The sequence below is a fragment of the Simochromis diagramma genome, unplaced genomic scaffold (assembly GCF_900408965.1).
Source record: "Simochromis diagramma unplaced genomic scaffold, fSimDia1.1 OVJJ01000150.1, whole genome shotgun sequence".
NCBI lineage: Eukaryota > Metazoa > Chordata > Actinopteri > Cichliformes > Cichlidae > Simochromis > Simochromis diagramma.
In genome coordinates this window covers 2,466,236-2,754,593 of record NW_024387083.1, presented here as the reverse complement: position 1 = coordinate 2,754,593, position 288,358 = coordinate 2,466,236, and the positions used below count along the sequence as shown (strand labels likewise).

At 40.2% G+C, this 288,358-nt stretch overlaps 16 protein-coding genes and 1 pseudogene across 22 annotated transcripts; 9 read left to right on the top strand and 8 right to left on the bottom strand.

The window, feature by feature from the left end:
- Positions 1–3,806: 3,806 nt before the first annotated feature.
- Positions 3,807–16,748, bottom strand: gps1 (G protein pathway suppressor 1). The gene is made up of 14 exons (XM_040045925.1): positions 16,603–16,748; positions 12,678–12,770; positions 12,244–12,425; positions 11,742–11,906; positions 11,356–11,491; positions 10,770–10,847; positions 10,587–10,647; positions 10,356–10,441; positions 9,994–10,088; positions 9,789–9,894; positions 6,840–6,920; positions 5,953–6,090; positions 5,733–5,867; positions 3,807–4,996 (listed from the first exon to the last, which is right to left on the bottom strand). Exons 1-14 carry the CDS (start codon positions 16,633–16,635, stop codon positions 4,922–4,924), a joined length of 1,464 nt encoding a protein of 487 aa, XP_039901859.1. The 5' UTR covers positions 16,636–16,748; the 3' UTR covers positions 3,807–4,921.
- Positions 16,749–25,283: 8,535 nt separating this feature from the next.
- On the top strand, positions 25,284–66,077 carry slc25a23b (solute carrier family 25 member 23b). The gene is made up of 10 exons (XM_040045930.1): positions 25,284–26,227; positions 37,079–37,202; positions 37,322–37,409; positions 39,323–39,434; positions 39,735–39,893; positions 60,849–61,001; positions 61,200–61,313; positions 63,686–63,853; positions 64,712–64,862; positions 64,989–66,077. The coding sequence occupies exons 1-10, from the start codon at positions 26,015–26,017 to the stop codon at positions 65,168–65,170; spliced, it is 1,464 nt and encodes a 487-aa protein (XP_039901864.1). The 5' UTR covers positions 25,284–26,014; the 3' UTR covers positions 65,171–66,077.
- A 20,527-nt stretch (positions 66,078–86,604) lies between these two features.
- Positions 86,605–125,574, top strand: pdxdc1 (pyridoxal-dependent decarboxylase domain containing 1). Of its 2 annotated transcripts, none has more exons than XM_040045981.1 (23): positions 86,605–86,881; positions 89,507–89,603; positions 90,025–90,093; positions 91,467–91,550; positions 91,645–91,791; positions 93,036–93,225; positions 93,679–93,747; positions 93,842–93,920; positions 94,137–94,221; positions 95,378–95,426; positions 96,991–97,092; positions 97,237–97,362; positions 97,935–97,985; positions 106,049–106,109; positions 107,244–107,302; positions 112,658–112,763; positions 113,195–113,369; positions 116,917–117,035; positions 117,141–117,262; positions 119,368–119,460; positions 120,617–120,713; positions 121,114–121,212; positions 122,944–125,574. In XM_040045981.1, the coding sequence occupies exons 2-23, from the start codon at positions 89,530–89,532 to the stop codon at positions 123,213–123,215; spliced, it is 2,328 nt and encodes a 775-aa protein (XP_039901915.1). In that variant the 5' UTR covers positions 86,605–86,881; positions 89,507–89,529; the 3' UTR covers positions 123,216–125,574. The 2 variants fall into 2 exon arrangements, with proteins under 2 accessions (XP_039901915.1, XP_039901916.1); XM_040045982.1 differs by lacking the exon at positions 86,605–86,881 and adding an exon at positions 86,920–87,239.
- Positions 107,388–112,644, top strand: LOC120742590 (putative SCAN domain-containing protein SCAND2P). The gene has a single exon (XM_040045987.1). The coding sequence runs from the start codon at positions 111,082–111,084 to the stop codon at positions 111,796–111,798; it is 717 nt and encodes a 238-aa protein (XP_039901921.1). The 5' UTR covers positions 107,388–111,081; the 3' UTR covers positions 111,799–112,644.
- A 4,194-nt stretch (positions 125,575–129,768) lies between the features above and the next one.
- abat (4-aminobutyrate aminotransferase) lies at positions 129,769–160,694 on the top strand. The gene is made up of 16 exons (XM_040045983.1): positions 129,769–129,898; positions 143,817–143,959; positions 145,383–145,480; positions 145,615–145,644; positions 147,105–147,222; positions 148,637–148,686; positions 149,503–149,583; positions 149,883–149,975; positions 150,917–150,979; positions 151,107–151,170; positions 153,021–153,169; positions 154,853–154,990; positions 156,116–156,283; positions 157,175–157,321; positions 158,126–158,237; positions 158,556–160,694. Exons 2-16 carry the CDS (start codon positions 143,890–143,892, stop codon positions 158,675–158,677), a joined length of 1,503 nt encoding a protein of 500 aa, XP_039901917.1. The 5' UTR covers positions 129,769–129,898; positions 143,817–143,889; the 3' UTR covers positions 158,678–160,694.
- rcn3 (reticulocalbin 3, EF-hand calcium binding domain) lies at positions 151,612–175,933 on the top strand. 2 transcript variants are annotated; one of them, XM_040045985.1, is made up of 9 exons: positions 151,612–151,616; positions 163,361–163,404; positions 164,354–164,577; positions 165,724–165,917; positions 166,642–166,814; positions 166,916–166,976; positions 167,064–167,155; positions 167,510–167,617; positions 175,407–175,933. In XM_040045985.1, exons 3-9 carry the CDS (start codon positions 164,360–164,362, stop codon positions 175,512–175,514), a joined length of 954 nt encoding a protein of 317 aa, XP_039901919.1. In that variant the 5' UTR covers positions 151,612–151,616; positions 163,361–163,404; positions 164,354–164,359; the 3' UTR covers positions 175,515–175,933. The 2 variants fall into 2 exon arrangements, with proteins under 2 accessions (XP_039901919.1, XP_039901918.1); XM_040045984.1 differs by lacking the exon at positions 175,407–175,933 and adding an exon at positions 169,671–169,972.
- On the bottom strand, positions 175,652–182,780 carry LOC120742589 (nitric oxide synthase interacting protein). Its single transcript, XM_040045986.1, has 10 exons — positions 182,667–182,780; positions 182,350–182,436; positions 182,121–182,226; positions 180,626–180,707; positions 179,754–179,889; positions 179,406–179,557; positions 178,798–178,914; positions 178,419–178,489; positions 176,986–177,094; positions 175,652–176,753 (listed from the first exon to the last, which is right to left on the bottom strand). The coding sequence occupies exons 2-10, from the start codon at positions 182,417–182,419 to the stop codon at positions 176,682–176,684; spliced, it is 915 nt and encodes a 304-aa protein (XP_039901920.1). The 5' UTR covers positions 182,420–182,436; positions 182,667–182,780; the 3' UTR covers positions 175,652–176,681.
- Positions 182,781–193,239: 10,459 nt separating this feature from the next.
- bcl2l12 (BCL2 like 12) lies at positions 193,240–204,685 on the top strand. Its single transcript, XM_040045729.1, has 8 exons — positions 193,240–193,385; positions 197,338–197,509; positions 197,810–198,008; positions 198,279–198,501; positions 199,277–199,381; positions 201,967–202,040; positions 202,230–202,493; positions 202,611–204,685. Exons 2-8 carry the CDS (start codon positions 197,340–197,342, stop codon positions 202,650–202,652), a joined length of 1,077 nt encoding a protein of 358 aa, XP_039901663.1. The 5' UTR covers positions 193,240–193,385; positions 197,338–197,339; the 3' UTR covers positions 202,653–204,685.
- tspan4b (tetraspanin 4b) lies at positions 204,120–216,988 on the bottom strand. The gene is made up of 8 exons (XM_040045733.1): positions 216,638–216,988; positions 213,005–213,074; positions 212,645–212,836; positions 212,436–212,510; positions 208,594–208,689; positions 207,570–207,683; positions 206,186–206,269; positions 204,120–205,700 (listed from the first exon to the last, which is right to left on the bottom strand). The coding sequence occupies exons 1-8, from the start codon at positions 216,643–216,645 to the stop codon at positions 205,632–205,634; spliced, it is 708 nt and encodes a 235-aa protein (XP_039901667.1). The 5' UTR covers positions 216,646–216,988; the 3' UTR covers positions 204,120–205,631.
- LOC120742607 lies at positions 204,994–205,112 on the top strand (annotated as a pseudogene).
- A 14,616-nt stretch (positions 216,989–231,604) lies between the features above and the next one.
- Positions 231,605–237,631, bottom strand: tspan35 (tetraspanin 35). 2 transcript variants are annotated; one of them, XM_040045731.1, is made up of 8 exons: positions 237,398–237,631; positions 235,536–235,613; positions 234,909–235,124; positions 232,906–232,980; positions 232,707–232,814; positions 232,499–232,618; positions 232,310–232,402; positions 231,605–232,201 (listed from the first exon to the last, which is right to left on the bottom strand). In XM_040045731.1, the coding sequence occupies exons 2-8, from the start codon at positions 235,590–235,592 to the stop codon at positions 232,142–232,144; spliced, it is 729 nt and encodes a 242-aa protein (XP_039901665.1). In that variant the 5' UTR covers positions 235,593–235,613; positions 237,398–237,631; the 3' UTR covers positions 231,605–232,141. The 2 variants fall into 2 exon arrangements, with proteins under 2 accessions (XP_039901665.1, XP_039901666.1); XM_040045732.1 differs by lacking the exon at positions 237,398–237,631 and adding an exon at positions 235,756–237,391.
- A 6,186-nt stretch (positions 237,632–243,817) lies between these two features.
- znf653 (zinc finger protein 653) lies at positions 243,818–251,500 on the bottom strand. Of its 2 annotated transcripts, XR_005697875.1 has the most exons (11): positions 251,171–251,500; positions 250,700–250,740; positions 249,039–249,356; positions 248,405–248,931; positions 248,141–248,318; positions 247,050–247,134; positions 246,810–246,921; positions 246,617–246,731; positions 246,434–246,533; positions 245,842–246,220; positions 243,818–245,735 (listed from the first exon to the last, which is right to left on the bottom strand). XR_005697875.1 is itself a non-coding variant. In XM_040045727.1 (10 exons), the coding sequence occupies exons 1-10, from the start codon at positions 251,473–251,475 to the stop codon at positions 246,043–246,045; spliced, it is 1,959 nt and encodes a 652-aa protein (XP_039901661.1). In that variant the 5' UTR covers positions 251,476–251,500; the 3' UTR covers positions 243,818–246,042. The 2 variants fall into 2 exon arrangements, 1 of the variants encoding a protein (XP_039901661.1); XM_040045727.1 differs by having other exon boundaries at positions 243,818–246,220.
- A 291-nt stretch (positions 251,501–251,791) lies between these two features.
- On the top strand, positions 251,792–255,586 carry swsap1 (SWIM-type zinc finger 7 associated protein 1). The gene is made up of 2 exons (XM_040045730.1): positions 251,792–252,087; positions 254,684–255,586. Exons 1-2 carry the CDS (start codon positions 251,818–251,820, stop codon positions 255,242–255,244), a joined length of 831 nt encoding a protein of 276 aa, XP_039901664.1. The 5' UTR covers positions 251,792–251,817; the 3' UTR covers positions 255,245–255,586.
- A 977-nt stretch (positions 255,587–256,563) lies between these two features.
- Positions 256,564–264,779, bottom strand: epor (erythropoietin receptor). Its single transcript, XM_040045728.1, has 9 exons — positions 264,769–264,779; positions 260,473–262,105; positions 260,224–260,359; positions 259,799–259,965; positions 259,301–259,452; positions 259,056–259,212; positions 258,820–258,907; positions 258,593–258,680; positions 256,564–258,470 (listed from the first exon to the last, which is right to left on the bottom strand). Exons 2-9 carry the CDS (start codon positions 260,576–260,578, stop codon positions 257,727–257,729), a joined length of 1,638 nt encoding a protein of 545 aa, XP_039901662.1. The 5' UTR covers positions 260,579–262,105; positions 264,769–264,779; the 3' UTR covers positions 256,564–257,726.
- On the bottom strand, positions 262,563–275,977 carry rab3db (RAB3D, member RAS oncogene family, b). Of its 3 annotated transcripts, none has more exons than XM_040045734.1 (5): positions 275,608–275,977; positions 273,022–273,284; positions 267,903–268,021; positions 264,218–264,351; positions 262,563–264,069 (listed from the first exon to the last, which is right to left on the bottom strand). In XM_040045734.1, the coding sequence occupies exons 2-5, from the start codon at positions 273,265–273,267 to the stop codon at positions 263,882–263,884; spliced, it is 687 nt and encodes a 228-aa protein (XP_039901668.1). In that variant the 5' UTR covers positions 273,268–273,284; positions 275,608–275,977; the 3' UTR covers positions 262,563–263,881. The 3 variants fall into 3 exon arrangements, with proteins under 3 accessions (XP_039901668.1, XP_039901670.1, XP_039901669.1); XM_040045736.1 differs by having other exon boundaries at positions 273,022–273,258; positions 275,608–275,976; XM_040045735.1 differs by having other exon boundaries at positions 264,227–264,351; positions 275,608–275,974.
- Positions 275,978–278,377: 2,400 nt separating this feature from the next.
- Positions 278,378–281,411, bottom strand: tmem205 (transmembrane protein 205). Its single transcript, XM_040045970.1, has 4 exons — positions 281,280–281,411; positions 279,775–279,882; positions 279,523–279,686; positions 278,378–279,399 (listed from the first exon to the last, which is right to left on the bottom strand). Exons 2-4 carry the CDS (start codon positions 279,872–279,874, stop codon positions 279,097–279,099), a joined length of 567 nt encoding a protein of 188 aa, XP_039901904.1. The 5' UTR covers positions 279,875–279,882; positions 281,280–281,411; the 3' UTR covers positions 278,378–279,096.
- Positions 281,412–284,125: 2,714 nt separating this feature from the next.
- Positions 284,126–287,144, top strand: elof1 (ELF1 homolog, elongation factor 1). Its single transcript, XM_040045929.1, has 4 exons — positions 284,126–284,459; positions 285,520–285,642; positions 285,714–285,784; positions 286,242–287,144. The coding sequence occupies exons 2-4, from the start codon at positions 285,527–285,529 to the stop codon at positions 286,304–286,306; spliced, it is 252 nt and encodes an 83-aa protein (XP_039901863.1). The 5' UTR covers positions 284,126–284,459; positions 285,520–285,526; the 3' UTR covers positions 286,307–287,144.
- Positions 287,145–288,358: the final 1,214 nt, after the last annotated feature.

Genomic DNA, 288,358 nt, shown 5'->3' with positions numbered 1-288,358 from the left:
CTATTCTCTCTCGGGCCAACACAGAGATGCTGATGCATGCTTTTATTACCAGTCGCATTGATTACTGTAATGCCCTGCTCTCTGGTCTTCCTAAGAAGAATATTTCAACTTTACAACTTTTGCAAAACTCGGCAGCTCGTGTGCTGACGAAGACCAGAGGGCGGGCCCACATTACACCGGTTTTAGAATCGCTGCATTGGCTCCCCGTGTGTTTCAGGATTGATTTTAAAGTTCTTTTATTGGTTTTTAAATGTCTTAATGGTCTTGGGCCTTCTTATCTCTCAGATCTGCTTTTACCATATGAACCCTCGCGGACCCTGAGGTCCTCTGGTACTGGCCTTTTGATTGTCCCTAAAGTCAGGACACATACTCACAGAGAGGCAGCTTTTCAGTGGTATGGTCCTCGTCTGTGGAACAGCCTGCCGGAGGAGCTCAGGGCCGCAGAGAACGTACATGTTTTTAAGAACAGGCTCAAGACCCACCTTTTTAATTTAGCTTTTACTTAGCGTTTATTTATTTTATGCTTATTTATTCTATCCTGTTATTCTATTATTAATTTAGGCTTTACCTGATATTTATTGATTTTATTCTTATTCATTTTTTAATCTTCTTACTCTATTTATATTTATATTTATATTGTATCCCGTTCTTATTTATTTTATCATTTTACCCTGTATATAGCCTATTGTGTCATATCTCCAGTGTTTCCTTGGAGGGGGCTCTCTGCACCGGGGCTGTGATCGACCGTGGCTGCTGGGTCTCTGGGGGTCCTCTCAGCCTGGCTGGGGGGCTCCTTTGCCTCCCTCCTGCTGTGTGCCCAGCCTGGAGGCTGCGGTCTGTGACCGGCTCCCGGTGCAGACGGCTCCCTGTTATAGTCTTTCCTCACTTGGCTCATGCGAACCCAGCCCAATTTTTACTCTTTAAGTGTGCGTGTGTGTGTGTGTGTGTGGGGGGGGGGGGGGGGGGGGGGGGGGATATGTGTGTATTCACATCATTTATGTTAATGAGAGTGTGGGGAGTGAGTTGGAGGGTGGGGTGGGCTGCTTTTAACTATGTAAAGCACTTTGTGCTACATTTTTTTGTATGAAAAGTGCTTTATAAATAAAGACTGATTGATTGATTGATTGATTGATTAGAGCAACATTGAGAACAAAATTTTCTCAGGGATTAAAAAAGTATTCTGATGATGAAGACAATGTTCAAACTGGCCCAGCCAATCATGTGACCTAAATGCAAGTGAACTGTTGTGGAAAGAACTAAAGCTTTGAATTTATAGAAGGGAATCTTCAGGATTTGAATATTGTTTGTGTGGAAAAATGGGACAAAATCACATGTGAGTAATGCATGCAACCAGTTTATCCATACAGGAGGCATCTCGAAGCTGTCATCACCAACAAAGGCTTTTATACAAAGTACAAAGTAAAGTATTTGTACAAAGTAGTAAATATATTTCAGTAAGTGTGTTCAATACTTTTTCCCTGTATCATTTCTGATTATTACACGCACATGGACATCTATGGTTGGATTTCTTTGCATGTGTGGATTGGATGACGTCTGGTGAGAATTTCATGTCAGTAGCACTTATATAAATATATTTACTTAGAAAGTTACTGATGTTTTCTATATTTATTTTACCTGCTGTATGTGCTAGTTTTCCCCTTTAAGGCCTGTTCTGCCTACCATTCTGAGACCTAGTGCCCTGGAAGAGTATGATAATTCAGGTTAAACTAAATTAAGGAGCAAATCTATTGAACAAAATTATTATAACTAGAATAGATGCGTGGGGCACGATGTGTGCAGAAAGAAAATGGCCTGAAAGTGGGTCAACTGTGGTCTTTTGTAAATATAGATCTAGAAAATATTTGCTAACCAAAGCTGAAATTTCATGGTAATCATTATACATGTTTAAACCAATGAAACATTATTTATTTATTTATTTTACAAATTGGGGCAGGTTTAATAGAAAATAATCAAAGAAATTGATGATTTCAAATGAAAGGACCCAATAATTGAAAATGAAAACATTTCAATTCATAGATAAAAAAAATAATAAAATAAAATCTAAATTAAAACCATAAAAATGTCTTATAGATTCAATCATACCTGCTAAAACTTGCCTGGTGACCCATGCATGTAGAGATGAGTGGATGAAGTCATATGAAGCATTTGAGGCTTCTTCCTGATTCAAAGCCTCAAAGACAGATCATACAGTTGCAGTTATGGCACCCAAAAACTACAAACGGGTTCAGTGAATCACAAATAATTCACAGAACTCATTGACTAAAGTTCAAACACAAAAGAAATTCAGTCTTAAGCAGCTGTGCTTTTATTATAAAAATCAGTGCCCGCGAATCAAAGTGTTACATTTCGAAATGTAAATTTACTGATTCAATGTTTAACAGTAGAGCTGCAGCTATCGATTATTTTAGTAACTGAGTAATCAAACGATTCATTGAATAAGAAATAATATAAATAATTTTGTCTTATTAATGAGAAATAATAAATATTCAAAAGAGGAAAAAAAAACTGTTTAACTGCATACAACATTCAGTTAAACATGCAGTCAAAAAATCCCAACTAAACCCTACATGTCATGTTGAAATTTCTTTTTTGAATAATTTCTGAAATGCAAAAAATATATAAATAATCTCAAGTACAGTCAAAGTTAAATAAAATAAGATATATATATGAAATCTATGGCATAATAAAATGATCTTTCCTCTGTCTCCCTCAAAGGCTTTCTGGTGTTAAGAGGGGCAGAGTTTTAGTGCTACTGAAAACAAATGTTATGATGGAGCAGACATTAATTAATATTAATAATCCGGTGTCCAACCTAACAACCCTCAGGTCTGTGGCTAGGAGTTTAATGGCCCATGTACATTTTTATTGGCTGCCTCTTTGCTCTTTGTGTAAACAGACTCCGAGTGCGTTTAATTGTGCCAGAGTCATCATCACTGTTGCTGCTGTATTAGGAGTGTTGTCGCAAATGTGGGTGAAACGCTTGCATTTACATCATTTAACACATCTACGGGCTACAGAGCCACGCACTGAACGAAGCATCAAGTTGATTAATTCATTTGATTGACTGAACAGGTATTCCTGATGTGTGCCCTGTGCTCTATGTGTGGATGCATGCTCAATCATGCAGGTAAGTAAATCCCAAAAGGTTGGTTCATCTGGACGCAGCGTTTTCGTCACTCATCCAAGTGACTTCTACAGTCTCAGCCGACTGCAGGTTTCCCCAACCTATAAACAGTACATTGCACACAGTGGGTTTGGTGCTGTGAGGAGCTCAGATGATCATGTGCCAACAGGCTTATTTTGCTCATAGTGAAAGGTAAGGAATGTCAGAAAAATTATGCATAGTTAATTGTAATCAAATATTGACTTGCTTCATTGCTGTTGTGCTTTTTTTAATGTAAACTCATGTTTTGCAAAAAAAAAAAAAAAAAAAGTGTACGTGATGGAGGGAAATGGAGATCTTTTTTTGAATTCAGCACTCTAAAAAAACCCAGAATTTACAAAAACTATCCCATGCAGCTGAAAAATGTTTTTTGCAGACCTGTGTTACAACTTTCACTAATGTTTACATTAACTTGGATTGTGAAGTCAGGGTTGGTGTGGCTTCACTGCAGAGTCTATTTCTTATTAATGGGCTGCATGCTACAGGTATTTAAGGTGGCATTATTTAGACCATTGCTTAAAAGACCATGGCTATAACCTTAGTCTTAGCTAACTGTAGGCCAATCTCCAACCTTCCTTCTATCTCTAATTCTTGAAAGAGAAGTGGTAAAACAGCTAACTGATCATCTGCAGAGGAATGGTTTATTCAAAGAGTTTCAGTCAGGTTTCAGAACTCACCACAGAACAGAAACGTCATTAGTGAAAGTTACAAAAGATCTTCATGTGGCCTCTGACAGTGCTCGTCCTGTAGACCTCAGTACAACACTGAATACTGTTGACAGTATTATTTTATTACAGAGATCAGAGCATGCCATGGGAGTTAAAGGTACAGAACTGCAGTCATTTGAACCATACCTAACAGAATATAATTTGTTCATGTAAACAGAGTCCTCTTCACACACAAAACTAATTGTGGAGCTTCACAGGGTTCTATGCTAGGACCAATTTGGTTTCACTTAGGCAGTACTATTAGAAAACATAGCATATATTTTCATTGCTATGTAGACGATCGCCAGCTCCATCTGTCAATGAAGCCCAAGGACATATGGCAATTAGTTCTTAAGAGACAAAATTCTGACAAAATTCAGATAAAACTGGTGTGCATATTAGAAAAAACAGGAACCAAAGTTGTATTTTTGTTTTATTTTTTCACTTCGTTTCAGCAGACTGTCTCAAGCTAATTCAAGCTGAATTTCAGAGCTCATATACTGTCATTGAAATAGCAGTAAAAACCAACATAAATATATTCCCACGTACCAGGTTTACCCACCCACCCCCCAAAAAAGCCCAAAAGACAAGGGACAACTGTGTCCTCACCAGCACAGTACTGGTGGAAAACAAATACTAGCTCCAGCTGTTGGTTGGATAATTCTTTGATAAAAACAGAAAGGGGCACAAATAAACAGAGATTAGATGGGTTTGGATAGGTGTTTTTTTTATTTTAAAACTTTCTATTAATGAGGTCTCAAAGTGTAAGCAGAGCAAAGTGCATCTCCTACCAGTAACTTACAGCCTAAGTGCTGAGCTTTCATTCAAAACACATTTCATTCTGTCTGAATCTCCATGTCAGACAAACAAAAAGTTTGCTCCCTGTCACCTGACAGAAGAAGAGAAGTGGTTTTTATCTGTCTTTATGTTGCATCTCGTTTCTGCGTTCAGCTCACAGACGGTGGGTGGGGTGGTGTGTGTTGCAGAACAGTGAACCTTCCCCTTTGCGCTACAGCTGTTCACTTCTTCCTCACATGTTGGTGCTCATCCTGGTCTGACTGTTGGCTGGTGTGAGTTCACCCTGGCTGCCTTCTCTGGGTGGAGACTGAGAACAGGAGGAAACAAGTAAGGCACTACTCTTGTTCAACAGCATAGCTATAAACTCTGTAACATTGAATAACAGATGAGGTTCAAAAAAGAAAGAAGACTTTAAAAATCTTAACAGAATATTAAAACCCCGAGTCCAACAACCATCAGGAGCTAGTCTTAGTTACTGCCAGCAATGTTGACCAAGTTCTTGCAAATGTGGTCGAGGAACCGAATGGCTGGTGGCAATGAGCCAGATACCCCGTACTCCTGAAGCACCCACTACAAGGATACTCCAAGGGCCTTGACGAACTCAGAGCAAGTCCCATCCGCCCCAGGTTCCCTGCCATTAAGGAGTTGTTTAACTACCTCAGTGATTCCATTGTGGAAGGCGTGTCAGTGGGATTAAGTATTCATTCACCAACCACCTCTATCCTTAGTTAAAGTCAGTAGCACTCTACCCGCACTATGTATCATGCCAGTAGATAACTGGTTTCTCCTCCTGAGTCACCCAATCCAATTTTAGAAACCCCCCTCTGTTAATATTAATACTGTAATCTGTACCGTTCATTAATTTACAATCAAATACATTTTAGATATGCCATTAAAAAGAAGCTCATCACCAAATCACACGAAATTTACTGTAGTCAGACTTGATAATAACCTCTATCTCAACACAAAGAACATTATGAACAACTGAAAAAAAAAAAAAAAAAGTTATTCACTACAATGTGAAGAGAAGAAAATGTCTCTACCTTGACGTGAATCTGGTTGCGCAGCACAGCAGCACGGAGAATCATGGCTTTGGCTCGTCTCTGGAACTCTTTGCCCATATGAAGAGACTTCTCAAATGTGGTGCTCCTTTGGTCGACGTCCCTCGCATACAGAATCTACGAGCAGGTCAGAGTCCCAGTTTGTCAGGGTTCAAACAACAAAGTACCTGTGGCAAAGGTTTGATGTGTGCAGCGTTTTCACCTTGCTGTGGGAGTCGATACGTGCATTAATGAGACCCTCCAGTATGAGCTGAGTGAGCTCGTCCTCCAGAGCTGTTACTGTTGTGTTGAACGCCTGAGCCATCTTGGTCATGTCTGCTGACACGTAGGGGCTGAAATACTGGGAGGAGGAAAAAAAACAGAAAACCCACACACAAGAAAAATATCAGTGCTCAAAACATGACACTTGAAAAAGTTAGTACAAAGTACAAAGATTTATAGTGATTACATTAGTTTGGTCAGTCATCTTTCTCAGAAATGCCTGTGCATGTTAAACAGTATTACATGTATATGAGATGCTTCCTTGTAACCAACACTATCATCTTCATTTACAGATCACAACACTTCACTAAACCTGTCAGCAGCTGCAGTGCCATCGTGTTACCACAAGCCAAACACACACAGCACAGTACTGCTGACTGGATTTAGGCAATCAAACTGTGAGACAACACTGCCACCATCAAGTCACAATAACTGCAGATGAAACAGATTCTCCCTAAGATTCATCCAGTACTCAGATATTCAAAAACTGCGTAAATCCATTAACAGTGACAGTCATTATGACAGACAAGTGAAACTAGTAGAACTTTCAAATACCTAATATTTTATGTGACTATTTGTTGTCTCAAATATACACATTCCCTTGTCTTTGCTTTGTTTTTTTGAAGCCAGTGATGGTAGGATGTAATGTGTTACTATTGGATAAAGGTGGCAGCACTACACCAATGCAGGGGGCAGATCTATCTTATGGAGGGGCTTCATCCTGCCACGGCTACTATTTATACACCCTGTTTTGTTCCCCCCCCCCCAAAGAATCAGCAGCAACTTGATTATCCTGTGCACGGTCAGTGTGTATGCAGTATGTCTCACCTGAATCAGGGCTCTGTTTCTGATCTGGCTGTACAGTGTCTTGACATGTGGTGCCAGGTACATGTCCAACAGGAGGTTATCCTGCAAGAAACAGCACAATCATATACTGCACTTTCTGTGTGTGTGCGCGCGCTCATATTATGCAACAGCGGGAGCACACACTCTCCTTTGACGCATGTGTAGTGTTACTTCAGGGGTGGGCAGTTCATTTTCTCTACTGGTCACATTAGAAAGTGAGGAGGCCACATCAACAAGCTGAACTCAGTTCTGGTCACTATTAATTTATGTTTCTCTTTTCTTTTTGGTCTTGAACAAATGTATTAAAGTCAGGTACAATGTCTGAGCCTTCCATTCTGCATCTGAGAGCTCTGAAATATACTCACCTCTCTCTTTAGAAGACTCAATTTTGGTTCTTAGGTTCCTACCCTTTAGTACTTTGAACAGGCAAAGCCAGCTGATAGCTGTGTAGTGGCCTACATCACCATGTGTTACATGTCTGTGACTCAGTGCTCTTACCCTGATAAAGTTAACTATTTGAAATGGACTGGTTCTTAGCAGTTTTTTACCCTACCTGAGTACTCAAAGCGCTTTATGACACATGCCTCATTCACCCACTCAAGTGCTTTCTAACATTCACCGTGCAATAGATGCATCAGAGAGCGACCTGGGGGTTAATATCCTGTTCTAGGGCTGTTCGATATAACGACATATATCGGATGACGATATAAAAACATCTATCGTTTCATTTTACGCTATCGTTTGTTTCGTGGTGTCGCAAAATAAACTGTTTACGGCAATATTTTTTTCATCGTTTTGATGGTCACTGTAGTGGCTATATTAATTTCTTAAAGTTCTCTCTTTCTCTTATATTTAATATAACCACACTACGGACGGACAAGCGCCTGTTTTTAATGGGTTGTCGTTAGCAACAACAACGGTAACACCACCACATGTCCGCTTGTTTATTTTCCACATAAACCTTTCACAATAAAGCTCAAGATCCTGTTGAGAATTTTCAAAATAAACTGAATCATGTGAAAAAGTATGCAGAGTATTGACGGATGAGAAGCAAAAAAAAAAAAAAAAAAAAAAAAAAAAAAGAGTCGTCAGGTGCTAAAAAATAAACCTTAGACTCAAATGTTAGAACAGGCTTTCCCCGCAGCACGCCGTGTAATAAATACTCACAAAGAAAACGGCGGCCGTTACAACTTATGTCTAAAAATGTGTAGTTTCATGCATCGGTTAAAACACTCGACTCCAGGTACACGACGCCCAGCTGGAAACACTTCACCTACCCGAGATTCACAGAATTTACAGAAAATATTAAATTTTTTGTGATTTATATCGTTATCGGGACGATAGATGTTTTATATCGGAATATACGATTTTGGTCATATCGCACAGCCCTATCCTGTTCAAAGATATCTGGTATGCCATAGGTGTCAAACTCTGGCCCGCGGGCCAAATTTGGCCCGCAGCCTAATTACATTTGGCCCGCGAAGCCATACCAAATTACTATTAGAGCTGGCCTGCTGGTATTATACAGCTAATATATATATTGTTTAGTATTAAGCTTTGCTTGTTCCATATTCAGTTTTTCAGCAAAACGTGTTTGAGTCCATAAGAAAAGATTCATTCTTATATCTGGAGGAAGATTTTTTTTTTCAATAAATATTAACGTTAGCCCGCGACTTTGTTCCATTTTGAATTTTGGCCCACTGTGTATTTGAGTTTGACACCCCTGTGGTATGCAGACAGAAGCAACCAGTGATTACAGGATTAGTAGCGCGTTTAGATGACCTGCTTCACCTCATGAGCTACAGTTCCTCATCAACAACATGGTTAATTTTTAGCACTGATATACACAACACATCCTGTTTTATACAGTGCAAAACTCAAATTATTTTCAGCTCCAAGTTCATTTTAAAGTTAATTAACAAAACTGAGTAACTGAGTTGCATAAATATCATAGCTCTCGTCCAGAACTAGGGTCTGCTTTGTTTTTCAACCACAGCTCCAGATTTCCTGCACTGTCCTCAGTCTATCTTGGAGAGGGGCCCATTCTCATATTCTTCCAAACACACTTTGATAAATTCAGAGAATGAGTTAGTGTTGTGTGTTTGTAGTGATAGTGTGATGAAGCCCTTTCAGTCTGTTGAACTTTTCTGGACAGTTATTTGCCTACAGGCAGATCACACCATTCAACTGCTTATTTGGAAGTACTGACATCTGCTGGTCATTCGATGTACAGCAGCCCTGCTGTGATAATAGATGTGGACCACATACCAGTGGATATGCAAACGTAATGATGTGTCAGTTGTAGAATAGCTATATGAAGTGCTGTATAATATACACACATACACCTCTAACCATCTGTGAGAAGATCTGTTATTATTGAGCGATAGCATATCAAAATGCTCCCAAACTGCTGATATTTTTTGCCTTTTTGGTGGCTCCATAATGTTCTTACAATCTCCTTCTAAGCTCATTATGATCCTCAGAATCACCTCAGATCCAGTTCATACAAAAATGTACTTCCCGTGTCTTTTCATCAGCTCAAACAGGGCCTCGTTTATCTTTGGTCAAGTGATATTCTGAGGAAAGATATGGGTCATGACACAGGCTTCCTCGGCTCTACACAGGCCTCAGGGCTTCAGTGTCAGACATAACAACACTACCTGCTAGCAAAGGTTCAGCTTTCCATTCCTAGTGAGTGAAGTTCTTGTATTTCTCTGAATGTTTAGTTTTGCAATGGAGACTCAAAATTCAATCCTTAAGCACAGTAATTTGTGCTACCAGAACTTGCATGATGTATACCTTTATACACATTTGAATTCTAACCCACTGACCTCTTAAGGGCCAGTAAGGGACAACTAAAGGACCAGATGTGGCCCAGGACCCAAACAATGGCCAGTTTTTTGTTAGTTTAAAAACCTTTCATGCGCTAACCTTCATTTCATCCAGTAGCTTGAGACAGGATGCATATTTAGACTCGTAGAACTTGAAGATAATGTCACGAATTTGAGGTTCCAACTCTAAAAATAACTTAAAGGAGCTAGGAAGAAAAAAAAAAACAGATACAAAGTATTAGCATGGATTGCTGTCCATCACTAGAACTGATTTCTATCCAAGAAATATTTGTACACCAGCCTACCTGCTGGAGATGACGTTGCGCTGAAGCTCCTGTCTGTCAAACGTGGCCAAAGCACACAAGCCCCCATACACAGCTACATTACTGGGCGACAGGAGCTGCAGGGAATACACATAATGATATTTCTCCCAGCAATTAGACTCATGCATAGATGCTCATATTATGTCCTACATTTTTAGGATCCAAACACACTGGTTGAGGTGTACATGTAACCATGTAAGTTACTAATACATGGTTACAAATGAAAGAGGATAGAAGACATGTGGGTGATATTCCTTTTTTTAAAATCTGAGATGCTAATGCTTTAGTGCAACACCCAGTGCAATGTTGCATGTTACATCTTCAGTTTTCATGTACGAGCTCACCTCTGGACAGTCACAGTGGTCAAAGGAAGCCTGCAGGAAGCACTTGGCAGCTGGCTTGTATTTTCGAGAGGCCAACTCGGCCAATCCTGATGCACCAACAAGCAAGATAAACAATATACTGGAAATCAGGTCACATTTTTCCAAACTTCATAAATACAAGACCAATCTTGGTTAACAGAAAGCAACCTCTTCAAAAATCACTCACACACACACACACACACACACACTCACCTGCAGCACACTTTAATTTGGTGAGGACAGCTTGATTTTGACTATCTCGCTCTCCTCTTTGCTTTTAGGGGGGGAGGAGAGCAAAAAGAAGAAATTTACTATAAATATTTTATTACTCTTCATAAAAGGCTGGACACAATATATAAAATAAAAGAGATGCTGAAGTATGTAAACTGTGCTCACCTCTGCAATTTCTGGTGTGGACTCTGCCTTATTGACGTAGCTCAGCACGTGTGACCAGTTCTGGAGGTAAACACTAACCTGTGAACACACAATTTAAGTCACAAAGACTTTGTTTACTCACGTGCTTAATCAGACAACTCAATGTCTGTAAAAAACAAACAAACAAGCAAAAATAACCCAAAAGATTCTGTTGTGTGTAACAACTTTTCCAGGTTTTCGAATTCTGTTAATTGGCTGAAGTGCTATCTGTAGAAAACTACAGTGACACTGAAAGTGTCTTGGCACAATTCAGTCTAAGTTATATAGTTCCCAGTACATATAGGTCTGTGTACTGGGTACTATAGCTGGGAGAAAGTCTGGAAGTGCTGACGTGCACACAGATTTCAGTAAAGTGAAACATCTTGGGCAAATACTCATATACTTTTCTGATGTGCAGAGTTTTGCCAGAACCAGGTTTCTAAGTTCAATATAAACTTCATCTCTCAATTGTAATAAGAATTGTGATAAGGCTAATAATCCCTGGACAATTGTGTCAATGGAAACAGTGACTGCAGCAGCAGAGCACTGTGCTTCCTTCCTGCTGTACCTTGATGACATTCAGACACATGTTAATGACATGCTTAGCACTGGTGCAGTAGTCTCTGGCTCGAGAGTAGCACTTCAGAGCATTACTGAGGTCACCACAGTCCAGATAATGGTCCCCCAGGTCATCATGGCCTCTCCTGGGGAGAAGGGATGGAAGGTGAGGAGACGGCAGACATCCACAAAAACAATGTTATCTGAAAATGACCAATCTGCTCATCAAAAAACTTTGACCCTCACTAGTTTTGTATATATTTATTATTGTTCCAGCAAAAAAGACTGAGACAGCACCTCTCCTTCTGCTTCTTAGCTGGATTACTGATCGTATTCAATGTTCAGTTGGTCTTAAGCTTAAACTTTAGATTAACAGTAATGCTTTTGCAACCACACCTGATGCTCTCTTTGATGGAGTTGCCCTTGTAGTTCTTAAGATCCGTATCTAGTTTCTCCAGTTTAAGCAGAGCCTTTTTTCTGGTCGATTCAGCCCAAGCTGAGTCCAGGGGAGGGGGAACAACCCCTCCTTCAGGAACTGTGTCTGGCACACCCTGCACTTCCCTATAGGTGGAGCCCAGGAGAAAGAAAGAAAAAAAAAAAATCACACAGAAATATTTATAAATCTAGAAATTGAACAATTTGGAGGCTGGGAGTTAAGACTTTCCAAGACTAATTTTAAATGCAGCAATGCTGTTTTGCTTATCCATACTGAAGCACATGTGATATACAACACCTAAGTTTTTGTTTGTACTGTTTGAATCATGCTGTTCTTTGCTACACCAACCTGTGCTACAACGCAGGATTTAAGGATTTAAGGAATTGGGAATGTCTTGTTTAAAAAAAGCAGCTCTGTCCAAAAGGAAGCACCCAATTGCTGGGAGAGGACTAGAAAGAATACCGTGTGGCCTCTGTGAGTTTGCGGTGAATCTCTTCGTAAGTGTCAACATTGAAGGTCCTCTGAACAAAGGTGAGCGCCATCTTCAGGGCCTCCACTCGGAGCTGAGGGCAGTGCTCAGCAATGAACTGCAGTCTCTCAATGCGCATTAATCCACTATAACTGGTCGCATACTGCTCCAGATCCTGCACAGACAAGGAGTGAAACATCTGTTCAAAAACATGTCAGAACTGCTTCGATTAAACAGTCAGGTAACACTTTCATCAGTGGATTATATAGCTCCGCATGTACAAGGATTTTAGCTAACTTTCGTTCATTCACACCCAGAACAGTTAACAGAAACAAGAATCAATTAGCAGCAGGAATCTGCGTCACATGAAACATTACAAATAAAATAAGAGATACTGGGATATATGTAACAGTTTGTGAGACAATACCAGTGTGGGGTTCTCCACAATATAGTTGGTGTCTGGAGCATTCTGCTGGTCCTCCTGGGGATCTGCATCAATCTGCATGGGCTCCACAGACCCCTTAGAAATAGATCACATACATAGTTTTGTTAGGTTCAACAACAGACCTGATCTTGGGACTAGATAATGCGTAATTTACATCAGGAAGCCCTCTCTTCAAAGGGCTTTTCATCAGTAGTTCACTGGTGCTTAAACTCGTACTGGTAGTTTACTATGTCGGAGTAACTGTACAGGAAACAATGTCCTATAATGGATACGCAATATGTTCAGTAGAATAAGTGGGCACAGCCCCCGCCCCATTCCTTAATGCTTTTATGCCTTTATGTTGAAAATGCAAAACAGGCGCAGTGATTTATTGAAACATATGCAAACATAAGCTTTTCTTGGATGGCAGCCGTCTTTTGTTCCATTCTCTGTCAAGATGATACCACACTTTAATAATGTTGAGCTTTGGAGAGGACAACCCCTACATGACAGGAAAACACAGTGGAATGACTAAGGCAGAGCTTCCCAAAGTGTGGGAATGATTTTACTGCATTGTCAGTAAGATAGATAAATAGAACTTTATTATTTTATTAAACGGAAAGAAATTTGAATAGTAAAAAAAAATTAGAATAAAAATTAAAGGAAAAAAAAGAATATAAACATAAGAATAAATAAAATATATATAAACATAAGCAATGTAGCAGCCAAAACGCCTATTGCACAGTATTTCGACTATTGTCAGTCTATTGAACAGTGATTAGTTGTTATTTAGTGTTTATTTGTGCAAACATTACTGCTTATTTGTCCCCGCCCTCCTTTGTCCTCCTGTTTTCCCGCCCCCAACGAGGAGTTAAACAGTTTGATGGCGTGTGGGAAAAAGGAGTTTTTAAGTCCTAGACATGGGGAGAAGCTAGCTGACGCTGAGCAGACTCCTTTGGTTATTTATGACCATGCAGAAGATGCCCAACACTGTCCATAATGTCTAGCAGTGTTTTTAGTGTCCTCTTCTCTGCCACTGTCACCAGAGTGTCCAGCTTCATGCCAACCACAGAGCCAGCCTTCCTTATTAGTTTGTCCAGCCTGGATGAGTCCGTCTTTGCTGTGCTGCTCCCCCAGCACACCACAATATAGAAGAGTACACCGGCAACCACCGAGGAAAGCCTCCTGTGGAAATACAGTCTGCTTTGGCCTTTTTTATACAGATGTTGCACGTTGTATGACCAGTCCAGTTTGTAAGTGTACATTTTTCAGTTACAGCTACATTTTTCGCCAATCTTATGTTTTCTAAAAAGGTTGAAAATCTGACTTTCTGCATTCATAATTATAACAACTTTGGTCGAATCAAATACCACACACTGAAATGCAGCATCTCTGTATCTCTCAAATCCTGTAACAGGTCTTTACTGGATTTATTCCCATTTCTTGAGGACATGACTTTCACACAATGTTCATCTCCTGTAGGTAGTTTTTATGCCAGCCACATCTGTTGTCCAAGCAGCATTCCAAAATAAGCCAAATTTTGGCTAGTAACTCTTTGGGAAACACACCGTTTTTGCAAAACTACAATTTTATGCTTGTCAAATTATATTACAGAACAGGACAATTATTAGTCTCCCTATGAGTTTCTTTCTTCTTTTTTTTTTAATAACCTGAAGTGCTGTTGGCAACATTTCCAAACATCTTAGTTTTACTTTGGCTGCTTAGAGTATCTGACTTTGCACACAGAAATATGATGAAATATGAAAACAGTAGGGCCAAACTTTATAACTCTCTGATCTTAACAGCTAAATGTGAATCCTTTTTGCTGGATAACAGCCTGCAGTGATTTGTTTTCAACACACCTCCCAAGCAATCCCAGACCATTGTTCAATGGCAATTCTCTTAAGTGCCTCCAGCAGATTTTCAGTGATATTAAAGTCAAAAATTTGTGCAGGCCAGTCAGAGAAAATTAATTGAGATTTAACAAGTCAAGATTTTGACTTGTTTGCGATTAATTTTGTTGTTGCAGGGTGGGGTCAAAATCTTCCCTGTGGCAACCAAAATGGTACTGAGGATCAAGTATTTTCCTGCGTATCAACATCAAGTATAAAATCCTAGTATCCCAACAACCCCTAGCTTCCAGTATGCGTAGTTTTTGTTGAGCAAAATTCAATCTGGCTTGAAGATGTTTCGTCTGTAGAAGTGACATTTTTCTTGGTCTGCAACCTTAAAGTTCATTTCTTAGGAGTGTTCTACTGATCGTCTTCTTTGAGACTACAATTCCGGACTTGGCTAAATCATTCACTGGTATTGTTAGACAATCATTTTCTTTCCAGAGTCTTTTAAATCTTTGGCTTCCTACCTCACTATTCTTGTTCTGAACTTTGTAGCCAACTTTGAATTACTTGATGGTATTTCTCACTTTTTGACACTCGAAAACACTGATGATGTTGTATATCCATCTCCTGCTTCGTGAGCACCAACAACTATTTTTCTCAAATGTAAACTGTTTTCTTTTGTTTTTGGCATGACGCTTTCTCAAGTGACAGCTCAAACCCTTGCTGAGCTTAACTTGATTTTACAAGCTTTGAGCATTACAACATTACAGCACGTCATTGCACATCAGTGGTTTGGCTATGGCTCAATAAAAGATTTTTATTATTGAGCTTCAGCTGTGAATGCCTTCTCACAAAGATAACTGCATAAAAGCTATTGAAACAATGTATTCATGTCCAGCTGTTGGACAGCTGATGCATTCTCTTTCTGGTAAGCAAAGAAATAATGTACCTTCATACAGCTTCCTGATTGACAGAGCTAACTCTAAACCTCAACTTAGTGACTGAAAAATTTGAGATACCCAAATTGAAATTTTAAGCTATTTTCTTACAATTGTGCCATTTTCTAGAAATCCTGACTTATTAACTGAAGATTTTGAAATACCCAGTTCAACATTATGAGTTATGAATAGCAAATGATTTGTTTTGTGGTTTTGTCGTTTTTTCCATTGCCATAAACAAGCTTACATGGGCCTGGCAGAGAACGAGACACAATATCATGCTTAGGATGGACGGGTTCCTGATGTAAACAACAGGCATTTAACATTAGCTTGGCGCTAGCAAAGTGATACACTGAAAGATGGTATATACTGGAGTTTATTGACGTTGAAATTAAGCTATTCTTGACAACGGATACTTCTTACATATGTAATAATTGTGTTGTCTACTTATGGTGCTAGTAACTGCTATCCGGAGCGAACGAGCATGACAAGCTGCCAACAACAGGATATTAGGTATACTTCCGTTAGCTTAAGGCTACGACCATAAACACAACTGGTTCTTTAGTGTACTCCAAGTGCTGTGTTATACAAAGACTGAAACTTGCCATGTCTGTTGCTCACTTTAAAAGCCAACTGCAAGAGTCACGCGTCGTTTTATCATTTAGGTGCGTTAACACCAGCGCTGTAAATGTTGTTAGCTAACCGAGGCCTTCAGTCAATTGTAATCCTTGAGTTCTGCTCCACTTCATAAAGCTTCATATCAGTTTTACGTAGAAGGGCTTCAGGGAATGTGCATTTTAAGATGCTTCGTGACATTTTAAGGGCCACTCCTCATTTCGGCATATGGCATTGCACTAATCAGAAATTACCTCTAGATGTCTTACACATTAGCTGTTCCTTCGCTGTAAGTCTTTTAACATGTAAAAGAGATAAATGGATTGTGTTTTACACACTTATGGTGCCTAGTACATGCCTATTAAACACAATAAACAACTACTGCGTAAGTGGTCTGTAATTGTGATTTTTAACCACGACAACCGTAACTACAAATTCAAAGCTAGCCTGCTAAACGCTAGCTAAGGTGGCAGAGTTTCCAGCAGTCTTTGCTACAAAAAAAACCAAAAAACATTTTAAACAGCATTTTAAACTCACCTGAAAGTTAAACACTTGCACGGGCAAAGGCATCTTATGTTTGTCTCACTTAAGAATTGGTGTCTTTGAGGGGGTGGGGGGTGGGATTGTAGCATGAAGACATAAATGTCTGGCGGACAGTTCAGCAGCCAAGCCGGACTGGGTTGGATCTCCAACTACTGGTGGGAGGTGGGAACTGCAACGGTAACCAATTAATTAAGAGCAAGGAAACTGAAAAAGAAAACATTGGTATAGAAAAAATATTGAGATTGAAGAAAAATTAAACTGAAAAAGGAAAGGCTGACATTTAATGAACACAAATTTGTGTTTTACTTCTGTTGTTTTACATTTGCAGTTATTTTCCCTTTTTACTTTCACAATTGTTTTTTTTGCTTTTTTCTATCTGTTTTTCAGTTTAATCAATGACTGTTTTAATCACGTGTCGCTGTTTTGGCCAGTGGGGGAGGGGACTAAAGGCGGGTTTCTGCTGAGTCTTTACGGTAATTTGCATATAATTTGCATCCAGCAGACAATTAGCTAACCACCTTAACTGAACAACTTTGTAATGGATGTTACAAGTTAATTAAACTGAAAAATGGATTGAAATTGAAAAAATGGATGGAAGCTGAAAAATGGATTGAAGCTGAAAAAAAGATAGATTGAACCTAGAAAAAAAGTTGTAAGCGAAAACAAAAAAATTACAGTTTCAATTAATTGCTTTTCACTATCATTTTTTTTCAGTTTCAATACAAGATTTTTCAGTACATTTATTTCAGTTACAATATTTTTTTTCAGTTTCAATATTTTTTTCGGTTTCATTTCAAGGTGGCATCGTTCTGATCCCATACCAACAAGGATCAAATATATTATGTGGGTTAAATAGCTGATTTTCCAATCCCTTCTATAAAGCTGCTATAAAAGGTGGAAATTAGTGAGTCAATCTAACCATTATCATTAAGATGAAAAAATGTCTACTAACCTCTAGATTTAGCCAGTCCATCATTATGGCTCACTCCAAGCTTTATCAAAGTTTTGCAAACGAACCAGTTTATGTTGCACTAAAATGCCTGGTTGTAAATAACACAACATTTGTATGTGCCAGCTTGTTTTCCAAGAAGCTTCAGAAAAACAAGCAAGAAAACGTGATTTATAGATTCAATATCTGATTTAAATGTTTACTGTGTAGGAACAGTTTATGTAATTGTTGTTTGAAATTAGTACTGAATGCTGTTCCAGATCTTTCCAGCCCACCTTAACCCTCGGGTTTCACATATGTGCACAATATAAAATATGCAGCATATGTATCGTTACTTAAGTAAAAAAAATATGCCATATGATGCTTCTTTTCAGCACATTTGACTGAGAGACAGTTGATAAAGAGTGGTCAGGCAGCTGTAGCACTTTGACTTTCATTTGTGATGGGTCAAACGATAAAGGACTGTCAGTGGGTGTATCAAAGCACAACTAGTGAAGCCCCGTATCAGCATGTATATTTCTATAAGAAAAAATCACGTGACAGCTGTCGTTTCGTACACAACGATTTTTATAAAGTCATTGGTTGTACAGTGATGAGGTATGAAACTGTGTTTAAGAGCAAATTCGTGCTGAGAGTAGAAGAGGAGGAGACTATCTTTGGTGCTGTTTGTGACTTTACGTTTTAGGGTCATCATCACCAGAACCGCAGAGGAAAAGGACATTTTCTCCAGTCTGGGATCATTTAACACTGCCTCCACCCCTCACATACACTCCGACTGTTATAAGCGCGTATATATCCTAAAGCAAAACTAAACAAAACATTAACTTTGATTTCCTGTTCTTAACTTGTGCATCCTTGTAAAAAGTATTTTTGTAAATTCTGCATTTGACAGACTATAGTCTATTATATCGTTTTGTTATAATTAAATTAATTGGAATACAGAGTTATCTTTCATTCAGTTAGCACTTTACCATCAGCTGGTTATGTAAACAGGACCATTCATCACTCATTTGGTGTCTAGATATCAGAATGATTGAGCAAAGTTCAGTCCTTCTCCACACTCTTTATAAACGCTGGCTGCAATCATTATTTAAATCCAGCAGTTGTCGCTGCAGCTAACAATGCAACAATGCACTCAAAGGCGAGCACAACATGCTGTCTTGATTGTAGATGCTTTGTTTGTTTGTTTTTTTTATTAGTTTTCCTTACACAATTCAGTCTTTGGCTAAGCTGATATTTGTTGGTATAAACATGTTATATTAAAAGAAATACTAATACTAATGTTGGGAAATCATCCATTTCTACTTCTTTATAAATAAAATGCAAATGTGAACATTTTCTTCAGTTATCTCTCTTTAGATATATTTCTTTTCACAGGTCCATGCAGAAATGCATTAGGGAAATTAATTATTACATACAAGGCAACAAGATTTCAGTTAACATTTATTGTAAAATCTGCTTTCTAAGGGAGGAAGAGGTCTTTGCCTTTGCAGGGTTGTTGTGACATTATCCTGTTGATGAGTTTAAAATGTGAATTTCATGTAACCTTTCATTTTGTTTTATGCGAAACTGGTCAACTGCATAATTTAAAAAGCATTAAAAAAAGAAATGTAAATTATGTATGTTGGTGTTATCAATCCTCATTTGGCTGAAATTCCATTATATGCATAATAAAACTGGAAAATCAATCTGTTTATCATTTTAACAGTCAAAACAAATATTCAGATGTTGTGTTATTGCATGAAAATACCAGGTAGCTTGGCACATCCAAGCTTATCCTACGAGTGTTCAGTGGGGCTGAGGCAGGCATGCCATTCCAGCCTCTTCATTCCCAAATTTTGGAGGTAGTCTGTGTGGGGGCAAGTCTTGCCATCTTGGAGTACAGAATTTGGGCCCAGACTATCGAGATATGGGATTGCCACTTGTATCTTATCCATATCTCTCTGTATTGAGATTGCTTCCAATAATCACAAGCCTTGTTTTTCCTTCTTTTTTGCTTGTCCTGTTTGGCAGTGTAGCAATCAGAATTATTGTCTGAAGGCCAAACAAAATGCCCAGCAGATTAATTTTCCCAAGTGGACCATTACAGCTTTTGTTCCAAGAAACACACATGCGATTTAAAATTGAGAAGTGGGCACTTGCACCAGAGGGGAGGCTGATTAAACAGACTGTCCTCAGGGTGCCATTCAGTGTACCCACCCCAAGGCCCTATTTGTGTATGTGATGAGAGTGTAAGTAATGTAGTAGTGCCTGTTAAGGAATAAAACTGAGGCATCGGTGGCCAGGAAGGGACAGAGGAGGAATACCTCCCCTGCAACTCAGTGATGCACCTTTACCTCAAGGTCCTGCATGTGTGGTGGCATGATGAAGCAGGAAGAGGGAAGCAATTAAGGATGGAGGGGAAATGATTGGGACAGTTGGAAAGTACCTGGAGCCAGCTCCCCCCGCTGGCCCCCATGGACACCCCTGTTCTCCAAAATCCACCGAGAGCAGGGGTCCAGGCTCATCCAGTCTGAGGCCCACAGTGGCAGCACTATAGCCTTATTTTTCCAGTGAGGAAGATGCCCCTGGACATATGACAATGCCTCCATCAAAAGCTGTTATTCTATCAGTGCAGCAGTCAAAATAGTGTTCTCTGCTTCTTCTCCACACTTTGACCCTATGGACCCATGTACTAGGGCTTACTCCAAATAATGGTGTAATTGTGCAACTTGGTTTTGTAGAACACTGGCTTAAAATTTCCCCAATTAGGTATGGGCCCTTTTCAGGTCAGTTAAACATGGCATGCTTGGAGCAGACTGATCACATAATAGACATCTATGTTAATAGATGCTGATATAGCGCCAGCACTTTACCAGCATTTTCAGTAGCACAATAAGTATTGGTTTGGCATCGACACAGAAGATTTGGTAACTTTGTGGCAAAAACTATGCAACCATTCAAAAGTCACTTAAAAAAAACTCTCTTTCCCATTCTGATGCTTGTATTAAATTTCAGCAGGTTGTATCAGTCATGTCTACGCGCCTAAATGCACTGAGTTTCTACCACATGATCGGCTGTTTATTCAATCATTTATTTTGTGAGTTGCTCTGAATTGTTGAGTCTGAAGCTATTAAAGCACAGATGGACAAAAAAGTGCCTGTACATGTGGAAATTACAAATCGTATCTGCTCATGACGGCTACAGTCCATCACAAAGAGAAAGTGACACTGACCATTTTAATCTCTCCCTCTCTGTGTCTAATCCTGTGGATGCTGATCAGTGCACTTCACTATCTTCTGCTGTACGTCACTGCTCAAAATCCGCACCCTATTAATAGCCAATAAGCTATTAATTGTTCATTCACAAGTCATCTATAGGCTTGCTGACACAACTTCACCACCAGTGATGGATTTTAGCTATATTATGATTATTAATTATGCTGTATGTTGTAAAGCATTAGTTATGCTTTACAACACACAGAGGTTCAAGTGTTCATAACTGTACAGCAATGTCACTTAATTATTATTATTTCAAAAGCATAAACAGCAAAATCTTAAGTTTATATACTACAGTTTCAATAATTAGTAAAGGGGATTATTTGCCCATTATCCACTATGAAATGCTGGTATATTTTAGCTCGTTCTAAGACACTGGACTTGTCTCTTGAGTAATTGTTTTAAAGAAGCAACTCTTTTATTGAGTCAATTACTAAACAGCCCTATTTTTGATTAATCTGCTCTTTATCATGACTAAATGCTGCTTCAATAATTAATCTCACTTCTATAGTACACACTGAAGAGGGAGAGGCAAAGCAGAGATCCTCAGACCTATTTTTTCCCAGCAAATGCCTAGTTGAGGAATCCAGCCTCTCAATTGTATCCTTACTCTACCTCAAGTCTCCTTCTGGTTAGACAAAACACCTCAACTGGCTCCGTTTCATGTGAGGAGTAGCATCATTACTTAAACGCTGTGCATGAGGTGCAAGAAGAACATGACTGCACATTCTTTGGCATTATAATAAGACATCTGTTTGAGTATGAATGTTATATGAGAGCACTTGGGCATAGAAAAAAGAGCTTATATGAATGGGTAGATTGAGTAGAAAAGTGTGACACAAGAATCAGTCCTTTTATTAAACAGTCTTTTGTCTTAAGCATCTGTATTAATCTGCATTGTAAATAAAACTTTGAACTTTTCTTCAGAGCCCTGTGCTTGAGTCCAACTTAAACTAAGGTTATGACACAAGGGTGGCTCGAGAGGTAGAACATGTCATCTATAGATCTACTGATCCCTGGCTCCCCCAGTCTACATGCCAAATGGCATTGGGCAAGATACTAACCCAAGTTAGTATCTTGCCCAATGCCAGACTACATGCCACAAAGCTGCATTGGAGTACGAATGTGTGTGAATGTTAGCTAGAAAGCACATAAAGCATACAAGAAAGTACTTGTGTGAATGGGTGAATGTGGCATGTTGTATTAAGCGCTATATAAGAATCAGTCCATTTAGCAGAAGAGTCTGCTAAACTAACAACCATTTTGCCACCATCATTTTTATAGGCTGACATTCAGGATAATTCATCACCTTTCAACTTCCCATCACATTTCCATAAAAGGATAGTTGTTGTTGACGGTCTAGATGGGGCAATCGTGGCTCAAGTGTTGGCAGTTCGTCTTGTAATCGGAAAGTTGCTGGTTCGAGCCCTGGCTCGGACAGTCTAGGTTGTTATGTCCTTGGACAAGACACTTCACCTACCACCTACTGGTGATAGCCAGAGGGGCCAATTGCATGATATGTCAGTCTGCCCCAGGGCAGCTGTGGCTACAACTGTAGCTTGTCTCCACCAGTGTGTGAATGAATAGTGGAATTGTAAAGCGCTTTCAGGGTCTTGAAAAGCGCTATATAAATGCAATCCATTATTATTATTATTACATTGATAATGTGTGGGGTTCTCACAGAAAGAACATGATTCTCACCTGCATACAGTATTCCCAAGCATAGAAAAATGTAAGATATCATCAAAGGAAGTTAAATTCCTCTGTAACATTTTCCCAGAAACTGGGGTTAAGCCATACCCATTCAAGACAGCAGCAACCAGAGAAATGCCTGACCGACTAACAAGACTGAACTGCATAGTTCAGTGAAGTTCTACTGCAAAGGTGGAGCAAAGAATGGACTTCCTGTCTGGACAGTCAGAGAGAACATCTCAGAGAGGACAGTTCTCTTCGACTGAAGCACACATCGTCCACTTCATGTCCTTGAAGTCCTTGTCAGGGCGAATGACCAGAAAGCAGATGTTGTGAAGGTGCCAATATATTAGCTTGCATGTACCGCTTACAGCACTGCCGTTTCACATCATCATCAACATAAAGATCATTTCTTAAGATATGACCCAAGTATTTCACTTTGCTCCTCACATTCAATACTTGGTCGGTTAAATAAAAAGATGGAATATTTAGCTTGTGATCCTCCTTAGTTGGAGTAATCACAATAACAATCTTTTTAGGGTTAAAAGCAATACTGGGCACCACACCTAACACAAACTCTAAGTAAGTGCTGCAAACCAGCACTGTAGGGAGACAAAATGACCAAATCATCAGCATACATTAATAATAACAATAACGTTACCCACAATAGACCCAGTCTTACATGCATTTAACTTGACAGAAAGATCATTAAGATACAGACTGAATAGAGCAGGAGACAATATTCCATCTTGTTCAGACACTACTAGATATCTTCCCAGTGGTCTAAACCACATGCTTTTTAGAGGCATCCTCTCTATAACAAGTTGTACTTCTTCAGGTCGAATAATTTTGCCATTATTGAAACCAACTGTACTACTGTTAGTAAAATCTATTTCTTTCCAAAAAGCATACACCTTATTGTGCTGAAGCTCTTTTTTGCCATAGAATTTGCATAGAATTTGCCCTCATCATGCAAACATTCCTTTTAATGAAGAGGCTAAACACAAGCTACAGGTACCTTGGTGTTCATCTGAACAATAAACTGGACTGGACTCATAATTCAGATGCCCTCTACAGGAAAGGGCAGAGCAGGCTGTACCTGCTGTGGATACTCAGGGCTTTTGGAGTGAAGGGCCCAATCCTGAAGACCTTCTATGACTCTGTGGTGGCCTCAGCCATCTTTTACGGTGTGGTCTGCTGGGGCGGCAGCATCCCTGCGGGGGACAGGAAGAGACTGAGCAGGCTGATCCGCAGGGCCAGCTGTGTTCTAGGATGCCCTCTGGACCCAGTGGAGGTGGTGAGTGACAGGAGAATGGTGGCTAAGCTGTCATCCCTGTTGGACAACATCTCCCAGCCCATGCAGGAGACTCTGACAGCACAGAGCAGCTCCTTCAGTGGCAGGCTGCAGCACCCACGGTGTGGGACGGAGCAGGTCTTTCCTCCCCACTGCTGTCAGACTCCACAACAAAGACTTTTGCAGCTGATCAAACACACACATCCACACATGTGGAATAAGACTAAGTGCAATACTCTTTTTCTGACAAAGTTGTATTTTTACTCAGTTGTATATAGCATTTGTATTCTATTTTTATCCTATTGTATATTTTATTTTATTCTATTGTATATAGTATTTTATTTTATTTTTTCAATTCTATTCTGTACAGCTGTGTACAGTATATTATTCTTATTGTATTCCAGTGTTCTCCAGTTTTTGCTATATAACTTTGCACTGTCCGCTTTCTGCTGTGACCAAACAAATCTCCCACGTGTGGGACTAATAAAGGTTCTCTTCTCTTCTCTTCTCATAAATGAGCAGGTACAGAAAAAACCTCCACAAAAAGGCCACAGATCTATTGCCTTGTTGGGATACTCTTCAGAATGGCTTCAGCCCAGGTCAATTCTTTATGGGGCACCTGCTTCATTCCACTGTGCCAACCTTACAATCTCTGCTCAACCTATTGTTTCCTGACAGTGCTGCTGTCAGTGAAAGTCAGAAAGAGAGCAGGAATGCAAATCAGAAATGAGTCAATAAGTGCCAGCATATGCATGAGCTCTGCTACCATCCACCTGGGAAACAGATGTGGTTGACCAGCACCAAAGTGACAGGGACTGTAGTATGTGAACATTCAACACCACTTACACTGAGCTGTACACCAGTTTATTACAATGGAGTCCACAGTGTAGATCAGGCTGAGCAGTTTTCAAACCATGGAGAGTGGACCTGTAAATAAATAAGAATTTATTCTTGGTTTGAAAAAAAAATCAAAATGGTTCTACTTCAGTAGTGCCACTTTGTTACCACAACAATCCTTATGTTAGTATGTATAATCAATTTGTTGCTATGTGAGGATGGGCAGGGGATCCTCCGTGATGTTTTTTTGCAGTAGAGGGTTACAATGCTAGTAACTGCATGTCGCAGGCAATAAAAGCTCATTCGCTACCACTCATTTTCCTTGAATACAAACCTCTTAATCAGTACTTATTAAAACACGTAATTTTTTTTTTAAACTATCCTAGATGAAAGTTAGAGATTTTGAATGCTTCTTCACACATTGTCACATGCATAGTCTGGAATAAACCTGTAATAAACACTGAGCTTATTACATGATTCTTATGTAATTCCTTCTTAGTGAAAGTGATGCTTTTTCTGCCATCTCCCTTTTTACAACCATCCCCAGTGTTCCCTAAAACTTAAAGGATGTGTTGAATATTATAATCATGTTTTATTGTGCTGATTGGTAGTGCTAAACAGCTGTCAAAACCAGACTATATTTTGTGCTTTAGTGCGGCTCTCCTGTATATATCCTTCCCGTATATACATGTGTACAGAGGAGGCTTCCCACAGTTACAGCGTGGTCCTCTGTACCACCCAGTAAAACATGGAAGCGCGCCAGACTGTAAGAAGGCTGGCTGTTGATTTGGCTCCCTGTAAAATATCGCAAACCTAATACAATCGCGTGAACTCGGTGAACTTCTCTCGTGCACTGCTGTAAGCGCGCGCGTACACTGAGGCAGTAGGAGCGCGTGCCGTCAGTCCCAGGGGACGATGAATTTGCGGAGGTAGACTGCGTTTTACTCACTCTCCCTTCAAGTGGGTTTGAGGTTTTCGTACCATTTTTTAAGTGCAAGTAGGAGGTGATGTTAAGCTCCTGGCGCGCACACAGATGTGTTTCTAAAAGCATACACTGCGGTAGAATGAGCGACTCATTTACGACCTTCTACTATGACGGAAACTTAAATTCAGCTGAATGACTTTATGGATTAGCGCGTGCTGGGGAGGACTGGCTATGTAACTGACACGGGGATTAATCAAGCTCGTCCAAACCGCATCCATCCATCTGGAAGGAACGTTAGTCTCTGCAGACTCCGTTCTTCTACATTCATCCGTTACTATGTAAGACAATGGTACCAGTTCCTCTGCAAAAACACGCGCGGTTGCTTAGTTTCTGATGCTTGGCTGTGAAACAATCTGTCGATCAGCACCAAAACCCGGTTTTCTCCATTTCATATGGGCGAAGACGAGGAGTGCTCCAGCGCCCCTTCACGCCGCGGAGGAAATGCAGAGTATGGAAAGAGCGGAGCAGCTCTGGACCCAGAAAGAGAAAAGAGGTATGCGGAGCTGTTCGAGCAACTGGACTTGAATAAAGATGGCAGGGTTGACATCAATGAACTGAAGACCGGACTGGCAACTCGTGGTTTACAACTCCGAGAGGCTGAGAAGGTGAGCAGGTGTTTTTAATGCGGCACAGGCTGAGGCAGACGCACGCGCACGCTGTACGTGAACTAGTTTATAGTGTTTGTAAAAAAATGTAAACTTATCTTAAGGGTAAAGAGTGTGGAAATGGTTTCTTCTATATTTTAGGTTTTTATTTAATCAAGTTTATCTTTGTGTGTTTGTGATGCAAGGGCGTAGATTTGGCATGGACGGAAGGGACATGTCCCCACCAATATTCAGCGATTATTGAATTGTCCCCACCAATAATTTGATCTATTCGAGTAAAGAAAATCAAACCCGATAGATAGAAAAAAAACCCCGATCTGTCAACGTCTCATTCACCCAGCGGTGCAGAAAGAGTTAAATTACGTCCTCTACTGGAGTCCTACCTCATGTGACAAATATGGCCAATGTGATTGGCTGTGCCTTTCAGGGAGCTCTGTTTAGTTTTAGCAGCGGCAAGCCTGCGCTGCGAGGAGGAGAGGAGGATGGCAGCAAAAAGGAAGAACCTGGATATAAGTATTTTTCAAAGAAACCTGCAAGTCACTTAAAGCCAAATTAACTCATAATATGTGTCCGTCATAATAACGTTACAGGCTATGCTATCCCACATCAGTCTAAAATTGTATGTAACCACGAATAACGTGTTTTGGAAACTAACTGCACAACAGGCAGCACTATTAGTTATCTCAGTCTCCCAGAGTAGCATTTCTAATTTTGATTGAAACTGTCAGAGAAAACGGCAGCTTTGAGCAAGCCAGGATATTAGTTTACAGAGGCTGTTAAAATTATATGTCTAACATTAAAATGTTGGTGACACAATAATTTCATCCTAATGGTACTGACATATTCATAGGGTTAATTTTTGAGACAAAATGTCATGAGGTAGTCTTGTAGTGCCACCTTGTAGTGCAGTTTGCACAAATTGTTTTAAAAATGCACTCACCCTACAAACATTACTAATGAGTCAAGATCTGCACAAATTGACAGAAACACTGAAGCAGCTACACATTTTATTCTTATTGTCATGTATGTCCTATTTGTCAGGTGACAGAAGAACCAACACAAAGCTCGGAGAGTAATGGTGATACAAGATCACAGGTGAAATTGGATGATGACTTGTTGGTTCATTACTGTATTTGAAGCACATGTGTGACTGCATGTATTTGGAATGTCTCACTGTTATTTATCAGGTGACAGAGGCAGCTCTGCCATGCTGTAGCTCGGACAGAGGTGAAGAGGTGAGGTCACAGGTGACTGACTGATGATTTGGTGCTGTAGATTAAATAGTATTTATTATCATGACAATTGTTAGGATGCTGATGTAAATTGTTTCATTAGTGTATATTTGACAAAGAATCTGAATTGACATGTCTCACTTTTCATATGGCACGAATCAATGTGTTATTTTATCAGGTGGCAATATGTCCTAGTGCAGTCAGAGGGGAAGAGCCAGGGCCAAAGGTGAGGCACATCAAGCACAGAATAATAATTGTAATCTGAGGATAAAACGCATGTACTGAGGCTGAAAGAAGCTTCAGTGCTCTCAGAAGACTATAATAATAATGATAATGGATTGGATTTATGTAGCGCTTTTCAAGGCACCCAAAGCGCTTTACAATACCACTATTCATTCACTCTCACATTCATACACTGGTGGAGGCAAGCTACAGTTGTAGCCACAGCTGCCCTGGGGTAGACTGACAGAAGCGAGGCTGCCATATCGCGCCATTGGCCCCTCTGGCCAACACCAGTAGGCAAGTAGGGTAAAGTGTCTTGCCCAAGGACACAACGACCAGGACAGAGAGCCCAGGGATCGAACCGGCGACCTTCCGGTCACAGATGCGATTTCCAACCCCCTGAGCCACGGTTGACTAAAAAGATGGCTAAGGTTAACAGTGACTCAAATGAGATTAAACAATGCTGCTGTATGTCCACCAGGAGAGACTGGACAGTATAGATGTAAAACAAATATGCCAGCAGTTTATCTCAGTTAACGAGAGGAGAAGGCATGTGTTTGGCTCCTTCACATAGTGGACATTGAGTTGTTGTGTGGGACACCAGTAGTCCATGTCTGTTGCTGTAACAGTAGTTCATGTTTAGAATAGAAAATCCCAGCTCACTGACTTGATCGGGGCAATTGTGTGCCTAAACTGTTGCATAATTTTGCTAAGAGATCTTTTACTTTGTGGTAATCTTAGATGAGTAGTTTTATGGACAAAAACCACCAGGTCATTCAGTGTTCCCTTAGGGCCAAAATATAACAGATGTTGGTGTACTATAACTGAAGTAATGATGTTAAGTCCTTAAAGTCATATTCTTTTATTGTCATGACTGTATTTGAAACTATTTTTATTTTTGTATGATACCTGATTTATATGGATTATGGCTGAAGTAAACTAAAGCCTAAAATACTTAGTCATTTGTTTAATAGTAATTTAACATTATATAATTCACATATAAAACTATGAATTGTGATTTTAAATGGTTTAAAAGCACGTAGAATAGCATATGTAGGCAAGTATATTTCTCCTCTTTCTATTAAGAAGCAAAAACAAAAAGGAAAAAAAAAGAAACAGGGCAGAGTTCAGTGGTTGAATCATCCGTCCCCACCAATGCCAAAACCAAATCTACGCCCTTGTTGTGATGTCTTACTGAGGACACTCGACGTCAACGTGGTATGTCCTCCAGTTATGTCTCTGAACAGAAGAATGAATAGAAGAAAAGAACTAACTTTTGAAATCCTGATCGTGGAGTACTTAAAGAAAAATAATATAAGGAATTGAGCTACTTTATGCCGGGGAGTCTAACAGCTGCATCCCCATTTTAAACCAATGTCAGAAATGGCAACAGTCTGTTGAAATAAATCAACTTTGTCACACATTTAGCAATAAGTCCAAGTTTAATGACATTGCTCAGTTTTTCTTGGACTCAGTAAATGAACTTTTTCTTCATTAGCCATTCAAATAATACAGGGGATGCTATACGCTTTATATATGGACTTCTGAAGATCCACAAGATGCATGTGGGTTATACCCATGAAAACCTTGCCAATCTTCTCTGCCAGTGACAAAAACGTATTCTGCTACTGACTCTTGTTGGGTGCTGTTTATTGAGTTGGATAATTGAAGACATATTGGCAAATAAAGAATTTGTTAATTTAATAAGCAAGGGCCTCGGTATCATATGGAAGAACTATACAGCCTGGCAACTCCCCCTCATGCTGGTCACCAGCTTGGTCACACACTGCTGTGGGATGGCATTCCACTCTTCAACCAGCTTTTTTGCAAGTCAGCCTGTGTGATTGTGTTAGTCATTCTGGCTTGAGCAACATGTCCAAGCTGATCCCACAAATGTTCAATGTGGTTGAGATCAGGACTGCAGGTAAGCGATAGCATCCTCTCCAAATTCTGGTGGTAGTGTCCAATAAACTCCACTCTGTGGGGGTGAGCACTGTCAAAGTTCAGTCCCAGACTGTTGAGATATGGGATTGCCATAGAGATGGCCTCCAATGATGATAAATCTTGTTTTTACAGTGAGGGAGATGCCGCTGAACACAATCACACTGTCTCCAGCAAAAGCTGTTACCAATGAACATAGCATTCTCTGCATCTTCTCCACACTGTGATCCAACTGCCATAGGCAGAATCTGGACTCACATAAGGTTCCTCCACATTTTCAGCTTCCAGTGAACATGTTGTCAAAGCAAGAGTCAATAGCAGACTAAGGTGTTTAGTATTGGCAGAGAAGATTTGGTAAGTTTTTCATGGACTCATCCCACATACTCAACTCTGCTATTCAACCCACAGATATATTTTCCTTACAAATGTGGCACCATTTAAAGGGAAATAACAGGCTTTCCAGTATAAGATTTATTGCCAATTAATGTTACAGCAAGAAACAATTGAGCATGCACACATTTTCTTACTCTTTAAGAAAGTTTAGTTTTGTTTGCCTCAAGACATAGCTCAGGTACTGAAGCTGGGCTTTACTTACCTTACTTACTGTACCTCTGTACTCTGCACTGTAGACCGCCAGTGAGTCCAGCTGTTTTACTGAACCTTTACCTTCTGACTGTGAATACTTTAACGTGCCGAGGATGACGGCGTGGTGGTGGAGTGGCGGCTCCACGTGAACATATTTCCCCGGTGCTTACCTCTTGTCACTGGCTCTCTGTTCACTTCTGGATTGGTTGATTGATTTTAAAATTTTATTGTTGACTTACAAACCCTGGAATGGACAGGATCCTGGGTATTTGTCTAACCTCTTGCAGCCTTATGCACCCTCTAGATCTCTTAAATAAAATTATCTTTTTAACACAACATGAAAATTATTTGGTACTAATGTTATAAGTTACAAGTTATTTGGTACGAGCTATTTTGTACTTCTGTACAGCACTTTGGTCAATGTTTCTGTTGTAGTAAAATGTGCTATATAACTACAAAATAACTTGAACTTAAACGTGGGAGACGTTAAGTTAAGTTCAGTGTAATTTTAAAAATTATTTAGATATTTACATTACAGATCGTAAAGGTAAAATATATTTTTGTCATGGTCCCTGGGTCTTGGACACAGGGTTTTGATCTTTTTCCTGGATCGTGATGTATTTTTGGGGTTTTGAGACATGATTTATGTTCAATTGTTATATTTAGTCCTTGAGTGTCGTATTATTTCTTAGTAGACTTGTAGTCAAGACCGCCTAATCCGAGACCAAGACAAGACCAAGACCAGAGGGTATCGAGACCAAGACAAGACCAAGACCAGAGGGTATCGAGACCAAGACAAGACCAAGACCAAGACCAAGTTGAGACGAGACCAAGACCGAGACCGAGTCGAGACGAGACCAAGACCAAGACCGAGACAAAAAAAGTCTTTAAACTGCAGCCAGATGCTATTCTATATACATATTCAGGACACCTTAAACTAGTTTTTTAATTAAGCAGCAAGGCAGAACAAAGTCGGGCCTGTATCAAGACACAGGGACTAAACCCCAATTCAACCAGACCCAAAACTGATCTGGAATTAAAACCGGACTACAACAGTAACCAAGACAGAACCAGAATCAGAACTAGATGATAGTAGCACTAAAAATCATCATAGACCTGCACTACACTTATTTTTTAATTCTACCAAAGTACAATATTTAGATTGAGAAAAGTTTATATAATTATTTAGCCTCGTTGTGCAAACAAGCCTGCATAACTTAATAAATATAGAATTTGAAAAGTAACAAATGGTATCTAAAAAGAAACACTAGGTACTAGATACATGTTCTGATGAGTTTTGGCAAACAACCATTTGACTAACATGTGTGTCTCACCTGCTCTTGTTCCATCTCTGTTCTGTCGTCATTCTCTCTCTCCCTCTCTGCTCCTCTCTCTCCCTCTTTGTGCTGACAATCAAGCCAAACACCAACATCATCAAATATACAGTTGAAACCAGATATTTATGTACTCTTCAGATAAAAACACAAACACTTTTTTAATTGTAACATCAACTCACATGGACTCTACTAACCTATCAGAAGCTTCTTTAGCTCAGAATGGAATCGTCTGGAGTTTTCTTATTAATTAACAATAAACTTAGTGTATATGTACTCCTAAATTAAGTGATTAAAATAGACAGCTCCCTCTTTTTATTCTGACATTTAACTAATTCAAAAGATATTTCAACATTTATTTATCTAAAACAAAAGTTTACTCTAAATTGATGTTTAACAGTAAAAAAAAGTTTTTATGTTTTCTCCATAAAGTGTATGTAAATATCTGGTTTCAACTGTGAATATACTGCTGTGTATTGAAATTCCTCTTGTTTTGCATAGATATACTGAACAACATCCAAAGCATAATATATAAAATAACATCTGAGTTTTTTCTTTGAAAGAAGCTCCTTATGTCCATTGTTGTGTTCATCAGTACACAACTGAAACCGATTTAGAGAGTTTGTTTATACGGAGCCCCCCAGGGTACATGGGAGAAAAAAAAATTAGGGAGGAAAAAAAAAATTAAGACGGACTTTTGCGAGATCTCGCAAAAGTATTGCGAGCGCTCGCAAAAGTATTGCGAGATCTCGCAAAAGTTTTAGCCGCATTCTTCGGAGGCCGCCAGCTCGAAGCCGACCGGGAGGTCGAGGCACGATGTGCCGGGAAAGCGGTGTTCCTCCCGGCTGTAGTAGGTCTCGACTTCCCGTTAGCTTCGAGCTAGTGGCCGCCAGCTCGAAGCCGACCGGGAGGTCGAGGCACGATGTGCCGGGAAAGCGGTGTTCCTCCCGGCTGTAGTAGGTCTCGACCTCCCGTTAGCTTCGAGCTAGTGGGTGTCAGATCTCCAAAAACGTCGGAACACTTTTGCAAATATGTGATGTCTTGTAAACCGAGCAGGTATCTGACGTTTACACAACTACATTCACGCCTCAAAATATCTTAAAAGTGTATTTTGTGACCCAGAAAGAGTAATATTACAACTAAGTAGCTGCCGCCATTGTTGGAGTTTTGCGAGATCTCGCAATACTTTTGCGAGCGCTCGCAATACTTATTGCGAGATCTCGCAAAAGTCCGTCTTAATTTTTTTTTCTCCCTAATTTGTTTTTTTTCCTCCCTAATTTTTTTTTTTTCCTCCGTAATTTTTTTTTCCTCCCATGTCCCCTGGGTACGGTGGCCCTGAGAGGCCAAACGGACTGCAACTTCAGAAAACACTTGCAAAAAGAAAAATGCTGCAAAAAGGAAAACGCTGCAAAAAGAAAGATGCTGCACTGCAACTTCAAGAAAAACACTGCACTTCAAAAAGAAAAATGCTACAAAAAGAAAGACGCTGCACTGCAACTTCAAGAAAAACACTGCACTTCAAAAAGAAAAATGCTACAAAAAGAAAGACGCTGCACTGCAACTTCAAGAAAAACGCTGCACTGCAAAAAGAAAAACGCTGCAAAAAGAAAAGCGCTGCAAAAGCACACAAAGCACAACGGAAATAGGAAAAAAGACAACGGAAATGTTCCTGGGGAGACAATAACCCGACGGACCAGTTGCACGGTACCCCGCATGCGCAAATCTTACGTCACTTCCTCTCTTTGCCAACATTGCGACATTCAATATATTTGAATGACACGGTTAGCACCCATTTAGCTCCTAGCATTTCTCAGCCTTTTTGACTACCGGGACATTTAAACAATGGATAATCCGTAACCGCAACAAAGTTTTTCTTTTCTCCTCAACAGAGAGCGTTCCCCTATTGAACAACAGCACCGTCAAATAAGAAGAATGGTGCCTAATGACAGAGTTAATAATACAGACTTTATAATATGTCACGTGAAGGTTCATCAGCCGGATGAAGTGTTTACTGGCAATTGACAGTGATAGCGGACATCATCATCACTATTCCAACAATCCTCTCCACACAGACAAGCATAAACACACTCGATTATCACTAAATCAAATGTAACACACGTTTGTGATGACGCTAATTCAGTTTACAATAGGGTTCACTAGCTCAGTCAGCAGGTGGCGGTATCCTCGTACACTGGGGAGTAAACTGCCATTAAACGAACAGAAGAAGAAGAAAACCCCTGCGCATGCGGGTGACCGATCGGGTTTCCGGTACGGATCGGGTAGTGACAGACAGCTTGTTTTGGTAAAAAAAAAAAAAAAAAAAAAAAAGACAGCTTGTTTTGGTTCGTGCAACTGGTCCGTCGGGTTATTGTCTCCCCAGGAACATTTCCGTTGTCTTTTTTCCTATTTCCGTTGTGCTTTGTGTGCTTTTGCAGCGCTTTTCTTTTTGCAGCGTTTTTCTTTTTGCAGTGCAGCGTCTTTCTTGAAGTTGCAGTGCAGCGTCTTTCTTTTTGCAGCGTCTTTCTTTTTGCAGCGTTTTTCTTTTTGCAGTGCAGCGTTTTTCTTTTTGCAGTGCAGCGTTTTTCTTGAAGTTGCAGTGCAGCGTCTTTCTTTTTGCAGCGTTTTTCTTTTTGCAGCATTTTTCTTTTTGCAAGTGTTTTCTGAAGTTGCAGTCCGTTTGGCCTCTCAGGGCCACCGTACCTGGGGGGCTCCGTATGTTTAGCCGTGGAGGGTAACAACTGAAAATATGAAATGTAAGCTAAGACTAAAAAATCAGCATTGCTTTCGGCTTTTTATTTATCCATTTGTTGATTCACTCGAAGAGCAAGTAACGCAACCAAGTGATCAGTTTGATATCAATCTTTTGTGATACACCGTCATATTTACATTATTAGTTCAGTACGAATGATTTGCTTTGGTACCTGGTCAAACTTAAGCTCTCCTCTGTCTGCAGCAAATTCTCCCCCCTCGCTCACATGGGTGCTGCGCTCAGTCGCCTAGTGCCTGAGCTCGGATCATACCAAAATTAGGGGGAATTTACGACGGTGCGCTCTGTGCTTCGTGTGTTGTTTTTGGGCTTAAGCCCAGTAAGCCACCCCCCCCCCCCCCCCCACTCCGCTGATGGTTGACTCCAAATCTCCCGAACATTATGTCGATTTGAGAACGCAAGACCGAAACAGCGAGACCAAGACCGAGACCAAGACAAAAGTCCGTCGAGACCAAGACCGAGACCAAGACAAAAGTCCGTCGAGACCAAGACGAGACCAAGACCACGTAAAAGTGGTCTCGAGACCAAGACCGGTCTCGAGACATCCAACTCTATTTCTCAGTGCTCCTGAGTTAGTTTTCTTTGCTTCTTGTCACCTCAAAGCGCTTTATATTTTAAAGTAAAGACCAAAAGTACAAAGAAAAGAAAGAAAATCCCAACAATTATATGACCTACTATGAGCTTTGATGACAGTGGGAAGGAAAAACTCCCTTTTAACAGGAGGAAGCCTTCAGCAGAATCAGGCTCAGGGAGGTGGGGCCATCTGCCGCGACCAGTTGGTGGTGAAGGATAAAGACACACTGTGAAAGACAGCCAGAAATTTATGATAACTAATAATTAAATGCAGAGAGGTGTCTAAACATACTGAGTGAGAAAAGTGACTGAAGAAGAAATACTCAGTGCATCATGGAAATCGCGCAGCAGCCTTTAACTGTTGCAGCATAACTAAGGGAGGATTCAGGGTCACCTGATCCAGCCGTAACTCAGCAAAAAGGAAAGTTTGAAGCCTAATCTTAAAAGTAGAGATAGTGTCTGTCTCCTGAATCCAAACTGGAAGCTGGTTCCACAGAAGAGGGGCCTGAAAACTGAAGGCTCTGCCTCCCATTCTACTTTTAAATACTCTAGGAACAACAAGTAAGCCTGCAGTGTGAGAGCGAAGTGCTCTAATAGGTGATATGGTACTATAAGGTCATTAAGATAAGATGGGACCTTGTATGTGAGGAGCAGCATTTTAAATTTGCTTGTAGGAAAGTTTTCAGGAAACACTGTGAAATGTTCAGTTTCTAGGCCATATGTCAGAGCAAGATCTAGAGTGTGAGAAAAGTAGTGGGTGGGTTCTTCTACATTTTGAAAGAAGTTAACTGAGTCTAATAATAAATAATAACAATGCCCTGTTAAGTATTTTTAAATGGTAAATGGACTGATTCTTATATAGCGCTTTTCTACTCTCCCGGAGTACTCAAAGCGCTGTATACAACATGCCTCACTCACCCATTCACACCCACTTATACAAGCACTTCTAAACTCAAGTGCAACTAATAAACATTCATGCACATTCACACTCCGATGAACGCATCTGAGGGCAATTTGGGGTTAATATCTTGCCCAAGGATATTTGGCATGCAGACTTGGGGAGCCAGGAATCAAACCACCAACCTTCCAATCAGTAGCTGATCTGCTGTACCACCTGAGCCGCAGCCACCATTTTTAGCATCTACATTGACGTTAAAATCACCCACAATACTTATTTTATTTGTGTTGAGCACTAAATTTGATAAGAGTGAGAAATCATACAGAAACCTTGAGTAAGGCATGGTGGACAATAGATATCAACAAATAAAACTATTTTTGAGTTTTCTTGGGTGGACAAGGCTAAGCATCAGGCTTTCAAATGAATTGAAACTCCCTGGGTCTGTGGTTGATTAAAAAGCTGGGGTGCAAAGCTTTCTACCATATCCTCCCTTTGCCTGTGGTTTATAGATTCTGACATTTAGTATAATTCGGGGGTGCTGATTCATTTAAACTAACATAATCATCATGCTGTAACCAGGTTTCTGTAAGATTTATTAATCAATTATTAATTGATGTGCTAACAGGCACTTAGAAAAGAGAGATTTAAGGTTTAATAATCTAGATTTTACTGTTTTACTTGTTGCAGTTGAGAATAATATGTTGTTCTTTCTTTGTCTTTTTTTGTGTTTAAATCATTTTTGCTGATTCAGTCCAGTAGTGAAATTTGCTAGTTACCAGCACTAATGTCAGGGCAGTACACTGATTAGTGTGTATTTCCTAGATAGCTAGTTAGCTAGCACTTTTACTGTACCATGCTGCTGAGTGACTGCTGTTTGTCAAACACATTTCATTGCAATATTGACCCTGTGCTAACTTGCATATGACAAATAAAACTGAAAACTGAAACTGAAACTTTTACGGTTAGCTACGTTAGCTAAAATGGTCATTCACTCTGATTCTTGCTGCTGCTCCTAATGAGGAATTTCTGTGTGTGTATTGATTTTGTTAATGTACTGAACAAAGTTTTGAAATAAACTCACCGTGGCTCCCTGTGCTCTGTGGTTGTGAATCCAGCATGGTAGACAGGACAATGGAAATGGACTGGCTGACTTCAACTCTCTTCTCCTCACTATTTACACTCCCTGATCCCACCGTTTGCCCCATGTCATTTACATTGTGAACACATCCTAATTTGAGCCTTTTTTTGGCTTTAATTCCCTGTTTACTCTGTGCTTTCTCTCTTTCTCTGGACTTACAGATAGTCCTTGAGAGCGACACCAACCATGATGGTCTGCTGGATTTCCAGGAGTTCTCTCAGTACCTCCAGACTCACGAGAAAAGACTCTGGCTCATGTTCCACAGACTGGACCGCAACAATGACGGTGTGTGCATGCTTAACACACAGTAAATACACCAGTTCTGTCAGTTACCCCGCCCATAAATATCATCTTTACAGGCCCCAATTTCCAATGCTGTTTGTACTCTCTGATGTGTTTGGTAGGGCAAATTGATGTGGGGGAGATCCAGCACTCACTACAAAAGCTTGGAGTGGAGGTTACCATGGAACAGGCCTCCAAAATACTGCAGAGGTACCATGTCTGAAATGGAAATTTGATTTTGTTTGTATTTCTTTACACAGTGATCTATTACAGTCAAGTCTTCTCTATAGTTTACTTCATAAATCCCTCCATAAACTGCAGTTGGTTCAAAATACAGCTGCTCGTATTATTTCCAGAACTAGATCCACTGAACATATAACACCTGTTAAACAGCTCCATTGGCTCCCAGTTCACCTCCGTGTCAATTTCAAGATCCTGCTTCTCACTTTCAAAGCGCTTCATAACTTTGCTCCTCCATATCTATCCGAGCTTCTCCATACATACTTACCCCTTCGTACACTCCGCTCTTCTTCAGCTTCCCTTCTGTCAGTTCCACCTGCTCAGATTTTACACCATGTGCCATTGTAGCTGACTTGGTTGAGCAGGTGATCCATATGCCAAAAGTCTACAGGTGCCTGGGTTTGATTCTATCTCCCTTGTGCTCGCCCTACTTTCCAGTATAAAAAAGGTTAAAACTACATAAATGATTTAAACTCAACTGGCTAAGTCGGAGGATTAGCTTTGAGGCACTAAAGGATTAAGGGAGTTTATTTACAAAGCCAAAGATTTTGTGGCAGTGGCATTTGTGAAGGCCGCATCTTAAACAATCAGTAGCAGTTAGTGATAGAACTGAACTTTCAGGTGAGTTTCCAACTGGAAGAAGGGCCCAGGGACAAGGCTGGCATACAGCTGGTTAGCACGTGATGGGATTTAGGACACAAGAAGTGCACGTAATAGTAAGGATTTAGAAAAGCAGCTACTTGACTGCTGTAATCAGAGGATGATGAAGTGTTAATATCAAAATATTACTAACAGTGAAAAAGAAGTGCACAATAAAAGAAAATAATATTAATGGACTTGGGTTGCAAGACAGGACTGTCCCCTGTGGTGCCCTAGTATTACTAACCACCACATCAAACAGTGGTACAAATTAAGGGCTCTCTGACAGATAGTCAGCAATCCAGGAGACAATAGAAGTGGTGAGGCCCATCCTGAGCAGCTTATTATTTAGCAGAAGTGGGTGGATGGTATTAAAGGCACTGGAAAAAAAAAACATGGTTCTAAAATGCCACCAGTACCATCCTGTTAAGAGTGAGCATGCTGAAAGAGGTAGATAATCACCTCCACAAGAGGGTGGTACGCAAACTGAAAGGGGTCAGGGGATGTTTCACCTGCAAGATATGATGGGCAAGAACCACTCTCTAGCACCTTCATGACATGTGACATCAAGGCATCTGGTCTGAAGTCATTAAGGCCAGAAGGAATGGCTTTCTTCGGTACCAGTACTAAACATAACGTCTTCCATAGTATAATGTCTTCACCTTTTACAGCAACAAACTTAGGTTGAAGAGATACTGCAGGGGGCAGATGGTTGGGCATCACAGGATTTCAGGACCCTGGAATTGATGCAGCCAAGGGCCTGGAGCTTTAATTTAAACCCCTTTTCCATTAGTACCTACTCGGATTGACTTGCCACGGTTCGCCACAGTTTTCAGGGTTTTCCATTAGGTGATACTGTAATAATACCTGGTACCAGATACTAAAATAGTATGTGCTCAGAAGGGGTTCTAAAGCAATCTGAAGAGGTACTAAAATGCATGGCGCCAATTGGCCGGTCAGTGGCATCACTCAATGAGTTACGAGAGCGTCTTATTCACCAAAATCAAAACTGCTATTTTTTAAACCCGGCATCAAGGGAGATGGCATAAAGGGGGCAAATACTCTTTCACAGCACTGCATGCTTGCCCGTATGGTGCTTTTGCCCATGGCCATTTGGGACCCTTGTGCTCCTGAATACATCTGTTATACAAATGTCAGAAGATGTGATGTCACTTTGTCATCCAGTTAATGAGGGCGAGAAACAGTGAGCATTAACCGGCCCTAACCTTCTCTCTTTCTCCCAGTATGGACAGAGATGGGACTATGACTATTGACTGGAATGAATGGCGTGATCACTTCCTGTTCAACCCTTTGCACAACATGGAGGAAATTGTCCACCACTGGAAGCACTCCCATGTAGGAGTGTTTTTTTTTGTTTGTTTTGTTTTTCACTTTTAAATGTTATAAATGATTATAAATGATTAATAAATGTTAACATCCTGACAGTATTTATATTTTCATGCTAATGGGTTATTAGGATGAAAATATTTGGTAGTATTTGGCAAAACATAATCAAGTTGAACTGTGAACTACACTGTTTTCATTCATACCTCATATAGATGTAGATTATGTAACAGTTAGCATGTGTTGGCAAGATGCAGTGGCGAAGAACGAGCAAACACAAACACAGTTTCTATCTTTCTAATGTTGTTTTAGATGTTTGACATCGGGGAACACCTGACAGTGCCTGATGAGTTTTCAGAGCGGGAGCGGCAATCAGGTTTGGTATGGAGGCAGCTGGTTGCTGGAGCCATGGCAGGGGCAGTGTCCCGGACAGGAACTGCTCCACTGGACCGTCTCAAGGTCTTCCTGCAAGTGGGTATTCACACTGTCCTGCCACTGATACACACATTTAGTTTACTATATAATGACCTGAAAAGAGCCAGAGACATTAGTCGACTTAATGCTCTGTGTAATTTCCAGTGATTGTTGTTATTGCTACACCCAGTCCTTAACGGACACATATTGTGAAACTCCACCTCTGTGAAGAGGTTTTTTTCCAAAGTATGAGTTTTGAACATTTGAAGCCTTCTTATAGCCTCTTCAGCAACAAGATTACCTTCCAGCTTTACAGCAATTACTTCCCCGTCTTTGTATGTGCATTCTGAGTAGATGCTTCCATGTGGTTGTTCACACAAAACTAAAACAAAGACAGATGCCAACAGGTAAGAAGGAAGAAAAACATTAATAAACATTGAGAAAAAACCACTAGATGATCCATTAGAAGTTCAAAAGACCAAAATACGACGATACAGCGAAGGTGCAAAGGAGTGTTCTTTGGACAGGCTGATCCATATGAACACCAAGATTGGTCACTTTTGTCATTGGCTGTGTGTGGCAGGCAGGAATGGAGGACCCAAATACAGTCTCTCTGAGGCGAAAAGTGAACTCCAAAACAGCTTTATTGCTGGACACAAGGAAAACTAACTAAACTGAGGAGTACAAAATAACCTAGACAGACAGAACACACAGGAGGACAGAAGAAACAAAGGACTTAAATACACGGGGAACACAGCTGGGGCTAACATCACACAACGAGACAGGACACAAAGCTGAACATAACACGTGAGACGAGGAACCTTCAAAGTAAGTGAAGCAAAACAGAACATGGCCCACATGGAAGTAATGGGAACACAAACTGACATACACACACAGACGAAACCAGAAAATAACAGACGTGAAAACACAAGTGAGACAACGAGACACAAGAACACAGGGAAGGCACCATAAAAAAACTGAGAACTACACATCAGGAATACTAAATATAACTAGGGGAGCTAGAAATACAAAACTAAATAACAGAAACACTAAATCAAAGAACGTAGATGAACAAAACCGTTTTCAGAAGCCACTGGGCAACTGTGGGTGCTTCTGACTTGAACCAGTAAATTTTTATCATTTTTCTTGCAGTCATGAGGAGGAAATTTAGGAGAAAGCGCTGCTCATAGGAGAAACCATCAGGAAAGATATCCAAAAAAAAGATCAGAGTATCCATTGGGAAGTTGACTGACAATATGTTTTGCATAATGTTCTTAACATCCATCCAGCTATGTTGTATGCAAACACAGTCCCAAAAGAGATGCGTCTGATCCCCCAAACCCCACAATTTCTCCAACACTTATCACCAGAGATGGGCAGTAAAAGAATTGAAAAAAGTTGGAAAAAGTAACGCGTTACTGTAATCTGATTACTTTTTTCAAGTAGCGAGTAAAGTAAGGGATTACTATTGCAAAAAAAGTAATTAGATTACTATTACTTTCCTGTAAGCACGCTGCGTTACTGCATTACTAAAGCCGTGATTTTTTTGCGAGAGTGTCTCATGACAATGACGTAAGCGAGTGCAACGTTCGTTGCAACAGCTGTGTGCAGATCAACAATGGATAATATATAGAGTGCGGGAGAGCGTATGACCGTGCAGCGTTTAACGCGTGGAAGTACTGACCTTACTTTGAGTTTGATTCCGTAAAAAGTGACAAAAACATTAGCGTCCACTGTTCACTGCATGGGAAGAAAACTTATTTTTACAGCGAAAAAACCCCCTAAACTTCAGAGCAAGCACCGAGTATGCTGCCACAGGAATGTGAAATTCACAGAGAAACTCACAGATTCTTCCACTGACCGCTGCAGCACACCTGCACCAGGGCAAACCTCCGCCTGCCGCACTCCTGCTAAACAGGTGAAAATAGAGCAACAGGACCGCTGAGTCTTTGATTTTATTTATTTTCTGCTGTGTTTCACTTGCATCTATTTGAAAGACTGAGTGTAAACACAAAAAATATATTTTATTTTATATGCTGGAATGTGCAGAAAATAGGTTTAAATGTTAAACAAATTTCTTCCAGTCAGAGAATGTTGCGTATAATTAAATTTTTGCTTGATGCATAAAGTTAAAAGATTAAAACTAATAAAACAAGTTTTAAAAAGAGACTTTCCATTTGATTACATTTTGTATGATGGATTATGCAGAAAAAGTAGAATTGGGCTGAAAGATCTATTGATTTATTACCTATTAAGGTTGTAAATCATGCTTTTAAAAAGTTACTAAGTAACTAATTACTTTTGGAAAAAGTAATCAGTAAAGTAAAGGGATTACTTTTGGGGTAAAGTAATCAGTAATTAGTTACTGATTACTTTTTTCAAGTAACTTGACCAACACTGCTTATCACTGACACTACTTTTGGAAAGAAAGGTTTTCAGTGGAGTTCTAAAATCTTAATTTAACCTTTCTCCGCCCACCTCTCAAAACTCAGATCTGACAATGATGGAAGGAACTCAACATTTCCATTTACGGGAACAGCTTGAGACATGGTTGAGTCTGACCCTTGGTTGTGTAATCTGCCAGATAAATTTAGATGTAATGCTTTCTAATAATTTGAATGCAGACTGTGGGATCAAAATGGGTAGGTTCTGAAATAGGAATAATAGGCATGGAAGAATATTCATCCTTATACATTCAATCCTCCCCATAAGAGTGAGTGGGAGTAGGTTCCATCTGTCCAAGTCCCTCCTTGAATAACCGATCATAATTGAGCGCAAGTAACTGATTGGTTTTAGGAGTAATAATTATCCCCAAGTATCTGAAACCCTGTTTAGAGTGTCTAAAAGATACAAGATGATCTAGCTGTGTGGGCCAGTTCCCAACAATCATTAATGTTGCGTCTGTGTTTCCACATGCCCCGCTAGTTTAGAGACTTATTCCTCACGAAGAACACAAGACATAACAGAACATCTTCAACCGGTCTTTAACTCGCTAACGAGGGAAGCCTTGGTCAGAACGAGGCGGTGGAGCAATGCTCCTCACCTTTCTCTAGCCCAAATCCTCTGTGAGCAACACAAGGTGGTGAATAACACACCCTTGGTAAATTCAAAAACCCAGAAAAATTGGCTGGCGTGGGTGGTCAGGATCAAAGGAATGGCTTTGATCCTACTGCTTGAACTAAGACTTTACAAATTTAAGAACCAGAATGACAACATTCAACAATTTGACTTAACAATTAACACCTCAGATTTGTTTGTATTTATTTTATAACCTGACACTGTACCATAATCTTTAAGATTGCTCAGAAGGGCTGGGACAGAGGTGACCAGATTCTCTAAAAATAGCAAAATATCATCTGCGAAAAGTGACAGCTTATATTGTGTATTGGTTTCATTTCTAATTCCTTGTATGAGAGGGTTGGATCTGATCAGTTCAGCTAACGGTTCAATACTGAGAGCAGATAAGGACGGCGCTAACATTTCACCCTGTCTAGTGCCATGGCCTAGAGAGAAGAAGTCAGTGGCCATTAACCCTTACCCGAGACTTGGGATTTTTATATAATGTTTGGACCCATGAAATAAAAGTGACATTGATGATGTCTTTTTCAATTACATGTTTCAGCTTATATTATTGAATCTCATAGCACTGCATACACACTTATAAAAGGTGAAGTTTTACTTGATATTTAATATTGCATTGTAATAATGTACTCACTGTTATGGTTCTGGGCATTTTTGGGGGGCACTTCTAAGTTCTGTTGACTACTGGTTATCTGATTTTTTTTCCTTAGTTTGCCCTTGTGTTTTGCAGCTTTGTGCATTTATTCCACTTACTTCTATGCTCCTGATGTTCCCTTAACAAGTTCTTCCTGTTTCATTTTTTAATATCCTATCTAATCTAATGTATGTTGCATTTGGGTTTGTTATCTAGTTTTCCTAATTAGTTGCAGTTCCCTGGTGTTCCCATCTCCCTAATTACCTTGTGTGTGTTTATAGCCCTCGTCTTCTATAGTTTATTATATATTTATCATCCTGTTTATTGTTTCCTGTGTTCACCTTAGTTTCCTAGCTCCCAGTATTTTCCCAGCATTGTTTTATGGATTCTGGTTCTGGTTCAATAAAAGATTTAACCATATCACACCACATTGCTGCTCACTTCTGCCTGTGTGCTTTGCAGAGTGTCATAGCCTCCTGCTCATCCCATTCATCCTGCTATAGATAGGCTTAAGCTGCTGTTGGACAGTTGCTTGTGTTAAGAAACTGAAGACACTTTTAGTCAAAGCCACCAGACTCCACTGGAAAAAATGACAATTTTACCTGTGATGCAAATAACCTGTTGTTGCCTTGATCATTTTTTGGGTGACTGATGTTTTAAGACAGTAATTCTAAAATCGACGGTGTTAAACAGTCACACAGTAACCTTGTGTCCTCCAAGATAAAGTTAGAGTTTGGTTTCATTTTTGTTCCTGTAAGTTGAATCTGGTGGGTTTAAGAGAAATACCTCTCCGTCAATCACAGGGCTCTTCCTGAAAGACAGAGATGCAGACATTCTAATTTGATTTAGAAAAAGAGGACCAAACTAGGGTTTAACATTAATAGTACAAAAAATGATCTGTGTGGTATTTTGGGCTGAAACTTTAAATATACAGTAATTAGTGGAAACACAACGAATATGACTGCACATTTATGCCGACATCATCCTAGTGCAAAGACAAGTGGCAGCAGACAAAAACAACAAGCACGCATGCTACAAACTTTACCCGAGTTATTTAGACAGCCGTTAGCACATGATTCTTCTTATGGGGACCTGATATGTTTAATATGCTGCTGAGAATATAGCCCAGAAGAAGCGTATAGTATAGCTTTTATTTTGGAAAGAGCCATTTCTCTGTAATAAACTCTCTTTTTCAAAGATGAGTGATTCCTCAATCAGATACAGGGCTCGCAAAATCGCTAGCCCGACGTCCCGGGGCTAGCGATTTTTCCAGTCGGGCTACCAAAATCTATCTCTGCCCTGCCCGTCGGCCTATCGTAGGAAGGAAAAATATATGTCAATGCTTTTGCATTCTTTCGGAAATGTAGCTGGGTAATTATGTCATTGGCATCGGTGAGCCACTGTCAATATGTGACATATTGAAATCGCGTTTGAATTTGCGCTTGTTTTTTGCTTTCACTTTGCAATCGCGCGAACTGTGTATAGAGAGCGACAGTACTGATTGGTGAGTGACGATAATTTGCGCACCAATTCCTCTGACATCGTCTTATCAATCGTTAGCTTACTATGCAAACATGACAAGTGAAATCTCCCGCAGCAAGCTTAAACATGTGAGGTTGATCGCGCAGAGAATCGCTGAGCGTTATGTGAGTGCGTGTGTAAAAGCAGCAGGATATATATTTTAGTTCTGCTGAGCCAAATAAGACAGGTCAGGGTGAAGAAGTGACAGCCAAAGAAAAGCTTACCACAAAACGGAAAAGTAATGACAAATCAGACTATAAGGCAAAAAGAAAGTGCAGCTTTATGGTTTCATGGACAAAAGAATTTCTGTGGCTGCAATATGACGAGCTAAATAACCAGGGCTGCACATAAGTGGTCCGCAGGTGGGCATTCGCTGTCAAAATAAAAAATGCGCACAAGATAAGAAGTTGGAACGCGTGTTTGCGTACATAAGATTTTCAGGAGGACAGACATTTGTTTAGAACTCTTAAAGGAAGAGGAAGTAAGCATATCATTGTCATTGTCAGAGTCTGCAATCAAGAGCCTCGTTCATGAACGTAAATACAAAAGGTCCAAACAAGGACTCAAGAACAGGTAGAGCAGAGTAGACTGTTCCAGAAAAGCATCGAAAAGAGCCTTCTCAATTGTGAAAAAGAAAACAATATTTGGACATAAGAAAGATTTCCTTGTGCCAGAATGATGAAAAGAGGAAAAGTATCAAAAAGGCTGTGAACAGCTCTACCATATAATCTATTAAATATGGCAAAGGAAGGTCATTACTGTTTATTGATAGCAAGAAATGCTCTTGATTATTAATGGCTGTTAAGTGAATAGCACACTAACATCCATAGGCTGCACTGATATTCACTAACAGAAATGAAGCAAACCACATGGTGGGTAGTTTGAGTGGGTGGTTGGGCTGTTCACAGCAAAAAAGACACAGAGCCAAGTATGTGGTGAGAGCTGGAAATATTTTAGTCACTTAGGTAACAGTGGGTATTTATCCAGGTTTAAATCTGTCCTTGTTGCCCTCATGTCTTCATGTAAGCATTATTTCACTTTGTGTCCAGTCACAGTGACTACAATCTGCAGATTTGTAGCAGATGCATGAGCTGCTTGATTATGGCAATCACTGTAACCACAATGTGGCAGGGGTGTGGCCCAGGAGGCATCCTTGTCAGATGCCCGAACCACCTCAGCTGGCTCCTTTCGATGTGGAGGAGCAGCGGCTCTACTCTGAGCCCCTCCCGGATGGCTGAGCTTCACACCCTATCTCTAAGGGAGAGGCCAGCCACCCTTCGGAGGAAGCTCATTTCCGCCGCTTGTATCCGCAATCTCGTTCTTTCGGTCACTACCCACAGCTCGTGGCCATTGTTGAGGGTAGGGATGTAGATCGACCGGTAAATTGAGAGCTTCACTTTTACACTCAGCTCCCTCTTCAACTGTCGATCTCTGGCTCCCTTCTCCCATCACTTGCGAACAAGACCCCGAGATACTTGAACTCTTCCACTTGGGGCAGGAACTCATCCCCGACCCGGAGTGGGCACTCCACCCTTTTCCGGCTGAGAACCATGGCCTCAGATTTGGAGGTGCTGATCCTCATTCCCGCTGCTTCACACTCGGCTGCGAACCGTACCAGTGCGAGCTGGAGGCCATCACCCGATGAAGCCAACAGAACCACATGATCCGCAAAGAGCAGAGATGAGATTCTGAGGCCACCGAAGTGAAAGCCCTCCACCACTTGGCTGCGCCTAGAAATCCTGTCCATAAAAATTATGAACAGAATCAGTGACAAAGGGCAGCCCTGGCGGAGTCCATCACCCACCGGGAACGAGTCCGACTTATTGCCGGCAATGCGAACCAAGCTCTTGCAACGGTTGTACAGGGATCGAATGGCCCGTAGCAATGGGCCAGACACCCCATACTCCCGCAGCACCTCCCACGGGACACCCCGAGGGAAACGGTCGAATGCCTTCTCCAAGTCCACAAAACACATGTAGGCTGGTTGGGCAAACTCCCATTCACCCTCGACGAGGACGAAAACCGCATTGTTCCTCCTGTATCTGAGGTTCGGCTAGCGGACAAGCTCTCCTTTCCAGCACCCTGGCATAGACTTTCCTGGGGAGGCTGAGGAGTGTGATCCCCCTATAGTTGGAACACACCCTCCGGTCCCCCTTCTTAAAGATGGGGACCACCACCCCGGTCTGCCAGTCCAGGGGTACTCCCCCTGATGTCCATGCAACATTGTAGAGGCGTGTCAACCAGGACAGCCCTACAACGTCCAGAGCCTTCAGGAACTCGGGGCGGACCTCATCCACACCAGGGGCTCTGCCACCAAGGAGTTGTTTAACTGCCTCAGTGACCTCGCCCCCAGAAATTGGCGGGTCATCCCCGTCATCCCCAGACTCTGCTCCCTCCTCGGAAGATGTGTCAGTGGGATTAAGGAGATCCTCGAAGTATTCCTTCCACCGTCCGACAATTTTCTCAGTCGAAGTCAGCAGCACTCTGCCGGCACTATACACAGTGCAGGTAGAGCACCGCTTTCCCCTCCTGAGATGCCTGACGGTTTGCCAGAATCTCTTCGAGGCAGTCCGAAAGTCTTTTTCCATGGTCTCTCCGAACTCCTCCCACACCTGGGTTTTTGCTTTAGCCACTGCCCGAGCCGCATTCCGCTTGCCCTGTCGATACCTGTCAGCTGCCTCCGAAGTCCCACAGGCTAACCAAGCCTGATAGGACTCCTCCTTCAGCCTGGTGGCTCCCTTCACCTCTGGTGTCCACCATTTGGTTCGGGGATTACCACCACGGCAGGCACCAACCACCTTGCGGCCATAGCTCAATGCAGCAGCTTCGGCAATGGAGATGCTGAACATGGTCCATTCAGACTCAATGTCCCCAGTCTGCTGGAGGTGTGCGTTGAAGATCTCGCGGACTGGGGCCTCTGCTAGACGTTCCCAACACACCCTCACACGCGTTTAGGTGCACCGGGTCTTTCCAGCGTCCTCCCCCGCCACCTGATCCAACTGACCACCAGGTGGTGATCAGTTGACAGCTCAGCCCCTCTCTTTACCAGAGTGTCCAGAACATATGGTCGCAGGTCTGGTGATACGATTACAAAATCGATCATCAACCTGGGGCCTATAGCGTCCTGGTGCCACGTGCACTTATGAACACTTTATTCGAACATAAGTGTTCGAACAAAGTGTTCGTTATGGCCAAACTGTGATTTGCACAGAAGTCCAATAACACTGCTCGGGTTCAGATCAGGGAGGCCGTTCCTCCCAATCAAGCCCCTCCAGGTCTCGCTGTCGTTACCCACGTAAGCATTGAAGTCTCCCAGTAGGACAACAGAGTCTCCAGGTAGAGCACCTTCCAGCAACCCACCCAGGGACTCTAAGAAGGCTAGGTACTCTGAACTGCCACTCGGCGCATAAGCGCAGATGACAGTCAGGACCCGTTCCCCAACCCTAAGGTGCAGGGAACAAACCCTCTCATCCACCGGGAAGAACCCCAACATACCGGCAGCAAGCCGAGGGGATATTAGAATACCCACCCCAGCCCGCCGCCTCTCACCATGGGCAACTCCAGACTGAGACAGAGTCCAGCCCCTCTCCAGGAGACTGGTTCCAGAGCCCAAGCCATGCGTAGAGGTGAACCTAACTATATCTAGCCGATACCTCTCAACCTCACGCAATAAATCAGGCTCCTTCCCCACCAGAGAGGTGACATTCCATGTCCCAATTGCCACTCTTGTTAGCTGGGTATCAGTCCGCCAGGGCCTCCGCTCCTGGCCGCCGCCCGGCACACAATGCACCCAACCCCTATGGCGCCTCCTGCGGGTGGTGGGCCTGCGGGAGGATGGGCCCATGTCCCCTTTTCGGGCTAAGCCGGGCCGGGCCCCACGGACTAAGGCCCGGCCACCAGACGCTCTCCCTCGGGCACCCTCCCCGGGCCTGGCTCCAGGGCGGGGCCCCGGTAACCCTATCCCGGGCAGGGTAAACTGTTCCGTTGATGTTTTTCTCATAAGGGTCGTCTGAATCGCTCTTTGTCTGGTCTCTCACCCAGGACCAATTTGCCATGGGAGACCCTACCAGGGGGCAAAAGCCCCCAGACAACATAGCCCCTGGGATCCCTGGGACACACAAACCCCTCCACCACGATAAGGTAGCGATTCATGACATTATAATAAAGTGAAATCAATTGGGAAGAACAGCAACTGGTAGGATGACAGCTTACAGTCCTGCGTAAAGATGAAAGTGACTTCGTACAGCCCCGATTTGCAGACGCTGTGCGCAGAGGTTCAGGAGCAGAAGTCCCATTGTAAACTAGAGATGGCACGATACCACTTTTTTATGTCCGATACCGATACCGATATCATAAATTTGGATATCTGCCGATACCGATATGAATCCGATATAGTGTTTTTTAATCAACAAAACTGTTTTTTAAATATCTTGCTGCATTTTGTATAAGTTCATACTCAAGTTTAAAACAACAACTACACTAAAACTATTCTGTTATACCTGTATGCAAAAAAAATATTTCATAGTTCAGCAATACTGATCAATCTAATAAACTTAAACCTACACCATCCTCCCTATTCTGGTATTTTAAAGAGTACTTAGCGTAAATATTAAGCAACCTAACTAATAGGGTTCCAACTCCCAGCAACAACAAAAATAAATAAATAAAAAATAGGGAACCACCCCTCACGCTCCACCTCATGATGTTTAATCGACGTAATCAACCTTAATTTGATGCAGTGTGAAAAAAAATGCACAGAAATCAATTATTTTTCAAGAAATATTAAATAGAGTCAACATCTTTCTTCAACAAAATTACAGACTGTACAGATGGTACCTTCCCAAAGGAAAAAGTACTATAGCTTACTAGGGTATATTAGACTTAATAGTTACTATATACAGTAATTGACTTCTATTCATTTTACATCAAATTAAAACTTTGGGTGTAAGATTTGGATAATTATTTATTAAAAGCTAGACATTTTAAATGAGAATAAGAAAGAAAAGTATGTCTTTGTGCCCCCTTTTCCCTGTTAATGCCCTATCGACCCCCCTGGCTAAACTTTGCTAGATCCGCCCCTGCACAGTTACCAGCCGTCAGCTACGTAGAAAAAGATCCTCGAGTAGAAAGTAATATTAAATACATTCTAACAACAGCTGATCAAGCTTAAACGTGCTGCTGTGGTTCAGCCGCTGGTTTCCTCTTTCTGGTGCAAAGTGGGCCAAAAGCAAACAAGAGAGACGGACTCCCGACAGAAAAGCCGATCAGCTGATCATTAAGCAGTTTCATGATTGAAGTAGCAGCAAGAAGAGGCAGTCGCTTGTTAAGCTTAACGCAGGAATGCTTTGCAAAGATTCAGAGATGGACTTACACACTTGCTTTACTTCTCTTGGGGATAACTTTGTCGGAGATGAAATGCCGGGTTGCTAGCGAAGCTCCAAATGCTATCCAGACCACCGACAGGTCCCGCATGCCACAGCCGCTCTATCACGTGATGCATACTGCTCCGAGTGCTAACGTTCTGAGGTGAGTTACGGCATGTTGCAAGTTTTGTGAGGTGCTTTCGTGATATTTAATGGATCGGATTACATTTTTTATTTTTCTCCGATATCCGAACCAGTAATTTAGGTCAGTATCGGACCGATACCGATACGTAATATCGGATCGGTCCATCTCTATTGTAAACATACCACGGCAGACCCGACGATGTTTCCATAAACATGCTTTTCAGCACCTATTTATAGACCACTTTTCACACACGGTTACTATACGCATACAGCCGGCTGAAGCAGAAAGTTAGCAGCCATCCAGGTCTTTATGTCTTTAAGACATTCCTGCAGTTTAACTAATTGGTGTGTGTTATCTGGCTTCATGGACAGATAGAGCTGGGTGTCATCTGCATAGCAGTGAAAATGTATACTATGTCTTCTAATGATACTGCCTAGGGGAAGCATGTATAATGTAAACAGAATTGGTCCTAGCACTGAACCCTGTGGAACTCCATAGTTGACCTCAGTGTGTGAAGAGGACTCTCCATTTACATGCACAAATTGGAGTCTATTAGATAGATATGATACAAACCACTGCAGCGCAGTACCTGTAAGATCATTTGTAACCTTTACTAAAGCTGTTTTTGTGCTGTGATGAGCTCTGAAACCTGACTGAAACTCTTCAAATAAGCCATTCCTCTGCAGATTATCTGTTAGCTGTTTGACAACTACTCTTTCAAGGATTTTTGATGTGAAAGGAAGGTTGGAGATTGGCCTATAATTAGCTAAGACAGCTGGGGCTAGAGATGGCTTTTTAAGTAAAGGTTTAACTACAGCCAGCTTGAAGGCCTGTGGTACATAGCCGATTATTAGAGATAGGTTGATTAGATTTAAGACTGAAGCATTAATTAATGGCAGGACGTCCTTGAGCAGTTTTGTAGGAATGGGGTCTAAAAGACATGTTGATGATTTGGAGGAAGTAATTATTGAAGTTAACTCAGAAAGATCAATTGGAGAAAAGTTGTAGCTGTAGATAATATTACATCTGTGAGATGATTATTGGTAATTTTTTCTCTAATGATTAAAATTTTGTTTGTGAAGACGTTCATGGGTTAGGGTACCCAACTGATCCAGGGTATTGGGTAGGAATCAAACTGTGACACCTCATTCAAGTAGGGTCTAGCCCCATAGTTTACAAGAGCTATGGGGCTAGACCATCCACTGTGTGATTCTTCTATCACTCCAATTTTCAACATTTCAGCCAATTTCTTCTGAACAATTTGTCTTTTGTCTCAGGTAGCCGATCCCACCAGGATGGGTTTCAAAATGGTGCTCTACTGAGCTTTATGAGAATGGTGTGGCTGAGCAGAGGGGAGAGCTCACCTGCAAAACACTGTTGCAGTGCAGCAACATCTGCTTTCTGGGCCTATGTGAGATGGTAAACACAATGGAGGGAGGATGAAATGGTGGAATTTGGCACCTCTGACCCCAACTCTTCTCTCTTCTATACCAGGCTCACCAGAGAACCAGTTTCAGTCTCTCTCCGTGCTTTTAGGAGGTTGGGGTGATCATGTCTACCTCCTAAAAGCATGGACAGAGATTTGACTTGATGAGTGAGTTTGGTGTGAAAGATCTTAACTGGCTGCTTAACTTGATAGAAAACCTTGAATGAATCAGAGCAGGGACTGTGAGCCTTCTTGTCCAACATCAGTGTTTGACCTCACAAACATGCTTCTGGAACAATGGTCAAAAATTCCCAGAAACACACTCCTAAACATTGTGGAAAGCCTTCCCAGAAGAGTTGAAGCTGTTATAGCTGCAAAGGGTGGGCTGACATCATATTAAACCCTATGGATTGATTCGGATGTCAGATACATATGCGTGAGAAGCAAGCATGAAAATACTTTTGGCAGTGCCTTCCTTTACAAGGTAAAAGAAACTGTTAGTGAGTTTGTTCTGTTTGAGGGGGGGGGGGGGTATTTATTTTGTATTCAGTTGCAACATGAGAATGAATAAAAATAGTTATTGATTTATCTTGATGAGCTTGTTTCCTTAAAGGTTCAAAGCCAATATGGCAATTAAATTAAAGGCCAACTGAGTGGGGTGCTTGTGGCAAAAAGCCAAAAGGGTTGCCTATAGATGTCCACCCCAAGGTCATTTATTGCATGCTTTCCCCATGATATTTCTCCCATCTTTCCTGCCCTATCACAATAAAAGCTAAAAACAACAAAAAAACAATATATTTTAAAAAAAAAAATCACCCAAGGCTGCGTCTGTTGTACTGTTCTGGTTTGTGGCCTATACTGTTGAGTCTGCGCTTCCACAGACCCTGCTAGTTTAGAGACTTATTCCTCACGAAGAACAAAAACAAGACAGAACATCTTCAACATTCTCAAAATCATATGCCACTACAATCCAACTATATACAGACATAGGCATTCAAACACATCAGTTGAGTTTATTGTTTGTCCATGTGGCTTTCAGCTATCTTCAAAGCTGTAGCTTGGTCAACACTCCTCTTTATGACCCCTATCAACCCCCCAAATCTTCTCACTGCAGGCATCCTGTGGGGGTTAGTGTCAACTGGTGAATCATCTGCAGTTACAACTCTTCTCCTTTCCTGTTGTCACTTTAGGTGTTGGTGGGATCGTTGAGTATTTGGTCACATTCTGTCTTCCCTCAGTAATTGTCATTTGGTATGAGGAGTCAAATGGACAGTCTACTGCTCGCTGAATTTCATCACTTGCACACGTGGCATTCATCAGACACGTCAGGCACTTAATTCTGTTCAAACAAGGGCAAAAAGAATAGGTGGCGTTGCACAGATGCCATGGTAAATCCCCAAATTGGACTGACCCATTGCCTGTCATACACATGGGTAACTGGCCTGCTTCCAGTTTGTTAAGCAGCATAATGTCCTGCAGCGGGTCAGATACTTGGGGTCAGGCTAGCACGTCTGTCGTACCAGAGCAGTTCACCTTCCCGGCTACTGGCGAATCAACCTTTCCATTCAGGTTCAGGGGAGTTGAAAAGTTGGCAGTGTTCCAAGTATGTTTTACTCCTGGGTGTGTTGCTCAGGCAAGCAAACAAACTGTCTCGCTCTCTGTGGCTATATGGCCACAGCCCAGAAGAATGTGTAGACAGTGGCATGTGTGCACAAACATAACAATTGGTCTCGTTGTTTATGTGAGCAGTTGTGTTCATAAACTGCCACCAGTAATTGGTTGAAATCCCATGCAGGTACTGGGTGTGGTTTGCTATGTCCCAGTGCGCTCCTGTCAACCCACTCAGGGTCAACAGGCTCAAGAAGGTGCACAGCACATTCCTAGACATTCTAAATTGGGTTCTGGATCTGTTGGTTTCTTCACCAGGATTGAGACGAGAGGCCCTAGAGAGTTTCTCCCCCCTTTGTACTCCGGTCTTTTCACCATTACCCAGACTCGGCCAGGAAGCACCTTCTTGCAGTGCTCTTGATGTATCCAGGTGTATCTCTCAGCAATCTTCACTGCTGTGGGCGTCGTCAGCAGCACCTGATAGGGACCTTCCCACCGTGGACTGGACCAGCACTTCCTTTTTATGGCCTTTATCAGCACCCAGACTCTCCAGACTTCAGACTCTACTCCTGTGGAGAAACAGAATCATCTGGCAGATCATTTGTTCTCATGACTTCTTTACTTTTTAACATTTTAAGCATCAAATCTGCTAATGTGTTCTCCTCTTGTGCTTTTCTATCATCACTACAGAATACTGGAACTCTAAATGGTCTACCCTATATAATCTTAAAGGGTGTCAGACCGTTCTCTGTTGGAGTAATACTCATGTACATCTTAACTAATTCTATACAGTCTAACCATGTCCTGCCTGTCTCTTCCATTGTTTTCCTAAGTCTTAGCTTTACTGTCCCATTAGTTCTATCTACCAACCCTGCACTTTGTGGGTGATATGAACAATGGTGTTTTAGTGTTATCCCTAGATGCTGTGCCATTAACCCAATCAGTTCATTTACAAAGTGTGGGCCATTATCACTATAAATGGTCTCTGGAATCCCGTGTTCTGGGATGATATTCGTACATATTGCTTTGGCAACCGAAATAGCATCTGCTTTCCAAGTTGGGACAATTTCTACCCACTTTGAAAAAGGGCACACTAACACTAGACAGTACTTATAGTTATTACAGTTGGACAGCTCTATAAAGTCCATGTGAATAACTTGAAATGGGTGAATGGGTCTGGGGAATTTCCCTCTCTTAGGTCTCAAATTACCCTGAGAATTGTGCTTGCAACATTTAAAGCATTAAGTCCTAGAGTATGAAAATGTTGCTCTACTGCTGCCATCATCCCCCCTGTTGAGACATGGCACGGCCCATGGCTCAAAATCACAGCAGTCTTATAAATTCTCAGGCAGTATTCTCACATAGATAATAAACATCATCTTGCAAGCTTGCACTTTTTGTGAACCACAACTGTTTTTCCTGCCGTATGTAAGTGGGCCTGCATGTCTGCAATACATCTCGTGTAATAAGAATGTCTGCTGGTGCTGCACTGCTAAAATGTGAACACCATGTGCTCCTAAAGCTGTCTCTTTTGCAATCTTATCTGCTAAGGCATTCCCTAATGTGACTGGATCTTTCCCTCGGGTATGTGCTGCACATTTACAAACAGCAATTCTACTGGGCAATAATACTGTGTCCAGCAGATTTTGCAGGAGTTTGGCGTGTTCTACAGGTTTCCCTGTCGAGGTTGTCATACCTCGTCTTGCCCACTGTGCTGCAAAGAAATGTAATGTAGCAAATGCATATTGGCTATCAGTGTATATTGTCACATTTTGTTTCTCTGCAGCTTTACACGCTTTCGTTCAAGTTGCTATCTCTGCTGCTTGAGCAGATATGAAACATGCTAACTGTCCTGCACAGATAGCTTTCTCACTATCTACTACAGCAAAACCTGTTTTAGCCTGTCCCTCTGCTGTTTTAAAGCTCAAACCATCAACAAACCAAACCTTTCCCTGACCAAGTGGCACATCTTTTACATCATCCCTTGGCTTACACTCCGTCTCCACGTGCTCTCTATACTCATGAGGAGTGCCCTCTTCCTTCGTTGGCAAAAGGGTTGACGGATTCAGAGTTGTGCACCGCTTTATGGTTATGTGTGGTTGTGAGAGTAACAGTGACATTAAAAACAAGTATCTTGCGGGTGACAGAAACGTCATTTTAGTCTGCAGTAGTAAAACGTCTACCTCGTGTGGAACTAGCAGTGTCAAAGGGTGAAATAAAACTATTTCCCGGAACACTGTACAGCTTGAGCCGCTGCACATACTGATCTCACACACGGAGGCAAAGCACAAGCAACTAGATCTAATCTTTTAGAATAGTAAGTTACTGCTGTTAGTTATTCCACCGTCACCTGGCATTCGTGCTCTTCACAGAACCACAAGTCCATCGCTGAACTTCTTCCTGCCCATCGGATGGAGCTTGGCACGCTCCCTTCAACCTTAAGGTTCTCATGTTCCAATGCCGCGGACGATTTAAGGCAGAGCACATCGTACACCTTAGTTCTCTTCCTCAACGTCAACGTCGAAACTCTTTCACTTCATTTAAGATTTTGCTGTTCAAAATCTCCTCATGACAATCTTCTGGAAGCCCAGTAGCACAGCTCTCTGTGGGATGTCTGCTGTGCTGAAGATGATCTCTGATCCTCCTGAAGCCTGGCGTCTTGTGGACGATCCCCTCAGTCACTCCTTCTCGTCATGGCACCTCATGACACCTGTAAATCAAAAATTGACACTCCTCTCGCCACACGGCTCTCGCCATGTATCAACTGCCACACAATGAGACATGTACAAGAATGTTGCACATTCTCCCTAAAAAAATATTCTCCAGGCTCCAGGGTCCCTCTTGGAGTAGCTCCACTCCAAACCTGTAACCCTGTGTCAAAACATTAGTCAGTGGTTAAATGTTAAGCTTATTTAAGTCCCAGCTCCACCCGGAGCCTGTATCCTAGAAGACAAAGTCTTTAAGTTAAAACAACTTCACATTTGCAACCAACTGTAGCTCATAAGTGTAATAAAGTATTCAGCATCACAGAGACAAGTACCGTTGCAGGGTTATTCTAAACTCATTAAACCCCTACCTTTTCCGTAATTTGCTCCAAATCATTGAACATCTCAACTTCATTCCACATTGTAATCAGTGGCTTTCCTTAAATTTGTCACTCACCATGAGCTCAATAGTGATCAGCCCCATGTAACTATTCTGTAACCACTGCACATCTGTTCAATTGTCACTTGTCTGTCTGTGTTGAATCCTTTACGAACACTCTTAAAGGAAAGAGCATTAGCCAAACACACGGATCATCCTGGTGGTCAGGTGTCGGTCACCCAGTAAATCATACCAAACCTAATTGGCAGGCTCAACTTTGTAACAAAAGACAAATCATCAGCCAGTTTAATTTCAAACATTCATCCAATCAGCCACACCACACACAACATACAGCATAACCCTGTTGTCTCATCACATACAGTGGGGCAAAAAAGTATTTAGTCAGCCACCGATTGTGCAAGTTCCCCCACTTAAAATGATGACAGAGGTCAGTAATTTGCACCAGAGGTACACTTCAACTGTGAGAGACAGAATGTGAAAAAAAAATCCATGAATTCACATGGTAGGATTTGTAAAGAATTCATTCGTAAATTAGGGTGGAAAATAAGTATTTGGTCACCTCAAACAAGGAAAATCTCTGGCTCTCACAGACCTGTAACGTCTTCTGTAAGAAGCTTTTCTGTCCCCCACTCGTTACCTGTATGAATGGCACCTGTTTGAACTCATCATCTGTATAAAAGACACCTGTCCACAGCCTCAAACAGTCAGACTCCAAACTCCGCCATGGCCAAGACCAAAGAGCTTTCGAAGGACACCAGGAAAAGTATTGTAGACCTGCACCAGACTGGGAAGAGTGAATCTACAATAGGCAAGCAGCTTGGTGTGAAAAAATCAACTGTGGGAGCAATCATCAGAAAATGGAAGACATACAAGACCACTGATAATCTCCCTCGATCTGGGGCTCCACGCAAGATCTCATCCCGTGGGGTCAAAATGATCATGAGAACGGTGAGCAAAGATCCCAGAACCACACGGGGGGACCTGGTGAATGACCTGCAGAGAGCTGGGACCAAAGTAACAAAGGTCACCATCAGTAACACACTACAACGGCAGGGAATCAAATCCCGCAGTGCCAGACGTGTTCCGCTGCTGAAGCCAGTGCATGTCCAGGCCCGTCTGAAGTTTGCCAGAGAGCACATGGATGATACAGCAGAGGATTGGGAGAATGTCATGTGGTCAGATGAAACCAAAGTAGAACTTTTTGGTATAAACTCAACTCGTCGTGTTTGGAGGACGAAGAATACTGAGTTGCATCCCAAGAACACCATACCTACTGTGAAGCATGGGGGTGGAAACATCATGCTATGGGGCTGTTTTTCTGCCAAGGGGACAGGACGACTGATCCGTGTTAAGGACAGAATGAATGGGGCCATGTATCGTGAGATTTTGAGCCAAAACCTCCTTCCATCAGTGAGAACTTTGAAGATGAAATGAGGCTGGGTCTTCCAACATGACAATGATCCAAAACACACCGCCCGGGCAACAAAGGAGTGGCTCCGTAAGAAGCATTTGAAAGTCCTGGAGTGGCCTAGCCAGTCTCCAGACCTCAACCCCATAGAAAATCTGTGGCGGGAGTTGAAAGTCCGTGTTGCTCGGCGACAGCCCCAAAACATCACTGCTCTCGAGAAGATCTGCATGGAGGAATGGGCCAAAATACCAGCTACTGTGTGTGCAAACCTGGTAAAGACCTATAGTAAACATTTGACCTCTGTTATTGCCAACAAAGGTTATGTTACAAAGTATTGAGTTGTATTTTTGTTATTGACCAAATACTTATTTTCCACCCTAATTTACGAATAAATTCTTTACAAATCCTACCATGTGGATTCATGGATTTTTTTTTTCACATTCTGTCTCTCACAGTTGAAGTGTACCTCTGGTGCAAATTACTGACCTCTGTCATCATTTTAGGTGGGGGAACTTGCACAATCGGTGGCTGACTAAATACTTTTTTGCCCCACTGTAATAAGTTTCTTCTCATGTAACCAAATGTGTGCCATGTTAAAACTTCTTCACACATCAGAAACTCAACAATCAGCTCACTCAGCTCACTCATTCAAGACCCCTCATCAGCATTCTGTCCTCCTATAATATTAGACACTAGTCTATGTATCACTTTCATCTTACTAGTGACTTGGACAAGATGACAAACAGAATCTCATGCTTAGATGCTGTCTGGTTTTCATGAGTGTCATTGTATGTGTATATGCATGTAGGGTTAGTATGGTTAAGACATTTTCTGTTTGTGTGGGTTTTTATGTACCTCTCTCATCAAGTTTTCATTATTCTCATCACCGCATAAACAACACACATCTCTCTCTCTGTTTTTGAACTCTCCTTTCTTAAAAACAGAAAGTGGGATTGCAGTTGTTTCAGGCTGAGAAACATCAAACACCCTTCATTTATCATTCATATTTCATCAACACAAATCTTTTTTATTTCTTTTGTGGCCACTGGGTTAGAAAGTGACCTGCAGAATCATCTCTTCCCCAGTTCGAGACCACTTCACTCACATACTTTCACACCTCTCTGTGGCTCACACACACCATGATGTCAAACACAATCACGTGCCTTTCGCCAAAACAAAAAACGTGATACTGATGTTACAAAGGTCTCACACACATGAATCAGGATGCAGAAAAGCTGTTGCCCATCTGAGGTGTGAGGAAGAAACTGAACTCACGGATAGCTGCATGCTTGAGATATCATAGCTCTGTTTCCCTCCCTCTAATGCGTTATCAACCAGCTCCTGCTCTGAAAATGTGTACCTTGCTCATCAGCTTAAAAGTGACTGCATACAAAACAACAATCAGACTCACTCAAACAGACCACGTCTGGCCCGCACACACAAAATAGACACCAACAAGAGCTCTGACAAGTGCTGGTTTCTCCAGCGTTGAGTGCTGGAGAAACCAGCACTCAATGCCCTCAGCGGCGGAGAAAAACATTCCTTTCGATGGGAAACCTGCTTAACCCTCCTTAAAAATTAAAAAAAAAAAAATAGACACTAGTGCCATCCAACCCGAGGAGAGTTCAGACACAAACTCTCCAGCCTGGTGATAAAGTTAAGCACCAGGGCTTTCATCAGGCGTCCCAGATGCTGGCTGCTAGCAGACTTCGGCGGCGGTGTCTCCCCCCTCCTCGGTGGACGCAATGTGTTGGGATCCGGCTCGGAAGGACCAAATAAATGTTGGGTCTGCGCTTCCACAGATCCCGCTAGTTTAGAGATTTATTCCTCATGAAGAACAAAAACAAGACAGAACATCTTCAACCGATCTTTTACTCGCTAGCGAGGGAAGGCTGATCGGAACCAGGCTGTGGAGCTTAACGCTCCTCACCTGTCACCAGCCCAACTCCTTCAAAGAGCAGCCCTCCTCGTAGTGTGTGTGTGTGCATGCATGTGAGAATGTGTGTGTATGCGTGTTCTCCTGCTCCCCAAAAGGATCATAAAAGCAGGAAGCTTACAACACAAGAAACAGATCTTTCAGATAGGATGTATCTACAATAAAACCTCCCCCAGCACCAGTGGCTGGAGAGGTGGTCAGAGACAAAGGAATGTCTTTGATCACACAGTTTGAAACAATGTAGAGATGGTAAGCATAAAAATGACAACATTTAACAATTCACTTTAACATACACCATCACCACTTTTCACCGCTAATGACATAATTGTCATCCACAGTGTAGAGTGTTTTCAGCAAACAGCAGAGAGGTACTGCTTAAAAATGTCTGGTGAACATAGTTCATACCATAAGTAAAATTTACTCAGGGCCAGATGAAGACCAGAAACAGAGCTAAAAGACATTTATCACATGGGATTAAATACAGCTTCAGATGAATGCTCCTTTTTTTACTTCAGATACTTTGTAGCCAAAGTCTGTATACAGACCAAAAACAAGTGCTGACTGTGATCCAAACAAAAATGAATCTTTGGTGTGCAACATTTACATCTATATGGCCTTAATAAGAAAGATATTTACCTTTGTATTCTGCTTTTTCGCATATACCCAACTAGGGTTGGATAAGCATGCTAACATATTTGGTTGGTGGCCAACAGTGTATTTTTAAAACATAGTACAGATTGGTAAAAAAGAAAAATCAGCTTTACTGTCATTATTTGAATTTTTAGGTACATGGCTCCACAGCTCGAGAGATTAATCTGTGGTTTGGCCTGAGGGGGATGATCCAGGAGGGAGGTGTGCTTTCACTCTGGAGGGGAAATGGTATCAACGTCCTCAAAATTGCCCCTGAATCCGCCATTAAGTTTATGGCCTACGAACAGGTCAGTGGACAAACAGTGAGAAAGTGGAACTATGTCTTCTGTTCTCTTAAGTGTTTACTTAACTCGTGGTAGAAAAAGTAGTAACTGTATATTAGTTTACAGTGGGAAAAAAATAATAGTCCACTCTACTGTGTCCTTCTGAAATCTTTTATTGCTTGTGGTTTCCCCTCCTCCTGCTCCTCACTCTTCCTACTCCAGATCAAGTGGCTGATCCGAGGTAATAAAGAGGGGGGCAGTTTAAGGGTACAAGAGAGGTTCATTGCTGGGTCGCTTGCAGGAGCTACTGCCCAAACTATCATCTATCCCATGGAGGTGAGTTTAAAATTTGTGTCAGTCATTTCCTCTTGAAGATATGTTTCTTATAGATAGATAGATAGATGTTCAATGTTCCAAACATGAGCTCAGTAAGGAGTAGCTCCACTATTATTGTTGTTCACTTCAAAAATTCCTTGCGGCATGCTTGATGGAAGCTTTTCCATGAGGTGAGTGGGAACATTTCTTCAAGTGGTAAAGACGGCCATCTGAAAGGAATCTACTGTCTGGATCTGTTGTCCATTTTTGTAAACTTCCCTTGCCATCCATCCCCAAAGGTTCTCAGTTGGATTTAGATCAGGGGAACACGCAGGATGGTCCAAAAGAGTGATGTTATTCTTCTGGAAGAAGTCCCTTGTCCTGCGGGCATTGTGTACTGTAGCATTGTAGCACCCCAGACCATTATGGCGCCCCCTCCACTGTGGAGAACATCTCAGGTGGGATCTGCTTGTTAAGCCAGTAACATTGGAAACCATCAGGACCATCAAGGTTACATTTTTTCTCATCACAGAATAAAACCTTCTTCCCCCACCCCACCCGACACACAGTCACACACACCAAACATATTAAAGATTGTAACTTAACATATTTTATTGTGAAAACTGTTGTTGAATTTTAAATTGAGAATAGCAGACAAATCAACAATACAGCTCTTCCAGTAATGGCTAATTAATATTGTACTGAACACAGTCCAAAAGATTGAGTAAACCACATCAGTGTCTACTGTCTGTTTACTATCATAGCCAAGTGGCTAACAAAGGCAACCAGAAGTTTTCCCAATACCTACTAATGAATGTTATCTTGTTTCAGGATACATAATACCTGCCATTATCCAAAGACACATCTGCTTACCCGTGTCTTTTGTTCGTTTCTCCTCTTCTTTTCTCTTTTTTTCTAAACTGAGGACCTGATGGCTCTGACCTCTTCTTGTCAATCTTCCATCAGTAATTTTGCACTCCAGTATCAACAACCAATCCCACAACATACACTAATAGACACCTTATGCACAGATTCAGGTTCTATAGGTTGGGGGTTTTTTTGGATTTCACACAACCCAGGAAAAATAATTCATACATAGTGGGCTTGGATTGACAATATTACGAATGATTATTATTATTATTTTTTAAAATATTTATTTATTTTTATTTTGTGAGCTTGTTATTAGATGCTGCTCCAGCCAGCCAGAGAATCACTTGCTGTCCTACCCCTCGCCTCCATTTACGAGGTGCCCTTACTCCTTGCAAATGGGCAATAGAAAACCATTCGGTGCCTATGCAATCCCCAAAATTTGCTGGCATGATGTCGGGGCAGCGTGAGTGCGAGCAACTTTTTTTTCTCCCAATGCCATGATGCAGCCCCCACTACGATGCTGCCCTGGGCAGCTGCCCATGTTTCCCATATCTAAAACCGCCACTGGTCCCATGTTTGGTGCTCTGTTGCAAAGTCCAAAGGGTCAGTTCTGTGGGTATTTAAGGAGGCCTTTGAAGATGTTTTTTGTTTTTGAAGCCCTTCAGTCTCAGATTCCTGATGTACTATCAAGTGCTATCAACATTAATGTTTCCTTTGAGCTTCAGTTTAGTCACAGGAGAGTTTCACACGATCCTCTGGCCCTGTCTTAGGGATAGGCATGAAGCCTCTTTCAGGGTCAATTAAAGGTTGTAGTCCATCCAAATTTGACAGTTTAGGGCATTACATGAATTTGGAGTAATGGTGCTGCAGGGGCACATGTGTGGGCTTACTCAGTTTATTTCCATTTTTAATATACCAAAAATCGTTCAAACTTTTTCTTTAATCTGTTCTCCCAAATTCTTAAACATCTTAACATCAAGCTTAACAGGGCTTCAGCCTATCATGCTCAAAGTCAGGGGAGCTTTGGGGTGTTTCCATCAAACACGGAACTCCCACTTAATGCAATCAAATGGGGGAGACTGCGAGGAGGGTTTGCCATGGTTGATCCTGGCTAATGGAGAGAGCACACATTTAGCCCTTATAAATTATTGTTTGGACATAAGTAGTTAAAAGGAGTCAAACCCTCTTAAAGGTGGTAGCGGTGACTAGCTCTGTATTTTGTTTGCAGCTGGGGAGGCATGGCATAGGAAATCTGGCTTCTGCTCAGAGTAAGAAGAAAAATGTTTGGTAAAAGACGTTTCACCTCTTATTTAAGAGGCTTCTTTAGTCAAACTGAAGAAATGCTACCGTAAAGTACAACTGTATCAGTGGAAGAATTAGAAAATAGGTGTTTAAAGAAACCATAGACCAGTTCTACCTTCTTTGACTCATTGAAGAAGAACCTCTTGCTACTGTTTCTACTTACTCCTGTGTTAATTTTGGATTTGTATGCGTTTTTTTCTTCTATTCCCTATGCTGGATAGGTGCTGAAAACTCGCCTTACATTAAGGAAGACCGGACAGTACTCAGGTATGGCTGACTGTGCCAGACGGATTCTGAAGACTGAGGGTATCCGAGCATTCTACAGAGGATACCTGCCCAATACAATGGGCATCATTCCATATGCTGGCATTGACTTGGCTGTGTATGAGGTATGTACTGCTTTCTGTACACTCTCTGTGTATAAAGAGTTACTTCAGATCAGAAGCATTAGCATGTTTGTTCCTTTCATGGGCCAGCTGAGTCTCGCCATGTGTGGTTATGGCACTGCCTCTGGGCAGATTCCTCATCAGCTCACCGCACCTGTTCGTGATTTGAAGCAATCAGCCAGTGGCATTTAAAGCCAGCATTGTCAACTGTCCTTACCCGGTTCTTCTGCTAACCTCTGTTAGTACAGGCCACCTCAGTTGTCTATGTTTTGCTGTTTCCATGCATTGCTAACCTGTGTTCTCCTTCTGCACCTAATATTTTCCATTCGATCTCTCATACTCACCACTTGCATTTGGATTCCACACCTGAACACTGTACTCCCACGCACGCATAATGTAGATATAACAGGTGGTCATTTGAGTTATTGTTGTCTTCTGATCTACTCATTCTTGTTTGACTTCTGGCAGACAGATTGTATTTTTGCCCAGAGAAGTAACACTTACTCACTTTACTTCTCTGTAATCCCTAGAGATTGTTTGTGCAGAAAACTCCCAGTAGATTCTAAAGAAACCCACCCCATACCATCTTGCACTAACAACCATGCCACATTCAGTACTTAATTCACCATTCTGCCCCATCCTGAATTTCAACAGGTCATCTTGACCATGTGTTCCTGACATATTTGGCTGATTACATATTTGCATTATTGAGCAGCTAAACAGACTATCTAACAAAGTGGTTGTCAGTGTATGCGTTTCAGTTAATTTCTTTCCCCTTCCTTTTTCTCTTCCTCTTTCTTTTAACTTTTAACTGCTCTCCTTTATTAGTGTCTTAACATTTTTCACTGCTCATGCTTTAAGACCCTGAAGAATGCCTGGCTCCAGAGGTACTGTGTCAACTCAGCAGACCCAGGAGTTTTGGTCCTGCTGGGCTGTGGTACTGTCTCCAGCACCTGTGGCCAGCTAGCGTCATATCCCCTCGCTCTCATCCGGACTCGCATGCAGGCACAGGGTGCGATATGATGTAAATGATAGATTGTAGGCAGTTGTAGGCCTACAAAACATTGGAACAATTTATCAATAAGTCTGTCCATATATTACTCTCTGTAGCTTACATTGTTCTCATTTTTACTTTCAGCCATTACTGAGGGTAAACCCAAGCTGACCATGGTGGGTCAGTTCAAATACATCATATCTCATGAAGGTGTGCCAGGTCTGTACCGAGGCATCACGCCCAACTTCCTCAAAGTTATTCCTGCTGTCAGCATCTCCTATGTGGTCTACGAGCACATGAAGAAGGTCCTTGGAGTGGTTTACTAGACTGATGCGACAAACACAACTGTGGAGGCAGAAACACATTTTGCTTGTTAGAAGAAGCAGAAGTGGAGAATTAAGCTTCTCGGGCCTCTTAAGAGAGAAGATGAAGGATCAGTGCACCGATGCCACAAAACATCTGTGGACACCATCAATTTCCAACCTTTTTAAAGTGCAGGTACTAGGTCAGCAGGATAAATTTATTGATCTTGGAGAGGAGAATGAGGCTAATGATGCCCACTCTAACAGTATTATGTTATGCTTGAGGAATCATCAAAAAGTTCTTAGGAATGAAAATTCTTACCCTATTCTTCTCACCCTTATCCAGATGGACTCACTTGCGGCTGCTATTTTTTGTATTCTCCTTCTCCATCCAATGTCTCAGCACATTCCAGTAGAACTCCACGTTTACATTGTCATAAATTTATAGTGCACAGTACATGTCACAAAAAAGGACAAGGATTCTCCTGATCTTGTTTCTCACTTTTTTCCATGGCCCTTTTTCCAGAATGTTTGGATAACGTCTCACACAAGCAAGAGTTGAATCTCAGACTTTTTGTCCTGTAAGCAACATTTTGGGTTGGTTTAAAGGTATCAATATGTAGTATATCAATATCTGATAATGATTTAGGAAAGGTCACAAAATACTGCAAAATACATGAGATTCCAACAGCGGGTTATCAGATTCCAAAAAGGAGGACTTCTCATAATTTTGTCGAAACAAACATGAGGTAAACAGCTGGGTTTGCTTGTTCAAGTTATAAAATAATATAGAAGCAGTGTGTGCATGTGAGCTGCAGCATGACTTAGCTGTGCATTGCTGTAAACCTTTGAAACCTTTAACTGTTTTGCTGCTAGCTGTTGCTGGAAACTACATTGAAATAAATGGAGAAGATGGATTTCTTGCATGTAGTGAAAATGTGGATGTGAACACAAAACTTGGTTTGATATGAAGAGTTTATGCTCCATTTTTTTTCAACAATGTTCCTTCCTGCAAGTTTCCAAAAGGAACAGGATGAGAAAAAAAATCTTAGCTTAAACAAACCTAGCTGTAATCTTAAAAGGACTATAGGCCATCTCCTGACCTATGACAGACGGGATATGCTTCAAAATAGAAAACCTATGAAATGTCTGAACTTAGGAAATGTACCATTTTAAGAAAATATTAGCTTATTTTAAATTTAATATAAGCAACACATCTCAAAAGATTTGGGTGGGGACAACGGAAGGCTGAAAATGTAAGTGGTACTAAAAAGTAATAGCTTGACAAACTAGCCACAGGTCTGCAACATGACTTTTAAAAAATATAAAATATAAATAATATAAAAAATAAAGCAATGTTGGGAAGAGGTTCACCAGTCTGCAAAAACACTATGACTACAAATTGATGATTTCATGGAAACATTTTGTTACAGGACATAAAATGACTTGAAATATCTTGTCATCTACAGTACATAATAACATCAGAAGAGTCTAGAAATCTCGAGAAATCTCTGTATACAAGGAACAAGACCAAAAATCTATATTGAATGCTTGTGATATTCAGGCCTATAAAAACCAAACAAAAACTGATTCTGTAATGGGAAACTGATAGGGGTTCGGGAGTGCTTTCAGAAATGATTGTCTGTGAAGACCGTCTGTTGTGCAGATTAAAATGTTGTCATATAAAGAAGCCCCCATATATGAGCATCATCTTCTGGACCAAATTCATTTAAAAGGGACTAAATAGACTGAAAAACCAGAAAACCATTCTGTAGTCAGACAAATCAAAATCTGAAATTCTTTTTGAAAAACATGGAGAATGCATCCTCCAGACCAAAGAGGAGATGGATCATACAGATTGTTATCAGCACACATGTCAAAAGCATGCATGTCTGATAGCATGGAGGTATATTAGCACCCGTGGAATTGGTAGGTTGCACATCTGGAAAGGCATCATCAATTGCAAAAGGTATATAAAGGCAGTGTTGGGGAGTAACGGAATACATGTACTGGCGTTACTTAATTAAAATACAAAATATGAGTAACTGTATTCCGTTACAGTTACCGTTTAAAAAGGTGATATTCAGAATACAGTTACTTTGTTGAAATAAATGGATTACACAGCAGTATTTTCCTGTTTCATATGTTCAGCTATGCTCTAACGCCGGTGGAAACCCAAACAAAACAGGCATTAAGAGGCTCTAATGCCTGTGTCTCAATCTCGTGGCCCATGTTACCTCTGCTTGTGGCCCGCATAATGACGTGAAGAAATAGTTTTTTAAATTATTGTTCAAAAAATGATTTAATATGAAGTCAATAGGCAGAGTGTTACAGACATATCTCTAAAGAATGTAGCCTCATGGGTAGAGTAGCCCAGTTGTAAGTAAGCTATTAAGACTCAACTGTACACTGTGTTCGTGTTTTCCTCCAAAACAATAAGTAGCCTTTCAACGCCTCTCTCTGTCTCTCACTAGCAAAGTTGACCCAGACAACAAAGTAAAGCTAGTTTTCGGCTACGAACCCGACGTATTAGCCAGAGGTCCCTGTTTTATATACGCACAAAATAGTTTTCTATACACGATCGCTGCAAAAGTGCAGCCTTACCTAATGTCCACCCTACTGTTACTCATTTATATTAAGGTGTAAACATCTAGTTGGTAGTGGTATGGCGAATAACCTTCAGTAAAAGTAATAAATCACACAGCAATAGTACATTCATGTAGTTGTAAAAAGCATGATAATATATTAAGTAATCCAAAGTATTCAGAATATGTTACTCTCACTGAGTAACATAACGGAATATGTTACAAAATACATTTTGGGGCATGTAATCTGTAGTGGAATACATTTTAAAAGTTGCATTTTTAAGTCCAGCAATTTCTTCCATCAGTTCCCAGATCTGTCCCAACACTTGAGATGTGTTCTGACATCAAATTTAAAATTAGCTAATATTTTTCTCAATATGGTGCATTTTCTCAGTTATAACATTTAATGTTTTCAGTTTCTGTTTTGAATAAATAGGTTTTCTATATGTGAATAAAAATGGGTTCATTAATTTTGAAAATCCTTGCATTCTGATTTATTTACATTTTCCAGCATCCCAACTTTTTTGGAATTAGGGTTTTTTAAGGCATATCAGATTAATCAAAAAACAGTATATCTTTACAGTCATGATTCAGAGTCTTGATGTCTGACTGTGATGCATTCTAACCGTAACCTTGGACCTCAGTGATTGGATGGTATAGTGTTGAATATTACGAGGTTAAGTCCTGCAAGTTGTGTTAGGTGTGCCTTTCTTCCAGGACATCCCCATCTTTACTGTCACAAGTTAGGTTTGTTTCAGGAATCCTCCACCTCAGTCATCTCAGTCACTTTGCTATTGTTATTGCCCCACAGCCAACAAGCTGGTTAAGAAAACTAATTGTTCCCTCAGTAAGGGCATCTTTGGGTGGCTATTTGGATTTTTTGGCTAGGTTTTATTAAGTGTGTATCCAGCCAACGGTTACATTTTTTTCTGTCAGGGTTTTGTGAGTTGAATAAACTAAAACCACTGTGGTTTATAACCTGATCATATCAAAGAATTACCTGCATACTGCACTAAGAAGCAGGGTTAGTAGCTATTACACACTGAAGTGCTGCTTCCGCTCCTGATTGACCCTGTTTGTCCATTAGCCTGTGGTTAATAGCCAGAAGACGGGCTCACCTGGGCACCTAGGGCTAAGCAGAAGTGAGAAGTGAAATGAGGCTCCTAGTTTATGTATTTATTACTTCTAGACTGGACTACTGCTATTCTTTCTTATCGGGATGATCTAAAAGCTTTAAAATTTATATTGTCTTCTCTTTATTTGCTTCCGATCGGGCGATCGTGGCTCAAGAGTTGAGAGTTCGCCTTGTAATCGGAAGGTTGCCGGTTCAAGCCCCGTCTTGGACAGTCTCGGTCGTTGTGTCCTTGGGCAAGACACTTCACCCGTTTCCTACTGGTGGTGGTCAGAGGGCCCGGTGGCGCCAGTGTCCGGCAGCCTCGCCTCTGTCAGTGCACCCCAGGGTGGCTGTGGCTACAATGTAGCTGCCATCACCAATGGGTGGATGACTGGATATGTAAAGCACTTTGGGGTCCTTAGGGACTAGTAAAGCGCTATATAAATACAGGCCATTTACCATTTCCTGGTAAATTTAGACTCAAATTTTAAATCCTTGTCACATACAGGTCCCTGAGGTATCAGGGCCTGCTGACTGTGCTTCACATGAGGCTGAAAACTAAAGGAGGCAGAGCTTTTGCAACAGTGACCCCCAGACTTTGGAACTTTCTCCTTCTGAGCTTGAGATCTGTGGATCTTGTGGTCTCTTTCATAAAAACACCCAAAAAGTCATCTTTTTTCACTTGCTTTTTGTTAACTTTTGTTTTTATCTTCTAGCATTTTAGTGTGAAACACTTAGAGATGCTTATCTTGAAATGTGCTATACAAATAAAACTTTACTTGCTCTCAACCATGTTATGTATTCACCATTAGTTACCACAGTGGTATAGCTAAGAGAGCCACTGTCATGAAACAGAAAATGCAGATTTTAAGCTTGACGCAGCTCACTGAGATATGAATATCACGTTGTAGTACACATCTGTTTTTGTACTCAACCATGTTATTGACTCAAGTGGTAAAACAAGTTTGTTTCCACTATTAGGGAGAACAGTTTTCTTACATATTTTGCAATGTACTGGGCTTTGTTGGTTATTGAACTACTTAATTCCGATGTCTTTGTATAGCACCAAATCATAACAACGGACTTAAGAACATCACCTTCACTAAAGCTGTTTCTGTGTTGTGATGAGTTCTTAAACCTGACTGAAATTCTTCAAATAAGCCATTCCTCTACAGATCATCAGTTAACACTTTTACAACTACTCTTTCCAGATTTTTTTTAGATAAAAGGAAGGCTGGAGATTGGCCTATAATTAGCTAAGATAGCTGTGTCAAGTGAGTTTTTTAAGTAATGGTTTATTTACTGTTATCTTAAAGGCCTAGCTCCCTTTTATGTACATAATCATCATCGTAAGCAGACGGTGGCTCTAATTCTATATAAAAGTTGTCCCAACAAAATCCTGATATAACAAGGCCTACCCATTGACTTAGGGGCCAACTCAGACATGGGTGTTTGCTTACCTTCCTATTTGCATGTCTCCAGTTTTCTAGACTCCAGAACCAGAAATAAGGGGCGCCCTCACTTTGAAATATATCCTTTTACGCTCTTCATTCGCTTAGACAGTTATCTATTTTTATGATTTAAGAGATGGAAGAATCAGCAGTGTTGGTTTTATGTTTAGAGGTAAGTTCCCTTGTTTGATCATTTAGACTTTGCTGAAACAGTACACTCAGTACACTGTGCTCCCCACATTTGGAAAAAGGTAAGTCAGAAATATGAAAAGTAGTCCGGTGCACTGTGCAATGCCTTAAAAGCTTGCAGGAGGCGTCATCTGGAATTATAGGCTGATTTAAACTGCAGGAATGTCTTAAAGACATAAAGACCTGGATGGCTGCTAACTTTCTGCTTCTTAATTCAGATTAAACTGAGGTTATTGTATTCGGCCCTGAAAATCTTAGAAATATGGTATCTAACCAGATTCTTACTCTGGATGGCATTACCTTGGCCTCCAGTAACACTGTGAGGAACCTTGGAGTCATTTTTAACCAGGATATGTCCTTCAATGCACATATTAAACAAATATGTAAGACTGCTTTCTTCCATTTGCGCAACATCTCTAAAATTAGAAATATCCTGTCTCAGAGTGACGCTGAAAAACTAGTTCATGCATTTATTACTTCCAGGCTGGACTACTGTAATTCATTATTATCAGGAAGTCCTAAAAACTCCCTGAAAAGCCTTCAGTTAATCCAAAATGCTGCAGCAAGAGTCCTGACAGGGACTAGAAAGAGAGAGCATATTTCTCTTGTATTGGCTTCCCTTCACTGGTTCCTGTTAAATCCAGAATTCAAAATCCTGCTCCTCACATACAAGGTCTTAAATAATCAGGCCCTATCTTATCTTAATGACCTTGTAGTACCATATCACCCTATTAGAGCACTTCGCTCTCACTCTGCAGCCCTACTTGTTGTTCCTAAAGTATTTAAAAGTAGAATGGGAGGCAGAGCCTTCAGTTTTCAGGCCCCTCTTCTATGGAACCAGCTTCCAGTTTGGATTCAGGAGACAGACACTATCTCTACTTTTAAGATTAGGCTTCAAACTTTCCTTTTTGCTAAAGCATATAGTTAGGGCTGGATCAGGTGACCCTGAATCCTCCCTTAGTTATGTTAAGTGCTAAAGCGCCTTGAGGCGACTGATGTTGTGATTTGGCGCTGTATAAATAAAATTAAAATTGAATTGAATCAGAAATCCTTACAAACCTAGTGTAAGTCACTGCTCGGTTCTTTGTTTATTTTAGCTTTGGCCCAATTCAAAGCTCTTTCTCTAAACTTACAACATAGACTTGGAATAATTTAAAGCATAATCTTTAAACAAATGAGCAAAGATGAATTCTTCATATTTTTCCAGCTCAACACTGAAGGACTCTTTCGAGGTGTACTAGATGTAAATGGAGGTTTCCATTAGTAAGTGGGAGCAGTTGCTGTTGTTGGGGGAAGCAAGTGCTTGGGTTACTGTTGGTGCATTGGCTCATACCTGTAATTTGTCAAATTTGCTGCTGATTATTTTGTTGCAATTCTATGAGTTGTCTTAAGGCCTGTTCATGGCTTCCCAGCATGATTTCTTACTGGGAGAGGGTCTCGTGTACAGTACCTACTGTCGCCTGAATTCATAGCAACCAGATAATTCAGTCAAGGTTGCCTAAATGCACTCAAATGCAGGACATATCAAGAAGTTTACTGCTCTTTAATTCTAGTTAAAGTTTTCGCAGCCGAGTTCAGAAATATTACCTTGGAATACTAATAGGCATGTATGGAACTGAAAGTCTTTGTAGAGAGGTTTCAGGTTCAATGAGCAGGTAGGTAAACCACTGAAACTGTGAGTAGGCAAGTGAGCGTACTTAAAGATATCTGTTGTGCATCCAGAGGGTGCAGAATAGACCCGACTAAAAGAATATCAGGAGGATTCTGATCACTTTTCTGTCTTTTCACAGAATAGTGACAGGGTATTTTTTTTTTCCAGCAAGTGGAATGAAAGTGGGCAAGACAGGTAGGGAGGCAGGGCTTGGCCATGATTTTCATAAAGTCCCCAAACAGAGGAGAAAAGAGGTACATATAAGGCAGAATCAATAAATAAGCAAACTGTTAGTAGAATGGTTGTGAAGTGAAGTCATCCATCTTCACTGCTTCTACTCTATGGGGCTTCACTGTTACACCTGTGTCCCTGTCATTCACACACATGTATTCTGTCTTACTTCTCTGACTTCATTCCTCTTCTGTCCAGCACACAGCTCCACATTTTCGGCTCTCTTTCACCTGCTCTCTACTCCCGTTACAGATCACAATGTCATCTGCAAAAATTATAGTCAGTGAAGTGGCTGACTTTATCTTTCAATTTGTCCATCACCACTGAAAACAAGAAGAGGCTCAGAGCAGATCCCTGATCGAATCCCATCTGCAGCTTGAACCTATCTCTCACTCCTACTGCACACCTCACCTCATCTTGTCTTCAAGATATACATTCTGTACTACCCTCACATACTTCTGCCACTTCCTCAAGATCAGAACTGATCGTTGATGCAATTTTCTCTTTCTTGACAGCCATACTGCTGCTCGCTGATCATCACCTCTCATCTTAACCCAGCTTCAACAGCTCTTTCCCATTGCTTCATGCTGTGGTTTATCAGTGCTCTCTCCCTGTAGGTAAAAGGTTCACTGCCCTCTCTCCTAGCCTTCATCATGCCTTCACTCACTTCCTCTTTTTTATTTCCAAAGTCATCCTAGCTGCATTCTTCCGTGATACAACATTGCAATCTCCTATCTCTTACAAATTTTAGCATTGGTATAAGTTTTAGTCCATCTGCAGACACCTTCCTCCAAACTTATACTTAACCCTTATGACCTCCCTCTACTTGAAATATTTGTTCACCACAGCCTGTGCATCCTTTTCAAAAATCCAGTAATCATCTGCAGTGTGGGCATGTACATGTACCGTCTTATTAACACACTCTCTTCATTTGTTCACATTACCATCTCTATCCTGCACATCCTTTTCAGCTCTGCCTAGCTAACTTATAAGTCCTTTTAAGCTTGCCTCATATACAATTCACTATAATTTTTTTTTTTTTGCTTTTGCCACCTCGCTTTGTTGTATGCCTACCCTCATAATACTCCTGTCTACTTTGTTCATCTCCTACTTTTTCTTTGCTAGCCTCTTGCTTTGAATACTTTCCTGTACCTCTTGATTCCATAATCAAATCTCCTTATCTTCTTTCCTCTGTTCAGGGGATACACCACGCACTGAAACATGCTGAAGATATAAATCAAAAGCAATCAAATCAAAAGTTTTTGGATTTTTCATTTCCCCCAAAAATACATTCAAAAATAACACAATTCATTGTGCTACAAACTGAACTAAGAGGACAGAAACAAAGTATTAATTCTGTCGTGCTAGTATTGATGTAATATGAATATCAGGGTTGTTATCAATACTATTTATTTTGGATAGCTCTGCCCACCTCTAACTGCCATGTTAAAATGTTCAGTTCTACAGCATTTATGGTCTAGTACAGAAAATGGTTGTGGGATCTGTGATTAGTTTTTTCCTTAGTAAAGGCTATATGTGGTATGAATTTTTTTTTAAACTCAGATTGGGTACTGTTAGTAAAGGGCTGTGGTGGTGGCGTGGTCCCTGGCTCAGGTGCAGTGAGCCCAAGGGGCAGTGCCAGGGAGGTTGGTGAACAGGGGGCACAGAATCAACTTTTTGTCATGGTCCTGAGCCTGCTGACTCAGTGTTTTATGTTTCCTTATGCTTTTGTTCATTCCGAGTATGTATTCTGTTGTGATTTGCCATTTGTTAGGTTTCTGTTCTTTGCCTGCCTGCTCCCACTTTTCTGTGTTCCCTCCGTCTGTCCATGGTGTCACACTGTCTGCTTGTGAATCTGTCTGTTTAGTTCTGTCTTGTCTGGTTCTGTGTCTGTGAGTTTCCTGTTTTATTGTGAAGGTCTCCGTCTGATGTGAGTGTGTTCAGTTTACGTTTCCCCTGTCCCGTCAGCTCTGATTTCTCCCAGCTGTGTTGCCCTCCTGTCTCTCATCCCCTGATTACTGGTGTGTGTATTTAAGCCCTGTGTGTTCTCCTGCCTGTTGCTGGTTCGTTGGCGTCTCGTTCCTCATCTGCGTCTCGTTCCTCATCTGCGTCTCGTTCCTCATCTGCGTCTCGTTCCTCATCTGCGTCTCTCTGCCTCTCATCCCTTTTGGTATCTTCTCAGGTTAGTTATTTAGTTTTCCCAGTTTAGGTTTCTTTAGTTTATTGTCCTCCCTCATTACCTGTTTTGCCACCACTCCACTTTGTAAATAAACACCACTAGCATTATCATCCACTGCTTGCATTTTGGGTCCTTTCTCCCTCCAACACCACACGGCTCGCCTCGGTAGCCGTGACACTTTTGAGGTTTCTTGCTGATATATAGTGGAGCCGGCACCCAGAGAGGAGGAGGGTGTGCTGGAGACCAGGGCCGTGCAGAGAGGTTTAAAGGGGCGGGTGCTCAAAGTTAAAAAGGGGCACATTGAACCAGGCTGAATAACAACAACACACATTCATCAAGAATCTAATATGGGAAGGGCAGGGCTGTGTTGATCTGAGACTGTAGACATTAAAATGTCCATAGGAGAGATGGTAGCTGATTAAACAAGTGTCATGAGATAATAACAAAATGCAAAGATTGGTGACAGCACTTGGAACCATAAGGCAACAAAAAACTGTGAGAAATAATTTAGGCTCTGCCTGTGAATCACTCTTTGCTTCTCTTCTTCCTTCCGTCCCATCATTTCATATATCACTCTCCACTTGCTGTCTATCTGAGAACAAGGCACAACTTGCTATTGCAATAAACTATAATCTAATTATCCACACCTAACAACTCTTGCACTTAATCTATAATAAAATGATGACAGAAAAATGTTATAGCCCTGCCTTTAGTAGCCTCACACAGCTCCTGCTGTTTCCTCCTCATGTCCTTACCAGCCATGTCTGCACAATGTTATATCATGAGTAATATTTTTTTTAAAAATCCATCTAAATAAAACACACACATGCACGCACACACAGTGACATTTTAGACCTTCTTCAGAATACTGTATATACTATGGGCATCATGGTGCTGATCCAGAATCCTTACATTATTATTTATTACTAGACCTACAATAATAAAGCAATGAGGAGGGGGAAGTAATAAATATGAAATAATGTATTTATGATGATTCCATTTGTTTCACTATCCACTCTGTGCAGGGCAAAGCTTATTACATTTTTAAACTGTAGAGATACAATCATTTTACTGCTGTAAAATCCAAATTTTGTCTTATTTAAAATATAAATCTAATATAATCTGCTTCTTAATGTATGTTCTTTAAAATACAGCTTGTGTTTTTTAATATATTATAATTATAATAATTATTATGTGGACATGCATATTAGATCGTTTTTTTAGTGAAATATAATCCCTCCAGAAAGGCAGGAAAAGCCCGGAAACTTACTTTAAAACTAAATATGTTCCCTAAAACGGTGACAGAGCTACAGACCCATGACAGCCTTACACAGGTAGCCAGCAGCTATGACCAGCACTACTTGTGCAGTTAATAAAAGGACAGGTAATGTTTGTCGCGCTGTTGCACACACAGCACGCTCGTTTGTTTCAGTTCGTCAGTTGCAACAAGACAGCTTACCAACGTGTACGTAATAAGCTAATACTCCTGGGTGCTATACACTACAGTGTACGCTATACACCTACTTACTGGTTTTGTCGCATCAGTCTGTATGGAAGAAATATAGTAAGTCTGTGTCTCTGAGTTAACTTGTGTTTCTCCTACAGCTCCGGACCGCTAAAAATGCGCGTGCTCTTTGTGAGCTTGTTCCCGGCTGTAACCAGCACGTTCTGCCGTCAAGGGCGATCATTGGTTAAATGTGATCATGTGACTGATGCAAGCCAGATCCTTTTATTTAGGAAAACTGTGATTAATAGTTAAATATTATTGTTGAGGGGGCACAGACAGGACTCCGCACGCACACACACATAAAAAAAAAATAATTTTTTTTAAAAAGGTTGCCTCAACAAAAGGGCACTTTGGGCACCCATCAGGAAAGGGGCGGGTGCTCAAGCCCCTCTAGCCCCCCCCTCTGCACGTGCCTGCTGGAGACCAGCTGGAAAACTGGTGGATCGGGTGCCAATTATATAAACGTCACATGTGTGCTATTGTAATAAACACGCCTCAAAATGTGAACAACATACGTGTGTCAGGTCAATCTTTACAAGGGCATAACAGCCCTGAGACACATATGTGCAAACGTAGGCAGTTTGTAGCAGATAGATTATGCTTCACTAAGTCAACTCACTGAACTGTTTATAGTGTTGGTGCTTTTTGAACTGTTTCTATAGTGATTATCTGACCAATAATATAGCCTGCTGACTAAATGGGTCTGTGTATTACATCGATAAAGCTTATGAATGCAGTCTGGTAAGCTAATAACTTAACATATGGACAAATATACAACCTAGTTTCAACCTAAACAAAAACATTCTTTGCTACATCCATTATATTCATCCATTATAAGGGGAGAAGTCTGTAATACTCAATGAAGCTGGTTATAAACTAATTAAGTTAACCCAGGGTTTCCCCTGGGGGGCAACTGAACTAAAAATTGGGGGCAACTGCCCCTCCAGCTGCCCCCAATTATTATGTTCTTAAAATACTTGTAAAATCTAATTGTTTGTTTGTCCAAAAGCCTCTTATAACCTTCAAATTAAAATTTAATTCACCAAAATTATAATTATAATCTTAGGTCTCTGAAAAAATTTGTTACATGCCCATCCAGTCTGACTGAGTTGTGACATTCCTGTAATCTTTTAAGGAGCTTTCTGTTTAATATAAAATAAAAAATAAAAAAATCTCCCGCTCGCCCCTGTGGGCAGTCTATCCTTCAAGCTTGGGTCCTCTACCAGAGGTCTGGGAGCTTGAGGGCCCTGTGCAGTATCTTAACTGTTCCTAGGACTGCGCTCTTCTGGACAGAGATCTCCGATGTTGTTCCCGGAATCTGCTGGAGCCACTCGCCTAGCTTGGGAGTCACCGCACCTAGTGCTCCGATTACCACTGGGACCACTGTTACCTTCACCCTCCACATTTTCTCGAGCTCTTCTCTGAGCCCTTGGTATTTCTCGAGCTTCTCGTGTTCCTTCTTTCTGATGTTGCTGTCATTGGGAACCGTAACATCTATCACTACGGCCGTCTTCTTCTGTTTGTCTACCACCACTATGACGCACGCACACATCCTCCAACCACACACACCCATATTTTGCTCCATTGCGGTTTATGTCACACCTCAAACATTTAGTAAAACATTACACAAATACAAGTTATCTGCAATAAATTACAGGTAGTAAGAAAATTAACTAATTTACACTACGTCCACACCTACACGGGTATTTTTGAAAACGCAGCTGTTTCGTCCACACGTAAACAGCATTTCGAATCACCGAAAACTGAGATTTTTTTTAAAACTCCTTTTTTGCGTTTAGGTGTGGACGAGGAATACAGAGTTTGTCGCAATGTCAAAGGTATGTGCCTTATTTCACGTCACGCTGTGCGCCACGTTATTGTTTACATGAGATGAATTGCAGAATGGCAGATAGAGACAAAATACTGTTAATCTGACTATCTTCAGGTTTTACATGCTTACATAGACACACGCAGTTAATGTCCCTCCATTTACAAAGGCAGAGGCTTTGTAAATGGAGGTGATTATTTTACGTGTAGTTGTTTTTTTTTTCCTGTGTAATAATATTCAACATTGCTCATTCAAAAAATGCCTCTCTGTGCAAAATAGGTTTAAAAACATAAACATCTGTGGGATACTGTTTGTCCGTGATTTGAACCAGGGGAACAAATCGTGGCAGGATCAGCCTGATATTATTTGTATCCCACTGTAACTTTACTGTATAAAGTATAGTATAGTATGTATATCTCCAAAATGTCAGGAATAGTTAGTCATTACAAGAAGTGTTTGTGAACTAAATCACGAATGTGGGATACTGTTTGTCCGTGATTTAAACAGCCCAGTGCTGCTCCCGACGAAGGGAAAAGCAATTCTGCAGGGGAGACCTACCTTGGCACTTGTGCAGGTGAAGCCAAAGGGAAGATGTGCTTCACCATATTTTCTAGTCTTTGGCTTAGGACAGGGGTGTCAAACTCAAATACACAGTGGGCCAAAATTCAAAACTGGAACAAAGTCGCGGGCTAATGTTAATATTTATTGAAATATATTTATTCCTCCAGATATAAGAATGAATCTTTTCTTATGGACTCAAACACGTTTTGCTGAAAAACTGAATATGGAACAAGCAAAGCTTAATACTAAACAATATATATATTAGCTGTATAATACCAGTAGGCCAGCTCTAATAGTAATTTGGTATGGCTTTGCGGGCCAAATGTAATTAGGCTGCGGGCCAAATTTGGCCCGCGGGCCAGAGTTTGACACCTATGGGTTAGAATGAAGTTGGTTTGGAAACATATTCAGCTATGCTTCATCTCCTGCTTTGTGTTTCTGTAGGCGTCCCGTGCTAGCAGTGTCCAAGAGTTTTGTTTCCCCCCCCCCCCCTTTTCATCCCGCGCCCCCCCCTGCTATGGCTCTGCGCCTGCCCCTAGGGGGCGGGCCCCACACTTTGGGAAGGTCTGCTGTATACTATGCCGGCCACATGGTTATGGCGTTCTATGTATGCCTTGCCTGCTAGCATCTTACACCCTGCTGTTATGTGCTGGATTGTCTCTGGGGCATCTTTACACAGCCTGCACCTGGGGTCTTGCCTGGTGTGATAGACCCCAGCCTCTATGGATCTTGTGCTCAGAGCTTGTTCCTGTGCTGCTATGATTAGTGCCTCTGTGCTGTCTTTCAGTCCAGCTTTGTCTAGCCACTGGTAGGAATTTCTGGATATCAGCCACCTCCGCTATCTGCCGGTGGTACATATCGTGCAGGGGCCTGTCCTTCCATGGTGGTTCCTCGCCTTCCTCCTCTTTCTTGGGTTTCTGCTGCCTGAGGTATTCACTGAGCACGCTGTCAGTTGGGGCCATCTTTGTGATGTATTCGTGGATGTTCATTGTCTCATCCTGGACTGTGGTGCTGACACTCACCAGTCCCCGGCCCCCTTCCTTCCGCTTAGCGTACAGCCTCAGGGTGCCGGCCTTGGGGTGAAACCCTCCATGCATGGCCAGGAGATTTCTTGTCTTGATGTCAGAGGCTTCTATCTCCTCCTTTGGCCAGCTTATTATCCCAGCCGGGTACCTGATCACGGGCAGGGCGTAGGTGTTGATAGCCCGGATCTTGTTCTTACCGTTCAGCGAACTCCTGAGGACTTGCCTGACCCTCTGTAGGTACTTGGTGGTTGCAGCTTTTCTAGCGACTTCTTGATGATTCCCATTTGCCCCAGGTACTTGTAACTGTGCTCTATGTCTGCAATGTTGCCTTCTGGTAGTTCAATCCCCTCCGTTCTGACTACCTTCCCTCTCTTTGTTACCATCCGACTACACTTCTCCAGTCCGAATGACATTCCGATATCATTGCTGTATATACTGGTGGTGTGGATCAGTGAATTGATGTCTCGTTCACTCTTGGCATACAGCTTGATGTCCATGTACAGGAGGTGGCTGACAACTGCTCCATTCCGTAGTTGGTATCCGTAGCCAGTCTTGTCAATTATCTCACTGAGGGGGTTAAGGCCTATGCAGAACAGCAGTGGGGACAGAGCATCTCCTTGGTAGATCCCGCACTCGATGGCAACTTGTGCTATGGGCTTGAAGTTGGCCTCTAGTGTTGTACGCCACATCCCCATTAAGTTCCTGATGAAGGCTCTTAGGGTCCTGTTGATCTTGTATAGTTCTAGGCATTCCAGGATCCATGTGTGGGGCATTGAGTCATAGGCCTTTTGTAATTAATCCAGGCAGTGCACAGGTTGGTCAGTCTGGTCTTGCAGTCTCGGCTGATTGTTCGGTCTACCAGTAGCTGGTATTTTGCGCCTCTGGTATTCTTGCCCATCCCTTTCTGTGCCCCACTCATATATTGAGCCATGTGCCTGTACATCTTAGCCACTATGATGCCTGACAGGAGCTTCCACGTGGTGCTGAGGCAGGTTATTGGTCGGTAGTTGGAGGGGACCGGTCTCTTCTGGGGGTCCTTGAGGATCAGGATTGTCCGGCCTTCGGTTAGCCATTCTGGGTGTCTCTTGTCAACTAGCAGCTGGTTCATTTGTGCTGCCAGACACTCGTGGAGTGCAGTCAGCTTCTTTAGCCAGTAGGCATGAACCATGTCATGGCCTGGTGCTGTCCAACTCTTTCTTGGATGTCTGCCACTGTGATGGTTACTGGACCCTGTTCAGGGAGGTTGCTGTGGTCTGCCCCCAGATCCACTAGCCACTGAGCATTGTCGTTATGGGTTGCATCCTTCTCCCATATGTTCTTCCAGTATTGATCCATCTCCAGCCTTGGTGGTGCTGTTCTCATATTGTTCCCCTGCCACTGAGAGTACACCTTGGCTGGTTCTGTGGAGGTTGGTTTATTCTTCTGCCTTCGATTTCTCTGGTGTACCTCTTCAAATGGCTGGCCAAGGCTGTGAGTCATTGCTTGGCAGTTTCCAAGGCCTCAGGCATGGACAGCTTGCTGTACTTCTTAGGCACCCTCTTCATCGCACCTTTCTGCAGCTCCGATAGTTGGCTAACCTCCCTGTGTGCCAACTTGATCTTAGCCTCTAGCCTCCTTCTCCATGGCGGGTACTGTCCCTTGTGGCTGTTCAACTTGTGGCCAAGCATCTCACTGATCACTGCTGCCATATTGTAGATCAGCTTGTTAGTCTCGGTAATGGTGGCTGTAGGTATCGTCCGTAGTGCTGCATTAGTGTAAAACAGAATAATCAGCAGATTAGAATAAAGTATAACATTTAGATATTTTCTAAATCACTAAATTAATACACTGACAATGTGGCACAGTGTTTGTGTTTCCTTCAGTGGTTCAATAAGGTAAAATTTAACAAGCTGCACATAAAAAATAAATAAATAAATACAAATAAAATGTATTCCCCAGCAGATAATCTATAACTATATAAGTTAAATGTAAAAACAAAATTCAAACTTATACAAATTTGATATGAGGTCAGTAAGTGCAGTGTTGGTGTCCTGATTTAGGATACCTGATATTCATGCTTATAGAAGAATAAAACAGTTGTAAAATTGTTTGATGCTATGAAGATGCTATGTTGCATTGAACAGCGTTTTCACACCTATTGTTCGTTTGGTCCGAATCAGCTGATGAGTTTGTAAACTTGAAGCTTCTTCCTGTGGTTTGATTTGTTTTCACACTGAGAAAAATCCAAGTCAACTTTAAGTGAACCAAAATACGTCACTATAAATCACATGAGAATGTCCAATCCGCTCATTGGCCGGATATATCTGGGGCGGGAGCAAAAAAAGTAAATACAGGAAGAAGATGCTGTGTGAAACCTGTGTGGTTATTACAGGAAACACAGTCCGTTCTCTCTCTGTTTTACTTCATAAATTGATTTATTGTGAACGACACGAATGTTAACAGAGGGAGAATGTATGGTGTTATTTTTGTGCCACTATTCTGAGCGCAGGTAAAAAAAAAAATTGCAGGTGCAAGTGTTGCATTTTGAGGAGAAATTTATTTTGAGCGAAGAAAAGCTAAATTTGAGTGAACAAAATTCATTGCTGCGTGCAAAAAATGTATTTCAGTGTTTGCTATTATCCACACACACACACAATAGACCCTGTGCACGAGAAAATGCTAACTTCCTAGTTTGAGACCGGATGTGGGGTTGTACATTTCCGGTAGCTTTACTTTGCGGTCAATCGCTACTGCGAAGATATGCTCCAAAATCATGTCCAAAACTCGAAAACGGAACGATCGAGTTAAGTTACAAAGAGGAGAAGGTGGGAACACTCACCACTGTTGTCATAAAAAATCGAATGATCAATTTTGACATTTAAAGAGTTTAGATCAATCAGTTGTTTACATCACTCAACACAAGCAGAACTGCATTACTGCATGCAGAAGACACATCGTCCACATTCAGAAGCACATCTCTGTATAGTGACAGTTATTATGATTTAAACAGGCAAATGTTCAGCATTCAAACTACAGGTGAAGAATAGTCAAACCAGATGTTTCCCCCGTTATGTTGATATCAGCTAGTCAAGTACACACCCACACAGCATGGTAAATGGACTGATTCTTATATAGCGCTTTTCTACTCTCCCGGAGTACTCAAAGCGCTCTATACAACACGCCACATTCACCCAGTCACACCCATTCTCACAAGCACTACCTCTATACTGAGTGCTTTCTAACTACACTCACACACATTCATACTCCGATGAATGCATCGGAGAGCAACTTGGGGTTAATATCTTGCCCAAGGATATTTGGCATGCAGACTGGAGGAGCCTGGGATCGAACCTCCAACCTGTAGGTGACCTGCTCTACCTCCTGAGCTACAGCCACCCCTATGTTAACAAACCGTGAAAAAAAAAGCCACACAAAAAATGAACGATTGTTGGTAACGGTTTCTATACATTAGTATTTACGAAGGGTATGTTGTGACTTACCTTCAAAATTACAGTGGTCCCTCGCTATAACGCGGTTCACCTTTCACTTCGCTGTATCGCGGATTTTTGGCACCGTCAAAAAATAAAATTGGCTACTTGATTTCACCTATCGCTGGTTATTTTTAGAACATAACACCCGCGATAAACAAGGGACCGCTGTTTACAGATACTGAGAAATATAACATTTGAATCCCTTTTCTCTTTTGCTCTGAGGCACGGGGGAAAAAATATCGACAAGTCGATGAACATCATTTACAGATATATTGGGTAAATGCCCAAGACATCTATAGAAATGTAAATCGCCGCTTGATTCATTCATTTCCTTAACTTGTTTTGGACCGTAAACAGGGCGCGAATAGAACACCGGAAACAAAGCCTCCCACAGGAGTTTCCACACCGGAAGTAGCATATGCTAACATGCACATAGTCTTTAGCAGCCCCTGTCGCTCAGTTTTTGCACTTGTGCTTGCTCGCAATGTGTTGATTGTGCTCTCAACATTTCTCCCTGTGCCGCTCAACTCTTTCTGTACACCGTTATATTTGTGCCACAAAACCAGCCAATCACAGACTTGGATGCAAAATCTGATTGGCTGTTTTGGTCTCCAATCAGCTCGAAATGGCGAAATGCAATATCCCAGAATCCATTTCGTCCAAAACTCAAACGAGGCAGTGGCGGAGGAACACAGAGTGGTAGCATTTGAAATATTACTCTTTCTGGGGCTACGTCCACAAGTACCCGGGTATTTTCGAAAATGCAGATTTTTCTATGCGTTTGCACCTTTCGTCCACACGTAAACGGCGTTTTTGGTCACTGAAAACTGCGATTTTCAAAAACTCCGGCCAGGGTGGATATTTTTGAAAACTCCGTGTTTACATTTACGTGTGGACGAGAAAAACGGAGAAAACGCAGCGTCAAAGGTGTGCGCCTTTTTTGACGGTGAAATGAATTTCTACAATACTGTTACTGTTAATTTTACTCTCTGCAGTGTTTAAATGCTTACATATACACACACAGTTACTGTCCCTCCACACATACGACTCGGTTCTGCTTCTATGCCCCATCCTTGTTTACTATTTCCCACCGAGGCTTCTAGGCTTCTGATTGGCCAACATTTCTACATGGTTAGGAATATATCGCCACCTGTTGCTTTGGCATGTTCCTAGCAGCGTTTTCCTTCATTTCTGCCTTTACATGTGGACGGGATTATTTTTTAAAACGGAAACGGAAAATCTCAGTTTTCAAAAATACCCGTGTACGTGTGGACGTAGCCTGGGTCACAAAATAAACTTTTAAGATATTTTCATGCGAGAATGGTGCTGTGTAAACTTCAAATATCTGCTCGATTTATCAAGACGTCACATATTTGCATAAGTGCTCTAACGTTTTCGGAGATGCCTGTTACCGACCAGCTGACCGCATAGCTGGACTGGCCGTTGGGCATACCGGACATTTGCCCGGTGGGCCGATGGTGATTTTTAATTTTTGTTTGTTTGTCTTTGTAATGGTATAAACAATGAAAGGTGGTGGATTAGCCAGTTGGTCATGATCAACTCTGGGCTGGACCAATTATCTGTATTGAGGGGAAAAGGAACGCGATTCGTCCCGGACTTCAGCTACAATGAGAAAGACACAAAGCTGGAGTTATTCTGTCTTTGGTGCACAGCTGCTTCTTCTTCTCTCATTCTCTCCCCACTCTCTCCTGTTGCTACTTCAATCATGAAACTGATCAATGATCAGCTGATCGTCTCTTGTTTGTTTATCGCCCACTTTGCGCCAGAAAGAGGAACTCAGCGGATGTCACGCTAAACAACAGCAGCACGTTCAAGCTTGATAAGCTGTTGTTAGAATTTATTTAATATTACTTTCTAGTATCAGCTGATGTTTGCTGGAGCCACAGCTGTAAAAGCTGCTGGCCATGATATCGGTTTGGATATGTGGTGAGAGGGAAACATGAAGGTGATACAAATCATACATATATACCAACAAGACAGTGTACATCACTGTCACAACAGCGTTTGTTTTAGTTCAAAGGCTTTATGTTTTTTCCTATAATACCTGGTGGTGTAGTCAGTGATTTTTTTGTTAGTTCAGCCTTATATATTATGTTTAACCCGAGTGACCACCAGGTCAGCTGGTGGGTAACAGGCATCTCCGAAAACGTTAGAGCACTTATGCAAATATGTGATGTCTTGATAAATCGAGCAAATATTTGAAGTTTACACAGCACCATTCTCGCATGAAAATATCTTAAAAGTTTATTTTGTGACCCAGAAAGAGTAATATTTCAAACTCTGTGTTCCTCTGCCACTGCCTCGTTTGAGTTTTGGACGAAATGGATTCTGAGATATTGCATTTCGTCATTTCGAGCTGCATAGAGACCAAAACAGCCAATCAGATTTTTTTTGCATCCAAGTCTGTGATTGGCTGGTTTTGTGGCACAAATATAACGGTGTACAGAAAGAGTTGAGCGGCACGGGCAAGCAACACATTGCGAGCAAGCGCAAGTGCAAAAGCTGAGCAACAGGGACTGCTATTGTGTGTGTGTGTGTGTATGGATAATAGCAAACACTGAAATACATTTTTTGCACGCAGCAATGAATTTTGTTCACTCAAATTTAGCTTTTCTTCGCTCAAAATAAATTTCTCCTCAAAATGCAACACTTGCACCTGCAATTTTTTTTTACCTGCGCTCTGAATAGTGGCACAAAAATAACGCCATAAGAATGTTGCTGAGGCACACTGTTTATTACGATCACAGCCTGCTATCTATAACAGCCTCACTATCTTTCTTGACTTGTTTGTGCGGGGATTCCTCCCACACGTGTGGGCACCACCATCAATACCAAGCTGGTATAAGACGTAGTTTTGTTTTGAATTGTGTCTTCTCTTTGTCGTTGTTTCACAGAACAACATCATGCTGTGGCGATAGTCAAATTGGCCAGCAGATGTCACTGTGGAGATGGCTTTCACATTCTTTCAAAGCCCGACACGGATGTTCCGAGCGTTTCAGTGTTTCAGGAAGCGTTGCAAATGCAGATTGTGAGAGTTGAACAAAAAAACACAAGACAATCATTTTGGCTGAGATGAAAACCATAAACTTACTGAAACCTAAAACTTAGACAGCACACTAAGGCTCGGAAACACTGGCCCAGGGAGCCACTGGGGGGAAGGCAAGAGGAGACAGGGACTATGTAGACACAAAAGAGGGGTAATCAGGGGAAGTGGAGACCGCTGGGAGAACAAGACAGGTGAGCAAAATCACAGGGGAAGTATTAGAGACAAGAGAGCATCTAAATAAAACAGACGCACACTCAAACAAATAGACTTAATACAAAAACAAAAGAAAAACAGAAACAAACTTGTTTTATTTATTGATTTGTTTGGCACTTAAAGCTACAACACTGTTTCTTTAGCATTAGATACACTGACCATGAGATAATTTCCAAGAAAAAAAAGTTAAAATGTTAATTTTATTTACTCGTTACCTTGGAGTTTTTCTCTGTTAAATTTAAAGTTTACTCTTTTTGGATCACTTTTTTCTCACTAAAAAAACATGTCCTCCCAAGGAGTAGTCTGCGATTTAACACGCTTTGTATTTTTGTTTACTTATTTATTTGTAATTTTACTGTTTTATTTCTGTGTTCGTTAAAATAGAAATTTTAAAAAATGCCACCTGGACAGTCCTGTGACAAAACCATGACGTCAGCGTTGCCAGCGTGGAACGAAGGCACGTCGCACGTCAGGTCCAGGAAGTAAACTCTCCGGTTCAGTCTGCAGGAAACTAAAAGAAGTCGGAGCAGTAAATACGTGTCCAATTCAACATTTCAGCACGCAGCCCTCCAGACCGGACACTGCGGCGTGACATAGCTACAGATTTTCTGCATCCGTTTGTGCGGGGTGCACAGTCGGCCAGCCTGTCAGCTGAGTAGTGAAGGTAAGTGAAAGAGAGGAGAGAGAGCTCGGTCCGTGCTGTGTATGACGGACCGAGCGGGGTGGGCGCGCTTGCTCGTGTGTGTCTGTGTCCTGCAAGCTCCGCGTGCCCGCGCGGACGCACTGCTCTTATGCGCTGTCCTCTCGCCGTCTGCTGCGTGGAACCTCTACCAAACCTGTATTTCTAAGGGGACCTATGGAGCAGCCCTCGCCATAATGTACACTAAGGTGGTATGGCAGCTGGTGACACTGCTTTGCTGTCAGGCCAGGAAGGGACAGCAGCCTGATGTGACATCTACGAAACTCCTCCCCCAACAGGACAGCAGCAGTGCGCCTGTCAGAGCATAGATTTGGAGCAGATGGTAAACTTTTTTCTATTTGAAGCTACACTATGTTCTAATACAGTAATAACACTGTAGCAGGCTAAAAGAGGCCATTGTATTATTATAAAATAAAACTGTTATACAAGTCAAAACTTAATTCAAACACAATGCAAAAGTGTGTACAGCAAATATGGATTTGATTTAGGGCTTTCTATGCTTCTATGTTTATTGATAATTAATCATTTTTGTGATTTTTTTCTTTTTAATTGAACACAATAATGTAATAATGCACAATATTCAAACATTATCTTGTTTTCGTATACTGTATGAAATCCCCTTTGTGGAGCATTTCCTCATAAACGCATGTGATTTCAGTAGCTGTGTTTTCGTGGTACAATGCATCTGGCAGGGTCTCTCGTGAAAAATTGATTCGGGGTGAGTGGATGACGTGTGATTGTGCCTCTTTACCTTACTATCTTCACCTGTGGCCACTAGCCATGACCAAAAGAATGACATCATGGATAAAAGTGGTATAAATGAGCTTTCTCCAAAAGGGACTGTCTGGCTCTCTTCAGATAAGTGAAGAGAGATCAGAAAACCACCTGCTGCATCTTAACCACGGCTGAGGTAGTTTGGCCATCTGAATGTGATGCATCCTGGCTGACTGCTAAGTGAGGTGTTTCAGACGTGTCTGACTGGGAGGAGATGACTTAATAGATGGTATATTTCTCTTTGGTATTTAGGTCACAATTAGCAGTTTTATATATATACTGGTAATATATTTGAAAAATATGACATTAGTAACATATTAATGTTGGTGTTTGATGTGGGCACACCTCCATCTGTATCTCTGCAGTAATGTTTCAAACATTAGGCACATAAAAGTGTGTTTTTGTGCAGCAGCTGTGCAGAGTAAACACAGTGAAGTTCAGATAGTCCACACACATTTGAATGCTCTACTGTATTTTACCAATGAAATGTAAGCCTGTCAAGTACATAACCTCAGAGTTACAGTGAACAGCTGCCAAATATTCAGTAGCTGGATTAAACTCTCTGGTTAATCTGTCATGGAATAAAAGGGAATGGGCCTCACCTCGTCATTGATCTGTTTGTCAGGCAGTTGTGCAATGACTGACAATGTCCAATGAGAAACTGTGTATAAACGTGGCTGTAATTGCTAAACATTTAATGCAGTACTAGTACTAGTACTAGAAAAACCTATTAAATGAAAGCTGAAAGTCTGTGCTTCAAACATATTTTCACTTTGTGAAAGTCTTTTTCTCAAATCTTACAGTCCTCACTATACCCCTGTGGTTTTTATTGTGTTACAGAGACAAGATGAATTTGCATGTAATGATGTGTATACAGTACATTGGATTGTAACCCCCATATTATCCATTTATTATGTACCGGTATGTACTCTATAACAATAGATATCTCTTATTTACAAGTGTTTCAAAGTGGCTGCTGGTTTAATTAGAGAAGCTATCACAATATGTTACTGTGAGCTATCGGGCAGCATTTTTCAGTGTTTCTTAATATTTAATAGAATTAAATAGTTCATCAAGAAGGTAATGACAAGATTACTTAAGAATCACAGTAGCTATTTGTTGCATTTGTAATCACTGTAATGCTGCACTTGTGGAATCTAAAGTATTTTATGTCTTCTGTCAGAGACATGAAAATGAAACCCAGGAATACATGTGTAATTTCTGTCATTACTATCAGCTGTGAGATGGTATGTAAATAATATAAATGTGTTAGGATATTTTTGAACTTTATAAAAGCTTCCACTGTGGTTTACATTACACTACACTACTGGTAGTGCTATGACATGGCTGGAACAATCCCCATCCCAGTCTTTGCATGTTTCTTTTCAAACTTTTTAATTTGAACCCAATTTCTTTTAGTAGAATAGATCATTTATCCATTTCCCTATGACATAAAGTAGTTCTTTATATTTTGCTTAGACGCAGCGATTTATTGAAACGTGTAAACACAAAAGGACAGCATTTATTTGTTAACACACTGAGCAGGCAAACGCTCTTGTCCTTTGGTAATTTTCAGGAATAGTTTTCTTGGTTTCTTGATTCCAAAACTATACAAGTAATAGCTATAGAAGTGCCAGTCCATCTGTTTGACAACATTCATAACACCACTGGAACCTCCACCATGTTGTACAGACTGCAGAAAATCAGTGTGCTTGAATGTACATGTGCACGTTCAGTGAATGAAATTTGTCACACAAGTGAAATTGAAACAGTAATGATGATTATAAAATGTCAGTGTTTTTAAATCTCTTCCAGCGAGCACTCGCATATCAAAGAATATGGTGGACTCCACGTTGGATCAAGTGGGAAAAAATCTGAGTGAAGCCATGAGGTTCCTGGGAGAGGAACAGAGGTAAGAGTTCGTCACACTGCAGGTACAAAATAATATCAGCAAACTACCAAGCAATTATCTTGAGTTAGGGATTGTGACCTCACCAATGCAATGCATTATGGGACCGCAACATACAAGTCTGAGTTATTGGAATATAGAGAGGTAGATTCTTGTTTTGGGTTTGAAAGTTTAATTGTGGACATTGGAAACTCATCATAATGTTGAGCTGCTGGGCTGTAAAATGATAACTGCACTTACACAAACCTGCTGCTGCACTAAAACGTGTTTGTATTGACATTTAATGCCATAATAAAAAGATATAAAACTACTTCATATCTGAATGACCTTTATTTTTAAGATACAGAGTACAGTCAACTGCAGGGCAGAATATTACAACACTGAAAGCGAAGTAACACTTTGCAAAATCTGTTTGTTTGTTTAGAGAGCCGGAGGCAGCAACAGAGAGACAGCATTTCAGCAGAAGCTGCATCCCTGGACCCCTTCAGGGAGAGTAAGGCGCACACACACACACACACACACACACACACACACACACACACACACACACACACACACTTACATGACAAAAACACATACACTCATATTCACACACAGGCAGTTCAGGTTGAAGATTATTGTTTTCTCAGCAGTTGTGATATACAGAAGTAAATTCTAATTGTCTTGTTAATGTGGGAGAAAGAACATGGAATCCTCTTTTTTCACAATACTGCGTTTGTTAAGAATTCACAGTGCTTCACTTGTTCCACATTTTATCGTGTTACCCTTATGAGATGTATGTATTAAAATGTAGTAATGTAAACCTCTATACATAATGACAATGTGAAAAAAATTGCTTGAAATTGTTGCAAATTTCTTAAAAATAAAAAAACAACATATAAATATTCACCGCCTTTGTCATTCGAGTCCACCTGTTATAAATTCAGTTAACTGGACATGATTTGGAAACGCTCACCCCTGTCAGTATAAGGTCCCATATCAGAGCACAAACTGAGCCATAAAGTCCAGTGAGTTGTGTGAGGACCTCTAAGACAGGATTGTATCAAAGCACAGATCTGGGAAAGGCTACAGAAAAGTTCTGCAGTATTAAAGGCCCTAATGAGCACAGTGGCCTCCATGATGAAGGAGTTTGGAGCCAGCAGGACTGTTCCTACATCTGGACCTCTGACAGAGCTCCAGCATTGCTCTGTAGAGAAACGAGAACCTTCCAGGAGGATAGCCATTTCTGTTGCCAGTCAGGTCTGTATGGTAGAGGGGGCAGATGGAACCCAAGCCTCAGTAAAATACACATGACAGCCTGACTGGAGGAAACCAGGCACTGCTCGACACTTTGCCAAAACCATCCCTGCAGTGAAGTATGGTGGTGGCAGCATCATGCTGTGGGGATTTTTAGTAGGCAGCAGGAACGATGCAGGAATGTACAGAGACATCTTTTGTGTGGGGAAAACATGTAATCCATTTTAGAGAAAGGCTGTAGCACGGTTAAATGTGAAACAAATCAAGCACTGGGAATACTTTCCAGATGCACTCCATTTATCAGTGTTGAGTCTGTGTGGATTAGAGAAAAAAATACATTTAAACTTGTGCATCCTCATTTAAATTTTATTTTTTTTGAAGTCACTGAACTGATACCAGCAATACCAGTGAATCAGCACTGGAAACGAGAGACGGCAGAATATTTTCTGAATAGGCAAAGATAAGTCCTACTTCTCAACAAGTTTCAAAGTGAATATAAAGGGAGGGATAGAGAGAAGCTGACAGGGAACGCTTTGTTGTTGGACTTTTAGATTTAGCTCCACTCACTTCAGTACATTATAGTACATTTGATATGAACTGTGAGAACTGTTCCTCGTGTCTCCTGTGCAGTGGTCAGGATGTTGCCACTGTACTGCGCCTGGTTCATAACCTTATTCATGAAGAGGAGGATGAAGAGGATAAACCCAGTCAGAAGTAAGTCAGTTTTATTTACATACCGCCATTTCACAATAATAGTCCGCACAAGGCTAATCAGAAAAGGCTCATCAGAAAGTGCTGTGTTCAACAGGATGCAGAATGTGGGTGAACACGGTCAGATGGCATTGCTGGGTCACAGCCTGGCAGCCTACATCTCAATGATGGACAAAGAACAACTGCGAAAGCTGACCACTCGGATCCAGTCTGACACCACCCTGTGGCTCTGCAGGCTCTTCAGGTATGACCCTGCAGCTGTGTGTCTGTGGAAATCACCATCATGCACATGCCATATGACATCTTGTCTTAATTATTAAAAGATTTCTGAAAATGAGGTCTACAAACATGCTAACTTGGTGACTTCTTCAGACTGATAATAACAGGACCAATTCCTTTTCGCTACAGACTTCATGAAATATTTACAGAAGAATAAGAAGTATTGTTTGAATTGATATTGTTTCTACAAAGCAAGTTTTGATTTTGCAAGGCCTGATGAGGAGGGCACCAGGGGCACCTCTACATTATGTTTTGGAGGCCACCTTTCCAGCTCCCCTCTTCATGCAAATGAGCTTGCTATTTTTTTAAATAAAATCTTAAAAATATGCCAATATAGAACAGAGTCCTAATATACTGCCGTTATATTTAGCATCTAATTTTTAACAGTTCTTCACTCGTCTCCATCCGGTCAACCCTCCCTGCACTCCCTGCTTCACCTCTCTTGTGCACTGTCTATTGCTTCGGTTGGTTATCCACGGGTATTTAAACTCATCCAGCTTCACTCTTATACCTGTCTCCCTCTCATTCACACGCATATATTTGTCTTGCTTCTATTGACTTTATCTCTACCATTCCACGCTCTCTTATACATCTGCGAACACCGCAGAGACTCCAGCCTGACCTCAAGTGTTAACCTATCCATCACCAGTGAAAGCAAGAAGGGGCTCAGAACTGATTGTTGATGTAATCCCACTCGTATCTTGAACCCATCTGTAACACTAGACATCTCACCACTGTGTGTCCTCATTTCATGTCCTGTACTGGCCTCATATATACGTCTCTGCCACTACTGACTTCCTCATGTACTGCCACAGTTGCTCTCTTGGCACCCTATGGTATGCTTTCTGTAGATCTACAACAGCACAGTGCAGCTCTTTATCACCTTTTCTATATTTCTCAATGAACACTCTCAAAGTGTTCTCATCCTAACCTTGCTTTATCAAGTCTTTCTCATAGCGTCATAAATGGCCTGTATTTGTATAGCGCTTTTCTAGTCCCTAAGGAGCCCAAAGCGCTTTATACTACATTCAGTCATCCACACATTCACACACTGGTGATGGCAAGCTACATTGTAGCCACAGCTGCCCTGGGGCGCATTGCTGAATCAAAACAACAGAAATATTTCTCATAATGAAATTTGCTTATTTGGACTATTACTTTAATCCTTTTGCACTGTCCAACCGTCCATGCTGCTCATCTGTTCCTCAGGTATGAGAATGGGTCTACCTGCTTTCATGAGGATGACAGGGATGGCCTTGTAAAAGTGTGCCGGCTCGTTATCAACGCTCGCTATGAAGAATATGCCACTGAAGGTTATGTGGTCCTAAACACCAGGCAGCCAGTCATCTATCAGAGTGCCTCCTGCAGGCCTGGTCTCGGACAGCATCTGTGCAGCCAGGTAGGATGGCTGGGACACACGAGCTTTAAAAAAGGCGTGTGTAAATACTTTATAGGAATACACCTAAAGTCACGGTAATGGCAGATCCAATCCTACACTACCAACTAATTTTAGAAGTAGAGCACTATTCCTTTAGTTTTGGGGTGATTAATCTTACATTTTTTGTCAATGTATGTAACAGTGTGTTTACCTAGCATGATTGCTTTGAGGGGAAAGGCACCAGAGATGACACTGCTTTTATCCTTTGATTCCACTTTTTTTTTTAAAATCAAACCTGAAATAATAATATTGTAACTTATACACTTCAGACTTTTTCCTTCATTTTTCCTTTGGTTTTTTTTTTGGGGGGGGGGGGGTTGAAGGACAGTATTACCATTATATAGGATCTCTTGTACTTCATCCAGTTGAATACACAATAGATAGTGATTTTCATGCCAGTGTTTGTATCATTAGCTTGGCCTGCCTCTCTCCAGTTTGTGCACAGTGCCATGCAACACCCTCTTTGGATCCCAACACCAAATGGTAGGAGAACACAGATTAGAAAAACACATACACCTATCTGTCAGGTAGTTTAGATAAAAACTATTTTGGCTTGGATCCTTTTTGTCATCGTCAGGATGTTGCCCTGTTGGAAAAACTCATCAAAGAGGACATAAATGCAGGGAAGCTTCCTTTGTTGCTGATTGCCAATGCAGGTAAAGGACAGCCACAGTTTATACATTGCACTTTATATATGTCTGTGCTTAAAGAGTTAAAGATGATACATTTGATGGTAAAACAGCAATTCAGAATACAGAGAATACTGTGCATTTTGAATATGAACTTCAGTGACTTAATTATATGTTTTTGGTATATTTCCATTCATCCAACCATCCATTCTCTTCCACTTATCCATTATTTTAATTTTTCAGGTACCCCTGGAGCAGGGCACACAGACAAGTTAGGTCGACTGAAGGAACTGTGTGATCAGTACAACATGTGGCTTCATGTAGAGGGGTGGGTAGCTCCTGTCAACCTCTAAAATAGATGGATTGCAAAAACAAAACAATTTCAAATGGATGTTTAGACTGATTTTATATTCATGCAAAGTACATTTTCGATGACCCAGCTTCTGTGATATTATGGTGGCTCGAAAATGATACTTGGTTGCTGCCAAGCAGCTGAAAAAAAGAAGCCAATTTGTTTGGATCAATCCGAACACTATCTGTCAGGTTATGTGGGTTATTGTTGAGGCAGCAGTCTAAGCAGATATGCTCAGACCTGACTCTGGGCATAGACTACCATGACCTGGATGACTGTGAACCTTCACGGACATGTGTGAAACATTTCACATCAGTGAGCCGTCCCAGTCATACGTTCAAATCACCCCAACTGCTCCTTGCTCTCCACACTCTAAGCCCCTTCTCAATGGACGAGCTCTTTATCACTAGCCCTTTCTCCAAGGAAGAGCTCAACTACATTTCTGAGAAAACTAATTTCCACTTCTTGTATTTGCAATATCATCATTTCAGTCAATACCCAGAGCTCAAGGACACATCAGAGTCGCTCAATCAGTGAATTGTCATCTTTACTTTCACATTCAGCTCACTCTTCACCATAGTCAATCAGTACAATTCTGCTATCTGTCTCTCACTCAACTCCCTCCTTACTCTTGAATAAAGCCCCAGAAACCTAGACAGGGTACTCCATCCTTTTCCAGCTGAGAACCATGGCCTAAGACTTGGAGGTTCTCCAGTCTTTGCCTAGTGAGGCTAACATAACCACGTCATTTGCAAAAAAATAGACTGGTAAGTAGAGCAACACTTCCCCCTGATGGTTTGCCAGAATTGCTTTGAGGCAGACTGAAAGCCTATATTTGTGGCCTAACCAAACCAAACCACGCCTGCCTGCTGCCTCTCACCAAAGACAACTTCAAAAGAACAAAATTGAGCTCTTCTTCAGGAGACCGGTTCCAGAAATCTAGCTGTGTATTGATATGATCCCAATTATGTCTAACTCTCTTGTCTTCATCCATTTTCTTACCTGTACAACTATAGCAAAAGCTTGGTTTGCACTGCTCTTTGCCACTAATTCTTGAAGAAAAAGTGGAGTTGTTTTTTTTAAATTTACATCGCTGCTGTAATGTTAGCTGATTATGTGTTTTCTTTTTCAGGGTTAATCTGGCGACCCTAGCACTGGGTCAGGTCACCTCTTCTATCATGGTAAACTTATATTAAAATCTATCCAATATGGGGTTATACTACAACTGTAAAAAAAGAAAGCACACTCCATTGAAATTCAAAGGTTTTACATATCAGGACTTAATAAAAAAAATTTTTTTTTACCGGATTCCTTACCAGGCTCTATTATTAGAAGATAAAGAAACTGTGTGGAAAAGAAAAAAAAAAAGTACATCGTTGCTTCTATATGAAATAAGCTAAGTAGTAGCCTGGTGTTGATAATCAAATTCAGTTGATTAACTGATTATCACCAAGTGTGACCACCTCTATAAAAGTAGAGGTTTTGGCAGTTTGCATGGCTGGAGCATTTAGATGTGTGTTGCAGTGATCTTAGAGAAGCAATTGTTGCTGCCCATCAGGCCAGGAAGGCCATTTCCAAACAGTTTGAAGTATATAATGCTACAGTGACAATGATTATTCACAAGTGCAAAACATTCGAAAACAGATGCTGATTTTCCCTGTAGTGGATGTTTCAGCAAATTCACATCAAGGTCAGGGTATGTCTGCCAAAAATCAAAAAAACACATCCATAAAACCAGCTACATCTGAGTCTACAGGTTTCAGTTAGCATGAGAACTGCTTAAAGTTACAAGAATGAAGGCACACTTGAAGAACAAGAATGGCTTGTTTGGAAGGATTCTCAGGAAAAAAGTATTTAGCATCTCACTAAAAAGAACATGATAGTATGGGTTAGGGTCGTAAAACAGCACCTGAACAAATCACAAAACTTCTAGAACTGCCTTTTGGACAGACGAGACCAAAGTGGAGATGCTTTTTGTCATAATGCACAGAACCACTCTTGGTAAAAGCAAACACAGCACATCTGCACAAATCACCTCCTGCGACCTGCATGAGGGGATTTGTTTTTGTTTTACAGTCATGGTTCCTGGGTACCATGCCTTCTTAGTCAATAATGAACTCCTTTGGATATCAAATTAGTCTAGAGTCAAATGAGAGGACAAGGTAATGTGTTAGGAATTAAAGAATGTGCAGAAGAGTGGTGGACCTTCCAGTTCTTGTGTCCTATGGTAAATGGCAGTTAGGATCCATGTTGCCAGGCAGTGAGCACAGGGCAAACTAGAGGATATTGGGCACTTTACTGTTACCAGTACTACCTTCTATGACAATCTTTTGGCAATTGGAGGTGTTGGACTACCTGTGGGACCTCCATAGGATCCAGATACCATCTCATGCTGCCAGTAGTGACACTGACCCCAGTTAAATGTAAAACAGTCAGCTTTGGCGGTTGTCTCATTGTCGCCCCTCTAGTGCACTTGTTGTGTTCATTAACACTAGAGCAGTTGAAACTGATGACCAACCCCTTTTACTACTTACCAGATATATCCCAAAAGTTTGAATGTCTTGATTCTTCACTGATTAAAAGTGTTCCTTTAATTTGTTTTGAAGATACAAGTGAAAGTTTAGAAACTCAACAGAAATAAGAGCACTTGATTCTCTCCTTCCCACAGCCTCCAATGTATGAGACATTCTTGTAAGTGTTAATGTAAGTTCTGTGTATCGGTGTTGGTCTTTCATGTCTCTGCAGGCAGCCACCAGAAGTGACAGTATGACACTGACACCAGGTCCGTGGCTAGGACTGCCGGCTGTGACTGCTGTCACCCTCTACAGACATGAAGACCCTGCACTGGTGGGCTGACATCATTTTCAGAGAAACTGAAAGAGTGCATATTGTGATCACTTTTGTGACATCTTTTGGTGATCCAGTGGGGTCTTGGGAATTATGTTTGTGCAACTCCCTCATTGCTCTGCGTCTCTGTACTGTGTCTCCCAGTCTCTGGCAGCAGGTTTAACTTCCAGCCACCCTGTGGAGAAGCTACGGGCACTGCCTCTCTGGCTGTCCCTACAGTACCTTGGTCACAATGGAATTGTTCAGAAGATAAAACACGCTACTACTCTGGTGAGGATTACTAATATAGGAAATATGTCTAGGATATGTACATAGCTACATTTCCTATATAAAATGTCAACGTGTCATCTTAAAGACTGCCTTATTGGTTTGTCAAAGCAGAAAACACAGTTACAAACAATGCCCTTTATTTTGCATAGCCATTGTACAGTTTCAGGACCATGGAGGAGCCTGTGATTCAGTATTGAGAGTCTTCTATCAGTACAGAACGTTATATGTCACAAGATCGGTTCATTGGTTCAATAGACTAACATTAGTTTATGTTAGCTAACTAGTAAAAGAACTAATAATTCGTTTTCATTCCTCCCCATATCAACAACCTCCATGTGTAGAACACAAAGAAGCCATCATTTTGTGTGCATGATTACACACATGATTGCTTTGCAATGATGGCTTTGCAATCACAGTGATTTACTGTCTGCTCTTGAAACAACTGCTCGCTTGAATCAACTGTCTGTTTACAGGAAGAGGGTCCTAATGCGATTGGTTAAAAGTTTACATTTATTTCAGGAATGAATGCATGACATGTTTGCACATTTGACTTCTTTTTGTCTCCCTCCTAGAGCCAGCTGTTCCTTCAGAAAGTAAAATCTCTAACCTGTATCAAAACATTGGTAGGTGAATTTTTCATGTTCTGAAATTAATCATGATGTGTACCATACTAAAATGTGCAGACTTAGCTCAAAATGAAGGATGGCTTCTACGAGTAATGTTAATGAATATGAAGGAATTAGTTTTTAGCAACTGATTACAAAATATCCAGATGCACCTCAGTAAAAAACCCAACGCAACAAGCAAACAAAAAAAAAAACAAAACACAATTTTGCAGTGTGCAATGATGAAAATGAATATCATTTGCTGAAGTAATAGTTTGTTAAAGTATTTAAATTAGGGTGTCACAAAAATTGTCCAAGATGAGCCGTAAATATCAACAGGATTACAAAATACCTTTTAAGATGAAAGATGTGAAGATGGTGTGTATTATGGTGTAGAGATGGCACGATACCACTTTATGTCCGACACAATACCGATATCATAAATTTAGATATCTGCCGATACCGATATGAATCCGATAAAGTGTATTTTTAATCAATAAAACTGTTTTTTTTAATATCTTGCTGCATTTTGTATAAGTTCATACTCAAGTTTAAAAAAAAAAAACACCAAAGCTATTTAGTTATACCTGTATGCAAAAAATACACTGCACCCAAAATATTTCATAGTTCAGCAATACTGATCAATCTAATAAACTTAAACCTGCACCATCCTCCCTATTCTGGTATTTTAAAGAGTACTTAGCAGAAAAATTTAGCAGCCTAACTAATAGGGTTGCCAACTCCCAGCAAAAGAAAAAAACATAGGGAGCCACACCCCACCCTCCACCTCATGATGCTTAATCAATGTAATCAACTTTAATTTGATGCAGTGTGAAAGAAATTGCACAGAACTCAATTATTTTCAAGAATAATTAAATAGATTCAACATCTCTCTTCAACAGAATTGCAGACTGCACAGATGGTACCCTCCCAAAGGAAAAAGTACTGTAGCTTACTAGGGTATATTAGACTTTATAGTTACTATATACAGTAATGGACTTCTATACATTTTACATCAGATAAAAAACTTTGGGTGTAAGATTCAGATAATTATTTATTAAAAGCTCGACATTTTAAATGAGAATAAGAAAGAAAAGTATGTCTTTGTGCCCCCCTTTCCCTGTTAATGGCCTAACTGCCCCCCTGGCTAAACTTTGCTAGACCCGCCCCTGCACAGTTACCAGCTGTCAGCTACGTAGAAAAGGATCCTGGTGTGGAAAGTAATATTAAATAAAATCTAACAGCAGTTTATCAAGCTTTAAACATGCTGCTGTTGTTTAGCCGCTGGTTTCCTCTTTCTGGTGCAAAGTGGGCCAAAAACAAACAAGAGAGAAAAGCTGATCAGCTGATCATTGATCAGTTTCATGATTGCAGTAGCAACAGGAGAGGGAGGGAGAGAGAAGAGGCAGTCGCTCCATATATCAGTTGTTAAGCTTAACGTGGGAATGCTTTACTAACATTCAGAGATGAACTTACACACTTTCTTTACTTCTCACTGGGATAACTTTCTCGGAGATGAAATGCCGGTTTGGTAGCGAGGCTCCAAATGCTCAACCAGACCGCCGACAGGTCTCGCAGACCACAGCCGCTGAGTTACGCCGTGTCGCAAGCTTTGTGAGATGCTTTCCTGATATTTAATGGATCGGATTACATTTTTTTATTTCTCTCCGATATCCGATCCAGTAATTTAGGTCAGTATCAGACCGATACGTAATATCGGATCGGTCCATCCCTATTATGGTGTATTAGGGCCAGGTTTTTATGTATAATAATTATTTGTAAAATGTGTGATTTAAACAAAATATATATATCTTGGGATCTGCTGAAATCCTGAATGCTGAAATGCTGAAAATTGGAAGCAACCTTTGAATCTTATTAGCTCAGAACTGAATAAAATGTTTTTTTTTAAATGTGACATAAATTGCCAGTAAAATTTGAATAAGACAAAAGTAAGGGATAAATTAAATATTAGGATGCACAGTAGGATTGTACACGACTAGTTGACTAGATATCTGATCGTTGCTATGGTCACACATACTAGTTGTTTAATCTCATTGTTAATTTTAACTGATGGTCAGTTTGGGTAAATAGCTGTGTCATAAATGTTATGCAGCTCTCTGCCACCAGATAAAGCATTGTTGTTGAAAAGTCTGATCTTTTTGTTAACACTATTGTTGTTAGTTCTTTTAAAGACAACACAATGAGAATGTGGATAGAAGCCGATATGAGCTTTTTTAAAGGTGGATGGGCTCTCCCTTGGCAATAGTGTGAGGAGTTGAGTGATTCAGGAGGGGCCCCAAGTAGAGCTGCTACTCCACCACATCAAAAAAGCCAGCTGAGGCAGTCACATCCTAGGTAAGGTGTTCAGGCTGGCCATGTCCCACCGAGGGGATGGATACAGGACATGCTGGAGAGAAATTATGTCTCTCGGTTGACCTGGGAACACTACATAAGGTGGAGAAGGTTGCTAGAGAGACGGAAGTCTTGTCGTGACACTTTCCACGTGACACGTCGCAAGTTATTAGTTGTTTGGATATGAATTTGTCATATTTCAACTTTTTTGTAACATATTAAACACTGATTTGTTTTAATGTTCTTCTTCTTTGTTTGTTTGGAATATAACGTGGAATATTCATAATGCACGATGCGAGATGCCACACAGGTAAGTGGCATGAGTCATTATTGAAGGATGTGATTAGTGACCCCCAACATGAAGATGGTTTTGTGTATTCCACGGGCTAGTTGTCAGGCGGCTTTTGCCTCCTGGTAGGGTCTTCCATGGCAAATTGGTCCTGGGTGAGGGGCCACACAAAGAGCATTACAGAAGACCTGTATGAGTGTAAGATCAAGGGAACTGTTCACCCTGCCCAGGATGGAGTTACCGGACCCCCAACCTGGAGCCAAGCCCGTGTAGGGTAGCTGAGGGAGAGCGCCTGGTGGCCAGGCCTCAACCCATGGGGCCTGGCCGGGTGCAGCCTGAAGAAGGGACATGGGTCCACACTCCTGTGTGCTTACCACCTGCAGGACGCTCTTTCCCTACCTCTCTGGTGGGGAAAGAGCCTGAGCTAGTGTGTGAGGTTGAGAGATAATGACTAGATATAGTTGGACTCACCTCAACACAGGATTTAGGCTCTGGAACCAGTCTCCTGAAGAGGGCTGGACTATGTCCCAGTCTGGAGTTGCCCTTTGTGAGAGGCAGTGGGCTCGGGTGGGTATCTTGGTATCCCCTCACCTTGCTGCCTGTATATTGGAGGTTTTTCCAGTGGACGAGGGGGTTAGCTCATTTATGCACCAAATGACAGTTCACAGTACCCGGCCTTGAAAACCCTTGGTGGGGTGCTTGAGAGTGCTTCACCTGGGGACTCAGTGAGACCTGAGGAAGGGGCGTGACTGAGAGGAATGGCCTGCCTAATCTGAACCTGAGTGATGTTCTGTTACTGGACTCTTGTGCAAACCACACTTTGTCCATAACAAATACCGTGTTAGAACCTAAAGGTGTCCATGAGTACATGTGGCACCAGGACACTCTTGGACACTTGGGTGTCCAAGAGAGGGGCTGAGCTGAGCTGTCAACTGATCAGCATTCTCCCCCACCACTGATGTTGAGTTGGATTAGGTGGTGGGGGAGGATGCTGGACAGACCTGGCACACCTAAACATATAGTGAGGGTGGTCTGGGAATGCCGAGCAGAGGCCCTGGTCCCGAGATCTTCAATTTGCACCTTAGGCAGAGCTTCTAAAGGGAGAGGTGGCATTCCAAGGGAGACTAGGGACATTGAGTTCAAATGAATCATGTGCAGCACCTCTGTTGCTGAGGCTGCTGCACTGGGCTGCAGCCACAAACCACCTGTCATGGTGGTAACCGGATGGTGGACACCGGACCACACTGTGTATAGTGCAGAAGTTCACATAGCTCCCATGACAGGGTGGAGTGCTCCTGACTTCAAATAAGTATATTGTTAGACAGTAAACGGAATACTTTGCGGACCTTCTTAATCCCAGTGATATATAATAGAGGAAGTAGAGGAGGAGGATGAGGAAGGTGACTCATCCATCACTGAGGCAGCTCCTTGGTGGCAGAACACCTATCACATTAAAAAATTCTACTTCACCAGCAAACAAAAATCCAGATGAATTCATGGTGTCTCACTTTTTACTTGTATAACCACAACAGAGGCAGTGCAGACTGTCAAATAAAGGCAAATACAGCAAGACAGCTCCTTACACAACACACCAGCTTTATCCCTGATCAGATTTGCACACTGTTAGCCCTCTGCCTTACTGCCACATATTTTAAGTACGAGGATTTCTATAGACAAAAGCATGAATGTGCCATGGGCTCCCCAGTATGACCCACTATATCGAACCTTTACATTAGAGGAAGCTCTTGGCTCTTTCAAAGTGATAACATCTAGCGACTGATACAGATAGTTGGATGATATTTGGGTCAAAACCTGTGCTGTTCACATCAACTCAGTGGAAATAAAAAGTTCATCTTGAAAGATACAAAAGATAATAGTTTTCTGTTTCTGGCCTGTGCTGTTGGATTTGAGGAGGATGGAAGGCTCAACACAAGTACTCGACAAAACTCCCTAAAAAAAAAAAAAAAGCTAAGGGAAATAGTTATATACTGTGCAATGCAGCAAGGAGTGCACAGACCTCAACACTGGAGAAACAACAGCAGCCAGATAGCAAAACATAGAAGAGCTACCTTGACAGGACAAGGCTCAGCTCTACACCTAGACTCAAAGGATAAAGGTCACTCACTTGAGAACACCACTGTTCATGTTTTGTAAGACAGATGGTTTGAACGAGAAGTTCACATAGTTCGCATGACAGGGTGTTCTCACCTGAAACTTTTGGTGGCAATAAACCACACCTTTTTTCACACTTTGGCTCATGTGATGGCACACTTGATTAATAGTGGGTCCATGACTTCATTCTAGTCTTTTTCGTAAATTGTGGTTATTTGTGGCAACTTGATCAAATGGTCAATAAGATTTAAAACATGTGGAACAGAGGCTGATTACTTTCATAAGGCTGGAAAGAAAATGACTCGGAGAGAGTGATGTTGACAGAATTGAGCTTGACAGCGTGGGAAAGTAAAAGCGATACGAAGCATAAAATCACAGTCTAATACAGATGCAGTGAACATTTAGTGTTCTGCTAATGAGCTCTATGGGCATATGTGTGTGAGAGAGAGAGACTTCCTTTTTGTATGTTTGTATAACTGTAGTTATAGTCAGTGTGGGTTACTTTGGTTCCAGGGTGTGGTGTCGCCGATTCCACCCATCTCCAGGGCTTCTCTGCAGGATGTTCTGGGTTCTCTCATGCTGTCTATTGTACGTGGGGCCAAGCCTCTGCCCATCTTCCTCTCTACTCTTTCCCCAGTCCCCTCTGTCCTCCCTTTTCTTGTTTTGATTTTCTTCTTACTATTAATCACCATTTCCCTTCACCTACATCAGCTCAACAGTCTTCATTGGCTAATGGATGGACCACTTCTTCTTAATTGTTTATGTTATTCATAACTCAGGCATGTTCTTTGAGGTACTTCAGAGAATGCCTCTCTACACTCGAGTTGTTGCATTTGAAAAAAATAATTGAGTCATGCACCCGTGCCTTTACTTGGCACTTAAATACATGTCGATGTAAGAGTATTGATGTTACTAGAACTAAAACTTTTTTCAGTCCACTAAGCTTGCAGAAATAAGTAGTAAATAAGGTATTTCTTCAGCTGTTAAACATGATGTATAATCCTCAGTTATGAGGTTGTTGTCAGGAGTTTACATATAAATTTGGGCTTTTAATTATTTCTTTGAACTGTTCTTTTTTCATGATGGGAGATTATGCAGCATACAACTTTAATAACTTGGGTTTTAATTGGATATTTCCTCTAATCAAACGTGCACATACGGGCTCAGATATATGCATACACATAAATATGTCATTTTAATGGCTTGGTTTTCTGGCAAAGACACAGCTTTTAAGTATAATGGACAAATCTGAGGTCAGGGCATTAGAAAGGCCAGAAGCTTAATATTAGCCTGCTTTGGTTATTCCAAAAACAGTTTTGATATGAGTTTGGGATCACTATCCTGTTGGAACACCCTAGTGTGTAAGTTTCAATTGTCTAGCTGTTGATTGGAGTCAAGTTGAAGATTTTCAAGGTAGGCCCCCTTTCTTCATTATTCAGCTGACTTTGTGCAATGTATCAGTACCACTAGCAGCAGAATAGCCCCAGACTGTCATACTGCTTGAGAGTTTGTTCAATGTTTTTAGTTTTGAAAGCCTTACCTTTGTCCTTCTAAACCTTGGGGTTGCTGTAGAGCAAGTAAGGTGTGTGAATATTAGGTAAAAGGCACTTAGGTGTAGAAAAAAGTTCCTTTATGAATAGGTCTGAATGAGGCATGTTGTATAAAGGACTGAGATGAATTCTACTACTTACTAACATTCTCAGAGCTTTCCTTGAGGCATCCTTGGTTTTGCAATATGATAGCTATTATTGTTTAAAAGAAGATACAAGCTGAGAACAAAACCCTATCTACTTACTGCCCCTGGTTTGGAGGTGTGAAAAACTTGGATAATATAAAAATGAATGGCCAGTTCTGCCAGATTGAAGGGGTTCACCCATGCCTTGAAATTTCACTTGGATAAAAGAACAATGTGTCTTTAACAACCCAAGCATATTTGAACTAATTATGACCCTTACATCAAAAGCAGAAACAGTAACCTTCATTTCAGTTCAGTTCCCAGGCATGATGCTTGCCTTAACCTATCAACTGAATGTCACTGTCTTTGTGTTTTAGCAAAAGATGATTTGTACCACGTGCTGATTCGCTGAGATCAACTGTCTGTTTAATTGTACTCTGGCTAGTCCACTAAGCTTGTCTCTAACATTAAACATGCATGTAGTGTTATATTCTCAGAACTGCTTTGTCCAGCTGTGCAGTTCAGACTTTTAAAAAACTGTTTTACAGTGATATTGGAGCAATGTAAATGCTCTGAGTTCTATAATGATCATTTGATGGCAACCATGGACCACTGGTTCTACTAGGGAACTCTAGGGAACTGATTAAGTTCTCATTAGAACTAGTTGCCCTGAAGCAGTGGTCCCCAACCCCCAGGCCACGGACCGGTACCGGTCCATGAGTTGTTTGATACCGGGCCGCAAGAATTGAGGCTCGGGTGTTCATTAACTCTGTTTCCCTGGGTCTTTTCCCATGTTGTCGTTGTGTGTCTTATTTTGAAAGAAATATTTGCACGTTACCATAGCAACCAGAGAGCATTAAGGGGCAGAGAGGAGGATGTTACTCTCAATGTTATTGGTGCATTTTTAGGAGGACGCTGCTAATAAAGTTACACAATTACACAGTGAATTGACGTTTATTATTATATTTACAAAATACCACAGTTTTCGTCTTGGTCCTATCATTTTATTTTGTTGTACTTATCCACGGCACCGTAAAGGCTGGTCCGTGAAAATATTGTCTGACATTAAATCGGTCCGTGGTGCAAAAAAGGTTGGGGACCACTGATCTAAAGGGAGCCAATGCATTTATATGCAAAATATCTCCTCAGGATGTTTTGCATATAAACTGCTTTTTTGGACCAAGCCGTCAGCAAACACTAAAAGCTGAGTGTTTCAGTCCATCTTATATTTTTTTTATTCATTTGTTTAGTATACATCCATTCATGATGGCATCATGTTTCCAGTTAAAACTAGCTGGCATCAAGTTAAACCAACATTTAACCAGTTCTTTATTGGTCAAAGTGTTCGTTTAGTGGCCAGTTTATTTGACCAGCTAAATCCTCTAAGCTGGAGCTTTGATTTGGCTGCTTCATACTGTGAGACAAGGACTCACTTTACCACCACCATACAGATATTACTTGATAAGTAATACAGAACCTCTATGTCCATCCATTACCACAGACATAATACATTCAGAAACCATGGACACCAAGCGTTGATGCTTAAATATGTGTTTACACTGCACCCTTTCATTTTATGTTAACTGTTTCTCCATGTTAAAAAGTTACGATGTGAGTAAGGATGCCTGACCTGTATCTTTGTTTGTCCTACAGGTTGAGGATGAATCAGACTCTCCTGTGGTGCTATTCAAATTTAACCAAGAAGAAAGTACTGGTAAGACTTTCATGTTCTCAAAATGCAAAAATAAATCAGAAGTTCTATTAAAGACTAAGGATAAGATAAGACAGTATTTAAGACAGATGAATAATTATGAAACTTGAGCACAGCAAGGCAAATATTGCCAGCTAATGACTTGAGCAGCCAGTGTTTGAAAGCTACACTCTACCAATCAACAGGTCATCTATGGAGGATGTGAATGTGCGATGTGGTATGGAAATTGTGATTTTAAAAAAATTTGAGTTCACCTCCCATTAGCAACGATATTAAGGTGTTGAAAAGTTTGAGGATGATGAATGGACTGTCATTTCTTGGGAATGGGACATTTCGTCATCATTTCTTCTACTTGCTGGTGTAGACCTGCTGCACCAATCTTCCTCTATCCTCCAAAATGTTGCCCTCTGTTTTAATAAACTACAACGCTATGTAACTCTTGAATCAGAATCAGAATACTTTATTGATCCCTGGGGGAAATTATTTTTTTGTTACAGTGCTCCATTATAAACTAATATAAACCAACATTAACAAGACAGACAATACGCTAACTAAGAATAGTACAATATATACATGTATATACATAAGTCACTCATTAATAAATAGCTGGAAAAGAAACGTGTAGTTGTAGCAACTGAACTGAATTGAACTTGCGATACTGTAAAATGTCTTGACCCACCTCTTCTTATTTCTTTATATTTTGATAGCCAATTAGGAAGTAGTTGGAGCAATTTATTATAACAGTTCAAAATATAGAAAAACATTGAAATACACTAAATAAGGCAAAACAGAACTCTCTATAACTCTCTTGCTATTTTATAATGTCTTTAATTAATCTTCAGGAATAGTTCCCTGACTTTTTGAAGTCTGGTATTCAAAGGTGTTTTTTGCCTTTATTCTGTGTGAATTAGATATAACAAGGTGCTGATGGCCAAAGGAAAACTGTGAAAGCCTGCTCAACACCACTTAAAAAAACAGAACAAAGTTTCCCTCCTTCAAAGCATACAGTCTTTACATGCATTGTTGCTCTTGCAAAGAATCAACTATCAAAATGAAAATGACTGAGATGTGACATCCAAACAATAAGATCACCATACACAGATATCGATCTCGCTTCCTTCTGTATTGTGTGTTTAGCATCCAGTGAGAGTTTCTGTGCTGGAGAAAAAGAGGTCCTTGATGCCTTCAACAGATGGGTGAGTGTTTTTCTTTTTTTAACATGTACTGTAGCTTGCACATTTGCGTCTATGCTAGTCAAAGCTGCTCCAATCTACTATCCCATGTAAGTGTCTAAAACATCAGTTAAAACAGAAAATGTGAACAGTGACATGGAAGTGTTGTGTCCATCATGCACTCACTGAGCACTTTGCTATTACTGGGTTGGACCCCTGTTTCCTTAAATCTTCGTGAATGAAATTGAACAAGATGCTGTAAACATTCCTCAGAGTTCTTGACATCACACAGTTGTTGCAGCCTTTTCTGATGCACATCTATGATGACACATCCCAGATGTGTTCTATTTATGGAGGTCATCTCAGTACAGTGGACTCATTGATATATTTGAAACAAATTTCAGATGATTTGAGCTTTGACACAACCCATAAGACACTGTGGTCATCAACAGATGGACAAATGGTAAAGAGCAAATGGACTGGTTCTTACATAGGACTTTTCTACTGTGCATTTAAACAATGCTCAGTTGTCTTACCTACAAGTCACATTTTAACCACATATTCATATAGTGCTACACACTTTGAGCACTGTATCTACTTCACATCCACAGTCAATTTACAATCTCCAGTTAACATTCCAGAACAAAAGTGAAAGGCAGAGGTGGCAACAGTAAGGACATTCTGTACTTAAGTAGAAGTACAAATACTACTGTTAAAAACTACTCCAGTAAAAGCTGAATTAGTGATTGAACTTCTTTACTTAAGTAAAAGTAAAAAGGTACTGGGTGTGAAATATACTCAAAGTCAGAAAGTAGCTCTTTGGGGGAGGTTTCTATTCGTGCAAAGCTAACTGAACCTTGTCCTATATTAACTTCAAAAATATATTATTTTCTGTTGCTACACTGTAGAGGGTCACTTTGCCTTTACAGAGTCAGGGGTTAAAGTGGATTCAGGAACTGGGGGAACCCTAAAACTGGTTGTAATGGCTCAGTGTGGGGAAAAGAATCATCACTAATAATCATTTCTATTGTGAGCTCCAGTAGATTAGTCTGTGCTCTTTGCGGATGTTCACGACTTAATTCAACAACATATCAGCAGATGTTTCATGAGTTGTCCTGGCAGATCCATTACACTGACACTACACTGTTTATGATGGCTTTTTTCTAGATAGTATGAAGTTGGTATCAAGGTGGAATTCAGTCAGTGGATCTAAGGATCATCAGCTAAAATTCATATTAATCTGCTACATTTGATGTAAACTAACTCTGACCATGAATCCACAGTCACTGTGCACCAGTCACACACTGGGTTTCTTTGCGGGGGGTTTTTGCATCACAGTACAACAAACTAAACTGTTTATCCTGCACTAAACTATTATTAAGCAAGTATTTTCATGCAACCTTAAATAGCACAGTTAGTATAGCTTACTTTGTTTTGCAGGATGTTTCACAATATGAAAATGTCACATGTGCAAACCCAGTATCTGATTTTAAAACATGAGGACTTGCATGTTGTAATGTTTGCATGCCTCAAGCATTAATGATGACACCTTCAGTATTTCTCAGTTCCATTCTTTAATTCTCAGGCTTGCAGCGGCAATATAGTCTGCAGCGCTGACTTGTTCCTCTAACGTTTTTCCGTTCCTTTCTTCTACTAACTTCCTTCCGCCTTACGTTCGACCTTTTCAAAATAAAATATCTGTAAACATCACACATGTAAGCTTTAAAAGTGCTGTTTATCAAATCCCACTGAGCAGGCCTTACCTTTAAATCTAAGCTCTCTCCTGTCCTGTCTTTCTTATCTGAGAGAAGTTGACTCTTTCTTTTCTCTCCCTGTGAAATACAGCAGCTGGACCTTTAGCTAGCAACACAGACAAACTGCACACAAACAGTTTGTGTGTTTGCTGATGTTTGTTGAGCTGTAGAGAAATTGCATTTGAAATGATCTGACACTTAAAGAAAAGTCATTACCTTTATGCTCATTCCTCTTCAGTAGGACTCGCTAGAGGCCAAAGTACCACAACCTCAATGTATGGACACCCGAGGTCGTTCCGGTGTGTGGCAACAAAAACTAACTCCCCTAAAATGTGTCAAACCAAAAGTAGCGAGTCTGTTTTACGGAGTAGAAAGTACTGATATTTGTTTAAAAATGTAGGGAGCAAAAGTAAAATGTGGTCAGAAAAAAACTACTCATGTAAGTACAGATACCTGAAAATTTTACTTAAGTACAGTAACAAAGTATTTGTACTTTGTTAATTCCCACCCCTGGTGGACGGAAGCCAAAGGAACCTGTGGAGGCACAGAGGAAACACACGACTCCACACAGAAAGGTCACTGAGAGATTTGAGGACACGGCACAACTGTGCCTCACATTAGTAATCAAAGCATGCCAAAAAATGCCTGACACACTATTATAATGTATTTATACCATCAGTGATGCCAAGGATCAAGTTACTCACGATCATTTGTGATTTTTACAGTTAAAACTGATCAGACCAGGCAACATTCGCCTGAAGGTGCTTTATATTGCAATGTAAAGACCTTACAATAGTACAGAGAAAACCCCAAAAGTGAGAAGAGCCCCTATTGGCAAACACTTGTTGACACTAGGAATGAAAAAACTGGATTTTAACAGTATGAAATCCCAAGCAGAGCCAGGCTCAGGGAGGGACAGCCATCTGCTGCGACACAGGAAGTCCCCAGCAGCCTAAGTCTGTTGGAGCATAAATAAGTGAGGATACATGGCCACCTGATCCAGCACTAACTATAAGCTTTATCAAGAACAAACAGTTTAAGCCTAATCTTAAAAGTAAACATGGTCTCCTAAATCCAAACTGGGAGCTGGTTCCACAGAAGAGGGTCCTGAAAAAAACCAATCTACTTTTATATACCCCAAGAACCACCTTCATTTTCAGCCAGCAGCCAAAATGGGTGAAATCTGCTCTCTGTTTCTAGGCCCTGACAGTACAGCAGCATTTTGAAGGCTTTTCAGGGGTTTAGCTTAGAACAGCCCAGTAATAATGAATTACAGTAGTCTAGCCTAGAAGTAATAAATGTATGAAATAGTTTTTCAGCATCACTCTGAGACAGGATAATCGTTTCCCGGCGGCTTTGCGGCACCAACAACTGTGCGCGGATCTCATTAGTGTGAGTGTCGCTCGATAAAGCCGATCGTTCCGCAATTGGAAATGGGGGTAAGTTCGCGCAGCGTCAGGGCGCACCAAGCGACCATCAATATCTATCACTTGGTCATAGGCTGAGCGTAGGGTGCCGTCCCGAGACTGCTCTAGTGGAAAATCATCCGTGGGGTGCACAACTGGAGGCAGCGGGGCTTCCGTGGAAGTCCCCGCCACCTCCTCCCCCCCAGAGTCAGCGTTGGTCGACCCCGCGTCACCGCTGAGCGCCGCGCAAACGTTACACAAGTTCACAGACCGCGATCGCACCCCCGCGTACTGCCCCAGTAAGCTGCGGAACCCCGGCCAATTCGTACCCAAAATAAGGGGATGCGACAGGCGCGGGCTAACCGCCGCCTTCACTCTATGCGTTTTGCCCCTGAATTTCAGCAACAGTGACACTACCGGGTACTTGTGAATATCCCCGTGCACACATTTAACCTCCACCCAGTCAGCCTCCAACAATGCCCCGGGGCGAACCAAACTTTGGTGGACCAGAGTCTGCGTGCAGCCCGTGTCCATCAAAGCATGGCGAATACCCCCTTGACACCTTACCGGCACGCGGTACGTCCCTCCTGGACCGGGGGCGGGCGCTGGAGTGCCGGCAACACGGAACACCTGCCCCACCTCCATGAGCGGACATTCTCGGCGCAGGTGCCCCGGCCGCCCACACTTCCAACAGTCCGGCCCCGGCGTCTGTGCGGCTCCCCGTGGCTTCGGGGCAACCTCGGCGGCCACTGAGGTTCCGGCGGGAAGCAGTGGCCGGAACGGGTTCCTGGGGCTCCACCCCGCTGCCTGCTCCGTTCCCGCCAGGCCGCTGTCTCTCCGCCGTGACGCCGCCGCCAGTGGCCTGGGCGGCGGAACACGGGCGCTCCGCCGCGGCTCCTCACGGCTGGGTGCCGGGTTGGCCGCCAGATGGTCCTCCGCCAGCGTCACCGCCGCCGTCAAATCCGCCGGGCGGTGGCAGCGGACCCAACGAGCCGTTGCCTCGGGCAGGCCCCCCACGAACTGCTCGAGGACGACCAGGTTCAGCATCCGGGCCTCCTCAGCCGAGGGGCCCGGTCGCAGCCACCTCGCTGCCGCATCCTCCAGCTGCCGGGAGCCCATGCAAACGGCCGCTCCCCTCCCGTCATCCTGCTGGCCCGGAATTGACGGCGGTAATCCTCCGGGGAGAGACCCAAACGATCCAGCACCGCCCGGCACGCGTCCTCAAACACCCCCCGCGAGCCGGGGGGCAGGCTCAGCGCCGCCATCTGGGCTTTGCCCGACAGAAGTGGCAGCAGCCGGGCGGCCCACTCCTCCTCCGGCCAACGACAGGCCGCCGCCGTGGCCTGGAAAGCCTCGATGAAGACCAGCGGGTCCTCCCCATCTCTCATCCGGTGCAACGTCACCGACAGTGGAGGGGCGGGCGCCGGCGCGGCCGCATTCCCCAGCAGCTGCCCCAGAGCCGCGGTCTGCTGCTCCGATTGCAGGCGAAGCAACGCCAACTGTTGGTCCTGTGTGGCCGCCTGACGAGCCGCCATCGCCGCCATCGCCGCCATGTCCATCATCATTTGGCCCAAGATCTGCAGCGGTTGGGCGGGCGGCTGGGCGGGCAGCTGGGCGGGCGGCGGCGCCGCCGGGGGAGCAGGAGGAGCCGGCAGGGGACCGGACATTGTTTCCTGGGTTTCGGCACCAGTGTAACGCGGGACCCAAGAAACACGAGCCGGAGCGACTTTGGCGATAGCAGAACTTTTATTAAACACTGTGGGTTTGTACAGGGACACAGACACTCCCGCTCTCTCTCTCTGCTGTCACGTCCGCCCTCCTTCCTCCGACTGTCACTGTCAACATATAAAGAGACACAATCACTGTCAGATCCCAGCACACCTGTTCACCCCGCCCCTGCGCCGCCCCGGGAGCTCACTGCGTCACCCCTCCTCTGCAGCTGGCCAGAGACCACACCCACGCCACAAGGATGTTTCTAATTTTAGAGCTGCAGCCATTTTTTGTTTTATATGCAATATTGTCTAGTAACATTTTTTTAAAAGAAAAAGATTTTTTAATTTCTACATTTGATATTTTGTCTTTGTACCAGTTTACATTGTTTAAATTGTGAGCTTGTCTAAACTGAACCTTTTCCCAAAGGTCCCTTGTCCTTTTTGTTTCTTCAGCAAACTGAATTATATATATGTATTTTGTTTCTATTTTTTTTTCTGTTGGGGTAGCTGGGTGAAGAGCTGGCTGAACTTGTTCCCACCAGTGGAATAGATGTGGTGGAGCTTGAAGACGAGGCCACCTGCGTACGCTTCAGTCCCCTCCTGACAGCTGCAGGTAACATGAACTTGTGTTCACGTCACAACATTCTGCTCTTACTTATATACAATATACACTTCAATAAGGAAAGGGGGGGGGGAGAACAATTAGAGAGCACATCAGATCTCAGTGGGGGGGAAATGCAGGCTGGGTACCAAGGATGCCACATCATTTGATGAAAAGGACATAGTAATAGTTGGCTGCTGTTGCTATCCAGTAGAAGTCTGTGCCTCCCCAGATCATCACCGACCCACCACCAAACCGGTCATGATGAATGATGTCACATGCAGCATAACATCTGACACACAATACATATTTATGCAATGCTTTTATCTACGCCTAAACACTTTTTATCGGGTAGGGCTCGATTCACTGACTGTTCGATCAGCAGATAACTACCACCTGAGTAGTTAGGAGACATGCAACTCTCACTTCTCATTCCCTTCCAGTTCTGGGGACCCGGGAAGAGGATGTTGAGTCCATTGTGGAGAAAATGACAGAGCTGGTATTTGTAATGTGCTCCACAATGTCCCTCAGAGAAGACTTCAGAGAGGAAACACACAAACGTTCACCCTCACTCAGATACATAAACGAGTTCGCCTGGCCTGGACTGGGAGTTGTCCGGTAAGGGTGCATGCAGCTTACATGAAGTTCTTTACTAAATATGTTATTTGCATATTTATTAATTAGTAGTAGTAGTAGTAATAATAGTGTCTTTGTCTGAACTGTACTGGAAACTTCATTAGTTTTGGGTTTGAAGTACTGTACTGTTGTTACCTGCATCCTCATATCATGTTCACATTAATATAAATTTGAAGAAATGTAGACAATTTTTTGTTTCTGTTTATCTGTTTAAGTTGATTTCTTATAGTAATTGCTTGTGTGTGCCTGTGTGTGTGTGTGTGTGTTTTCTTTTACAAATCTTCCCATCTAGAAACTGTTGCAATTGGATGCACAAGCCATTATACAGAATAAAATCATTGGCATATACAGTGGGGCAAAAAAGTATTTAGTCAGCCACCGATTGTGCAAGTTCCCCCACTTAAAATGATGACAGAGGTCAGTAATTTGCACCAGAGGTACACTTCAACTGTGAGAGACAGAATGTGGAAAAAAAAATCCATGAATTCACATGGTAGGATTTGTAAAGAATTTATTCGTAAATTAGGGTGGAAAATAAGTATTTGGTCACCTCAAACAAGGAAAATCTCTGGCTCTCACAGACCTGTAACGTCTTCTGTAAGAAGCTTTTCTGTCCCCCACTCGTTACCTGTATGAATGGCACCTGTTTGAATTCATCATCTGTATAAAAGACACCTGTCCACAGCCTCAAACAGTCAGACTCCAAACTCCGCCATGGCCAAGACCAAAGAGCTTTCGAAGGACACCAGGAAAAGTATTGTAGACCTGCACCAGACTGGGAAGAGTGAATCTACAATAGGCAAGCAGCTTGGTGTGAAAAAATCAACTGTGGGAGCAATCATCAGAAAATGGAAGACATACAAGACCACTGATAATCTCCCTCGATCTGGGGCTCCACGCAAGATCTCATCCCGTGGGGTCAAAATGATCATGAGAACGGTGAGCAAAGATCCCAGAACCACACGGGGGGACCTGGTGAATGACCTGCAGAGAGCTGGGACCAAAGTAACAAAGGTCACCATCAGTAACACACTACAACGGCAGGGAATCAAATCCCGCAGTGCCAGACGTGTTCCGCTGCTGAAGCCAGTGCATGTCCAGGCCCGTCTGAAGTTTGCCAGAGAGCACATGGATGATACAGCAGAGGATTGGGAGAATGTCATGTGGTCAGATGAAACCAAAGTAGAACTTTTTGGTATAAACTCAACTCGTCGTGTTTGGAGGAAGAAGAATACTGAGTTGCATCCCAAGAACACCATACCTACTGTGAAGCATGGGGGTGGAAACATCATGCTATGGGGCTGTTTTTCTGCCAAGGGGACAGGACGACTGATCCGTGTTAAGGACAGAATGAATGGGGCCATGTATCGTGAGATTTTGAGCCAAAACCTCCTTCCATCAGTGAGAACTTTGAAGATGAAACGAGGCTGGGTCTTCCAACATGACAATGATCCAAAACACACCGCCCGGGCAACAAAGGAGTGGCTCCGTAAGAAGCATTTGACAGTCCTGGAGTGGCCTAGCCAGTCTCCAGACCTCAACCCCATAGAAAATCCGTGGCGGGAGTTGAAAGTCCGTGTTGCTCGGCGACAGCCCCAAAACATCACTGCTCTCGAGAAGATCTGCATGGAGGAATGGGCCAAAATACCAGCTACTGTGTGTGCAAACCTGGTAAAGACCTATAGTAAACGTTTGACCTCTGTTGTTGCCAACAAAGGTTATGTTACAAAGTATTGAGTTGTATTTTTGTTATTGACCAAATACTTATTTTCCACCCTGATTTACGAGTAAATTCTTTACAAATCCTACCATGTGGATTCATGGATTTTTTTTTTTCACATTCTGTCTCTCACAGTTGAAGTGTACCTCTGGTGCAAATTACTGACCTCTGTCATCATTTTAGGTGGGGGAACTTGCACAATCGGTGGCTGACTAAATACTTTTTTGCCCCACTGTATAGCACAGTCTTTTTACTGTAATGGAAAGTAGGAAGCCCTTTCTGCACGAGTGTCCTGCATGAATTGGGTATTGACAAACCGATACTACATTATTATTTATAATATATAAGTGTATACATTTTATTTTGGAAATGGGTAATGTAAAGGATCAAAACAAAGACGTAAAATGATTTATACAGTGCTGTATAAAAAGCACTTAAATATAATATATTTAAATGATTATATTAGAGAAAGATAACCTGAGTAAATACAAAATATCGTTTTTAAATGATGATTTCCTTTATTGGCCCTTGCCCTGTGTAAAAAGACTAAAATCTCAAAATAACAACACATCGTGCGAATCATCCCACGAGCGCATCGACGACTTATCCAGGATGTCAAAAGCCTGACAACCAGTTATCAGGTTCAGGAGGCAGTTATTTTTTCACAGAAGGCCAAGTAGATTTGGATTCTGTTGTTTAATAATTGAAACCATCATTTAAAAACTGCATTTTTGAAACATGTAAGTATGACAAATACACAAAAAATGAGAAATCTGGAAAAACATTTTCACAGCCTGTATATCTTAGTTGTATCAAGACAGTGCATATGTTTGTTATTTTATACATGGCTCAGTTTCCATTGACTAGTAAGTGACAAGGTAAGATGATTTGTTAGTCCTTGTAGGAACTTGACTGAAGTCCACAACCGTAATTTAATGACTTGTAGAGACTGGCTGATACAGCATTTGTAAGACCCATTCCAATACAATACTGATGTTTGGTGATATATTGTCTTTTTTTGCTTTCAGACACACAAAGTAAATACATTTGTTGTGTGTAGTTATTTATTTTTTACACTCCCCACAACTCTGCTCAGATTGGTTGTAGTGTTTGTGCCAATCCAAAGAGCTGTTCTGCCAACAGTGAAGTTGGAGAGTACCCTCGATGGGAAAACCATGCAATATCAACACTCATGACATGGATAAGGGGTGTTCTTCCATCTCCACTTTATTTTCAAATTTTCCTTAATCAGCTGTTATAAATCTCGATACTGATAAAGAAGCAAATAGCTAATGTTAAAATCAATTAAAGTCAGTGATATTAGTCTGCCAAAGTTGGTCACACTCTGACTGGACATAGTAAAGAAAGGGACACATGTATGCAGTTAAGGTCTATTGCCATCAAGGCAGAAAGCCGAGCATCGAGCCCAAGGAACTCTGTGGTGGGGCATTTCTTTGCACTGATCAATGGATATCGATGGATGAAGCCAGACAACCATATTTATTAAAATTCCTTCATCTTATCATGTCCTAATTTGCTGTTGTTCCATAGCACTAGCATAGCAGACATGAGAAGGAAGGAAGCTCAGTGTCACATAACTAAAGCCTTTATCTGTTTAATTAGTTAAATTATCATCACTCTAAGAGAAACTATCAATGTTGCATATTTAATTTCTGTCTTTTGGTCTTTAGCAGTGTTCTCAAATTGCTTGTGACAATTTGAGAATACTGCTAAAGACCAAAAGACAGAAATCTGTTTGCTTTCAGTAGTTTTCACACTTGTGGATGTGATTGATGCTGTGATGTTCAGGTATGAGATGCAGGCTAATGGAATGGATGAGGACAGGAAGAAGCAGGAGCAGGAGAAAATTAACACTGAGCTACTCAAGAAACTGCAAGACCTTGACACTGACATCCTGTTTTCCACTGGTGGGTACCTCTACTTATCTGAGAGGCTTTTGGAAAACAAAACAAAACACTGTTTTAACCATTTCTGTTGTTCTTTCCTCTGTTTCTGTTTGTTTCATTTCTCAGGCCCTGAGTTCGTGAAAGAGCAGGGCTGCATTTTTGTGGGAATGGTGACAGATGATGTTGATGTTTCAGACCTGGTGGATACAATAGCTGCCCTGGGCAGGGACATAGAGGAGAGCGGGAAGGTAAGTCCTGCTTTCAGTTTGCAGAATATTTGAAAATCTTTAGATGGCGTTTGCAGTTAATAACTTGTTCCCAGTTCTGATTCAGTTGTTGCTATATTGTTGGCAAAGCTGCTAATCTGTTTACATTAGCTTAACCATAGATCTGCAGCTAGCTATAAGGTAGCACACTATTGTTTGTCAACTAACACAAACTGACTAACCATCTAAACATCTCTGATATTTCTGCCTTATTTTATATCTGAAGTTATAGCAGTGTTATATCTTTTTATTTGCATTACTTTTTGTTCACTGATTTTAATAGATTTGAAAAAATCTGAACCATTTTTATCTCTGTTGTAACTCTCTACTTGTTTGCTTTTGGGAACTGAAGGAGCATTTGGCTAATGATACTTGACTTAATGAATTGACAAATCTAAAAAGTGACAAATTCACTGAAATAAAGTGATCTCTTGCTTTTGATCTGAGAAAGCGGTTTCACGAAACCCTCGCCTGTTTGCATCCATCCTTTACATTACTGCCATCTTCTTGGCTGTTGTCACTGAAAGCTGCACTTCCTTTGTCTGTCTCCTGTTAACAATGATTTCAGCTGGGCAAGCTGAGAAGCCGGCAGCTTTTTTCTGGGGCTTTGCACATGCATGTGTGAATAGACCTCTGGTCTTTGAGGGTAAACTAGCTTGTGTGCTCTTACCATCTGCACAGATTAGCATCTATGAGAAATCACTTAACTGAGTGAATTTAATAAACTTAACCAGTGTTCTGACAACACTCCATCTCTAGTCTTCATCAGTATTTTTCATCTCCCTTTATCGATATTAATAGTGCATATAATGCAGCAGGTGCAGGCTTTTTTCTTTGTCAAATTTTATATCCAACTGTACCAAAGTGGCACACGCCTTACATCCTTGGGTTTACCTCTTTCATCTGGTTTAAAGCCAAGGAAATCCCAAATTGGTGCTTTATATTTTTTGGCAGCTAGTTCCTCTATGTTTGGACTTGTTCTGTGTTCTAAACACGCAAATCAGTCTGTGCATGATTACATTGCTCCGCCCATCAGAAAGTCACCTGCATGACCCTATCATTTATTGGACTGATGAATGTCAGTTGGAAAAATTTTACATATCGCTCAACCTTATCCTAGACAGTTTAGGCTGATGTGATATTAGGGCTGTGCGATATGACCAAAATCTCATATCCCGATATAAAACATCTATCGTCCCAATAACGATATAAATCTCAAAAAATGTAATATTTTCTGTAAATTCTGTGAATCTCGGGTAGGTGAAGTGTTTCCAGCTGGGCATCGTGTACCTGGAGTCGAATGTTTTAACCGATGCATGAAACTATACATTGTTAGACATAAGTTGTAACGGCCGCTTATTACACTTAGTATTTATTACACAGCCTGTTCTAACGTTTGAGTCTAAGGTTTATTTTTTAGCACCTGACGACTCTTTTTTTTTTTTTTTTTTTTTGCTTCTCATCCGCCAATACTCTGCATACTTTTTCACGTGATTCCGTTTATTTTGAAAATTCTCAACAGGATCTTGAGCTTTATTGTGAAAGGTTTATGTGGAAAATAAACAAGCGGACATGCGGTGGTGTTAACGTCGTTGTTGCTAACGACAACCCATAAAAACAGGCGCTTGTCTGTCCATAGTGTGGTTATATTAAATATAAGAGAAAGAGAGAACTTTAAGAAATTAATATAGCGACTACAGTGACCATCAAAACGATGAAAAAAATATTGCCGTAAACAGTTTATTTTGCGACACCACGAAACAAACAATAGCGTAAAATGAAACGATAGACGTTTTTATATCGTCATCCGATATATATCGTTATATCGAACAGCCCTAGGTGATATAAATAAATATGATATAAATATCCAAGAATTCAAAAATTAATTTACTTAAGTTAGAGCTACCTTCAAAGTTAATAAGATTGTTGCCTAGGGAAACTGTCATCTGGAATTTATGAATGGTTATTTATTGCTAATACTTTTATAAAAACATGTCAAAATGTCTGGTACGAGTTGAACTCCAGATTTGGCTGATTCTTCATTAATTACATTTACGTTTATAAAGCAGTGATTCTTTTCTGCTTAGTTGCTGCAGAACATGACAGAGGTGGTGAGGAAAGGCATCCTGGAGGCAGAGCTGCAGCTGCAAAAGGCTAATGAGGAGAAACTCGTGGAGGAGGTGGGTGTGTGCGCGCATGCGCACGTGCATGTTTGTAGTGGAGTAGGTAACTTAAGATCATAGGTTAAATCATTCACAAGTGGATACAAGTACCAAAACTGGTGAGCCCAGCGTAAGCTGACTTTCAGGGTCTGAAATGAATGATAAGCTTCAAACATAGAGATGTTTTTTGTCTCCTCCTATTCTCGGTCTGTGTTAGTGTAATTGCTTACATTAATCTGAAAACAGGGGTATAGTGAAGTCATTGTAGAAGCTGTGCCTTTTGTTTCAACCAAGATGGGTGTAGGGCATGTTACTACTCTAGGCATTTCCCATGAATGTCCACATCACCAAGGGGGTAAAACGGTAATCCATCAACTGTGATAACACCTATATATCAAAATGTAAATTCCACTTTCCTCCAAACTGCAAAGATGGGAACAAATAGTGTTTGTTCAGTTGTTCCAATAAGGCAAAAAGATCTCAATTTTAAGTTTGTCAGGAACCTCAGAATAATCAGTACAATTTATTTCATTGGGAAACCAATTAAAATAAAACCACAAGTTTCTATGTGATGGATTCCTTTACACTGTGTGGCCGATATCAAGTCTCCGCTGAGATTTGGAAAGATGCATCAACTTGCAGGTACACAGAGACAAAGCCCAATCACTATTCCCATTAAACTCATGGGAATGGACGCAGTTAAAGAAATGTGAAAGCAATGTTGAATTTTCCATTTGCATTTGTTTCACAAGTCAAGTTCAATCCTTGTTGCCCATACATAACTTAATGGTCACTAAAATTTGTACCCGTGATGTTGAGAAGTTTTTTTTTTGCACTTTTACTATTTAAAACAAAAAAAGTATTACTTAAAAACTTCTCAAGAGCCTCCCAAAGGAAAAAAAAACAGAAATCACGACAATCAGCTCTGAACTCCATTCAGTCTCTATCCAACGGTTGGAATTAAATGTTCTCTGTGTTGGAAGTAGCAACTTTCTTTTTGTCTTCAGATTAATAGCTTCAGAGAGAAAAGCACAAGTTCTGGTGCTTGTATACACTTTTGAAAGATTTGCTCGCTGCTTCACTGTGTGTTCCAGTACAGATGAATAAATGGGAGTGTGCCTAGACTGAGTTGTGTGTTGAAATGATGAATTGTAACTCCTGCTGTGTATTCTAGGGAATGCTGAGACAGCTTCCTGTGGTTGGCTCTGTGTTAAACTGGTTCTCTCCGATCCAAAGCTCCATAAAGGGACGGACATTCAGTCTTGCAGCAGGTAGTCCATTTCTCTGTTAGGACAGACTCATTCTGTGTAACCCACAAAGCTATTCTTGTTTCAACCACATGTTTATGTAGGTAAAGTGGAATACTTTGTTCTCAGGTTCTTCATTGAATGTTTCTTAGTTTCAGACTGGATTTAGAAGAAGAGCTTTTGAGAGAGTTACATTTTCTCTTTTAAAAACTTTACAGCTTGAATTTAATTTGCTAACACCCACCACGTTTCTTTGACTTGCTGTTTTAATCGACGTATTCTGTCAACAGTTATTCCTGTTCCAGTTCCTTCAAGTATTTGAGTCACTGATTACATATAAAAACTAATTGAGTTTAAATATAGCAAATCTACAGTATGTGTAACATACAGAGCATGAGTTGGTTAATGACTTGGGTGTTTTTAGGTTCTCTGGATTCCACAGAAGTGACTTACTCCACCAAAGCCCAAGCTGACAGGCCATCCCTGCAGGACACTCCCATTTCTTCATCAAAGAAACTGCCAGGTAAGATAGTTCCTGCCTTTCACTCACACTCGCTCTGGTAATAGCAGATCGCCAATAAAAGCACTTTGTGCAATATGTCTACACTAACCACCACATAATAATTAACTTATCATTTCCTGTTGTCAGCTTTCTTGCTCAAGTTTAAGGTAACCTGTTCTGCTTGTCCTTATTTGACTATGCATAAATCATCACTGTGTGACTAAAGTTCAGCTTCAGACTGCTCTAGACGCCAAGTTTATTTATGTTTTTTTCCACTCTCAAAGCTAGCGGAGTCAAAAAGAGAGGGACCTTTATTTGGCCGTTTCAGATCCAGGAGCCTCACCCCTGTGATGTTCGCGTCTGCTTGCAGAAGCAGTAATTTAGAAGAAAGTTCACTTAAACGAAGAAGGTGCTAAAACCAGGCCTTGCTTTGTCCTCTGTGTGAAGCTAGCAGTGTAAGATAAAAATGATTCTTTTCAATCATACAAAGCTACTTTACAGATTCAGTATGTTATTGGTCTTCTTGCCAATACAAGGTGTAACAAAGTTTAGAGACATTGCCTATTAAAACTTAAATATGGACCGTCTCTATTTCAAGGTTGTGTGCATATGCATCTGGATTACTTCCAGGTCAGGTGCAATTTTCAGATTCCTGGAAACCCGTTTCTGACCACTTGCATAGAGAGTAAACATACAGAGCTGGGTTTCAGTCTGCACTTACAGCATGTCTTTTATCCTGTCTTCCTTCTCTCACCCCAACCAATCACAGCAGATGGCCCCGCCCCTCCCTGAGCCTGGTTCTGACTGAGGTTTCTTCCTGTTAAAAGGGAGTTTTTCCTTCCCACTGTCGTCAAAGGGCTTGCTCATAGGGGGTCATATGATAGTTGGGTTTTTCTCTGTATCTATGAAGCGCCTTGAGGCGACTTTTGTTGTGATTTGGCGCTATATAAGTAAAATTGAATTGAATTGAACTGTCAGGACAAGGAGAAAACCTTTTTTTTTAGTTATATGTGACATTCACAGGGTTGTTTTCCCATGAAATCATCTCAGTGTCAGACTGTAAATAGAGAGGTCTATAAACATGCTGGTATGTCTGAGGGAGAACACTTTACCGACTTTCAAGCGGCAAAAAGAAGAGGATGTTTTACCCTCTTCATGGCATTGTACACCAGCTTAGTGCATTAAACAGCAATACCATCACAAGCTTTGTCCAACATGATATACAAATTCATGTCTCCTATGTCACCATTTGGACACAGTGGAGAACATCCAGAAAGCATAGCAGAGGCACAAGTACAAGAGCCGGAAAAAGGACTTTGAGGAAGCGATCGAAATCTAGCAGAGGCGCTGAAAGCTTCACAGCACCGTCTGGATAAAAATAGATACAAGATGACTTTTTCATTCTGAGAGCATTTTGATGAGCAAACCCACAAGTTTGCATGTCATGGTAATCTTTGTTGTTTCTATTATTTTGGTTTATATTTTTGTCACTGAATGCTTTCATTAGTTTTTGAAAGTTTCACCTCGAAAAGTAAATCCACATGACCATGATTTCATGGACCCCATTAGTACTTTGCATTTGGTCTCAGCATATTTAGTCCATTTCTCTCTTAAAGAATAGCTTCTTCTCTTTGAAAGATCTACTTTTCATTGTTAGAGAGCTTACAGGTTTATATCTTGACCAGTTTAGTGTTTTCATGAAATCAGCAGGTACTGATTTGTGTTGTACATCACACTTGCCTTGTGCCACAGGTCAGAAGTTATTTCGACGTGCAGGCGCAAGCACAGATTCGACTGAAACCAGCTGCACACAGGCTGAGGCAACATTCCAGGAGGAAAATCCTACTGGGATCGGCAGCAGCATCAACCCTCCGATCTCTCCACCTACACCAGAGACGCCACATCACACCTCAGGCGATTTGGTACCAGAGAAAAACCTGAAGTCGTCTTCTGAGATCGATGACTTGGAAGCCTCAGAAGAGATGCACCCTGAAGGCCAAGAGGCAGAAGGGAGCACAAGATAGGATGACTGTTTCTGCAGGTTTTCTAACCATCTTAGAGCAACCAGCCTAAAAGATGCTTTAAAAAAAGTTACTGTGTAAAATGTAAATAAAAACAGAATGCAATGATTTGCAAATCTCAAACTCAGAACACAGAAAACATGTCAAATGTTTGAACTGAGAATATATCATTTCAAGAAAAATGCTAGCTCATTTTAAATGTAATGGCAGCAACGTGTCTCAAGCTGAGATAGGGCAACAAAAGTCTGGAAAAGTGACACAAAGCAGGATAACTTGCAACTGCAGTAATTAACTGACAACAATTCAGTAGCATGACTGGGTATGAAAAGAGCTTCTTAGATTGACAAAGTTTCTCTGAAGTAAACATGGACAATCTGCAAAAAACAGCTTTACTCTAAAATTATGGAGCAATTTGAGAATATCTCTGTGGCTAGCATTCCAAACAGTTCAGAACAAACAGAAAATACAGCAAAGACAACCCCAGGACCGTTGAGCAGATACTCTTCTTTCAGACAAGAATAGGGCAGCTCTCGTCTCCCAAAGGTCAAGCCTCCTCGTTTCCCAGACATTTACAGATTGTTAAAAGAAGCTGGGATGCTACTCAGTATGAACCTGTGCCAAATTCCAAGTTATGTTGCTGTCATCAAATTCAAAATGACTGTTGAGTGTTTTCCATCAGATGTAGGTGCATTGAATTATGATCAGCTGAGGCAGTCATCAGTGCTACCTGTCAGTTGATTATAACGTTTTAGTGTAGATTTTTCTATCAAACGGGGGACGGGCTGGAGTTTCTGTGAGCTGATTCATCTGGTGTTGGATTACAGAGCAGAGGAGCAGCCATATTATAGATTTTGTTTCAGATTTTAAATAAAATATTTCTTAGAACTCTGGAAATCAAGCAGCTTAAAGTTAGTTTTGACCCCCTTACTGTGAATGGTTGAAGCAAATGATATGCATGATATGCATATGTAAAATACCAACTGATATATTGCCTTCAAACATTCATGTGCGCATTAACATACAGTAAGAGTCAAGTTGAATTTTACAACAATAAACAATCTTTTCTATAGAAACATTTACCCTATTAACAAACATAGTGTACATTAGCCAGAGCTGTGTGAAGCAGAATCTGATTATGGGACATGTGAGATGTTCCCGTTTTTATTCACAAAATGTACTTTTGACTCATCTCTTACCACAAGGGGTTGCTACAGAGCGATGTATGCCAGATGCCTTTCCTGACTCAGTCTCAAAGGGTATATGTGTGTCCAGCTGGAATTGAACCAGCAAACTTTCACTTGCCAAGCAAAAGTGTAAACACTACACTAGAAAACTACTTTTTACACAATAATGGAACCTGAGCAAAAAGTGGGCTTCTGCCACAGAGAAGCTTTGCCTCAGGTATTCACTGTATGAGGGAGAATACTCTTCTCTCCAAAATATTATCCTTAAAATGTAAGTACTATATCAGAGGGACAATCGGGGTTAGGGTGCTTTGTTTTTTCAGTTTCACTGGTTGCCTGTATCTTACTCTTACTTACGGGCTACTTGAACATACTGTATGCATTTTCTACTACTTACAAAATGGATTGTTTTCCTTGACTCTAAAGTAGCGCATCAAATAATCATTTATGAAGAGGTTTTGTGTTTTATTATTTTATTATTAAAATTAGGTGACAGGAGAGGAAATGGTTATTTTTTAAAAATATTACTTTGGGGACACATTTTTAAATGAATTGTACAAAAATAATTTACTAAGGTTTATGGTAGATGCACTATTGATGCTTTATTGAAACAGAAATTTAGCTAATGTCACAACACTTATCTTCAACCCTACCAATATAAAACGACATAAATCACTGGCAAACATGACATGGTGGTTTTGCCTCTGCAAGAACAAAAGTCAAAACCCTAAATTTAGCTGGATGTTTTCTTAGTTGCTTTGAGCCCGGTGCTGGTGGAAGGTTTACTGTAAAGAGTAAAGAATGGTTGGAATGAAGATTAAAAACTAATTGCACTTATACTTTAGATAATTATTGTTCTGCTGCTTTGCATTTAAATGAAATGAAGATTAATTTTATTGTTTTTGTTTTGGGTTTTTTGTTACAATTCTAATGCAAAAATAAGTTTCTATATTGAAAAAAGTCTTGAAAACCTGATGTGATTACATCACCGTCTAGATGTTTGATGTGTTTGGAATCTTTTTCGTTTGTTCTTGTTGGTGTTTTTGAGCACAGAAATTCTTTCGTTGTAACTTCTGTCACATGTCCAGGGTTCGGGTAATTTCTGATTAACTGTGTCTGATTTTTAGTCTTTCTTTGTTCAGTTGGGAGTTGATCATTAAACGCAGTAGTCATGTTAATGATTCTTGATCATTTGTAATTCAACCCGAGTCTTAACTGTGTCACAGACAGAGTAATAAGTTAAAGTCAATGAAAAGAAGAAAGAGAATGAAATTAATAAGAGGTAAAGTAAAACGTCTATGGCTCGCTGGAGCTCTACAAGAGTCCTTCTAGAGCTAACTACTACTCCACACCCATCTTCAAATTCTTTCTTTTTTTTTTTCTTTTCCATCTTCAAATTCTTTGTAAGTGATCGCTCAGAAATACTTTGGACTGATTTATCATCGCTCCAAGTGATGAGACAAGGGTACAAAAGTCTGGAAAAGCAAATAAAAACTGGGATTATATGTTCTGCACCAGAAAATCCGCTCAGGTCTGGGTGACATAAATTATCAGTGAGTGTGAGGGTCTGTGAAGATTTGTGTAGCTCTTTTTTTTTTTTTTTTTTTTTTTTTTAATCACACAGCGTACTCTGCTGGGTGAAAAGAACTTACATTGCAATGTGACAGCTACGCACCTCAGACTGCAGATTTCAAATAATAACAGGAATGGCTACTTGATTTTACAGCCAGTTGTATACAGCCTAGTCTAGGCCTAAGTGATGCTAAAAACAGTTGGAGGACAATTTTGGAACTAATTCAGTTAACTGGCAGCATGTCAGTAACATGACTGGGTATTATGAAAAAAATCTTAGAGAGGCCGAGTTTCTCAGACATAAAGATGGGCAGATGTTCTTTCAGGTGCTACCTTTAGAGGTTGCCAAAGCAGATCATCTGCCTCCATCTTCCTACTCTGTTACAACAACAATCTACATGTCATCCTTCACTACATCACTGAACATTCTCATGTGGTCTGCTGCCTGGCAACTCCATACTAAACATTAGTTCACTCTATTTACTCTCCATCCTCGATACATGTCCAGACCACCTCAGCCTTGTCTCTTGTTTACGCTGGTCCGAATCAGTTGATGAGTTTGTAAACATATAAGCTTTATTCCTGTGATTTGGTTTCTTTTCGGACAGAGAATCCAGGTGAACTGTAAGCCAACCACAATGTGTCACTACTAACCACATGAGAATGTTCAGTCCACTCATTGGGCAAAAGTGCATTGGGCCAGGGGCAACAATACATCAAACCAAGTCTCACTAACAATTTGTAAACCTACTCTTTCGCTTTTGCTTCTGTCAGGAATACGGTTCTGTGTTCTGGATTACTGGAGAACATGGAGAATTTCCATTCATTTTACAGCTAATTGCTAGCCCATACAGACCTTTTCATATCTATGGTACATTTCCACAAGTTTTTTTTTTTGTTAGCTCAGACTTGCAATGTTGGTTGGTTCAAACTGAAGTCAGATCACATTCACCCCATAAACAGACCGCTCCTGAGTTAAACTGGAACCACACCGAGATGAGCTCCTCCAAAGGGTCAGCTTTTTAAAAAGTTTTCTGTGTTTATATACCATTCTGAATTGAATAATTGGTTATTATTAATGTCTTCCAAATTGTTTCTTTTTGTCCCATCTCCCTCTCCTCACCCCCGGCAGACAGCTGCCCCTCCCTGAGCCTGGTTCTGCTGAAGATTTCTTCCTGTAGTTTTTCCTTCCCACTATCACCAAGTGCTTGCTCATTTGGGGCCATCTGATTATTGGGGTTTCCTTGGTATAACTGTAAGGTCTTTACCACACAATATAAAGTGCGTGGAGGACTGTTGTTGTTGTTCTCTGTCAGAACTGATACTCTGACAGGGGACAAAAAGAGACAGCGACTATATATACCGGTACACAAAAGGGTGATTAGGGAAGTGGAGACAGCTGGGAAAAACAAAACACGGCTGAACAAAATCACAACAGAAGTGACAAAACTCAAAAGGAAGGAAGACTCATGGCAATGCATAAAGAATAGAAATGACTAAAATAAAACAGGAAATGAGCTAAACAGGGGAACCACATAGAAATGACTGCATGGGTTTGTGAACACAGTTTGCTGTGCCATGCACAAATGCAGATTAAAACTCTTAATCATGCAAAGAAAAAGTCATATGTGAAAATGCCACGATCCTCTCTGGGCCAAAGTTCATTTAAATGGATTGAGATAAAGCTCAAACCTGTTTAAAATTGGCATTCTTTTTTAGGAATCATGGGACCACATCATTATTTTATGCAAACATAGGTGCTGCAGGATACTGATCACTCTAAGCACTTTAGACTTCAAGCCACATTTTAAACATACATACAGCACTTTATCTGCAAGGAGAACATTCAAGTGCTCCTTAGAAATCTCACTGTCGTGGTGTAAAACCAGGAACCTTCTTCTAACCCACTCTCCCACTGTGGCGGCAGTCAACAAGATTGCACAAAAAAATGTAGTGGACAGGTGCATTCTAAGTGAAGGAAGAACAGTTAAGGAAATTTTCTTTGAATGTGAAATACAACATAGTGCTTTATAGAGCATACTTTTCAAACGACCTCCCCTGGAATCTCTGCAGCAACTCCATATATTGAGCCCTTTTTAGAATGTTACTCTACTGCTGTTAGTTCAAAAAACCTACACAAAAAATTATTAATTCATTAATTAATTAATTAAAAAAAAAAACCCTGCCGAGTCGACCTTTGAGACCTGCTTTGGCAGATATCACAATATAGCAAAACGTTTTGTAGCAGTCTTAATAGTCTTTATTGATTGACCTTCAGATAACCTTCTAACAGATGCCTTTAATTTCAGAGATTATCTTAGACAGTCTGTTGGTGATATTCACTTTGGTGACTATAGCCAAAGAGCAAAGGTTGAACATCTGTGTATACAACTTTTGCTTGTAGTGTAACTAATAGCACAGTGCCCAAATATTAGATAAGACAAATGCTTTATTTGTCCCATTTTGGGGATTTTTTGTTTTGCAGTTGTTTCTTACAGATGCTTATCTGTAAGACAGACATATTGTATTATAGAAGATAACAGTATGCAGTTTCCCTCTATTGTCCTTGTGGCGGTGGAGCTTAATCAGTCTGTTAAAAAGTGCTCTCTACTCCTGGCAAATGGTGCAGATGATGGTCAGGATTATCCATGAGGAGAATGCTTTTTTCAGTGACCCTCTCTTCACTACAGCTTTAAAAGTGTCCACTTTCAGCCAATCGCAGAGCTTGGTTCCTGATCAGTTTATCCAGTCTGTAGTCAACAGTTCCAATGCTGCTCCCCAGAAAACCACAGCAAAGTGCTTCACTAAGCACTAGCTAACTAAGTGACAAAAAACAAACAAAAAAAGCAATAAAAAGCAGCAACTCTCCATCACTTTGGTGTACACCAGCGGTCCCCAATCCCACTCCACGAGGGCCGGTATCCCTGCAGTTTTTAGATGTGTCCTCGATCCATCACAGCTGATTTAAATGGATAAATTACCTTCTCAACATGTCTTGAAGTTCTCCAGAGGCCTGGTAATGAACTAATCATGTGATTCAGGTGTGTTGATCCAGGGTGAGATCTAAAACCTGCAGGGACACCGGCTCTCGTGGACTGGGATTGGGGACCCCTGGTGTACACACTAAATCTTTATTTGAGAATAGAGCCTCCTCTTCCCTTTGCAAATACAGCCTGTGTATTTGTCTTGAAATTCAATCGATTGTTGATGTCGATGCCGAGGTACTTGATCCAGCCCCATGATAGACATGGTTCGTGTAGCCATCCTCTCTCTGGTCTAGTGCCTTTAACCAACCACTTCAGAATCATTAGACTTTTTAAAGAAACTTGTCAAAACTCAGCTCTTCAAAAAACTTCAAGCTTTTTTGCTCAATTATATACTTTTATTTACACTATTTATTTATGCTACAGTACGCCAGAAGAAGCACTCAAAGCGCTTTAGGCTACATACTTCATTCTCCTAGTCACACAACACCCAATTGTTGCCTGACAAGACAATAAAAAGACACAGTGATGATTAATAAATTAATGCCAGTGTCCTTCCGTTTCCGCTCTCGTGCCAGCAGAGACTCTTTTGATTGGCTGTTAAATAGCAGCCAATCTCGTTGATCTTAGAAAGCTTTTTTTTTTTTTTTTTTCTCACTGAAAACAATAAATATTTATCCTGTTGGGATTTTTCATTTCAACGAAATGTATAATTGTCTTGTAACACACACCTCAGCGTACCTTTAGATTGAAAAAACAAGGTCTCTCTCTCTCTCGGACTGACAATAAGCCCCTCCTCTTGTACGGAGCAGCCCTCGCTCCTGGTGGATGTTGTCAGGGTGGGCGGAGTCTCTGGCTTTGCAGAAATCGAGGAGACTGCTTCTTTGCAACAGCAGTGGTGCCGGCAGTTTTGCGTGTGGATCTTGCTGTTGTCACTGGATCATCAGTAAGTGTTCTCAAAGCCTTTATCATTTTCACATGGGTAGCTTAGATGAGATCACAATCGCTGCGGAACTGGCACATCGTGATTCTGTCAGGTCTGTTAAACGTCAGTGCACTGGGATCTGCAGCAGCCCGCAGCAGCCTCGACTGGATAGCTTTTAATGAAACGTCTGTCTCATTTTAACATATTACTAGTTTGGATTGGCCAGCCTATTACGATTCATGAACCTCCAATCTCTGTGTGAACCAGCCAGAACCAGTGGGATCCAGATTTTTCAGAAGAGCGGAATGCCAATAGCACACACATACTATCTTTATTGTCCTGGTTTATGGCAACTCCAGTCTGCAGCAAAGGGCGGCCGTGTAATCAATACCTTGTTTACATGTATTCAAATCAGGACTCTTCACAGCGACTCCTAAAAGCATCAAACATGTACTGCGACATGAACGAATTTAAAGGTTATCAGAATAACGATATATAAAATAAGGTGTTATTCGCTATCATTACCGACACGAGACACTATATTAACAAATTTATTTTGTTCTGGTTGTTCTTAGATAAATACTTGCTGTATAACTGAAGTAAGGAGTTTAAATGTTTTATTTTATAGATTATTGGCCCAGGTTTGTATCACAATGATAAACAGAGAAAACATAATCGCGTTATGTCTGTGTAACATTTTATGTACGAACAGTAGCTGAAAAAAAAGTTCCTCTGATGTTTTTCCTTAATAATTTCTTTAAATTGGGATTGCTCAAAAATCTGATGTGCATTCTGTCAATAAAATAAAAGCAGGTAAATCACTTTTATGAATTGGGACATATTAAAATGTAATCTGGTCTTAAATTTGGGTATATAGAAACAGTAAACCTGAACGATATACATATATTGGTTGTATCATTGTTTTTATATATATATATATGAATAACAAAACATAAATCAAAATCCCATTACTTATTTAGGAAACGTAATCAATGCTGAAGTGGTGTGTTAAAAACTAAGTTCATCCTTACTTCCATAGGAATAAGAAGTATCTGCTGCTCCTCTGTTCCATTCTAAGAAAGCACAAAATTGCTTTCCGGTGTTATGCAGATGATACTTAGTATCGTCTGTTGCATGTTGTGGTTAGTCACTTCTTTCTGTTTCGTCTTCAGCTTTTGCAAAATGCTGCTGCACAGGTTTTAACTGGAACATGGATGCGAGAGCACTGCCTGCCTGTTTGAGGGTCCATTTTAACATTTTACTTTATTTGTTTGTTTGTTTGAAATTCTTTATTTAAGAACAGCGTCAGTCAGAAATGGTACAAAAAGTTTCCACCACACATTATTATACAAAGTTCTACCACAATGTGTTTATGTGTTTACAGTTTCCAGGTTGTTTCTAGCTCAGAGGGTGACACTGCAGGGACAAAGATCACTGTCAAAGACATGATACTGTTATCTGTTGGATTGGCAAATACGACCAAGAAAAGTCATTATTTTATATAGGGCTGCTCGATTATGGCAAAAATGATAATCACGATTATTTTCACTGAAATTGAGATCTCGATTATTTGATGATATTTATTTAACAATAACAATGTATTGAATAATGACTTTAAAGATTGTCAAAAAATAATATAAAATAGCGTGCAAATACTGATAACAGTGCAAATGTTTGCAATATAAAAAATAAATGAAAAATGTAAACATCTATGTTTAGTGAACTTTGCAGTGTTGCTCTGTGGTGCAGCTACGACACTGTAGCAAAGTTTACACACTGTGTCTACTTGATCCACGTCTGACTCCGCGAACCCATAATGTTTCCACACCACTGAAGTTTTTTTTACCTCTCTTTTCAACCAGCGGCAGTCACTCTCCTCTCCAAATAACTTCTGCTTAGCTTTCCGAGCTTCCCTCGGGTCCTCTTAATCAGCGGTCCCCAACCCCCGGGCCTCGGACCGGTACCGGTCCGTGAGTCATTTGGTACCGGGCCGCGAGAGTTGAGGCTCAGGTGTGAAATGTATAGTTTTCAGGGTTTTTATCGGTTTTCAGCGTTATTTTGTTATCGTTTTTATCGTTTACTCGGTTTTCCTGGGACTTTTCACGTGTGTTATGAATAAATTTTCTTTTTTTCGGTACCGGTACTAGTTTTATTTTGTTGTATTTATCCGCGACACCTTAAAGGCCAGTCCATGAAAATATTGTCGGGCATAAACCGGTCCGTGGGGCAAAAAAGGTCGAGGACCGCTGCTCTTAATTGTTGTGACATGTGTTCGAAATGCAGAGAGGTGCGCTCGATTTGCCACACGGAGCAGCGCGAGAGTAAAGCACGAGGGAGGGGCTAATAATCGGCTCAGTCATTTTTAATGATCGTTGAAAGCCCAGATCGTAATCGTGATTAAAATTCGATTAATTGAGCAGCCCTAATTTTATATGTGAAGTCACAGTTTCAGATTTGACACTTGAAGTGTCTGAATCTGACATAACCCAGAAAGGTTTTCCACCTGTGAATGAGTAAAAGACAACTTATCTTCCAGCCTTATAAAAACTGCAGTGTCTCCGACATTGAACATTTGGGTTCTTATATTTGTCTTGATGTAGGGTTTTGAAATGTGTCATCACGGTCTTCTAACAATGCTCTCTCCAAGTCAGATGTTAGTTGAAGACCATTGGCATTTGCCAATACTACCCCAGGCTTGCTCTGATCGTCTAACCCCCACCTCAGACTCCCATTTCTCTTTGACAAATGAAGTATTGTCATTGTTAGCAAAGGAGAGCGTATTGTATAGTTTACTTATCCCTTTAGTTAAAGTTTTATTCAAAGCAAGGTTTTTTAATTTTTTAGAACTCTCATTCTGATGTTGTTAAATTTACAGGAGTATGATTCTGGACATAATAGTTCTGCAATTAAAGATATTTTAAAAAATAGTTTTGCTCCAAACTGCATCCTGTAAAAAGAAAAGGCTATGAAATTTACCCTTTTGTGTGAATGAAATATAGGTCCTAAGTAAGGATTCAAGTTTCAGTTAGTAGTTTCTTTCCATTAAACTTTGTAGTTTTTATTGCACTGTTAAGGTTCAAATATTGAGGAAGGAGAGTACAAACAACCATGGTCCAGAACTTGGTCAAACAATTGATTTTAATGAAATACACGGGTGGGGGGACCAGCTCCGTTCGCAGACAGCGCTGATCTCTGACTAATCAAAGCATAAGCATATATTTTATACCATCAGGACTTGAATTTAATGACGCCCCCTCATGCGTCATCAGATACAGGCATACAGATATAGGCATACGTCAATTCAAAACCACAATGACTTTTAACACAGTTTGAAAAGGAACATTGTCTCTATCTTCATGGCCGATGTTTCCTGTCAACCTTTTGACTACTGCTTCTCCAACCCGCAGTTACAAGTCAACATGATTAACCTCTCAAAACCACAATGACAATGACCTATAAATGATTCTCTTTAACTGAGTGTGTGTGTGTGTGTGTGTATGTGTCGTCCTTAAATGCTCTGTCATCTCACCCGTTGCACTTCTGTAAAAGCACGCTCTGCAAACCTGCAATTTCCTGTCAGCCTGACTTTTGCACAGAGTGTAGTCAGAATCAACAAAATCAGCACATACACACTTAAGATTATAACAAGCATTCAAAAGCATTTAAGCTTATAGATTCAACTCAACAGTTTAAAGTGGTTATAACTGCACCTGTAATAAAGGCTAATTGGGTGCCAATATGTTTAAACATCTGAATGCAATATCAATACTGTAGATTATATTATTAGTGCAATGGTAATGATGATGATGATTATTAACAATAGCAGTAAAATAATTTCCCTGATCTCCACAGCACCAATGGAGTAGAGGAATTGATTGTGCTGCAAGGTAGTAGCTTCTTCAGCATGGTAGAGCCATCCCTTCTTTCTTTTCCCAGCTGCAACACGCTGAAACTGATTCTAGGTTTCTTTCCCTGCCAGATAATCCATTTGTCCCAATTGCTAAACTGATTACCGCTTATGTCTACCGATAGGATTCAAGGGATGTATGAAAGGCAGGGGAGGATATTCATGTTGACAGCGATAATCTTTGTGTTTAGATTTAAAAATGGTATAAGGTTCCATCTTTGCAAGTTTGATTTTATTTAATAGGATAAGGGATTGTGATTGGCTTGTGAAAGTTTTGTTGGGTAGTTAAGCAATTCAGCATCCCAACAGAGATTGTAGCTGTTCTTTGAGTAATGTCAAAGCCTGTGTTTTTCATATATTGATTTTGTAACCTGACAGTTTTCCAAAGAAAGCCATAACTCTGTAAAAACTCTGTTTCTGGCTCCATCAGGAAAACAACAACTTTGCTACCTTATTAATTGTCTCAGGGGCTCAATGAACAACACAAAGAGGAGAGGGTGATGGTGATGATCACTTTCATTTCAGCCTAAAGTGTTACTGCATTAGGTGCTCGCTGCCTCTCAAATGAGATCACAAAATAGATTGCAATGCGTGTAAAAATGCATGTGCGTGATTGCATTATGGCTTGTTTCTGCAGTTATATATAGACTGGTTTTATGGTTGCTGGTTTATCAATCAGCTGAGAGTGTATGACATAATTGTAAGCTCCATGAATGGTTTATAAAGTCAGCAGGTCAACATCATTTCTTCCTCTGAATGAGCCACTGTGTAGTCTGTAATTTAAAAAAAAAAAAAAAAAAATTTATATATATATATATATATATATATATACATACAAGAAAAACACATCAAAAACTCACAAACGCCGAGTGAGAATTTCAAGGTGAGAAATGACTGAGAAGGCTATACAGCAATGACATTGGAATGTCGTTCGGACTGGAGAAGTGTAGTCGGATGGTAACAAAGAGAGGGAAGGTAGTCAGGACTGAGGGGATTGAACTACCAGAAGGCAACATTGCAGACATAGAGGACAGTTACAAGTACCTGGGGATCCCGCAGGCAAATGGGAACCATGAAGAGGCCGCTAGAAAGGCTGCAACCACCAAGTACCTGCAGAGGGTCAGGCAAGTCCTGAGGAGTCAGCTGAATGGTAAGAACAAGATCCGGGCCATCAACACGTACGCCCTGCCCGTGATCAGGTACCCTGCTGGGGTAATAGGCTGGCCAAAGGAGGAGATAGAAGCCACTGACATAAAGACAAGAAAGCTCCTTACCATGCATGGAGGGTTTCACCCCAAGTCCAGCACCCTGAGGCTGTACGCTAAGCGGAAGGAAGGGGGCCGGGGACTGGTGAGTGTCAGCACCACAGTCCAGGATGAGACAACGAACATCCAAGAATACATTGGGAAGATGGCCCCAACTGACCGAGTGCTCAGTGAATACCTCAGGCAGCAGAAACCCAAGAAAGAGGAGGGAGACGAGGAACCATCATGGAAGGACAGGCCCCTGCACGGTATGTACCACCGGCAGATAGAGGGGGTGGCTGATATCCAGAAATCCTACCAGTGGCTGGACAAAGCTGGACTGAAAGACAGCACAGAGGCACTAATCATGGCAGCACAAGAACAAGCTCTGAGTACAAGATCCATAGAGGCTGGGGTCTATCACACCAGGCAAGACCCCAGGTGCAGGCTGTGTAAAGATGCTCCAGAGACAATCCAGCACATAACAGCAGGGTGCAAGATGCTAGCAGGCAAGGCATACATGGAACGCCATAACCAGGTGGCCGGCATAGTGTACAGGAACATCTGTGCCGAGTATAACCTGGAAGTCCCGAGGTCAAAATGGGAGATGCCCCCAAGGGTGGTGGAGAATGACCGAGCTAAGATCCTGTGGGACTTCCAGATACAGACGGACAAAATGGTGGTGGCTAACCAACCGGACATAGTGGTGCTAGACAAACAGAAGAAGACGGCCGTAGTGATCGATGTAGCGGTTCCGAATGACAGCAATATCAGGAAGAAGGAACACGAGAAGCTGGAGAAATACCAAGGGCTCAGAGAAGAGCTCGAGAGGATGTGGAGGGTGAAGGTAACGGTGGTCCCCGTGGTAATCGGAGCACTAGGTGCGGTGACTCCCAAGCTAGGCGAGTGGCTCCAGCAGATCCCGGGAATAACATCGGAGATCTCTGTCCAGAAGAGCGCAGTCCTGGGAACAGCTAAGATACTGCGCAGGACCCTCAAGCTCCCAGGCCTCTGGTAGAGGACCCGAGCTTGAAGGATAAACCGCCCGCAGGGGCGTGCTGGGTGTTTTTTTTTTTTTTTTATATATATATGTGTGTGTGTATGTATGTATGTATGTATGTGTGTATATATATATATATATATATATATATATATATATATATAATTTTTTTTTTTTTTTTTTTCACGGCACCTCTCAACTTTTAAGGTTGAATATTTTGCATATTAAACCGTATTGTTTATTTGTTTTTGTTTTTTTCTAAAATCATGCATCATTTTGGACTTCTTTGGTCTCAGTCCAGGGAAAACGAGTGAGAGAATGACATTTCAGTGTGCTTTCATATCTCTAGAAGCTATTTTGGTATTAGGAAGCTTTGTGAATACAGGAGACCCTGTTGTTGCCTAGACAAGGCAACTTCTAGCCCCATCCCTAATTGCAATGTAGACATTGTTAGCATTACTACATGTTTGCGTACATTTTTGTTTACACCCCTTAATTAAGAAAGCATGAAAACTCTGTTATCATCTCAGAATGCAGGTGAAACTAGGCTTAATTTAAACAGCTCAGTATCATCATTGACAGTTTTGAGGGGTTTTCCTCCCACTTGATTTTCCTTTCTTTCTTTTTTTTAAGACTGCTCCAGCCCCATCTATAAGGTGCACTAAATATTTAAAGCATTTAAGGATTTAATTCTCATGCTACTGCTTTAGCTAGAACTTTGGTAAGGAAATAGGAGAATGGATATTAGCTTGTTTTTTCAGCTTAGGTTTGCTGCACCTTTAAAACAATTGGAAACTACGGATCAGGAACCGGTTCTTGTAGGAAACTGGTTCTCTGTAGTGTAATTCTTTTAAATTTATAGTCTGCTTGCCTGTCAATCTTGCTGTTCAGTTCCACTTGCCACTTGCATACTACAGTCAACTACTTTCAGTTCACACAGTGTGGAAAGTTATATCCACACTGTGTTGCAGCGTGGATATAACTATTTACTGATTACTTCTCCAATCTTGTTACTTTACTGATTACTTTTTCAAAAGTAATTAGTTACTTATTACTTAGTTACTTTTAAAAAACATGATACACAACCTGAATACGTAATAAAGCAATAGACCTTTCAGCCCAGTTCTATTTCTTATGCATAATCCATCATATAAAATTGGCTCAAATGAAAAAGTCTCTTTTAAAAAATTGTTTTATGAGTTTTAATCTTTTAACTTTATGCACTTTGCATTAAGCAAATATGAAATTATATGCAGCAGTCTTTCACTTAAGAAATTAGTTTAATATTTAAACCTATTTTCTGCATATTCCAGCATATAAAATAAGTAAAACTCAGCAAACAATAAATAGAATCAAAGATTCAGCAGCACCGAGTCCTGTCGCTCTTAAATCTGTTGTCAACTGTTTAGCAGGAGTGGGGCAGGTGGAGGTTTTCCCGGTGCAACAGCGGTCATGTCAGTGGGGGGATCCCAATTTAAGGCCTTTATCTTTAAGAGTCTTTGAGATATTTGTGTTCAAACAGCTTGCAGAGGTCTGAAAGTTGACTAACACACCAGAAGGTTGAGCAGAAGGCTTGGGTGATTTGACATGGAATGACTTGGAACCTCCAAACATTAATGCCCTCTGATTTCTTAAGTACCTAACACAGTTGGTTTGCCTGGCCTTTTTTTACATAACATAGTGTCGAGCTGTTCTCTCAATGGGTTAAAATTTTGAATTTTGAAGATCTTGATTTACAAATAGAATACTAGCATAGTGAAACTATAGACAGTGCACAAGTGAGATGAAGAGGAGATTTCAGGCACGATGGAGTGGGCGGAGACAAGTGTAAGGGATGATTTGTGACAGAGGGATTCCAGCAAGATTTAAAGGGAATGTTTACAAGATGGGAGTGAGATATGCTATGATATATGGTTTAAAGACGGTGGCAACAAAATAACAGGAGGCAGAACTGGGGGTAGCGGATTTGAAGATGCTAAGAATTTCCCTGAGAATGACCAGGATTAGAAATGGGTATATCAGAAGGACAACTCAGGTCAAGCATTTTGGAGAGAAAGCTAGTGAGGCTAGGCAGAGATGGTTTGTGGTGCAGAGGAGGGAATAAGGTGTCAGCAGAGAATCTGCAGAGAATGTTAAGTTAAGTTTCTTGGGACTCTAGCCCATAGCTATAATCTATATTGTATACATTGCTGTGCAAAAGTCTTAAGCCCCCTAGACTAGACTCCATCAGGCATAATCAAATGTAACTGAAAATAAAGCGTTTGCATTTTTTCTATCTGTTCTCATCTTAATGATGTGGTGAAAGTTGTTTTATAAACCTTAGCTGTAGTACCTTCATAGTAACCATTAAAATTCATCTAGATCTGCAGAGGTTTATTAAGCAGTGCTGAAAATTGTAATCATTTGTTACTTATATTGAGTTACTGTAATTCCATATTTTCCAGTTCCAAAAACCTTTCTTATGCCTGGTCTGTAGCACGTTGGATCTGTTTCTCAGCAACTGTCACCCTATCAGCCCTGCCACCATTTATTTGGTTTTGTTTTTTGGTGGGTTTTCTTACGCTTCACAGGTGGACATTCTGGTGACCTTTGGATCATTGTCTGCATAACCCTTCAGGGTTTAAGCTGATGACTGAACTGTTTCTTATTGTTAAATTATGACCCAACTGAGACGTCTAGTTCTTTAGATGTTTCTCTGGGTTCTTTTGTAACCTCCTGGATGAGTCATTGATGTAGTCTTGAAATAATTTTGGCAGAGTTCATTTTTAACATAGCTGGTTCCTGCTAGTCACAACGGATAGCTGTCCCTCCCGGAGTCTGGTTCTGCTGGAGTTCTCTTCTTGGTAACTATTAACAGCAGTCTCACTTGATGTCGTGCCTACTTATTTCAAACAACTCCAGCAGTATATTCTCTGATTTAAAAACCTATCTTGAAGCTCCCTTTTCTTTCAAATATTTAAGAGAAAACTGTACTCTTAAACATTAGATTGTGTTTCTGGATGTTTCCCAAACTGGTTTTAAAATCGTCTTAAGCACAAAATCTGTATTTTTATGAATTCTTAATGATCTTTTACTACTTTTTAAGTGACTTTGACTTTCTTGTGCTCTGCTGCTTTAGACACAATAGACCACACTCATGGTTCATTAAAACACTATGTGGGCCTTAAAGGTATAGCCTTAGAGTGGTTTAGGTTCTTTTAACACATAGAACCTTCTTACCATCTTGGTGATCTATGTCATATGGAGTCCCACAAAGATCAGTTCTCTGGCTAATCCTTTTTTCCCTTTACCTTCAGTGCCTGGCATTGATTTTTTTTTTTTTTTTTTTTTTTTTTTTAAATTTTAAAAGATGGCCTTCCACATTTCTATGTGCCTGGCACGCATGCCTATAAAAAGAAATGTCTCCCTTAAACACTCCAGTAATGGTTTAGGGGAGATGGATGAAAACATGGAAAGCTTTATGATGTCATTATGTTCTGACCCAGCAGTGCCTGTGCTGCTCCTCTCTTGGACTTGGTCCTCTGCAGCTAAACTCACAGTAACAAACCTTGGTGTGAAACAAGACTGTAATTTTAAACTAGATAAGATAGATTCTTTCATTAAAGCATTTATCACTTTAGTCCAATATCCAGAACCAAATCCACATTATTATTTTAAGTTTTTGAGCATCTCCTTCATGCTCTGATCACAATGCAATTGGACTATTATAATGTACTTTATGTTGCAATGTTTTCTTTGGTCAGTCCAAAATGCTGCAGTTTTTCTCTTAACTGGTACTCACAAGCATAAACACATCCCATTGTCCCTCCACTGGCTCCCTGTTCATTTTTGAATATTTGATCAGTTTTAAGACCTTTTAATGCATCAGCACCACTGACTCCATCTGTAAGGTTAATACCTGAAAAAACTTGTTCATCCAGGTTTTAAGGATAATTCCCAGATTTGTGGAATGAGCTCATTGCCCATGTTAGGATGGCCCAATTACTGCCTGTTTTAAAACTCTCTTTTTTTTTTTTTTTGTATTCCTCTGCGTTTGACTCTGAATAACTTAGCGTCTAACTTTTTTTTTTCATTGCCTTTTACAAAATTATTTTATTGATTTGTTGTGTGGTGTGTTGGTACTTTGTTCAATATATTGCAAAACTCTTTAGAAAGGGTTCTACAAATAAAATTGGATTTAAAAAAAAAAAAAAGGGAGTCTTGCCTTTCCAGTGGTTACATAGTTCCTTTATGGTTCTGACTCCATGAGTAATGTTAAAATATACACAACTGTCTTAGAGAAATGGAAAAAAAATTATTATTTTCATGTAAAAGATGTAGTATTTGTAGGTGCTGGATTTTACTGCACATTTTATTGCACACATATTGCTCCTTCCTATAGGTTTATTGTAGAACAATTAAGGTCTTCACCTTACAATATTAAGCACCTTGAGGCGACTGTTGTTGTTATTATAAATAAAATAAAATTGAATTGAACTTCAATTTTATTACTGAGTGGGACCAAAAATATCTCATATAGAATCACCACTCCCATTCTTTAAAAAAAATGCATAAACAAAAAGGTTTGCTCACACTTCCATTACCTGATATTACTGCGGCATTAACAGGATTAACACTGGTTTCTGCCACCAAAGCTCTGAACAACATTAGTGCTAATTTACATTTTGGATACAGAAAGGGAAAAATACATTGACCTATATAGAAAAATGAATGGATATTCACAGAGTTGAAATCATCCAACAGTACATAGTGTATATGTTTCCCAGTTTGCTTGTGCAGGTTTTTAAAATAATGACCAGGGCAAATATCTTCACTCTACTGGTCACTGGTCACTGGTTTAAAACCCTATTGTTGACACACACACACACAGACACACGCACACACACACAGACACACACACGCACACACACACAGGCACACACACGCACACACACACAGGCACAGGCACAGACATGCACACACACACAGGCACACACAGGCACACACACACAGGCACAGGCACAGACATGCACACACACACACACACACACACAGGCACAGACATGCACACACACAGAAGGCAGACGTCACAGTTGGAAGCATGTCAAACACCAGCTACTCTTGTTCTATGATTTAATTTTTCTGACAAAATCATTTGTTCCCCAGAATAAAGTAGAACACCCTTATGGCTTTTTATGTTTTTATGTTTGTTGATTTTTGAATGATTGTTTCATAGAGTTCATTGGATCTGGGATTCTTCATATGAAAGCAGGCTTTATAAATAAAATCAATATGATCAATGTGGTTTTCATGTTCAACAAATGCTAATTAAACTTAAAGTGATTGTTGCATGGCATAAATTTGTCAAAATTTGTCAATTATGAGGAGAAATATTATATGCCCCACTTCTGTGATCTTACTCAGTGGAAACAAGAAACATACAAATGTGTCTTTATATTCATTTAGCGCCTGGGCTGTTGCCATAGTGACAGGGTGGTAATGTCAGTTGCATTTTAACTTGGTTCTTTTCACTGGGAAATAGCAATGACTGAACAACATGAACCTGTGATAGTCATGTATTTTACTTTTATGTGAACAACACCTGCACAGCGCTTGACTAGGAAATTAAATGAACAGTTACAGTGTTTAAAGAGCATCTGAACCACTTGTTAACAGCCTCGATTGCATCAAGTGCTCAAAGGAGATATTTCTGAACAACTTTAAACATGTTTGTTTGTCTCAGTAACCCAGGAAAGTAAAACTTCCCATAATTACTTTTACTTAGCATTATTATGAATGGGGCCTCAACATAAATTAATAATCCACAACTAAAATCCATATGATTTTAACTATTTCATTTGACAGTAGTGCTGCTGAATTCCTGTTGAGTTCAGATTTCAGCTTATTACAGTGCAAACTGTGAACTTCTTCTCCCTCTTGGCATATGAAGATGCAGTCTTGTGTAACTTTCACAATCAAAACCAGTTTTTTCCAGTTCATGAGGCGTTGCCAAGAAACCGTCTGTCTGTGCATGCATGTCTTTGTATGTTGTGCTTGCAGTGTGCAAGCGCCAAGGTTTCCTAGCCTGTGAAAGCAGATAACTGGATTTTTCCTGTTCCTGCAGACAGTGTTACATAACACATGATGAATGAGGAGAAAGTGCATACAGCCATCCCTGCCTTTGCCTCACTCTACCCTTAGTTCTTTTTATCATAGAATACTATTGTCATAGTAGTTAAAGTGCTACTCTCTACCTTAAAAAAGTAACAAATATTTTAACAAAAAGTTCTTCTGTTAGTGGGCTTGCCCAAATTTTAACATCATCAAACTCTCAAACACCCTTGAATAATACTATATGAATATAATATAGTGTTCCCAGTAAATCACCACTGTCTAATAGTAGGTCTGGGTAGCCATAGCCCCCAGGACATTAAGCAGGCATGGAAGAGATCCAGGCCACAGACATCTAGTGGACCATGAGAGCCCTAGAAGGACCTCCGCAGGGGCAGTTGTAAATAAAAATTTCCAGTTCACTCTGTCAAACGCTTTTTCTGCATCTAGAGACAATATTGTGGTTTCAATGTTTTTACTGCACGAATAGTCTATTAAATTAAGTGATCTACATGTATTTGTTGATGACTTTTATGAAACCAGTTTGGTCAGGATATATTATGAGGGAGGTTTTCTTCTCTAATTTCTTTGAGAGAGCTTTGCAGATTATTTTCATGTCAACCTTGATAAGGGATATTGGACAATAGCTGGTGGGAAGAACAGGGTCTTTGCCTGGTTTTAGCAGGAGACGTTGGCAGAATTCATATTTGTTGGTAGTCTGCCATTTTCTTATATTTCCTGTAACATTGTGTGGAACACTGCTGCCAGAATTCTTTGCAGAATTCTGCTGGAAATCCATCTGGACCTGCAGCCATATTATTCAGCATACTTTCCAGGGCTTACTGGAGTTCACCTGATGTCAGCGGTGAATCCAGTGCTGTTGCTTGACTTAAAAATAACATTTATATTCGATTTTCTTTTTTCCATTCAGTAGTGTGCAAACAACTCAAGAGCTCATATTCACATAATTGTAACTGTAATGTAATTACTAAATTTAATACGTAATATGTTACTACTTTACTGAAGAATGTAATGTGTTTACAGTAACACATTGCTTTGGAATGTGTTACACTGTAGACAGGTCAAGCAGAGTGTGGCACTGGAAGTAACGACACAAACACTTGTGTGTGGGAGGGGTTTGGTAAGGAGAAGGAAAAAATACTTTTATATGTGTACAGCGAGGCTGGGGTCCTACAGAATTCAGTTAAATATGGTCGGGTGTGGAAAGAATGCTTCACAGGTTTCCACAGAAGAAGCATAGTTTAGGGACAAAGGGGAATACTCACCCATCACTGGATGTGAAGTCACTGAAAAACCTCATTTTGGTTCAAAATCACAAACTATTTGAAGCCATTTACAATTATTTTGATTGGTCATTCTCTACCCCGTGTTTGTTTTTATGTTCTGGTGATTATTAAATTAAAGAGTTGTGGCTCTCTCTCCATTCTTTTAGATAGGGGCTTCAAGATACCCCAGGATTTAATCCAAGATTGCATAGATATGAGACTTGCTGCTAGAAGGACTTTGTAAAAAAAAAACTACACTTTTGACTCCTCTGCTGTGACAGATGCCACATTCTTGTTTATTTAATAAAGTTAATGTGCTTTTTTTTGTTTGCTTTTTTGCACCTCTCTGCTCTCTCTGATTCCCCCTTCCCCCTTCTTCCCCTTTCCCTCTTTCTTTCCTTTGTTTTTATAGGTGACTTGGAGACGTTAGAAGCTGAGCACAGTTTTTGCCTGTCTCTCACACTTTTTGACTGTGGCTTTTTGCCATGGCAACCTCCTTGATCAGTCGTCAGCTGGCTTTCTCTCTGCAGAAAAACGTGTGGCTCAGTGCTTCAGGTAAATCTAGCACTACACCAGATCCTTGTTTTCCAGTCAGGATATAACATTCAGTAGGTAAAGATGTGTTACCAGTGTTGGAGATTGTCTTAAAACTGTTTGGACCATTGTGTAAATTAATCTTATTCTTCCAGCCATATTAGTGCCACAGCTAATAGGCTAAGCTTTTCCACATGTGAGGAATGTATTGCTTATTTCAAAGTGACTTTAAGAATTTTCAGATGATTTTTTTTTAGTTGAAATGTCTCATCTGAAAATACAATTTTAATACCTCTCATGGGTAAAGCAGTGAAAGCAGAATAGCATTGTGTAATCAGTGTAAATGTTTAAACTGAAGGAGGATGTGCTTATCAATACACATGTTTGTGCTTCTCCAAGATGAGTGACTGAGTGGTGTGTCAAAGGTCTTCTGTCCATAACCACGAAGCCAGACATACTATTGTAAATCTGAGTAACGAGTAAATTATTCACTACACATGGGACACTATTGCGTTTGCAAAATCTGTCTACAGACAGCTGCCGTTATCCGATAAACTGGATTTGTGACAGGCGTCTCCATAAAGGCTGTTTTATATATAGTAAAACAATGTGAAAGAGGAAGCTGTCTAGACTGTATAATGTGGCTATAAATAATTAATGCATTACAACAACTGTGGATTTAAAGTTGAAGCTCTGCCCTTCAAGAGGTGATTGAAGTACAGACTTATTTTGTTAATTTTAATTCCAGTCTGGTTGTGTGCAGAAGCAAAATCACAAAAAAGTGTTGCTGTTCCCAAGCGTGTGGACTAACTATACATAAATGTGTGTTTTGGAGCAACTAAATTTATCTCAAGAAAGTGTTCACCTGCAACTGCTTCATAAACGGTCGGTATAAATGTCCAGCGGAGCACTGATATGAGCTTTAAACCTTATCTTTGCTTGTTTGATAGTAGATCAACTAACAGCCTAGTCATCCATGAGATGAGCTATTTCAGTTCACAGAACTTGTTGCTGTAACCGCTAGCTCAGTAAAGGTGACCCCAAATTGTCCAGAACCAGTAAGAACTAGTTTCTGGGCTTATCTTGTTTTTCAACTGTGAGTCAGAGTTACCGGGATAGAGGACACTGTAACGGTCGGGGCAGATACTATGGATTTTGTTGTATAGTTGTTTGAGATATAACTATGGAAAAATATAAATTTCCTTATTTGCTCCCAAGCTGCCCTGAGTTTATCCAGGACAGAGGACATAGTTAGGGACAGTATTAGAGTATATTTGCCTTTAAAAAATCATAACAAAGAAGGAAAAGTTCCCAGCACTTTATTTGTTCCTATCATGGTTGGCACCACATGTAAAACACCAGGACATGACCACAAAATAAGTACCAAATATTACACCCCTCACACCCATACATTTATGAACTTTTTTTGTGGTTTCTCCACAAGGTTGCAGATATGTCAGCAAAGCAGCAGCAAAGACACATGTGGAGTTTGACTACGATGGACCCTCCATGACAACTACAGTCCCTGGTCCACGATCACAAGTAATGGTGTACACACACACACCACACACACACCACACCACACACACACACCACACCACACACACACACCACACCACACACACACAGACACATTTATTGCAATCAAAAGCTTTTCTCTCTCTTTCTATTTCTAGGAGCTGATGAAACAACTGGGACAAATACAGGTGAGATGTGTGTGTTAGTATTTGTGGTTTCTGCTATTTACAGTTGAGCATGATTGTCTACAACAGCATAAATACAACAAGAGTACTTCTCCATTCTTTTATATATGAGTTTATTTATTTGTTTTTACTGAATGCCTTGTTTCGGTTGATACTGGTTCTGGATACTGATCTCCTACAACCGCTGGCAAAAAATTATGCAGTCATCACATTTGCAAGATGTTCAGCAACTTTGTAATCTAAAAGAAATACCTGAACAAATTTCAATATGCAAAATATTTAATCATGTTCAGGCTTTAACAAGCTGGCTGCTTTTGGTGGATATGCAGAAAATATTTATTGAACAAAAGTTGGCATTGGAAACTGGTGAACTGGTCTTTTTTTTGTGTGTTTTTTCAGGGGTTGCATATTTTTTTGGAAATTATTTCACTGATTATGTTTGTACATTAATAACTGAACATTTTTTAGTATATTGAGTTTTAATAACATGATATATCATTTTTAAAAGTCACTTTATCTTCCGTAGTAGGTCTCTACTGTAGTTAGTAGGTATGTAGTGACACTTAGGCAACAACTACACTCATCACTGTATGAAACTTTTCAGCATTACAAACAAAAATGTGGAACACACACACAAACCTAGACATGTTTTAGAAAGGCAGTCAGACAAACGGTGACCTCAAATGTTCAAATGGCTCATTGTATTCAGGCCAAAATAAGCAAAAACCGCATCTAAGTATGACATACAGATAGGATGTCCTATGAGAGCTCTGTCAGCTTATTCTAACATGTTTGCTTGTAAATATTAATTGATAGTAATACATATTCTCTTGAAATTGTAATACTTTTTCTCTAGCTACAATGACTATGCCATGCTTCTGTGTGTGTGTTGGTAGATTGGGTCTGTAAGTATGTTAAGTCAGTGAACTACATAAATAATTCCTGGAGCACAATATGCTGTTCCCTCTTTTTTTAGCACCATCCACTCTTAAGGTTATATGGTGCTTCTGTTGTATCTGAAGCTCAGTGATACCAGAGATGGCATTATGCAAGTGATGTCTTCATATTGTGCAGGTGTTTGTGTGTGGATTTTGATATAATTTTATTCTAATTGTTTGTATTGTAGTAACAATAAAGTTATTTATAATTTTCAAGGAAACTTTGAAGCATGCTAGAAAGACTGTTAAAAGGTTACAAATGCAGAATGAATTGAAGGCGTTATGTTTACCTTCAACATAAGACTCTTCAAGAACCATAATAGGCTGAATTTATTTTCTAAACATATGCTAAACTGTGCTGTTTTGTTAAACTGCACTGTTTTTTATAGTAAATAACAGGCTGCTTTTGTGTTTACAGACTTTTTGTTATCATATTCCAGACTCGAGAATAATTTATGAATATCTTTATACTCTTAATCATAAGTACCATGTGAGGTTTTTAATACATAACATGTTTTTCCCCAGAATACTGGTGCCATCAACTTTTTCTGTAACTATGAGGAGAGCAAAGGGAACTACCTAGTGGATGTGGATGGGAACCGCATGCTGGATATCTACACTCAGATTTCTTCCATCCCAATTGGTTAGTACAGATATTTATGTAATAACTTCAGTTTAGATTGTTGAATTGTGAGACATGGATGAAATCTATAATCATAACAAATGTTATTTTATATTGCATAGCTGTCATTGAAAAAGGGCAGACACTATGGTTTGATAATAAATGGTTTCACCCAACTATGAGCCATGAGTGAAAGACGTTTTTGAATTTTAATTTATATTGTCTGAAAAATGGCCAAAAAAATCACAAATTCTACCAGGCTATGTTAACTCAGTGTAAAGTGCAATGGTTTTGTACTTAAGACAAGTTAGTATGAAAAACATAATTTGCATATAAGACCTCAGTTTGTACTCTTTCTGTGTGTGCGTGCGTGCGTGCGTGCGTGCGTGCGTGCGTGTGTGTGTGTGTGTGTGTGTGTGTGTGTGTGTGTGTGTGTGTGTGTGTGTGTGTGTGTGTGTGTGTGTAAAGGAGTCTACCTTAACATCCATCAGGAAAAACTATATGTAGCTGGCTGTGTAGATCAGCGGTCTCCAACCTTTTTTGCGCCACGGACCAGTTTATGCCCGACAATATTTTCATGGACCGGCCTTTAAGGTGTCGCGGATAAATACAACAAAATAAAACTAGTACCGGTACTGAAAAAAATAAAATTTATTCATAACACACGTGAAAAGACCAAGGAAAACCGAGTAAACGATAACAAAATAACGCTGAAAACCGATAAAAACCCTGAAAACTATACATTTCAGCCCTGAGACTCAACTCTCACGGCCCGGTACCAAACGACTCACGGACCGGTACCGGTCCGAGGCCCGGGGGTTGGGGACTGCTGGTGTACATGAATGGCTGCATGCTTAAAATGTATTACCATTATTAATTTTTCTAATGTTATGAAATTTTTTTGTGTCATAATTTATGATTTCAAATGTTTTTCCATTTCATCCAGTGAACTCAAGTCTAAAAAGCAATGGGGACTGCTGTGTCTCATCTGTAATCTATATCTGTTTTTCAATTGAAAACTGGTTTTAAAGGCAGTATTACATATATGGCAAGAGTCATTTTGGTGCAAACGAGGAGCTTAACAGACAAATACTGATTAACTATCATGATGTTGCTTTTTTATTTTTTAAAGCAGGGCAAATCATAGATAACTATGGTGTTTACTGGTTCTTTTGATACAATTGGATCAATTACATATGTGGTCACTTTGCTGCCATTAGACTTGTTGTACTGTATTACTGTTGGAGTCAATTTTGATACACTGAGCTACTTTGCATTTCCACTGTGGTTTGTCCAACGGAACAGGGATATACGTAGTTTACTTGTATGCTTTCCAATAAAACTAATAATACTTATTTTAATAGCATACTTGAAGGAAATGGTGTATGCGATTCACCTTCCTTTGTAAAACCACTCCTGTTGTGTGCTGCTATAGGCTACAACCACCCTGCTCTCCTCAAAGTGATGACCAATCCAAACAATTTGGTAAGTTCGTTTCTTTTATCAGGGAAAATAAAGATATGGAGCAGATGGCATTGCAGTGAATGATTAAGTATACAGTAGTCAAAGGAATTGCATTCTGTGTTTTATACAGACAATTGTGATTTCCATTAGAGCAGTTTAGGGTAAATTATGCTAAGCTACCACAGTTCTGACATCATACAGCAGTTACAATCTTTCCTCACAATGCCACTGTGTGTAAGCAAGCTGGGCAAAGATCATATGATGATTTTTTTTTGGTGTAGAATCATCATCCATGATCTCAAGCACAGTTACCTCCATAGAACTCATAGATCACAATTTTAGCTAAGCATATGGTTATATAGATAGAATAACCTGTGTTGGGATTAAATAATTTGCAGTGCCTCAATAATTCTATGCTTTTTTTTTATTAATAAGTGTTAGAAAGTTATATAGTGTAGTATTAAGTGGACACAGCACTGAAAAATAAAGGCATTAGACAACAATTCAACTCAGGGCTAAAGGACCATGATTCAAATCTCATTCTGTTTTTTGTTTTATTATAAATATTCTGACTGGAACATGAAAGTGACACCTCCAACATATGTATGTGTCCACTGAGTGTTTTCAAGCTAATGTTGAGCTTCCTGTATGTTCTCAGAGGAGAGGTGAGGTGTAAAGCAACAAATGGTTTTTAAAGTGAATGTAAATTCTAATATTTGTTTTGGTTTGGGATTTAACAAGTAGGACATATATGTAAGTACATGTAACATCCTTTTGAAACAGTCTGAACAAGACTCTGCGTATTTGCATATACTAGATATTTTTGTCTTTCTTCAGAGTACATTTGTGAATCGGCCAGCCTTGGGAATCCTGCCACCTGAGAACTTTCCAGACAAAATCACCGAAAGTCTTCTCTCGGTGAGAAACGCACAAAAACTGAGTTTATCTTTTTATACCCAAATTTGAGCTATCACACTAATATTTTTTCTGCTTTTTTTGTAAAACAGTACATTTTAAAATTCATAGATAACATCTATACTTAACAACTATCTAACACACATTTAGAATTTAAATTTGTGTACAGGTTGTTCTTACATTCTAGTTTTCATGTAACTCCATAATGTATTATTTGCCTTTATTGCTATTTCTGCAGATAATGCTAGCTGTGCAATGATAATAATGATAATCCTTGTTACTGCTACTTTACTTTCTGTCAGGTGGCGCCTAGTGGAATGACTCGTGTTCAGACAATGTCCTGTGGTGCTTGCGCCAATGAAAATGCTTACAAAGCTATTTTTATCTGGTATAGGGTAAGTGAGTACAAATTTGATTTAATTTGTTAACACCATGTTAAATTATATCTGGTGACCACATGGTATGGGGGGTGTTAGTGCTCATAGCATGGGTAACATCTGTGAAGGCACAATTAATGCTGAAAGGTACAACATATGCTGCCATCCAAGCCGGGCAATCCCTGCTTATTTCAGCAGAACAATGCAAAGCCACATTCTGCATGTGTTACAACTGCGTGGCTTTGTAGTAAAAGAGTCAGGTACTAGAGTGGCCTGCCTACAGTCCAGACCCGTCTCCCATTGAACATGTGTGGTGCATTATGAAGTGCAAAATATGACGATGGAGACCCCGGACTGTTGAGCAACTGAAGTTGTACATGAACCAAGAATGGGAAAGAATTCCACCTACACAGCTTTAACAATTAGTGTCCTCAGTTCTTATTGACGCTTATTGAGTGTTGTTAAAAGAAAAGGTGATATAACCCAGTGGTAAACATGTCCAAGCTTTATTGGAACATGTTGCAGGTATCAAATTCAAAATGAGTGAAGATTTGCACGACAACAATACAAACAAGTTTATTAGTTTGAACATTGGATATCTTTTCTTTGTAGTGTATTCAATTGAATATCGGTAAAAAAGGATTTGCAAATCATTTTATTCTGTTTTTATTTACATGTTACACAACATCCCAACTTCATTGAAATTGGGTTTGTAGTAATGTTCTGTGATGTTCTATTATCAGTAATATTATTTGATCGTAACACTATAACAGACAACTGAATCCAAATCTCGGACAAAAACACAAAACCTAAAGCAAACAAAAGGTCACCACAGGAGATAGCTGTCCTTAAAAAGACGGTAGTGTAGAAAATGTCTTGTATTGAGTAGTAAAAAAAAATGTAAACCAACAAGTTGGAATTAAAATGAATTTAATCTCTGTGGTTGTTTTTTTACTTAGAACAAAGAACGAGGCCCAAACACACCAACTAATGAAGAACTGAACACCTCCATGATCAACCAGGTCTCACTATTCATTAAGTTATTCACCACTTTCCTGCCATATTGGACTCAATATTTGCTTCTTATTTCTTGATGTTTGTCTTTTCTCTTGCTTAGTGTCATTGAATCCTTATGTCTTTTGATCTCAGGCACCAGGTTGTCCAGAACTCAGTATTTTATCTTTCATGGGAGGTTTCCATGGAAGAACATTAGGTATGTTAAATACTGTATACATTTTTGCTACTGTTAAAACAAAAGCAACTGTGATAAAACAATTACAGTGGTATTTATTGAACAAATAACAAACTGAATTCATGTTTTTATACCCAAATTTGAGCTGATACACTAAAACTGTTTTATTGTAAAACAGTTCATGGATAATAATACACTGGCACATTATAAATACTTTTTCATCTGAGGGATTGGAAACGGTCCAGGCAGATTGCTGAGTGATGCAAAACAACCCAGCTGTTATCATACAAAAGCCTGTGCTATAAAAATAGAAATTTGATTAATAACACCTCAAACATGTAAAAATTGAAAGCTCAAGGGTCCACATGTAGCATTTTTATAGCTTTTCACAGATACACAAGCATTGTATGTATTTAATCCTGTATGATGTCAGTTTGAAACTTTAGACTCAAGTCAGTGTGCTCTTTGTACAACTGGGGAAATCATTATTTGATTTTTGCCTGAATTTGTAAGTTTGCTCATTTAAAAAGAAATTAATCTCTAATTGTATGGTAGTTTCATTTTAATGAAGAGAGACAGATTATCAACCAGAAATCCAGAAAAATGAATTACATAAAAGTTGTAAACTTATTTGCATGTCATTAAGTAAGTAATGATACATAAAAATACAGATCACTACACAAAACACAACGTATTACTTGGTGGAGAAACCTTTTTTGGTTAGTACTTTACTTCTTGTAGTTCACTGGATTTGCACACATTTCAGAAAGGATTTTTGCACTCCTCTTTGGCTGCTGCTTAGCAAATTGAAGCTTCAGCTTCCCCCAGAGATTTTCTACTGAGGTCTGGAGACTAGCTAGGCCACTCTTTGACCTTTACCTGCTTCTTCCTTAGTCCCTTCTATGTTCCATTGGTGCTATGCTTTAGGACATTGTCTCGCTGGAAGATCTACGAGCCCTCTTCAGTGTTCTGGCTTAGAGAAGGAGCTTCTCTTCCAAGATTTTTTGGGACATGATAACGTTCATTGTCCTCTCAAAGCAGTGAAGTGTCCTTAGCAGACAAACAGCCCTGACACATAGTATTTCCACCATAATGTTCTTTGGGTAATCCTCAGCATTCTTCTTTCTCCTTATTCCAGTTTGAATGTGGCTTCGTCTGACAAAAGCACACAAGCCTTCTCTGAATCATTTAGATTTTCGCTCTAGACAGGCCAGTTGCTAAAGCAGGGAAACTTTACAAGCACCACATGATTTTAATCCTTTATAGCTTACTGTGTTACACCTTTACCATGATCATGCTCTCCCCGTGAGGTGCATGCAAGATCTAATGTGGAGCTTCAGACTGAGGGCGACTATTTTCTATTTCTTCTGTTTTGGAATAATTGCACCAATAGTTGTCACCTTCTCACTAAGCTTCTTGTTGATGGTCTTGTAACCCATTCCAGCCTTGGGGAAGTCTACAATCCTTCCCCACCGGAGGAGGTTTGAATGGAACAAACTGAGTCTATAGACCGGTGAACACATAGCAAGTGAATATTAGGAGTATGTATAATTGATTGATTAATTGTCTGCCAGATTTCAGTCAGTCTCTGGGAACCAGAATTCTGGCTGCGTTGTAGGAGATCAAATACTTTCAGTAAATGACGTGCAAATTTATTCATTTTATTTAATGTGTTTTTCTGGATTTTTGGTTGCTATTCTTTGTCTATTAAAATGATACTGTTAGAGATTGTTAATTTTTTCGTAAGTGAGCAAACTTGCAAATTTCCCAGTGGATGATGGGAATCATTAGACTTTTTGGAAAGATAAAACCAAAAGGCATATTCTAACTTTGTGGATTTGTTACTAATTCATTGCTGTTGCCTTGTTAAGGTTGTTTGGCAACAACACACTCCAAAGCGATCCACAAACTGGACATTCCATCATTTGATTGGCCTGTTGCCCCATTCCCCAGACTACAGTACCCACTGGATGAGTTTACCAGAGAGAACGCTGAGGAAGAGGCTCGTTGTTTGGAGGAGGTAGGCTGTATGTATACACAGAATAGATACTATATGAGTATATGTGAACAACCATAAGGTACAGACCAAAATGTCATCACAGGAAGCAAAATGGGTTTTTTTTAATATATAACAGTTTTGATTTGAGTTGAAGGTTTTTAACCTATCAGCAGAACTGGTATCTGCTCCTTTGTGCAAGGTGGAATGGTAAATGGCCTGTATTTATATAGCGCTTTACTAGTCCCTAAGCACCCCAAAGCGCTTTACACACGAAGTTACCACCCATTCACGCACACATTCACACACTGGTGATGGCAAGCTACATTGTAGCTACATTGTAGCTCTGACAGAGGCAAGGCTGCCGGACACTAGCGCCACCGGGCGCTCTGACCACCACCAGTAGGCAACGGGTGAAGTGTCTCACCCAAGGACACAACGACCGAGACTGTACAAGCCGGGGCTCGATCCAGCAACCTTCCGATTACAAGGCGAACTCCCAACTCTTGAGCCACTATCACCCCTAGGTGGAACAGGACGAGCACTGCCAGAGCCCTAGGTATACTTGGTGCAGAGTCCTAGGTTTCTTCTGGTACATAACAATGTCCGGCCTCATGTGGCAAGAGTATGCAGGCAACTGCTGGAGAATGAAGGAGTTGATACCAGTGAATGCCCCCCATGCTATGTTTCAGTCCATTCGACACCACCAGGTTGCATCTCAGACTTGCCCAAATCCAAATCTGGAAGAAGGTCCTCCAGGACACCGTGCATCATCTCATTGGGGGCCATAAAAATACAGAGTATCATTTTGATACTGCAATAACACATTAGCTAGTCCATGAAATTATCAATTTTGAGGATGATTTTTATTTTAGATGTGATGAGATCTCATGTGTTTTCAATTTGTTCTTTTCCTTTTTTCATTTTTTGAGATTGTATTTTTGAAGTTTAAGTAATTGTTGTTTTTTCATGACATTACACATATTGCAGTTTACATTACAGTAAAACTGAAAATAAAATTGATCACATTATATTGGCACCTGTCAAAACATGGGGTATAATGAGAAAAAAGACTGTCTTTTGGGTATGCAGTGGTTAGTACCTACTACAAATGGTCCAACAAAAGGCAACTGGTCAGCCGGTGCTAGGGCCATACAGTATTTGTCGCATGCTCAATTATGCGGGTAGAAAGCATTAGAAAACAGTGTAAGCTCCTGCATATGGCTCTACATAGAAGCACACTGTTCTGAGTTTCAGTGAAGATGCTGTACACTGTATGCTGAAAAACTAGCATGATCAACCAATTCCCAACTTCAGGTGTGATACCTGATATCACAGGACAAATTGACATCTGGCTTATCGGAGAATTAAGAAAGCGGAACCAGCTGTTCTCCTATAGCCCAGCATGAGTAGAGGTCTCTTTTTTTCCTCTTGTACTTTTCCCATTGTAGTGTATATTTCAGTGGTTTTTCTGTAATGCAACCGTTCTCTGACTTGTATCCCCATGTGATGTCTGTGTTGTGTGTGTAAGGTCGGGGGGCGGGTTCATTCCACTGCAGGGCAACCTGCCACTGCATGTGGCGAATAAAATTTGAACTTGAACTTTAATGTTGCTTTAATGTTATGAATGACTGATTTAAGTTATATCACTTTAACAAAAAAGTGCCATGTTGTGTGTGATGTTGGAATTCTTGTGTGCAACTCAAGGTGGAAGATTTGATTGTGAAGTGGAGACAGAAGGGAAAACCTGTAGCAGGAATTGTAATTGAACCGATTCAGGCCGAAGGCGGCGATAACCACGCCTCGCCAGACTTCTTCCGAAGACTGCGCAATATTGCACGCAAGGTAAGACACTAGCTTTAAAGACAGACTGGTTTGTATGTGGGAGTTAATCATAATAAAAAAAAATTGGGGGCTTTTTTTCTAGACTTACAGTGTTTTAATGTTGCTAAAATATTTTTTAAAGATATGTATAGATATGTCCATGGGAATCATAAAGGGGTGCAGGAAGAGCAGGAACTCAAAATGGTCTCAAAAATATGTATACAGTTTCTTTGATAATGTTGTGGAAAGGGCCCACATGAGAAACTGGAACCGTTTTGAAGGGCTGCACCAATAAGCTGAATTTAATATTCTGCTCAATATTAATGTGATATATTTATACACTGCTACTGGGAAGAGGAGATGATACAATTAAAAATGCAATGTTGGTGTTGTTATTATACAACACCAAGATTTGATTCCATTTTAACTAACATTCCCCAAAACAATTGTGAATAAAGGTGATCATCACCAAGGGAGGATCTGTATCTGGATTTGTTCAACTTCATTACCCACAGTGTTTGTTTTGTTTTGGAGTTTAGTTCATACATTTGTTCCAGTCACATCAACAGCAATAGCTGCATGCCTTCCATTCTGTATCTGAAGTCACTGGAATGTCCTTGCCTTTCTTTTCACAATTTCTGCTCTCAGGTCCTACACTGTAGCCTCTGTCATAGCAGTCAGTAAGTTGCAAAGTGCGACAAACTGTGTGACTGAGTGCTCATGCCCTTATGAAATTATCCATTTTACTTATAATACCAAAAACATGGTTAATTTTCAGCACTGACCAACACAACACATCCTTATGCACAATACAATGCAAAATAACAATTTAGGTTCAGGGTTTATTTTAGTCACTTTATCTTGGATCTGCTTTAAAGGTCCAACATTTTTCCCTGTTGTGTCAGCGTGTCCTATTTCACCCTGTCCAAGCATGCAGTTACTTCTGTGATTAAAGCATTCCCTGTCATGGTCTTTTTCATTGAACCCTTGTTAATCCACATACAGAGAGTGGTAACTGAGCTGTGTCTCGGACATCACAGCTCTCATCCAGAACCAAGGAGAAAAAGTCAAAATTGTCTGCTTTGGAGTTCAGAGATTCCAAATTTCTGGCAGAGGTATACTGAGTATATTTGCTTCCCCCCTCAGCATGGCTGTGCTTTTCATGTGGATGAGGTCCAGACTGGTGGCGGAGGCACAGGAAAGTTTTGGGCCCATGAGCACTGGGGTATGGACGACCCTGCTGACGTTGTCTCTTTCAGCAAGAAGCTTCTGAGTGGGGGTTACTACCACAAGGATGAATTACAGCCAGACAAGGTTTGACATTTTTATGTCTGTTTTTCTACAATAATTTTAAATTTTAAATTCCAACTTATTTATTTTTTGTAAGTTCTACATTACATTAGTTTTGTAATGGGCTCAGGAGGAATAGCAGCTCATCTACTAATCGAAAGGTTGGTGGTTCGATCCCCGGATGCTCCTGTCTGCATGCCAAATACCCTTGGGCATTAATTCCAACCCCAAGTTGCTCTCCTGGACTATACATGTGAATTTTAGATAGAAAGAACTTGCATAGAAAAAGCATAGAAATAAGTGCCTATGTGATTAGATGAATGAGGCTTTTAGTGCTCAGGCAGAGGAGAAAAGCACCACATAAGATTTAGAATCAGCTAACCAATAAAAGTTAGCTTAGTTTTAAAGGAAATGAGTTTAAACATTTTAGTGTGGGAGTGGCTTCCTGCAGAGGTGGAAATAGAAGAGGCACCTCACCCTGCAATATTACATGTCACAGTTAAAAGATTCTGTCTCACAAAAAAGCAGTTTTGAAAGTCTGTTGTTGTTATTCTTCATAATATTAATAGTTTTTATAACTTTAATAATAGGAATATGTAACCTTCATTTCAATTTTACAAATTGAATGTTTATCTGAATGATTTGGCAGTCAGTTTTGGTGTGTTGTGGCACAACTCTTTTCTGGTAGTTTTCATCTTTGTTGCCATGATGCAGACACATAAATGTTTCTACACTGATATACAGGTTTTCAACAGCCTGTCGAGGGTGCTGGTGCATCACAGGGGTTCCTGCCCAGTGTCAGCTGAAACAGGAATCAGCCCCCTTCCCTACCCATTTTGATAAGTTTTAGCTGTTCTTTTTATTTTAGGTTTTTACTACCCAGTATCCAGTGTTTTGTGCTTGTGCTTTCCGCAGCCCTACCGCATTTTTAACACATGGATGGGTGACCCGTCAAAGAACTTGTTCCTTTCTGAGGTTCTCAATGTGATTCGGAGAGAAAATCTTCTGGAGGAAGTGACCCGCTCTGGCAAAGCTTTGCTGAATGGCCTCTACGAGCTACAGGTACTGTTTTTTTTTTTTTGTTTGTTTGTTTTTTAATTAACTTGGTCCAAACTCGTGGCCATTCATGTTTGAAAACCTGCCTTAACTAAAACTGCCCGTGGAGCAGAATTACAACAAAATTCCTCCACACCGACTTGAAAAACCCAGTTAACATTTGACTGTCACGGTAGCACAACTAATTGTTAGGTTCATGGGGCTGTTACTTTCACATGGATTTGGATAGATTTCTTTTAAAGCTTTTTTTTTCTCTTAAAAAATAAAATAAGCATTTAAAAACTGTGTGGCAGGGCGTGGCTTGCGATGCCGCGCAGGTGAGTCCACCTCACCTGCGCAGCATCGCAATCATACCTACAATCATACCTTGCTAGTTTCAAAATCTGTACCGGGTCCTGTATTTGTGGTTCTTGTCGTTTGTCTGTGCCTGCGAGCTGCAAAGCTGCGGCCGATTGTGTACGGCAACCGGAGTAATAATAAAATGCTGAAAAACATGGAAACGTGGTTGCGCTGTGCCTCTTATCTGCCACAAACTGTATTTTGTATTTACTCATGTTGTCTTTTTCTAATACAAAAATTTGTTTGATCTGAAACATGTAAGTGTGAGAGACAGAGGATGGAGGCAGTAGCATTTAAAAAAAATATTATTAGCTTTTAAGTTTCAAGTTAGTACATCGCTTCAAAATTCTTTGGTTGTTAATCATTGACCTGAATATTTTTGCTGATTTTTAAGCTTACTAACTGAGCGTAATGCTGCATTTGAATGCTTTGAATGGTCGTGATCATAAATTACGTGGCTTTTTTCCGCAGGCTCAGTACCCCAGCATACTGAGTCGAGCCCGAGGACAGGGGACGTTCTGTGCCATTGATGCCTGTGATGATGCCACACGTGACAGGATCATGCTCAAGGCCAGAGACAAAGGTATAAAGCATATGGTGTTTTTGTTTTTTATGATGGCTCCTTTGGTTCAGTTTTGCACTCATGGAGATCATGGAAGGCAAGTTTATGATATTTGCAAAACTAGACAATAATGAGGATAATCCTTTGGCTTAGCAAAGCCAAAGGAGTAAAGAAATTTACGATGTTGTCATTTCTGTTAGCAGTAACCTTAACTTATCTTTAATATAGCTGAAACTAATCAGCGAAGTCATCAAAGGAATCATATTTGAAAGTGCTAGATATCTGTCTGATATCTCTGTAAAAAACAATTATTGTTGTTCCATTTTGTTTCGTTGGCAGGCGTCCTCCTCGGGGGCTGTGGGGATCGCACAATCCGATTCCGCCCAGCTCTGGTTTTCAAGGAGTATCATGTGAACCTCTTCCTCAATATTTTTAATGATGTGTTGGCACAGCACAAATAGATCCTTTCCAAAATCCTTCTAAAAATATACAATCCTGAGTTAAATCAGAATGGGGGAAAACGTAACTCTGGACAGTTTAAGAAAAGAGAAGCACAATCTAAACAAAATAAAATTCAACTAGCCCTGAGCTACAGCTAAAAGAAGGCTAGTTGTAGTAAATGCAAATTTTGTAGAATGTTCATGTTTCTGAAAATTAAATCTGTTAAAATAAGCCTAGAATCTTTTTAAATAAAGATTCATTTCTGTTCATGTACATGTATTCAAGTCTGGTTGAAGTTACTTTTTCCTGGAAAACAACTACTTAAAGAAAACAGTTAAACAATTTGTCTTTGTACAAAAATGTTGGCCAGTCTGCTCTGGAGATGATGAGACATCACGCAGCTGTATTTTCCAAAATCTCGCCATTATAACTTATACTGAAGTATTTCATTTCACATTCACATAAAAAAGTGTTGGTTTTTACGTCAAATTAAAGTGCTCTCTAAAGCTAACGTTAGTTGTTTTTTGTGGCATTGTTCTGCTTAATTTCTGGAATCGGGAAACATAAAGTTTGCTTCATTCTTAATCTGGCCTAAAAACACTCTTGTTTTGAATATTACCAGGGAAAATATCCCTAATATGTAAAACATTAAACCTTTTTACATTTATGAATTGAGATATATGAGATTCATAAGTACGACTGCACATGTGGTTGTAATTCTGTAACAATTACTATAGCAATAAACACAATAAATGTCTTAACTCCTAATGAACTTTAGTTGTTGACTCATAGTGTTGCATAAAGCTGCTTTTAGTGCTCAAATGCAAGAGTCGCCTCACTGCATACATTCATCCTGGCACGCACCTATCCTGGATACAGAGTACAGTGTCAGTGCTGACTCTGTATGAACACAATCAATCTAAACTGTCCGTTAAAACTGTCCATAATGTCATGACTATTGTGTTGCTCTTAATAGTAATAAACTTGAAATGATGTAGCCAAGAAAATGTGACTCTTAAATAGACCATGAAAATGTCATAGATAATTTAGTGCCTGCATGTTATTTCAGTGTAACATTTTTTATGCCCTCTGCTCAAATGAGAGCCTTGGTAACACCATTTACTTTACTCTTAAAGAAAAAGAGCTTCATTGTTGCTGCCTGACATTTTATGGAAATATGGTTACATTTTGTTTTCAAGACTCTCTTGTTTTTGATTTCATTTAATACTTTTTATTTGTGACATTAGGGTGTACTTTGCTTTACTCTGTGTCACCTGGGATAGGCTCGAGACCGATGTCATCCTATTTGGGTTTTAAGTACATTACACTTTGCATAAAACCATTTCTGAGTCTGACACATGACAAACAAGGTAATGTGCTCACAGTCATTGATTCAAAATAACATATTAAAAAGTTAAAGCATAAACACTTTAGCAAATACTAAACCCGTACAATCATTATGCTACTATCTACACTGTTTACACATAGAACGAAACAGACCCAAGTAAAAGTTTACTGTAGCTAGATAAGCTATTTTGTTAAGGGGGAGTTGAACTTAATGCACAGGTCTATTACAGAGGGTGGTCAAAAGCACACATTAGTTTCAATGTGAAGCTGAAATAAATTACCAAATAACTTTAAAGCTGAAATTCTTTTGACATATTTGGCATTTTAATTTTTTAAAGTCTGCTTCTGTAGAACGTCCTCAGTAGTAGCAAATGTTCCATGCAGCTTTTAGGCAAGTGTTAGGAATGTGATTCATGTCTTTTCTAATTATGTCTTTATTGTTTACCTATTAGAACGAAATACAAATAAACAATATTTCTTCTCCTTTTTTACATTTACGTTGCATAAATTTTACCCCTCTTAATGTAGTGAATTAAAAAACAGTTCACAGGGTCAGATCATCATCCTACACTTAATACTGAACATACATGAAGGTTGGGTTGTAGGGTGTCTCCTAATATGATGGTGATTTAGACAATGGTGCCTGTCTTCTTGTTGTCAGTCATTATATGGAGGATCTGTGATAATCTTAAAAAAAAAACCATTTACACTAAATACTTGCACTTGTGATTTAATATTGATGGTCATTGATGTAATTATTATAGATTGTTGTCTATAAAATATTCTGTCCATGTACTGTGATTAATAAAGTTTTGAGAAACTTGAGTTTTTATTTCTGTTGAAAGGTTTTTGACCTAATAAAAATCATAGAACTGTAAATGGATTGATAGGTTATGGTATTCAGCTAGGTGTCATTCAAATCTGAAAAAACAAACAAACAAAGAAAAAAAAAAAACGTGCCCCTCAGAATTTTTTTTTTTCATTTTAAGTGTGCAAAAACTTTTAAAAGGGAACTCACAGCTTAAAATATGCCACCAGCTCCAAAAATAATAATCATTTAAGGCTGAATTATACTAAATACTTAAAGTTTTATTTAACTGTGTTATATTCGCTATGACACTAATCCTATATTACACTGAATTTCTGTACTCAATATATACTAACAAAGTGCTATCATTTAAGCTGTCATATTTTATTTTCTACAGGTGAAACTCGGAAAAATTACAATATCATGCAAACATTCATTTATTTCAGTAATTCGACTTAAAAGGTGAAAGTATTATAATTGTTATAGTCTTGATGGTTATGGCTTACAGCTTATGAAATCCCCAAATTCAAAAGCTCAGAAAATTACATGAAATCAATAAAACAAGAATTTTAAATAGAGAAATGTCGGACCTCTGAAAAGTATAATCACGTATATGTTTGGGTCCCTTTTGCATGAATTACTGCCTCAGTGCGGCGTGGCGTGGACGCTCTCAGCCCGTGGCACTGCTGACGTGTTATGTGAGCAGCCTTCAGCTCTTCTGCATTGTTCGGTCTCATGTCTCTCATCGTTCTCTTGGCAATGCGCCATAAATTCTCTGTGGGGTTCAGATTAGACGAGTTTGCTGGCCAATAAGCACCGTAATCCCATGGTCATTGAACCAGGTTTTGGTACTTCTGGTAGTGTGGGCAGGTGCCAAGTCCTGCTGGGAAATGAAGTCAGCATCTCCATAAAGCTCGTCTGCAGAAGGAAGCATGAAGTGCTCCAAAATGTCCGGGTAGATGGCTGCGTTTGCTCTGGACTTAAAAGCACACTATCACTCACTATGTGTTAATAGACCTCTCTGCATTGAATCATACTTGTTATTAATTTCTGGCTCTCTTCCGTAGCATGTCTTCTATCCTGTCACCCCAACCGGTCGCAGCAGATGGAGTTTTTCCTTCCCACTGTCCACAAAGTGCTTGCTCATAGAGGGTCATATGATTGTTGGGTTTTTCTCTGTATGTATTATTGTAGGGTCTTTCTTACAATATAAAGCGCCTTGAGGCGACTGTTGTGATTTGGCGCTATATAAATAAAACTCAATTGAATTGAATTGGATCAGCACCAGCAGATGACATGACTTCCCAAATCAGCACAGACTGCGGAAACTTCACGCTGGACTTCAAGCATCTTGGACTGCGTACCTTTCCATTCTTTCTCCAGACTCTGGAATCTTGGTTTCCAAATCAGGTGCAAAATTTGCTCTCATCAGAAAAGAGGACTTTGGACCACTGAGCAACAGACCAGTTCTTTTTTTCTTTAAGACGTTTCTGACATTGTTTGCTGTTCAGGAGTTGCTTGACAAGAGGAATATGACATTTGAAGCCCATGTCCAGGATCTGTCTGTGTGTGGCTGCTCTTGATGCACTGATGTCCAACTTCTTTTGCAATTACCGTTTGAGGTTTCCTCCTTATGGAGGCTGTCAGTGATGGTTTTCTGCACAACTGTCATGTCAGCAGCCCTCCCCATGATTGTGACTCCTACTGGACCAGACTGAGAGACCATTTAAAGGCTCGTGAACCATTTGCACCATTTGCAGGTTATTAGATTAATTAGCTGATTAGAAAGTGACACTTTGAGCCTAAAATATTGAACCTTTACACAATATTCACATTTTCTGACCTTTTGAATTTGGGGTTTTCATAAGCTGTAAATCATAACCCTCAAAATTATAACAAATAAAGGCTTGAAATATCCCGCTATGCATGTAATGCATCTATATGATATATTAGTTTCACCTCTTAAGTTGAATTACTGAAATCAATGATTTTTGCACGGTATTGTAATTTTTCGAGTTTCACCTGTACCAGCCTAAGTTTGTCTAACATGATCGTTTTCTTTTTTGTTTGTTTGTTTTTGTTTTTTTCGTGCACGCGCGAGAAGGGGGGGCGCAAACATTTTTCTTGTAAAACAAAGGAGGGCCTAGCGAAAAAAGATTGGGAATCACTGACATAAGCCCATGGCTGTGTCCCAATTCGGGGTCTGCACGCTTGAAGTACGCGCACTACGCGTACTGTCATATGTCTCCCTAACCACTTCCGGGAAATAGGGCGTATGTGAACCACGTGACGATCCCTCGCCTCGATTCCTCGACGGGAGCGAATGATGGTTTTACGTGGACCGTTTGCATGACAACGTGGCGGTAAGAAGCCAATAAGAACTTGCCTTGAAACGTTTCCCTCCCGCCCCGCCTCCATACTTTGACGAACTTTTTATTGGTTAGAATTTTCTTTAAGGCACTGATGATTGGATAGCTGTGTATCTAAACCCGCCCAATTGCCATTGTTATTTAAAGTTAGCGTTTGCCAACGCGGACTGTTTCTGGAGTGACCCTCTACCTGTATATTGTAAAAAGTGGCGCAACAAAGCTGGTGAGTTCATCTTTTTCTTGCATGTAAAAAGTGATGTGTGGTGTATGACAGAGCTTTTGTGTATTTATTCTATCAGAACTTTAAAAATGAATTTCAATGTTAAGAGAGCGAGAAAGTGATTATGGATGCTTTTACCTCATGATGACATGAATCGTTTACTGTGATTTGATGCTCTGGATACCAGATTTTTCTTCTTTCATCAGTGTCAATAATGCATTGTTGCTCCTGAACTATTTAGCTTGAAGACGACTTTTAAAGCAAAGAAATAAACAAGAATGACCAGCTCAGAAAAAATGCTGGGAAAAGACTGAAGAACTCAAATTGTATGTCAGTAAAATGAGTTGTACTTATTTTGTTGAATGAAGTACAGTCTTCAAATGTTGTTGGTTCTTCGTTGTCTCCTACTCATTTATATCCCTGTGCATTTATAAATATCATATATATATATATATATATATATATATATATATGTATGTATATGTATATGTATATATGTATGTATGTGTATATATATATATATATGTATATGTATATATGTATGTATGTGTATATATATATATATATATATATATATATATATATATACACATATAAATATATATATATATACACATACAAATAAATAAATGTTGACTTTGTCATCTACTTCAAATTATTGGTAACTCATGTTAGTCCTGGCCCTCCTTAAGTGGAAAGATACTTCAAAAACGATCTTCTGAATGCTTCAGGTTGAGAGCTCTGTAGTTGGCTTTTATGCTGGTTAATTCAATTGGCAGTGAAGTTGGCAGTGAGCTGCCACAGTATTGTTAGCTGTTGTGTTTTATTCTTTGAGTAGTGGACATGTGTTTTGTAATAGTGTATTGTGTGTTATACTTTGTGCTGTGTTCTCTCATATGGTCTGTGCTCTCCATGTGAATTTGACTTTTTGTCTTCTCTTCACCCCCTGAAGTCAGTTATGATGCTGCTGAATTCATTAGCATCGCTCTACTTCCTGGCCGCTGTTGCCTTTGCTGTGCCTGCTCAGGAGAAGCGCATCCATCACCAGCCTGATCTGAGTGACCACGCCCATGATGATGCTCACAGTTTCCAGTATGACCATGAGGCCTTCCTGGGTAAAGAAGAGGCCAAGACCTTTGACCAGCTGACTCCTGAGGAGAGCAAAGATAGATTAGCGTAAGTTGGACATACTATCACAGATTTTCTAAACTATCCAGTTCTACCTCAGGGGCGGCTCTAGAGAAATCTTATTCTGATTTCCATGGTGTGGCGATAAAAAAAGAAGCCATTTCTTCACACATATGCATGTGTTAAATTCCCTAATATGTATTACATATATTACATGGTAAAATACATCAAATGCAGTAAGTATACACATGTTTTGTATAAAACGTGTATACTTACTTAGTCTGTAACTTTCTTAATGGTTTTAGACCAAATAATGAAACATTTCAGTTACATGAAAAAATAGAATTTTGACTTTATGTACTGTATAAATAAACATACGTATGTATAAAATTCAGAAAGCTACTCAATATGAGGTGGATACAAGTCTAACTTAAGTTTTACACTCACATTCACCTAAATATACACAAAATGTCAGAAATCTGCACTGTCATGAACAAATGGATGATTTTTCACCAGAAATTTAAACCTAATTTTCATAATTTATTGACTTTAAATTTATATTCAATGTAAATTGTAGCTAGGCTCTAAGGCATAAAACTAGGCTGATACTAATGTGTTAATCTAACTGGAGCTTTCGATTCTGTGTAATAATGAATGAATGACAAACTTATAGCTGTTCTGTCTAAGTATGCACCATTTCAGAATTTTTACCATTTGATGAAAGTACCCTGAGACGATTAAAGCATGTGCCTCTAGTCAAAATGTAATTCCCATTTCAAAAAACAGTTACAGAATCTCTAATACTGTATCTAATATCTAATATGTTACAGTCCATGACAAAGTGGCTACAATAATTTGGTTGAATCTAATAAAGAAGCATGAAGCTTGCCTGTTTTCTTTATGCCTCCATGGGTACTCCAGCTTCCTCTCACAGTTGAAAGACGTCAGTGTTTATAATCCAGTGTTATTTGAATTTTGTCATGGGTGTAACATACTGTATTGGTGAATGTAGCCTGTGGTCTAAAGCATTTCAGCACTTAGTAAGACTCATTACCCAGTTCAGACTAGAATTTCACATACTCCACATTGACTAGATCCCAAATAGGACAGTTGGATATAAAAATTAGCATTTGATACAATAGTCTGGACACTAGACATAATCATGACTTGAAACTTCTCCATCTCCCTTCACAGGAAGATAGTGGACCGTATTGACACTGACAAGGATGGCTACATCAGCCACGGAGAGCTGCATTATTGGATCAAACACCGACAGAGGAGGTACATCGAGGAAAATGTTAACAAACACTGGAAGGACTACGACAAGAACCAAGATGACAAGATAAGCTGGGAGGAGTATAAAAACACCACCTATGGCTACTATCTGGGTGTGTGTGAAACCTTAATAGTTCAATTTTTATTCTTTTCCTTTTTTCCCTGTTTGATCAAATTTCCATAATCTCCTTTTCTGCCTGTTCCGCTTTTTGCTTTTAGTATCACCATAATAGTGGAAAATAAATGTTTTAATTACATTAGAGACTAACATTGATTTCTGTAAACGGCACAGTGGATGAAGGGCGCAGTGTTATTTAGCAAGTGGAAATGCAAATGGTTCAAATTTCTAGAGTTAGGATTATTCCAACGCAAGTTCCATCCAAAGCCCAATCACTCGATCACTGATTGTTTTCTCTCAAAGTGAAGATTTACTTGTGTTTCCTAAAGTTTCTTAAAGTAGAGGCAGAGCCTTCAGCTATGAGACCTCTCTACTATACAACTAGCTCTAAGTATTTACTGGATACAGACACTCTGTGCTTAGAACAGGATTCAGACTTTTGACAAAGCTTATAGTTGATGACTCTGAACCATCCCATAGTTCCCTGTTCTAGACTTAATCTGGATCTCAATCTGTGATGCTGGGAAACATGTCACCCCTTTTCACTTCCTTTGTGTTTATACACCACTACTGCTTGTCATTAAATTTGGCCTTTTCTGTCCCATAGTTTGAGTTTTGTGTGCTTTACTACTTTTCTGTTTCTCGTCAACCAAGTGCCAGTGGATTGTCCACACCCAAAAGACAATGATGTGCTGAAAATGAATCTTTTCTTTTCTTAGGAGAGGAGTTTGATGATATTGATGACAAGGAGACTTATAAGTCAATGCTCAAAAGAGATGAAAGGCGCTTTAAGACGGCTGACCGAGACAGTGATGGCATTGCCACACGTGAGGAGTTCACTGCCTTCCTTCACCCTGAGGAGTTTGATTACATGAAAGATTTGGTAATTCAGGTAAAGCCTACTACTGATTACCGGGATGTAAATGTAAATGGGGCAAATTGTGTCTATCACTGGATTTTTAATTGTGAAAACTGAATGATATTCTTATGCAGGAAACTGTGGAGGACATTGATAAGAATGGGGACGGGAAGATCAACTTAGAAGAATACATCGGTAGGTTACTTACTTGACTATTTGAGCAGCTACTCTCTGCACTGGAGGCTGTCAGTCCTAAATGTGTGTATTATTCTTGTTTCACAGGTGATATGTACACAGCCGAGGATGGGGAAAGTGAGCCTGACTGGGTCCAGACAGAGAAGAAACATTTCTCGGAGATCAGGGATACCAATAAGGTAAAAGATCCTTAGTTCTTCAAAATGAAACAGATTTTTTTCATTAAGAAAAATAATACCTATAAACACAGTTATGGTACCAATTTGACATAAACCCATAAAAGTAAAAGGATTCGTTTCAGCCTCAAAAAAAATGGTCACATTACTTACATTGAGATAATTGTTGATGTGAATTGGTACTATATAGATAAAATGGAACAGGCAATGGCCAAATTGCTATAACCACTAGCATTTTCCAAGGTTTTTGGGTTGGTCCAACTTTAAGAAGCTGCTACTCCTGGTAGCAGAGTCTCAGTGCCACTTAGGAGGTTTTAGACTGTTACGGTTACTTTTAAATGTTCTCTCTGTGTTTAGGATGGGTACCTGGATGCTGACGAAGTAGGACAGTGGGTTTTGCCTGGAGAGGTTGACCATGCTGACAATGAAGCCAAACATTTGATCCACGAGACAGACACTGACAAGGTAGACTAATCGTTGTTTAAATTCTAAATTCTTTTAATTCTGGTAGCTTTTTTCTGGCTTTATTTTGACATTAAAAACCAGAGCAATTACGTTTATTTAGCAGTTCATTTTTCCAACAATGTAGGTGTAGCCGACGAAAATACAGCACTTTATTTGGTCCGTCATGAAAAATAGTGGCAGCTGCCAAACATATTTCCATGTAAACAATAGCATTGTGCAAAATTCTTGAGCCCCTTCTTATTTCCGTGTATTTTGTTTCCAAGACTTTCTTGTACATGTTAAAGGTGGTGTTGAACAATACTTCTTCAGGCTTCCTGAAGGTCTTTCAAAGTTTGTCTTTGAAAATGATCAGGTACAAAGACTGGGTTTAAAATGATTGAAAAAGTGGAAATGTGATTGTCAAAAGCTGTCCTTAAGGAAGAGAAACAGGGGAAACCAAAGTAGTATAATTAAAAGCTAGTGGCAATTCAATTTATTTATACAGAGCCAAATCACAACAACAGTCGCCTCAAGTCACTATATAATCAACAACCAACCCCCTATGAGCAAGCAGTTTGGCGACAGTGGGAAGGAAAAACTCCCTTTTAACAGAAAGAAACCTCCGGCAGAACCAGGCTCAGGGAGGGGCGGGGCCATCTGCTGCGACCGGTTGGGGAGAGACAAGGAAGACAGAATAAAAGACATACTGTGGAAGACAGCCAACAACAGGTCTGAATGATGAACCCAAATTTGAAATGATTGATTCAAGGTGTTGTCAGTATGTGTAGAGGAGATCAAGAGAGAGGTAAAACAGTGAATAGCCATCTGTAAAACAGCTGATAGTCTGTTATGGTTTCAGAATGAATATGAGCCAGTGGTGTTAACAATCTTGTCAAACTTGGTGAAATAATGACCAGTCAAGTTTTGATCTGCCATGCATTCTGGAAAGTGTGATGGCAACAGCTTCATTTTCCAGCATGACAGCGATCACAAACACACTGCATACCTGAATAGAAAAAACACACAATGGAGGCCTATCAGTATCAGTGGACTGGCCTCCCCAGAGCCCAGACATTAACATTAAAGAAGCAGTGTAGGATTGTCTTGATAGAGAACACAACATCAAAAGAAGAAGTTTGGAATCTCCTTCAGGAAGCCTGGAGAATCACTGCTTAAAGAAATGACAAGAAAACTTGCCTGAGAGTGTTAAGTTTCTTTTGAAGAATAAATGACTTGCAGACTAGAACTGTACAGTCTGTTTTTACCTGTATTGCTGTACAGAGTGATTTTGTATGCTCCCCTAACCCCTAACCCCTAACCCTTGTACAGGGTGTATCGAAAAGCTATAGATTAAAGTAATGGATTTAGAAGCTTGAACTAAATTTTAAAATTCATAGTTACACATGATGTTTTAGATACAAATCAGTTTTATTTATAAGGCACCAAATGACAACAAGAGTTGGAATTTATTTTAAACAGTAAAGACCCTACAATAATACAATGCAAAAGTTACAATGTTCACAAGTATTCAGTGCGTCCCCATTAGTGTCCCCTTGGGAAGACCATATGATAGTCTTACTCGTGTCATACTTTTGCAGGCATGTCTGGAGTCATTGTTACTCCTATGCTACCTACTGGCAACCATGTGATACCCTCAAACCCCCTCTTTCTAACAGTACATATTACAATCATTACTGGTGAACGTTTGTGCAATTCAAGCACTTTGAAGTTGGTTTAATTCTTTTTGATCATTTCCATGTATTTTGAATTTTTAAATAAATTGCTGCACCTGTTTCCCTTTACTTTTTCCAGCAAAATATAAAGAATGAGCGGTGGCTCAAGACCATTGTACAGTACTGTAATAAGTATAAGAATTCCAGCATTTTGGAGAGTTTGGTCAACACAGCGCTAACTTAAAATCACTTGTCTTTGAAATAATTGTGTTAATTTTGGATTAATTATTAACAAGCTTCTTTCTGTCTCTTGCTTTCTTCATTACTCCTTCTCTTCCTTCTCTCACTCAAACTACTAAATCAATGAAACCAATGGATGGAATCTGGTGACCAAACAACAGGATGAGAGAATAACCAAGAAGGAGATTCTAGCCAACTGGAACATGTTTGTGGGCAGTCAGGCTACCAATTATGGTGAAGACTTAACGAAGAAGCACGATGAACTTTGATGAAAATGTAGTTATGGGGATATCAGAGTAGGCGTGGGACTTGGGTCTGGATTATGCTGTTTTAGTTGTGTAATCAATAATGTTCTTATAACAAGCAGCATGAAAACATGTCAAAATTTGCTATCAAATGTTTGTCTGAGTGTGTGGATGGGAGGGTGTGGGAGAGATTAAAGTCTTCTTTTTCTACAATTGTACTTATTATTCTTTAGTCACATTATGATTTAAATTGTTACAAATATAATTGTCAGAGTTGTTCTCGAATTGTGTAAGAGATGTTGCTGGTTTCTGCCTTTTTCGTGATTAAGTTTAAAGTTGCAGTGTGTAAAGGTAGAGTGTTCGCCCCATGTTTGGGGGTTGGGGGTTCAAATCCACCGAATGGCTACCCTGAAGTACCCCTGAGCAAGGTACCGTCCCTACACACTGCTCCCCGGGGGCTGGTTTGGTGGCTGCCTACTGCTTCACTGAGTGAATGGGTTAAATGCAGAGAGTAATTTCCCTACAGGGGATTAATAAAATATACAAAAAACATATTACTGCTAGATGACAGTAAGTTGCAGATTGTAGTCAACTGAATTATTTGTGTATAATCCTAGCTACGGTGGCTGCTGCAGGACAAATATGTTTTAGCCAATTAGCCAAAAATAACATTTAGACTGTACACCATAATGGCTGTGGCCGGCCACTTTCCTTTTTCTCAATCGCAGCCAGTCAGCACGTTTGTACACACTACAAGGTCAAAACTTAGGAATGGATGAGAACTAAAACATGGTGGCTTCCACAAATCGCTCTAATTTATTTTTAATGGATTAATTATGAATTTCTAGGAAAGCATCAGTTTGCTGGAAGACATAATTACACAATAATCAATGTACATTTGAGTACAACATTCTTTTTCTCTTACAGTTCTCAATCGCTCTGGTGCAATGTTAATTTCATTGGGCATTTTATCATGGACCTTCGAAGACCTTTTTTTCCTGATGAAACAAGACGATAACTAAATAAAAACAAATACACATGAATAAATAAAATATTAGCGGCTTTTAGCAGATACATGACATCAATTTCGAAATAATACAGCAGCTTGTTCTTGAGTTATTGCATTCAGAAGATACTTTGAGATCAAGATCACTGGGATTCAAACCCGTCCAGTGTTTGTATTAGATGCACCTCTGGTATCAATTTGTAACGCTTGTGTTTCCTTGTTCTTGAGTTATCGCATTCACAAGCTTGGGTGTCCATGTCGCCTGCCCAACAGGATGACTACTCAGACTACTTAGCTTAAACCTTGGGGAGGGGACACGCATTTAGGCAGACTGATGATCAAATACGTATCCTCTCTAAAGTCACTGCTGGAAAAAAAAAAGGTAATTTATAGAGGACAGACAGTGTGCATTAAGTGTAGGGGACAAACCAGTAACAAAATGTGTGTTTATCATTAGTGTTATCATTTTTGTCTATCACCCACCATTTCAGACAGAGATTCAGTTCAATCTTATTTACAGCAAAAGTCGCCTCAAGGTGCTTTATATTGTAAGGTAGAGCCTACAATAATCAGAATGAGAAGATCTGAATTATCTGGGTAGCAGACCATCATTTGCATTAGTAAATTTTAATAAAAGATTATTTCCATCGTTCACATCCATTACAAACAGATGCATTCCTCTGGAGAGGGACATGCTGAAATCATGACTTATAATTTTACAGTATTATGGTATCAAACTGTTTTCTGTAGTGTACAGTTTAAGCTAAGTAGTCTTCAACACAGCACATGACTATGTCATGAACATTAAAGTGCACTGGGTGCGTCGTGCCACCTGGGGGGCTCTTCAACTGGTGGGGGAGATTGTCACATCTTGCAGGAGCTTTCCTCTCTTCAGGAACTCTCTCTGCAGGAGGGGGAGATACAGGAGAGGTGGAGGAAGATCTCAGCCTGGGCGTCTATTGTCTTATGTAGTCTGGAAGATGAGTGGATGATGGGGTGGGTGCAGTTTTCTCTGTGGTGGGGTTGGGTGGACTGTCCCGGGCTCTGTGGGGCCGGGCGGCGCTGCTGCACTGGGCCCCGGTCTGGATGGGCCTGGGCCCCCTTTCCCTGGCGGGTCGCGGATTGTGGGGGTGCCTACTGGGGTCAGCAGGGGAGCTGGCCCCAGGGAGGGGTCACTTGCCCCTCCCTTCCTTCCCTCCCCATCTCCAGCTGCCTCCCTCTTCTCGCTCCACCACAACCACCCACACATGCAGGGCCTTGGAGTAGGGGTATGTCACCAGGGTGCAGAGGAGGCTACCCCCCCCCCCCCCCCCCCCCGTCCCCTTCTGGCTGCCTCTGCCTCAATTTTATCCCACAACTTAGACATTCACATTACACATACATATAGGATCTTGGGGGTGGGCACGCTACACGGAATCCAAATTACCATCAGGGTGTACACCTCACCCCTGGCGTCGTTGCCCACCTCTCAATTTTAAATACACGTAGACATTGAGGGCTATCAGGAAGGGGCTATGCGCTTACCTGCTGCTCTCTGGCAGGTAGCTCCATGCCCTCCTGGGTTTTAAATGCACCTTAGAACACACATGCATCAACACTACAATGAGTGGGTGGAGGGAGGTTTGGAGTCTTCTCTCACCCCCGTTCTCTGCGGCCTGCTGTTGCGGGGGGCTAGGAGAAGGAGTTGGCCGTCCGACTGGGGTCTGGAATGTGGGGCCTCCCTGCTGCTGCGGAGTCGGGGCGGTCTGCTTCTCCCCACCACAGGGAAAAGGGTAACACCACCTGGGTCTGGGTCAGTTCCCCCCTCCAGGGGCAAGGGTACCTAGACCCGGTTTGTAGAGTATGCTTGGGGAGTGTGATCGTGTGTACAGCGTCTCTTTATGTCTGTCTCCACGTTGGTTGAGTGTGGAGTAAGTGCATATGAGAGCATGAGGGTGGGAATGGATGTTTGTATCTGTGTGTGCCTGTATGTCTGTGTCTATATGTCAGGTTGGGTATCAGACGCCACCTCTCTGGGGACATCTCAGGCCCTCCAAGGTTTGGAGGCCTATCTCCCCCCACCACCACTTCCCCTGCTGGTGGCGGACTCCCTCAGACATCGGTGCGTTGGTGATTCTTTGTGTCCGGGGATGGGCGTCCAGGTACACACCGGCTCACTCCTTGGCGGCCGTTTATCGGGGCCTGGAGCCTGGGGCTCGCTAGGGCCACTTCGGAGGTGGGGTGCCCCTGGCCTCTCGGCCTGGGGCTCGGTCACTCAGGCACAGCTGGCTGCCAGCGGAGCTCACAGGCACGTCACTGCAACCCCCCCTGGCTTCTGCTCCGCGGCTGCTGAGTGACCCCTCATCTGGGACTCTCCTCAGCTCTTTCTGGGACAGTGGCGCGGCTGTCCCTCTGTTGGTCTTCCTTGGTCTCTTGTGTTCTGGGGGCCTCTGGATGTCTGGAGTTTGGATCTCCTCCATACCTGCGTCATGCCCTGGAGGACGGGGCAGTGGCCCCCCCACACCCTCTAGCAGATCATTACATGAAGGAACCTTTTAAAAAAACAAGCGCGTCCATGCTCACAGGTGTACACACGGGTGATCACACCCACAAACTACACCCTTTTTGGCTCCTACCTCAAAGCACACTGTGTGCTGTCGATCTTACGTGCTGCACAATAATGTTTAATATTTAGTATTTACTGTCATATTCCCATATATCATTGTGATGTTGTTTATTCTATTACTCTTGTTTTCTTCTGCTTGTTTTCTTTTTTCTTTCTCAACAGGGGATCCAGGTGATCGATAGATGCATTTTTTTTCTCTGCTTATTCTGTTGGTTTTTGTTTTTTGCCCTTCTCCCCCGTCCCTCTTCTCAGCTGTTTCTCTTTCCCTCTTTCTTTCTCCCCTTCTTTCCCCCAGTCAAGTCTGTCCCGTATTCAGCAAGTGAAAATAAAATAAACAATAAAAGGTGAATCAAATGGACCATTACGGCAAGGCTGGGATGGTCAATTTGGTAAAGTAAATCCGCTGGGCATCTTTCTTTGCCTTTAGACAATAATTCTGATGGCAAAAGAGCCAAACGGGACAGGCAAAAAAAAGAAAAAAAAAAAGTGCACTGGCTTATTTCAATAAATGCCATTCAGTAACAAGCAGCTTAGAAAAAAGTGTCAAAGTGTTTAATGTATTTCTTTGCGAAATACAATACAGTGAAGTGAGGAAGCATGGCAACTGGCTCCACCAAGGGTTAAATACTTTGGCACAAAAACCAGTATTGCCCTTTCTTATTGTTTCTACACATACTTCCCTACTAAAGACTATTTGCTACTGTATTGATGTACAGTAATAACCCCCCCACCCCCAACTATCTATGAAAGAGCAAGACCGATTCACTGTCAGTAGTAACAGTGAAATTGCCCGTCAGTTAAAAGCAAATATAAACATGTTCTCAAAAGAGATTTAGTTGAAAGAAATAGAATGCATACATACTCTAAATTTTGTGTCATATTTGCACGTCATGAAGATTGAGATTTTGCTCCAGATCGACTTCACAGCATCACACAGCTGGCGCAGATTTGTCAGCTGTACATCCAAATTTCCCCTTCTACCAAATACCAAAGGTGTTCTACTGCTCTAAGTGAGATCTGAGGACTGGAGTATACTGGAGTATATTGGAGTACAGCATTTATCCAGGTCCATTTGTAGCCTCAGTTTCCTGTTCTTAGCTGGTTGATCTGCTTTAAGGTGCAGTTGAGTGAGCGGTGAGAACTGACGTTCGCTGGATATTTCTTCTTTTTTAGACCATTCTTCATAAACCTGAGAGTTGGGAGAGCACCCTGTCTGGCATCAACAATCGCCACATTCAAAATCACATAAATCATATTCTACCCCATTGTGATTCTTAGGCTGACTTGGCCATGTCCACCTGCCTAAATGCTTTGAGTTGCTGACATGAGATTGGCCAACTGGTTATTTGCTTTAACAAACAGTTGAACAGGCATTACCAAATAAAGTGGCTGTTGAATGTATGTCATGTGACAGCAATATACATATACACTTGGACAATCGAGTAGTTGTGCTATATTCTCAGATTGTATACATTTTTTCCCGTATCATTTTGCTTTTCTCAATTTCAGCAATTTTGTGAATTTTAAATAGATCTTTGAGATTTCATAATGTCCCGACCAATTCTACACAGCAGTGAAAAGAAAAATCAAGTCCAAACAAAAACACTGAAAGGAAGCCTTTTGGAATAACGTGCAGGATATGCTTTGCTAAAACTAAAATGTATTATTTGGGAACAGATGAGGTGAGGCTTGTTTTGCATTAGTTTTTAATGTGTGTTGATTTGCAACATGAATTCGCATCCTTTGCCTTAATACTGAAAAAAACAAAACACAGGAACAGAGCGCTGCACAGTGAAGTTTCAAACTGAGCCTCCACGGATATCTGGAAATGCTAATGTATCTCTCTGTACTGTAACATAATTATAACAATGTTCAAACAATCATATCTAATGAAGCGCTTGGTCAGTACACATTGTAAAAATGATTAGCCTACAAACATAATTTGTTCTAAAGTAAAGATTTTACTGTTAGACTCCATAAGAATATAAAGTATTCAGTTCAATTCAAATTGCGTCAAGCATCCCTCTACTTTGCTCATCAGGATGGCCGTCTGAGTCTACCTGAGATACTTGACAAGATGGACTTCATCAAGACCAGTACAATGACCGACTATGGAGGGATGAGGGTGGATGGCCGTGATGAACTGTGACTTCAGTTTGGTCCCATATACAAATGTTTTACACAAAAATCTATGACTCGTGAATATTTTCTTATCTGAATTGATTCATCCTATACAAATTTAAAACACTTAAGGCCACACTTAGCTTACAAAACTGACTCATCTTTAAACTGAGGTACATGTTTATTAGTAATACATTTTTATTCATAATTCAATTCTTTAAATTTTGTATACATTTTCTGAGCTACAGTGAGTATTACAAGAAACTACTGTTTGAGTTTCTACAGAGTTTCATCTACTTTTTAGCCTTAGCAGGGCATACTCTCTTACTGCTTTCTCCACTTCACCCGAGGAAAGCGTGGGAAGTGGGGGTGTGGTACTGTGGTACTATGGAGACTGCAGGTTTGGACACAGCCCAGTTGACTGATTCACTAACATACACACAGTTACAAAAATGTCAAGAAAGCATGTTTCAAAGTAAGAACATTACTGTGCATATCTAAGTGAATGAGGCCCGATGTGAAGATCTCCATCATGAACAGTGAAGCAGCTCAAATTTAAACAACAACAGATCTGCTTAGAACAGGACTTCATGCATGTTTAGAGCACCCACTCAAGTTTGTCAGACAATGCATTGGATTGTAAATTTCATCTATGATATGAACACAATAAAAACATTGAGACATTGCTTTATTTATAACTAAACTTACCTGTAGTCCATAAAAGCTGAAAAAATGTAAATACGCTGGTACTTGTACATTTCTGCTCTGACTACTCAAAGCACTTTTCCTACAACACACACACTTTCATACAGCATATTTATGCACACCCTTACACTCAGCTAAGCATCAGGAGCAATTTGGAGATCAAAGACACTAAAGTGTGTGGACAACTAACCTTCTGATTAGTTCACAACCTGCGGTGCCTCCTGAGCACAAAATAAATCAAACCAAATAATAATAGTATGGATTTAAGCCTTAAATGCTGATTTTATTTAAAGGAAATTGTTGACATTAATCTGTAAGAAACATTTGGATGGCAGTTTCAGCAAATCTGTGTTGTACAGTCAGTGGAAGCATTTTCCAGCAAAATAAAAATACATTCAGGAGGAAATGCTGTCAAACAAAAAGTCATAAGACATTATAAAGTAAGTTAGAAAGTTACACAATGAGCACCACTGTGGAGTCTTCGGTCACCTCACGCTTGCATCACTGGACGAGCCTCTTTGGCCGTGAGGTCAATCCCAGAACCTGCAAAGCCGGTTCCACCCTTTCAAAACACAAAGGACCACAGTACAGTTAAAGAGAGAAAAAGTCTCTGCTCCTCAAAAATCAGCTTTCAAACAGCGAACCACGTTTTCTGTGTCTGCCAGGTTGCAGCATGACACCTCTGATTTCTGAGTGACAGCAACAGAATTCATAACATTGGGATGAGTGTTCAAAAATAAACATTTGAAATCCTTTTTTTTTTTAAAAAACTGTTATAATTATTTTTCACATACCCTCTGCAGTGGAATAATGTCTTTTTCAGAAAGTTTGTCTCCCGTCAGAGGATCAGTCATGTCCTTTCTGATCAACTTCTCCACACACTCCTGCGTCACCACAGCGCCCCTGAACACAGGACACATGTCACATAGGGCTGTGCGATATGACCAAAATCTCATATCCCGATATAAGACATCTATCATCCGATAACGATATAAATCACAAACATTTTACATTTTCTGAAAGTTCTGCGAATCTCGGGCAGCTCGACTTGCGTGAAGTGTTTCCAGCTGGGCGTCGTGTACCTGGAGTCGAGTGTTTTAACCGATGCATGAAACTATACATTTTTAGACATAAGTTGTAACGGCCGCTTATTACACTTAGTATTTATTACACGGCGTGCTGCGGGGAAAAGCGTGTTCTAACGTTTGAGTCTAAGGTTTATTTTTTAGCACCTGGCGGCTCTTTTTTGCTTCTCATCTGTAAATACTCTGCATACTCTTTCACGTGATTCAGTTTATTTTGAAAAGTCTCAACAGGATCTTGAGCTTTATTCTGAAAGGTTTATGTGGAAAATAAACAAGTGGACACGTAATGGTTTTACCGTCGTTGTTGCTAACGACAGCACATAAAAACAGGCGCTTGTCCGTCCTTAGTGTGGTTATATTAAATATAAGAGAAAGAGAGAACTTTAAGAAATGAATATAGCCACTACAGTGACCATCAAAACGATGAAAAAAATATTGCCGTAAAGAGTTTATTTTGCGACACCACGAAATAAACGATAGCGTAAAATGAAACGATAGATGTTTTTATATCGTCATCCGATATATATCGTTACATCGAACAGCCCTAATGTTACATATCCCCTCACACTTCAGAGAACATTGGACCCCATTTACTAACATTAGGGTGGAAATGATTTTATCCTGTGCAAAACATACATTTGTGTTCAAAATTTCTGTCTGATTTATGAAAGACGCGTAGCAGCTGATTCTGTTGTAACTCGGAATCGTTCGTAACCAGCAGCCATGTGAAAACTCCACACAATTTGCACACTGCCCTGCCCACATTTCTCGATATAAAGAAACACGTTGACAATGTTGTAGGAGAGAAGCCTGACTGTAGAAAATTGAATAACAGGAACCCGAGGTTTAAGGAGAAAGAAGTACAGACGCACGGTCTGTCATGGTCAAGAGAGAGCTTAGCGTTAAAACCAAAGTGTTCAATGATCCCCCAGACAAGCAGATTTATGAAAGACCCTTATAGATGAGGGACGGAGGTTGCTGAGAACAGGTGGGACTGGGCTTACTGGTATTAATTTGTAGTAGTAAAAGTAATTTTAAAGACTTGTGCTCTAATTCTCAAGACAGCCAGGCTGTCATTTGTTGGTACGCATGGTCAGAGGGACTTCTAAATTTGTTCATAAACAAATACAGGTGGCACTCACGATGGTCGAAGAACAGCACAGGGAACACTGTTGCCCAAGACGTCTTTGGTCACTGTACATATGTACCTGTCCTGGAAAGAAATGACAAAATTATACAGCCTCAAGACAAAGTGAAGTTACACACACAACTGTTAAAAGGAGCTGCCATAGAGAAAGCTAACATCTTCCTGTGTGAAACTTCTAATTCAAATTCTGACTACACCTGCTTTGTTTATTCTTCAATTTAAATAACTTGTATTCACAGCTACAAAGAAGCGTGTAATGTAATGTTTTAGAAAAACATGCTAACAGCTACCAAGTCTGAGGGCTTGCATATATGAGATAAAATTTCTGATGCTCTAAGCCTGACAATCTATTTCTGTGTGCTGAGTAAACTGACCTGGCGGGTGAGCAGGGCAACTCGATCCAGACTTGGGTCCAAGGGGGTGAAACGCACTGTGATAAGCTCATTCATCTTAATGGGTTTTCCAGACATTGGACATAACACAGTCTTGCTCTGACAGATGTTAGAGATGGACAGAAAAGTGCAGCCATTACAAAATCATGCCATTACATTTTTAATAACTACTTCCCATAAATACTCAAATTTAGCAGTAAATATATTTGAGTAAGCGTAGTCACTAAGCTGTAGGAACTCTGTGACACCCTAAGATGTTTCCACATGATCATGATGTCAGGTCAACCTGACATTGGCCTCTGAAAGAGGGTCAACATCAAAAAGAGGAACGCAGAGTAAACATTCATACACTAAAACACTGAGTAATAAAGTAAACAGGTAAACCTGGCAAACACACACAAATCTGGCCCACTTGTGCTCCAAGGTCTATTACACCAGCATTTTTAAGTAATTTCATGGCGGGTAGTTAACAAAGAGGTGTTCCTGTTTCTCTTTCACCGGTCTGTTTAAAAAACAAACAAACAAAAAAACCCAGCATACAGTGTAGCTCAACTCCTTCCTCGGCATGAGAAACATCATCAGTCACTCACTGGTTTCTTGAGAGCAGTGGGCTTGGCCTCTGGTGTCAGTGAGGGAATCCAAAAACTGGGCAGGCTCTGGCTGGAACTTGCAGCTGTGGCAGCACTGGATAATTCTCCAGGGCTGCTCTGTGTCCCGTCCTTCTCACTTCCAATGTTCTTACCTGAAAAAAAGAAAAAAGCAGTTTTGACAGAATTGTATTCATTATAAAAAATGTCTTAAAAAGAGTTTGGGTGCATTAAAACAACACAAGTGACGACAGCAGCAGCCATAGCGCAGAGTCTGTGGGGTAGAGTCTGAGCTTTGGTTCCCTCTTGTGGCCAACATCGTAAGGTATATTTTGACAGTCATGCACGCACCAGATGTGAAGGGGTTGATAGGTTTAGATACAATGCTGTTCTCCTTTGTTTTAAACCTCTCCACTCTCTCTCGCTCTTCTGACTTGGACTCAAGTTGGTTGCTGCTCCTCTGCGCCTGCTTCTGTTTCTCGTACGCCTGAAGAAATCAAGGAAGAAAATAAAGCCAAGCACTCACAGTTCTAGACAAGAGGCCATTATTTCTTAGAGAAATTTCTTTCATATGTGTTGGCTGCAGTGTAGATTTTATGTTGTTTGTTTCATTGTTTACAGGAGTGACTATGAAGCAAGTTCAACATATCCAAGCTCTGTTTGGATTAGCTGGCTTACAAAGCCTAAAAAACCCAGTCGCAATGGCGCTCATCAACCTTCTTTTTTAAGTGCGCTCTTTCAGGGACTGTGTGCACTTGTATAAAAAGTCATTTAACTTTTGTCCTGCACAAAATGCATCAACAGTTAATATTTTAAATAGAGTTTTTTTATGCTATATGCTGTGTAACATGTACAGCTGAACATTAGAGCTCTGAAACTTTAAACTTTAAAATTTACTCATTGTCTTCTGGTCTGATGTGGAAATCACCTTATTGCCAAAGTCAAATTCAACTTTCTACTCAGTATTTTTGGTATTAAATATCAAACAAGCTCTGTTAATTCTGTCTAATCAAAAATATCAAACATTTTCTACATCACCAAATGAATACATGTAGATTCCAGTGACAAATAGCACACAGCTCGGTCTGCATGGCTTTCTTCTTCAGTGTTAGTTACCCCGATGATTAAGCCTTGATTCATAAAACAACCCCATGGTGTTTAGCTGTGGACGTGACTGTCCAAGCACCTGTGAGGAGTTAAAAACAGTTAAGTGAGTTACTTACTTTCATCTTTTTGGCAATCTGTGTCTTTTGGTGAAGAATATATTCAAGAATGGCCTGTTTTTCATAGAGGTATCCATCTGGACTGGTCACACAAACAGAAACATGACAGTGTTACACATATGCTAACATTAGCTCGTATGCTTTAATGTGTGTGTGTTTATTAGAGCTTATTATAATTACTCATAGTTCAATTAAATACGATTAATAACTAATTAAAAATATATAAAGCTTGGGAGCTCAGGTCTATTTGTCAGAAACTGTAGAATGCTGTGGCACAGAACTTGACCACTAGGTGAAGTCTCCTGACCTGTAATAAGATGGAGTTGGTGTGTGTTTGCTGATCACTTGCAAGACTGCACGACTGCCAAACAAGCATGATGCCATATCTGTTTGACCTGGCTAACTGTGGTAACTGGTTGATACCAAGGCTTCCTGGATTAGACGCACTAATTTCGTTTAAATTACAAAGGAAAAATCTTACAGTCTGATGTCTACAGTGAAAGAATCTGGTTGTTTTTTTATGCTGTGGAGTCATTCTGCTGACGATGGTTTGGATTCATTTGTCCTATTATAAGAATAGGTCACTTGCAGTAAAGCCTTATTCACAAAAATACTACGCACATCTGGTGCACAAACCCACCATTTCAAATGCTTTTGTTATTAGTTTTTGACATTGTTGACATGTTTTAAACCTGCCACTACTGTGTTGCTTTTTGAGAACTTTTAGCCAAATTCACTTTGTTCTATTTATTTAAGTTCATTTTAACTGACTTCCTGTTTTAAAAGGTCTGGCAGTAATCAGGCCTGGTGTCACTAGGAGGGGAAATTACTTTTCCACCTAAGGCCAGGCTGGCTCGGAGAGACCCCCCCCTCCTCCATGATGAATGAAATCATTTAAAAGTTGAATATGTTAATATCAACTCTGGAGCTCCACAGGATTGCAAACACAGTTGTATTAAAGAATGACGACTCCCCCTACAGACCTGTCACAGCAGCTCCTCCTGTTCTATTGCAAGTAGTTCACAATTTGCTCTGTAGCTAATAAAAAAGGCCATGCAGAGTGTTGTTGTTAAATCAGTTCAGAACATTATACACATCCTGTACTATGTCACTGACACAGCCTCTTGCCTGTAGCTATCCATAAATATAATTTAGAATTCGTCTCCACCATGAAACCACCTGATCACTCTGCTCCTCTCTGTCAGATGCTAGAGGTCTATAAAAACCAAACACCTAAAGACTACAGAACCACGTGACGTAAAAGAACTGAATTCATTAAAGAAACTGCATAGTATGATCTAAGGTTCATTATAAATAAATTCATGAATGTATTCATTTATTAAGGCTGTTGAGAGTTTATATAAAATGAAAATTCCTTCCCCATTTTTATATATAAAGGAATACCACTCTATTCAAAATTCTACTGTAATTATTCAGTTAGTGATGAACTGATCCCCTGTGTGCAGGTGTTTGTGTGTTGGAGTAAAAAACATACGTAACAACAGGATCCCGACAGGGCTGCAGGGACAGGCAGCAGCAGTCAAAGTCTTTGACTGCATCTCTGCCAAGTCGAACACTTTGCGTCCCGTAACCAGAGGCCGCTGAGCAGGATCAGAGTTAGATAATGACATGACTAGAGATTATACAGAAAATCATGTTCTCTTTCTGACCGGGCTAATCTGAGAGAACAAAGACAAGAACTCGCAGCACTGAGGATGTCTCACCTGTATCCTTCTTCTTCTCGTGGTATGTGTAGACAGCTCCAGCTGTGCAGTTCTTTCCATGGCGAGTCATTGTCCTTCGGGTTTTTTCTAATTTAAATGACAAAATTCATAATTTGTCTCATATTTGGGAAACTATTTTGTTACAGCTGATGATATAAGCAGATATATCTAACATTAGCTGTTATGCTAACATTAGCTGTTATTTCAAACTTCGAAAACACACTGCCAAACCAAACGATTGAAAAGAGAGCAACAGATAAAAAGAAACAAAAAGGACAGTTGGGACTAAAAAAGTTTTACAAGCAAATTATTATTACCAGATCCGCTTAACAATCTTTTCTTAACGCAGACTACAGCCACACGCACTTCTTCGTCGTTGTATTTTCTTTTGTTCTTCTTCTCCACGTTACTCGAACACTGGTGAGTGACCAGAAAACCACCCAAAAACTACACTAGCGCCGCCATGTGGAATGGAGTGGAATAGAATTTCTCAAGAAACAAAAATAACACACACAGACAGACGCATTAAGGAAACCCCTCATATGCTCTCAATCAAATTTGTCCGTCTTAGAATTTTGTTAATGTTCTTTTGTACTACAGCAAGTTAAAAAAAAAGAACAAATTTAACTTCAATTTAAGTAGGCTCTTGATCCTCTGCTATCTTTCTCATATATCTGTGTAAGCTCTCAGTCATCCAGGTCTAAGGAGTCTGATATTGAACAATCTTGGTGTTTTTCTTTACTTGTTTTTATGGAGATTTCCCCCAAAACAATGATTAATCACTAATCACTTAATAACTATTGATAGACTGGTCTAATAAGTGGCCTTGTTGAGAACTATGCATAGCTTGTCCTTATTTCACCAAACACGGTTACCAAGATGTGGTGATAGATAATTTAAAAAAAAGCCACTAGGTGTCGCTATGGATGAGGGTGTCAGACTGTTTCAAAACCTCAATCCAAGTCCTGCACAGCTGCATAGAAAAGCCTCGCTTTGCCCATCCCTACTCGTGTGTTACTTCCATCATTAAGGATTTTTTTTTTTTAAATTTCCATTAATTAGTGTCCATTACTCAGTTTTTGCCATTATAAACTTCAAGCACTCCACTGTAAAATTATCAGATGATCCTCTCTACTGGTCCTCTTGAATTTCCCCCATCCTTTTTCAACATCATATTTTATATCTATATATATCTATATATATAATATATCTATGCAACAAAAAAAAAAAAAACTTCTCTGTTACCTTTACACAGTTCTTTTTTCTTTTTTCTTTTTTGTGTTTAATTTGATATGTACAGTTGATTAAATATGTAGTGAAAAAATAATGTTATCCATTTATGGACTTTTCTCTACATAATGTAGAGTTGTTGTTAATATTATAATGCTGTGCAGCCCACCACAGTTAAAACGTGTATTCTCCCCACATGGGCCATATCTATGTCCCTTCTCATGCTTAGGGCACTTACATTTTTTTTAGTTTTAAGTTTTCTTCTGCACACTAAAGCTACACATCCATAATTTTAGCACGTGTCACCACTGAAAAGAAGGAGCCTATCTGGAAAGCTCAAAAATCTTATTTTAACTTTGTCTGGAATACAGACTTTGAAAGTCCAAAAGGACAGACAAACTATTAACTCAGTTTTCAAGTAAGCAAAAAGTTCTAAACAAGAAAATACACTCTGGAAACTATCTGAAATAAAACTGAATAAATAAGGTACCTGATGTAATATCACACTCACCTTGAACCCATCCGTCACACCTTACCACTGTGTTGTTGTCCTCAAAAGTGACCTACACTGGCCTCACATCTTCAAATATTTCCCAGTTACTCCTGACTTCTGCATGCACACAGTTTCTCTCTTGGTACCTGACCATCTGCTTTCTCTAGATCTACAAGGACACAGTGCAACTACTCCTGACCTTCTCTACACTTCTTCAACACTCAAAGCAAATATTGCATCTGTAGAGTTCTTTCTTTGCATAAACTGCTGCTCACTTGTCATCAGCTCTATTCGTAATCAAGCTTCAACTTTAACTTTTTTTAATTTGGGGTAGCTGTAGCTCGGGTGTAGAGCAGGTCACCTACGAATCAGAAGCTTGGTGTGATCCCAGTCTGCTCCAGGATGCGTGCCAAAAAAGTTGCTCTCTGATGCAGCCACCGGAGTATGAATGTGTGTGAATGTGAATGAGGAAAGTTGTGTAAAGTGCTTTGAGTGCTCAAATAGAGTAGAAAAGTGCTATATATGAACCAGTCCATTTACCATCTAACATGCTATTAGTAAACTTCCATCTCACAGAATTTTAGCTAGTTGTGCATTGGACTTAAATGATAAGAGTCCAACATATCTCTATATCTATCTTGTGAATTCCTTTTTTGCAATGTTTTTGTAGTATATTGTTTTGTCTGTGCTGTTCTCTTCTGGGCTTCATTTACTGCTATGAGTCTGAAAAAAACCTGATCATTTTCTTCTCTTTACTTGGTCTCCTCCAGTGTGACCATCCTGGTTTCTTTATATTAGAGGTCGTCACTCTCCTCTTCACTCTGTTTAGCCAAATGCTATGCAAGGTGAACAAAATGACACTACTATGAAAATAAAAGCAATCAGGTTTGATTGAGATCATTTTGATTTTTTTGGTGTCGTTATTGGTTATACAAGTCACAACACCAAAAAATTAAAACCTGTAAAATCACACTTCAAAATTTGCTATCGCACTGCACTAAGCCCAGCCACAGTCTTTCCTATGAATTTCTCCTTTAGTCATATTTTTGAAATTAAACCCATGCAGCTATGATTAAAACACTTGATGATGGGATGAATCCCCACTTGACTCTATGGCCTCCAGATCTTCTGACAACCTGTGACCACAGGGGTGCTTCTTCATATATAAAATCACTTAAAAGAGAACACACACACACACACACACACACACACACACACACACACACACACACACACACACACACACACACACACACACATTTATATATACAACCATGAGGTCCATTTTCTGGTGACTGCAGGTGAGGATTATCTGTTCTACAAAAACTACATATGTGTTTTCATGCATGTGTTTCTATATTAACCTACTAAGACCTGAACTCTTTCATGGCATGCATTTTTAATTTCTCTTTGCTATTTGGGCTGATTGGGACCTGAATGTAAAAACAAAGAATGATCTTTTTACCTGATGTTGCTCTACAAGGGCTGGATATCTACATATGAGTATTGTAAAGCGCTTTGGGTGCCTTGAAAAGCGCTATATAAATCCAATCCATTATTATTATTATTATTATTATGAGGACATTATTTTTTAAATTTCGATAGAGCAGTGGCAGTATAATGTCCTCGTAAGAGATATCAGGCCCTTATAGAGCAAAATTTAGTATTGTGGTCTGGACAACCCAAAATGTGATGTCCACATATGAGGACCCCAGGTCCTAGGTTAAAGCAATGGCGACAGGGAATAGGTAGCTCGAGGACATTCAATAAAAATCAGGTATAATTATAGAATTATGAAAACAGTGTGAAATATGTAACGATTTACTTCTCCTTCACTATATGAGAATATTTTTCTTGGCAATACGAACAGCTGTACCTTGAATTTTTCAGTATGTAATCCAGCCACACATAAACCAGTGTAGTAAAAGTCCAAAGCCTGCTGGTATTATGAAGTAGTGTTTCTCAGTTTTGCGGCTACTGCAGTAAAGAGTTTGTAAAGGCTGCAACAGAGTATTCTGAGGAAAAAAGTATGTGATTTAAAATACAGGCACAATTTTTGTTTATTGAGGATATCAGTAAGCGACGTTAGTGATGGTGTTCCTCTCTCCTGGTGAGAAAATGATGTGCAGTAGCTGTAATGTCAGCAGTGCCTCTGTTTCTCTTATATGTCTTGTTTATTTCTGTCTGAACAGCATTTCCTGCCCATGTGATGGTGGATTTCCTGTTAACAATCCCTACACCCATTTCAAATAAAGCTCCAACTATAGTTGAAATGTTGCTGGTCTGAGAAAAAGAATCACTGGCTGCTATTTTAAGAAGAGAAAAACATGTTTAAATGAATTTTATCACTATGCTGCAATCAGGCACTTTCCGGAAAGCACAGATTTCTTTTGCATTGACTGCCTCCGTTGTTCAGTTTCTGTGTGGAAACTAATCTATAAACAAAAATGAAAGTATACTTTTGAGATAATGTAACATTAACACACAAAAAAGAATAAACAAACAGAAAATGAATCATGATAAGCATAATCGAGGAAGAGGCCCATCTTCTTGCAAAGATAACTCTGAGGCCCACTCCACACTGAAGTTCATACCAGAAAAGCCACCAGACCATATAAGGTCAGACATATCCAGGTTGTTTGGTTAATGCAGTGATGCAGTTTGAAGTTAATGATGTGATGACGAATGCTACAGCAGATCACGAGTGGGATTAGATCCCCTTTGTAAACAACCGTCTCCCTCCCAGACACCCCACCCAGAAGATATCAAAGCCACTTTTCTGTATCTACTGTCTTTGAACATGAGCCCATCATCATCATCATCATCATCCTTTCAGCACCCTGCCCTCTAGTTCACCAACAATTCCCATATTAACTCCGGCTACACATACAAGAAAACCGACTTTAACCTTTGCTGATTGCCATAATGTTAAAATTGTATTTGAACAATGAGGTTTGAGTAAATTCATTTATGTTAATAAAAGTCAAACCATTTAGCCACATAATGGTGTTTTACACTGCACCTTAAAAACCTTACAGTACTGACTGTATCCTTGTTGTTTGCTTCCAGCAGTTCTTGTAATTAGGTGTTACACTTCATTTTGGGCAGTGCTTAATGATAATGATACTTGTAGTGATAATAATTACTTTTGGGATCAATAAAGTATTCTGATAGTAATGGTTACCTTGAATAATTTCAATAAATGACCGATGACAGCCGTTCGTTGACCTCAGTGAATCGTTAATCCAGTTAGACACAGCTTTTCTTTGTGAGCTGGTGCATGTTACAGATAGTAATCTTTGCTCTTAGCTGACATCAGAGCCCGATGGTGTATTCTTTGATGTTTTTTGCTCATCACAAATGATTCCATCTGCTAACAACAACGAAGTCACGATCAAAATTGGTGTGCTCTGGCTTTCCTGTATCTAAAGGATTTTCTACATGTTGGTCCTCGTGATAGGCTGATTAGATAATTGAATGAATAAACAGGCGTGTGCCTTTTCCTAAGAAATTGTATGTTTGCACAGCAATGCATATACATCACAGTTAGGACCCAACAGAAACTTACAGTGACATATCAGTGAAACTTTAAATACATATACTATATACTAGAGTAAGCTAATATAGTATATGTATTTATTCAGATTTATTTTAGAAGCCAGCACAAGAATTATTTACCATGACCTGTTCATCCCCTTTAGAACTCTACTTACAGCCATTAAAACATCAGCGTCTTTTGATCTCACTTTCTCATTAGCCCCCTCCCTCTGGTCGGTTGTTTGTGGTTAATTTCCTGTCACATAGGAAGTGCCTCACCCAGCTGCCTGGCTCTTTATTGGCTCAAGCTCTGATGAACAGTGATTTTTGGGGGTGAGACAAAGTGACATGAGCACTCAGCCAGCACAGAAGATAGGCAGAGGGACTGGAATTTGGAGATTGAGACATGGGCACAAGAACTGGCTGAGGGGGTAGTGGTGCTTACAAAGTACTCATTCATACAGAGACAGATGAGTGCTGGACAGATTCACTGCAAGGGAGGAAATGGCTGCGTGTTGCAAGAGGTAAGTAAGCACAAAATGCAGACAAAGCAACTAAATGAGATTCAATAGAGCATGTTGGAAGAGCATATTCTCTGTTTTCTATTTTATTTTGTGTTTAAAGTGACTAATTACTGTAATTCTGAGTTCCATGTTTCCAATACAACTTACTGACAACATTTACTGTAATTACTGTTTTGACTGTAGTGTGCAGACTTGGCTTATTCTTTTATATTTCAAAGCACTGAAGCACTTTCCTTATATGTTTTGGGGGATTTTGGCAGTTCTGACATTATTATTTATCAAGTTTTGCAGTTTAATCTCACCATTACAATCTCCTGAAGTCCTGCATGCGTTCTTGGTCTGGTCACTCCCAATCCTTGTACCAGTGTCTTGACACCAGTGACGCTGGACGGGTTTTGGGGGGGCTGTGCTAAAGGCTGTTCATCATTCCTATTGCCTGTGTTTTCATAACTAGTATAATTCTCATTTTGTTGTTGTTTTTTCATTAGAATTCCATCACCGTGATAAGTACCTTCCTAAATAAAATAGACGCCAATCTTGGCGCAAACATTTTTCTGTCATGATCTTTGTATTGTTGTATGCTTACTTGGTCAAGTGGGAGCAACACACATATCACAAATAAATAGCACAAATCTTCACGTATACAGACAATGTTCAATCCAAGGCATTGTGTGGCACTCTGAGAAAACTGCTCAGAAATAGTGGTTGTGTCTCTTGCCCTCAGAAGATAATATATGTGGGAGATATAACTATACTGTATCATAATGATTTGTTTCACGGGGTATGAAAGATTTGGTGTAACGTCAACCCTAACCCAGTTAGAGAAAGTTCTCCACTGCCTGTCCAGTGGCACAGAGAGATTATCCATGATGAATAAAAGTATGTTTGTTGACCTTTCCACCACAGCTTCAAATGTGTATATTTATTTGATATCAAAAAACATTTAAAAAAAAGATTTACAATTTAAAAAAAGGAAAAATCTGTCTAAGGATGTGGAAAGACTGAAGTGTTTCCTAAGAAATAAATGATATTTATATGACATTAAGAATCACAACAACAACAAATAAAAGACTCATCAAATCAAAATATTTTTATTCTGTGGGGATGATCACATTTGATCAAAGGTAGCTCCATAAGCAAACACGTCACCACATTCTGATGCAAATGCTCTTCAGATTAACTCGTGTATGATAGTGCATGACATCACATTTTTCCAGCAATATCATGTCACATCTGGAGAGGATCTTTACTGTTTTGTGTCCTAAATTGTATTATGTTCATAAGATTAGATGATTAATATCATGAATCTAGAATTAGAGTCAGGTCAGACTACAATCCCACACCTTTTCCCAAATTTAGTGTGCATCCTAAACGTTTTAAGCACTTGTGTTTACTTTTGTCACAGAAGAGTTATGAGAAAGCCAAACTCTTATTTTTCTGTTGCCAATTTTGGTACTGCAGTGTAGCAGTGTGTGGATCCATAAAACCTCAAGGCAAAATCTTTGCAGCTTTGCTGCAGCTCACACCAGAAAAGTCAAATACAGACATCTATCTAGTGAAGTCATGTACAAATAGCATGTGAAGAACCACACTAGTGCAAGCTAAATTCAAAAAACTGTGTGAATAGTATTGTGGAGATCGAAATGTACACTGAGATTAAAAATGAGTGCAGTCCATACTGTGAGTAACCTACTGAAGTAGAGTGATATTGAAAGATGTGAGCCCATGGCATATTAGTTTATATAGAACATCGTCATGGCTGGTATGGCAAATAGATTTAACGAACTCTTTTGTAATATTACTCACCATAAACTGCCAAAAAAGCATTCTGTTCACCTGGATTAGCGTTTTCAGTGGGAGAAACGTTTCTTCGCTCATCAAAGAGACTTCTTCAGTCTCAGCTGACTGCAGGTTCATAAAGTACTTACTTCAAAACCATGTTCTTATACACACAGACACTCACACTTGCTTCATTGAACATATACTCATACACTCCTGTACCACATGAGACCACCTCAACATACAGACTGGAGCAGGAAGCAAATCAGAAACCTTCCAATAAGTGGAAGCCATCGACTTCCTCATTCTGCAGCAAGAAAACAGAAACACACAGATTGAACTCAAAAAATAGCTTTTACAAGCAGTCACAGATACACAGACTGATTTAGACAAATTTGAGTAATAAAAAGAGGGAGGAAAATGTCATGTCAGGAGACAGTTACTGGTGTATCTGGTGGAGAGGAGAATGAAATCGGTGGTGAGTGTGGGAAAATCAAACACTAATATCAGCATCTTCTCTTGTGGACTCATAAGCAGGACTAGTTGTCCTGGAGCAGCTGGTGACAGTCTAGACAGGCTCTGTACAACAATGGTGCTCAGGCAGTCTTGTCTGCAACAAGTGATAGAAAGAAACAGAGGAAAACTGACAGTGACAGCAACAGTATGGACAGAGGAAGGAAGAGGAGGAAGAATGGTGTTGAGTGTTGAATCAGAAAGCAAAGGAAGAGAAGTGGTACACAGCTAACTTACTGTGGTGGTGAGATCTGAGAAAGAGGGGTATGTGAAAAGATGGACCCAACAAAATTAACTGGAATTATCAGAGGACAATTGGGAGACGTAAAAATGCACATTCTGAGTTATGGAAATTTACTAATAGGCAGTAAATCTGAAATGGAGGTAAAGAAGGTTAAAAAATGTAAAAAGAGAGTAACTGGTGGAAAATCTGCAAGTGAGAAACAAGTGAAGTAAATGAAGACAATGCTTGGGAGAACATATAAAAAAAGGGACTGCAGCTATGCTTTGAGGAGCAGGAGCTATAATTTTGATATGACAAAACTGCTTATATGTACAGAGAATTTGCACCAAAGCCCATTAAATGTTTTAGCTGTTAAGAATTCAGACAGCTGTATGTAAAAGGAATCACAGGTGAGCTCATTGTGGAGGGGACAATAGAAGTGGCAAGTGTGCAGCAGGAGTTCCTCCAGAATCCTGCAGCCACAGAGGAAGCCACAATATAGCATTTTGGGGTTGCAAAGCAGTGAAAAGAGAGACAGAAGTACAGAAAATTAGAATTAAATTTACAAAAAAATTAAATAAAACTAGTGATAAATGCAACATATTGAATAAAACTGAAAGAATATAAATAATAGTGAACGCTGCGGACCACCACTTCAGGATGACAGATTTAAAATGGGAGGAAATAAATGACAAACTTAAGATTCAGTCAAGCCAAGAAGCAATATGTATCAGATACTGTAATACTATTAACTACGCTCATTCTCCAATGGAATACCAGAAGTTTCAATGCTAAGAGCCAGAAATTCAAGCAATTTATTGGAGATATGAAAGAAAAGTCCAAGATAATCCATATCCAGGCATCCTGGGTTAAATCTAATTCGGAATTCGTTCTATTTAACTATGCAACAGTTTACAGGGACAGAGAAGAAGGAGGAGGAGGAGGCTGTGCCACGCTTCTTAAGCAAGGCATCCCATATACAATACTCATATAGAATAGGGGAGTGCAAATGAGCAAGAATATGTTGTTAGAAATTGGGCTGAAAGACTATGTGATAATAAATTATTATAAGCCATGTGGATGGCTGTAGCTCAGGTGGTGGTGAGTATCCTTGGGCAAGATACTAACCCTAACATGTTGATCATCTCCGAATGTGTGTGGATGTTAGTTAGGAAGCATTTAGAAACAGTAGAAAAAACTGCTGTTGTGAATGGGTGAATTGTCTAAAGCCCTTTGCGTGCTTAAGATAAAGTAGAAAAGCATTTTATAAGTACCAGTCCATTTACCAAAACACTTGCACTCAAAATGTTGAAAAAAATAATAATCCAGAGAAACAACAAAAACATGTCATGGTGGGGTTTACGTTCATATTTTACATTAAAAATGGTTAACCCACCTTGTCTATGGTCACTTTGCAGCACAGCTGTGTGACTCTACGGTTTTCATTTTGGAACACTGCATTAACACTCAATCATCCACCACAATGAATATGAGGAAGAGAGGAGAAGATTAGTGACTTTATTTAAGAACAGCAAACAAAGCATTAAACTGTGGAATCTGTTAGTACACGGAAAGTAGGCAATCTTTAATTTGATTATGTTTGAACAACGGGATTAATGGTGGTGGCAGTAATGCACCTGTAAGTTGGGTGTGCCTACTGCATTTAAACTAGTAGTAGTTGAAGAAGAAGTGGAATCAAAAGGATCAGTGATGATTTATCAGTGTACACAGGTGAAATGGTTTCAATATTGTTAGCAGTCCAGTGGATTGAAGAAACAAAACCACTAAGATCTGTGATATGTTCAGACTCTAGCTCTTCATGGGCCAGTCTGCAAGACAGTCACTCAGAATGCAGACCTGGCATTCTGATAGAGATCCAGCAAACATTGTTCAGAATTGTTATGATGGGGCTTATGGTCACATTCTTATGGGTACCAGCGCATCATGGAGTTAAAGGAAATGAAATGGCAGATAGGACAGCAAAAGTCGCAACAAGGAGACCGATAGTAGATATGGTTATTAGTGTGAGTAGGACGGAGCTCAAGAGTAGAATACGATACAAAATGATCGAAAGGTTGGCAGAAGCAATGGGAGGAAGAGAGGAAAGGGCGATGGTTTTATAAAATCCAAAGGAAGGTGGGGGAAATGAGAAGTACAGGCCGAAACAGGAGAGAGGAGACGATTATATCTCGACTGAGATTTGGACACACTGGTTTAAATAGCACATTGTTTTTAATAGGTAAACACTGTACAAGGGAGTGTGACTGCAGTAGGGAACAGGAAACAATAGAACATGTTTTCTTGAATTGTCAGAGGTATGATATTGAATGCAGACAACTGATCAAAAAGCTGGACGATATGGAAGTGCAGTTGGACTTGATTGTTTTGTTTCGCACGACCTCTGTAAGTGAAAGTTATCGGGCTGCATTTTGGTTTTTAAGGCAGGCCCATTTGTTCGAGAGGCTTTGAATTTTTTTTAAAAAATTTTTTAATTTTTAATTTTTTTGTCATTTCGGTCCACACTCCACACCAGTTGGTGGCGGTAATGCGCTATTTTGCTGTTTGCCAACCACCAGTAAACCCTATACAGAAGAAGAAGAAGAAAAAGAAGAAGAAGACGTGGAAGCGGCAGAAGAAGACTATTACCACGGAGTTCAATGTAGCTGCGCAAGCAAATGGCAAAAACACTCTAAACCTCAATTCGGGTCTTCTTCGACACGTCGAGACACACCTCGAGGTACAAAGTTTTTATTGTATATATAAGTTTGTCTCAGTCTAGCACGTATTTACCTTTCGTAAAAGTTAGTGAAATATTCTTTGAACTCGAGTCATCAATACCGTGGAAAAGTTCTGTCCCTGGTCGGTCGGGCGATTACTGTTCTTAATTCACGTATTCTTTGATTAAAATGAATTGAGCTAAAGTTTTTAAACGATATTAAAGAGTACCTTGGCAGAGGTATCTCATGGATGAGGGTCGTCGTAAATTTTGTTTTTTTGGAGGGGGGTTATAAAAAGTGTGTAAGGCGGTGTTTTGTTAGGTGGTGTAAGGAATGAATGGAATGGAACTATTAGAATCACTTGTTTGTTTCTGTTTCTCTTTCAAGCTGTTTCGAACCCGTGTTGCGACCTGTTAACAACAACAGAGAGTTCACAAAAGAATCGATTGGGCGGAACGTAGAAGAACGTATACACAATCGAACGTCACTTGAATATTATCTAGAAAAAAAATCTTTAATTGAAACATGTAAATAAGCAGTCAATTCTATAGCTCCATGGGGTTTTTCCATGTCATTTTTGTCTCTTATGTTGAGCAAATTTGTTCCTTAGGGAAAAAAACAAAAAACTGAGTTACTAGCATAAGAAAGTACATGAGTATACATATTATAAGGAACAGCTCTTAATACTACCATCAAATAAGGAAAAGCACTGGGGGATAACTTCGCAATACGTCAGAATCAGAGAAACGTTACTAATTCCAGAGAGAATTTGTGCAGCACACATACATACAGTGCAGTGAAGTATGTTTAGTCTGGTTCAGTTTGTGTTTGTCTGACCCAAGTTCATGAACTAAAGACTCTCATAGCAACAGGAATTAAAATAAAGAAAAAAAAACATGCATAACGACAGTCGATTGTATGTGCTAGTTTCAATCATTGGATCATGAAGTCAGTTCCATGATAACTAGACGAAAATCAGCCACAATAAACAATTTGCTGATCAACTCTCTAACTCTGTGGATAGATCAAGTTCACCAGGGAGGATATGAAAAATGGCAGGCTGGCTTTGTTGGTCTGCAAAATTTTCCTCAGTAATGGAGGACATTTGAAAGTCACTGTGTATTTTAAACATACGGATTAGTATTTAAGGTTTGTTTTAATTATATTATTAGTTGTATTATTATTACCTTTTTGCATCTTGGAGCAAAGGAAAGGAGATTTAAAGATTAAAATATCAGAATTTCCTAATGCAGGACATTATCCAGTCATTTGATTTAAACTGCTGGAATGTCTTAAAGACATAAAGACCTGGATGGCCTCTAACTTTCTGCTTCTTAATTCAGATAAAACTGAGGTTATTGTACTCTGCCCTGAAAATCTTAGGAATATGGTATCTAACCAGATTCTTACTCTGGATGGCATTACCTTGGCCTCCAGTAACACTGTGAAGAACCTTGGAGTCATTTTTGACCAGGATATGTCCTTCAATGCACATATTAAACAAATATGTAAGACTGCTTTCTTCCATTTGCACAACATCTCTAAAATGAGAAATATCCTGTCTCAGAGTGATGCTGAAAAACTAGTTCATGCATTTATTACTTCCAGGCTGGACTACTGTAATTCATTATTATCAGGATGTCCTAAAAACTCCCTTCAGTTAATCCAAAATGCTGCAGCAAGAGTCCTGACAGGGACTAGAAAGGGAGAGCAGATTTTACCTGTATTGGCTTCCCTTCATTGGCTCCCTGTTAAATCCAGAATTCAAAATCCTGCTCCTCACATACAAGGTCGTAAATAATCAGGCCCTATCTTAGAAACCCAAATCAGAAAAAGTTGGGACAGTATGGAAAATGCAAAAAAAATAAAATAAAGAAAGAAAGGAGTGATTTCTAAATTTGACTTGTGTCATTGCAGACAATATGAACACAAAATATTTCATGTTTTGTCTGGTCAACTTTATTTCATTTGTAAATAGACATCCTTTGCTGTCATTCAGACCTGCAACATATTCCGTAAAAGTTTGGGATAGGAGCAATGTAGTGCTAGTAATCAGGTGAATTTGTTAAATAATGACATGATTTGAAACACGTGATGTCAACAGGTGATTGTAATTATGATTTGGTACAAAAAATTAAAAATTGTCTTTACATATTTCAATAATTTTCAAAAAAATTAATGTTCCTCAAATAAAGATAGAAAGAGATTTGGATAGTTTAACTTCAACAGTGCATAACATAATTAAAAGATTGAAATTCCTCCAGATTCCTTCAATGTATTATTGTAGGGTCTACCTTAGAATATAAAGTGCCTTGAGGTAGGGCTGGGCGATATGGCCTAAAATCCATATCACGGTATAATTTGAAGCATGTGCGGTAACAATATATATCGCGATATATTATTTTCTTCTGTATAACGTATTCTACACACTATAAGGCACACTTAAAATCCTTTAATTCTCTCAAAAATCGACAGTGTGCCTGGTTCTGGGTGTGCTTACTGACCTCAAACAGATTTTATGTGGTACACGGCTCTCAAAAATCTGTCAAAAATGTTTTAGTACGACTTTGGTAAGCTATGAAGCCACACCGCCTGATGGATTGTCGGAGCATTACGGTTACCGTAGTCAGGAGCCTCGCGGAGTAATCTGGGTCCAAAACTCTGTCTGCTTCAGGTCCCAAAGTCAAACGAACACTGCGGCATCACTGAGAGTTAAAAACTGTCTAAATTCTTTCATCTTTAATAAAATGATCAGCGTTGCTGCTTTACCAGGTGCAACAATTAAGTTTATCATCCAGGCATCCATGAAAACAGAATTTATTCAATTCAACGGAGTTAGAAGTTAGCTCGCTAGTTTCCACCTAAACATGATATGCCATGTTCTGACTGAGAGATATCTGGAAAAATTAAAACGTACAGCTCTGCTATCACTTCCAACATAAATGAAGACAGAAAACTAAGCAGTGACGTTTGTAGGGTTACTGAAGTTGGACTAGCTGGTATATAGTGATGTCCTAAGTGATTGCTAGCAAAACAGCTACATTGGCATAACATTAGCACAGTGAAGCTGAAGGATGAACGCTAACTTTTTTCCACTCAATAAAAGATAACGTGAGGGTTTCTGGTGGTTAGGGACAAATGCAATTGCATAGCAGGATGCTATAAACGGACTAAACTTCAGTCAGGAAAACAACTGAGATAATCCATCCACAATACAAGGTTAGTCATTAATATACTGCAACATAGAGAAATAGAGCAGGGAATAGAGCAGCTGCGAGAGAATTCGGCATTAGTGAATCAATGATAGGGAAGTGGAGGAAGCGCAGTTTTTGGCTTTCCTCATATTCCAAAAGTGCTTCGTCTCTTTGCTATTACTGTTGCCCAGCATAATTTGCAGATGATGTTGTTTGCAGCTGCTGCAATGCTTTCGACCAAAACAGGTGCAGCTTAATGATGACACCATCAACATGTGCTATCGCGGTAGAGCGGTATAGTAAAAATCTCTACCGTTGGTCAAATTTATATCGTTTCTACCATTTACCGTTTATACCGCCCACCCCTACCTTGAGGCGACTGTTGTTGTGATTTGGTGCTGTATAAATGCAGTTGAATTGAACTATTTCACACAGGGCCATGTAGGTTTGGATTTTTTTCCCCCTTAACTCATTCACTGCCATTGACGTCTATAGCCGTCAATGGCAGTGAATGAGTCAATGGGTTTAACTCATTCACTGCCAATGGCTGGCAGTAAATGAGTTAATAATAAACACCTTCATTTAGAAACTGCATTTTATGTTTACTTGTATCATCTTTTTCTAATATTTAAATTTGTTTGATGAAACATTTAAGTGTGACAAACATGCATAAAAAGAGGAAATTAGGGGGTCAAACACTTTTTCACTCTATTGTAGCTTATTTTTTGAGGATTTTATAACATGACTTAAGAATTTTTTTTTTTTCTTTAAACTGTAGTGATGTCAGACTCTGAAGGACGCCGCTCATCTGTGTCCTCCATCTCTTTGATTGAGATTAAGAGTGAGACTCATTTAGTGCTCCAAGCTTTTCTACATCGCTCCCTTTTGATTCCTCTGAAAGAGAGGCCTGGGAGGGTAGGAGGGGCCTACAATGATCACCACAAGTACAGGTAATATAACTCACTACTATTCTATTTTTTGCTTGTTTGTCTTTGTGTTTGTATCTTTTTTTTTTTTTAAATTGTAGCTCAAGACACAACATTCTGGATAATAGCTCACTGACTTGTGCTGTTTGTGACCTTTACCAGTGAGTAGCAATGATTAAAGGGTAGATCGTTTTAGGACTTACTACATTTTAATCAATCTAAAGGTTTAAGTAAGTAATTATTTTAAATAAAGTAATTAAATATTTGCAATATTATTTATGTGACCATTTATTTTTAATGATTTGTCTTGTTTTCCCATGCTAGTTCCAACCCAAAACCAAAAACAAAGGATGAGCGGAATCCTCAGGTTGTCACTTCAGGAGATGAAAAAAAGACTGGATTCAAAGACCTCATAAAGCAACTGCCACATCGTAACAGCACACAACGTCCTGCCAAAGAACCTGAAGGCTCATTGGGCAGGAAGAGCAAAGCAAAACCTGCACACCTCAAAGACAAAAGCGAAGTAAGTGTGTTGTATTGTTTTGAGCTGGAACACATGAAAGACCGTGAGTGATGTTGGACACAAACCTGTAGTGTAGTGTCTACATGGTATTGTTATACATTAGTACTATGATACATTAAGACCATGGAGGCTAGAAAAGAGTACTAAATGGGAAAAATTTATAATTTTCACTTCAGTGTCTCCCTGAGACTGGTTCTTTTTTTTTTCTCATCATAATTATCAGTACTTAACTAAAATTTAATAGTTTAAATACTTCAACTGTTTCCACAGGATGACACCATATCCCCCTCCTGTACATCAGAAGAGGATGAAAGTGAAAAGAAACCAAAGAAAAAGCTCAGCCAAAAAAACATCAAACAGAAGCTCTCCAAGATCTTTAGTTTAAGGTTACAGAAGGATAAGGACAAACAGGAGCGTCCGTCTCATCCGCAGCGACCTGACACATTACCAATTAACAAAAAACCGGAGCCTACACCAAATGTCATCTCTCCCAGTAAGCTCTCTGACTGTTACATTTTCCAAAAGAAGAAATATCAGTCGTATTTAATCACCTGGACACACAAAATTCGCTCGTCTTGTGTACATTTGTAATATTAAAGATGTATAAAAATTGCATAAATGTATTCATCTAAATGTAATTTTCACGTGTTGCGTGGTGAACTATTCATGCCGATTGATGTCAGCAATACTTCCTGACTATTTAATTTAGTAGGGCAAGGAATTTTTTCCATTACAGCACCTTTTCATCTGACTTTTACTCAGGAACCTCTTCTCACTTTTTGCTAAAGAATTTTATTTGATGATCTTGTTGATAAAGATAATCTACAAGAGGTTCTTGCACTCAAAGGAGGTAACTTCTATGGTACAACTTTTATTTTGATATTAATATTTAAGATCATGGGGGACTTAAATGGCAACTAAAAATGGATGAGATTGAATTTTTTTTTTTTTTTTTTTTTTTTTTTTTAGTTGAATGAACTGAGTGAGGTGGGAGAGATAAGATTTAAATTATTTTGAAGGGTATCTCAGTGACTCGAATAGAAGCTAGCCTGAGAAGGAGAATGCTGCAATGAGCTATAGTGTCAAAGGCAGCACTCACACTGAGGAGGAAGACAGTGGTTAATAAACCAGAGCCAGCCATTGCTTTCTTGGAAGATACTAGTGAACATAGTTCTCCTGCAATAACTCAAATTAAACACTTGACTGCATTTGAGTGGCAAAAGTCCTTTTATTGTTCATGGATATTTCATGTACATTTGTCCATACAGATCACCCTCCTGAGTTCTACAGTAATGTGGCAGAGAAGCTGGAAAAGATTGCCCAGAAGTCTACCAGTATAAAGAGAAATAGTCCCAAAACACAGCCACCAACAGGTAATTGCATGCACAGCCACGCATATACATTAATTCACTTTAAAATGGTATATTGACCCAAACTAGAATTCACAGAACAGTAAAATAACTAATAAATGTAAGTAAAATGTATTTATAAAGCAGATTTACCATGTTTTCACACTTGCAAGGTCCTATAGGGTAGCAACTAACCACAAAATGAACATAAATTTTTCATGTTCTTCAATAGTGCAAAGCACCTTCTTTGTGTTTTACTTTGCTACCACCCCAGATGCATCAAAACGTTAAAAATGACAACAACCACCAGAGGACAGGAGGGGATGCATGAGTTAGACATGCAGCAAATGAGACATTAGTTTGTTAGCAAGGGAATATTAACAGGGACAAAGGCGGGTTTTGAGTCTAGACTCAGAAGCAAAGATGTGGGTCACCCCCCCCCAATTTCAGGTGATAAGGTCATTCAAGGAGCAGTGACCACAAAGGCCGCATCACCTTTTTGTTTGGGGCATCAACTTGTATGTAAAGATCTGTAAAGAGCTTTGATTCTACAAAAGATCTGAGACATATAGGAGCTAAATCAGTGATATAAGCTGACCCCTGCCCATTAAGAGTCTTAAAAATAATGAGTAAGCTCTTAAATGAATTCTAATGTGGCAAGGACAAGACTGTAATGATGTGCCCATATTTCTTTGTGCCAGTCAGCAGTCTTGCTGAAAGGACAAAAGATTTCAAAGAGGTGATAACGCTTAGCTGGTTTTTGACAACGGAGCAAATTTGTTTGTCAGAGTAAAGCTCTGAGTCACAAAGTTATATTTTGCAAGAGATGTAAAATATAGGATACAATAATCTAACACGCTGGCAAAGGAGCTTGTATGGAGATTTGGATGGACAAAAGATGATGAAAATCTGTTTCGTTCTTGTTCAACTGGACGAAATTGTTAGTCTTCCAGCCTTTTAATATCTATTTTAGTGGAAGATATAACTCAGTCATCAGTGTACAAATGAAAGGAGATGTTATCTTCTAATAATATTACCAAGTGGAAGCAGATCCAAACAGAAGAAGATTGATCCTGAGATGAACCGTTACCGAAAAACTCTTCTTCTTAAGCTCTACATTGGCTCATTGATAAGAGCCAATATAGAGCTGCACCCTTAATGCCAAGCCAGTCTGCAAGGGGTGGCAAAAAATGTTTTTATCCACAGAATAAAATGCATCACTGAGGTCCTGCAGACTCGGGGCTGCAATATCACTTTAATCTAATGTGACTGGTAAACTACTGGTCACTGTCAGCAAAACTGTTTCTGTACTATGAAAGGCTTTGATGCCCATCTAAAATGCTTCCAGAAAGGCAGGACTTGTGACATGGTAGTTTAGAGCAAGGATGATGGTTTGTGGTCATTTTGCATCCAAGTTTTGTTTGTTTAAGTATTTTTATTTTATTTATTTATTTGACCTGGACTACAGCATGCTTAAAATATGCAGCAATATTTTCCAAGGTTAGGCGTATTGTTAGGTATTAATTATAACTTGGAGACTAGGACTGAGTGTATCAAATTAGTTACCTATGCTGTAACACAGGAAACATCATAGAAGGGGCTCATGTGAAATGTTACATGAAAAAGTATTTGCCCCTTGCCTGATTTTGTTTTTTTGCATATGATTGTGTCCAAAAAATAAATATAAAATATAGTCATTTATTTATTATTTCATTTATGGGGAAAAAGCTGCCCAAATCTCCTTGGCACTATTTGAAACCTCCCCCCTTGTCAACTCATGAATTAACTGTGATTAACCACGTTTTTGGAAATGGTGAGTTTAATTTCACTAGCCACACCCAGAACTTACTCATCACTGCCAGACCTGAAATAGAACCTGATAAGATAAAACCAGCACATCATTCCACAATAAAAAGAAACTCAAGAACAAATGACTTGACCTTGGTTCAGGTCACTAACATCAGAATAGGTATATCTATAATCCAGTTTTGAGTTCCCTCCCCAGACGCCTTAACGCCCACTCACATCCTGGGCCATCTGACCTCAGGAAATCGCATGATAAGGTGGGGCCAGGTTTCACAATGAGCTCACCCGAAAACCCTGGCTGATTGGGACCCACACCCGTTTTCGCACCTTGGCTCAGGCGATTAGAGGATCATCAGGGGGCCCTTTTGTCCCTCTTTGAGGGGATACTCCCACTGGGTTTAAATATGGGACTCTCCGCCATTTGACCTTAGAACTGAAGAAGCTTCTTGGATGAGAGGTGAAACGTCTTCAAGCAACTTGAAGAAGTCCAGATGCTTTTCTTTGCAAGCTCCTTTGACTACGATGACCTGGATGACTGAGAACCTTCACAGACATCAGAATAGGTTACAAAGCCATTTCTAAGGCTTTGGGACTCTGGACTGTCTCTCAGCTCAGCTAAAGAAACCTTACTGAATTGGTTGAAGGTGACTGATAACACCGGAAAAACACTTGAGCAACTAGTGATTGATTAAAAAAAATTGATAGATCAGAAATACATGCAGTACATTATGTGAAGTTAGAAAAACTGATCAAGAACTATAATATCTTCATCTTCAGTAAAGCTGATGTTTCTTTCTCAGCAGTATGTGATAAAGAAACAATAGTGCAGGAACTTGTCAAGGTGCTCTCTTCGGAAGGAGATTCTATCAATACTGTGGTAAGTAGTGGTTCATTATACTGTCTGTAAAGGTCCTTTATTCATTTGTCAAATGTTTTGGGAATAATAATAATAATAATAATAATTACAATAAATTAATCAATTCAGGTAAACATAAAGCTGAAGACGGTGTAAATTTTCCTCATGTGTTTGCGTGCGCACTCAAAGCAAATGTGCATCATTTAACAGATCCAATCGGACCGTTTTCTTCGCTCCAGTTTGACCCGTCTTTCATATGCATCATTTTCCAAACTCCTGGATGCTGTGAGCAGCAGTCATGTAGCTGAAACTCTTTCTCAGCAACCAACAGCCAGTCCTACACTGCAACGGATGGCTGTCAGCATGGAAGTATCACGGCGAATAGTGACAGCCACGGGAGCTCAGCGGATGCAAGGCTATGCAGAGTATTACATGGAGAACTTCGCCCCATGGCTGAAAAGCAATGGAGGATGGGTAAGTGATTTCATTTTTGCATTGACTGTGATTATGTTTTTTACAGACGGGCCTTGGCTGTTATGAACTCTAATTTTTCCTCTGTATAATTAATCATACAGACTTTTTCATCTGCAGGAGAATGCAGTAACTTTGGATGAGCATCTAGAATATGACTGAGCAGTTTTCTTTTTTTTGTTTGTTTTTTTTCAACTAAACACCAACTGCTGGACCTGATGGGAAAGTGAAGAGGAATAGAGAAACCTTCTCTGCTTTAATATGTGACTTACTTTTTCTTCCATGGCCTTATGTAAACACTCAGTAATTCTTGAAGCCTTTTGAATTCTGCTGACATTAGAAAGACTCTCCAGGTTTTTGATTTGCACAAGTCATTTGTTGTTACTAATATAGATTATTTTATAAAAAAAAAAAAAGGCCTGTCAGTTAAATTGAGAATACCTCTAACATCAGTTTTCTGTTCTGTAGTGACTGGGCAATTTTTGCCTTCTTCCTTTCTGTTCAGTGAATTGGTAAAAACTCCTACTTGTTTCTGTGTCCTTAAGACTGAGTCTAAACACTTTATTTGTATTAAAAAAAACTGTAAATACCACCACCCACCCAGTACCCTTTTAAGATTGAATCTCACTGAAAAATCTAATTAACAATCACCCTTATAGTTTAGTTTCACAACTATCCAGTGAGCTAAAGCAGACCAAGAGCAAGATTTTATGTCTTCTTTAGTCAATTTCCAAATATTTACATTTGCATTTTATTCTAAAGTTTGATTTGTTAGTTCCTGCACTGCATGCCTTACTACTGGTATTGTTCTTTCTGTGGATCTAATTTACATGGGATCACAGGATGTGGATTTGTGTATGTTAGCAAAAGCTATATAGAGAGGGTATAATGTTCAGAGATTAGTGACTGATATTTCTATTGCTATCGTTTGATTGACAGGTCTTTAATCCACAAAAGGTAAACACTAAAGTTTTTGATTTTTTTGTTTTTGCTATTTTTCCAGTTTTTTTTTTTTTTAATTGAGTTGGAACAGTCTGTGTTTTTGCATGATCCAAAGTGTTTTTGTATGTCTATTTTCTATTTGAGTAGGAGCATTTAAACGCCTCCTGTCTATAAGTTATGAGGAGAGATTCTACATGTTTGAATTGCACTAGGTGTAATAGGGACTGTCCCTTTTTGTTGTTGTTTTTTGTTTGTTTTGTTTGGTTTCACACCAAGATGATCCTGGGTTCAAACCCACCAGGAGGAGCCTTTCTGTGTGGAGCATATTGTCCCTGTGCTCATCTGTTCTCTCCGGGCTTCCTTAGCCACAGTTGTAAATCTGTCTCTCTATATAACTTGTGTGTGTGTGTGTGTGTGTGTGTGTGTGTGTGTGTGTGTGTGTGATATTTTATTATTTTTATTGCAAATAACCATTTCTTGTTGAAAGTGGACAAATTCCTTATGGATGTAAGTATTAACATGAATGGACATAATGTAATATTCAACCTAAAACCTTAGTAAAGCCACAGTCTTTACACTGTATGTATGTAATTGTGAGTTTACCTTTTATGTTTTTATTGATTTTTTTTTTTTTTTTTTTTTTTTTTTTGCAAAGGCACTTTACATTATTTTGACATGAAACATCAATCTCTGTTCTCTTAAGGTTTTAATAGTTCACTGTTTTTGTTAATTAATTACACCAATTTACAAGCAAAACACTGATATATGCCACACAGGGGATGTAATGTCTAAAGGATAAATTACTGGTTTTATGTGAAGTCCTTTGTGTGTGGAGTTTGCATCTTCTCCTCCTGTTTGCGTGGGTTGTTCTCTCCGGGTACTTCGGCTTCCTCCCACAGCCCAAAGACACGGAGCGACCAAGCGAGAGGGAACAGATGGATGGAGTTGAAACTGAGCTGCACGTCTTACAGGGAATCACCTGAATCAAGTCTTCATGTACTTTATCTTACTTTCTGCTAGTCTCACAAAGCTTACTCAGTTTGTTACTCAAACTTTTGTCAAATAGGACATTTTTTATTTATTTATTTTTACTGTTTTTCATTTTTAGGTGAACTTGCTCTAATGTTAAGACATTGGAGTATTGTTGAGTATGTTGAGACTGTCTCAACATACTCAAATTCTTGTGCATGTTGTGACCTTTAAGCAGGGTGGATATCAGTGATCCTCACATCTAATAAATTTTACCAGTACTACCCTTGCCTGCATCTGTACTTTAAATTTTGCCCTGTATCAGTTAGAATATATAGGCTATAAAGGAATACCAAGAGTTACATTCTGAGTGACTATGAGGATATTTGAAAATTGTTGCGGTAAAATAAGTGAAGCAGATGTATATCCAGTATGCCTACATTTTACAGGATAGAAATTTAGAATTAAATGTCAAATAAAAATCTATTTTCCAGGGTCCATGTGTCAAATATATTTTCTGCTACCACCGTGCTGGACTAAATACACAAACTGAACCAGCAGTTTGTGTATTTAGCCCCTTGCAGCAGTTCATGCTTACGGCCATACCACCCTGAGCACGCCTGATCTCATCTGGGCTTGGAAGCTAAGCAGTGTTGGGCTTGGTTAATACTTGGATGGGAGACTGCCTGGGAATACCAGGTGCTCTAAGCTTACTAATCTAAGATACTAACCTCCACTTGGTCTCCGATGCATCCATTGGAGTATGAGTTAAAGCACTGACAAAGGTTGGTGCTGGTGTGTATGGGTGAATGCGGCGTGTTGTATAGAGCGCTTTGAGTACTCCAAGACAGTAGAAAAGCGCTATGTAAGAAGCAGTCCATTAAGAGTGCTCCTCTGTGCTTTTTTTACATCTTAGATAAATGACATCCAAAGGCTAAAAATATAGTATATACTAAATAAATATTTGTCAAATTGTATCTACAATGAAGGAAATGATAGTCATTACTAGGTTAATTAATATATCCCAGTTAACAGATGTCTTTGTACAGCGCGGTGTGGAAGAACTAAGTAAATCAGTGTTAACAGTAATTGCCATGTAATAATGTAATGACTGAAAATCTGAACCAAAATTAATCAGTGGAATGTTCCAGGCTGGATTATGGATTTTAGAAATTCAGTTCATGAGTTTGATAGGCGTCACGTGACATCTGTTGAACAGCTTTTCTGCAGTTAGTCCAAGTGTTTCTCGACCGAAAGAATTTGACAATACATGAGCATGGAGAACACCAGGGCCAAAATCTGACAAAACAAGAGGAGACGTACAGGTCATTAATTAACAAGTCATTAACGCTACATATGACAGGAACTACACAGAAATGCACCAACTATGCACTCAGACTCCAGGTGGACTAGGATGTATAATAAGAACTACTTGTCTGCACTGTCCTCAGCTGCCCATGTTCACATCCACAGTGTATAAGCGAATGCAAGCGATTTCGACCAGTTAAAAGCAATCAGCATGAATAACTGAATCAAGAAATTCAGACTAAACACAAGTATTCCTAATAGCTTATATATGATCTAAGATTTTGGAATCTATACCACCTTTCATTGTAAATGTACAAATAACTGAGCTACAGCTTACAACACATAATTACCAAAAGATACGTTATTTCAAGTTTTATGAGCCTAAAGGGTAGGCAAACAGTTACTAAGTTTAAATGTACATTTTGTTTATGGACAGTATGTATGTATAGTATATAGAAAACATTAATATCGTCTACCTGCACAACACCAATACACACTCCAAACACCAGGACAGAGGTGATGTTTTTTATCAGCCACTTTCTTGCTTTCTGGTAGCATGGCTGCAAACGACATGGGGAAACAGTTGAGGCAGAGTAGTTATAGATAGAAAGAAAAGCGAAGAAGAATGCCAGCGCTATATTCCAGCATGCAGGTCTAGCTAGCAGCTGAGTTCCTAAACCCTGAGATGTGTGAAACTCCTGTTTTCTGCTCCAGAGAGTTAACGTCAACTCTGAGTCAGTTATCAGGGTAAAAGACACTATGTTAGATGCAAATTTGTCCACAGATTAGAATTCGGTCATTAAATATCAAACAACATGTTGGAAAGAATGGTGGCTGAATTCAGAAACTGAGTCTCAACATATTTTCCACTTAAAAATTGTAACCTAAATAGTCTCAGTTATTTGACCAGATCAACCAGAAGATATCACAGGCTCTGTTATGGATCACAACCTATGCTGCCATTTGAACCGCAAGTCAAATCCAAACCGTGATCCGTTTTTAATTAAGGCAAGATCAGGCACAAATTCTGTTCAGCTCCAGGTAGACCCTGGCTATTGTAAGGTAGACCCTACAATGATACATACAGAGGAAAAACCCAGCAATCAATTTGGCGACAGTGGGAAGGAAAAACTCCATTATAACAGGAAGAAACCTCCAACAGAACCAGGCTCATGTTCTGTGTTGGTACAGGCCATTGAAGATGATAACAGTGGGTGGATTATATTCTTAAATGTAAACAGTTTCTATGCTATATGTTAAAACAAGATCTAGAGTGTCATTAAAGTGGTGGGTGGGTTCTTTTACATTTTTAGAGAAGCCAGTTGAGTTTTCAATTACTTGAAAACTTTGAAGAACCTGCTATTCTTCCTGCAGAGGTCCAAGGGATCTTCCAGCAATTGTGATGCTTTTTTCTGGAGAATTGCTTAGGGTGATTTCATATCTTTTGATCTTGAATCTGGAACCTAAGCTGGAGCAGAGCTGGTTAGATCTACCGCATTATAGTGATCTACCCTGGTAAGAAGTGAACCAACTTTGTAGTTGACCACAGAAAACCATGGGCCAACCCTAAAGTTACCCGGATAAGCCAAAATCTTGCTTCATAGCCTCAGGTTTAGTTCACAGAGTCTGTTACCCTGGTAGCTGACTCAGAGTTGAAGTCTACACAATTCCTGAAACATAAATCTTGTAGTTACCAAACTAAGATTTGTTAGCAAATTCTGCTCTGAAAAACGCAAAGACTTTAGTATGCAGTTGCTCAAGCAGTATGTGTGACACATACATTCATTGATCTGTAGGAAAATTCTGTTTCATTTGAGAGGTTTATCCCCCCCAAAAAATAAAAATTAAAAAGCAACAAACCTCAGTCCATCCTTCAACACAGGTCTGTGTCCCAACTGAGCAACATGATAAGGGTAGCTTTCCCTGCAGCACGTTATACCAGTCTGTTTTGTTGGTTACGCCACAGCACTTGAACTGGAAGAGCAGATGACAGGATGCAAAGAGGACAGTAATACCAAATATTTAATCTACGTTTAACATTTACACGTGTAAACTCATGTAGATCCTTTTGACTTGACAGTTTTCTCTTGGGTTATTAGGGTGCCTATACTCTTGTCATGTACTCTCATCACTTATTTTGAATCTGTGTTTTTTTAATGTTCATAATTTGTGGCTGTAAAGTTCATTAAACTGACAAACGTCCACCACAAGGTGGCACCATCACCAAGAACAGTAGTTACTTCTAGATTTTGCCAACTGCATCTTGGTCTATGGTTTTGTCAGGTTTATTTTGAATTGGGGTTGCGTTTGGACTGCACCAAGCTGGAGATGTATGGCAGACTGTGGTGCAAAATTGCTTCATGCAGTCCTTGGCAAATATGACTGTAATGTGTTGAGACTTTATTGTGTCAATACTTTAAAAATTTTAAGGCAATATTTAACAAGACTGTGCATGTGTTTGTAGCTGTTGTTGGTGATCATTACCTTCCACACGGACTAGAAACCTCCATGAACTTATATGTGTAGCAAGATGCAGAGTCTGCAATCTCCAGTGTGTACAGACATGAAGCTAGTGAAACTGTAGTGTAAGTGCCTACGGTCATTTTGCAATCATTTGGTGGTTTTGGCTTGGTATTAATTTGTTCCTCCGTTTGTTTTTGTCTGTAGCCAGAGCCACTGTTGTATTTTCAGTGCATATTTTTTTTATTGGATGTTTTGTGATTTTTCCTTTTTGTATATTATCTGTATGCCATTAAAATGCTGCAAGAACCCCTGTTATTGTGTCCCATGTGGCAACTAATTTCCCAGGCTACACAGTATATCCGTTATTCTGTTGAAAAGAGGATTATTCTATTTTCATGTGCTGTTCAGTAAAAATGCTCACCATTTTCTGGACATTGTCCCAGGAATTCTTAAGGCCAGGATCTGATTCATACATCTTCATATCTTCCTTTAAATCTTTTTGTGCTTTTGAATCCAGCTGACAAAAAGACAGTGAACGAAACAAGGATATACAATTAATCATAAAAAAATCAATTGTATATATACAATATATAATATAGACAGACTGGCGCGTCTATATATCTATCTCTATCTCTCTCTCTCTATCCCTCGCTCCCTCTCTCTCTCTCTCTCTCTCTATATATATATATATATATACACATGTGTGTATATATATATATAGAGCCTATTCCAGCTGTCGCAGGGCTAAGTATCTCACAAAAGTGAGTACACCCCTTACTTTGATATAATGTAAAGTAGTCTATAATGTAAAGTAGTCAGTTTACAGATTGTATAACAGTGTAAGTTTGCGGTCCCCTCTAAATAACTCAACACACAGCCATTATTGCCTACTTGGCGATGGCAACAAAAGTGAGTACACCCCGAGGTGAAAATGTCCAAATTGTGCCCAATTAGCCATTTTCTCTTCCTGGTGTCATGTGACTCATTAGCGTTACGAGGTCTCAGGCGCAAGCATGTCTTCAGACTTAACCCTATTGAGCAACTGTGGGGCATCCTCAAATAGAAGGTGGAGGAGTGCAAAGTCTCTAACATCCACCAGCTCCATGATGAAATCATGGAGGAGTGGAAGAAGTTTCCAGTGGCACCTTGTGAAGCTCTAGTGAACTCCATGGCCAACATGGTTAAGGCAATGTTGGAAAATAATGGTAGCCACACAAAATATTGACACTTTGGGCACAGTTTGGACATTTTGAATTAGGGGTGTACTCGCTTTTGTTGCTAGTGATTTAGACATCAGTGGTTGCATGTTGAGTTTTTTTGAGGTGACAACAAATTTACACTGAGCGAGGAGGCCCTAAAAGACTGTTTTGACTCTACTGTGTGGGAGATGCTTTGTGACGACCACGGGAAGGACAGTGACAGCCTTGTGACCTTCGTTACAGCCTACATTAACTTATCTAGGACCTCGTGTTGCTTCTCCAACAACAAACCATGGATTACCCAAGAAATAAAAGCTGTCCTCAAGCAGAAGAGGAGGGCTTTCAAATTTGAAGACAGGGAGGAGCTGAAAGGGGTGCAGAGAGAGCTGAAAGGACTGATCAGTTCAGCTTCAGCAGAATAATGTTAAAGAAGTCTGGAGATGCCTTGGAATCATCTTGGGGCACAAAGATTAACACCTTCTGCCCATGGGGGATGCGAGGTGGGCAAATGAACTGAATCATTTCTTTAACAGGTTTGATTACCAACTGTACCCTCATACACACAATAATAACATGGACTGAACCACCAATTACAACCACTAGCACTTTATATAACTACTGTAGAAATTATCCACATATCTCACTGATCTAAACTACACTACTGTAAATGTTGTATAGACAATCATTCTGTACAATACAATAATTATAGTTTTACAACTGTTTATAACTGTTTATTAATACTCACAATTTTATATCTACAATCTGTATAGTTTCATATTTCATATTTCTGTATAGTTTTCATATTTTTAACCATATGCATACTTATAGTTATAGCATATTCATAACATACCTTCATACCATGTGCATTGTAACATACCTATAATAGATCCATATTTTGTAATATATCTATATTATTTCCAAAGCACTTTCTGGGTGGATGCAAACTGCATTTCGTTGCCTTGTACTTGTGACATGAGTTGAATTCTATTCTATTCTATTCTATTCATCCAGGATGCAGTCTTCAACATCGGCTGCAGACTCACCCACCCCCCACTGCTGCTGTTCCACCTTTGACACCCCAGACACTTCACACCTCCCCCACACACCCTGGTCACTACTCCCCACCCCCAACCACAGCATCCAGTACACATCCAGCACACATCTCCAGCATGTCTCTCACTCAACCATCCGGGTTAGAAGGCAAATGAGGAGGATTAAAGCCAGGAAGGAAGTGGGTCCAGATGGCATCAGGTTGTCAGGTCCTGCGCAGATCAACTGTCTGAGGTGATGGAGCGCATCTTCAACCTGAGCCTGAGGCTGGGGAGAGTTCCACAGCTCTGGAAAACCAATTGTGTGGTACCAGTGCCAAAGACTCCACGTCCAAAGGACCTCAACAGCTACAGGCCGGTGGCTCTGACATCCCACCTGATGAAGACCCTGGAGCGGCTGGTCCTGGCTCAGCTTCAGCCCCTGGTGAACTCATCACTGGACTCACTTAAGTTTGCCTACCAGCAAGAGCTGGAGTGGATGATGCCGTCATTCACCTCCTACATTGTTCCCTCTCTCACCTGGAGACCGCTGGGAGCACTGTGAATCATGTTCTTTGATTTCTCCAGTGCCTTTAACACCATTATTCCCACAGTCCTGAAGGACAAGCTGGAGAACTCAGGAGTGGACCATCACCTCACAACATGGATACTGGACTACCTCACCAACGGACCACACGGACCAGAACTCAGGACTGTGTGTCGGACAGGGTCTTCTGCAGAGCAGGGGCCCCACAGGGAACGGTTATGGCTCCATTCCTCTTCACCATCTACACTTCTCCCACAACTTCACCCAGTGCTTCCTGCAGAAGTTCTCTAAGGACTCTGCAATAGTTGGCCTCATCACTGATGGGGACGACAGGGAGTACAGGGGGTGCCAGCAGATCAACACTAGAAAAACGAAGGAGCTGGTGGTAGACTTCTGCAGGCACAAACATTCTCCACTGCAACCACTGAACATCCAAGGTATGGACATTGAGGCTGTGGACAGCTACGGGTACCTTAGTTTTCATCTGAACAATAAACTGGACTGGAATCACAATTCAGATGCTCTCTACAGGAAAGGGAAGAGCAGGCTGAGGCTGAGGCTCAGGTCTTTTGGAGTGAAGGGCCCACTCCTGAAGACCTTCTGTGACTCTGTGGTGGCCTCAGACATTTTTTTACGATGTGGTCTGCTGGGGCACCAGCATCTCTGCTGGGGATAGGAAGCGACTGAACAGGCTGATCCGGAGGGCTGTGTTCTAGGATGATCTCTGGACCCAGTGGAGGTGGTGAGTGACAGGAGAATGGCGGCTAAGCTGTCATCCCTGTTGGACAACATCTTCCACCCCATGCAGGAGACTCTGACAGCACTGATCAGCTCCTTCAGTGGCAGAGATTCCTTTCAGCGGCTGTCAGACTGTCAGAAGTATTTTATTGTATTTATATATATATATATATATATATATCTATATATATATATATATATATATATATATATATATATATATATATATATATATATATATATATATATATATATATATAGATATAGATTTATGCTTTATGCTTTATGATGTTTTGAATATATTATTTTCTAAGATATTTAACTTTTAGAGAAATATCCCTTTTTTAAAAGATTTTTTTTAACTAAAATATGCTGGTTTGATTCTTAGAAGTGCTAATTCCCAATTGTTCATTTTTCTTCTTTTTTTTTCTTCCTAATTTAGCCTTTTCTAATGAGTCTTCTCAAATTTAACTATGGGATCGTTACATATTTTCACATTCCTTACTGTGTACATTGCACTGCAGCAACTCTGCTTCTTTTTCTTCTTTCAACTGCTCCTTTTAGTGGTCTCCAAAACAGAACATTTGCCCCCATCTCACCCTGTCTCTATGATCCTCATCTGTCCAACTAAACCTGTTCATGGCCTTGCACAACTGACACTTTTTATTTTTTTTTTATTGTTCTGGAGCACCTCAAAATGAAAATAAAGAAAAATTAATGAAAATTTGAACCTTGTAGAGAGTGAGCTTACCTGGTCATGAAAAATGTGGATAACTAAAACGAGAGTCACTTCTGTCAGGACCAGGAGTAACAGGATCAAAAAGAACTGCAGAGACGATAAGAGCAGTTGGAGGGTGAAGCGATTCATTCAAGGGTGGCTTACCCCACTAATATGTTTTCACACTAAGATTAGAATTTCTCAACATAAGGTACCTTTATTACATGTGGATGAAGTCTTACCGTAAACAATAGACAACGCTGCTCCTTAAGCGCTCCAAGACAACCCAGAAAGCCTGTTATCATAGTAATACCACCAGCAACTAGCAGCAGATTGGCAGCTGAGAGAGACGGAAATGAAAGTGGAAGAGAGGAAAACTCTGACTGCGTGAAGGACAGCCAGACTCCAACTCCAAACAGGCCACATCCTCCTAGCTTCTCAGAAAATGTAATGTTAACACAGCCAAAATTTAGTACAGAGTGGAACACAGTGTGAGTGAATGAATGCAGCATACAACACTAAATTGGTAGAGACCACAAAGAAATCTTAAATTAAACACAAAGCCAACTTAGAAATCAAATAAAAATTCTGCAAATACTAACCCAGAAGATGAGATTAAAGACAAACATCAAATACTTGACAACACATAAACAGCCCTGTGACACTGGCATCCTGGAAAAGAGAGAGGGAAATAGGACAAAGAGAGATCTTTTAACAATATTTGTCCGATCAATTTCAGTTATTTGTTTTTTTTAGCCTATGTGAAATATCCAGTACATTGTTTTGTTCTGAAAAACATAGTTAAATATAAATTAATAATCTTTCATGGTTTGTTGTGTTGTGCTTTGGGTGTCTTATAAAATGTTGAGGGATCTGTGTCAAAAGAGTAAGTTAAGTTTGGCACACTTTCTATGTCTAACCAACAGTGCTGAAGCCATTCAGAATACTATCCTTAAAAAGCAAAATATTTTGTGAAAGCCTGTTCCACCTCTGCTAACTTTCTATCATAGAGTTCTGCTCAGACCACTTGCGCTCATCTGTCTCCCAAAAAGAAACAAAAATCTAATGCATTATTGGGGAAAAAAGCTGAAGTAAAAAGAGTTGAAGAGTGAAAGATTGTGAATGTGTATTTAAAAATCTGTTTCTTTTTCACTACACTGTCAATATACCCAGGTAGAAAAATTTGCTTAATAAATTATGAGCCCTACTCCGGCCCACCAAAAAGTACTCAAAGATCCCATCACAACATCTAAAGAACCTGCCTCATTTAAGATCAGTGTTTAGGACTCGGTTAACAGCTGGGCAAAATGTGGCCTCCACGAGAGAGTTCCTATGGCAAAAACTACTGCTGATGGTAAAGGACCAAAAAAGGCTTGTCTCACATTTGCCAAAAAGATCTCTCTCTATATATATATATGAAATATCTTTAAATATCTGTCTTTTTAATGACTCACTTCAATTTTATTTTTCCAAATCACAACAGTTGCTTGAAGGGTCTTTGTATTGTAAGCCAAGGCCTCTACAGTAATACAGAGAACAGAGTATCAGATGGCCCCCTATGAGCAAGTACTTTGGCAATAGTGGGAACAGGTGAGGGGAGGAAGACAGGACAAAGGACACTCTGTAGAAGAGACCCGGAGATTAATAACTTTCCATCCATCCTCTTATCTAAGGATTATAATTTTGCTATATGGTTTTGATCATTTTGTCTACTTATCCATTCAGACAAGGCACAGGGGTGGTAGTGGGAACCTGTAACAACTGTCCGTCGATGTAACAGTTATCCATGACAAGAGAGGCGTGTTTGCCCTTCTGTCTGTGTCATTTTAGAATGGGCAAAATTACTTTACGTCTGTTGTTGATTTCCCTAGGAAACTAGCCGTTCATACCAAAAGACATTCCTTTTAATTCACATCGTTTGCTTTTAACAAGTTCTTTAAACTGGAAATGTTCAAACTTAGCAATGATAAGATCAGGCTCTGAGACGAGACTGCATGAAGTTTCTAATCCACGTTTCAGTGTTATCTGGCCAGGATTCCAGAGAAAATCAATGTCTCGCATACGTCTTGTTTACATGTCGTGAATGTGTTTTAGGGATTTATTGTCTGCGTTTAGAGTTAATAGCTTTTGTTTGTGGACTCGCGTATCTGAATGTTGGTTGTGAGTAGGTCCTCTGTATCTGTTATATTTATGTTGGTCCGGCGGATTTCTCCGTGACGTGCTGCTCAAAATATCCGTGGAGGAACCTTCGAGTTCCTTCATTCTGCATGGTGATATCGTTAGTGGTTGTATGTTTGATTTAAATTTGCTGACAGATGTTTGTTTGTCACTAGGTATGAATGTGAGTGCGAATGGTTGTCTGTCCCTGTGTGTTGGCCCTGCGACAGACTGGCGACCTGTCCAGGGTGTACCCCTGCCTCTCGCCCTATGACAGCTGGGATAGGCTCCAGCGCCCCCCGCGACCCTGAAAAGGATAAGCGGAAGCGAATGGATGGATGGATGTTTGTTTAAATTAAAGTCATAATTTCACTAGTTTAGAGTATAATCTGGCAGCCGGCGCAGCAGTTTTGTAAATCTCAAACCTCGCAATTTCACAGCATCACGCGCTCTTTATCTTATCTTATTTGCTCCCCTCCCCTAACTTCTACTTATGCCATAATGGCTCACCGTAGCAGGTAGTTTTGATTTGGCAGGGTTTACCACTGGATGCTTTTTCTGACGGAACCTCAGAGGGGACTTGCGTTTCTGGCTGGTATCGAGCATACCAGAGCAATGGAACACTTTTTAACAATACTTGAAAGGTTCTTGAATTTGACTTGCTTGAAACCCAACTTTAGTGGGAAAGTCTTCATTTATAAACACTTAGATTGTGCCATGGACTACTGACTCCACACAGGAAGTTTCCGACAGGAAGGAAGTTCCCTCCCCTACTCACTAGACCCAGTTACAATACTCAAGTTATTTTACATGCCTTTGTGAGTCACAGAGCCCAAGGCCCAGATTTGGTTTTTATTTTATAACAACACAAAATTCCGAGGAAACCATGTTTCAGTGATTAGTGTGGGGAATGAGCTGGAAAACAGACTAACCCAAAGTTATCTGAAAAAAATATCCAGGATGCCTCAAATGTAGCTATGGTACTTAGGAATTCAAACTGTCAAAGAAATTTATATGAAGTAATATAAGATTTATTGTTAATAAGTAGCTAATATGACATTAGCAATGACTCAAGACTATTTCTTTGTCCCTTGAGTGTTGCATGTTTACTTGTGTGTGCAAACTGAAAATTAGTAGGTCTTCTTTTATTGCTGATTTATTGTGATTTCTGATCTTAATTAATTTGTCACCACTGATCCACACCCACTGCATTATCATTATTAATAATGATATATTAAATCTTGCAACACAAATTCGCAAAATATGGGGCAAATATTTATAACAGTATCTTACATTCCTGACTGCATTTCTGTTTCAGTACCTGATTTTCCCGGGTCACAACAGTCTGATCAACGGATCATTAATTTGTGTGTAGGAGATTTGGGGAAATTTGCACATAATTTATTTTTGCAAGTTCACAGAACAGACATAAAAACGGGTGATGGAAGATGAAGCCCTCAAACTTAATCATAAGATTTAAATAAAAAATACAGAGAAATTATTATCTCAGATAATGAGATTTTCATTCAGTACAATTTGTTTAGTCTGCCAAAACTTATGCATATTAATAAAAGTAATACCTTCATATAAGGCACTTGACACATTATGTAATTTTTCTTGTCAGGCTAGTCCCACCCTGGCCTATTTTCAGCAAAAATGTTGCAAAGAAGTATGTCCATCTGATAGAAAAAGTGGTTTCTACTAATTTTCTATTGGTAGAACACAGAAACATATCCCGTCTCTCTCTCTCTCTCTTTTTTTTTAGAGTGTAAGAGTTACCAGCTGTGTCCAAAAGCAGAATAGCTTCATGAAAGCAAAAATGTTTGGCACATTTATTTTAAACATATTTTAAACATTATCAAGATCCAAAAATACAGTTCAATTTTCTCATTTATCCTCGAGCTCTTCACTCCTATCCTCAACACAGCCATCTTTATCCCTTTATGTCTTTAAATAAGTGAAAATCTTGAAGGTAAGAGGGGGAAGCAAACACCAAAATAGAGTTTTAAAATATAGGGAGGGACATACTGTATCTAACTAATACTTCTGATAGTGTAGCATTTCTGTACATACTTTACCTTGGCATGTGGTTCAAATCTTCAAAGTCTCTGGTCTTTGTGACGCTCCTGTTCCAGGCTCCTTCAGCTCCTGACTTGGATCTTTACTTGGTTTTCCTTTTCAGATGTATTTCCTAGAGCAAACAGCCTTTTCAGTTTGTTTTCTGGATCTTCTCTTCTCTTCTCTAGACCATGTTAATGTTCATTTTTCATGCTCCTCTGTAGGACTTTAAAATTTTCATATTAAAGTTCTTTATACCGCTCTTTTGTTCCTTTTTTTCTAACAGACCTCCGTCTATGTCTGTCCCACTCTTTCACTTCCTCTCTGTTTCTCCCTTCCTCTCTCCCTGTTTCCAGATGGTTGTGGACTGCGCTCTATGTCCCTCCCCCTTCACAGTTTATCACATTACTTACCCCTCCTCCAGGCCACAGCCTCTAAAGTCTAATGTGGCCTGCTTATTCTGTCTTTTTTTTCTCGGTTTAAGAAATTTTTGGTCACTACACATTTAAGAACACTTAGGTACAAACACAAGTATACAAAATATCCTGAGCAAGTTGCTTTACTTCAGATAACTGCAGACATGTCTAAACATAAAGGATTTCTAACAAAAGATCCATTTTCTTTGTTTTTCACATGTCACTCCTGAGTATTTCGGTTCCTCTGTTGCTCTTCAGGTGATATTACATATTTCTTGTTATTGTCAAGCTATGAACAGTAAATAATGTACTTGCATTTATATAGTGCTTTTCTCATCTTACTGTCTCAAAACATACAAATCACATGTTTACCATACATTTATACAACAGTTTATTCTATAGTCTAGCACAGAATAATAAATAAATAAATATATATGTTTTGGAATGTGGGAAAAAGCTGGAGTACCCAGAGGAAATGGACACTAGAATCCATCCAGTCCCCAGTCAAGTTATGAATCAGGACCTTCTTGGTGTGAGGTCGGGGCAATGCTAAAATCCTGAGTCTGCAGACTCAGCAAAATGAATGACATATTTACTGAAGAGATACACATGTACACAAGACCAACTAATCATCACATGATTCAGTAAAAGCACTAGCTGTTAGAATCCCTGACAATGCATTGCTTTAAATGGAGAAAATCTTGGGGGATGGCTGTTATGAGGAAAAGCAGCCCAGAAACTACCAGCGGCACACAACGTTGTGTGCCTTAACTTTTGTTCTTTTACTCAAGCTAATCTGCCATTTTTCCTTGGTTAGGTTTAGGGATTAAAGATCTAATCTAAATTATAATATTAAAATTTGGGACATATCGTCAGTAGTGGATCTTGGATTCATCGGATGTTTTGGCCATTATCACTAGACACCCTAATCCTAGGAGGCCCTCCCAGGGTTGATCAGAAGTGTGTCACTGGTTTATGTTAAAATTGTCATTTCTCTTCTCCTTTCTGCTGTTTAGTTTTCTACAGTTTATTCTATCTATTCACTGCACCTGAGAAATGCTTACCTCTTTAATATTTATGGAGCCTCATTTTTTTAAAGGGACAGAAAAGGTGATAGAGAGAAGTAAGACAAGTAAGTAAGATACGCTTCCAACACCTCGCCAGATTGGGCTGTACGCTCTACCTCCCCACTGCCTCCCAGAAGAGGGAAGAAGAGCAGCGGGAAGAAGAGCAGCGGGAAGAAGAGCAGCGGGAAGAAGAGCAGCGGGAAGAAGAGCAGCGGGGAGAAGAGCGGAATACTTTTCTTTCCTATTATTTCATTCCTCCTTTTAGTTTCACTACCATGAGATTAACTGCACAGTCTCCAGGAGGCTCTGAGACAGCTCTAGAGGCTTCAACAGTACACCAGGGCCGCACTGTATCCTCAGCAACCCAGTGCGGCTTGCTGAGGATATCTTGACCACAACAAGAGCGTGTGTTGCTTCCCGAGACCATCTTCACAACACCAGGACCTGTGCTGCTGGCTGAGGCCACCTAAATTACACCAAGGCCTGTGCTGCTGCCTGAGGCCACCTGCAGCACACCAGGCCCTGTACTGTTGGGTAAGGCCATCTCCATCACACCAAGGCCTGTGCTGTTGGCTGAAGCCATCTACATTACGCCAGGGCCTCTGCTGGTGGCTGAGGCCATCTTCATTACACCAGGGCCTGTGTTGCTGGCTGAGGCATCAACAGTACACCAGGGCCTGTGCGGCTCACTAAGGATATCTTGACCACAAGAGAGAGCCTGTTTTGTTTCCCAAGGCCATCTTCACAAAACCAGGGCCTGTGCTGCTGACTGAGGCCATCTACGCCAAAGGAGCACCCGTGCTGCTGGCTGAGGGCATCTACATTACACAATGGCCTGTGCTGGTGGCTGACGACATATTCAGCACACCAGGTCCTGTGCTGCTGGCTGAAGCCATCTACACGACAGCAAGACCTGTGCTCTTGGGCAAGGCCATCTACAGCACACCAGGGCCTGTGCTGCTCGCTGAGGCCACCTAAATTACACCAAGGCCTGTGCAGCTGGATGAGGCCATCTACACCACAGCAGCAGCTGTGCTGTTGGATAAGGCCATCTCCATCACACCAGGACCTGTGCTGCTGGCTGAGGCCATCTACGTTACACTAGGGCCTGTGGTGCTGGCTTAGGCCATCTAAGATAAGATAAGATAAGATAAGATAAGACTTTATTGATCCCACAACGGGGAAATTTTTGCGTCACCTCAGCTCAGGTACAGATATCAGAAGGAAATACAAAAATACAAATAAGTACAATCAATGAAAAAAAGTAAGATAATACATTATATACAATGGTAGCATACACAGTATGTGATTATGGATATGGTTGGAAATATGGAAGACATAAACTATATAGCTTGACATAACTATTGTACCACTACTATTCCTGTTTATAGACATGTACACACACACGTACACACTAAATATACATACATATACATATACATACATATATATACCTGCACATGTCCATACACATGGAAGGTCCATTATGCATGAAGTGGTGACCGTGGATGTTCACAGTGTCCAGTGACTTATGACATCATGATTAAGGAGTTATAGAGTCTAACTGCTGTTGGGATGAATGATCTGCGAAAGCGCTCCTTCCTGCAGTGAGGGTGTTTCAGTCTCTGACTAAAGGAGCTGCTCAGCCCACTCACATACTCATGCAGTGGGTGATGTGGGTTGTTCATGATGGATGTCAGCTTTACTAACATCCTCCCCTCACCAACCACCTCCACAGACTCCAGGGGACATGCCAGCACGGAGCTAGACCTCCGCACCAGTTTGTCAATCCTGCTCCTGTCCCTGTCCGTGCATCCACTCCCCCAGCAGGCCACTGCATAGAAAAGAGCAGATGCTACCACAGTGTCATAGAATAACAGAGTCCTGCAGACTCCGAAGGACCTCAGTCTCCTCCGCAGGTGGAGTCAACTCTGGCCCTTCTTATACAGGACGTCTGTATTTGTAGTCCAGTCCAGTTTAATGTTGAGGTGAACACCCAGGTACTTATAAGAGTCCACTATCTCAATGTCTTTCCCTTGGATGTTCACCGGTGTTGTAGGGGGTGACTTCCTCCTGAAGTCTATGATCATCTCCTTTGTCTTGTCGGCGTTGATTTGGAGTACGTTGATCTCACACCAGCCAACAAAGTCACTGATGACCCCCCTGTATTCCTGATCATTCCTGTCTGATACGCATCCAATGATGGCTGTATCATCTGAGAACTTCTGTATATGGCAATCGTCCGAATTATAACAGAAGTCTGAAGTGTAAAGGCTGAACAGGAAAGGTGAGAGAACTGTGCCCTGTGGTGCCCCCGTGCTGCAGATTACCACCTCGGACACTCAGTCATGGAGCCTCACATACTGTGGTCTGTTGGTAAGGTAGTCGATGGTCCATGCAGTCAGCTGTTTGCCTACTCCGGCTCCCTCCAGCTTCCCTCTCAGTAGAGCAGGTTGGATGGTGTTGAAAGCACTGGAGAAGTCAAAAAACATGATCCTCACAGTGCTCCCCGCCTGCTCTAAGTGAGAGAGGGATCGGTGTACCAGGTAGATTCAATTCAATTCAATTCAATTTTATTTTATTTATGTAGCGCCAAATCACAACAAAAGTCGCCTCAAGGTGCTTCATAGATACAGAGAAAAACCCAACAATCATATGACCCCCTATGAGCAAGCACTTTGGCGACAGTGGGAAGGAAAAACTCAGTTTTAACAGGAAGAAACCTCCGGCAGAACCAGGCTCAGGGAGGGGCGGCCATCTGCTGCGACCGGTTGGGGTGAGAGAAGGAAGACAGGATAAAAGACATGCTGTGGAAGAGAGACAGAGGTTAATAACAGATATGATTCAATGCAGAGAGGTCTATTAACACATAGTGAGTGAGAAAGGTGACTGGAAAGGAAAAACTCAATGCATCATGGGAATCCCCCGGCAGCCTACGTCTATTGCAGCATAACTAAGGGAGGATTCAGGGTCACCTGATCCAGCCCTAACTATATGCTTTAGCAAAAAGGAAAGTTTTAAGCCTAATCTTAAAAGTAGAGATAGTGTCTGTCTCCTGAATCCAAACTGGAAGCTCCTCTGTCCTCTCTGTCCATAATGTGAACACTGGCATCCTCGAAAGAGTGTCCTTTGTCCTTAAGATGCAGATGGGCAGCTGAGTCTTGTCCTGTGGAGGTAGCTCTTCTGTGTTGTGCCATGCGCTTGTGAAGTGGCTGTTTGGTCTCTCCGATGTAGAGGTCTGGGCATTCCTCGCTGCACTGTACAGCATACACCACATTGTTAAGTCTGTGTTTTGGAGTTTTGTCTTTCGGGTGAACCAGTTTTTGTCTGAGCGTGTTGCTGGGTCTGAAATGCACCGGGATGTCATGCTTGGAGAAAACTCTCCAGAGTTTTTCTGATACACCGGCTACATAGGGGATGACAATGTTGTTGCGTCTGTCCTTCTTATCCTTCCTCGCTGGTGTCTGATCTTCTTTTCTGTGCCTCTTTGCTGACTTTAAGATAGCCCATTTAGGATAGCCCCACGTTTTGAGTGTTTCCTTTACATGTGTGTGTTCCTTCTTTTTTCCTTCAGGCTTAGAGGGAACATGTTCTGCCCGGTGGTGTAGGGTCCTAATTACTCCAAGTCTGTGTTCCAGAGGGTGATGGGAGTCAAAGAGGAGGTACTGGTCCGTGTGTGTGGGCTTCCAGTAAACTTCGATGTTGAGGTTGCCATTCTCTTCAATGTGCACGGCGCAGTCCAGGAAAGGCAAACAGTTATCCTTTGTGTCTTCCCTGGTGAACTTGATGTTTTTATCCACAGCGTTAATGTGCACAGTGAAGGATTCCACTTCTTGTGCCTTGATTTTGACCCAGGTGTCATCTACATATCTGTACCAGTGGCTGGGTACTCTTCCACTGTACCAGCCAAACTAATACTAAACTAATACTTTCCAGTTAATCAAATGGCTGCAGACATACCTACATCAACTATACCCTTTAAAATGGCTAATTTGGGGTTTAAATATCTCAGGATTGCAATTTCACGATCTCTGAGATTAGTGCGGGAACAAAATATTACTTTACTTACAATGAAAGTTAAGTCTGATCTTCAAAGATGGAACTACCTACCGCTGTCTTTAGCTGGTAGGATTCAAATTATTAAAATGAATGTATTACCTAGATATCTATATGTATTTCAAAGTTTGCCCATTTAACTGCCTAAATAATTTTTCAGAACTATAAATGACGCTATTTCATCATTTATTTGGGCCGGTAAACATCCAAGGGCTAGTCGCTCGCTTCTTTATAGGGATAGATCAGCTGGAGGATTAGGACTGCCTAATTTAATTGGGTATTATTGGGCATCTAATATGTATAATATATTATTGTGGTGTACGTCTCCCTATACTAATTGGTGCCAGAGTGAAGCGGCCTCCTGTTCCTCGTCATTACGTGCTTTAGCATGTGATACCTCACAATCATCCCTATCAATCCAGTTGTCACTGAAACATTAAAAATTTGGTCACAAATAAGACTCCACTTTGGTTGGCTCACCCTCCCTCTTGCAACCCCGATCTGCAACGATCACTTATTTGTTCCAGAAAAGACGGACTTAAGATTCTCTGTTTTAGAGCATAAAGGACTTGGTACTCTGATCTATACGTTAATGAGGTTTTGCAAGTTTTAACAAACTAGTTACTCGCTTTAATTTCAATAAATCCGATTTTTTTGGTACTTCCAGTTGCAAAGAAATGTTCAACTTTATTCCCACAAATCCCAACTTCCAGAGGAATATATTTGGTTCTCAGAGCCAAAACTTTGGTAAAGGGTCATATTTCTTACCTTTATAAACTAGCTTCTCCACCTAGTGAATCTCTTTCATACAGGACCAAGATGAAATGGGAGTCAGAACTCCATATGAGTTTCTCTGAGTCGTTCTGGGAGGGAGCGGTAAGGGCCATTAATTCGTCTTGTAGTTGTGCCAGACTTTCATTAATACAATTTAAAGTTTTCCACAGATTACACTACAGTAAAGAAAAAATGTCAAAATTATACCCAGATAAATTTGATGATAAATGTAACAGATGCTCACAGATACCTTGCAATCTTACTCATATGTTCTGGGCGTGCCCTAGGTTGTCTGTATTTGGCATCAGTTCTTCAAAATAATTTCGGATATATTGGGTATAAAATTGACTCCGACTCCACATATCGATATATTTGGCAAACCACCAAATAACCTTCATACTACAGCTATTCAAAATAACCTTATTGCCTTTGCTTCTCTCATTGCTAGAAAAAGAATTTTGTTGTTGTGGAAATCATCTCAGCCACCATTAATTAAAGTCTGGCTACAGGATATCTTAAGACTCTTAAAGCTGGAGAAGATAAAATTCTCCATCAGAGGCTCATCGGATAGATTTCTTACTCACTGGAAACCATTACTTAAATACTTAGAAAAGTTACCAGCACGAGAAATCTCTCTGTAGTCCACCATATGACAGTGTACAAATTTTTCTGCTATTCCTGGCAGTGGCTGTTCTACCTTAGTAGTATCCATCCATCCATCCATCCATTCGCTTCCGCTTATCCTTTTCAGGGTCGCGGGGGGCACTGGAGCCTATCCCAGCTGTCATAGGGCGAAAGGCGGGGTACAACCTGGACAGGTCGCCAGTCTGTCACAGGGCTAACACATAGGGACAGACAACCATTCACACTCACATTCACACCTAGTGGCAATTTGAATTATCCAATTAACCTATCCCCACAAGCTGCATGTCTTTGGACGGTGGGAGGAAGCCGGAGTACCCGGAGAGAACCCACGCAAACACGGGGAGAACATGCAAACTCCACACAGAAAGACCCCGGCCTGATGGTGGAATTGAACTCAGGACCTTCTTGCTGTGCGGCAACAGTGCTAACCACCTTGCCTCCTTAGTAGTAATCATTAATATTAATATTAATATTGTTACTATTGTTAATATTGGTTAAGATTTATATCAATACTGATTAATGTTAAGACCTTGTTTTTTGAGGCTAGCAGATGTTAATGTTAATATTAAATTATAAGGATACTTGGCCAAGACACTTCACCTATCACCTACTGGTGTTGGCCAGAGGGGCCGATGGCGCGATATGCAGCCTCGCTTCTGTCAGTCTGCCCCAGCTGTGGCTGCCTCCACCAGTGTGTGAATGTGAGAGTGAATGAATAGAGGAATTGTAAAGTGCTTTGAGTGGCTAGAAAAGCGCTATATAAATGCAATCCATTATTATTTAAACCAACTGTTAACTGCATATTTCTGTACATTTAAGTATTATTATTCATATTGCCGCATTCATTGACCTTGTTTATAGGTAATTTCATTGTTTATTCACATTAAAATGTTCCTAATGTTTAAGAGCACTTGAAAAAGGCAAAATCCCATGTAAAATTAGGGCAACAAACTGTATTGTCATTACTGAAAACAACCGCATTTTTATAAGAAAGTTATTTTCTGTTATTTTCTGCTATTATTTTGGCGCTCCAGCTGCCGGAATATTACTGGTTTTTTATATATTATTATTTAAAAATATTATTTTTTTTTACAGTGTAGTGTACCGTGAGAATACCCTTAACAAGAGTACATGAGACTTTTCATGGACTGCGAGGGAGCAGATCTCTCTCATGAAGTGTGTTAAGCTAAAAGTTTACTAAAAGAAAAAGCAACACAAGGACTTAAGGACTTCTTTTCAGGACAAGCAGTCAACGAGGTATTTGTCGTTTGAGAAATGTTTTTATTTGTGTTTGGACTTAACATGCGTACTGTAAAGTTATTAATTGGTTTGTAAGTTCACTCGTGACCAGTTCTAACGGCGTCTTGGCGTACTGGCGATGGTGAAGCTAAGGAGGAGAGAAAGCCCAAATAATAAACGCCCATTTCAAAGAACCGACCTGTGTCTGTGTTGTCGTGAAGAGAGCTACACTTAACGAAGTAATTAAAAAAGAAACAATTATAAATAAACAGTTTCTGTTTCTTGCTTTCTACTTCCGAAAATTCTGTTTTTGTTTTGTTTGTTTTTATGAGTAGAGTTTAAAACAACAACAACAAACAAACAAAACAAAAACTGGACAGTCTGAGCTACCAGAACTTTTACTGTAATTTTACATGCTTATTTCTTACAGTTTAAGCCCAAAGAGTTGTGCTGACAGATGTCTTTCTTTGTCACAGCAGCTTTTTCTTCGTCCTGCGGAAAAACAGTTAAACGTGTAACTTCTTTATACTGACTGACTGGTGCGGCCCACTTAAAGTCAATGTAAAAGTTTGACAAACCGCAGCTAAACTGTAGCTTTTAATTTATTGTCACATGCTACGGTGTACCTAGGAAATAACCCAACAACGGGAACTAACGGGTGTCATCTTTTTCTTTTCAATCCATTAACTTACACATTTTGTAGACTGAACAAGAAAGAAAGTAAGCGCTTCATGGTGACCCCAGAAAATTTCTTGTATGACTTTCTAGCATACAGCTGACACTGTTGGACGTCTTACACTGCAGTATAAGAGTCCCGCCACTAAGAGGCACTACAGGCTTTCAAACCAACTGTTTGCATCACATTACAGGGGTTGAAAAAAAAAACCCTTTGCACTGACTATAGAAGTACTACAACCCGGCCTTTAAAAAAAATAAATAAATTGCAGTCCTCTATTTTAGAAATGTTGGTCGTTATCTGCTAGAATAAGGGTTCGGGTAAACACTTGTGATTGTGTGTTTTTAATCAAATATGTTTTATTATTGATATTGAAATGGGTGTTAATCAGGTTGGTACAGTTCTTGTTGTTGGATTTTCCCACACAAATACCTCTGGGATTTACAGAGAATGGTCAGGATGAGGGGCCCCATTTTGTGGCCAGTCCCCTTAATATCAAAGGACAGTCTTATATCCTTTATATTGGAAGCCCTTGTTAATGTTTTGTGTGTTCGCTGTTCAGCGAGTTCTGGTTGCAATGTTTTGAGGTCTGGGTTGATTATGTTGTATTCCACATGTCCAATTGATGGTTTATAATTTCTATAAAATGCTGTCACTAAATGTAAATGGCCTGAATAGTCCCATTAAAAGAAGCAAACTAATTGCCAAATTGAAAAAGGAGACAGTAGATATAGCATATTGGCAAGAAACCCATCTAGGCAATGCAGAACATGAGAAATAAAAAAAAAAAGGGTTTCAGACACACATTTTATTCATCGTATAGGGCCAGGAAAAAACGAGGAGTGGCTATCCTTATCTCAAACAAAATAAAATTTGAACATATATCTAACATAAGCGATAAGGAAGGTAGGTTTGTCTTAGTAAAAGGCAAGATAGATCACAAGGCTGTCACACTATTAAATGTCTACGCACCCCCAGGAAGCAACACAAGTTTCTTCAAAAAGATATTTGATTTGATCTCTAAGGAAACTCTGGGAACTCCCATTCGTGCAGGAGATTTTAATTTACTGTTAAACCCCCAATTAGACTCAAATAATAGTGGCAGGAAAAGCACGTCTGGAGAGAAACAAGTTAAAGGAATGTTAACGGAATTAGGGCTTATTGATGTGTCTATTCATGGGTCAGCATCAGGGTTTACCTTTTACTCTGCTCGACACCAAGTGTACTCAAGGATTACTGTTTTATGTTTAATAGGGATTAAATAGATGTTTACATCAATGCTGTAACTGCAATAAGTTAATTAACCGATTCGCACTACAACCTGCTTTGCCTCTTATCTGTAGTTATTTTTATTTAATTTAATAACTGTACAGTACTCTCTGTATATAGTAACCACTGTGCTTGATGTAAATATGTAAAAATTGTGTAAGTTTCTGTTCCGTGTCCTGTGTACTGTTTGTTTGTATATGTGTCTTTTTGGCTGCTGTTACAACCAAATTTCCCCTTGTGGGACAATTACCGGATTATTCTATTCTATTCTATTCTATTCTATTCTATTCTATTCTATTCTATTCTATTCTATTAAACAGGATAAAAGACTACAGAATAGGTCCAAGACATTTCTCTGACCACGGTGGAATTTATATAACATTACATTTGGATGGGAAACGGAGGACAACCTTGTGGAGACTAAATACTGGTATGTTAAATGATCCCGCTTTTGTGAAACAAATGATAGCTGATCTTAACTTGTACCTGCAGGACAACAATAATGGAGAGACAAACCCCAGTATCGTGTGGGATGCAGCTAAAGCTGTCCTCAGAGGAAAAATAATTGCATGGTCAACCATGCTTAAAAAGAAAAAGTCACAAGAACTGTTACAACTGCAGGATAGATTAAAGGTCTTGGAACAGTCAGGTCTGAAGGATAAAAATACAACAGTAACCCACCAGATCAGACAGATCAAGCAGGAAATAGATAAGATATTAGGTGAAGAAGTAGAGAAAAACACAAGATTTATGAAACAGAGATATTATGAAGCTAAAAGCTAAAGCTGCGAAGCGGCTAGCATGGCGGATTAGAAAACAGCAAGCTGAAAATACTATTTATAAGATTAGAGACCCAGTTGGTAATAAAGTTGTAACTGACTTGGACAAAATTCAAAGAGCATTTGAAACGTATTACAAATCGTTATATAGCCAGTCTATCCAGGGTGATGTAAATAAGATAACTGACTTTTTGAACTCTTTAGACCTGCCTACAATTGGTCGGGAAGCAAATAATAGGTTAACGTCTTTAATATCTCAGGAGGAAATAATTAAATCTATTTCTAGCCTTAATTCCAATAAGTCACCAGGTACCGACGGGTTCCCTGACGAATGGTACAAAACCATGAGGGAAAGCCTTCTACCCTTGTTGGAAACCAGTTTTAATTATATCTTGAAAGGAAGACTGGTACCTCCCTCCTGGAAGGAGGCCTTCATATCTGTTTTGCGAAAGGGGGGACAGGATAGAATAAATTGCAAATCTCATAGGCCAATAAGTGTTCTGAACTCAGATTACAAACTATACACAACTATTTTGGTAAAAAGAATGGATGCTGTAATGCCTTCATTAATTGATGAAGACCAAACCGGTTTCTTGAAAATAGACAAACCCATGATAATATTAGGAGAGCTTTACATATCATCGAACACATTAATAATAGGACAAATAGCTCAATTATTCTTAGCTTAGATGCTGAAAAAGCTTATGATTCAGTGAATTGGGACTTTCTCTTTCTAGTGATGAAAAGATTTGGTTTCTGTAGTGAAATTATAAAATGTTTCCAAGCTCTTTATTCTCTCCCTACTGCCCGAATAAAAATTAACGGTAGTCTCTCCAATACCATATTTTTAGAACGCGGATGCAGGCAGGGGTGCCCAGCAAGTCCCTATCTCTTCAATTTGTTTATCGAACCCCTAGCCCAGGCTATACGTCAGGAAACATCGTTGAAAGGGATTGTAATAGGAGGGGACGAGTACAAGGTATGTCTATACACAGACGACGTCTTGGTAACAATCACAGACCCCAGCTCAGGTGTACCAGTATTAATGAAGATGTTAGAAACATATGGCTTATATTCAGGGTATGTTCTTAATGTCAAAAAAACACAAGTTCTGACATTTAATTTCTCTCCAGATCAGACACTATTGTCAAAATTCAAGTTTAAATGGAAGGCAACCACTATCAAATATTTAGGAGTGTTCCTGCCTAAAGACCTAACACAACTGTATGATATTAATTACAGTCGTACTAATAGAGAAATATACAGTGACCTCAACATTTGGATCCTGCTCCCTCTCGACTTTGGAAACAGGATACAGATAATTAAAATGAGCATTCTTCCTAAATCACTCTATCTCTTCCTTGCTTTACCTATTCCAATTCCAGAGAAGCAGTTCAGGGAATGGAATAAACAGATTTCGAGATTCATTTGGCTTAACAAAAGACTAAGGGTAAAGTTTTCTACTTTGCAGGAGAAAGGGGGCTTGGCTCTACCTTCATTAAGGGATTACTACTTGTCTGCTCAGCTGAGGTCTTTGGTGTGTTGGTGTAACCCATCCTTTTGTGCAAGGTGGAAGGCGATTGAGATGTCTCTCTCAGACACACCGATCCAGTCTAGACTTGGTCACGCAGCTTCTGAGTTGGACAATATCTTGACAACCAGCCAATGGGTCAATTTTATATTAAAGATATGGAGGGGAGTGGTCAAGCAGGCACAACTTCAGGAAGAGATAAAACTTCTGAGGTGGCCAGCGTACGACCCTGATTTTTTACCTGCCTCCCATGACAGTAGATTTAGACAATGGGTATGGCATTGAATTACTGCTGTGTGTTCAGTTATCATAAAATCTAAAATTATGGCCTTTGATACCTATGCAAGACTTACGACCTCGAGAAACAAGACTTTTTCCGATACTTGCAATTCCGTGACTATATTGGCAAAAGAATAAACAGCTGTGTCCCTGGAGACTTCTCGATTGTTAACATCTTCATTGACGCTTATGACTCCGGGAGTAACAAAGCCCTGATAAGTAAACTGTACAAATGTATGACTAAGCTCAAAAGGGACTCAACAATTTACATAAAACAGAAATGGGAAAAAGAAATGGACATCGAGATTACAGAAGATGGGTGAACACGGATTTGGGAAACACAGTTTACCACAACTAACTCCAACATGTGGCGGGACTTTTGTTGGAAGAACATTATACGCTTTTTCATAACACCTAAACAAAAGTCTAAATTCAGTGCTACACCTGCGCTTTGTTGGAGAAACTGTGGGGAAGTCATGGCAGACCACAGACACATATTCTGCTCCTGCCCATCCATACGACCCTTCTGGATGGAAGTTGTAAAAATAATCACAAAGGTACTTGGATTCAATGTGACTTGTACATTCGCATCATTGTATCTGGGATATTTTGCAGAAGATTTAGTTACAGATGATGTTTATCTCCTGAGAATTCTCTTGGCATCTGCGAAAAAGGCTATAACAAAACGCCAGCTTTGTAAAGACCCTCCCACTATAATACTTTTTAGCTCTATAGTGGAAGACATCAAATTGATGGAATGTATGACTTTCACCCTGAGACTTCAGGGAGACTTGGGAAGGAGACGTTGGAGAAAATGGCTGGGCTTTACAAATTGTGGCAGCACTCTTTAATGCATAGAACTTGCAATACCAAAGTATTGATATATGTATGTGTGGATGTGCAGCTGTATACACGGGCATATATTGTCTTCCCATGACCTCATAATATTTTGTTTTTTGGGGGGGGGTTTCTGCATAAAAATGTTCCTAAATAAATAAACAAACAGTATCAAAAAAAAGAGAGAGAATGGTCAGAAAGGCAACAGCCACTCAAATAACTGCTTGTTACAACCAAAGTATGCAGAAGAGCACCTCTGAACACACAACAAAGCAAACCTTGAAGCAGTAGAGCTCGCTAGGTGCCCCTCATGTCAGCTAAGAACAGGAACCTGAGGCTATAATTTGTGCAGGCTCACCAAAATTGGACAATACAGGACTGGAAAAATATCGCCTGATCTGATGAGTCTCCATTTGTGGTATTGGGTCAGATTTTGGGGAAAACAACATAAAACCATGGACCCCTCCTGATCAGCTCAGGCTGATGGGTGATATTTTCTTGGCACACTTTGGGATCATTAATACCAGCTGAGCATTGTTTAAACATCACAGCCTTCCCAAGTATTATTGCTGACCATGTCCATCTCTTTATGATTACAGTGTATTCATCTTCTGCTGCTTCCAGCAGGATAATGCAACACATCACAAAGCTCAAATCATTTCAAACTGCTTTCTTGAACATAAATGGCTTCCACAGTCACCAGATTTCAATCTATTTTGGGATGTGATTTAACAGGAGATTCACATCATGGATTCATATCAAATCTGCAGCAACTGTGTGATGCCTCCATATCGATATGGAGCAAATAATCTGAGGAATGTTTCCAGCAGCTTGTTGAATCTGTGCTACAAAGGCAGTTCTGAAAGGGAAAGGAGGGCCACGGGTGTAACTAATGTAATGGCTGTTAAGTGTATTTACTACATGGTGGAAATCTTTGCAGGCAAATTGTCTTAGACAAGTCATTTAATCCTTGTCCTGTACTTTTATTAACCAGCAAATTCCAAAGATCAACTGTTCACTCAGCACCAGGAAGTTTCTATCCAGACTCTAAGTGTCCAATGAAGCCAGAGTCCAAATTTATACACGACTAAACTAGGATGAGAAACTTCAGCTCTACTAACAGTTTCTATGTAGGTAATTCATGCTGCCCGAGTCAAACATAGAAGCCTTCTTATTTGAAATTAAAGCTGCCATTTGCTCCAAGTCATACAAAAACATGTAGAATTTCACATTTAGGCTCATGTTTCCTGTCTTAATGGTTTCAGATAAGTTAAACTCTCTAGTTAAAAGTAAAAGGTAACCTCTATATGTCCAATGTGTTTTCTTGTGTAATAAAGTGTAATAAATAATAAATTAGTCCCTTCATACCTGCACTTACCATCATAGCTTCTGTAAAATGGCACAAATGCTTGCAGCCAGTTCAAAAACTCCCAGAAATGTGGACTTTATTTAAGAATCAGTCACTTTTAGACCATATAAACATATCATGTATCAACTTTGGTGCTAATTTACAAGCTGAGTTGTGCAAAATGAACACAAGCAAACAAAGAAAAAAAAAACCCTTTCAGTGCCCAATATTGACAACAGGTTTTGTTTCATTATCACAATGAATACATTTATCACTGAATTCCTCATTAACGGACTACATTAAATAATCATTGGTCAAATACACAGTGTGTGTGTGTGTGTGTGTGTGTGTGTGTGTGTGTGTGTGTGTGTGTGTGTGTACAGTGTGCTTAGCTGATTAAGTAGATAGCATACATACATAGATGTTTACATGGATAAAATACATTTGTTAATCGCATCTATTAGCTAGATTTAAATGTAGCAAAAATAGATTTGTTACATTAAATTATTAAATCTGATTGCACAAGACTTTCATTACAGGAAGTGATAAAAAAAATAGAAAGATTCCAGTGATTTAAAGGATTTCTCTCAGGCCTTTGTCCTTTGTAGTTAGACACTTTCAGATTTTATCCTGCAGTAAAGGATCATTGAGACAGCCATGGCACATAACTGAAGGGAATAAAATTTCAAAAATAAGGTAAGAAAAGGTGCCAAAAGGAGAAAAATGAAACATCCATTTACCATATAGTTCAACCTAATGTAACGGTGGTGTCATACCTCCAGAGCTGCAATCCCGAGCGCCACTCCCACTATAGCAGCGGTGTTATCGTCAATCAGCTTCCGGATCTTTGGGAAGCAACCAGTGATTGTCTAAAGAAAATATGTAGTAGGTTTAGATTAAAGAGATATCGTAATTATAAAGACATTTTGAATTATTTTTTTTCTACTACTTTGAATTGTCCTTACCCCATCAGTACATGTGCTTTCAGGGTTCAAACAGCACTGTGGTGGAAATGTATTGTTGTGGTTTTTATAGTAAGGAGACTCCTTGAATTCTGATGAGTTGTAGAATCCACAACATTTAAACTAGTGTAGACAGAAAAAGTGGGCACGTTACCAAAAGTGTTGCTGAAAACAGAAGCCACTGACTTTATCGTTTAGCAGATTTTTGTACCGTGCTCATTGTCGAATTCCACAGTCCTGTGATGTCAGTATTGTTCCCATAGCCCTGCTTGATGCTCTTCACTGCTTCCTGACCAATCTTGTTAAACAGCTCCTCAGCCTAACATACACACATGAAGCAAATTTTGCATTCAAATAGTCATGATAATGCAGCTACTAAGATTATCTCTGTAAGTTCTTTAGAGACTTACCAGCGGTCTGAATACCAAAATAACCACTGCTCCTGCCACCTCTGCTATGAAGATCAACAAGACTATGATAAAAAACTGTTGAGGAGATAAGAATATCCATTACTGGAATGGGTTTGTTTTAAGTGTAGCTTAAATAAAAAAGAATAAAAAAAAACTTGTTTGAGAGAGCATTTTAAAAGAAATTTTTTGACCTTTTATTTTCACAAAGTATCCATAAATTAATTTTCTTGCATAAAGAATTACAAACAAACATGGAGATATAGCCAGCAACTGGCTATACCAAAAGTGTTGGTGGGGAGCTTAGTAGCCCTCTTCTAACCAAGCAGCAATCTCAGAAGGTGGAACATGAAGCCAAAGCTGAAGTGCGAAAACTAATTACGTTCCTAATAATTTTGCGTGCTTCCTGTAACAGACTTCCAAAAACGTTTGTTCTTCATTTTGGTGATTAAACAATACAGCTATTCATCTTGTTACTTATGCTTTGATCCATTTGAGGTGGAAAGTCAGGAATCATGAGTTTTCTTTTGAAATGATCAGGAAGTCAGACTTCCTACTCTGATGGTCAGAGCAGCCACACCAACACCAACTTCACAGTTCAAGATAGCAGAAGTGGGCGTAAGCAGAAAAACCTGTAATCTGTCCTGCCACTGTTGTGTAATTTTCTTGGTAAATTAGCCATACAGAGATCACGGAACAAGCTGTATTCGTTAACCTGCTGCAGCAGTGTTTTCAGTACAAAGATTAAAGGCAATGGATTGTACTCCAGGTCAAGCTGGTGTCGGATAGATGGCTCCACATATTCTACCTTAAAGAAAAAGAAACTCCACTATTACTGCAGTGATTGCACTTATTACTTGCTATAGCTGGGGGTAACATGTGGTCTAAGTAGCAGGTAGCAGGCATCTGTGTTTGTCTGTTTCTCTTTTTAAGGGTAAACTATTGCTCTGTAGTGCCTCTGTGCACAGACTAGAATAAAGTTTTGCAAACTGTTGTTTACATGTTGTAGTTGTTTACTGTCACTAGAGAACAGTGTCACAACCATCCAGCCTGTGGGCAACCCTAGCTTGAGTTGTTGGTCCTTGGAGAAGCGTGGAGAAAAGCTGATCTCAGTTTGTGTACGAGAGGAAGAAAATGATGGTCCGCATTGTTGATATAGACATTACTTTTATTCCTATTGCACAAAAGGACAAGGGTGCAATGGTAAAGTGCAAACTGCATCTAGGACAGAAACAACCACATTACGCTTCAGGTCTTTGCAAGCATCTGCATGGACAACACGTTAATGCAAAGCTAGCCAAGAACCCCGAGTGATGTTAAAGTGTAGCACTTGCTGACCCTAGCCCAGCAGCCAGACCGTGAACTTCAGCAGGTAATAAACAGATGAGCAGTGAGGCTCCAGCCTGTTTCTACCTGTTTATGTTTCTCTAGTAGGATCACTGTGGTGTTCACTTTGAAGTCTCTTTGGGCTGGTCTTCATCTTTGTGTTGTCGGCTTTGTGTTTATAATACTAAAAGAAAGATCCTACATGTGTCTTCATATGGATAGGGATTTGAACTGAAGCCCAAGGCTTATATTGTTAACTGGTAATTATGTACAATTCAGGTAATTTTATAGATCATACATTTGCTAAAGGTCACAACTGCTGTACCAAAAATTCTCGGTTAGAGTTTATAGATATGTCTTGCTAATTAAGCTTGTTAGCAATAACTGACAACATAGTTCCTTAACCTTTATATCGTAACCTCTGTATTGTCACTCAAACTCAAACTCAAAACTGAAACCAGGCTGGTGAGTCCTCTCCCTTATTTGTTGGCTGTATGCATTTTACGCAATGAATTATTATGTTTGTACTAGATGAATGGACTTGTGTACTGAGGGTGACTTGTTCCCATAAAATAAAAATTACTGCCCTATTGACCTTCAAGGGCTCTACAATCAAGAAAGTGTGCCAAAATGTCAAAGTATTTCTTTAAGCCTCTATAAAATAGCAGGCAACAACCTACCAGCAGTAGCATACACTTGCTCTCCCTCATGGCTCCACAGCAGCCTAGAAAGCCGATGACGACTAGCAAGATCCCAATTGCAATCAACAGGTAGCCCACATTGAGCACCTGGCTTAGCTCTGCTGGCATGTTGTCAATTTTCCCAAGAAAGGTAAGGACGGAACCGCTATCCACCTTCACCCAGATCCCAACACCCAGGATGGCAGCACCTGCCAGCTGAAGAAGAAACATGTGGAGGGTGGAGAAGTTAAAAGAGCACTTCACAGATTTTATGCATAAGAGACAGTCTTTTTTGTCACGGTGACTGCTACCATGCTTTTGTCTGTTAAGACTTAGGCAGGGAGGGTTTTGCCTTGAGACTGTCTTGTAGAAAATGCATTTTTACTCTAATAACTTTAAAATAGATAAGTCCAATACTCAATGTTCTGAAAATATTTGTAATGTGCAATTTACAGTTTACAACTCTTGTTGGTGGTGTAAAAATAACCAGTGATTTGTATTTGTATGCTTTTGTACAACATTCAGACTACACAGTACTGCTGAGTCACACTTAAAGAAAATTGTAAGTAACTGTCAGCATCCTTCAAACTTAAATAAAATTATAAAACAATGAGAGTCTTTACTTACAAAGATGATGCCGTTGAACGCAAACATCATGAATTTGAGGAATTGAAAGCATCCCATTTTTGCTGCTGATATTTCTACCTACAGTCAGAGGAAGAATGATAGAGACACATTTTTCAACTTTAGTCTGGTTTTATCTCACTAAGAGCACTTATTTAGCAACACTTTGCTTTTACCTGCATGAATGTGTTTTTCTGTAAAGAGCATTAATCATCCTGCTCACCTGTTGTCTCAGGTTTCACTTCTTCCTTGAAGAAGCAAATTAGCCAATGAATTCGTAGAGCTGCCTCCTCTGTGAGCAGGGAGGCCACAGGGTGGGGTAGCTTCAAACTCTTGTCACCTTTTAGTCTTTGTGAGCTTAATAACTTATCTTAAACACTTGAGCCTGTCATTTACACTATGAGGTCACTCACGGTGCACATGTAACTGTGAGCGCTTTTGGTTTAGCAGTAATCGGAGAAGAGAGGTGACGATAGAGGAAGTAAATCTCACTCTATACTGGAAAGTTTGTCACCGCACAAAACAAAAAAGCCCAGCGGCATGCAAAGGAGGGGAGGAACCAAATTCGGAAGATGAACACTATTGATAAGCAAATATTCCTTATTTGTGGACTTTTTTTTCATCTCACCAGTGCACTTGCTATGTCCTTTCATAATATTTTTAAATGTTAAGAATAAAGAGGGTATAGATCCTAGTAAAGACACCAGTGTATGTATTTGCATAGGGAGCGAACTCTGTGGCCAGCCAGCGCACCATTCCCTGAACATGCTGTGGGGGTGAGTTGATGTTTGAGTTTAGGCTAAACTGAGGTGTAGTGTGACAACCCTTTCGCTAACTCTGTACAAGGCTCTTTACTCCAATGCATCATCCATCAAACTCAGGCACACAGATGACAGCATGCTGTCACTAAGTCTTCTCCTACCACCCTCTGTTTTGAGTCACTTAAAGATTGTCACTTACAAATGTGTGTGTGTGTGTGTGTGTGTGTGTGTGTAGATCTCCCAGAATGGGAACAGCACTTTTTGTGTGGTGGGAGGAAACAAGACAAGTTGTTAACAGCTATGACTGAGCAGAATCCGCCTGTGTACAGCAGCAGGCTGTCTTCCTAGAATTTGGATATTCCCTGTGCCGTCGTCTCTGCATTACCTCTCTTGGAAAATTTAAACCACAGCAGCCTTTATAGTTCTTCCCTATCAGCTTACACCAAACATCCATTCATCCAAACATATCACATTAACCAAAATCAGGAAGTAGTTTCTCTAATAATTTAGCTCTGCTGCTCTGTTTGAGTAAAGCTGGTTGTCATCAAGTTAATCATACATTCAGATGCCAGGATACTGCTCCAAGCATAATGACTTGTTGCCTTGACTCCCCCAAACTTTAGCTTGTTCACTCCTTCAAGCTCTTCCTGCTTCCTTAAGGTCACTGATTCACTCTGACACTGATGAGTGGGCCTGGTGATGTATTAATGAGCCGAAGTCACAGAATAATCTCAAAATGCCTCCGTGATTACTGTAAAAGGTCCCAACGGCGTACTGACTGGAAGTAGCAGTCTTGTCTGGAGGTGAGATATTTTACACTTTATATGTTAAACATGACGTGCTGTGTTTGTGTTTTTAAATGGAACCTCTAAACTGTCTCCAATTCGACAACCCACCATCAAAGAAAACACAGATGGAGAAATCTCAAAGGATCCCATTGAACAGAATAATTGCAGGCAGGTCTCAGGAGACAAAGGATCATTGTTGGGTGGATCTCTCCCTGTGCGGGTACAGCTCTCATACAAAATAGCCACACTTGCACGCTCACAAGAAGCAGCCTCATAGAACAGTTAAACAGCAACGAATCCAAGTGAAGCGGCCTACCTTTTCTCAAGTGTTATCCGAGGACGTTCTCCGGCTCCTGCCTTCACTGCTGTGATTCAGACAGCTGCTGTGGGAGCGCACCGTGAGGTAACAGGAGCACAGGGGTTTGTTGTTTTGCTGTCCTCACAAAAATGACCCACACTGTGAAACGTACGTCTCGCTTCTGTGGCTGTGGCACTGTGTTATGTGTAAACAACTTGCAAGAGACTTTTTCAGGATTCTGCTCTTATTTTTGGGCTGTTGGCTGATTATAAGCAGAGTGAAGGGAGGGGAGGGCACAGGGTGGGTGTGACCGAAGCAGCTGAGTAATAGCACATCACCATGGATCTAGCTTTGTAGCTCCCAAGGGAGGGAGGGAGGGAGGAGGGAAATGAGGGAGGGATAAAGATCACCTGTGCATGGTCAAAGCACCATTCAACATTTGCTCTGTTTCAACTGTTTCAAGGTGTTAATTTGAGCACAGCATGTAAATATGGCCTAACTATGTGACCAGTTGTAATAATTTGCAATAACCACAGGCTGATCTTAAAGTTACTGAAAACTATAAATGTTTTTTTTTCTCTACACAAAAGAAAATGTCTAATATGGTTTCAGATGTATCTATATACATAGGTCTGAGAGTTTAACTTCAACATGATGTAAGTAATACATTACAAACAAAAAAACACACAAGCAAATAAGCTCACCCCTGAAAAGGTCATGGACCAAAGGAAGCAAGGCCCCATGGTACACTTTACACGCATGTGCTTTAAAGAAAATATGAAATCAAATGGAAAGAAAAAGGTGGTATGCAAATCTAAAATCATCCTTTCCAAAGGTTTCGCTGGCTCATTTCCAATCACTGAACTCAGCTTATCAAATAGGGTGTCATATGTGTATTCTCGATCCAGCAATTTTACTCAACGATACGTCATCGATCCAACGACCCAGCCTAACCCTGAAATCCTTGAAAAAGCTTTTGCAAATTACCTGTACCTCCTTGCAGTCGGGGCATACAGCACATCATATCACAGAATCAGAACTGGTGAAAGTTGCTATTGATCTTCAGACAATAATATTTTTTATTTTCCTGTCAGATCTCAATGTAGGTTGGAAGACCACTGATGAAGTTTTATTCCACACAGGAATGTGTCATTGGGATTAAGGGATATGCCCTACTCTGGTTTAAGTCATATTTCTCTGAAAGATCATAATTTAGTTGTGTAAAGAATATCTTTAGCTTTAAAGTTTCACACAGTTCTCTGCAAGTACCGGCGCTCATCCATTACTTAGATGGCTATGATAATGTTCTAATTTGGAATAACGAGGCAGGTGGGATATATCACATGCTGTGAACCCAGAGACCGTGGTCTGTGTCTGAATTCACTTGCTGTTTATTACCTCCGCAGAGGAGGTCATGTAGCGTGTGTGTGTGTCATTCTGCCAGCTGCAAAATTTGCTTTACATTCACCAAAGTCTTTAAGGTTAACTTAATGATTCATGAGTAAAAAAAAAAGCCTTATCATTTAGAAAATATTATTCTGAAAAGTGTTGTGTGTACTGTCAACATATAGAAAGACTTTAGATGAGGGTCACGTGGTACGCCGGCCCAGGATGGCAGCTTAAGTCGGAGCAAAGCTCGTATTCCTCCCAAACTCTCAGAAAAAAATAAGTTAAAGTCCATTGATTTTTTTTTTTTTTTTGGTCTAGGTCCTGCAATTGCAGTGGAATGAGTTAGAAAAGTCATTATTTCACACATACCCGGCCGAGTACCTCGCAAAGGGAAAGCCAACAATTCTCAGGCTACTTCGTTATCCAGAATAGCTGAGTCACTAGATGGAGCTGACGTTAGGAGTTCATCCAAAGATAATGTGGCTGATGAGTTGACTTGCATAAGATCTATTCTGGAACTGACAGCTCATGACATGAACGCAGTGAAAGGTGGAATTGAGTCTCTTAATGAAACTGAACAGAATCTCCCGCTTGGAGGAAAAGATGGAGTAAAGATGATTGTTTCCCCAAAGCTCCAGTATAATCTGTTTAAGTTACCTATAATGTTTCCACACAACCTCTTCAAGCTTTATAATACAGTTGTGGGGGGGTATGTGTGCGCAGGCAAAAACACAGTCTTTCTTTGGTCCAAAGTACATGCTGTCAAAGATAGTGGTGGATTAGCACTATCCAAGATGGACTGGTACCATTATGTGTTTTCTCTCTCCCAATTAGCTAAGATAAATAACTCTCCTGAGTTGAAGCTGTGCTGGGTAGTGACTGAGGAAAGCCTAGTGACTCCGACATCTTTAGAGGCCTTTTTCTCTCACAGGGGAAGACCAGTACTGGCTTTTAAACAAGAGACTTGGTTTAGAGCTCACCAGTTCATTAATACCAATCCTTATCTTACCTCTAGAGCCTCTATTTGGTATAATAAGAAATTATTAATTGGTAAGAAACCGTTCACGTAGGCTAGTGCAGGAATTAAGTTGGGGGATTTATTTGGTAACCAAAGAATCAAACCGTCTAAATTCTGTGGGATCTTCAGAGAGGCACAATCGCCTGTCTAGAGGGGCTGAAGCTGGGCTGGGAGAGAGATTTGGGAATCCAGATTTCAGAGGACAGTTGGAAGAAGCTGTTATATGTTGGTATGGTTGCTCATGCCACACGCAATCACAGCGTATCCAGTACAAATTACTCCACAGAAGCTATTGGACCCCTAGCAAACTATTCAGACTGAATTTAGTTGACAAAGACACCTGCTGGAAGTGTCAGAAAGAAGCTGGGACTTTAGTTCATATGCTGTATGCATGTGAAAAAAATGTCCACATGTGCGATGGGATCATTAACCTTTTGAAAGGTCCTTTTCAATTTGATCTCTTGAAGTCTCCCGCTTTGTGTGTCCTGAGTCTGTTACCAGATAGCATGAATCTATCTGGAAGACAGAAGCTGTGGGTGCGTCTGGCCGCCATAACAGGGTGCAGGATAATAATGGGACACTGGACGTCATCTAACTCTTGCTGCTTTAAGGAATGGACTGAAAAAAATGGCTATATATATACAGGTAACTTAGAGGAGAGAAGATATCTTTGATCAGGTCTGGGGTCCCTTCTTGCACTACATAGAGGATAGGTCTGTTTAGACAGATATTGTGATATGTGTTTTGTATTGGATGTAAACGTTTAGTATACCCAGAGGTCAAGCTCAAGCTAAGTTTATAAACACTCTGTTTTTACTTTTTTAAATGTTTGTTTGTTTGTGATTTTGTTTTCACTTTTGTGTGTTATGGTTTTTTAAGTACTATTCAAAAAACAGGACAGAGACTTGACTGTATGGGGATAACTATTCCTGTAGTCAATGTTTTTATGTTCTGCTGTCAGACAAAAACATGAACAAAAAAAAAGAAAAAAGTAATTTATTTAGAATTTAGATTGAAAAAAAAAATCATGTCACATCTGGCCTTTGACCTTTTCTCAGAGGCCAGTAGATTAATCTGACGGTTAGTGACAACAATACTACATAAAGCTTTGTAAAACTATGTTTAGCACCGCCATTGCTTGTATTGACAATATAGAGACAAATAGAGAGTGATATATAGGGATTATAAATATAATATTCCTTTGACCTTTGACCTCTTCTTCAAGGTCAAATAAGGTCAAATGTTGAGAGAATGTCTTTTTTATATTTAAAACTTTGCTTTGAATTCTGCTGCCGTTGTTTGTATTGGCAAGACTTTGGAAACTATACTACTAAATGACATGTCTAAATATCCCACTATGTAGTTGGCATCCAAAGATCATGCCACACACTTGACCTCTAATTTCAAGTCTTCCTTTCTTTCACGTTGGCATTAGAAAAAATGTGTTAAAGAAGAGAAATAAGAGAAACAGAATGAACTGCCTAGTTAGTTAGAAATATACTGCAGTATAATATTATATTGTAAACTCAAGTTATTCATACCCGATTATTTATAAATTAGAACCTAGTATCATCCATTACCTACTCCTTTATAAACTGAACATTTGTCATGTTACCCGTATCTGATATTTACTGCATCACAAACTTCTTAAAGTACACTTAAAAAGAACAAAGAAGACAACATGAATATGTACAAAATACAAAATGATTCGCATAAAAGTAAATACTGCAACACATTACAGTGCTGTGTCATTAGTTATTTAACAAAAGTGAGCTAAAATGCGGTAGCAGTGTGTGGAAAAACAAAGCACACCCTTACAGCTTCCATAGGAATTAAAAGGGTAAGTACCGACCAGGTGCTGATAATCAAATGCAGTTGCTTAACTGATCATCAGCGAGTGTGAGCACCTCTATAAAAGCAGGAGTTCTGGCAGTTGTTTGCTGCTCTGTAGCTTTCACATGTGTGTTAACACAATATCGTATCAATATCTTTCAAACATCAGACTGTGCAATGCTCAGAAAAACTGTCAAAAAAGACTTCCCCCCCCCCCCCAAAAAAAAACACAAAACAAACAAAAAAAACAAAAACAAAGGTTATCTCTCAGACTCTACAGGCCTTAGTTAGCATGTTAAATGTTAAAGCTGATGACAGTATAATTAGGAACAGAGTGAAAAGGTGTGACTTGTTTATAAAACGAACAAACACCGTTTAGGTTTGCAAAGCTGCATCTGAACAAATCCTTTGGACTGACGAGACCAAAGTGGGGATGACTGGCTTATAATGCACAGCGCCATATTTGGAGAAAACCAAACACAGCATATCAGCTCAAACACCTCATTACAAACTGCTCAGTTGTTGCTGCTGAAGGTTATTCTACAAGCTATTGAATTATGAAGTATACGTTCCCCACTCTGCCGCTGGATTAGGTTTTGTTAAATAGAATAACACACATGCTGTTGTTCATCTGACGTTGTATTTACCTCATTTTAAGACCTGGTAAGGTCAAGATAATTTATTATGTCTTGAATCATATACAAACTTTAGAATCAACAAAGAGTTTAACTTGCTTTAACCTCCTAAGACCCAAACTTGTTTGTTTGTTAAAACTGAAATGACCATTTGCAGAAATTCAATTAACTGTCAGCTCACTAATAATTAACAGTGAATTTTATACCAAAGTGATATGAGCTTTTTCCCAATTGGACCAACAAACTAAAGAAAAACAAAACGATCTGTGTCTCGTGCTCAATTGGGGAACCCGATTATTCCATCTGAGCAGGGCAGGCCACCTATGAAAGAGGCAGGGAAAATATGGGACAGTGCTTTTCTATTATAATGTGAAAGAAGTTGTTTACCATGATGACGTACTGAGGGAGTGCCAGTTTGCACAAGCATCAGCAGAGCGGCTATTCTCTGTGATATTTCTCAGAACAATAGGACTGCTTCTTTACATTTAAATAGAGCTTTGTTTGTACGCATACACACATCAAATATATTCCGTCCTTCATTACAAAATCTTCATCACTACATTCGGTAGTCCTACTAAGGTGTCTGTTTATGATGTGTTTGTGCTTATAGAGTGGATGGAAACTGTTCATCTGTGAGTGGGGGGTATTTTTATTTCCCTTTACAGTTGCTGCTGTTTGCCATGTCCTGTACTTCCTTTCAAAAGGTTTTGGCCTCATGAGTTTTGATTTCTGCTGCATCAGCAGTTCACGCTGGTGGTGCCATAAGGATAGCTTCTTGGCAAATTAACACTAATTTAGAATTGTTTAAACTTTACGGCCTAACCTGAGTATTGTTGCTGACCGTGTCCACCCATTTATGGCCACAGCGTACCCAAACTTCTGATGGCTGCTAACACACAACGTAACAAAGTTTAAATCACCTCAAACTGGTTTCTGTATATGAAAGCATAATAGGTTTACTTTAAATAAATGGAAAGTTAGTACTCAGCAAGGTGACTGCTCCTGAGACTTTGGCCTCATGTTGCTTACACTGTGACTTTTGTTTTACTTGAAAATCACACAAGCTAATAAAAAAAGATCAAAGAGGGTCAAAAACCAGTCACTCAAAATTGTTAAAGAAAGAAGAACAGATCAAAAACACTAGAAAAATGTTGAGTTAAGGCGCAGCAGACGTGAAGACTAAATAAATCTTGGTAGCCTATTGGATGACCTCATATTTCACTTGGAAAACCTGTAATTTCTTTCCTAAGCATCTCATCTCAGTATTTTAATGTGACCAGGAGGATTCTAATGTGCCCCAAGCTAAACGTTTTACTGAAACCATTTTCTAATGTTCAATATTCTTCTGACTCACAGGGTCCAGATCCTGTGAAAAGATTTCATAACTAGGTGTCATCTGCATGGTTTTCATGATGCTGCTTACTCCTTATGCACACCCACTCAAAAACACACACATACACACACCCTGGGTTGCATTATGTAACAGGCACAAACAGCCTGCATATTAATCATGTGTCAAATAGGTGTCATTAAGAAAAAAGACAGAAATGGCACAAACATGAGTCATAGTGACATATTTTTTACTGATTCACCAGTTAGCCAAAGTGACAGAAGAGAAGAAAAAGTGCATTTTCTTAAAAAAATAAAATAAAAATACAAAAAAAAATATCACAGGACAAGAAGACAAAGGTGAATTTTCCTGAGAAACTGTCACATCAATCTCACAAGCTTTCCCATTGGACTCTGTCAAATAAATACTGCTCTCCCGAGCAACGCAGCTAACAGTCGCCTTGAGTGACTAAAACAGAAAAGCCTACATTTGAATTTGTACATGCAGTGTAGACAGACACAACCTACAGACCAGTTATGTTACCTGGATCGATCAGTTCTGTGATTCTGCCCATAAAAAGCAAATCGCTCCTCTCTGCAAACGTGCCAAAACCACTCTCTTCCAATTTGAATTTAGTTTTGGCGAATAAGCAGGAAGCCAAATGAAGCAAGGAGAAGGGTTGTGAATTAACTTTGTCAGGATGGATAAAAATTTGAATTTTACTGCACTGACAGAGAGCAAACAATAGTTGCTGTGTTTGAGGAGGCCATTTCCAACTAATCAGATGGCTCAGGACTTTAAACTCTAACTTGTAAATGACAAAGAAAACTGAAAATGGTTGCTTGTTTTCCAGGTCACAGACAGAGATACAGGTCTCCTTAACAGTTATGACTCATAGGTCAGTCTAGTGAGTCCATGGTGTAGTGGCTAGCACATTCATCTTATGTGCAAAAGATCACTAAATGAACTCCAGGAGGAGACACAAACCCAGCCTCAGGTGGTCCAAAGCTACTATAGTCCTGGTACTGCTCCCAAGGCAAGATATATGCTAGAGTTGCACCAAGCTCACATAATATCTGTGCTAAATTAAAACCTGGAGATTCATCAACTTGGAAAATACCAAAGGAACTGAAAGTACTTTCTTAGTCATTTTGACACGAAAGTCGATTTTACCAGGAGCACAGATGTAAGTGGTCAGAATGAGACTTCCAGGAATCGATTCAAACGTAGCAATGGTGCTTCGGAAAAGGACTGCGAATTTGAGTTTAGCTATATTAAAATCAGCTGAGGATCTTGCTTTTTAACGAGCAAAGCCGAGAAACCAATGAAGTATTTTTGTCCAGAGCAACCCATATTTTCCTTTTTCATAAAGCTTATAAACTAGGGCTCGTCACAATGAACCATCCCTTAGTTAAGCTGTGATAAACCTAAGCTAGAGGGGGCTTCCCGTGATGCACTACTTTGACCTTTTAGCTCTATGCCATTAGTGTCTTTTGTCCCGTTTCCCACTCACCCACAACCAGTTAAAGCTGGCTGCCCCTCCCTGAGCCTGGTTCTGCTGGAGGTTTCGTCCTGTTAAAACTGAGTTTTTCCTTCCCACTTTTGCAAAGTGCTTGCTTATATGGGGTCATCGGATTGCTGGACTTTATATTGACTTTACTATTTAAAGCACCTTAAGGTGACAGCTTTTGGGATTTAGCATTGTTTAAATGAAACTGAACTGAATTGTTTAAGGAAACAGAGATCTTCATGGTTACACATGAAAAAATACATTTTTTTTTGTATGTTTTCAATATGCCCTTTATGTAACTGCAGGACACTTTCCAGAGCCTACAAAAACATTTATTATTACACGACTGTCTGCTCACGCCAGAGGAAACAAATATGGTTGCTGAAAATAATTAGCCAAATCTCAGATCTAGAAGCATTCTGAATTGGTTCCCACAGAGTGGGGAAATACTACACGGTGTGTGGGCTGGTCATGGATGTGACCGGTTCTTTTACTTAATCTGTAACCCCAAATAAAAATGAACATGTAACAAAGCACAACTAGCTCAGAAAGCAACAGTTACTAGCAAGCTAGTTAACGAGCCTTGCTAATGTTTACAGCTATGTTTAATCACTTCTTCTTTTTTAATATCGGAAATTGTCCTGAAAAACAAAACAAAAACAGAAAACATATCAAATTAATTCTGACTGATTTTGCCAAGTCTGGTATGTGAACAGTTGCTTGAAATATTTAGGAATCACTCTTTACCAAATGAGGAAATTAGCCTCTGACACAGCATGCGTCCTGCACAGCTGTTAGTCCGAATCACTCCTGCCTTCATCCTCAGCCTGTAAGAACACGGCTGATGTTCATCGCCCTGGACGTGCAAGGCAATACAGACGCGGCAAAGTCTCTCTCTTCACTGGAAGACTTCCTTTGGTCTCGGAGGTGTCCAGCCAGTAATGCACCTCAGGTTGCCTGCTTGTCTGGGTGACTCTTTAACTTGTGGAATTTGACACTGTCCAGCTTCTCGAACCTCTTGTCACAGAACTCACAGGTGAAGTTGTAGTGGGCCTCTGGAGTGTGTTTCTTCATGTGCCAGTTCAGGGATGCGCGCTGGCGACACTGGTAGCCACAGATTTCACATCTGACAGATGATGACGATGACGTGGGTGACAAGATGTATGTGAGAATGTTAATATTTGGGGCCATGTAATAAATTTAGCTCCCAGAGAGACTAGTGACTCAACAATTGCTCCACATTTTAATTCCAATATAAAGCAACAGTGATCTGAACTTCTCAGTGTTTAATTACTAAAAAGAGTAACAATAGGATCTGTTTGAAGCATTAGTAACTTACTGGAGTGGTGTTTCTCCTGTGTGCGTCCGCCTGTGAACCTCCAGGTGATTTTTGCGTTTAAATGACTTTCCACAAGTCTCACAGATAAAATCTCTAACGCCTGTAGGAAGATTCATGTTTACATTTGGAAGTATATGCAGATAACACGCAGGCAATACACAGGGGTGTCTTTTGCGAACTCACCAGAATGGATGATCATGTGGCGATGCAGATGGTTCGACAGGTAGAATTTCTTTCCACAGCCAGGGTGGGGGCAAACCTTTGTCCTTCCTTTCCTGTGAACTAGGTTCACGTGATTCTACAGAGAGCAGACATTTAGATCTCGCGTGTAGAAACAGAAAAAGCTCAAATGCAGAGCACGACTAATTAACTTTACCTGAAAGCTGCTAATTGCTACATAAACTTGACTGCAACCCTCGTACGGACAGTGGAACATCTTGAGCATCCCATCAGCCTCGATCACCGGGCCTCGTCTGCTTCTCTTTGACCTGACATTGCAAAAAGGGGCACAGTGGACTGAGCGGCACACTAAGGAGACCAACTTAAAACAGTGACCTGATGACAATGGCATTCTCTATTTGCTTTTAAGATGATGTTGAGTACGTGAGTCTCAAACCTGCTCAGACTCCTCTGCAGCTGTCTGTCACTGCCCAGCTCCAAAGTGTCAACACTGGGCTGCAGCAGTTGTTTGTCAGTCATACCTGCAGGGAAACGACAAGTAAATTCTTTTAGAGAAAACATAAAGACTCCCATTAGTCAAATCTGAGTGCTGGGAAGAAAATTCAAATCATTTAAGTCAATATCCAAAGTGTAAAGAAAACAAAATGCAAATCAGTGCACATTACACTCAGCTACTCTTTCTTGGTATTAGGTGTTGGCTGAATTTAGTCAGAAACTAGACTGGTGCTGCATGTTGCAGGAGAGCAAAAGGGATTCACACAGGTAATCTAGAACTTCCTGTTTTACAAAGTTCATGCCCACTGCGAGCAGTGGCGCTAAAATGCATGTCATTTAGACATATATACACTGGCATGAATTTATATAAATTTATATAAACATAATCAAATATATGCTTATATAACTTGAATTGACACATCTCAGTAGCACGAACATATCATAACATTCAAGTTCTGTGTTTTATTCACATGGAAATCAATGGACGGGATGTTTACATGAAACAGGTATGATTCAAATCTATGTAAATATACTTCTCTGGAGTTTGCTGACACTAAATAAACCCAAAACAAAAAGAGGCACTTTATTGCATGTCCAGTGATGTCAGTTATGGACATGTGACAGTCTCTCACAGAGTCAGCCAGCAGACTTAGTGAAGCCGATTACTGTAAGCATCTTTTAAAAGTGGAAATCATTCCCAGAATGGATGTGCTTCCTATTAGAACCTAAACTTTCACAAAATGCTTACAGTTTTCAAGATGCGCACAGTTGAATATTTTAATATTTAATTGCTGTGTTTTTATTAGGAACTTACAACAACTTACAACTTCAAAACTTCTTCAGAGCTTTTATGCTCATTTTTTTAGCAACAAACGTTACATTTCAAACATAAAACATCAGATAATTTTAATTATGCTTTATTTATTACAATAAGACTGAACACTTTGAGTATCAAATGATCGTCAAAAGACTGACAGATATAGGAACATTTCATCTCAAAGTCCAGAAATTTCGAGTTCCAAAGTAGCGCACCTGTCATGGAGTCCTCATCCTCTGCTGTTCTGATTTTCGAGTCAGCCGTGCACACCTGGTTGTAGGTGACGCCCCCAATGACGGTGCAGGTGACTTCCTCCACATTTCCGCCTCCCATGTTGAGTTGGATTCCCTCGGATGCCAGGGCTTCGTAGCTGGGGCCAGTGATGATAATTAACTAGGAACGATGGGAAATGTAGTTTATGAAAAAGAGTAACACACTCCTCCTGCAGTCTTATTTCTGTGAGATACTCGTTTACCTACCTGTGAGCCCTCCAAAGCCGTCCTCTGGTCAGGAATCTCACAGCCGGTCACCACCGTTTGCAGAGTCTGAGGCTCAAACAGTTCGCTCTGCTCTTGGACCTGCATGGTCGGTGGGACTGACAGTTCTGTCTGAGCACTCAGGCGCACTGAGCCACTCAGGCTCTGCGACAGCACCAAGTCCTCATCAGACTTGTCAAGTTCATCAGCTAAGGATGCCGTCATAACGCACTCGTAATCGTGCCTAACAGTCCTGACTTCCTCTTCTGTGAGGCGTTCTTCTTCCCCTCCATCCTTACCTTGCCTCAGATCTTCAGTCTCCTCCTCTTCCTCTGTGGGGACGGAGTGAAAAGCCGCTGTGAGGGAGCCTTGCTGTCGCACCATCTCCACTTCCCAGATAGGCTGTCCTGTCAGCGGAGCATCCTTGGAAGAGGCCAGTACGCTGGCTTCAGGGGTTGGAACTACAACCTCTTCTACCTGGCTTACAGTTTCCTGATGTTCCTCAGAAACATCCACATTTTCTCCCATGTCTACAAAAAGAAAATGATTAATAAAAGGGCAAGTTGATCATTAAGAAATGTAGGATTTACTGAAGTCTACACAACAAAACAAAGACTTACAGTACGATTCTACACACCTTTCAACTGTCTGTGAGCCTCCTTCCTTCTCTTCCGGCTTACTATGTTTTTTGCTACAGACACGTCTGTTTTGACTGCACACTCTCCATCGCTGTCCCTGTTCACTCCCTCCTCATGCTCAGAGTCACTTGCCTCCCCCAGAGGTGAGAAAAGGTATTGCACAAACGAGTGGTTGCCTTCACATTGCCAGACTGCAGTGGTGGAGAAGTTGGACTGGGTCTCTAGAGCTCTAAGCTGGGGCTCGTGTGGGCAAGAGTGCGAGTGCTGCTGGTACCAACACACCAGGCTCTGGAGGCTGGACACACATTGCTTCCTGCCTGAGCGTATATGCCGGGGTGCGGGGTGGGGGGCATATGAGATGGATGATGAATGGCAGATTAATTTTTGTTGGATAAACAGTTTATAGAATGAGATTAACCACATATCAACTAAGACTCAACACGTGCAGTAATAGCGTACATGAAAGTTGATTCCTTAGCAAAGAAGAATAAATGTTGAGTCAGTGTAAACATCCATAAAGCAAAAAGATTTAAATTTGGTCACAGTTGGCTTCAAGGTGACCTTTCTGTTTGCAGAAATGCTGCCTATTTTAGATCACTCCATGGAAGTCCTGGTCTAACATAACTCTTGCACTAGATCTCCTCCACTGAGTCAAAACAGCAATGCTTCAAGTACAAGTTCACTTTGGTGAAGCAGGGATGCAAATGTGGCAAGTACTGCAGGTAGTGAAGAACAATATTGCCCTAAGCAGCATGATGGCACAACAAGTGCCAAAGTGCCACAGATCAGGATATTTATTGAAGGATTTCTCCATGCAGCACCACAGAAATGAGCATGCTCCTGGTTGCACTCAGGCTTTGACATGGAAGACACCTTCCAATGTTTGAAAGTGTCTTCTGAGTTGCAGACTTGGCTCTAATGACTGGTGAACGTCTGATCAGTCTGAAACAGATATGACTGTTTGCTCTATGCCACAGGTTTGAAGTAGATGGATAATTTGAAGATGGAGGGTGCAAGCGTGCAGAACAAGACACCTAGGGTGTGATCTAAGAATAGTAGCAGCACTAAAAGAGGTGCACAAAGAGATCAATCCCCTTGAAAAGGAGACCAGCCGAAATTTAAAGAAGTTCTAGTTGTTTGACTGCTTTGATTACATTTCACATACAATTATGTAATTAATACTATTTTTATTTTTTTATTTTTCATAACATGTTGATAATGTTGAAAACTTGATTTTTAGTTATAAAACATTAGAAAATGCAGTAACATTTGCATTCACACTTAAACAATATGAGAAACATTTCATGCATATCCGCTTTAGGATAGGGATTTGTGTTGGGATGTGGCACTGTACTCAAGTTTTATGTTGGAATAAGTAAATAAATACTCACACACTGCTTAAAAAATAATGACAAATGTGTAATACAATACTCTTTTTAAGTTATAACCTCAAAACTGTTCTTCTGGATCTTTGTGAAATTTTGGATCTTTATTGTCTGTGTATTTAACTTGATGCAAGCACTTTTGTCTAGAAAACATTTAGGCAAGCTCCAGTTTGATACACCAAATAACTGAGCCGCTTTAAACAGACTTCATTCCCAACCTCAAACCCTACGTGCTTAATTTGGAAATATTCCCATGTAATAATGGCTCCACACACCTCTTTTCTGTTTTGCCGAGACTTCTGGGGCAATCTTCTTCCTGCAACACAGAAACACATCATTTGGAAAAAACAGATTAGTCACAACAAACAAACAGTACTTATCTAAAGTTGAACTATTGTGCTTTTTCTTGCTTTTTATCATACTGTTACAATGGTGGGTACTCGTATTAAATATGATGTTACAAATTGCAACATATATTTCAAACCTTCTGTTTGCTATATGCAGCAAATCAGGAAAGAGTTGGCTTAAGGGGAGGGGGAGTGAGAATGAACAGTGAACTAGGGCATAAACAAAGATTATTTTTGAACAGTGAATTATGAAAATATACCCTCGTAGAGTCCAGTTATAACAGTAAGTGCCCTTTAAGATTAAAACTAGCACAAGTGTGAAGAGCAATGTCTGACAGAAGACAACAGCTAGTCAATATACCACTCTGATTAGATAACGTGTCTGCAGCACATTCCTACCCGCAGTATTTCTGCTGGTATTTTTCTCCATAGGTGGAGTTGAGTAGGATGAGATATTCTGCCAGCCCGGCGTCGCTCAGACCGGTCCGCCTGCGGAGATCACTCCACAGCTTGTGCGACTCTCCGAGGTACACCCTCCTGACATCGTACTTCTTTCTGGATTCCAGCCGCCTCTGCGCTCGGTCGGAGTCTGTGAGCCTGGGTCTCCCCCTACAGCGCCTCAAAACACCTTTTCCTTGCTCCCCGGCTTGGTTTGTGTCCAGGGGAGCCTCCACTTCTGCCAGCTGATGCGCCATCTTGGCCATAACAGCTGATGCTTTGATTATCCGACATGCCGGAAGTTGTGTAAGGACTCGCAGGAAACACTGATATCAATGCATTTTGAGCTCGTCTTCCTCGCGCTATAGATTCACAAACTTTGCGTTGGCAATATCTAGTTTTTCCTTTTAAGCTAGGCGAAGACATCGGTGAAATGCTAATAGAAATATGAACCGTGTGGACCGAGCGGAACGTTACAATGGACACAATGCGTTGCATCCGGACTACAGTAGCACGAACACCATCGTGCACCATGTAAACAAACGCGGGAAGCTTGAGCCAGAGCATCATTTTTGGTTAGTAAAGCGTTGATTGTGGGATTGTGACACATGGCTGATATTTTGTCGCTCGTTTTTCGGACGTTTATGTCACAATCCGATTTAAAGAAGGACGTCAAAGTTATTACTCCGTCACCAACGACCTGCAGCACCCTGGTGGTCGGAGACCACAGCCTCAGCCGCTCCGTGCTGCTTTTGGCTTCCGTCACAGCTGCCGCGGAGATGGGCATAAAAGTGATGTTCTTTACCCAGACTCAGATCCAGAGCCTTCCACCGTCTCTGCAGAGATGTGTTCCCAACCTGAGCCCAGAAAGTCTAAAGGTAGGGGTCGTTTTATGTTTAAACTGTGCCCAAATTCGCAAAAGCTTTTTTTTTCACTACTCGTGATAAACAACATTTTAGTAGCCCAGGTGCCTTGTGTGTTAGTGTTTTGAGGGTTGTTGTCATGGAAGTTTTCTCTTCTTCCAACATACAGTGGGGCAAAAAAGTATTTAGTCAGCCACCGATTGTGCAAGTTCCCCCACTTAAAATGATGACAGAGGTCAGTAATTTGCACCAGAGGTACACTTCAACTGTGAGAGACAGAATGTGGAAAAAAAAATCCATGAATTCACATGGTAGGATTTGTAAAGAATTTATTCGTAAATTAGGGTGGAAAATAAGTATTTGGTCACCTCAAACAAGGAAAATCTCTGGCTCTCACAGACCTGTAACGTCTTCTGTAAGAAGCTTTTCTGTCCCCCACTCGTTACCTGTATGAATGGCACCTGTTTGAATTCATCATCTGTATAAAAGACACCTGTCCACAGCCTCAAACAGTCAGACTCCAAACTCCGCCATGGCCAAGACCAAAGAGCTTTCGAAGGACACCAGGAAAAGTATTGTAGACCTGCACCAGACTGGGAAGAGTGAATCTACAATAGGCAAGCAGCTTGGTGTGAAAAAATCAACTGTGGGAGCAATCATCAGAAAATGGAAGACATACAAGACCACTGATAATCTCCCTCGATCTGGGGCTCCACGCAAGATCTCATCCCGTGGGGTCAAAATGATCATGAGAACGGTGAGCAAAGATCCCAGAACCACACAGGGGGGACCTGGTGAATGACCTGCAGAGAGCTGGGACCAAAGTAACAAAGGTCACCATCAGTAACACACTACAACGGCAGGGAATCAAATCCCGCAGTGCCAGACGTGTTCCGCTGCTGAAGCCAGTGCATGTCCAGGCCCGTCTGAAGTTTGCCAGAGAGCACATGGATGATACAGCAGAGGATTGGGAGAATGTCATGTGGTCAGATGAAACCAAAGTAGAACTTTTTGGTATAAACTCAACTCGTCGTGTTTGGAGGAAGAAGAATACTGAGTTGCATCCCAAGAACACCATACCTACTGTGAAGCATGGGGGTGGAAACATCATGCTATGGGGCTGTTTTTCTGCCAAGGGGACAGGACGACTGATCCGTGTTAAGGACAGAATGAATGGGGCCATGTATCGTGAGATTTTGAGCCAAAACCTCCTTCCATCAGTGAGAACTTTGAAGATGAAACGAGGCTGGGTCTTCCAACATGACAATGATCCAAAACACACCGCCCGGGCAACAAAGGAGTGGCTCCGTAAGAAGCATTTGAAAGTCCTGGAGTGGCCTAGCCAGTCTCCAGACCTCAACCCCATAGAAAATCTGTGGCGGGAGTTGAAAGTCCGTGTTGCTCGGCGACAGCCCCAAAACATCACTGCTCTCGAGAAGATCTGCATGGAGGAATGGGCCAAAATACCAGCTACTGTGTGTGCAAACCTGGTAAAGACCTATAGTAAACGTTTGACCTCTGTTATTGCCAACAAAGGTTATGTTACAAAGTATTGAGTTGTATTTTTGTTATTGACCAAATACTTATTTTCCACCCTGATTTACGAATAAATTCTTTACAAATCCTACCATGTGGATTCATGGATTTTTTTTTTTTTCACATTCTGTCTCTCACAGTTGAAGTGTACCTCTGGTGCAAATTACTGACCTCTGTCATCATTTTAAGTGGGGGAACTTGCACAATCGGTGGCTGACTAAATACTTTTTTGCCCCACTGTAGGTGCTTGCATTTTATTTAATTATTTAGTCATTTAGTTGCAGATCATCCAATCCGTGAATGCTATTTACGTTTTATGATATGAATATATAAACGTTACAGACCTGTGTAAGTGTTTAAAATGACATTTGAGCAGACGTGATACCCCTCTTTTTTTTAACTCCCGTTTTTATTGTTATCTGTTAACCTTTTTTGGGTCAGGGAAACAAATAAATATTATAAGAAATAACTGAGGGCTAGTTTAGGTTGAAAGTGGTTTAGGGTTGCAACACAGCAGAAAGACACCAGCCACTGCCATGGTTACAATTACTGTATGGCTCAATCAAAGCACATAATAATTTAATACACTTTTACAACCATGGATATGGTGCATAATTTTAACTGGTCACTGGTCAATTTTCTAGAAAATTAGAAACTCACATGTAATCACAAGTAATTGAACAATTGAGCATTTATTACCACGTGTCACGTGGAGCTGGATAAAGCAAAAAACACTAGTATTATAATTGTGTTTTAAGCCTTTGTAGATGAAATGGAGCAGGTTATGATTATAATACAAAACAGGCAACAATGCCATAATAATTTGCTGATCAATTATTAAAATGTCAAAAAAAATTATTGCCTAAAAAGTTACCCAGCAATTAAAACAAAGATGTAATTGTAGCCCCAGATTTAAAAAGTATTTTAGGTGTGATAAAATTAGGTGGTTAAATCAATAATCTACCATGATTTATTTAGCTTTTCATTTTTTGTGTGTTTGTTGTTTATGTATTTATCATTATTATTATTGTTGTTGTTATTATTAATCTATTTATTTATATATTTTTTGTCAAAGAAAATCAAGTTTTCCTATCCCAGGACAGTGGAGGAACTCCTCCAGCAGGTGGCTAGCCTTCATGAGCCTACCAACACGTCCCCTACACCTCCTTCACTCATCATAGTCGACAGACTGGAGAGCTTCCTGTCTGGTCCTGGGGGCAGCAGCCAAAGTGGATTTCACCCTGGGGAGAGGTCTTGCGCTGCACACATTGCTGCGCTGCTGTGTGACACTGCTGCCTTTCTCACGCAAGTCCTGGAACAGCGGGGTTCAAGTTCAGCCCCCTGCCGCATTATTGCCTCTTTCTTGTCGGAGGTGAACGCTGGTGGGGATCCATCTGGAACAGATCCTATCCTTGATGTACTTGACCGCTATTTCCAGGTACGCTGTACTCTGGACCAGGACAGCGGCTATGAAGCTACAGCAGCTGCTGTACAGGAAGTGTGGCACATTTACCTTTCTGGGAGAGGATTTACAGACCCTTCTTTTACTGAAGACTATAACGACAGGCCAGGTGTAGCCCAAGAGTGGAAGCTCTTCATTTTTCCTGATGGTTTAATGGAGTTTAAGTTGGTCTGAGAGAAATTTTGTGTAGAGACGGTAGTCACAGCTACATTACAGTGTCACAGGGTTATCAAAAAATGGGGGAAAAAAGCTCTTCCTTTCAGATATTAGGTAAAAGGACCATAACAGCTGTAACAGTACAATATTTAATGAGTTTGAATTTTAAATGACATGAAGGTTAATCAAAAACATTAACAGTCTTTACAAAGACGTTTAAGGAATGTGAATGTCTTAAACTAAACAGTGGTTTTCCAACCTTTTTGGCTGAGAGTGCCTTAATAACAAGACAAAATGACACAGAGCAAAAAGTCTCTAAAACACATTGTAAATTCCAATAAACACACAGTGTAATGCTTTTCTATTTGTCTTTCTTTTATCATAATTTGTGAAACTCGAGACTTCAGTAGCTGATATCACATTCAAATAAATTACAAAATGAAAAAGTTTCTCTTATTATGTATATTTAAGCATAAAGAAATACACATTGGGGAGTTCCCCCTAGTAAAGAGCTAGATCCTGTTTGTAGGGGAAAAGACAACTTTATTATAGAAAAGCTCTCGCAAACTAACTGTGAAAGCTAGCGAGTTGTCAGTTTTTGCGCTATAAAATTTGTTTTCCTGCCATTTCACACTTTGCTGGACTAAAATAATTCAACAGTGTTGAGAATCGTGCTTTTAGAGTAACTACAATTTCAGTTGCTAGATGTTTTTGAGCAACAAAATCAAACAAGGATATGCAAAAGTATGGAAATCAATTTTTTGGAGTGATTGATGAAAATGGATATTGGCTTAAAATGTCCCCACGCCCTGCATTAGTAGTGGTTACTAGATTTCTTTTACTTCAAGATCCAAGGTTTTCTTGGAAATGGCAGCAATTTACAGATTTGATCATCCTCTCAAACAATTGTGATAAAAACAGAAAACAAAAACTGTATTATTATGTACAAGTACAGTGAGTTTCACACTTGGATATGATCCAAAATATCCAAAAGTTCTTAAAATTTAAAAAACCTCAAATGAACACCTGCAAATAACATATTAAAAATATATATTACTTATCAAAAGCAAAGCCAAAATGCAGGAGCAGTATAGAAAGACGGAGTACACCTGTCACTTAAAGCTCGAGAACTCAGATCAATTCAATTATATTTTTATAGCATCAAATCACAACAAGATTGCCTCAAGGCCCTTTATATTGTGAGGTAAAGACCCTACAATAATACAATGGAGGTTCCATTAACTGAAAGAGGGCATGCTTTTTCATAACTGCAGATGGCTGCCAGATTTGCCATAATTATTTTTAAAAAGACAGAGAGCGTTATAGATTTTAGCAAATGTTAGCCAAGCTAAGTTTATTTGTCGTTTTGGAATAATATACACTTGATGCTGAGTAATGTGAGTTTGGAAAAAAAAAACACAACTTTCTTTTTCACAGCAGTGATGATGAAAAATTAAGTAGCAACAGCTGTGATGACGAGCTTGTTCTTGCACAATGATGATGTTTGTACAAAGTTTCTTCTGGTAATTGGATGATTGAGTAGGTGCTATTTCACAGTTTAATGTCGGTAATGATACAGTTTATCAAAGATTGCCGAAACTTGAAGTTTGACTTTACAACAATGTAAAAAATGTGAAAGTCGCATTACTTCTAACAAGAAGACATAACTCCTACTGCTTTGTTCACCTAAAATTCTGTTATGCTGCACGGAAAGCATTATATAGAGAATGCTGCTCTAACCAAGCAGCATGAACTGCTTTAAGCAAGTTCATTTTTGTCTGTGTAGCTTTTGTGATGTGTGAATTAGGGTGCTAAACGGTGCCACATGCTGAGAAATATAAAAGCTCTATCAGCTGAAAATTATAAAAGCAGTAGTTAAAGCAGTACATTTAATCTATACCTTAAACATGATATGAAAACAAAAGTATGCTATCAATTAATAAGGAGAATGGTGTTAGCTGTGCCAAGTTTGTACTTCTTGCTCCTTTGCACTTCTGTGAACCTACAGGTTTTTTAACACTATTAACACTTACTTTTGTGCAGTCTTTCACAAGAATACCCCGTATTCATTAAATGCTATAAAAGGAAAACTGCTATTATATTGGCAATAGGTTATGAATAACTACTTCCTTATTTACCATCAATGAGCAGTAATTAGATAGCAAATTAATTATATTTGTAGAATATGGTGCAGACTGCAGCATCAGAAAGTGCTTTATAGTGACTAATAAAGAACCAGTCTGCTACCAGTATGCATGCTAATAAGAAACCTGTTAATGGTCAATATGTATGCCTTAACATGAAGCTTTACAAAATTCTTCATGGTGGAGAAACTCAAGAAGTTCAATCCCTCAGTGTCCTGTACAGAGTTCTTTAGCTTACACTGTGGTGTCAGTCACCTCCCCAGTTACTTTCGTAACAGTTGATGGGAAGCCATGTTGCCTTGGGTGAATATCCAAATTCCCTTACAGAGTCTGTTTTAAAACAGTTTAGCTTCCTCTCAGCCATCACCATGGACAGGGTACTGCCTCACCAAGAAGGGTTTCCTGTGAGCAGGGATCATGTTCTTGTACTCATTAGTGTAGACGGGCACTTTTCCATTTTCATCAACTCTGCTCATGGGGCTATAGTCCATTGAGACCCCAGAGTCTGCCACTGCCATGTAGGTGTACCCGGGGCCCTTGGCCATCCAGGCATGGTTTGGGTACTCAAAACTGGACTGGGAAGAAATGCAACCTGATCCAGAGCTTTGAGGCGCTGATCCCAGGTCAGAGTGAGATTCACACAATGCTGTATTTCCAGAGGGAAAAAGAGCCTCAAGGGGCAAGGCTTCCTCAAGGTTGCTATCCACGCGCTCATCGTCACTGTTGTTGTTGGCACTGAGGGTGACGTAGGTGTCTTGAGACTCCAGCAGAGAAGACTGCGAGCAGGGAACCTGGTGCTGGTGGAGTGCCCGCAAGCGGTCCAGTAACCAGTGGTGGTGCGGTGCGGCTCTTTCCCCATCTGTCTCGCCATCTAAATTGTCTTTTACCAACAGTGCTCTCTCTTCAACCCCATTCCTCAATTCCCTGCCCTCATTCCTGACTGTACTCAAAGCTCTAGAGGCCTTGGGTGGCAGAGGTGGAGAGGGCAGTGAGGGGCATAGGCTCAGTTCTGAGAGTACTTCCAGAGGAGAGGGGCATTCTTCTGAGTAGATGAAAGCTGGCGTCAACCACAAACCTCCATTGGTTTGCCCTAACCACTCCTATAGAAAAACAAAAAGAATATGATGGTGTTGATGTGAGCATGTTACATTAAGCTCAAAGTGTCATTGTGCCAGGCTAAGGCTCAGTCTGCATGGCTGTAGACTCTTAATATTTTTCTTACCTGAAAGTTCCCACCATAAATGGTAAAAAGACCCTGAAATTTGCTGTCAGGAGTTGGAATAGCTGGCCAAATCTTCTTTATAAGGAACCTAGAAAAGGAACAGACTCTTAAGATATATTTCACAACTTGTGTTTTCTGTTATTGCTACTTAAAATTCTTGAAGGACATTTTTTGAGACAATTTTTTATTTTTTAAGCAATCTGTTTGTGTGGGCCAGGCTGACTGACCTATGATGGGACAGGAGCATAGCAAGACACAGGACAATGAAGATGAAAGAGATGATGAGCGTCAGGGAGATGATGAGTGGATCAAATTCTAGGGGAGGAACAGAATGATCAATGTGTGTTAGATCACTGAATACGGTAAAAAAAAACCATGGCATCATTTAGTCCCTTTCATGAGTTGCCAGTGCTTTTGGGGTACATAATACATTTTTGTTATGCATTTTGATGTGAATAACCACCTGCAGGAAGAGTTTCCATGAACACTGGGTCACTCCAAGCACTCCAGTAGCCATTGTAGCTAACTCCATCCAGTTTTACACGGACTTGAACCTTGTACTTTCTACTGAACTGCAGGCCTCTCAAGATATATTCTGAGCATGCCCGGGCCACTTCAACCTGCAAAAAAGCCCCAAAAAGTCCATGTGCGGCCATCATTAAACCTGCTGCTCAGAGTTTAATGTTCAAATGGGTGAGGCTGCTTTACCTGCCCAATGTGGCTGTCAGCCAGAGAATAGAAGACCTCATACATCATGCTGTCATCCATGTACTTCAGAGGAGGTGGCACCCAGCTGACATTCAGCTGGCCTTGCTGACCTGTGCTGCTCACTGTTACATTAGCAGGAGGATCCAGAAGAACTGCACACAGACATAGAGTTGCATAGCAGTTAAGGGAAGACTGTTCCCTGCAAAGTCTCACTTTGAAACACTTCCCCTCAATCTATAGGTACCTTGATGCAATGCTGCATGCAAACTTAGTAGAAATGGGCAGATGATGGCAGTTATTTCAACCTACAGTACACAATTTTGTTTTTAAGCACTCAGCAGGTGCATAGCCCCTTTAACCATCACTTTGAACCGTGTTAGTGCAGAATGTAAGGCACAAATACTTAAAAACGTATTTAAAAAGCATTAATCTAGTGCTAAGCTTTGCAGAATTTGTTGGCAGGAGCACCGTTTGCAGAAAAAAAAAACCATCACTTACAGACGAGTTCGATGAGGAGGCTGCGATTGTGTATCAGTATTCCCTCCCGATGAACTTGGATGTCCATTTGGGCAAACATCTGAATTCGGTTCAGATGGCATACAATCAGCATTTTCCCACCTGCTGCAGGGACGGCACTGAGGGGGCACCTGCTGCTGTTTTCATTTCTGCTCAGGATAGAGGAAAATGGGAACATTGTGATAGTAATATTGTATTTTAGTTTTTGTTTTGTAAACAAATCAAGCATTTGGATTATTTTTTTAATAATAGGCTCTGAAACTGAAGCGGTAAAAAAAAACCCTGAAAGTATAAGGGGTATCTCCTGAAACCACCCTGAAATACTTTCATTGTAGGTAATATGAAAAAGAGATAAAAGGAAAAATCACCACATAGACTCATTTTATCTAATAATAAGTGTGACTTACTGGTAGGTGTATGTAAAGGAGTACTGATGCACAGAGCCAGCTCTCTCCTCATCTTCCTCCCAGAAGCACGTGAAGTCCTTCCTCCCTTCAGCAAAGCATTTGGGGGTTTCTGGTTCTTCTTTCAGGAGAATGGACACTGAGGGTGGCAAATTGGAAATGTGAGAGCACTATGTGAAATGGCATGATAGGAGCACACTAACGCCTTCCTGAAAAGTTCCAGAAAAAAAACAAAACCAAAAGATGCCTTACCTTTCTCCTCGAAATCTCGAGCGTCTTGGAGGGTGGAACCCGCTCGCGCGATGCAGGCTATCGCGCAAAGTGCCAACAGTCTACTCAGAATCTCACATGTCATCATGTCTTCTCGGGGAACAGAACGACCTCGGCCCTCTATTGTCCACCTGCATCACCGGAAAACAACCTGCCACAAACACATCTGCCGCAGCTCTCTCCTCGCTTGTTTTGTGTTTCGATACCATGCATAGCGCAGCGCGGTTATTACGCGCCTGCTCGTGAGCGATAAGGTGCTTATACGCCGAGCTGTTTACTTTCTCCTTGAGTGAGAACAGAAGAGGTGGGGCAAATAAAGTCTTTCAGAACTTTTTGGCATAGTGGGCGGGAATCACGCGCTCATTGATGTTTACAACATGTTTGCGATGCCTGAGATCTGTGTAAAGGCGCGCAGATAGAGAGTTGGATCGATAGATAGATGGAGATTTAGATGGATAGATAGATAACAGCCCTTTTTGAGGAAATGGTGCGCAAACACTGACTGGCCCGAGGAGGTGGTCTGTAGTCCCCTGCTGTCTCCTGGGACAGTTTAATTCCTGCATGTGCTCATGTAACAGAAACCGCTGAGTACCCACTCACACTCTGTACGAAGCAGGCCTAAACGGTTCCTTATCTACTCACTGCACCCCCGTGTTTTCTTGGTTTGGCTAGTATTATCAGAGGTGCAGACAGCCCTGTTTCTTCACCCAAGATAAGTAGTCTCAGCCCATCCCCGTCAGTTTAAATGCAATTCAGCACGTGTTTACATCACTTACAAAGGGCAGTATGATGACTGTGAGATGGGCACCGACGTAAAGAGCTACGTTTTGTTTAAATAATGACACATTTGCATACATTTGCTCACTTCAGTTTCACATCCCTTCCAGTCAGCTAAGTGAGAATTCTGTTTAGAAGCAGAGGCCTCCCTTGCATAGGGAAGGGAAGTTGTGTCTTATAGCAGGAAGAAGACATCTGTATTGTTGCGGAGGACAAGGACAGAATGTGGTTTCTCTGTTTCTTCAGATAAAACAGATGTTTGGGGTTAGGATGTGTGATTCCTGGTCATAAATTAAACCTTAGATGTAGCCATGACCGCAAAGATACGTGTGCAGGTTTCAGAACTCATTTATGAGATGAAGAGACTATTGTGCTCCCCCCCCCCGTCTTTTTTGTAGTGAATATATTCTTTATTTTCATAAACAGATTTCTACATTTGTCCTTGTTTATAAGATGCACTTTTTTCTTTCCAAACAATGGGTTCACCCTGCAGATTTAAAAAATATAGTAAACGGCACAAAGGGTCTAATCTCCCATCTTTTAGAAAGCTATCAATCAGGAATGTAAGACATTAAAATATATATGCCATAAGCATAAGAAAGAAAGAACATCTCTAGGACTAAAAGCTGAGGTTCAAACCTGTTTGCACAAGAGCGTCTGAGCACAATGGCAGATACCTGCTGAACTAAAATGTGATATCAGTGGACAGAGCAGAACAGCATGTTTCAAGCAGCAGTCCCCATCAGAAGCTCAGTAAGAGAAACATGGTTTTTGCATGCCATTTTAATACACTGCAAAACTGCATGATATAATACAAATAGTGTTATGAATTACTGATCTATTTTAGACCCCTGCATCAAAGCGCAGCATGCCACAGACACGTGATATGATAACATCTAATACCTGTCAAACTATATCACTATTCAGCAGCACATGCTGACACGAGCGATAAGTGGCCGCAGGCTCGTACAGTAGCAGGGAGTGGGCTGACCAGCAGTTAGCAGTGTGAGGCTGCTATCGCTGTACAGAGGCTATGGTTAATACTAACTGACAGTCAACAGTCTGCACATGGATGGTAATAATAAAAATAAAAAGATTTAAAAACAAAACAAAACAACAACACACAATTCTTGTATTCCCATCCCTGATTTGTGGTGAAATCCAAAAGACGCTCCAAATTTCAATCTTTCCCATCAGGATGACCTTTTCAGGAGGGTCAAACTGACCTTTCAACACTGAAATCTTGTCCAAACAGCAGGAACAAAACAAGATGTATAAAATACAATTATGTGGAGTCATTCTAAAACTGCATTTTATTCACATTGATTTATAACAGTAATGGGGAATAGAGTGATGCTCTGCACCGGCTCACTGTTCCTCCTGATAGTTGCAACAGCACGGTTGGTGTCCGGACTTATCGTCCTCACAGATCAGTGGTTGTCCCCCTTTCTGGGCACAAACACACATAATGTGCTGCACTTCTTGAAAACAGTCGTGTCAGTAACAAACAAAGGGAAAAAAAGATAATTCACCACATTGTAACTGCTCACCTACTAAACACAGTACCATGCTACAGTTAAGGGAGCAGTATGTGTGTGTGTGTGTGTGTGTGAGACAGAAGGCGGACAGAGGACATGTCACATGAGGGGCTTGCTGACACTAGTACATCACACTGTGTGGCAGACCTGACATTTAGTAAACAGCAAGAAGAAGAGGTGAAGTAGGTGGAGTAGACTGGTCACACGTGTTTGTACAGTAGTTATTACGCTTCTACTGCAGCTGATTTACTATATTCTAAGTGAGTCTAAGTATGTTTTGAATATGAAGTTTAGTATATCGATGTCTTTATGCTTGGCTAAATTAACCAGCTCTAGGCAGTAGTTTTACTTACCATATGCAGCAGTGGTACTTTTTTTTTTTTTTACTCCTGACAGGAAAGCAAAGTTCTTGTCAAACTTGCCCTTGAGGGTTGGCAATGCTGAAAACTTTCAGCACGCTGTGCAAGACTCCTTCATGTTTCCTCCCTTTAATCAGTCCCTAGAGGGGAGCATCCTGGACAAGACTCATCAAGCACAAAACGTCTTGGAGCTGCTAAAATCCATCAGAAATCAATACCTTAATAAATATTAGACCGAAGACAAGTCCTATTGGAACTTGACATTACTGGTTTCTACAGTATAACACATTTAAACAGTTCATCGATCAAATCAAAATTTTCAAGATAAACTGATAGCTAGCTTGTTGCTGTCTATAAAAATATTTGTCTAAGAAAACTGAATGCACTGAATAAATGTTTCACTAGATTTCACGTGGTAGTTAATGGGGCTACAGCAGTCAAAGAGGTGTATGTGGCGGCTTAAAGTCTGCAGGCTTAAAGTCTCCCTTAAGAGAAAGAAAGTGACAGAGTGGGTCTCTTCGAAGGAAAGACAGGTTTGAGGAGGAGGAGGATGTGCTGAAGATTATCTGTGCTGTGTGGATGGGGCAGAGCTCCGTATGGCTCAAGTGAAAGGGGAGGTGCGGCACTTTTCATGGTTGAGGCACAGACAAGTTATTCTTCAGTGTGTGTGTGTGTGTGTGTGTGTGTGTGTGTTGGGAGACTAAGAAGGCAGATGGTTTAGCAAGCACAGCCCCCGTGGCTCTCTGAAGGTGAGTCTTTAAGGCCCTGGTTGCTGTGGTTGGCTATGAGGTTGGCGTCTCCTTCCATGCTCTCGTTCATCTTCTCACAGATAACATCCACTAGACGTTCAAACACCTGCTTGACGTTGATGTTGTCCTTGGCACTGGCCTCAAAGAACTGAAAACCTGACATGAAGCAAAGTCACAAAGCTAAATGGTATTTCAGTTCATGTGCGATGAAAAATAGATGTACTAATGTCAGAATCTACAAAAAAGACAAGTCAAACGTGTCTGCAGACTCTAAGCTAAAAAGAAACAACACTGTGACACTAACAGCTTTTACCTAGCTCCTCAGCCAGTCGCTGGCCATCCTCTGTGGGTATAAGCCTGTCATCCTCCAGGTCACACTTGTTACCAACCAGGATCACCTGAGCATTGTCCCACGAGTATGTCTTGATTTGTGTTGCCCTGAAAGACAAAACCAGAGTTGCAAAGTCTACATGATTAACAGCAGAAAAAAAAAAAAAATGTGTATATATATATATATATATATATATATATATATATATATATATATAGGACACTCTGATTAAACTATTCTTACTATAATGATCAAAGCATATGTATATGCATATGTGTGCATGAACTGTACCTCTTAACGGGTAAGCCAATCAGAATAACATACAGTGGTCCCTCGTTTATCGCGGGAGTTACGTTCTAAAAATAACCCGCGATAAGTGAAATCCACGAAGTATTTTTATTTTTTACAATTATTATAGATGTTTTAAGGCTGTAAAACCCCTCACTACACACTTTATACAGTTTTCTCAGACAGGCATGAACATTTTCACTTTTCTTTCTTGTTTAAACACTCGAAGTTCAAACCTTGCAGACAAATAAGTCCAGTATTATAGAATGAAACCAAAGGCACCCGCAGGTGATGACGTCTCGTCGACATTGTTGTGTTTGTTGGGGAGAAAACTTACAAACACACAGTACAGCACTTCAGAGTCATGTTGCTAGCGATCGAAGATTTATGTAAATTTGACAAGCTGAACGCATTCTGTACTGTGAAGGAGACACAGCATGAGATCAACTGAAAATAGTCAACAGCCAATCAGGATGCAGAACACAATGCGCTGTAAAAAAGGTATGCAAAATTGCACACACACACAAAAATAAAATCTGCGAAACAGCGAGGTGAACCGCGTTTTACCGAGGGACCATTGTATACGCAAAACATTGTTACATATACAACAACTATTAATATCTATATGTTTAAAAAAACGATTTATTATAAATCCCACTGTTTTACTTCTTCATATACATCCTTTTCATTCTGTTATCTCCTTGCCAATGCAGTGTTGGGTCGCCAGCGCCCAAAGCCAAAGACATTTTAGCAACCATCACGACTGAATGAACCCTTCAGCAAGTAATACTACGTTTTATCTAAAACTTAATTTTTCATTTTAAATATTTTGTGGTTTTTGCTAATCATTCTTGTTTTGAATAAAGAAGAAAAAAGATATATAGGGCGAGTTTTTCCTAGTGTCAATAAAACTGTTGTTTTGAAAGCTAAATGTTTTCTCTTCTTTCTTGGTAAAGGATTCCAACTGCACAAAAATTTTCATTTTATAATGCACCAAATGTATTCATTATGTGACATGTCCCTGATACCAACCCACACGGTCCCAACCCTCTTTAGTCTGAGGACGTGGCATCCATGATTCCCACATTTTGAATCATCAGTCACAGAACAGTTTTCCACTTGACCTCAGACTGCCCTGAAGAGGTTTAGGCCAATCACCTGCCAGCCGCATGACAGAGATTAAACTGCATATAAGGACACAGTGAAGAATTGTGTTCACAGAGAATAGTATTCAGAATTGTTCCTGAGATCATCGAGTTAAACTGCTAGTTATGCCTGTTGTTAATGACGTTTTTTAAAATGCATTTGAAATGTATTTGAAATGCATTTCAAATACATTTCAAATGCATTACTGGTCTCTCATCTCATCTCATCTCCAATGAGCATTTTTTTTCTAAAAGCTATATGATTTCTCAGTTTCAACAGTTTATATGTTGTCTTTGTACTTTTTGTATTGTCTACTGTACTTTGTACTACTTTCAGTTAAATATAGACTTTATTGTACATTATTTACAAATTCTTGCATTAATATAGCACGGCAATGCATTTCTCATCTAATTTGGGCTGCAACTCCAAACCACAAGAATCTAAGCCCCCTGCAGGGGGTTGGTGGCACCCCTCAGGCTCCTACTAGATACATTTATGGAATCAATTTCTAAATCCTGGGTGACGTCCTTCTCAAATTATCGCATTCACAAGATTTTCAGAAAACTTGTCCTCTGCCCACTGATCTTGACGCTGGGATCACTGATTTTGAACTGTTTTGAGATTTTTAGTAGATATACCTACGGTATCAATTTGAAACTCCTACATCCCTTTGTTCTAAAGTTCACAAACTTCAGTGTCTACGTCAGGGTGACGACATTACGGCTGAGGGGTAAAAACCAGCTATCCAGTGCTGTTAAGTGTTTTTAAATAAACATTTTTATTTAGAATCATCCAAATATGATAAGTAGCATATTTGCTGTAGATTCACTAAACTCTTTGGGAAATCTGGCAGAAAAAATACATTGAGGTCCATACCTTGTTAGACAGTGACACAAATTTGAAGTTTGCCCACGTACACCATTGCAGTGGGTGTTAAATGATCAAGATATGATTGAACTGCAGACTTCCACCTATAACTCAGCTATTTTTATACACAATACATTGTTTTCAGATGTTCAAAATGAATGGGACAAACTAACATGAATTTAAATATAAAGACTTTTTTAAACTTTGTTGAAAATCCTTTTCAGACAGTGACACCTGAAGTCTAGAACCCATGGATGTCACCAGATGCTGCCTTTACTGCGGCCACCTTCAGCTGCTCTTTGTGGATCATTCTGCATTTAAATTTTAAGTTAATAACTGGGAAGCGCTCTGCTAGGTTGAGATCATGTGACTGACTTGGCATTTGAAGTATCTCCAATTTCTTTGTGGTATGCTTCAGATCATGAGCAGTTTTCTCCTTCTCCACACTTTTCTCTTTCCATTATTCTGGTACGTTCATCTTGGTTTCATCTGTTCAGAGAATTATTTTCAGAACTGCACAGACTTTTTTAGATTTTTTAGATGTTCTTTTGAACTTCCTCTTCTTGAGACGAACAGGAAGTTCTATATTCATATTCACCCTTTGTGAATGTAAATATAAAAGGACTTGTTAGATACCTTCTATATTTACATTCACAAAGGATTGATTGTAGACCTTGACAATGATACCTTCTCAAGAGTGTTTTTAACTTGGTTAGATGTTGTGAGGCTGTTTTTCTTAATTGTGAAAAGAACTCTCCAATCATGTATTTTGTCTTCTGTTGTCTTTCAGGCTTTTTGGTATTGCTGAGGCGGCCACTGCATTCATTATTTTGAAGAATGGCTCCTCCTAAAATAGTGCTGTCTCAGCGATAGGTTTACTTTTATTTTTCTGCCTTTTGATGGCCTCCCTCACTTGCACTGACATCAATGGCACCATCTTTGGGCCTCATTATAAGTCACGTTACTATTAAACCATTAAAGATTTTGTTTGTTCATTTCTTTCAATTAAAGCTGAAAATCTGCACTTCAGTCATATCTTGATTGTTTCCACTGTGGCTGTGTACAGAGATAAAACTACTTAACTTTGTACAATATATTATTGCTCTAACTGTATATAAAAAGGACAAAGAAGAACAGGGATGTCACGTTTACGCCTCAGTTCACAACTGACCACATGATGGCACTAACATACCAAAAACCCCTTCATGTTCCATCAACTGGCATCAACTTCACACTTTAGATAAAATACTTGAGAATGTATTTTTTTAATTGTTTTTTTAGATAAAACAAAATTACAAATACATAATCTAATGTAGACAGTATTAATAGTAAAGCTTTTCACTCATTCCACACTTACCAGTCCTGAACTGCGTTGAAGGAGTCCTGGTTAGTGATATCATACATGAGCAGGAAGCCCATGGCTCCTCGGTAGTAGGCTGTGGTGATGGTGCGATAGCGTTCTTGCCCTGCCGTGTCCTGCAATTATACAATAATACACAGTCCATGAAATACTTCATTCTATCTGCTTCATTCACTTTACATTTTTAAGGTTAAAAATCTCCAGTATATGATTTTAAACCACAAGGGGGCAGTATTGCCAAAACTAACCTGGGACTCTTTCCAAGTAACAGTTATCCAAGGTGTCAGCTTTGACTTGACACTACACAGTCCAAGTAGAGCAAGTTTGACAGTCATCCATTACAGCATTAATGCCCTATAATTGCATTTACATCCTATAATTTAGAAATATCTTGCAGGGATGGCTATTTTAAGCAGAAGGTGGGGATAGGGTTATTTTTCATCTAATGATGCTACTAGTACTCCTAGTTTCACCAGCTTTGATGATTCTTGTTAGTACTGGTTAGGTAAGTTCTTTTCAATTGTTTTTAAGTTAAATTCAAGTCAGATTTGTATTTGGTTTTATTAGACATGTACTGGTAAATATCAGGGTAGGTCAAGGCTCTGCTGCACTCTGTGAGACCTTCATGTAGTTTTTTTCTTCCAAACCAACTGGCTGCATTGCTTCAAAATGCCATTTCTCTGCACCACACAGTCCAGGGGAAGATGGCATTTAGATACGAGCTCCTGCCACAATCATTTCTCATCACACCGGGACTTGTGGCTTGGATTACTAACCACCTGGAGGCTGTGTAATATCACAGCCAACGGCTCCGTTTATTTATTGGACAATTAAAGCATAAAACATCAAAAAGGTAGAGTGAGTTGGTTGATTATCTCGCCGCCACTCTCGTGGTTACCTGGTAACCTTTCTAAAGTCCTTAATTTGCATCAGGGGCCTGTGTGTGTCTGATGTTTTCCTCATTTTGATGAGGAGGAAGAGTGGGTTGTCCAGGTAACCAGAGGGCTTTGAAGGTTATGAATGTTCCATTACAGCTAGGACTGCTCTAGGTGGACAACCAGAGCGATCCTTCTCACTTTACGAAAACAACTAACACAGAGGGCAGTCTGCTGGTAAAATCCCTCGAGCAGAGTGCTCAAGTTTATTCTTTAATCTTTCCAGAGCCTGCTCTGTCAGAGTTTATTTTTGTTTCAGTAACGTGTGATATATCCCAGGTCCATCTTTATCTCATCCACGAAGGGATGATCAAATATTTGGCAGCATAATAGCATTACTAACCAAACAGTCAGTCTCCAAGGTTGCTACAATAAACCCCAAACAGTAAACAAAAGCTGCTCCCTCGTGTGCATATATGCGATGACAGATAGGGAGGAGTTTAAATTAGGCTTGTGCACAATCAGAAGCTCTGACGTCTCTGGGACCCTAATCTTTAAACATGCGTCACCTGCGTTTATATAAGCGACCAGCATGAAGCAGTGGCACACACAGGACATCATCCCTAGGGATAGCACGCCCAGGCATATGTGCGGCAGTATTTATGCTAAATGTGCAAAAGGTGTGTGTGTTTGCTTAAAGAAAGGAAATGTATTTCCATGACATGAGAGCAGGGATGTACACAGTGTGTGTGCACAGTGTGTTCATATTGTACACGAGTTCCTGTATGTTCATGCACTGTGCAATGGCCACGTGGCGCGTTATCAGACTACTTTCCATGATACACACAGTGAGGCTGGCAGCTGGCACAATGGCTTAATCTGCAACTCTCTTTGTCAAAGGCTCTGGTGAATTCTCTTATGTTAGGTAGCCAACTTTAATTTAGCATTCCTGAATTATTACAGAGTTAAATATTAACACGATGTAAAAGAGTGCTTGTTTTAAGACATGCCTGCTGCTCCCACACCCTTTAAATACACTACTGAGTTCGCAGTCGATCTTCGCTATGGCTCAGTGAGACGCTGATAAGGAACTTCCTCTGCTTCCTGAGCCTAGGAAATACCAGGTTTCTTTGTCATCCAACAGCGCCATCAGTACTGCTGCTTCTGTAGAACCCCATAACAATGTCCTCTAATTATTGAATACAAAGTACACAGTCAAGTTAGTTACTGCTGTTTTTTTATTTCCCTCCTGATCAGCTGTTAGACTAACACCACTAACACTGCATGTCATTTATAAGAGACACAGTTTTAGTAAATGGTAAAAATGGCCCGTATTTGTATAGCGCTTTACTAGTCCCTAAGGACCCCAAAGCGCTTTACACAACCAGTCATCCACCCATTCACACACTAGGTGACTGTGTGTTTTGGTGTGGGCTCCTCTCGCCTGCTGATTCATTCGGGTCACTCTTTGTGGATCATACAGTGGCTCACAGATTGCTGGTTTGAATGAATCATCTGTTTGATCAGCCTAAACAATGTATATAGACAGGATTTGTAGCATAGTGTGAGGGAAGGTGAGCTGCCAGGATACACCTTATAGTACAATATGAAAGCCCATTCCAAAGTTAACTTTGTTAGTAAAGCTGTCAGTGGGGCTGATCAATCATAGAAGCTGATTCCTGCTGTTTCTCAAGTGCTAACTGTAAAAAGGTGTAAAAGTATCATCTCAAAAACTGGCACAGGCATTTAAAGGTACCCATTATAGTTCTCTGAAGGTGGAAGTTTAAAAGAAGAACAAAAAGAAACTGGGGTGAAACAACAGAGTTTGACATATTTTTTTTGCCCCAGCCCTGGTCCAACACTGAATCCTAGATTTCCCATAATGCAACTACCCATCGATTTTTTAAAAACTAGTAATCCACCCATGCCATCCTGTCACCATGTTGCAGATAAATTTGAGTGACTTAACCAGATGTTACCATAGAGTTTAAAAAGTGGGGTCAGCCACTGAAGTTCCTTTTGAAGCCCCAACTCTATTTTGGCTGTTGTTACGGCGTGGGGTGGATCCTCATATAATAGTGACCTGTCAAAATGCTTTTTCATGTAATTTACTCTAAATAAACTAAAATTTAAAAAACAAGCATAATGTTGTGTTGACGTTAATAACTGAGGCGGAAAACTCATTGGGAAAGTGTTTACTGAGGTCATAAATCAAGCGAGAAGCAGGGTTATTCTTTCAGAGACTTCAACTCAGTTTGACTTCTTTTTGCAACTATGGCAGTAGTTCCTGAAAGCCAGGGTTGTGCAACTACATTTAAATTAAATTACAATTAGAACTTCTAATGATTATGGCCAAGATGACAGAAAGAGAGACTTTGGTTGACAAAAAGTTTTCAAATGTAGAGTTATTGTGTTAAAGATTCGAGACCTTAATGCTGAACAAAATAATTATGATTTTTTTCCACAATCGAGCAGCTCTATTTAGAAGACCATCTCACCGACTTCACTTTTCAGACCTTTCCGGAGTTTGCATCCTCTCTACAGTACATCATCTTTTAGTTATAGTCTACAGTGCTGACCCACAGTAGACATTATACAATTAATGTAAGGCTTAACAGTTTTATTCATAATAATCAAACTGTTCACAATCTAATTATGTGTGTTTTGATATTTTTATCTTAACTGTATGACTATTAGGGGAAGTAATGTCTGCTTGCCCGTCAAAGAAATGACAAATTCATGAAAAGCATCGATAGCAAATTCTCCAAAATCATGATCTTGTGTGATAAACATGCATGACAAAATGAGTTAGCAAAGAGGAACAGTGGTGTGAAGTACAGCAACAACATCAACTGTCGAACGCAACACGCAACAATACTACAAACTGTAGCTCAGAAAAACAGCTGAATCAACACCTGAAGACTTCAACAACAAGGAAGCATTATGTGCTAATGTGACTGTGGAGCTACTGTACTGTTTCAGATGATGTTTAACTTACAAACAACACCATCACAACACCTTGCCTGCTATAAATGCTGCACACAACGTATTGCGTCAGTGTCTACGTGAAATGTACAGCAACTAAACAATGAATACATCTTACTTTCTCAACCTTGGGAGCAAAAGAGGAAGGAATTTGTGCCCAATTTGTCAAAACACATTTTATATTTAAATGAAGAGGACATCATAACCCACGATAGAGAACACTTTTCCACCTTGGCATCCAGGTGACACTGTAATCAGCAGATAAAGTTAGTTAAAGCTAGTGAACAGTCATGTGAACAGTAGCTAAGTATCCAGAAATTTATCCTAAGATTTAGTAGAAATTGTATCTGCTTGGACAGTGATGTCAAACATAAGGCCCGAAAGACAATCCGGCCCACTAAACGGCTTTGGAAAAAATTTTCTATTAATTGACAGAAACCTTCTGTTTTATAAATACAGCACAGTCTGGAGATTGAGCTACCAGAACTTTTTCTGTAATTTTACACATTTACCTCTTACAGCTTAAAGTCCAAATCGTATGGACAGATTTCTTTCATTTACCACAGGAGCATTTCTTTAGCATGTAGAAAACCTAAGAAATACTGTTGAAACTGCATGTATGTAAATGTGTAGTTAAACTGACCACTTGTCCAGCCCACGTAAGATCAAAATATGGCCCACGATGTAAAATGAATCTGATGTAGAATGAGTCTGATGTCCCTGTTCTAGGCTAACACGTTCACCATACCGATACAAAAGGTGGTCAAAAAAGTGTCAAAAAACATTCATACCATAACTTTTCTTAAAGGCACGGTACCACTAGATCTAAGGAAAAACAGGCAAACCCTGGCTTACAACTACAACTAAAACTGTAGTAAGCACCACCATCCATCTCCTTTAAACAAATGTTGACACTTAGCAGATGCGTGATAATGGGTAGGAAGTATAAATGCGTATAAAACATGAGGAAGTCATGCTTTTTACATTTACACAATTCACAGGTTACACTTGCACAACTGCCAAACCACAGTTTGAGAAAAATGTATTTTTAAGACTTTTGTTCAGTAAGAGGTGGAAGACTTAACATGTTCTAAACCAATAACACCTTTAGAAGTATGGAGCATCCACTCTGATTTACAACAGCTTATCACAGAGTACACATGAAGCTCCTCTTCATTCTGGCAAACAAAAAGGCAGAATGAACTGATGCTGTAGCTTGGCAGAGAGAACTTCTCATTTATCTCAAATCTACCCACCCAGATCTGCAACTTGATCCTCTTGTCATTGCGGAAGACAGTCTTGACCTTGAAGTCAATGCCCACGGTGCTGACGAAAGCGGAGGTGAAGGAGTCGTCGGCATAGCGGAACAAGAAGGAAGTTTTCCCCACGCTGCTGTTGCCAATGATCAGCAGCTTGAACATGTAGTCAAAGTTCTGGTCGGCTGCATCCTTCTGCGAGGGCTGCTGCTGGAGCCGCGACTCAGTTGATGCCATCTGGAGCATTTACGAGAGGGCAAAGTCTATGTGAAAAATCAGGATAAACTAAAGCACTTGCTTGAAACATCCTACCAAAATCAACTAACGGCATCACAACTGCATTATCACATCCCTCACACTGGTTAGTGGTTACAACTAGCAAAGCAGCAGCTGCATGGACAGACAATCAACGCACAAACATAACACCTCTGTTCACAGCTCTCACACACATAGAAAAATGTTTAGTTTGCAGATTTCTACTGAGGAAAAGCAGAAATCATCATTAATTTAAAGAAGCAGAGAGGAGGAAGTGATTGGCATGTACGCACGCTGAATGACTACTTCAACTAGAAGTTGACTTGATGATGTTGTGACTTAACTAAACAAAATTGCTGATTGTATATATATTTTCATTCGATGTGCCATTTATACACACACTAAAAACCTGAAAATTTCCTTTAAATGAAAGTACAGGACGTCCTGCCATCTGTCCAATCGCTTCATTACAGCCATTAATCTCAGTGTAATCTCTTCTGGGGCAAGTGTGAGATTACCTGCCATCAAACCTTTTATTGTCAGTCAACCAAACACAGGGAGGAGGAGGGCAGAGAGCTGGCCATGTGCGTCCATTCAAACAGACACACACACACACACACAGCAGATCAATCGTTGCAGCTCAGCCGTGCCTCTCTCTGGTCAGACCCGTCTCCGTGGAGACCAGACTTTGACTCAGCTGCCCGCAAGACCCATTAGCGGTCAAGGCAGTCAGTACGCTCAGCTTTTAACTGGCCAGATGGAGGTCTCCAGAGCTCGACACAGATATCTATCTCACTACCATGAGAGCTAAAGAAAACAAAATAAGGAGGAAAGAGTGTATTCACTCTGTACTGTCAGAATAATTGCCATACAGGGCATAAGAGGACAAGTCTGTGTGTTTCACTTGTTAAGAACTCTGTCTGTATATAAGTGTAAGACCACCTTTTTAAAAGTAGCTGCAGTTTAGCTGGAGGGTTAATCCAGACTTTCAGCCTCACTTCAGTTGAGCATTTTAAATTGCCTCTGTGGGTTTTGTATTGTAAAACTGTGTGAAAGTAAAACAAGTTTTCTTTCCTGCTGAATGTGAGCCCTAGGCACACCTGCTATACCCTCTCACGATCCTTTTAAATGGAAAAATGTGTTTCTAGGTATTAAGGGTCCTGGGCCCCACACCATGTCTCCCAATTCTTTCTAATCTCTCAGGATACTGGCTCTGAAACCCTGAATCACATGATGCCTGTGCAACTTGAGGTACATTTTTCTGCTCAGAAATCACATAACATTGATTCACTCATTTTAAAGTGATGTTTCTTAACTATCTTAACTTCCACTCTACTGAGCTCGGCTTAAGGCTGCAGTACACCGTGTCACTTGTCCTTTGTGTTTACTGTGCAGCGTAGAACGCCTGCAGGCAGAAGCAGACTCACATAAGCTTGCTGACGTTTCTTAAAATTTTAAGAAACTAAAACTTTAAAACTTGTTCATTACATGTTGTAGAGATTACAAGAATTTAAAGTGCTTTTCCTGTTGTGGTGTTGCTCAGTTCTGCAGAGTCAAGTTACTTCTGGGTATGCAAATGATCTTTAAAAAAAAAAAAAAGACAATTGCAAAGCAGGACAGTTATAAAGATTTCTTTCTATGGTCAAAGTACCCAATGTGTCTCTGAAATAAGTAGAACAATATGAGGAAATAAAAGCAGCTTATTCAAACATCACCACAGGACCAGGTCTCAGTGAGCAGCTGGGAAGACTAAGACAAGCACCTGCTCTCATACCACAGACTAGCCATCCTCCATGAAGTGAAACTGGCCATTCAGGGAGCTGCAGAGTGGATGAGAATGGGAGCTCCTTTATTACACAAAGGAGCGTCATTAACCCCAGTAAAACAAATAGAGGCCATTATGGTATATAGAGCCTGATGGCAGTGCGGCCAGATCCCTCAGCTGGCATTGTTTGCTGAGCCAGAGGCAGCAGTCTGCCTGAACCAACAGGAAATGACCATTATCGATTAGTTGGCAGCAGCACATCTGTTCTCTCATTAGGAGCAGGACCGAGACACAAACACAGATGGAAAATTCAGGCTTAGGCTTCAGTACTATCTCGATACTGGGTGAAAACAAAACAAAACAAATAACAGCTTAGTTTATGTCAACATATTTCCTGCAAAACGAGAGTGTGTATTATTACTCTGTAGGGATAAGCCTACACAGATAAAGGATAAAGCCTAGGGATAAAGCAGGAAACATTGAAGTTTTAGTAAAGGTTCCCAGTTAGTAGTCGGACATGAAGGAAGCACTGTGCAGGAAAACAGCTGGGAAAGGGAGAAACGTACCTCTTTTTTTGCGGAAGAAAGGAAACGTCCAACTCGGTTCCCTTTCTATTTCTGGTATCTTCCGTCCGGTAATACGCGGAGCAAATGACCTATTAAAGTCTGCTAATAAAGTGCACCTGAAATATCCCTCCCCAGCGGCAGCAGCACCCGCAGTAGCCGACCTGTTTCCCTTCCTCAACAAGAACTTTTCTTTTCCTTCGCTTCGCTGTTCGCGGACTACAACCTGCTCTCGGTTTGTGGACAGCTGGGGCTGAAGCCGCGGCTCTCGCTGTGACAGAGTTGGTGCGGACACTCAAGCACCCTAAACGCCACGACACTGTGTAGGTCTGCCACCAGCGCGAGGAGGAGACAGGGCTGTCCAGCGTGCGTGCGCAAGTGCACGCGCGAGAGCCACACACCCTGAATAAACAACACAAGCAATTTCTAATATCCTTACGCAGACGTGAAAGACTCAGTAGTTAGTTCAGAATATTATATTATATTATATTATATTATATTATATTATATTTACTCCTATGTTTTCACTATAGGCAGGGCTGCATTAGCATGGCAACACCCCCCAGTTCGCTGTGTAACCCTGTGATATTTACATTAATTGTTTCCTTTTTTGTGAAAGAGGTGATACTTAGGTTATTTTTCTTTCCCCCAGAGAGTTTGATGATAACATCACTCTGCCCCAGCAGCTGTTGCATGTATGGAGATTAGCACTGGGGGTGGAAACAGCTAACTCCTCTTTGTTTAATGAATAATAAGTCCCTGTACAAGCACCTTTAAAGGAGTACAGCAAGAGCCTACTATGAATGGATAACAAGCAAATCTTTATTTGCTTTATTTGTGGTCAGGCTTAAAGCTTACTGTTGTATTTTGTTCAATTGGTGCCAGTAAAATGATACTTTGTGGTTCTATGCTGAGTGCCAGACTGACTTGTCAAGGTATAGTGGGGGTGGGGGAGCCAAACGTTCACCATGTAGTATTCACTGTAACCAAGATTCATCCTTCCAAACAATCACAGCCTTTCTGTGTCATTTTAAACTAAACTACCAGTAATGGGCTCCACAGCTAAGTGCATTTGGATTGCAAGCTTGGTGGCGTGAAGTACAGCTGAGTGTAAGAGAAGTGACCAGCTCTCTGCTTTCAGAAGGAACTACATCTGGGGGGGAAAGACAGACAGATATACACATTAAATATAAAGGGATCTAACCTGTGCTTGCAGACATTTTTGTTACCCCCCCCCCCCCCCCCCCCCTTCCCCTTTTTTGTCCTATGATTGACCCTTTAAGCTTATATACAAGATAAGATAAGATAAGATAAGATACGATAAGATAAGTGATAACATGAGAGATACAAATGAACCTGTTAAGTATAAGGATAGATAAGACAGATATGTCCAGCAGCTATTATCACAAAATCTCAGTTAAGATGTGGAGCTTTGCTCATTTTTTTCTCTGGTGCACACTGCAGAAAACTTGATCATGTCTAAGGTGAAGCTGTGTGAGACCTGGCCCTTAATGCTTGTATCAAAGTGAGCAGCAGAATCCTTTGACAGATGGTTCTATTAGGAGCTCAGTGTTTTATGATGCATAGGTGCATTATCCATCACTGAAATCAGACAATTGCAAATTGGACCAATTTCTCCACAAGACATGATGGAATAAAGCAGCTTGAGACTTCTAGACTCATAATTAATTTAACACACTATATTACTGCAGGGCTGCACTGCAGTACCATCACGACTCCAAATGATAGTCCCCCACAAACTAGCAGGCGTTTTCAGAATACCGACTGCAGTAGAAACTCTTACGTTCTCGGAAACAAATACAGACTAATTTCCTTGTGTGACTCAGGAATGAGGGAGGAACGGTTGGACCTGTCTGCTAGGAGGCCCCAACAATTCCTTTTGTTCTTAGCTTTCTTTTGTTTTATTTTGCACACCCAGAGTTGAGGAATTTTAGCTGTTTTTAACATCGTGTGTTCATCCATATTCTCTGTGTCCACCTTTTTTCCTCATACAAAGAATTCTTGTACCATTATTCACTCTTTGAGATAATCACTAACAGCTCTGTAACTGCATGAGAAATATTGAAGAGATCAGTGAATAAACCTTTTCCCTGGTTGAAAAAGGTTTATTTCCTGATTCCACTGCAGCAGATAACCTGATAGGCAGGTAAAGCTCTTACACTCCTCAAAAGGTTGGCATGTGTAGCTGTGCTGTTTCCTCAAGACTCTTTGACTAACTTCCTTGTTTATTTTGTGACGTGACTGCATGGCACATCAGTGTTTTAGTAAGATAAAACTGTATGCTCAACAGCAATTCTGCCAGTTTATACAATGCTGTTTTCATTGGGTTGGAAGAAAACATTAAAAACCTGATCACAGCCTTAAAAGGACCAACATTAATTGCATTGGGGACAAGGTAATTCATTTACTTTCAGCCTCTAGCCTATGCTTTTTATATTGAAATGATTTCACTACAGTCCATTAGTGCTCATATTCTAATAGCAATGGTGCCTCGCTTATCCTGTAGTTGGCCGGCAAAGCTCTGTTCCCCGCATCCAAGGCTGCTCTCCTCAAAACCTGATGTGCATCACCGAGAATTTAATTAAAACCTGCTTATTCCGAAAGCAGGCACTGTCTGTTTGGCCTGGCTTTATTCATCCACAAGGATCACAGGACCACTTCTTCCTAAACCAATTCTTTGAAATAAGTGTTTGCTTTTAAAGCTCGTGTCACTAGGCCAAACACCAGAAAGACTTTGACATCACTCGGTTGATCCAAATGGAAGAATCAAAACAACACTTTAATCATCCAGTCATAGTTTTCATTAAACAGTGGTGACAAGTTTAAAATGCACTACAAAATCAAGAAAGTCATGGTGCACATGAAATAGCATTATGTTGTGTGCTACGATGGATCTGAAAGCTTTGTCCAAATATCGCCCCCTACTGGGGAGGGACATGCATTGCTCCCATGTCGCTTGGTACTTTTCTTTGCTTTCTGAGAAATAAAACCAACTACATTAAAAAAAAATAATACAAAAAATAAAATAAAATTATACAAGATAAAAAAAAAAACATTTTGTTATCAAAAAGGTTAAGAGTGCTTAACTGACAGCAGTGAACAGCACATGATGAGTTCTGCATGCTCACTGGAGATAGTTCTTGCACATAAGGACACTTGGGGCAGATAAAGTGATGCAGAATTCTCTGTAATTACATTTGCAAAATGTCACATATACTGCTAATTATGATTCACACTTCATATTCAACACTGATATGATAGAGAAACAGTTGGCGAAATGATTTTTGTAAACTAAAATACTTCCAATCCAAGTCGTATGAGTGTGTGTCCTAACCCTACTGTATCATAAAGTGATAAAAGAACCAACAAATCCTGCACATTTATCAGTGTTCTGAACCAGAAACACTGTTAGATAACAAAGTACAAAAGTGTGCACGGCATTTTGGTTCTTTAATAACTAAAACATTGTCTTTAAATGGTGGCTAAATTCAAAGCTGTGTAGACCAAATTAGTTGTGGTGCAGAGGAATCCTATCAGGTTGCTGAGGCTGGACAACCCATGGTAACTGCCAAACTTGCTCCTGTAGGCTTTGTACTTGGGATCCTGTTCTTTGAGCTTGGCGTAAGCCTCTTTCTGGCTGCCCAGGCCGATCTCTTCCCCGAGGTTGTGCTCTTTCTCTACCTCCCTCATCAAGAACATCAACTCAGTGGTCTCTGGGCCAAACCACTGGGCGTTCAGACCTGCAGTGATCAGCGCCACGAAGAACAGAAGCATCTGGAAGATGAAAAGGGAAAGCTTGCAACTCGATGATGATTCACTCACAAAATGTTTAATTTTTTCTTTTTTCCAATCAAAAGTGCTCAGTTTTTTCATTCCTAGCAGCGTGTGATATTTCACCTGTACACTTTCATGCCAATCCAGCAACTCTCTGGGATGGTACACAGCATACACAGCCAGGCTGACAAAGTTACTTCCAAGCACGCAGTAGAAGTACACCGGGAAAAGCTTACTCTGCACCAGGCCGAAGGTGTGCCGAGTTACCTGTCGAATCAACACAAAGCCTGCAGGCACAGACGTTAAACACGGTGTCAAAACAGGAACGCATGCATCTTGTTGAAGCCATGCCTTGTTGCTCTGTGGCCCACTTACCTGCAATGAAGGAAACCCAAAGCTGCATGCCCCAGGTGAAAGAGAGAACCATGAGGTGCAACACTTTAACAAAATCTGTTGGCTCCCCCTCTGTCACCATGGTGTCACCTTTCAAAAGAGACAAGACATGCTGTGTGGGACAGCCCAGCCAAGGTGTTTGTTTTTCAGGTTTTATGAGTGAAATTCTAGTATTTTAACCATCTGCTACTCCGTGCTAAAGATAACATAACACTCCACCCTTGTTCAAATGAGGTCCTGGCTACAAAAAAAACTAATAGAGTGTTGGGCAAATTGCAAAGACTTGATTTTTTCCCCCCTTCTGATTTTATTTAAATTTATATTTAAAAAATGTATTAGAGCCCTTCGCTGTGCTACAAACCAAGTTTGCATTTGACTGAGATAATAAAACAGAAAAGACAACAATTGCAATAACAAAAATCTAAACAGTCTTATTTAGGATTTCTGCTGTATAAAAACAGTCACAGACGCATGCTCATATGATCATACATGTCCCATATATGATCACAAATGTAGATGTAGCTTCTGGAAATCAATATACAGTGTTCTACAGCCAGAGTGTTTTACAGGCAAATCTCTTGCAGTACTGTGCAAAAATGTTGCATCACCCCTCCTTTCTTTACAATGTTGCTTGGAAAATGGGAAATGTGTTTACCGGTTACCTTCTAGGTTGTTTTGGGGAAATTATAGAAATAACGCAAAAACAGATCTGTACAACTCTAACAAGCTTGAAAGTCAATATTTTATTCTTCAAAACAGTCTGAATTCTCTTGTCATTTCTTTAAGTAGTCTTCCAAAATAGTTCTCCAGACTTCTCCAAGGACATTCACAGCTCCTCTGTGGATATTGGCTGTCTTTTGTACTGTTATTTGTCAAGATGATCCCTTACTGCTTCAATAATGCTGAGCAACAGTTTCTGGAGAACTATTGCTCAAGACCACTTAAAAAAAATAAAAAAAAATAAATATTCTAAGAAAGCATGACTCATTGAAAGCAAATGTATAAACCTACAACTGGGCATCGCATTCATTTTATAATATATTGTTAGGTTTTCGTTTTTTGAGCTATAAAGTCCAAGGCTCTGGAGGAGTCCAAACATTCATCCGTGATAATGAAATTGCGCCAGAGAGATAAATGTGTCATTTGAGGGAGGTTCTCCACATACGCAGCAGACCTGATAAAGTCCACAAATTACGATATTGGCAGGAGAGGCAGAGCAGGAACAATACATATCAGAGTATACTGACAAATGAGCAGCCCGAATGCAAAAGTTCCTTAAAAGACATCGATAAAGAACACAACACGGCAGAGAAGCAGGCAGCATGTCCTCTGATAACAGCAGGCAAAAGTCTAACGTTATGTCAAGCTAGCCAGGTTTAGCCTCAGAGCTAACAAACAGTTGCTTAAGTTTTATATTAGCGGCGGTGCTGGCTTCGTTTTGGACCTCATTGTGACAGGTAGAAGCGCTTACTACTTGTTACACAAACCTGCACTTAGCTGTTTTCCTTTCCTCTGCGTTATTCCGAATGAAAAAGACCAACTAATAATGTCAACTGACTCCAAGTTTCAGCGGGTCATCAAGCGCTTCCTCTGTCTACTTATCTTGCCTGCAGGTCCCGCCCCTCCACCGAAGACGAGCCAATGGTAGTCTATGATAATGAACATGTTATGATATGCGTGTTAATCATTGGTTCCCCTGTGATGTTTACATTCAGGGCCCCTCCCCTGTACTTACCCGCTACACAAGTGTGCCCTGCAGATGTTGGGAGGATGATTGGACCAGCGTAATCTGCAGGTTTTTGGTTAGCTCAAAAAACGTCAGTTTAAAAATAAATCTAGCAGTTACTGAACTTGCACTACAATATAGATGTATCAGTTGTGTTTTATATATTTTTTAATCAACTAATTTATTTATTTATTCATAGAATAATTATTAAAGGCCATAGTGGATTGAAGATTTACTATCTAATCTGTGTACAGTGCGTGTATAATCATTCTTTTGCAACTTTGGAAGCAAGAAATAACAGAATCTTCCTTTTACAGTTCACATATAAAAATTATAGTGGACGTAATATACTTTAGGCACTGGTGTATGGATCAGTATGATAAGTAGCTTATGATAACAGAGAAGATGTTGACTTTCTGTTTTGTTCTTTCTGTAAAATTGAATAGCAATTTATGCAGCTTGATTGAGTGGGTGTTCCCCAGTTTTCTGTGTAACACTATTAGGGATATTATGTTGGACGATTTGTGAAGCAGTTTGATCTGAGAGTTTGTCCTTGCGACCCAATGCTAAGCCTTTTGAAAATGTTGCACCTTAAATAATTTTTAAACGAATTTGAGACAGGAAGTCAAATATTTAATAATGATAATCAGTTATTTCCACAGAAGACAAGTGATTTCATACAGGGAAATGATTTACTGTCAGTTTGGACACAAGCCTTGCTGTGGCTCATACAGAATTTGATGATTATGCACTCTTTAGTAACCACTTACCTCTAATTTATTAGTCATATGGTCAGGCGTTATTAAACCTTCTTACATACTTTCACATTTTCTTTGCAGTATAGTGTTCAACACCCTTTGGAGGATGTAATGTGTAATGTTTTCTCAGAGTACATTTTGATTGGAGTGCTTTCATGAGTACTGGGGTGCTTTTTACTACACTCAAAACAAATCTGTTGTTGGATGAACACAATTTAATCATGGCACCTTTTTCCATGTGATTTAACAAAGTACAATAACCCATTTTTGACCATGTCAAACCAACACATTTGGTGGTTTGATGTAATCACATTAAATTGGATCAATGTAGTATTGACTTGAAGTGATTGAGAGAGAGATTGTAGAGTGAAATTTGTTTTAAGTTAAAAACTTCAGGAAAACGCTATGAAATCTTATTGTTTGAACAACTTCTTTGTTAATCAAGGGAATTACTGCTAGTCTTTCTTAATGAACCAATATGCAAGTTGATGATTTCATGGAGACAAACAACCATTTGCACTTACATTCATGGGTAATTTAGAATCACCAATTTACCTAACTCTAATTACACACTGCAAACCAGCCAGATTGTGGATTTGAACCCAGGCCCTTCTTGCTGTGAGGCAACAGCACTAACCATCACACCACCAAGCTGTCAATCCAGGATTAACAAAACTCGGAAAGCTATGATTACAAGGCTTGATGCAGAATTTTCTGTACATTTTTGTCCTTGACAGGTTAAACCACAATAAATAGCAATAGCATACACGTGGTGTGGGTGTAGTTGTCTGCCTCTTAAAACTCCAGCGATTTTCCTGCAGTTTGACATCTAATGTGATCTTGTGAATTTCGTGAGTCCAGGCAACAAACCACTCTTACTAGATTGTATCATGTCATCTCAACAAGAACAAATTAAGCTGCTGAATTTCATGCAGATGCTACATGATTTTATTATGTTCACCATAGAAACATGAAATTATTTAGTTCAAATTACAAGTTTGAATCTTGTACATGTAACAATCACCCAATTTCATTTTTTTGAGTGTAGAGTATATTTTAAATTAAATAAACCTACTTTGATCTAAGGACACTTTTCAGCACCAGGAGAGCACTGCAAAGTAATCTGTAGAAGGTGCTGTGGCATAGAGGGTTAAAATGCAAAGAGGAGATGCTGGGTGTAAATCCCAGCAGCGCCACACAGTTAATATCATGTTCTAGGTAAGTGAAAAGTTACTTTACTGATTCATATACGGAACTATATGAAGATGCCTGTGCATGTGATCTATAGTAGTCTACATATGTGATGTCAAACTCATTTTACCGCATGGGTCGCATACGGCCCACTATCATCTCGACCAATGAAACTCCTCTTTCTATTACAAAAGCTTTAATCACGGGGATATCCTAATATCAGAAAAAGAATCGCAATTTAGACATTTTTCTACATGACGGAGGAATTGCTGTGGTTGATTCTGCTCATCTGTACGTAGCGTTTTAAGTGGGAAAAACGTTTCGTAACTCATCCAAGTGACTTCTTCAGCCTCAGTTGACTGAAGGTTTCCCTCAACCCTATAAACAGCAGTGATTGAAAGTGATTGAAAGAAATCTGCGAGCATGATTGCAGTTGGGATTAAACTGCAACAAATAAATATGTAAAACTACAGAAAATCTGCTGATTTCTTATAACCTAGGTGGTCCTTTGTAAAACTGAAAGTATTTCTAATTCATGTAAAATGTCATTTTTATACTGTGGACCCAACATTTCTAGAGTATATTAAAAAAACAAAAAAACCTTTCTGCCATTTAAGTATTTATCTATTATTTAATTATGGTAGTGTGGTTTTAATGGTCACGGTGGGGTGTCTTTATCAGGAAGGAAATCTGTAAAATTTACGAAAATACAGGTACAAGTCCAAAATTTCAGCCCTCCTTCACATTTTACAAAGCAGTCCAGAGTCCTTTGTTGGCCCGGTTGTTGAGTCCGGGGCGGTTTGATGTCCCTAATCTACAGTATCAGTTTGTTTATCAATCTGGAGGCAGATCCACTATTGAACCCCCAGAAGACAGCCAATCAAAAGCCTGACCAAACTCCCACCTAAACCAATCAGAAGCGTCCTCAGTGAGACGCTGCATCTGTACCAAGTTGAAGAGCGGAGCATCCTCTGCCGAAAGACATCTCGTTGGTAAGACAACCGTCACGTCGTCGCTCAAATGTCAAAAGCTGTAGTGCAGAGAAGCGCACTTTGTGTTTACCGGTTACCTTCTAGGTTGTTTCGGAAAGCAACTTTTTGCGTCAGTCAGAATCCTCCTACATGACAGCATCATGTTAGCGCGTTAGCTGCTAACATATAGCGGTAGCTTTTTGGCGTTTATAGAGCGAGCATCTCCGCATCCCGTCTGTTATTATTTTAGCTCTTTGGAGGAGTGTCCACACCTCGAAGCTATGACTATAATAAAACACATTTCAGGTTTTGTTTACACATTGGCAACAGCGTTGGTTATCGTTTCTAAGATATTTTAAGTAACCCACATCTCGCGGCAGTCATTGTTTTGGAAAATAAACCTTTACTGATAAGCAGCTGCGTGCTGGGATTGCACTGTCTGCTGTGTTAACAGTAAGCTATGCAAGTGATGGGTTAGAGCCGTCTCTGTTTAGTACAATATGTGAAAGATTCATGTGGTGTTGAAATAATCGGAAAAACGAGTTTCCTGTGGGGACATTTTAAACGAATGTACACTCAGGCCTAGCAAACAACTTGGAAATTCGGAGAAATTTTAGTCCAAGACTTTCTCTAAAAAAAAATAATCTATAGCAGATGAAAGTAAATAATTGATTGCAATTTTAATCAACATTTCAAGTTCGTGTTTTGTATTATGGTTTTTGCTAATCTTAGCTGCTCATATAGGATAGTAACTAATAGTTGCTGTCTACTTATACTAGTCAGAAAAGTTGTTTTATAACAGCCATACTTGCAACAATGCAGATAAAGTGTTTATATACTGTGTGATTATGTTGAATATAAAAACACACCAAGCAATAAAATCGTATGAGATCAATGTAAAGGCGCATAAACACAACTTCAAAGTCCATGTGAGTGCAAGACACCACTGCAGTGACTAGTCAGATAACATGGATCACATAAGTTAGGCAGGACACACAGATACATGTCTAAGAAAATCTTCTAAACGAAATGGAATGTGAAAGCGTAATGGAAACACCTGTGTTTTTTTTTTTGTCTACAGAGATATAATGGGCCGCAGAAAGTCAAAAAGAAAGCCACCTCCCAAGAAGAAAATGACAGGTAACCTGGACACCCAGTTCACTTGCCCTTTTTGCAATCACGAGAAATCCTGCGATGTCAAAATGTAAGTATCGCTCCAAATTCTTGAAACATTCATGCATCGGGGACATCCTGCCTAAAGTAACTGTCTCCTAGGGAACGAACCCGCAACACTGGAATTATATCCTGCAGCGTTTGCTTGGAGGAGTTTCAGACTCCCATAACATGTATCCTTTTAATCAACAAAAGATGCTGCCTGCTGCCAGGGATGTTTGATTTTGCTTTTTATTTAGAAGTATATTTCAAAAAGTATTAACTCTCCGAGGTCTAAGTTATCAGAGGTGGTTACTCGACCCCAACTTTATATTTTGGGAAAAGGGAAAACATACTTTTTTTTTTTTTTTTTAAACGAATCACTTGAACGATTACTTTCTTTGTTCTCTGGCTGCCATGACTTGTGACACAGACATGTGATTGCATAGAGTTAGGGTTGGGTTTGTCTGTGATGATGACTTAGACCTCGGAAGGTTAAATCCACTCTGCACTTGAATACAGTTCTGGATGCACATGCACATAAAGTACTTTCATTTAAAGTAATACATTTAAGGATTGATCAACTTTGATGCAGCATGTGTGTGTTGAATTTTTGAGCACTTGGTTTGGTCCTTAACCTTTTCTCAATAGATCTGTCCGAGCCGGTGGACGTCTACAGTGACTGGATCGATGCCTGTGAAGCAGCAAACCAGTAGCGTTCCTAACTGACCTTCTAACCTCAATTTCTGCTTCTTGAAGTAATTCCTGTTGAGCTAGCACAATGTAGCAAACATTTTGTTTTTCTCTTGAGTCACCTGGTGTTCTTAGTTCCTTTTAGGTTTGTTTTTTTCTTGCTGATTATGACACATTACTCTGGCTGGGCCAGAGTGTGGCCATGTTCTTCTGACAGTAACATGTAGCTATAAAAAGATCAATGTAAATGTTTTCATATCTTATGTTAGTGAACTATTGTAAGACTTAACCTTCCCTTCTTTCGGACCAAATTGTTATATAATAGTTTAAAATATAACCTATGAAATATGTCTTTATATACATCTTCTCTTAGATCGTTTCAAAGATTTATTTAGCATCTAGATGTTGACATATTTAGATTCTGGTGACACAATCAGAATAACTTTTGTCACATGTAGATTTTCTTTATTTTTTCCCCAACTGTGTCACTATTGCACTGAAAACATTTTTTTCCTTTTGGACCAATTTCTATTTTTACTGCTAGATTTTCCTTAAAAACAAACAAACAAACAGACAAAAACAAAATCACTTCATGTATCTCTCGTACACTACTTTGATGTATTTGTGTACTTCAAGTTGCTGACAGTAGTAAGAAATTAAAGTCACGAAAATGCTTTGTGTGTTTTTATTGCACAAAGGTTTATGAATGTTTCATGTTTAGTGAAAAGCATATTGATAAAGAAACCAGGAGCCAGCATGTCAGGGTGAAATGTTAATGAATCTGTACTTGTCAGTGCCAGTATCAGCGCGTTAGTGATGATGAAAAATTAATATGACATTAAAAAAAAAAATAAAACAAAAAACACTACATTCTTAGCTAGATTGTAAAGCTTGTACAACACTAGATGGCACACCTCTACAACTTATAAATCATGGAAGCTTTTGAATGATGGGGAGCTGAGAGGAGAAAAAGCATGCACCACTTTCTGTAATCCAAAGCCAGTCTGAAAGCCAGACAGCTGAAAGTAGCGAACAGTTTGAAATTGAGCTCAAACGGGATTTAAATGTTCTCGGGTTATTTCGCCCCAACAATCTCCAGCACGTAATGCTGCCAGATTTGCCCCTTAGATCGAACAATTCAACTGAACCTGAAGGTCACTTGCTCTTTCATGCTGTTTTTGAGTGCATTAATGGTTAATGGGAAGAGTACATACAATAGCTAACTTAACTTATTAAAGGCACGCCCATCTTTGATGGGTAGGTTCTTCGTGTGATAGCTGTGTTATCCACTTGCTAAACTATTTATTTATTAAAAATAACAGTCTTGGTGCTTATACAAACTGTGCTGTGTGTGTGTGTGTGTGTGTGTGTGTGTGTGTGTGTGTGTGTGTGTGTGTGTGTGTGTGTGTGTGTGTGTGTGTGTATAGACTGTTTCGTTTTGGACAGCAGTCCTAGTTTGCAGCAGTCGTTTTGACATAAAAATAGTAGGGTAGCAGGCCTAGCCAACAGTTCTGTCCAAACTGACGTCAGTGAGGTTATCTAGAGAGCATATTCTCACTTTTCCATCACATGTATGATTTTATTTAAACTGGGATTTAAAAAAAAAAAAAAAAAAAAAAAAATCTTTAAAAGTTTAAAATGTAAGCAAGAAATGTAACTTGCTTATACAAGCAGACACCCTGTGCACATATCATGAACCCTGTGATAGGCAGTGGGACCTCTAGCTTTACAAATAATGTTACATTCAAGACATTCGGTGGGTTAGACAGTATGTTGCAGAATCTTTAAAAATTCTGCATATTTGTCATGACTCACATAAGGATATATCTGCAAGCGCATGGGTCTGCTTTGCTGTTGCTTTTCACAGCCAGTGGTGGACAAAAAAAATAAATAATACTTCATTATAGGTCCTGCTTATGAAAAATATCCCCGTGTGTGGTAAACTGTATCTGTGTTTTATTCTTTAAGTATAGCTAATAAATATATGAAGTAAAAAGGAAAACACTATCTGGACTGTACAGCAGGAGTGTCATCAAATGGAAAATATTTAAGTTTAGGTGCTCGAATGTGTAACT

Coding starts and splice junctions, on each gene's coding strand:
- gps1 (XM_040045925.1), bottom strand. CDS start 16,635: ATGCCTTTGCCCGTGCAAGTGTTTAACTTTCAG. Junction 11,492..11,741: donor TCCATCAAAGAGAGCATCAG/GTGTGGTTGCAA, acceptor CCTTCTCCCCAG/GAGAGGCCATGATGACCTGG. Junction 9,895..9,993: donor CGCAACGTCATCTCCAGCAG/GTAGGCTGGTGT, acceptor TTTTCTTCCTAG/CTCCTTTAAGTTATTTTTAG.
- slc25a23b (XM_040045930.1), top strand. CDS start 26,015: ATGGGCGAAGACGAGGAGTGCTCCAGCGCCCCTTCACGCCGCGGAGGA. Junction 61,002..61,199: donor AGTTTATGGCCTACGAACAG/GTCAGTGGACAA, acceptor TTCCTACTCCAG/ATCAAGTGGCTGATCCGAGG. Junction 63,854..64,711: donor TTGACTTGGCTGTGTATGAG/GTATGTACTGCT, acceptor TCATGCTTTAAG/ACCCTGAAGAATGCCTGGCT.
- pdxdc1 (XM_040045981.1), top strand. CDS start 89,530: ATGGTGGACTCCACGTTGGATCAAGTGGGAAAAAATCTGAGTGAAGCC. Junction 91,792..93,035: donor TGGCTCTGCAGGCTCTTCAG/GTATGACCCTGC, acceptor TCTGTTCCTCAG/GTATGAGAATGGGTCTACCT. Junction 107,303..112,657: donor TTGATGCCTTCAACAGATGG/GTGAGTGTTTTT, acceptor CTGTTGGGGTAG/CTGGGTGAAGAGCTGGCTGA.
- LOC120742590 (XM_040045987.1), top strand. CDS start 111,082: ATGAGCGGACATTCTCGGCGCAGGTGCCCCGGCCGCCCACACTTCCAA.
- abat (XM_040045983.1), top strand. CDS start 143,890: ATGGCAACCTCCTTGATCAGTCGTCAGCTGGCTTTCTCTCTGCAGAAA. Junction 143,960..145,382: donor CGTGTGGCTCAGTGCTTCAG/GTAAATCTAGCA, acceptor TTTCTCCACAAG/GTTGCAGATATGTCAGCAAA. Junction 145,481..145,614: donor TCCCTGGTCCACGATCACAA/GTAATGGTGTAC, acceptor TTCTATTTCTAG/GAGCTGATGAAACAACTGGG.
- rcn3 (XM_040045985.1), top strand. CDS start 164,360: ATGATGCTGCTGAATTCATTAGCATCGCTCTACTTCCTGGCCGCTGTT. Junction 167,156..167,509: donor AGATCAGGGATACCAATAAG/GTAAAAGATCCT, acceptor CTCTGTGTTTAG/GATGGGTACCTGGATGCTGA. Junction 167,618..175,406: donor ACGAGACAGACACTGACAAG/GTAGACTAATCG, acceptor TTTGCTCATCAG/GATGGCCGTCTGAGTCTACC.
- LOC120742589 (XM_040045986.1), bottom strand. CDS start 182,419: ATGACTCGCCATGGAAAGAACTGCACAGCTGGAGCTGTCTACACATAC. Junction 178,490..178,797: donor TTGCCCTGCTCACCCGCCAG/GTCAGTTTACTC, acceptor ATTTCTTTCCAG/GACAGGTACATATGTACAGT. Junction 177,095..178,418: donor TGTGCTGTTCTTCGACCATC/GTGAGTGCCACC, acceptor TCCTGTGTTCAG/GGGCGCTGTGGTGACGCAGG.
- bcl2l12 (XM_040045729.1), top strand. CDS start 197,340: ATGTCAGACTCTGAAGGACGCCGCTCATCTGTGTCCTCCATCTCTTTG. Junction 199,382..201,966: donor CAAAACACAGCCACCAACAG/GTAATTGCATGC, acceptor CTTTCTCAGCAG/TATGTGATAAAGAAACAATA. Junction 202,494..202,610: donor TGAAAAGCAATGGAGGATGG/GTAAGTGATTTC, acceptor TTTCATCTGCAG/GAGAATGCAGTAACTTTGGA.
- tspan4b (XM_040045733.1), bottom strand. Junction 212,837..213,004: donor TCTTTAATCTCATCTTCTGG/GTTAGTATTTGC, acceptor TTTTCTGAGAAG/CTAGGAGGATGTGGCCTGTT. Junction 208,690..212,435: donor TCCACATTTTTCATGACCAG/GTAAGCTCACTC, acceptor TCTTTTTGTCAG/CTGGATTCAAAAGCACAAAA.
- tspan35 (XM_040045731.1), bottom strand. CDS start 235,592: ATGGGATGCTTTCAATTCCTCAAATTCATGATGTTTGCGTTCAACGGC. Junction 232,981..234,908: donor GCAAGTGTATGCTACTGCTG/GTAGGTTGTTGC, acceptor TCTCCTCAACAG/TTTTTTATCATAGTCTTGTT. Junction 232,403..232,498: donor AAAGCACATGTACTGATGGG/GTAAGGACAATT, acceptor TATTTTCTTTAG/ACAATCACTGGTTGCTTCCC.
- znf653 (XM_040045727.1), bottom strand. CDS start 251,475: ATGGCCAAGATGGCGCATCAGCTGGCAGAAGTGGAGGCTCCCCTGGAC. Junction 250,741..251,170: donor TACCAGCAGAAATACTGCGG/GTAGGAATGTGC, acceptor TCTGTGTTGCAG/GAAGAAGATTGCCCCAGAAG. Junction 248,319..248,404: donor CGGCTTTGGAGGGCTCACAG/GTAGGTAAACGA, acceptor CATCGTTCCTAG/TTAATTATCATCACTGGCCC.
- swsap1 (XM_040045730.1), top strand. CDS start 251,818: ATGGCTGATATTTTGTCGCTCGTTTTTCGGACGTTTATGTCACAATCC. Junction 252,088..254,683: donor TGAGCCCAGAAAGTCTAAAG/GTAGGGGTCGTT, acceptor TTTTTGTCAAAG/AAAATCAAGTTTTCCTATCC.
- epor (XM_040045728.1), bottom strand. CDS start 260,578: ATGATGACATGTGAGATTCTGAGTAGACTGTTGGCACTTTGCGCGATA. Junction 259,453..259,798: donor CCTCCTCATCGAACTCGTCT/GTAAGTGATGGT, acceptor GTCTGTGTGCAG/TTCTTCTGGATCCTCCTGCT. Junction 258,908..259,055: donor CATGGAAACTCTTCCTGCAG/GTGGTTATTCAC, acceptor TTCCTCCCCTAG/AATTTGATCCACTCATCATC.
- rab3db (XM_040045734.1), bottom strand. CDS start 273,267: ATGCTCCAGATGGCATCAACTGAGTCGCGGCTCCAGCAGCAGCCCTCG. Junction 268,022..273,021: donor GGATCAAGTTGCAGATCTGG/GTGGGTAGATTT, acceptor GTATAATTGCAG/GACACGGCAGGGCAAGAACG. Junction 264,070..264,217: donor TGAGGAGCTAGGTAAAAGCT/GTTAGTGTCACA, acceptor GCTTCATGTCAG/GTTTTCAGTTCTTTGAGGCC.
- tmem205 (XM_040045970.1), bottom strand. CDS start 279,874: ATGGTGACAGAGGGGGAGCCAACAGATTTTGTTAAAGTGTTGCACCTC. Junction 279,687..279,774: donor TTGGGTTTCCTTCATTGCAG/GTAAGTGGGCCA, acceptor CTGTGCCTGCAG/GCTTTGTGTTGATTCGACAG. Junction 279,400..279,522: donor ATTGGCATGAAAGTGTACAG/GTGAAATATCAC, acceptor TTCATCTTCCAG/ATGCTTCTGTTCTTCGTGGC.
- elof1 (XM_040045929.1), top strand. CDS start 285,527: ATGGGCCGCAGAAAGTCAAAAAGAAAGCCACCTCCCAAGAAGAAAATG. Junction 285,643..285,713: donor AAATCCTGCGATGTCAAAAT/GTAAGTATCGCT, acceptor ACTGTCTCCTAG/GGAACGAACCCGCAACACTG. Junction 285,785..286,241: donor GTTTCAGACTCCCATAACAT/GTATCCTTTTAA, acceptor TTTTCTCAATAG/ATCTGTCCGAGCCGGTGGAC.